At 43.8% G+C, this 215,919-nt stretch overlaps 59 non-coding genes and 5 pseudogenes across 59 annotated transcripts; all 64 read left to right on the top strand.

Annotated features, from left to right (window-relative positions):
* The first annotated feature begins 1,384 nt into the window (after nucleotides 1-1,384).
* LOC133139663 (5S ribosomal RNA) lies at nucleotides 1,385-1,503 on the top strand. The gene has a single exon (XR_009709837.1). It is a non-coding gene; the product is annotated as a 5S ribosomal RNA (ribosomal RNA).
* A 653-nt stretch (nucleotides 1,504-2,156) lies between these two features.
* LOC133139700 (U1 spliceosomal RNA) lies at nucleotides 2,157-2,318 on the top strand. The gene has a single exon (XR_009709871.1). It is a non-coding gene; the product is annotated as a U1 spliceosomal RNA (small nuclear RNA).
* A 1,991-nt stretch (nucleotides 2,319-4,309) lies between these two features.
* LOC133139667 (5S ribosomal RNA) lies at nucleotides 4,310-4,428 on the top strand. The gene has a single exon (XR_009709841.1). It is a non-coding gene; the product is annotated as a 5S ribosomal RNA (ribosomal RNA).
* A 654-nt stretch (nucleotides 4,429-5,082) lies between these two features.
* LOC133139699 (U1 spliceosomal RNA) lies at nucleotides 5,083-5,244 on the top strand. The gene has a single exon (XR_009709870.1). It is a non-coding gene; the product is annotated as a U1 spliceosomal RNA (small nuclear RNA).
* A 1,993-nt stretch (nucleotides 5,245-7,237) lies between these two features.
* LOC133139768 (5S ribosomal RNA) lies at nucleotides 7,238-7,356 on the top strand. The gene has a single exon (XR_009709930.1). It is a non-coding gene; the product is annotated as a 5S ribosomal RNA (ribosomal RNA).
* Nucleotides 7,357-8,010: 654 nt separating this feature from the next.
* On the top strand, nucleotides 8,011-8,172 carry LOC133139698 (U1 spliceosomal RNA). The gene has a single exon (XR_009709869.1). It is a non-coding gene; the product is annotated as a U1 spliceosomal RNA (small nuclear RNA).
* A 1,991-nt stretch (nucleotides 8,173-10,163) lies between these two features.
* Nucleotides 10,164-10,282, top strand: LOC133139666 (5S ribosomal RNA). Its single transcript, XR_009709840.1, has one exon. It is a non-coding gene; the product is annotated as a 5S ribosomal RNA (ribosomal RNA).
* Nucleotides 10,283-10,936: 654 nt separating this feature from the next.
* Nucleotides 10,937-11,098, top strand: LOC133139697 (U1 spliceosomal RNA). Its single transcript, XR_009709868.1, has one exon. It is a non-coding gene; the product is annotated as a U1 spliceosomal RNA (small nuclear RNA).
* A 1,993-nt stretch (nucleotides 11,099-13,091) lies between these two features.
* On the top strand, nucleotides 13,092-13,210 carry LOC133139767 (5S ribosomal RNA). The gene has a single exon (XR_009709929.1). It is a non-coding gene; the product is annotated as a 5S ribosomal RNA (ribosomal RNA).
* A 654-nt stretch (nucleotides 13,211-13,864) lies between these two features.
* On the top strand, nucleotides 13,865-14,026 carry LOC133139694 (U1 spliceosomal RNA). The gene has a single exon (XR_009709866.1). It is a non-coding gene; the product is annotated as a U1 spliceosomal RNA (small nuclear RNA).
* A 1,993-nt stretch (nucleotides 14,027-16,019) lies between these two features.
* On the top strand, nucleotides 16,020-16,138 carry LOC133139662 (5S ribosomal RNA). Its single transcript, XR_009709836.1, has one exon. It is a non-coding gene; the product is annotated as a 5S ribosomal RNA (ribosomal RNA).
* Nucleotides 16,139-16,792: 654 nt separating this feature from the next.
* On the top strand, nucleotides 16,793-16,954 carry LOC133139693 (U1 spliceosomal RNA). Its single transcript, XR_009709865.1, has one exon. It is a non-coding gene; the product is annotated as a U1 spliceosomal RNA (small nuclear RNA).
* Nucleotides 16,955-18,947: 1,993 nt separating this feature from the next.
* LOC133139766 (5S ribosomal RNA) lies at nucleotides 18,948-19,066 on the top strand. The gene has a single exon (XR_009709928.1). It is a non-coding gene; the product is annotated as a 5S ribosomal RNA (ribosomal RNA).
* Nucleotides 19,067-19,720: 654 nt separating this feature from the next.
* Nucleotides 19,721-19,882, top strand: LOC133139723 (U1 spliceosomal RNA). Its single transcript, XR_009709893.1, has one exon. It is a non-coding gene; the product is annotated as a U1 spliceosomal RNA (small nuclear RNA).
* A 9,724-nt stretch (nucleotides 19,883-29,606) lies between these two features.
* LOC133139745 (U1 spliceosomal RNA) lies at nucleotides 29,607-29,773 on the top strand. The gene has a single exon (XR_009709911.1). It is a non-coding gene; the product is annotated as a U1 spliceosomal RNA (small nuclear RNA).
* Nucleotides 29,774-31,764: 1,991 nt separating this feature from the next.
* Nucleotides 31,765-31,883, top strand: LOC133139661 (5S ribosomal RNA). Its single transcript, XR_009709835.1, has one exon. It is a non-coding gene; the product is annotated as a 5S ribosomal RNA (ribosomal RNA).
* A 653-nt stretch (nucleotides 31,884-32,536) lies between these two features.
* LOC133139728 (U1 spliceosomal RNA) lies at nucleotides 32,537-32,698 on the top strand. Its single transcript, XR_009709898.1, has one exon. It is a non-coding gene; the product is annotated as a U1 spliceosomal RNA (small nuclear RNA).
* A 1,991-nt stretch (nucleotides 32,699-34,689) lies between these two features.
* LOC133139665 (5S ribosomal RNA) lies at nucleotides 34,690-34,808 on the top strand. Its single transcript, XR_009709839.1, has one exon. It is a non-coding gene; the product is annotated as a 5S ribosomal RNA (ribosomal RNA).
* Nucleotides 34,809-35,462: 654 nt separating this feature from the next.
* On the top strand, nucleotides 35,463-35,624 carry LOC133139692 (U1 spliceosomal RNA). The gene has a single exon (XR_009709864.1). It is a non-coding gene; the product is annotated as a U1 spliceosomal RNA (small nuclear RNA).
* Nucleotides 35,625-37,615: 1,991 nt separating this feature from the next.
* On the top strand, nucleotides 37,616-37,734 carry LOC133139765 (5S ribosomal RNA). The gene has a single exon (XR_009709927.1). It is a non-coding gene; the product is annotated as a 5S ribosomal RNA (ribosomal RNA).
* Nucleotides 37,735-38,388: 654 nt separating this feature from the next.
* Nucleotides 38,389-38,550, top strand: LOC133139691 (U1 spliceosomal RNA). Its single transcript, XR_009709863.1, has one exon. It is a non-coding gene; the product is annotated as a U1 spliceosomal RNA (small nuclear RNA).
* Nucleotides 38,551-40,543: 1,993 nt separating this feature from the next.
* Nucleotides 40,544-40,662, top strand: LOC133139764 (5S ribosomal RNA). The gene has a single exon (XR_009709926.1). It is a non-coding gene; the product is annotated as a 5S ribosomal RNA (ribosomal RNA).
* Nucleotides 40,663-41,316: 654 nt separating this feature from the next.
* Nucleotides 41,317-41,478, top strand: LOC133139690 (U1 spliceosomal RNA). Its single transcript, XR_009709862.1, has one exon. It is a non-coding gene; the product is annotated as a U1 spliceosomal RNA (small nuclear RNA).
* Nucleotides 41,479-43,471: 1,993 nt separating this feature from the next.
* On the top strand, nucleotides 43,472-43,590 carry LOC133139763 (5S ribosomal RNA). Its single transcript, XR_009709925.1, has one exon. It is a non-coding gene; the product is annotated as a 5S ribosomal RNA (ribosomal RNA).
* A 654-nt stretch (nucleotides 43,591-44,244) lies between these two features.
* On the top strand, nucleotides 44,245-44,406 carry LOC133139689 (U1 spliceosomal RNA). The gene has a single exon (XR_009709861.1). It is a non-coding gene; the product is annotated as a U1 spliceosomal RNA (small nuclear RNA).
* Nucleotides 44,407-46,399: 1,993 nt separating this feature from the next.
* On the top strand, nucleotides 46,400-46,518 carry LOC133139755 (5S ribosomal RNA). Its single transcript, XR_009709917.1, has one exon. It is a non-coding gene; the product is annotated as a 5S ribosomal RNA (ribosomal RNA).
* A 654-nt stretch (nucleotides 46,519-47,172) lies between these two features.
* On the top strand, nucleotides 47,173-47,334 carry LOC133139688 (U1 spliceosomal RNA). Its single transcript, XR_009709860.1, has one exon. It is a non-coding gene; the product is annotated as a U1 spliceosomal RNA (small nuclear RNA).
* Nucleotides 47,335-49,327: 1,993 nt separating this feature from the next.
* Nucleotides 49,328-49,446, top strand: LOC133139743 (5S ribosomal RNA). Its single transcript, XR_009709909.1, has one exon. It is a non-coding gene; the product is annotated as a 5S ribosomal RNA (ribosomal RNA).
* A 654-nt stretch (nucleotides 49,447-50,100) lies between these two features.
* LOC133139687 (U1 spliceosomal RNA) lies at nucleotides 50,101-50,262 on the top strand. Its single transcript, XR_009709859.1, has one exon. It is a non-coding gene; the product is annotated as a U1 spliceosomal RNA (small nuclear RNA).
* Nucleotides 50,263-52,249: 1,987 nt separating this feature from the next.
* Nucleotides 52,250-52,368, top strand: LOC133139730 (5S ribosomal RNA). Its single transcript, XR_009709900.1, has one exon. It is a non-coding gene; the product is annotated as a 5S ribosomal RNA (ribosomal RNA).
* Nucleotides 52,369-53,022: 654 nt separating this feature from the next.
* Nucleotides 53,023-53,184, top strand: LOC133139686 (U1 spliceosomal RNA). Its single transcript, XR_009709858.1, has one exon. It is a non-coding gene; the product is annotated as a U1 spliceosomal RNA (small nuclear RNA).
* A 1,993-nt stretch (nucleotides 53,185-55,177) lies between these two features.
* Nucleotides 55,178-55,296, top strand: LOC133139718 (5S ribosomal RNA). The gene has a single exon (XR_009709889.1). It is a non-coding gene; the product is annotated as a 5S ribosomal RNA (ribosomal RNA).
* Nucleotides 55,297-55,950: 654 nt separating this feature from the next.
* On the top strand, nucleotides 55,951-56,112 carry LOC133139685 (U1 spliceosomal RNA). The gene has a single exon (XR_009709857.1). It is a non-coding gene; the product is annotated as a U1 spliceosomal RNA (small nuclear RNA).
* A 1,993-nt stretch (nucleotides 56,113-58,105) lies between these two features.
* On the top strand, nucleotides 58,106-58,224 carry LOC133139707 (5S ribosomal RNA). Its single transcript, XR_009709878.1, has one exon. It is a non-coding gene; the product is annotated as a 5S ribosomal RNA (ribosomal RNA).
* A 654-nt stretch (nucleotides 58,225-58,878) lies between these two features.
* LOC133139683 (U1 spliceosomal RNA) lies at nucleotides 58,879-59,040 on the top strand. Its single transcript, XR_009709855.1, has one exon. It is a non-coding gene; the product is annotated as a U1 spliceosomal RNA (small nuclear RNA).
* A 1,987-nt stretch (nucleotides 59,041-61,027) lies between these two features.
* On the top strand, nucleotides 61,028-61,146 carry LOC133139696 (5S ribosomal RNA). Its single transcript, XR_009709867.1, has one exon. It is a non-coding gene; the product is annotated as a 5S ribosomal RNA (ribosomal RNA).
* Nucleotides 61,147-61,800: 654 nt separating this feature from the next.
* Nucleotides 61,801-61,962, top strand: LOC133139682 (U1 spliceosomal RNA). Its single transcript, XR_009709854.1, has one exon. It is a non-coding gene; the product is annotated as a U1 spliceosomal RNA (small nuclear RNA).
* A 1,987-nt stretch (nucleotides 61,963-63,949) lies between these two features.
* On the top strand, nucleotides 63,950-64,068 carry LOC133139684 (5S ribosomal RNA). The gene has a single exon (XR_009709856.1). It is a non-coding gene; the product is annotated as a 5S ribosomal RNA (ribosomal RNA).
* Nucleotides 64,069-64,722: 654 nt separating this feature from the next.
* On the top strand, nucleotides 64,723-64,884 carry LOC133139681 (U1 spliceosomal RNA). The gene has a single exon (XR_009709853.1). It is a non-coding gene; the product is annotated as a U1 spliceosomal RNA (small nuclear RNA).
* A 1,993-nt stretch (nucleotides 64,885-66,877) lies between these two features.
* On the top strand, nucleotides 66,878-66,996 carry LOC133139673 (5S ribosomal RNA). Its single transcript, XR_009709845.1, has one exon. It is a non-coding gene; the product is annotated as a 5S ribosomal RNA (ribosomal RNA).
* Nucleotides 66,997-67,650: 654 nt separating this feature from the next.
* On the top strand, nucleotides 67,651-67,812 carry LOC133139680 (U1 spliceosomal RNA). The gene has a single exon (XR_009709852.1). It is a non-coding gene; the product is annotated as a U1 spliceosomal RNA (small nuclear RNA).
* A 1,987-nt stretch (nucleotides 67,813-69,799) lies between these two features.
* Nucleotides 69,800-69,918, top strand: LOC133139672 (5S ribosomal RNA). Its single transcript, XR_009709844.1, has one exon. It is a non-coding gene; the product is annotated as a 5S ribosomal RNA (ribosomal RNA).
* Nucleotides 69,919-70,574: 656 nt separating this feature from the next.
* Nucleotides 70,575-70,736, top strand: LOC133139679 (U1 spliceosomal RNA). The gene has a single exon (XR_009709851.1). It is a non-coding gene; the product is annotated as a U1 spliceosomal RNA (small nuclear RNA).
* Nucleotides 70,737-72,723: 1,987 nt separating this feature from the next.
* Nucleotides 72,724-72,842, top strand: LOC133139671 (5S ribosomal RNA). The gene has a single exon (XR_009709843.1). It is a non-coding gene; the product is annotated as a 5S ribosomal RNA (ribosomal RNA).
* A 26,263-nt stretch (nucleotides 72,843-99,105) lies between these two features.
* LOC133139747 (U1 spliceosomal RNA) lies at nucleotides 99,106-99,278 on the top strand (annotated as a pseudogene).
* An 8,896-nt stretch (nucleotides 99,279-108,174) lies between these two features.
* On the top strand, nucleotides 108,175-108,283 carry LOC133139670 (5S ribosomal RNA; annotated as a pseudogene).
* Nucleotides 108,284-114,518: 6,235 nt separating this feature from the next.
* On the top strand, nucleotides 114,519-114,657 carry LOC133139742 (U1 spliceosomal RNA; annotated as a pseudogene).
* A 1,952-nt stretch (nucleotides 114,658-116,609) lies between these two features.
* On the top strand, nucleotides 116,610-116,728 carry LOC133139660 (5S ribosomal RNA). Its single transcript, XR_009709834.1, has one exon. It is a non-coding gene; the product is annotated as a 5S ribosomal RNA (ribosomal RNA).
* A 654-nt stretch (nucleotides 116,729-117,382) lies between these two features.
* LOC133139727 (U1 spliceosomal RNA) lies at nucleotides 117,383-117,544 on the top strand. The gene has a single exon (XR_009709897.1). It is a non-coding gene; the product is annotated as a U1 spliceosomal RNA (small nuclear RNA).
* A 1,952-nt stretch (nucleotides 117,545-119,496) lies between these two features.
* On the top strand, nucleotides 119,497-119,615 carry LOC133139664 (5S ribosomal RNA). Its single transcript, XR_009709838.1, has one exon. It is a non-coding gene; the product is annotated as a 5S ribosomal RNA (ribosomal RNA).
* Nucleotides 119,616-120,269: 654 nt separating this feature from the next.
* LOC133139678 (U1 spliceosomal RNA) lies at nucleotides 120,270-120,431 on the top strand. The gene has a single exon (XR_009709850.1). It is a non-coding gene; the product is annotated as a U1 spliceosomal RNA (small nuclear RNA).
* A 1,991-nt stretch (nucleotides 120,432-122,422) lies between these two features.
* On the top strand, nucleotides 122,423-122,541 carry LOC133139795 (5S ribosomal RNA). Its single transcript, XR_009709956.1, has one exon. It is a non-coding gene; the product is annotated as a 5S ribosomal RNA (ribosomal RNA).
* A 654-nt stretch (nucleotides 122,542-123,195) lies between these two features.
* On the top strand, nucleotides 123,196-123,357 carry LOC133139726 (U1 spliceosomal RNA). The gene has a single exon (XR_009709896.1). It is a non-coding gene; the product is annotated as a U1 spliceosomal RNA (small nuclear RNA).
* Nucleotides 123,358-125,309: 1,952 nt separating this feature from the next.
* Nucleotides 125,310-125,428, top strand: LOC133139783 (5S ribosomal RNA). The gene has a single exon (XR_009709945.1). It is a non-coding gene; the product is annotated as a 5S ribosomal RNA (ribosomal RNA).
* Nucleotides 125,429-126,060: 632 nt separating this feature from the next.
* Nucleotides 126,061-126,222, top strand: LOC133139677 (U1 spliceosomal RNA). The gene has a single exon (XR_009709849.1). It is a non-coding gene; the product is annotated as a U1 spliceosomal RNA (small nuclear RNA).
* A 1,991-nt stretch (nucleotides 126,223-128,213) lies between these two features.
* LOC133139772 (5S ribosomal RNA) lies at nucleotides 128,214-128,332 on the top strand. Its single transcript, XR_009709934.1, has one exon. It is a non-coding gene; the product is annotated as a 5S ribosomal RNA (ribosomal RNA).
* A 7,352-nt stretch (nucleotides 128,333-135,684) lies between these two features.
* LOC133139739 (U1 spliceosomal RNA) lies at nucleotides 135,685-135,851 on the top strand. The gene has a single exon (XR_009709907.1). It is a non-coding gene; the product is annotated as a U1 spliceosomal RNA (small nuclear RNA).
* Nucleotides 135,852-137,842: 1,991 nt separating this feature from the next.
* Nucleotides 137,843-137,961, top strand: LOC133139749 (5S ribosomal RNA). The gene has a single exon (XR_009709913.1). It is a non-coding gene; the product is annotated as a 5S ribosomal RNA (ribosomal RNA).
* A 7,359-nt stretch (nucleotides 137,962-145,320) lies between these two features.
* On the top strand, nucleotides 145,321-145,485 carry LOC133139744 (U1 spliceosomal RNA). The gene has a single exon (XR_009709910.1). It is a non-coding gene; the product is annotated as a U1 spliceosomal RNA (small nuclear RNA).
* A 1,991-nt stretch (nucleotides 145,486-147,476) lies between these two features.
* On the top strand, nucleotides 147,477-147,595 carry LOC133139654 (5S ribosomal RNA). The gene has a single exon (XR_009709828.1). It is a non-coding gene; the product is annotated as a 5S ribosomal RNA (ribosomal RNA).
* A 654-nt stretch (nucleotides 147,596-148,249) lies between these two features.
* On the top strand, nucleotides 148,250-148,411 carry LOC133139676 (U1 spliceosomal RNA). Its single transcript, XR_009709848.1, has one exon. It is a non-coding gene; the product is annotated as a U1 spliceosomal RNA (small nuclear RNA).
* Nucleotides 148,412-150,403: 1,992 nt separating this feature from the next.
* LOC133139668 (5S ribosomal RNA) lies at nucleotides 150,404-150,522 on the top strand. Its single transcript, XR_009709842.1, has one exon. It is a non-coding gene; the product is annotated as a 5S ribosomal RNA (ribosomal RNA).
* Nucleotides 150,523-173,835: 23,313 nt separating this feature from the next.
* Nucleotides 173,836-197,603, top strand: LOC133138619 (ADP-ribosylation factor-like protein 13B; annotated as a pseudogene).
* Nucleotides 175,927-176,068, top strand: LOC133139751 (U1 spliceosomal RNA; annotated as a pseudogene).
* Nucleotides 197,604-215,919: the final 18,316 nt, after the last annotated feature.

Genomic DNA, 215,919 nt, shown 5'->3' with positions numbered 1-215,919 from the left:
CATGCCATGTGCTTATGGCCAAACCACTCTGAATATGCCCCCATCTCGTCCCATTGTGTTTGTCAGGGCATTTTAGTGCTGAATGTTGAGGTCTGTTAGCGAGATATTTCATTCCTTTTTATATCGTTTTTCAAATTCTTCTTATATTGGCCTTTCAATTTTGAACCTCAATATCTCGTCCATTTCAAAACCAATCTCAATGCCATTTGGGAGGTCTACTGCAATGGCGTCGGGCTCACCGACTTCTGATTTTTGTATAGCTACGTTGCACCATTTATGTTATGGATTACCCCTAAGAGATTAGTATAAAAAAATTAAGATACTTTTTTTTTTGCACAAACATAACTCAATTTAAATCCAAAGGTTCCTGACACAAGACCACTGATTTTGTCCATAATTGAGAATTATAAGTGCCTTTTCTAATGACTGTGCATTTTATTACATTTGAATTAGACCTCAAAATTCGACATTTTGATAAATTTGCAGAGTTGCAGATAAATTGTCAAACTCCAAACTCTGAGATTTTTTTGACTGTGTACACACTGCTGTCATTTCAACATGCTGAAACCAAAATGTATGAAACATGTCCTTTGTTAAAATCTGACAATGTGCACTTAAACCACATGTTATTTAAAGAGGCAAATAAATAAATGATTGGTCATTATGGAGGGCACTATATTACACGCAACATTATAACATTCATTCCCATAGTGAGAATCAAAGTGATTTGTGTGTGACACTATCATTGAGTGACTGTGAATGCACAGTTAGTTAGCCATGACTCTGTTTAGTGGTCAATTACTTTGAGAACTATGAATAATTATGTATATGTCCATTTACAGTTTAAAAAAGGTCTGCTATGTTAAGACACACTTTATGGACAAGCTATGTTGAAAGATTGATACGAGAAATGTGGTCCCAAACAGGACACATGTTGGAAAAGTGCAAAATGAGTACATTTTCCTCTAACTTTAATATGCAGAATTACTCTAAGATTATGAATCATTTGAGGGGTTTGAATCTTAAACAATCCGATCTGAATGTTGAACAATCCGATGTTGTTTGACACAGAGTAGATATTGTACATGGCTGCAGCATGTTGTCAGAGATCTGTGCTGATACACCTTGATGTTAGAGCGGGCTGATGTTCGTGTTTGGGCTGATGAATTTAATTTCCTGCCTTTTGAGGCTTTCAGCAAATGCAAACTTTTTTCTTAAAATACATTTGTTGGTATACATTTATCGTTTTTATGCCTTGGTTAGTATCTCTACATTTAAAGTACATTTTTTCATATCAAGAGCGCAGTTGCAAGTTTGAATGTGGTATGTTCTCAGCCATATCATTGCCACCAGTTTAAATATCGCATTTTGCACCGGGCCTGTTGCTTACGGCCATACCACTCTGAATACGCCCGATCTCGTCTGATCTCGGAAGCTAAGCAGGGTCAGGCCTGGTTAGTACTTGGATGGGAGACCGCCTGGGAATACCAGGTGCTGTAAGCTTTTTCCACGGTGTTTTGTATAGGGGGTGCTGTTTCACAATGTTGAACAATTCATGTACATTATATATTTTTTAAGCCCCCTGAGATTATGCATTCGAAAATGCCAACATTCGGGGAATTTGCAGGAGTCGGCACAGCCGGAGTGCAATGGCTGTGGTACAAAGCACGGCTGGGCTCGGGTAGAACTCCGAGGGACCACCAGGCAATACCAGGCTTTTCAGGATGTTGTTGTGGAGTGCATTTTCATAATAAATATAGACTAATTCAAATGCTGCCAACAAAAGATCAGATGACCCCTCAGTAATTCCATTTGGGGATGTCTGTTACATCAGTATCTTGAAGAATGGTAGTTTGTAACATTTAGTGCACAACTCCAAACGGGATCTGGATTCAGTGATGTATCCAGGGCACTCTTTCTGACTGGGGGAATTCATACCGGTGCATTGTGGGAAGATAGAAAAAAAGGCACATCAGGTGATTGTGGAAAAAATAGACAGTTGACCTATCTGAACTACTTACTGGGTTGAAAGTGGTAATCATCTGATTTGCTGAAGTTGCAAGAAATGGTCACTCGAGTGACTGGTAGAATGTGGTACCCGTCAGTGTAAAATGTATGCTAAAGAGTAGGACTCCCTTCCCTGATGTGTACAACTCATACTTACCTGGCAGGGGAGATACCATGATCAAGAAGGTGGTTCACCCAGGGCGAGGCTCAGCCATTGCACTCCGGCTGTGCTGACCCCTGCGAATTCCCCAAATGTGGGAATCTCGACTGCATAATTTCTGGTAGTGGGGACTGCGTTCGCGCTCTCCCCTGATTCATTGGTTTAAAGTCAGTTCTTTTTTGCTCTGCCTGTCAGAGCGTTTTTAATCCTGAAGGTCATCCGTTAGTAACATGTTTCAGATTGTAGTATTTGCTTTGGTTGTTAATTAATATAAGTTTTACTCCAGTGTCGGTCATAGTTACTGCACAATATTTTGTACAAACGCGTTTGTTTGTTTGATGACATTACTACGGAGCCTGGTCCCGTTAGCTTTTTTCCAAGATGTCTTTGCACAGGGGGCGCTGTTGCACTATGCCAAACGCAGTATTATCATTTTACTTTTTTACAGCTGGGTCAGGATTTCTAATTCAATTTTATATCAGGTGTTTTTCAAATTCCTGTCATATTGGCTTCTTTCTTAGGCCAATACTTTCTTACTATTTGTATGGAGCGAGCATCGTTGTGGGAATTCGATTTCGGCATTTGGTCGTAGTGACTTGAAGCCACTTGCGTTGTACGGGACTTGAAATATTCCTATGTAAAACAATTATGTAAAACAGCAGTGTCATTACATTTAAAGTAGTTTTTGAGTTGCAAGTTTGACTACGCTATGTTCTCAGCCCTATCATTGCTGCCAGTATAAATCTTCAGTTTAGCACGATGCCATGTGCTTATGGCCAAACCACTCTGAATATGCCCCCATCTCGTCCCATTGTGTTTGTCAGGGCATTTTAGTGCTGAATGTTGAGGTCTGTTAGCGAGATATTTCATTCCTTTTTATATCGTTTTTCAAATTCTTCTTATATTGGCCTTTCAATTTTGAACCTCAATATCTCGTCCATTTCAAAACCAATCTCAATGCCATTTGGGAGGTCTACTGCAATGGCGTCGGGCTCACCGACTTCTGATTTTTGTATAGCTACGTTGCACCATTTATTTTATGGATTACCCCTAAGAGATTAGTATAAAAAAATTAAGATACTTTTTTTTTTGCACAAACATAACTCAATTTAAATCCAAAGGTTCCTGACACAAGACCACTGATTTTGTCCATAATTGAGAATTATAAGTGCCTTTTCTAATGACTGTGCATTTTATTACATTTGAATTAGACCTCAAAATTCGACATTTTGATAAATTTGCAGAGTTGCAGATAAATTGTCAAACTCCAAACTCTGAGATTTTTTTGACTGTGTACACACTGCTGTCATTTCAACATGCTGAAACCAAAATGTATGAAACATGTCCTTTGTTAAAATCTGACAATGTGCACTTAAACCACATGTTATTTAAAGAGGCAAATAAATAAATGATTGGTCATTATGGAGGGCACTATATTACACGCAACATTATAACATTCATTCCCATAGTGAGAATCAAAGTGATTTGTGTGTGACACTATCATTGAGTGACTGTGAATGCACAGTTAGTTAGCCATGACTCTGTTTAGTGGTCAATTACTTTGAGAACTATGAATAATTATGTATATGTCCATTTACAGTTTAAAAAAGGTCTGCTATGTTAAGACACACTTTATGGACAAGCTATGTTGAAAGATTGATACGAGAAATGTGGTCCCAAAGAGGACACATGTTGGAAAAGTGCAAAATGAGTACATTTTCCTCTAACTTTAATATGCAGAATTACTCTAAGATTATGAATCATTTGAGGGGTTTGAATCTTAAACAATCCGATCTGAATGTTGAACAATCCGATGTTGTTTGACACAGAGTAGATATTGTACATGGCTGTAGCATGTTGTCAGAGATCTGTGCTGATACACCTTGATGTTAGAGCGGGCTGATGTTCGTGTTTGGGCTGATGAATTTAATTTCCTGCCTTTTGAGGCTTTCAGCAAATGCAAACTTTTTTCTTAAAATACATTTGTTGGTATACATTTATCGTTTTTATGCCTTGGTTAGTATCTCTACATTTAAAGTACATTTTTTCATATCAAGAGCGCAGTTGCAAATTTGAATGTGGTATGTTCTCAGCCATATCATTGCCACCAGTTTAAATATCGCATTTTGCACCGGGCCTGTTGCTTACGGCCATACCACTCTGAATACGCCCGATCTCGTCTGATCTCGGAAGCTAAGCAGGGTCAGGCTTGGTTAGTACTTGGATGGGAGACCGCCTGGGAATACCAGGTGCTGTAAGCTTTTTCCACGGTGTTTTGTATAGGGGGTGCTGTTTCACAATGTTGAACAATTCATGTACATTATATATTTTTTAAGCCCCTTGAGATTATGCATTCGAAAATGCCAACATTCGGGGAATTTGCAGGAGTCGGCACAGCCGGAGTGCAATGGCTGTGGTACAAAGCACGGCTGGGCTCGGGTAGAACTCCGAGGGACCACCAGGCAATACCAGGCTTTTCAGGATGTTGTTGTGGAGTGCATTTTCCTAATAAATATAGACTAATTCAAATGCTGCCAACAAAAGATCAGATGACCCCTCAGTAATTCCATTTGGGGATGTCTGTTACATCAGTATCTTGAAGAATGGTAGTTTGTAACATTTAGTGCACAACTCCAAACGGGATCTGGATTCAGTGATGTATCCAGGGCACTCTTTCTGACTGGGGGAATTCATACCGGTGCATTGTGGGAAGATAGAAAAAAAGGCACATCAGGTGATTGTGGAAAAAAATAGACAGTTGACCTATCTGAACTACTTACTGGGTTGAAAGTGGTAATCATCTGATTTGCTGAAGTTGCAAGAAATGGTCACTCGAGTGACTGGTAGAATGTGGTACCCGTCAGTGTAAAATGTATGCTAAAGAGTAGGACTCCCTTCCCTGATGTGTACAACTCATACTTACCTGGCAGGGGAGATACCATGATCAAGAAGGTGGTTCACCCAGGGCGAGGCTCAGCCATTGCACTCCGGCTGTGCTGACCCCTGCGAATTCCCCAAATGTGGGAATCTCGACTGCATAATTTCTGGTAGTGGGGACTGCGTTCGCGCTCTCCCCTGATTCATTGGTTTAAAGTCAGTTCTTTTTTACTCTGCCTGTCAGAGCGTTTTTAATCCTGAAGGTCATCCGTTAGTAACATGTTTCAGATTGTAGTATTTGCTTTGGTTGTTAATTAATATAAGTTTTACTCCAGTGTCGGTCATAGTTACTGCACAATATTTTGTACAAACGCGTTTGTTTGTTTGATGACATTACTACGGAGCCTGGTCCCGTTAGCTTTTTTCCAAGATGTCTTTGCACAGGGGGCGCTGTTGCACTATGCCAAACGCAGTATTATCATTTTACTTTTTTACAGCTGGGCCAGGATTTCTAATTCAATTTTATATCAGGTGTTTTTCAAATTCCTGTCATATTAGCTTCTTTCTTAGGCCAATACTTTCTTACTATTTGTATGGAGCGAGCATCGTTGTGGGAATTCGATTTCGGCATTTGGGCATAGTGACTTGAAGCCACTTGCGTTGTACGGGACTTGAAATATTCCTATGTAGAACAATTATGTAAAACAGCAGTGTCATTGCATTTAAAGTAGTTTTTGAGTTGCAAGTTTGACTACGCTATGTTCTCAGCCCTATCATTGCTGCCAGTATAAATCTTCAATTTAGCACCATGCCATGTGCTTATGGCCAAACCACTCTGAATATGCCCCCATCTCGTCCCATTGTGTTTGTCAGGGCATTTTAGTGCTGAATGTTGAGGTCTGTTAGCGAGATATTTCATTCCTTTTTATATCGTTTTTCAAATTCTTCTTATATTGGCCTTTCAATTTTGAACCTCAATATCTCGTCCATTTCAAAACCAATCTCAATGCCATTTGGGAGGTCTACTGCAATGGCGTCGGGCTCACCGACTTCTGATTTTTGTATAGCTACGTTGCACCATTTATTTTATGGATTACCCCTAAGAGATTAGTATAAAAAAATTAAGATACTTTTTTTTTTTTGCACAAACATAACTCAATTTAAATCCAAAGGTTCCTGACACAAGACCACTGATTTTGTCCATAATTGAGAATTATAAGTGCCTTTTCTAATGACTGTGCATTTTATTACATTTGAATTAGACCTCAAAATTCGACATTTTGATAAATTTGCAGAGTTGCAGATAAATTGTCAAACTCCAAACTCTGAGATTTTTTTGACTGTGTACACACTGCTGTCATTTCAACATGCCGAAACCAAAATGTTTGAAACATGTCCTTTGTTAAAATCTGACAATGTGCACTTAAACCACATGTTATTTAAAGAGGCAAATAAATAAATGATTGGTCATTATGGAGGGCACTATATTACACGCAACATTATAACATTCATTCCCATAGTGAGAATCAAAGTGATTTGTGTGTGACACTATCATTGAGTGACTGTGAATGCACAGTTAGTTAGCCATGACTCTGTTTAGTGGTCAATTACTTTGAGAACTATGAATAATTATGTATATGTCCATTTACAGTTTAAAAAAGGTCTGCTATGTTAAGACACACTTTATGGACAAGCTATGTTGAAAGATTGATACGAGAAATGTGGTCCCAAACAGGACACATGTTGGAAAAGTGCAAAATGAGTACATTTTCCTCTAACTTTAATATGCAGAATTACTCTAAGATTATGAATCATTTGAGGGGTTTGAATCTTAAACAATCCGATCTGAATGTTGAACAATCCGATGTTGTTTGACACAGAGTAGATATTGTACATGGCTGTAGCATGTTGTCAGAGGTCTGTGCTGATACACCTTGATGTTAGAGCGGGCTGATGTTCGTGTTTGGGCTGATGAATTTAATTTCCTGCCTTTTGAGGCTTTCAGCAAATGCAAACTTTTTTCTTAAAATACATTTGTTGGTATACATTTATCGTTTTTATGCCTTGGTTAGTATCTCTACATTTAAAGTACATTTTTTCATATCAAGAGCGCAGTTGCAAGTTTGAATGTGGTATGTTCTCAGCCATATCATTGCCACCAGTTTAAATATCGCATTTTGCACCGCGGCTGTTGCTTACGGCCATACCACTCTGAATACGCCCGATCTCGTCTGATCTCGGAAGCTAAGCAGGGTCGGGCCTGGTTAGTACTTGGATGGGAGACCGCCTGGGAATACCAGGTGCTGTAAGCTTTTTCCACGGTGTTTTGTATAGGGGGTGCTGTTTCACAATGTTGAACAATTCATGTACATTATATATTTTTTAAGCCCCCTGAGATTATGCATTCGAAAATGCCAACATTCGGGGAATTTGCAGGAGTCGGCACAGCCGGAGTGCAATGGCTGTGGTACAAAGCACGGCTGGGCTCGGGTAGAACTCCGAGGGACCACCAGGCAATACCAGGCTTTTCAGGATGTTGTTGTGGAGTGCATTTTCCTAATAAATATAGACTAATTCAAATGCTGCCAACAAAAGATCAGATGACCCCTCAGTAATTCCATTTGGGGATGTCTGTTACATCAGTATCTTGAAGAATGGTAGTTTGTAACATTTAGTGCACAACTCCAAACGGGATCTGGATTCAGTGATGTATCCAGGGCACTCTTTCTGACTGGGGGAGTTCATACCGGTGCATTGTGGGAAGATAGAAAAAAAGGCACATCAGGTGATTGTGGAAAAAAATAGACAGTTGACCTATCTGAACTACTTACTGGGTTGAAAGTGGTAATCATCTGATTTGCTGAAGTTGCAAGAAATGGTCACTCGAGTGACTGGTAGAATGTGGTACCCGTCAGTGTAAAATGTATGCTAAAGAGTAGGACTCCCTTCCCTGATGTGTACAACTCATACTTACCTGGCAGGGGAGATACCATGATCAAGAAGGTGGTTCACCCAGGGCGAGGCTCAGCCATTGCACTCCGGCTGTGCTGACCCCTGCGAATTCCCCAAATGTGGGAATCTCGACTGCATAATTTCTGGTAGTGGGGACTGCGTTCGCGCTCTCCCCTGATTCATTGGTTTAAAGTCAGTTCTTTTTTGCTCTGCCTGTCAGAGCGTTTTTAATCCTGAAGGTCATCCGTTAGTAACATGTTTCAGATTGTAGTATTTGCTTTGGTTGTTAATTAATATAAGTTTTACTCCAGTGTCGGTCATAGTTACTGCACAATATTTTGTACAAACGCGTTTGTTTGTTTGATGACATTACTACGGAGCCTGGTCCCGTTAGCTTTTTTCCAAGATGTCTTTGCACAGGGGGCGCTGTTGCACTATGCCAAACGCAGTATTATCATTTTACTTTTTTACAGCTGGGTCAGGATTTCTAATTCAATTTTATATCAGGTGTTTTTCAAATTCCTGTCATATTGGCTTCTTTCTTAGGCCAATACTTTCTTACTATTTGTATGGAGCGAGCATCGTTGTGGGAATTCGATTTCGGCATTTGGTCGTAGTGACTTGAAGCCACTTGCGTTGTACGGGACTTGAAATATTCCTATGTAAAACAATTATGTAAAACAGCAGTGTCATTACATTTAAAGTAGTTTTTGAGTTGCAAGTTTGACTACGCTATGTTCTCAGCCCTATCATTGCTGCCAGTATAAATCTTCAGTTTAGCACGATGCCATGTGCTTATGGCCAAACCACTCTGAATATGCCCCCATCTCGTCCCATTGTGTTTGTCAGGGCATTTTAGTGCTGAATGTTGAGGTCTGTTAGCGAGATATTTCATTCCTTTTTATATCGTTTTTCAAATTCTTCTTATATTGGCCTTTCAATTTTGAACCTCAATATCTCGTCCATTTCAAAACCAATCTCAATGCCATTTGGGAGGTCTACTGCAATGGCGTCGGGCTCACCGACTTCTGATTTTTGTATAGCTACGTTGCACCATTTATTTTATGGATTACCCCTAAGAGATTAGTATAAAAAAATTAAGATACTTTTTTTTTTGCACAAACATAACTCAATTTAAATCCAAAGGTTCCTGACACAAGACCACTGATTTTGTCCATAATTGAGAATTATAAGTGCCTTTTCTAATGACTGTGCATTTTATTACATTTGAATTAGACCTCAAAATTCGACATTTTGATAAATTTGCAGAGTTGCAGATAAATTGTCAAACTCCAAACTCTGAGATTTTTTTGACTGTGTACACACTGCTGTCATTTCAACATGCTGAAACCAAAATGTATGAAACATGTCCTTTGTTAAAATCTGACAATGTGCACTTAAACCACATGTTATTTAAAGAGGCAAATAAATAAATGATTGGTCATTATGGAGGGCACTATATTACACGCAACATTATAACATTCATTCCCATAGTGAGAATCAAAGTGATTTGTGTGTGACACTATCATTGAGTGACTGTGAATGCACAGTTAGTTAGCCATGACTCTGTTTAGTGGTCAATTACTTTGAGAACTATGAATAATTATGTATATGTCCATTTACAGTTTAAAAAAGGTCTGCTATGTTAAGACACACTTTATGGACAAGCTATGTTGAAAGATTGATACGAGAAATGTGGTCCCAAAGAGGACACATGTTGGAAAAGTGCAAAATGAGTACATTTTCCTCTAACTTTAATATGCAGAATTACTCTAAGATTATGAATCATTTGAGGGGTTTGAATCTTAAACAATCCGATCTGAATGTTGAACAATCCGATGTTGTTTGACACAGAGTAGATATTGTACATGGCTGTAGCATGTTGTCAGAGATCTGTGCTGATACACCTTGATGTTAGAGCGGGCTGATGTTCGTGTTTGGGCTGATGAATTTAATTTCCTGCCTTTTGAGGCTTTCAGCAAATGCAAACTTTTTTCTTAAAATACATTTGTTGGTATACATTTATCGTTTTTATGCCTTGGTTAGTATCTCTACATTTAAAGTACATTTTTTCATATCAAGAGCGCAGTTGCAAATTTGAATGTGGTATGTTCTCAGCCATATCATTGCCACCAGTTTAAATATCGCATTTTGCACCGGGCCTGTTGCTTACGGCCATACCACTCTGAATACGCCCGATCTCGTCTGATCTCGGAAGCTAAGCAGGGTCAGGCTTGGTTAGTACTTGGATGGGAGACCGCCTGGGAATACCAGGTGCTGTAAGCTTTTTCCACGGTGTTTTGTATAGGGGGTGCTGTTTCACAATGTTGAACAATTCATGTACATTATATATTTTTTAAGCCCCTTGAGATTATGCATTCGAAAATGCCAACATTCGGGGAATTTGCAGGAGTCGGCACAGCCGGAGTGCAATGGCTGTGGTACAAAGCACGGCTGGGCTCGGGTAGAACTCCGAGGGACCACCAGGCAATACCAGGCTTTTCAGGATGTTGTTGTGGAGTGCATTTTCCTAATAAATATAGACTAATTCAAATGCTGCCAACAAAAGATCAGATGACCCCTCAGTAATTCCATTTGGGGATGTCTGTTACATCAGTATCTTGAAGAATGGTAGTTTGTAACATTTAGTGCACAACTCCAAACGGGATCTGGATTCAGTGATGTATCCAGGGCACTCTTTCTGACTGGGGGAATTCATACCGGTGCATTGTGGGAAGATAGAAAAAAAGGCACATCAGGTGATTGTGGAAAAAAATAGACAGTTGACCTATCTGAACTACTTACTGGGTTGAAAGTGGTAATCATCTGATTTGCTGAAGTTGCAAGAAATGGTCACTCGAGTGACTGGTAGAATGTGGTACCCGTCAGTGTAAAATGTATGCTAAAGAGTAGGACTCCCTTCCCTGATGTGTACAACTCATACTTACCTGGCAGGGGAGATACCATGATCAAGAAGGTGGTTCACCCAGGGCGAGGCTCAGCCATTGCACTCCGGCTGTGCTGACCCCTGCGAATTCCCCAAATGTGGGAATCTCGACTGCATAATTTCTGGTAGTGGGGACTGCGTTCGCGCTCTCCCCTGATTCATTGGTTTAAAGTCAGTTCTTTTTTACTCTGCCTGTCAGAGCGTTTTTAATCCTGAAGGTCATCCGTTAGTAACATGTTTCAGATTGTAGTATTTGCTTTGGTTGTTAATTAATATAAGTTTTACTCCAGTGTCGGTCATAGTTACTGCACAATATTTTGTACAAACGCGTTTGTTTGTTTGATGACATTACTACGGAGCCTGGTCCCGTTAGCTTTTTTCCAAGATGTCTTTGCACAGGGGGCGCTGTTGCACTATGCCAAACGCAGTATTATCATTTTACTTTTTTACAGCTGGGCCAGGATTTCTAATTCAATTTTATATCAGGTGTTTTTCAAATTCCTGTCATATTAGCTTCTTTCTTAGGCCAATACTTTCTTACTATTTGTATGGAGCGAGCATCGTTGTGGGAATTCGATTTCGGCATTTGGGCATAGTGACTTGAAGCCACTTGCGTTGTACGGGACTTGAAATATTCCTATGTAGAACAATTATGTAAAACAGCAGTGTCATTGCATTTAAAGTAGTTTTTGAGTTGCAAGTTTGACTACGCTATGTTCTCAGCCCTATCATTGCTGCCAGTATAAATCTTCAATTTAGCACCATGCCATGTGCTTATGGCCAAACCACTCTGAATATGCCCCCATCTCGTCCCATTGTGTTTGTCAGGGCATTTTAGTGCTGAATGTTGAGGTCTGTTAGCGAGATATTTCATTCCTTTTTATATCGTTTTTCAAATTCTTCTTATATTGGCCTTTCAATTTTGAACCTCAATATCTCGTCCATTTCAAAACCAATCTCAATGCCATTTGGGAGGTCTACTGCAATGGCGTCGGGCTCACCGACTTCTGATTTTTGTATAGCTACGTTGCACCATTTATTTTATGGATTACCCCTAAGAGATTAGTATAAAAAAATTAAGATACTTTTTTTTTTTTGCACAAACATAACTCAATTTAAATCCAAAGGTTCCTGACACAAGACCACTGATTTTGTCCATAATTGAGAATTATAAGTGCCTTTTCTAATGACTGTGCATTTTATTACATTTGAATTAGACCTCAAAATTCGACATTTTGATAAATTTGCAGAGTTGCAGATAAATTGTCAAACTCCAAACTCTGAGATTTTTTTGACTGTGTACACACTGCTGTCATTTCAACATGCCGAAACCAAAATGTTTGAAACATGTCCTTTGTTAAAATCTGACAATGTGCACTTAAACCACATGTTATTTAAAGAGGCAAATAAATAAATGATTGGTCATTATGGAGGGCACTATATTACACGCAACATTATAACATTCATTCCCATAGTGAGAATCAAAGTGATTTGTGTGTGACACTATCATTGAGTGACTGTGAATGCACAGTTAGTTAGCCATGACTCTGTTTAGTGGTCAATTACTTTGAGAACTATGAATAATTATGTATATGTCCATTTACAGTTTAAAAAAGGTCTGCTATGTTAAGACACACTTTATGGACAAGCTATGTTGAAAGATTGATACGAGAAATGTGGTCCCAAACAGGACACATGTTGGAAAAGTGCAAAATGAGTACATTTTCCTCTAACTTTAATATGCAGAATTACTCTAAGATTATGAATCATTTGAGGGGTTTGAATCTTAAACAATCCGATCTGAATGTTGAACAATCCGATGTTGTTTGACACAGAGTAGATATTGTACATGGCTGTAGCATGTTGTCAGAGGTCTGTGCTGATACACCTTGATGTTAGAGCGGGCTGATGTTCGTGTTTGGGCTGATGAATTTAATTTCCTGCCTTTTGAGGCTTTCAGCAAATGCAAACTTTTTTCTTAAAATACATTTGTTGGTATACATTTATCGTTTTTATGCCTTGGTTAGTATCTCTACATTTAAAGTACATTTTTTCATATCAAGAGCGCAGTTGCAAGTTTGAATGTGGTATGTTCTCAGCCATATCATTGCCACCAGTTTAAATATCGCATTTTGCACCGCGGCTGTTGCTTACGGCCATACCACTCTGAATACGCCCGATCTCGTCTGATCTCGGAAGCTAAGCAGGGTCGGGCCTGGTTAGTACTTGGATGGGAGACCGCCTGGGAATACCAGGTGCTGTAAGCTTTTTCCACGGTGTTTTGTATAGGGGGTGCTGTTTCACAATGTTGAACAATTCATGTACATTATATATTTTTTAAGCCCCCTGAGATTATGCATTCGAAAATGCCAACATTCGGGGAATTTGCAGGAGTCGGCACAGCCGGAGTGCAATGGCTGTGGTACAAAGCACGGCTGGGCTCGGGTAGAACTCCGAGGGACCACCAGGCAATACCAGGCTTTTCAGGATGTTGTTGTGGAGTGCATTTTCCTAATAAATATAGACTAATTCAAATGCTGCCAACAAAAGATCAGATGACCCCTCAGTAATTCCATTTGGGGATGTCTGTTACATCAGTATCTTGAAGAATGGTAGTTTGTAACATTTAGTGCACAACTCCAAACGGGATCTGGATTCAGTGATGTATCCAGGGCACTCTTTCTGACTGGGGGAGTTCATACCGGTGCATTGTGGGAAGATAGAAAAAAAGGCACATCAGGTGATTGTGGAAAAAAATAGACAGTTGACCTATCTGAACTACTTACTGGGTTGAAAGTGGTAATCATCTGATTTGCTGAAGTTGCAAGAAATGGTCACTCGAGTGACTGGTAGAATGTGGTACCCGTCAGTGTAAAATGTATGCTAAAGAGTAGGACTCCCTTCCCTGATGTGTACAACTCATACTTACCTGGCAGGGGAGATACCATGATCAAGAAGGTGGTTCACCCAGGGCGAGGCTCAGCCATTGCACTCCGGCTGTGCTGACCCCTGCGAATTCCCCAAATGTGGGAATCTCGACTGCATAATTTCTGGTAGTGGGGACTGCGTTCGCGCTCTCCCCTGATTCATTGGTTTAAAGTCAGTTCTTTTTTGCTCTGCCTGTCAGAGCGTTTTTAATCCTGAAGGTCATCCGTTAGTAACATGTTTCAGATTGTAGTATTTGCTTTGGTTGTTAATTAATATAAGTTTTACTCCAGTGTCGGTCATAGTTACTGCACAATATTTTGTACAAACGCGTTTGTTTGTTTGATGACATTACTACGGAGCCTGGTCCCGTTAGCTTTTTTCCAAGATGTCTTTGCACAGGGGGCGCTGTTGCACTATGCCAAACGCAGTATTATCATTTTACTTTTTTACAGCTGGGCCAGGATTTCTAATTCAATTTTATATCAGGTGTTTTTCAAATTCCTGTCATATTAGCTTCTTTCTTAGGCCAATACTTTCTTACTATTTGTATGGAGCGAGCATCGTTGTGGGAATTCGATTTCGGCATTTGGGCGTAGTGACTTGAAGCCACTTGCGTTGTACGGGACTTGAAATATTCCTATGTAAAACAATTATGTAAAACAGCAGTGTCATTACATTTAAAGTAGTTTTTGAGTTGCAAGTTTGACTACGCTATGTTCTCAGCCCTATCATTGCTGCCAGTATAAATCTTCAATTTAGCACCATGCCATGTGCTTATGGCCAAACCACTCTGAATATGCCCCCATCTCGTCCCATTGTGTTTGTCAGGGCATTTTAGTGCTGAATGTTGAGGTCTGTTAGCGAGATATTTCATTCCTTTTTATATCGTTTTTCAAATTCTTCTTATATTGGCCTTTCAATTTTGAACCTCAATATCTCGTCCATTTCAAAACCAATCTCAATGCCATTTGGGAGGTCTACTGCAATGGCGTCGGGCTCACCGACTTCTGATTTTTGTATAGCTACGTTGCACCATTTATTTTATGGATTACCCCTAAGAGATTAGTATAAAAAAATTAAGATACTTTTTTTTTTTTGCACAAACATAACTCAATTTAAATCCAAAGGTTCCTGACACAAGACCACTGATTTTGTCCATAATTGAGAATTATAAGTGCCTTTTCTAATGACTGTGCATTTTATTACATTTGAATTAGACCTCAAAATTCGACATTTTGATAAATTTGCAGAGTTGCAGATAAATTGTCAAACTCCAAACTCTGAGATTTTTTTGACTGTGTACACACTGCTGTCATTTCAACATGCCGAAACCAAAATGTTTGAAACATGTCCTTTGTTAAAATCTGACAATGTGCACTTAAACCACATGTTATTTAAAGAGGCAAATAAATAAATGATTGGTCATTATGGAGGGCACTATATTACACGCAACATTATAACATTCATTCCCATAGTGAGAATCAAAGTGATTTGTGTGTGACACTATCATTGAGTGACTGTGAATGCACAGTTAGTTAGCCATGACTCTGTTTAGTGGTCAATTACTTTGAGAACTATGAATAATTATGTATATGTCCATTTACAGTTTAAAAAAGGTCTGCTATGTTAAGACACACTTTATGGACAAGCTATGTTGAAAGATTGATACGAGAAATGTGGTCCCAAACAGGACACATGTTGGAAAAGTGCAAAATGAGTACATTTTCCTCTAACTTTAATATGCAGAATTACTCTAAGATTATGAATCATTTGAGGGGTTTGAATCTTAAACAATCCGATCTGAATGTTGAACAATCCGATGTTGTTTGACACAGAGTAGATATTGTACATGGCTGTAGCATGTTGTCAGAGGTCTGTGCTGATACACCTTGATGTTAGAGCGGGCTGATGTTCGTGTTTGGGCTGATGAATTTAATTTCCTGCCTTTTGAGGCTTTCAGCAAATGCAAACTTTTTTCTTAAAATACATTTGTTGGTATACATTTATCGTTTTTATGCCTTGGTTAGTATCTCTACATTTAAAGTACATTTTTTCATATCAAGAGCGCAGTTGCAAGTTTGAATGTGGTATGTTCTCAGCCATATCATTGCCACCAGTTTAAATATCGCATTTTGCACCGCGGCTGTTGCTTACGGCCATACCACTCTGAATACGCCCGATCTCGTCTGATCTCGGAAGCTAAGCAGGGTCAGGCCTGGTTAGTACTTGGATGGGAGACCGCCTGGGAATACCAGGTGCTGTAAGCTTTTTCCACGGTGTTTTGTATAGGGGGTGCTGTTTCACAATGTTGAACAATTCATGTACATTATATATTTTTTAAGCCCCCTGAGATTATGCATTCGAAAATGCCAACATTCGGGGAATTTGCAGGAGTCGGCACAGCCGGAGTGCAATGGCTGTGGTACAAAGCACGGCTGGGCTCGGGTAGAACTCCGAGGGACCACCAGGCAATACCAGGCTTTTCAGGATGTTGTTGTGGAGTGCATTTTCCTAATAAATATAGACTAATTCAAATGCTGCCAACAAAAGATCAGATGACCCCTCAGTAATTCCATTTGGGGATGTCTGTTACATCAGTATCTTGAAGAATGGTAGTTTGTAACATTTAGTGCACAACTCCAAACGGGATCTGGATTCAGTGATGTATCCAGGGCACTCTTTCTGACTGGGGGAGTTCATACCGGTGCATTGTGGGAAGATAGAAAAAAAGGCACATCAGGTGATTGTGGAAAAAAATAGACAGTTGACCTATCTGAACTACTTACTGGGTTGAAAGTGGTAATCATCTGATTTGCTGAAGTTGCAAGAAATGGTCACTCGAGTGACTGGTAGAATGTGGTACCCGTCAGTGTAAAATGTATGCTAAAGAGTAGGACTCCCTTCCCTGATGTGTACAACTCATACTTACCTGGCAGGGGAGATACCATGATCAAGAAGGTGGTTCACCCAGGGCGAGGCTCAGCCATTGCACTCCGGCTGTGCTGACCCCTGCGAATTCCCCAAATGTGGGAATCTCGACTGCATAATTTCTGGTAGTGGGGACTGCGTTCGCGCTCTCCCCTGATTCATTGGTTTAAAGTCAGTTCTTTTTTACTCTGCCTGTCAGAGCGTTTTTAATCCTGAAGGTCATCCGTTAGTAACATGTTTCAGATTGTAGTATTTGCTTTGGTTGTTAATTAATATAAGTTTTACTCCAGTGTCGGTCATAGTTACTGCACAATATTTTGTACAAACGCGTTTGTTTGTTTGATGACATTACTACGGAGCCTGGTCCCGTTAGCTTTTTTCCAAGATGTCTTTGCACAGGGGGCGCTGTTGCACTATGCCAAACGCAGTATTATCATTTTACTTTTTTACAGCTGGGCCAGGATTTCGAATTCAATTTTATATCAGGTGTTTTTCAAATTCCTGTCATATTGGCTTCTTTCTTAGGCCAATACTTTCTTACTATTTGTATGGAGCGAGCATCGTTGTGGGAATTCGATTTCGGCATTTGGGCGTAGTGACTTGAAGCCACTTGCGTTGTACGGGACTTGAAATATTCCTATGTAAAACAATTATGTAAAACAGCAGTGTCATTACATTTAAAGTAGTTTTTGAGTTGCAAGTTTGACTACGCTATGTTCTCAGCCCTATCATTGCTGCCAGTATAAATCTTCAATTTAGCACCATGCCATGTGCTTATGGCCAAACCACTCTGAATATGCCCCCATCTCGTCCCATTGTGTTTGTCAGGGCATTTTAGTGCTGAATGTTGAGGTCTGTTAGCGAGATATTTCATTCCTTTTTATATCGTTTTTCAAATTCTTCTTATATTGGCCTTTCAATTTTGAACCTCAATATCTCGTCCATTTCAAAACCAATCTCAATGCCATTTGGGAGGTCTACTGCAATGGCGTCGGGCTCACCGACTTCTGATTTTTGTATAGCTACGTTGCACCATTTATTTTATGGATTACCCCTAAGAGATTAGTATAAAAAAATTAAGATACTTTTTTTTTTTTGCACAAACATAACTCAATTTAAATCCAAAGGTTCCTGACACAAGACCACTGATTTTGTCCATAATTGAGAATTATAAGTGCCTTTTCTAATGACTGTGCATTTTATTACATTTGAATTAGACCTCAAAATTCGACATTTTGATAAATTTGCAGAGTTGCAGATAAATTGTCAAACTCCAAACTCTGAGATTTTTTTGACTGTGTACACACTGCTGTCATTTCAACATGCCGAAACCAAAATGTTTGAAACATGTCCTTTGTTAAAATCTGACAATGTGCACTTAAACCACATGTTATTTAAAGAGGCAAATAAATAAATGATTGGTCATTATGGAGGGCACTATATTACACGCAACATTATAACATTCATTCCCATAGTGAGAATCAAAGTGATTTGTGTGTGACACTATCATTGAGTGACTGTGAATGCACAGTTAGTTAGCCATGACTCTGTTTAGTGGTCAATTACTTTGAGAACTATGAATAATTATGTATATGTCCATTTACAGTTTAAAAAAGGTCTGCTTTGTTAAGACACACTTTATGGACAAGCTATGTTGAAAGATTGATACGAGAAATGTGGTCCCAAACAGGACACATGTTGGAAAAGTGCAAAATGAGTACATTTTCCTCTAACTTTAATATGCAGAATTACTCTAAGATTATGAATCATTTGAGGGGTTTGAATCTTAAACAATCCGATCTGAATGTTGAACAATCCGATGTTGTTTGACACAGAGTAGATATTGTACATGGCTGTAGCATGTTGTCAGAGGTCTGTGCTGATACACCTTGATGTTAGAGCGGGCTGATGTTCGTGTTTGGGCTGATGAATTTAATTTCCTGCCTTTTGAGGCTTTCAGCAAATGCAAACTTTTTTCTTAAAATACATTTGTTGGTATACATTTATCGTTTTTATGCCTTGGTTAGTATCTCTACATTTAAAGTACATTTTTTCATATCAAGAGCGCAGTTGCAAGTTTGAATGTGGTATGTTCTCAGCCATATCATTGCCACCAGTTTAAATATCGCATTTTGCACTGCGGCTGTTGCTTACGGCCATACCACTCTGAATACGCCCGATCTCGTCTGATCTCGGAAGCTAAGCAGGGTCGGGCCTGGTTAGTACTTGGATGGGAGACCGCCTGGGAATACCAGGTGCTGTAAGCTTTTTCCACGGTGTTTTGTATAGGGGGTGCTGTTTCACAATGTTGAACAATTCATGTACATTATATATTTTTTAAGCCCCCTGAGATTATGCATTCGAAAATGCCAACATTCGGGGAATTTGCAGGAGTCGGCACAGCCGGAGTGCAATGGCTGTGGTACAAAGCACGGCTGGGCTCGGGTAGAACTCCGAGGGACCACCAGGCAATACCAGGCTTTTCAGGATGTTGTTGTGGAGTGCATTTTCCTAATAAATATAGACTAATTCAAATGCTGCCAACAAAAGATCAGATGACCCCTCAGTAATTCCATTTGGGGATGTCTGTTACATCAGTATCTTGAAGAATGGTAGTTTGTAACATTTAGTGCACAACTCCAAACGGGATCTGGATTCAGTGATGTATCCAGGGCACTCTTTCTGACTGGGGGAGTTCATACCGGTGCATTGTGGGAAGATAGAAAAAAAGGCACATCAGGTGATTGTGGAAAAAAATAGACAGTTGACCTATCTGAACTACTTACTGGGTTGAAAGTGGTAATCATCTGATTTGCTGAAGTTGCAAGAAATGGTCACTCGAGTGACTGGTAGAATGTGGTACCCGTCAGTGTAAAATGTATGCTAAAGAGTAGGACTCCCTTCCCTGATGTGTACAACTCATACTTACCTGGCAGGGGAGATACCATGATCAAGAAGGTGGTTCACCCAGGGCGAGGCTCAGCCATTGCACTCCGGCTGTGCTGACCCCTGCGAATTCCCCAAATGTGGGAATCTCGACTGCATAATTTCTGGTAGTGGGGACTGCGTTTGCGCTCTCCCCTGATTCATTGGTTTAAAGTCAGTTCTTTTTTACTCTGCCTGTCAGAGCGTTTTTAATCCTGAAGGTCATCCGTTAGTAACATGTTTCAGATTGTAGTATTTGCTTTGGTTGTTAATTAATATAAGTTTTACTCCAGTGTCGGTCATAGTTACTGCACAATATTTTGTACAAACGCGTTTGTTTGTTTGATGACATTACTACGGAGCCTGGTCCCGTTAGCTTTTTTCCAAGATGTCTTTGCACAGGGGGCGCTGTTGCACTATGCCAAACGCAGTATTATCATTTTACTTTTTTACAGCTGGGCCAGGATTTCGAATTCAATTTTATATCAGGTGTTTTTCAAATTCCTGTCATATTGGCTTCTTTCTTAGGCCAATACTTTCTTACTATTTGTATGGAGCGAGCATCGTTGTGGGAATTCGATTTCGGCATTTGGGCGTAGTGACTTGAAGCCACTTGCGTTGTACGGGACTTGAAATATTCCTATGTAAAACAATTATGTAAAACAGCAGTGTCATTACATTTAAAGTAGTTTTTGAGTTGCAAGTTTGACTACGCTATGTTCTCAGCCCTATCATTGCTGCCAGTATAAATCTTCAATTTAGCACGATGCCATGTGCTTATGGCCAAACCACTCTGAATATGCCCCCATCTCGTCCCATTGTGTTTGTCAGGGCATTTTAGTGCTGAATGTTGAGGTCTGTTAGCGAGATATTTCATTCCTTTTTATATCGTTTTTCAAATTCTTCTTATATTGGCCTTTCAATTTTGAACCTCAATATCTCGTCCATTTCAAAACCAATCTCAATGCCATTTGGGAGGTCTACTGCAATGGCGTCGGGCTCACCGACTTCTGATTTTTGTATAGCTACGTTGCACCATTTATTTTATGGATTACCCCTAAGAGATTAGTATAAAAAAATTAAGATACTTTTTTTTTTTTGCACAAACATAACTCAATTTAAATCCAAAGGTTCCTGACACAAGACCACTGATTTTGTCCATAATTGAGAATTATAAGTGCCTTTTCTAATGACTGTGCATTTTATTACATTTGAATTAGACCTCAAAATTCGACATTTTGATAAATTTGCAGAGTTGCAGATAAATTGTCAAACTCCAAACTCTGAGATTTTTTTGACTGTGTACACACTGCTGTCATTTCAACATGCCGAAACCAAAATGTTTGAAACATGTCCTTTGTTAAAATCTGACAATGTGCACTTAAACCACATGTTATTTAAAGAGGCAAATAAATAAATGATTGGTCATTATGGAGGGCACTATATTACACGCAACATTATAACATTCATTCCCATAGTGAGAATCAAAGTGATTTGTGTGTGACACTATCATTGAGTGACTGTGAATGCACAGTTAGTTAGCCATGACTCTGTTTAGTGGTCAATTACTCTGAGAACTATGAATAATTATGTATATGTCCATTTACAGTTTAAAAAAGGTCTGCTTTGTTAAGACACACTTTATGGACAAGCTATGTTGAAAGATTGATACGAGAAATGTGGTCCCAAACAGGACACATGTTGGAAAAGTGCAAAATGAGTACATTTTCCTCTAACTTTAATATGCAGAATTACTCTAAGATTATGAATCATTTGAGGGGTTTGAATCTTAAAGAAAGTGGAAAAAAAGGTCCAGTTCTGGCAGTTGAGGCAATTGACTACGGAGGGAAAAATTTTAATTATTAAGTCTGTGTTGTTGCCGTTGTTGTTGTTCGTGGGTGTTGTGTTTGTACCGTCACGTTCTGTTCTGTCTCGGCTGGACCGTGTTGTTTTTCGTCGTTTTTTATGGGGAGGGGGATGGGAACGGATCCGGAGGGAGTGGGTGAAAAGAGCTGGAGGGCAAGGGGGGAGGGGGGTTCCCGATTTGTATTGATTTTTAATGTGTAGGTTTGTCTCGTTACATGTGTCTTTATGTGTGTCTTTGTCTACTAAAGCAGGTTTCTTTGTTCGGTTTTTTATGGGGGGTTATTTTAGGCGACTGGAAATAGTGAAAGTGCCGCTGACAGTACCGGTCGCCTTTGTTACGCCCGGTTTTTATCAGCCAGTACCGGCATTTAAAAAAAAGATTTGGGTTGGAGAAGGAGGGAGAGGAGGTTTTAACTTCTCACCATCTTTTGTTCTCTTTTGTGCAGGCCAGGGATCCGATGTGTCCGGTGCGCGGGCTGGCACTAGGCCAAGCCGAGAGGATTTGGAGCGCGGTGACCCATCCGGACCTGTTTAACCGACACAAAGACATGGCCTGGCTAATCGCCCATGGCGTCCTGTCGGTCCGTGCTGTGATGCACGCACGCCGAATGGCGAGGACTGCGGTCTGCCCCCGAGAAGCTTGCTTGGAGCCGGAGACTGTCCGTCACGCCCTGTGGGACTGCGAGTATGCCCAGAGGTTCCGGAGGCTGGCTCTACCGCTGCTCCGGTTTTTCCTGACCGGAGGAATTTTAGACGGGCAGCTGGTGTTGTTTGGTGGGAGCAGGACAGTGCTGGGAGGCCCTAAAGGGAGGACAGCATGGCTGTCTTTAAACGCCTGCAGATGGGGCCTTTGGACGTGCAGGTCTTTCCTCGTGTTGGAGGACCGGGCCTTGTCACCAGAGGAGGCGTGGCTGATCGCGAAGGCCTCCGTAAAGGACTACATGAGGCGGGACTGGAGGAGGCATGGACGAGAGAAGGCACGGAGCATGTGGGGGGCAGACGCTTGGGACGCTGTGGGCCTGGACTGAGACAGATCACAGGAGCCAGGTACTTTGTGTTGGTGAATGGTCTGGGTGGTGTGATATTGTTAAAGACACATTCTGTTCCGTACAAAAGTGGTTGGTTTTAAAGGAAAAATTGTGTATCATTTTGGGTTGTGGTCTGGGGTTTTGTAAGACTTTGCCTTTAAAAAAATAATAATAACAATAATAATTTCTTACATTTTACTGTTTTAGTTTTGTATGTGCTTTATATGTTTTTTATGTATCCATGGATGTTAGTATGTGGTTTTTGTGTGTGTTTTATGTCGTAAATTATTTATGTGTGTATTTATGTATTAAACTGTTTGTATTTATATTTAAGAGGAAAACCTTGACCATGTAATATGTAAACGTGATTTAAACTGTATATCTGTGAAGATACAATAAAATCTTTTAAAAGGAAAAGGTTTGCACAGGTAGGGGAGATACCGTGATCACATGTTTCTTTCTTGCTGTGCCTTTTGTTCAGGTTTCTTTTCAGCTCAGTTAGGCATGTTGCCCACCACTGGGGTTCTAGTGGTGGACCGAGGGCCACTGGGCTGTTTCGTTGCTTTCTAAGAGCATTCTGTGCTCTTTTTCTTAGTTCAAGCTCCAGCATCAGTGGAGGATCATTAACATAGTAAAGCAGGTCCTGTGGGAGACAAGGAACATCAAGGTCTACCAAAAAACAACTGTAGACCTGATCACTCTCTGGAGGAGGATACAAAACCTCCTCCAAGACAGCGTGATCCTGGACTTTCATATCAACAAGACCCTGGCGAGAGAGAAATGGGGGGTGGACCACTGGAAAGAACTGGTTATATAGTCCACCCCCCCAAGAGGGGCAAGAGGTCCTCAACACCTGCTGAACCCGAGCAAGATGGACCCTTTTTTTTAAAATATCCTTGCCTGTCTTGGGTTTTTTTTTTTAACTCACTTTGTTGCTTTCCTTTTGTTTTGATATGATTTTTCGAAAGACTTAGTTTTCATTTGTTTAATCATCTGTTTGCACACCTTTGTTGAAAGTTATGTTTCATTTAATTTAGAATTCTTGTCTAGTTTTGAAAGTGGTGCTTGTTTTTGTTAAAATTATTATTTTGTATTATTGAGTGTGTTTTAAAAAAAGAAAAAAAGATTTTAAATTGAAAGAAATTATAAAAACCAATAAAACAACCTTTTTCTTAGTCCATTCTCCTCCCTTCCCCATTTTCCTCCTTTTTTCTCCCCAACCACAGAACCCGCACAGACCCCCCCTCAGCACCCCGCCACCACAGAACAACCCACCCCTACACCACAGACTGAGAGAGAACCCGACACAGACCAGCCCCCAAACCCCTCACAGATGGAGACAGTTGGACCAGACACACAGACAGACTCATTCCCGTGTGGAAATCCTGGACAGTGCACGACACAAGACAGTACTAGCACCAACTCCCCTTCCACCACTACAGACACTGAACAGATAGAAGTCAAGAGCGAGGACGAGGAGATCGAGATCACAGACAGCACACCCTCCACTCTGCCCACAGATACAGACAACACAACAGACACACTGTCACCAGACATCTTTGGAAAAAGAAAGAGACCCCCGACCACGGGAAAGGAAAATAACTACCACCACCTCCACCAATCAGAACACAGAACCAGAACCCACACAAGCAGAAAAACAACCCCCACCACCACCACTACCACCACCAGAAAAATAGCCACCACCGCCACCTCCACAGACAGTGGAACCGCCGACACAACCTGACAAACCAGCACAGCCAGTAAAACACGCACAGACGGACAGCCCGACCACTACCCAAATACCCCCCTAACCCGTAGTCACCCAAAGGACACACCGCTCCTCTGGGAAAACGATGACAGAACCAGCACAACCAGCACCAGCAAAACCCACCAGACCCAGAACTTCACACAGCACACCTGACAAAGACGACGCACCTGAACTGGACTACATATGGGGAGAAGTTATAGACAGGACGGTCAAATTACAACACCCACAGACACGACCACCCCCACAGACACGCGTATCTAGGGAAACACTCCTACTCACCAAACTTTACATTGACACCTGCCCGGACACAGCTGGACCAGTGCACGCTTCGCAGGCAGCCCTGGGTGCGTCGAGAGCCGGTAAGCCAGCCACACCCCTCACCACTCTACCCGCCAGGTCCTCCTCCAAACCACCCGGGGGGGGGTCCTCCAGAATCTAGAACAGGGAAAGGGCAGAAGTAAATATCACCTCCCGTGATCAGCTATGGACTGGACGCAGTACCATACATACACCACTGTCATTGCACTAGTTACCACTACAACAACAATCATGAGCACATTAAACATCCTCACATTAAACGTACGCAGTATTCACAACAATAAGAAAAGGGCAGACGTCATGGCATTCCTCACAACACAAAACACAGACATTTTATGTTTACAAGAGTGTAGAATCCCCTTTTTAACAGATTACATAGATTATCAGAATGAATGGGCCATAGGGGATTCGGTGTGGTCGGGTTCGAGTGTGGCACGTGCAGATGGGGTGGCAATATTAATCAAGAATAACTCAGTCAAGATAACCCGGAAAAAAGTGGTGGAGGCAGGAAGGATTTTAGCAGTTGAACTTGTTTATAACAATTTTCACTTCAAGGTTATTAATGTTTATGCACCCGCAAACCAAAATGAGCGCACAGCCTTTTTCACCAAGCTGCGTCCAATCCTTTTGGGAAACCTCCCCGTCGTGATGGCAGGGGACTTCAACTGTGCCCTGAGGGATGAGGATCGGAGCCGGCTGTTGAGGGACCGCTCGAGTCGGGAGCTGGCGTCAGTCATAGCGGACTACTCCCTCACTGACGCCGGTCGGGACCTGGTGCCACGCTACACGTGGGTGAGTTCCTGTGGCAAATCCTTTTCCCGGATAGACCTCCTCCTTCTGAGACATCAGATACAATCACAGAACATCACAGCACAAACAGTCTTCTTTTCAGATCACAAAGCACTCACCATCCAGATTACAATACCAGCACAAACACACAGGGGGAGAGGAATCTGGAAACTAAACACATCACTACTAGAGGACAAAGCAATAAAACAGGCATACATCAATAGACGACAAGAATGGGCATCACTCAAGGAACTCTTCACGTCACCCGTAGAATGGTGGGAAATGGTCAAGACACGCACTAAGGGTTACTTCATCACGGCAGGACGCAGGCAGGCACAGAAAAGGAGGGAAGAAACAAAAAAATTGCACAGCACACTCCAACGACTAGCAGCACTACAGGCACAGGGATTCCAGGTCGCACAAGAAATCACACAGGCCAAACACAACCTCTCAGCACTCTATAGACAGGAACAGGAAAAAATTAGACATCAAAGCAGAGTTCAACACCTAGAACAAAATGAAAAATGCACCCGTTACTTTTTTAGGAAGATCAAGAACAAAAAGAATCACATACAGACATTATTGGACAACACAGGACAAATCATCACCTTTGACAGTGCCTTTAAATTTGAGAAGCAAATTAGTGCTGTTGTCAAAGCTGCCTTTTTTCAGTTAAGACAAATAGCCAAGGTCAAGGCCTATCTTTCTCAAAAAGATTTGGAAAGAGTGGTCCATGCTTTTATAACATCTCGGCTGGACTACTGCAATTCTCTATATATAGGCTTAGACCAGTCCTCTCTCTGCCGTCTGCAGCTAGTGCAGAACGCTGCTGCCCGCCTTCTGACTGGCAAAAAAAAAACGGGAGCATATTACACCAGCACTGTCATCCCTACATTGGCTTCCTGTCCGTTACAGGATAAATTTTAAAATTTTATTATTTGTTTTTAAGGCAATGAATGGTCTAGCACCTACATACTTGTCTGAACTCCTCAATATGTATACCCCAGCTAGATCACTTAGATCATGCAATCAGCAACTTTTGGATGTCCCTATGTCGAGGAGAGCTAGGAGGGGTGACCGGGCCTTTGAGGTAGCTGGCCCCAAGTTGTGGAACAGCCTACCGCCACATATTAAATCTGCCCAAAACATAGATATTTTTAAATCCCTGTTAAAAACCCACCTTTTTAGTGAGGCCTTTATGTCAGACATAAATGGGGAATCCAGATGATGTACTTGTATTTCATTTTATTTCATTTCATTTAATTTTATTTCATTTAATTTTATTTCATTTAATTTTATTTAATTTTATTTCATTTTATTTCATTTTATCTTTAATTTTATAGCCTGGTTTTGTTTTGTACAGCACTTTGGTCAACCATGGTTGTTTTAAATGTGCTTTATAAATAAAGTTTATTATTATTATTATTATTATCACGGGTGAACAGAATATACACAACCACATCAGGGCATTCTACACTGATCTGTATAGCACAAAGCACATGGATGAGCACATGATGGACACATACCTACAGGACATCCCAGCCATAGCACCCCGGGCAGGAGAAGGAGAGGAGGAGGAGGAGGAGGAGGAGGAGGAGAGTCTGTCCGTGGAGGAGCTCACCCACGTGGTGAAAGGCCTGAACACCGGCAAAACTCCGGGTCCCGACGGGCTCCCGGCCGAGTACTGCCAAACCTTTTGGGAACACCTCAAGGTAGATTTAACATCGGTGCTCTCCGCGGTGTACAGTGAGGGCCGGTTGGCCCCCTCGATGACAGAGAGCGTCATCACCCTTATTTACAAGGGCAAGGGTGATGAGCGTAGCCTGACAAACTGGAGGCATATTGACCTCTTGGGGGCCGACTACAAGCTCTTGGCGAAGGCCCTCATGTACAGGCTCCAGGAGGCTACCCCTCAGGTCGTGGGTCCGGACCAGGCTTGCGGGGTCCCGGAGAGGTCGACCGCCGATAACCTGGTGCTCATTCGGGACATCATGGCCCACTCTGTCGAACGGTCGAAACCTTTTTGCATGTTTAATCTAGATCAGGAGAAGGCCTTCGACAGAGTGGGCCATAGCTACATGTTTAAGGTCCTGGAGGCAATGAACCTCCCTCTTGGTCTTAGAAAATGGATTCACATCATCTATCAAAACAACACAGCAAAAATATTGGTTAATGGACACACTACAGAACACTTTCCCATACACTCAGGGGTTAGACAGGGTTGCCCACTTTCTGCACTACTGTACATACACTGCCTGGAACCACTCTTACACAAAATCAGGACAAACACAGACATCACCGGCTACACACTCCCAGGGTGCACAGAACAACTCAAGGCACTTGCATACATGGACGACATCACACTTTTCTGCACTGAACAAACCTCTGTACAGCACATCATTAGGACTCTGGACCACTTCTGCACAGCCACCTCCGCAATAATTAACAAGACCAAGAGCGAGGTGTTTGTGTCCAGGGCCTGGGCGGTCGACCAGGTCCTGTCGGACACATTTCCCATTCGTACATCCGTGAACATCCTTGGCGTCACGTTCGACAGGACCAACTCCGGGGGCCGGAGCTGGGCCGGGGCCCTCGGCCGGGCTCGAGCTAAGACCTGCAGTTGGAGTTCCAGGGCACTGTCAATGACGGGGAGAATCCTCATAGTACAGACTATCCTTTACCCGATCCTCGCCTATGTCGGAAAGATCTTTCCCCCAGACAAGCATATTGAGAAACAAATTAACAAAATTGTCTTTGGTTTTGTCTGGGGGAGTAGGCAGGAGAGGGTAAAGAGGCTGATCATGTGGAAGGACCCTAGGAACGGGGGTAGAGGCATGCCAAACGTCGCAGAACTGATCAGGATGCAGAGCCTCGCCTACCACATCAACTCCATAAAAAACCGCAGTAACAAAACCGGATACATGACCCGTTTTTACTTCACCACCAGCTTAAGACCCCTGGGGCTCTGCATCCTGGATCACAGGCACCCCTACTCCTGGGACCCCCCCCAGCCCTACAGGTCACTCCGCCGGTACATCTACACAGCACGTCTGCACACTGCACAGCTCACTCACTGGACATTTCAGGAAATCAAAAACACCACAAATGCACAGGAACATTTACACAGACCCGACAACACGACCCACAGCACAGCCACTACAGTTTGGAAAAACATAAATCACCCATGCCTTCTGAACACACAGAAAGACCTGGCGTGGCTAGCTGTGCTGAAAGCTCTCCCCATGTTCAGGAGGAGCTTGGCCCTGGCGGAGACATGCCCGTACCCTCGCTGTAATGGAAAGGAAACCGGAGATCACCTCCTGTGGCACTGCAGAAAGGCCAAATCTATCTGGCAATCCATTTTCACTTTCCTGGACACATACACTGACACACAGTCACTGACCCTCCGGGATATCCTCCTCGGCCCCCGCAACGGGATCACATCTGCTGAGGAGGAGATTGCCTGGAGGGTGATCAACATCACCAAGCACACTTTATGGGACGCACGCAACATCATGTTTTTTCAAAAACAGGAACTTCACAACATCATCATCACCCGGCAGATCACCAACCACATCAAGGACTACTATCACCTGGACTGTCACAAAGCCGGAAAGAGCACCACAAACACAAAATGGAAAATTCACAACAGCACAGAATTACACATATGACACGGACACCCTGGACAATACACCTACAGCCGGACACCTACACTCCCGAAGCCTTCCCTTGGGTAATGTATGTAATGTTTACTGTGTACTGTCTACTGTCTTAATGTATTGTGGTATTGTCTGCGGTCATGTTTAAATGTAACTCTGTTTGTTACTGTCTGACGTTTGCAATGTAAATATGTGTTATGTAAGTAAATGTAAGTAAATGTAAGTAAATGTAAGAATGAATGTAAATGAAATGTAAAAGTGAAAGTAAGTGAAACTCAGTAATGTCTTAATGTATTTTGGTATTGTCTGCGGTCATGTTTAAATGTAACTCTGTTTGTTACTGTTTGACATCTGTAATGTAGATATGTGTTATGTAAGTAAATGTAAGTAAATGTCAGTAAATGTCAGTAAATGTAAGTAAATGTAAGTATGAATGTAAGTATGAATGTAAATGAAATGTAAAAGGGAAAGTAAGTGAAACTCAATAAAAGAAATAACGGTTCACCCAGGGCGAGGCTCAGCCATTGCACTCCGGCTGTGCTGACCCCTGCGAATTCCCCAAATGTGGGAATCTCGACTGCATAATTTCTGGTAGTGGGGACTGCGTTCGCGCTCTCCCCTGATTCATTGGTTTAAAGTCAGTTCTTTTTTACTCTGCCTGTCAGAGCGTTTTTAATCCTGAAGGTCATCCGTTAGTAACATGTTTCAGATTGTAGTATTTGCTTTGGTTGTTAATTAATATAAGTTTTACTCCAGTGTCGGTCATAGTTACTGCACAATATTTTGTACAAACGCGTTTGTTTGTTTGATGACATTACTACGGAGCCTGGTCCCGTTAGCTTTTTTCCAAGATGTCTTTGCACAGGGGGCGCTGTTGCACTATGCCAAACGCAGTATTATCATTTTACTTTTTTACAGCTGGGCCAGGATTTCTAATTCAATTTTATATCAGGTGTTTTTCAAATTCCTGTCATATTGGCTTCTTTCTTAGGCCAATACTTTCTTACTATTTGTATGGAGCGAGCATCGTTGTGGGAATTCGATTTCGGCATTTGGTCGTAGTGACTTGAAGCCACTTGCGTTGTACGGGACTTGAAATATTCCTATGTAAAACAATTATGTAAAACAGCAGTGTCATTACATTTAAAGTCGTTTTTGAGTTGCAAGTTTGACTACGCTATGTTCTCAGCCCTATCATTGCTGCCAGTATGAATCTTCAATTTAGCACCATGCCATGTGCTTATGGCCAAACCACTCTGAATATGCCCCCATCTCGTCCCATTGTGTTTGTCAGGGCATTTTAGTGCTGAATGTTGAGGTCTGTTAGCGAGATATTTCATTCCTTTTTATATCGTTTTTCAAATTCTTCTTATATTGGCCTTTCAATTTTGAACCTCAATATCTCGTCCATTTCAAAACCAATCTCAATGCCATTTGGGAGGTCTACTGCAATGGCGTCGGGCTCACCGACTTCTGATTTTTGTATAGCTACGTTGCACCATTTATGTTATGGATTACCCCTAAGAGATTAGTATAAAAAAATTAAGATACTTTTTTTTTTGCACAAACATAACTCAATTTAAATCCAAAGGTTCCTGACACAAGACCACTGATTTTGTCCATAATTGAGAATTATAAGTGCCTTTTCTAATGACTGTGCATTTTATTACATTTGAATTAGACCTCAAAATTCGACATTTTGATAAATTTGCAGAGTTGCAGATAAATTGTCAAACTCCAAACTCTGAGATTTTTTTGACTGTGTACACACTGCTGTCATTTCAACATGCTGAAACCAAAATGTATGAAACATGTCCTTTGTTAAAATCTGACAATGTGCACTTAAACCACATGTTATTTAAAGAGGCAAATAAATAAATGATTGGTCATTATGGAGGGCACTATATTACACGCAACATTATAACATTCATTCCCATAGTGAGAATCAAAGTGATTTGTGTGTGACACTATCATTGAGTGACTGTGAATGCACAGTTAGTTAGCCATGACTCTGTTTAGTGGTCAATTACTTTGAGAACTATGAATAATTATGTATATGTCCATTTACAGTTTAAAAAAGGTCTGCTATGTTAAGACACACTTTATGGACAAGCTATGTTGAAAGATTGATACGAGAAATGTGGTCCCAAACAGGACACATGTTGGAAAAGTGCAAAATGAGTACATTTTCCTCTAACTTTAATATGCAGAATTACTCTAAGATTATGAATCATTTGAGGGGTTTGAATCTTAAACAATCCGATCTGAATGTTGAACCATCCGATGTTGTTTGACACAGAGTAGATATTGTACATGGCTGCAGCATGTTGTCAGAGATCTGTGCTGATACACCTTGATGTTAGAGCGGGCTGATGTTCGTGTTTGGGCTGATGAATTTAATTTCCTGCCTTTTGAGGCTTTCAGCAAATGCAAACTTTTTTCTTAAAATACATTTGTTGGTATACATTTATCGTTTTTATGCCTTGGTTAGTATCTCTACATTTAAAGTACATTTTTTCATATCAAGAGCGCAGTTGCAAGTTTGAATGTGGTATGTTCTCAGCCATATCATTGCCACCAGTTTAAATATCGCATTTTGCACCGGGCCTGTTGCTTACGGCCATACCACTCTGAATACGCCCGATCTCGTCTGATCTCGGAAGCTAAGCAGGGTCAGGCCTGGTTAGTACTTGGATGGGAGACCGCCTGGGAATACCAGGTGCTGTAAGCTTTTTCCACGGTGTTTTGTATAGGGGGTGCTGTTTCACAATGTTGAACAATTCATATACATTATATATTTTTTAAGCCCCCTGAGATTATGCATTCGAAAATGCCAACATTCGGGGAATTTGCAGGAGTCGGCACAGCCGGAGTGCAATGGCTGTGGTACAAAGCACGGCTGGGCTCGGGTAGAACTCCGAGGGACCACCAGGCAATACCAGGCTTTTCAGGATGTTGTTGTGGAGTGCATTTTCCTAATAAATATAGACTAATTCAAATGCTGCCAACAAAAGATCAGATGACCCCTCAGTAATTCCATTTGGGGATGTCTGTTACATCAGTATCTTGAAGAATGGTAGTTTGTAACATTTAGTGCACAACTCCAAACGGGATCTGGATTCAGTGATGTATCCAGGGCACTCTTTCTGACTGGGGGAATTCATACCGGTGCATTGTGGGAAGATAGAAAAAAAGGCACATCAGGTGATTGTGGAAAAAATAGACAGTTGACCTATCTGAACTACTTACTGGGTTGAAAGTGGTAATCATCTGATTTGCTGAAGTTGCAAGAAATGGTCACTCGAGTGACTGGTAGAATGTGGTACCCGTCAGTGTAAAATGTATGCTAAAGAGTAGGACTCCCTTCCCTGATGTGTACAACTCATACTTACCTGGCAGGGGAGATACCATGATCAAGAAGGTGGTTCACCCAGGGCGAGGCTCAGCCATTGCACTCCGGCTGTACTGACCCCTGCGAATTCCCCAAATGTGGGAATCTCGACTGCATAATTTCTGGTAGTGGGGACTGCGTTCGCGCTCTCCCCTGATTCATTGGTTTAAAGTCAGTTCTTTTTTGCTCTGCCTGTCAGAGCGTTTTTAATCCTGAAGGTCATCCGTTAGTAACATGTTTCAGATTGTAGTATTTGCTTTGGTTGTTAATTAATATAAGTTTTGCTCCAGTGTCGGTCATAGTTACTGCACAATATTTTGTACAAACGCGTTTGTTTGTTTGATGACATTACTACGGAGCCTGGTCCCGTTAGCTTTTTTCCAAGATGTCTTTGCACAGGGGGCGCTGTTGCACTATGCCAAACGCAGTATTATCATTTTACTTTTTTACAGCTGGGTCAGGATTTCTAATTCAATTTTATATCAGGTGTTTTTCAAATTCCTGTCATATTGGCTTCTTTCTTAGGCCAATACTTTCTTACTATTTGTATGGAGCGAGCATCGTTGTGGGAATTCGATTTCGGCATTTGGTCGTAGTGACTTGAAGCCACTTGCGTTGTACGGGACTTGAAATATTCCTATGTAAAACAATTATGTAAAACAGCAGTGTCATTACATTTAAAGTAGTTTTTGAGTTGCAAGTTTGACTACGCTATGTTCTCAGCCCTATCATTGCTGCCAGTATAAATCTTCAATTTAGCACCATGCCATGTGCTTATGGCCAAACCACTCTGAATATGCCCCCATCTCGTCCCATTGTGTTTGTCAGGGCATTTTAGTGCTGAATGTTGAGGTCTGTTAGCGAGATATTTCATTCCTTTTTATATCGTTTTTCAAATTCTTCTTATATTGGCCTTTCAATTTTGAACCTCAATATCTCGTCCATTTCAAAACCAATCTCAATGCCATTTGGGAGGTCTACTGCAATGGCGTCGGGCTCACCGACTTCTGATTTTTGTATAGCTACGTTGCACCATTTATTTTATGGATTACCCCTAAGAGATTAGTATAAAAAAATTAAGATACTTTTTTTTTTGCACAAACATAACTCAATTTAAATCCAAAGGTTCCTGACACAAGACCACTGATTTTGTCCATAATTGAGAATTATAAGTGCCTTTTCTAATGACTGTGCATTTTATTACATTTGAATTAGACCTCAAAATTCGACATTTTGATAAATTTGCAGAGTTGCAGATAAATTGTCAAACTCCAAACTCTGAGATTTTTTTGACTGTGTACACACTGCTGTCATTTCAACATGCTGAAACCAAAATGTATGAAACATGTCCTTTGTTAAAATCTGACAATGTGCACTTAAACCACATGTTATTTAAAGAGGCAAATAAATAAATGATTGGTCATTATGGAGGGCACTATATTACACGCAACATTATAACATTCATTCCCATAGTGAGAATCAAAGTGATTTGTGTGTGACACTATCATTGAGTGACTGTGAATGCACAGTTAGTTAGCCATGACTCTGTTTAGTGGTCAATTACTTTGAGAACTATGAATAATTATGTATATGTCCATTTACAGTTTAAAAAAGGTCTGCTATGTTAAGACACACTTTATGGACAAGCTATGTTGAAAGATTGATACGAGAAATGTGGTCCCAAAGAGGACACATGTTGGAAAAGTGCAAAATGAGTACATTTTCCTCTAACTTTAATATGCAGAATTACTCTAAGATTATGAATCATTTGAGGGGTTTGAATCTTAAACAATCCGATCTGAATGTTGAACAATCCGATGTTGTTTGACACAGAGTAGATATTGTACATGGCTGTAGCATGTTGTCAGAGATCTGTGCTGATACACCTTGATGTTAGAGCGGGCTGATGTTCGTGTTTGGGCTGATGAATTTAATTTCCTGCCTTTTGAGGCTTTCAGCAAATGCAAACTTTTTTCTTAAAATACATTTGTTGGTATACATTTATCGTTTTTATGCCTTGGTTAGTATCTCTACATTTAAAGTACATTTTTTCATATCAAGAGCGCAGTTGCAAGTTTGAATGTGGTATGTTCTCAGCCATATCATTGCCACCAGTTTAAATATCGCATTTTGCACCAGGCCTGTTGCTTACGGCCATACCACTCTGAATACGCCCGATCTCGTCTGATCTCGGAAGCTAAGCAGGGTCAGGCTTGGTTAGTACTTGGATGGGAGACCGCCTGGGAATACCAGGTGCTGTAAGCTTTTTCCACGGTGTTTTGTATAGGGGGTGCTGTTTCACAATGTTGAACAATTCATGTACATTATATATTTTTTAAGCCCCTTGAGATTATGCATTCGAAAATGCCAACATTCGGGGAATTTGCAGGAGTCGGCACAGCCGGAGTGCAATGGCTGTGGTACAAAGCACGGCTGGGCTCGGGTAGAACTCCGAGGGACCACCAGGCAATACCAGGCTTTTCAGGATGTTGTTGTGGAGTGCATTTTCCTAATAAATATAGACTAATTCAAATGCTGCCAACAAAAGATCAGATGACCCCTCAGTAATTCCATTTGGGGATGTCTGTTACATCAGTATCTTGAAGAATGGTAGTTTGTAACATTTAGTGCACAACTCCAAACGGGATCTGGATTCAGTGATGTATCCAGGGCACTCTTTCTGACTGGGGGAATTCATACCGGTGCATTGTGGGAAGATAGAAAAAAAGGCACATCAGGTGATTGTGGAAAAAAATAGACAGTTGACCTATCTGAACTACTTACTGGGTTGAAAGTGGTAATCATCTGATTTGCTGAAGTTGCAAGAAATGGTCACTCGAGTGACTGGTAGAATGTGGTACCCGTCAGTGTAAAATGTATGCTAAAGAGTAGGACTCCCTTCCCTGATGTGTACAACTCATACTTACCTGGCAGGGGAGATACCATGATCAAGAAGGTGGTTCACCCAGGGCGAGGCTCAGCCATTGCACTCCGGCTGTGCTGACCCCTGCGAATTCCCCAAATGTGGGAATCTCGACTGCATAATTTCTGGTAGTGGGGACTGCGTTCGCGCTCTCCCCTGATTCATTGGTTTAAAGTCAGTTCTTTTTTACTCTGCCTGTCAGAGCGTTTTTAATCCTGAAGGTCATCCGTTAGTAACATGTTTCAGATTGTAGTATTTGCTTTGGTTGTTAATTAATATAAGTTTTACTCCAGTGTCGGTCATAGTTACTGCACAATATTTTGTACAAACGCGTTTGTTTGTTTGATGACATTACTACGGAGCCTGGTCCCGTTAGCTTTTTTCCAAGATGTCTTTGCACAGGGGGCGCTGTTGCACTATGCCAAACGCAGTATTATCATTTTACTTTTTTACAGCTGGGTCAGGATTTCTAATTCAATTTTATATCAGGTGTTTTTCAAATTCCTGTCATATTGGCTTCTTTCTTAGGCCAATACTTTCTTACTATTTGTATGGAGCGAGCATCGTTGTGGGAATTCGATTTCGGCATTTGGACGTAGTGACTTGAAGCCACTTGCGTTGTACGGGACTTGAAATATTCCTATGTAAAACAATTATGTAAAACAGCAGTGTCATTACATTTAAAGTAGTTTTTGAGTTGCAAGTTTGACTACGCTATGTTCTCAGCCCTATCATTGCTGCCAGTATAAATCTTCAATTTAGCACCATGCCATGTGCTTATGGCCAAACCACTCTGAATATGCCCCCATCTCGTCCCATTGTGTTTGTCAGGGCATTTTAGTGCTGAATGTTGAGGTCTGTTAGCGAGATATTTCATTCCTTTTTATATCGTTTTTCAAATTCTTCTTATATTGGCCTTTCAATTTTGAACCTCAATATCTCGTCCATTTCAAAACCAATCTCAATGCCATTTGGGAGGTCTACTGCAATGGCGTCGGGCTCACCGACTTCTGATTTTTGTATAGCTACGTTGCACCATTTATTTTATGGATTACCCCTAAGAGATTAGTATAAAAAAATTAAGATACTTTTTTTTTTGCACAAACATAACTCAATTTAAATCCAAAGGTTCCTGACACAAGACCACTGATTTTGTCCATAATTGAGAATTATAAGTGCCTTTTCTAATGACTGTGCATTTTATTACATTTGAATTAGACCTCAAAATTCGACATTTTGATAAATTTGCAGAGTTGCAGATAAATTGTCAAACTCCAAACTCTGAGATTTTTTTGACTGTGTACACACTGCTGTCATTTCAACATGCCGAAACCAAAATGTTTGAAACATGTCCTTTGTTAAAATCTGACAATGTGCACTTAAACCACATGTTATTTAAAGAGGCAAATAAATAAATGATTGGTCATTATGGAGGGCACTATATTACACGCAACATTATAACATTCATTCCCATAGTGAGAATCAAAGTGATTTGTGTGTGACACTATCATTGAGTGACTGTGAATGCACAGTTAGTTAGCCATGACTCTGTTTAGTGGTCAATTACTTTGAGAACTATGAATAATTATGTATATGTCCATTTACAGTTTAAAAAAGGTCTGCTATGTTAAGACACACTTTATGGACAAGCTATGTTGAAAGATTGATACGAGAAATGTGGTCCCAAACAGGACACATGTTGGAAAAGTGCAAAATGAGTACATTTTCCTCTAACTTTAATATGCAGAATTACTCTAAGATTATGAATCATTTGAGGGGTTTGAATCTTAAACAATCCGATCTGAATGTTGAACAATCCGATGTTGTTTGACACAGAGTAGATATTGTACATGGCTGTAGCATGTTGTCAGAGGTCTGTGCTGATACACCTTGATGTTAGAGCGGGCTGATGTTCGTGTTTGGGCTGATGAATTTAATTTCCTGCCTTTTGAGGCTTTCAGCAAATGCAAACTTTTTTCTTAAAATACATTTGTTGGTATACATTTATCGTTTTTATGCCTTGGTTAGTATCTCTACATTTAAAGTAAATTTTTTCATATCAAGAGCGCAGTTGCAAGTTTGAATGTGGTATGTTCTCAGCCATATCATTGCCACCAGTTTAAATATCGCATTTTGCACCGCGGCTGTTGCTTACGGCCATACCACTCTGAATACGCCCGATCTCGTCTGATCTCGGAAGCTAAGCAGGGTCGGGCCTGGTTAGTACTTGGATGGGAGACCGCCTGGGAATACCAGGTGCTGTAAGCTTTTTCCACGGTGTTTTGTATAGGGGGTGCTGTTTCACAATGTTGAACAATTCATGTACATTATATATTTTTTAAGCCCCCTGAGATTATGCATTCGAAAATGCCAACATTCGGGGAATTTGCAGGAGTCGGCACAGCCGGAGTGCAATGGCTGTGGTACAAAGCACGGCTGGGCTCGGGTAGAACTCCGAGGGACCACCAGGCAATACCAGGCTTTTCAGGATGTTGTTGTGGAGTGCATTTTCCTAATAAATATAGACTAATTCAAATGCTGCCAACAAAAGATCAGATGACCCCTCAGTAATTCCATTTGGGGATGTCTGTTACATCAGTATCTTGAAGAATGGTAGTTTGTAACATTTAGTGCACAACTCCAAACGGGATCTGGATTCAGTGATGTATCCAGGGCACTCTTTCTGACTGGGGGAGTTCATACCGGTGCATTGTGGGAAGATAGAAAAAAAGGCACATCAGGTGATTGTGGAAAAAAATAGACAGTTGACCTATCTGAACTACTTACTGGGTTGAAAGTGGTAATCATCTGATTTGCTGAAGTTGCAAGAAATGGTCACTCGAGTGACTGGTAGAATGTGGTACCCGTCAGTGTAAAATGTATGCTAAAGAGTAGGACTCCCTTCCCTGATGTGTACAACTCATACTTACCTGGCAGGGGAGATACCATGATCAAGAAGGTGGTTCACCCAGGGCGAGGCTCAGCCATTGCACTCCGGCTGTGCTGACCCCTGCGAATTCCCCAAATGTGGGAATCTCGACTGCATAATTTCTGGTAGTGGGGACTGCGTTCGCGCTCTCCCCTGATTCATTGGTTTAAAGTCAGTTCTTTTTTACTCTGCCTGTCAGAGCGTTTTTAATCCTGAAGGTCATCCGTTAGTAACATGTTTCAGATTGTAGTATTTGCTTTGGTTGTTAATTAATATAAGTTTTACTCCAGTGTCGGTCATAGTTACTGCACAATATTTTGTACAAACGCGTTTGTTTGTTTGATGACATTACTACGGAGCCTGGTCCTGTTAGCTTTTTTCCAAGATGTCTTTGCACAGGGGGCGCTGTTGCACTATGCCAAACGCAGTATTATCATTTTACTTTTTTACAGCTGGGCCAGGATTTCGAATTCAATTTTATATCAGGTGTTTTTCAAATTCCTGTCATATTGGCTTCTTTCTTAGGCCAATACTTTCTTACTATTTGTATGGAGCGAGCATCGTTGTGGGAATTCGATTTCGGCATTTGGGCGTAGTGACTTGAAGCCACTTGCGTTGTACGGGACTTGAAATATTCCTATGTAAAACAATTATGTAAAACAGCAGTGTCATTACATTTAAAGTAGTTTTTGAGTTGCAAGTTTGACTACGCTATGTTCTCAGCCCTATCATTGCTGCCAGTATAAATCTTCAATTTAGCACCATGCCATGTGCTTATGGCCAAACCACTCTGAATATGCCCCCATCTCGTCCCATTGTGTTTGTCAGGGCATTTTAGTGCTGAATGTTGAGGTCTGTTAGCGAGATATTTCATTCCTTTTTATATCGTTTTTCAAATTCTTCTTATATTGGCCTTTCAATTTTGAACCTCAATATCTCGTCCATTTCAAAACCAATCTCAATGCCATTTGGGAGGTCTACTGCAATGGCGTCGGGCTCACCGACTTCTGATTTTTGTATAGCTACGTTGCACCATTTATTTTATGGATTACCCCTAAGAGATTAGTATAAAAAAATTAAGATACTTTTTTTTTTTTGCACAAACATAACTCAATTTAAATCCAAAGGTTCCTGACACAAGACCACTGATTTTGTCCATAATTGAGAATTATAAGTGCCTTTTCTAATGACTGTGCATTTTATTACATTTGAATTAGACCTCAAAATTCGACATTTTGATAAATTTGCAGAGTTGCAGATAAATTGTCAAACTCCAAACTCTGAGATTTTTTTGACTGTGTACACACTGCTGTCATTTCAACATGCCGAAACCAAAATGTTTGAAACATGTCCTTTGTTAAAATCTGACAATGTGCACTTAAACCACATGTTATTTAAAGAGGCAAATAAATAAATGATTGGTCATTATGGAGGGCACTATATTACACGCAACATTATAACATTCATTCCCATAGTGAGAATCAAAGTGATTTGTGTGTGACACTATCATTGAGTGACTGTGAATGCACAGTTAGTTAGCCATGACTCTGTTTAGTGGTCAATTACTTTGAGAACTATGAATAATTATGTATATGTCCATTTACAGTTTAAAAAAGGTCTGCTTTGTTAAGACACACTTTATGGACAAGCTATGTTGAAAGATTGATACGAGAAATGTGGTCCCAAACAGGACACATGTTGGAAAAGTGCAAAATGAGTACATTTTCCTCTAACTTTAATATGCAGAATTACTCTAAGATTATGAATCATTTGAGGGGTTTGAATCTTAAACAATCCGATCTGAATGTTGAACAATCCGATGTTGTTTGACACAGAGTAGATATTGTACATGGCTGTAGCATGTTGTCAGAGGTCTGTGCTGATACACCTTGATGTTAGAGCGGGCTGATGTTCGTGTTTGGGCTGATGAATTTAATTTCCTGCCTTTTGAGGCTTTCAGCAAATGCAAACTTTTTTCTTAAAATACATTTGTTGGTATACATTTATCGTTTTTATGCCTTGGTTAGTATCTCTACATTTAAAGTACATTTTTTCATATCAAGAGCGCAGTTGCAAGTTTGAATGTGGTATGTTCTCAGCCATATCATTGCCACCAGTTTAAATATCGCATTTTGCACTGCGGCTGTTGCTTACGGCCATACCACTCTGAATACGCCCGATCTCGTCTGATCTCGGAAGCTAAGCAGGGTCGGGCCTGGTTAGTACTTGGATGGGAGACCGCCTGGGAATACCAGGTGCTGTAAGCTTTTTCCACGGTGTTTTGTATAGGGGGTGCTGTTTCACAATGTTGAACAATTCATGTACATTATATATTTTTTAAGCCCCCTGAGATTATGCATTCGAAAATGCCAACATTCGGGGAATTTGCAGGAGTCGGCACAGCCGGAGTGCAATGGCTGTGGTACAAAGCACGGCTGGGCTCGGGTAGAACTCCGAGGGACCACCAGGCAATACCAGGCTTTTCAGGATGTTGTTGTGGAGTGCATTTTCCTAATAAATATAGACTAATTCAAATGCTGCCAACAAAAGATCAGATGACCCCTCAGTAATTCCATTTGGGGATGTCTGTTACATCAGTATCTTGAAGAATGGTAGTTTGTAACATTTAGTGCACAACTCCAAACGGGATCTGGATTCAGTGATGTATCCAGGGCACTCTTTCTGACTGGGGGAGTTCATACCGGTGCATTGTGGGAAGATAGAAAAAAAGGCACATCAGGTGATTGTGGAAAAAAATAGACAGTTGACCTATCTGAACTACTTACTGGGTTGAAAGTGGTAATCATCTGATTTGCTGAAGTTGCAAGAAATGGTCACTCGAGTGACTGGTAGAATGTGGTACCCGTCAGTGTAAAATGTATGCTAAAGAGTAGGACTCCCTTCCCTGATGTGTACAACTCATACTTACCTGGCAGGGGAGATACCATGATCAAGAAGGTGGTTCACCCAGGGCGAGGCTCAGCCATTGCACTCCGGCTGTGCTGACCCCTGCGAATTCCCCAAATGTGGGAATCTCGACTGCATAATTTCTGGTAGTGGGGACTGCGTTCGCGCTCTCCCCTGATTCATTGGTTTAAAGTCAGTTCTTTTTTACTCTGCCTGTCAGAGCGTTTTTAATCCTGAAGGTCATCCGTTAGTAACATGTTTCAGATTGTAGTATTTGCTTTGGTTGTTAATTAATATAAGTTTTACTCCAGTGTCGGTCATAGTTACTGCACAATATTTTGTACAAACGCGTTTGTTTGTTTGATGACATTACTACGGAGCCTGGTCCCGTTAGCTTTTTTCCAAGATGTCTTTGCACAGGGGGCGCTGTTGCACTATGCCAAACGCAGTATTATCATTTTACTTTTTTACAGCTGGGCCAGGATTTCGAATTCAATTTTATATCAGGTGTTTTTCAAATTCCTGTCATATTGGCTTCTTTCTTAGGCCAATACTTTCTTACTATTTGTATGGAGCGAGCATCGTTGTGGGAATTCGATTTCGGCATTTGGGCGTAGTGACTTGAAGCCACTTGCGTTGTACGGGACTTGAAATATTCCTATGTAAAACAATTATGTAAAACAGCAGTGTCATTACATTTAAAGTAGTTTTTGAGTTGCAAGTTTGACTACGCTATGTTCTCAGCCCTATCATTGCTGCCAGTATAAATCTTCAATTTAGCACCATGCCATGTGCTTATGGCCAAACCACTCTGAATATGCCCCCATCTCGTCCCATTGTGTTTGTCAGGGCATTTTAGTGCTGAATGTTGAGGTCTGTTAGCGAGATATTTCATTCCTTTTTATATCGTTTTTCAAATTCTTCTTATATTGGCCTTTCAATTTTGAACCTCAATATCTCGTCCATTTCAAAACCAATCTCAATGCCATTTGGGAGGTCTACTGCAATGGCGTCGGGCTCACCGACTTCTGATTTTTGTATAGCTACGTTGCACCATTTATTTTATGGATTACCCCTAAGAGATTAGTATAAAAAAATTAAGATACTTTTTTTTTTTTGCACAAACATAACTCAATTTAAATCCAAAGGTTCCTGACACAAGACCACTGATTTTGTCCATAATTGAGAATTATAAGTGCCTTTTCTAATGACTGTGCATTTTATTACATTTGAATTAGACCTCAAAATTCGACATTTTGATAAATTTGCAGAGTTGCAGATAAATTGTCAAACTCCAAACTCTGAGATTTTTTTGACTGTGTACACACTGCTGTCATTTCAACATGCCGAAACCAAAATGTTTGAAACATGTCCTTTGTTAAAATCTGACAATGTGCACTTAAACCACATGTTATTTAAAGAGGCAAATAAATAAATGATTGGTCATTATGGAGGGCACTATATTACACGCAACATTATAACATTCATTCCCATAGTGAGAATCAAAGTGATTTGTGTGTGACACTATCATTGAGTGACTGTGAATGCACAGTTAGTTAGCCATGACTCTGTTTAGTGGTCAATTACTTTGAGAACTATGAATAATTATGTATATGTCCATTTACAGTTTAAAAAAGGTCTGCTTTGTTAAGACACACTTTATGGACAAGCTATGTTGAAAGATTGATACGAGAAATGTGGTCCCAAACAGGACACATGTTGGAAAAGTGCAAAATGAGTACATTTTCCTCTAACTTTAATATGCAGAATTACTCTAAGATTATGAATCATTTGAGGGGTTTGAATCTTAAACAATCCGATCTGAATGTTGAACAATCCGATGTTGTTTGACACAGAGTAGATATTGTACATGGCTGTAGCATGTTGTCAGAGGTCTGTGCTGATACACCTTGATGTTAGAGCGGGCTGATGTTCGTGTTTGGGCTGATGAATTTAATTTCCTGCCTTTTGAGGCTTTCAGCAAATGCAAACTTTTTTCTTAAAATACATTTGTTGGTATACATTTATCGTTTTTATGCCTTGGTTAGTATCTCTACATTTAAAGTACATTTTTTCATATCAAGAGCGCAGTTGCAAGTTTGAATGTGGTATGTTCTCAGCCATATCATTGCCACCAGTTTAAATATCGCATTTTGCACTGCGGCTGTTGCTTACGGCCATACCACTCTGAATACGCCCGATCTCGTCTGATCTCGGAAGCTAAGCAGGGTCGGGCCTGGTTAGTACTTGGATGGGAGACCGCCTGGGAATACCAGGTGCTGTAAGCTTTTTCCACGGTGTTTTGTATAGGGGGTGCTGTTTCACAATGTTGAACAATTCATGTACATTATATATTTTTTAAGCCCCCTGAGATTATGCATTCGAAAATGCCAACATTCGGGGAATTTGCAGGAGTCGGCACAGCCGGAGTGCAATGGCTGTGGTACAAAGCACGGCTGGGCTCGGGTAGAACTCCGAGGGACCACCAGGCAATACCAGGCTTTTCAGGATGTTGTTGTGGAGTGCATTTTCCTAATAAATATAGACTAATTCAAATGCTGCCAACAAAAGATCAGATGACCCCTCAGTAATTCCATTTGGGGATGTCTGTTACATCAGTATCTTGAAGAATGGTAGTTTGTAACATTTAGTGCACAACTCCAAACGGGATCTGGATTCAGTGATGTATCCAGGGCACTCTTTCTGACTGGGGGAGTTCATACCGGTGCATTGTGGGAAGATAGAAAAAAAGGCACATCAGGTGATTGTGGAAAAAAATAGACAGTTGACCTATCTGAACTACTTACTGGGTTGAAAGTGGTAATCATCTGATTTGCTGAAGTTGCAAGAAATGGTCACTCGAGTGACTGGTAGAATGTGGTACCCGTCAGTGTAAAATGTATGCTAAAGAGTAGGACTCCCTTCCCTGATGTGTACAACTCATACTTACCTGGCAGGGGAGATACCATGATCAAGAAGGTGGTTCACCCAGGGCGAGGCTCAGCCATTGCACTCCGGCTGTGCTGACCCCTGCGAATTCCCCAAATGTGGGAATCTCGACTGCATAATTTCTGGTAGTGGGGACTGCGTTCGCGCTCTCCCCTGATTCATTGGTTTAAAGTCAGTTCTTTTTTACTCTGCCTGTCAGAGCGTTTTTAATCCTGAAGGTCATCCGTTAGTAACATGTTTCAGATTGTAGTATTTGCTTTGGTTGTTAATTAATATAAGTTTTACTCCAGTGTCGGTCATAGTTACTGCACAATATTTTGTACAAACGCGTTTGTTTGTTTGATGACATTACTACGGAGCCTGGTCCCGTTAGCTTTTTTCCAAGATGTCTTTGCACAGGGGGCGCTGTTGCACTATGCCAAACGCAGTATTATCATTTTACTTTTTTACAGCTGGGCCAGGATTTCGAATTCAATTTTATATCAGGTGTTTTTCAAATTCCTGTCATATTGGCTTCTTTCTTAGGCCAATACTTTCTTACTATTTGTATGGAGCGAGCATCGTTGTGGGAATTCGATTTCGGCATTTGGGCGTAGTGACTTGAAGCCACTTGCGTTGTACGGGACTTGAAATATTCCTATGTAAAACAATTATGTAAAACAGCAGTGTCATTACATTTAAAGTAGTTTTTGAGTTGCAAGTTTGACTACGCTATGTTCTCAGCCCTATCATTGCTGCCAGTATAAATCTTCAATTTAGCACCATGCCATGTGCTTATGGCCAAACCACTCTGAATATGCCCCCATCTCGTCCCATTGTGTTTGTCAGGGCATTTTAGTGCTGAATGTTGAGGTCTGTTAGCGAGATATTTCATTCCTTTTTATATCGTTTTTCAAATTCTTCTTATATTGGCCTTTCAATTTTGAACCTCAATATCTCGTCCATTTCAAAACCAATCTCAATGCCATTTGGGAGGTCTACTGCAATGGCGTCGGGCTCACCGACTTCTGATTTTTGTATAGCTACGTTGCACCATTTATTTTATGGATTACCCCTAAGAGATTAGTATAAAAAAATTAAGATACTTTTTTTTTTTTGCACAAACATAACTCAATTTAAATCCAAAGGTTCCTGACACAAGACCACTGATTTTGTCCATAATTGAGAATTATAAGTGCCTTTTCTAATGACTGTGCATTTTATTACATTTGAATTAGACCTCAAAATTCGACATTTTGATAAATTTGCAGAGTTGCAGATAAATTGTCAAACTCCAAACTCTGAGATTTTTTTGACTGTGTACACACTGCTGTCATTTCAACATGCCGAAACCAAAATGTTTGAAACATGTCCTTTGTTAAAATCTGACAATGTGCACTTAAACCACATGTTATTTAAAGAGGCAAATAAATAAATGATTGGTCATTATGGAGGGCACTATATTACACGCAACATTATAACATTCATTCCCATAGTGAGAATCAAAGTGATTTGTGTGTGACACTATCATTGAGTGACTGTGAATGCACAGTTAGTTAGCCATGACTCTGTTTAGTGGTCAATTACTTTGAGAACTATGAATAATTATGTATATGTCCATTTACAGTTTAAAAAAGGTCTGCTTTGTTAAGACACACTTTATGGACAAGCTATGTTGAAAGATTGATACGAGAAATGTGGTCCCAAACAGGACACATGTTGGAAAAGTGCAAAATGAGTACATTTTCCTCTAACTTTAATATGCAGAATTACTCTAAGATTATGAATCATTTGAGGGGTTTGAATCTTAAACAATCCGATCTGAATGTTGAACAATCCGATGTTGTTTGACACAGAGTAGATATTGTACATGGCTGTAGCATGTTGTCAGAGGTCTGTGCTGATACACCTTGATGTTAGAGCGGGCTGATGTTCGTGTTTGGGCTGATGAATTTAATTTCCTGCCTTTTGAGGCTTTCAGCAAATGCAAACTTTTTTCTTAAAATACATTTGTTGGTATACATTTATCGTTTTTATGCCTTGGTTAGTATCTCTACATTTAAAGTACATTTTTTCATATCAAGAGCGCAGTTGCAAGTTTGAATGTGGTATGTTCTCAGCCATATCATTGCCACCAGTTTAAATATCGCATTTTGCACTGCGGCTGTTGCTTACGGCCATACCACTCTGAATACGCCCGATCTCGTCTGATCTCGGAAGCTAAGCAGGGTCGGGCCTGGTTAGTACTTGGATGGGAGACCGCCTGGGAATACCAGGTGCTGTAAGCTTTTTCCACGGTGTTTTGTATAGGGGGTGCTGTTTCACAATGTTGAACAATTCATGTACATTATATATTTTTTAAGCCCCCTGAGATTATGCATTCGAAAATGCCAACATTCGGGGAATTTGCAGGAGTCGGCACAGCCGGAGTGCAATGGCTGTGGTACAAAGCACGGCTGGGCTCGGGTAGAACTCCGAGGGACCACCAGGCAATACCAGGCTTTTCAGGATGTTGTTGTGGAGTGCATTTTCCTAATAAATATAGACTAATTCAAATGCTGCCAACAAAAGATCAGATGACCCCTCAGTAATTCCATTTGGGGATGTCTGTTACATCAGTATCTTGAAGAATGGTAGTTTGTAACATTTAGTGCACAACTCCAAACGGGATCTGGATTCAGTGATGTATCCAGGGCACTCTTTCTGACTGGGGGAGTTCATACCGGTGCATTGTGGGAAGATAGAAAAAAAGGCACATCAGGTGATTGTGGAAAAAAATAGACAGTTGACCTATCTGAACTACTTACTGGGTTGAAAGTGGTAATCATCTGATTTGCTGAAGTTGCAAGAAATGGTCACTCGAGTGACTGGTAGAATGTGGTACCCGTCAGTGTAAAATGTATGCTAAAGAGTAGGACTCCCTTCCCTGATGTGTACAACTCATACTTACCTGGCAGGGGAGATACCATGATCAAGAAGGTGGTTCACCCAGGGCGAGGCTCAGCCATTGCACTCCGGCTGTGCTGACCCCTGCGAATTCCCCAAATGTGGGAATCTCGACTGCATAATTTCTGGTAGTGGGGACTGCGTTCGCGCTCTCCCCTGATTCATTGGTTTAAAGTCAGTTCTTTTTTACTCTGCCTGTCAGAGCGTTTTTAATCCTGAAGGTCATCCGTTAGTAACATGTTTCAGATTGTAGTATTTGCTTTGGTTGTTAATTAATATAAGTTTTACTCCAGTGTCGGTCATAGTTACTGCACAATATTTTGTACAAACGCGTTTGTTTGTTTGATGACATTACTACGGAGCCTGGTCCCGTTAGCTTTTTTCCAAGATGTCTTTGCACAGGGGGCGCTGTTGCACTATGCCAAACGCAGTATTATCATTTTACTTTTTTACAGCTGGGCCAGGATTTCTAATTCAATTTTATATCAGGTGTTTTTCAAATTCCTGTCATATTGGCTTCTTTCTTAGGCCAATACTTTCTTACTATTTGTATGGAGCGAGCATCGTTGTGGGAATTCGATTTCGGCATTTGGGCGTAGTGACTTGAAGCCACTTGCGTTGTACGGGACTTGAAATATTCCTATGTAAAACAATTATGTAAAACAGCAGTGTCATTACATTTAAAGTAGTTTTTGAGTTGCAAGTTTGACTACGCTATGTTCTCAGCCCTATCATTGCTGCCAGTATAAATCTTCAATTTAGCACCATGCCATGTGCTTATGGCCAAACCACTCTGAATATGCCCCCATCTCGTCCCATTGTGTTTGTCAGGGCATTTTAGTGCTGAATGTTGAGGTCTGTTAGCGAGATATTTCATTCCTTTTTATATCGTTTTTCAAATTCTTCTTATATTGGCCTTTCAATTTTGAACCTCAATATCTCGTCCATTTCAAAACCAATCTCAATGCCATTTGGGAGGTCTACTGCAATGGCGTCGGGCTCACCGACTTCTGATTTTTGTATAGCTACGTTGCACCATTTATTTTATGGATTACCCCTAAGAGATTAGTATAAAAAAATTAAGATACTTTTTTTTTTTTGCACAAACATAACTCAATTTAAATCCAAAGGTTCCTGACACAAGACCACTGATTTTGTCCATAATTGAGAATTATAAGTGCCTTTTCTAATGACTGTGCATTTTATTACATTTGAATTAGACCTCAAAATTCGACATTTTGATAAATTTGCAGAGTTGCAGATAAATTGTCAAACTCCAAACTCTGAGATTTTTTTGACTGTGTACACACTGCTGTCATTTCAACATGCCGAAACCAAAATGTTTGAAACATGTCCTTTGTTAAAATCTGACAATGTGCACTTAAACCACATGTTATTTAAAGAGGCAAATAAATAAATGATTGGTCATTATGGAGGGCACTATATTACACGCAACATTATAACATTCATTCCCATAGTGAGAATCAAAGTGATTTGTGTGTGACACTATCATTGAGTGACTGTGAATGCACAGTTAGTTAGCCATGACTCTGTTTAGTGGTCAATTACTTTGAGAACTATGAATAATTATGTATATGTCCATTTACAGTTTAAAAAAGGTCTGCTTTGTTAAGACACACTTTATGGACAAGCTATGTTGAAAGATTGATACGAGAAATGTGGTCCCAAACAGGACACATGTTGGAAAAGTGCAAAATGAGTACATTTTCCTCTAACTTTAATATGCAGAATTACTCTAAGATTATGAATCATTTGAGGGGTTTGAATCTTAAACAATCCGATCTGAATGTTGAACAATCCGATGTTGTTTGACACAGAGTAGATATTGTACATGGCTGTAGCATGTTGTCAGAGGTCTGTGCTGATACACCTTGATGTTAGAGCGGGCTGATGTTCGTGTTTGGGCTGATGAATTTAATTTCCTGCCTTTTGAGGCTTTCAGCAAATGCAAACTTTTTTCTTAAAATACATTTGTTGGTATACATTTATCGTTTTTATGCCTTGGTTAGTATCTCTACATTTAAAGTACATTTTTTCATATCAAGAGCGCAGTTGCAAGTTTGAATGTGGTATGTTCTCAGCCATATCATTGCCACCAGTTTAAATATCGCATTTTGCACTGCGGCTGTTGCTTACGGCCATACCACTCTGAATACGCCCGATCTCGTCTGATCTCGGAAGCTAAGCAGGGTCGGGCCTGGTTAGTACTTGGATGGGAGACCGCCTGGGAATACCAGGTGCTGTAAGCTTTTTCCACGGTGTTTTGTATAGGGGGTGCTGTTTCACAATGTTGAACAATTCATGTACATTATATATTTTTTAAGCCCCCTGAGATTATGCATTCGAAAATGCCAACATTCGGGGAATTTGCAGGAGTCGGCACAGCCGGAGTGCAATGGCTGTGGTACAAAGCACGGCTGGGCTCGGGTAGAACTCCGAGGGACCACCAGGCAATACCAGGCTTTTCAGGATGTTGTTGTGGAGTGCATTTTCCTAATAAATATAGACTAATTCAAATGCTGCCAACAAAAGATCAGATGACCCCTCAGTAATTCCATTTGGGGATGTCTGTTACATCAGTATCTTGAAGAATGGTAGTTTGTAACATTTAGTGCACAACTCCAAACGGGATCTGGATTCAGTGATGTATCCAGGGCACTCTTTCTGACTGGGGGAGTTCATACCGGTGCATTGTGGGAAGATAGAAAAAAAGGCACATCAGGTGATTGTGGAAAAAAATAGACAGTTGACCTATCTGAACTACTTACTGGGTTGAAAGTGGTAATCATCTGATTTGCTGAAGTTGCAAGAAATGGTCACTCGAGTGACTGGTAGAATGTGGTACCCGTCAGTGTAAAATGTATGCTAAAGAGTAGGACTCCCTTCCCTGATGTGTACAACTCATACTTACCTGGCAGGGGAGATACCATGATCAAGAAGGTGGTTCACCCAGGGCGAGGCTCAGCCATTGCACTCCGGCTGTGCTGACCCCTGCGAATTCCCCAAATGTGGGAATCTCGACTGCATAATTTCTGGTAGTGGGGACTGCGTTCGCGCTCTCCCCTGATTCATTGGTTTAAAGTCAGTTCTTTTTTACTCTGCCTGTCAGAGCGTTTTTAATCCTGAAGGTCATCCGTTAGTAACATGTTTCAGATTGTAGTATTTGCTTTGGTTGTTAATTAATATAAGTTTTACTCCAGTGTCGGTCATAGTTACTGCACAATATTTTGTACAAACGTGTTTGTTTGATGACATTACTACGGAGCCTGGTCCCGTTAGCTTTTTTCCAAGATGTCTTTGCACAGGGGGCGCTGTTGCACTATGCCAAACGCAGTATTATCATTTTACTTTTTTACAGCTGGGCCAGGATTTCGAATTCAATTTTATATCAGGTGTTTTTCAAATTCCTGTCATATTGGCTTCTTTCTTAGGCCAATACTTTCTTACTATTTGTATGGAGCGAGCATCGTTGTGGGAATTCGATTTCGGCATTTGGGCGTAGTGACTTGAAGCCACTTGCGTTGTACGGGACTTGAAATATTCCTATGTAAAACAATTATGTAAAACAGCAGTGTCATTACATTTAAAGTAGTTTTTGAGTTGCAAGTTTGACTACGCTATGTTCTCAGCCCTATCATTGCTGCCAGTATAAATCTTCAATTTAGCACCATGCCATGTGCTTATGGCCAAACCACTCTGAATATGCCCCCATCTCGTCCCATTGTGTTTGTCAGGGCATTTTAGTGCTGAATGTTGAGGTCTGTTAGCGAGATATTTCATTCCTTTTTATATCGTTTTTCAAATTCTTCTTATATTGGCCTTTCAATTTTGAACCTCAATATCTCGTCCATTTCAAAACCAATCTCAATGCCATTTGGGAGGTCTACTGCAATGGCGTCGGGCTCACCGACTTCTGATTTTTGTATAGCTACGTTGCACCATTTATTTTATGGATTACCCCTAAGAGATTAGTATAAAAAAATTAAGATACTTTTTTTTTTGCACAAACATAACTCAATTTAAATCCAAAGGTTCCTGACACAAGACCACTGATTTTGTCCATAATTGAGAATTATAAGTGCCTTTTCTAATGACTGTGCATTTTATTACATTTGAATTAGACCTCAAAATTCGACATTTTGATAAATTTGCAGAGTTGCAGATAAATTGTCAAACTCCAAACTCTGAGATTTTTTTGACTGTGTACACACTGCTGTCATTTCAACATGCCGAAACCAAAATGTTTGAAACATGTCCTTTGTTAAAATCTGACAATGTGCACTTAAACCACATGTTATTTAAAGAGGCAAATAAATAAATGATTGGTCATTATGGAGGGCACTATATTACACGCAACATTATAACATTCATTCCCATAGTGAGAATCAAAGTGATTTGTGTGTGACACTATCATTGAGTGACTGTGAATGCACAGTTAGTTAGCCATGACTCTGTTTAGTGGTCAATTACTTTGAGAACTATGAATAATTATGTATATGTCCATTTACAGTTTAAAAAAGGTCTGCTATGTTAAGACACACTTTATGGACAAGCTATGTTGAAAGATTGATACGAGAAATGTGGTCCCAAACAGGACACATGTTGGAAAAGTGCAAAATGAGTACATTTTCCTCTAACTTTAATATGCAGAATTACTCTAAGATTATGAATCATTTGAGGGGTTTGAATCTTAAACAATCCGATCTGAATGTTGAACAATCCGATGTTGTTTGACACAGAGTAGATATTGTACATGGCTGTAGCATGTTGTCAGAGGTCTGTGCTGATACACCTTGATGTTAGAGCGGGCTGATGTTCGTGTTTGGGCTGATGAATTTAATTTCCTGCCTTTTGAGGCTTTCAGCAAATGCAAACTTTTTTCTTAAAATACATTTGTTGGTATACATTTATCGTTTTTATGCCTTGGTTAGTATCTCTACATTTAAAGTACATTTTTTCATATCAAGAGCGCAGTTGCAAGTTTGAATGTGGTATGTTCTCAGCCATATCATTGCCACCAGTTTAAATATCGCATTTTGCACCGCAGCTGTTGCTTACGGCCATACCACTCTGAATACGCCCGATCTCGTCTGATCTCGGAAGCTAAGCAGGGTCGGGCCTGGTTAGTACTTGGATGGGAGACCGCCTGGGAATACCAGGTGCTGTAAGCTTTTTCCACGGTGTTTTGTATAGGGGGTGCTGTTTCACAATGTTGAACAATTCATGTACATTATATATTTTTTAAGCCCCCTGAGATTATGCATTCGAAAATGCCAACATTCGGGGAATTTGCAGGAGTCGGCACAGCCGGAGTGCAATGGCTGTGGTACAAAGCACGGCTGGGCTCGGGTAGAACTCCGAGGGACCACCAGGCAATACCAGGCTTTTCAGGATGTTGTTGTGGAGTGCATTTTCCTAATAAATATAGACTAATTCAAATGCTGCCAACAAAAGATCAGATGACCCCTCAGTAATTCCATTTGGGGATGTCTGTTACATCAGTATCTTGAAGAATGGTAGTTTGTAACATTTAGTGCACAACTCCAAACGGGATCTGGATTCAGTGATGTATCCAGGGCACTCTTTCTGACTGGGGGAGTTCATACCGGTGCATTGTGGGAAGATAGAAAAAAAGGCACATCAGGTGATTGTGGAAAAAAATAGACAGTTGACCTATCTGAACTACTTACTGGGTTGAAAGTGGTAATCATCTGATTTGCTGAAGTTGCAAGAAATGGTCACTCGAGTGACTGGTAGAATGTGGTACCCGTCAGTGTAAAATGTATGCTAAAGAGTAGGACTCCCTTCCCTGATGTGTACAACTCATACTTACCTGGCAGGGGAGATACCATGATCAAGAAGGTGGTTCACCCAGGGCGAGGCTCAGCCATTGCACTCCGGCTGTGCTGACCCCTGCGAATTCCCCAAATGTGGGAATCTCGACTGCATAATTTCTGGTAGTGGGGACTGCGTTCGCGCTCTCCCCTGATTCATTGGTTTAAAGTCAGTTCTTTTTTACTCTGCCTGTCAGAGCGTTTTTAATCCTGAAGGTCATCCGTTAGTAACATGTTTCAGATTGTAGTATTTGCTTTGGTTGTTAATTAATATAAGTTTTACTCCAGTGTCGGTCATAGTTACTGCACAATATTTTGTACAAACGCGTTTGTTTGTTTGATGACATTACTACGGAGCCTGGTCCCGTTAGCTTTTTTCCAAGATGTCTTTGCACAGGGGGCGCTGTTGCACTATGCCAAACGCAGTATTATCATTTTACTTTTTTACAGCTGGGCCAGGATTTCTAATTCAATTTTATATCAGGTGTTTTTCAAATTCCTGTCATATTAGCTTCTTTCTTAGGCCAATACTTTCTTACTATTTGTATGGAGCGAGCATCGTTGTGGGAATTCGATTTCGGCATTTGGGCGTAGTGACTTGAAGCCACTTGCGTTGTACGGGACTTGAAATATTCCTATGTAAAACAATTATGTAAAACAGCAGTGTCATTACATTTAAAGTAGTTTTTGAGTTGCAAGTTTGACTACGCTATGTTCTCAGCCCTATCATTGCTGCCAGTATAAATCTTCAATTTAGCACGATGCCATGTGCTTATGGCCAAACCACTCTGAATATGCCCCCATCTCGTCCCATTGTGTTTGTCAGGGCATTTTAGTGCTGAATGTTGAGGTCTGTTAGCGAGATATTTCATTCCTTTTTATATCGTTTTTCAAATTCTTCTTATATTGGCCTTTCAATTTTGAACCTCAATATCTCGTCCATTTCAAAACCAATCTCAATGCCATTTGGGAGGTCTACTGCAATGGCGTCGGGCTCACCGACTTCTGATTTTTGTATAGCTACGTTGCACCATTTATTTTATGGATTACCCCTAAGAGATTAGTATAAAAAAATTAAGATACTTTTTTTTTTTTGCACAAACATAACTCAATTTAAATCCAAAGGTTCCTGACACAAGACCACTGATTTTGTCCATAATTGAGAATTATAAGTGCCTTTTCTAATGACTGTGCATTTTATTACATTTGAATTAGACCTCAAAATTCGACATTTTGATAAATTTGCAGAGTTGCAGATAAATTGTCAAACTCCAAACTCTGAGATTTTTTTGACTGTGTACACACTGCTGTCATTTCAACATGCCGAAACCAAAATGTTTGAAACATGTCCTTTGTTAAAATCTGACAATGTGCACTTAAACCACATGTTATTTAAAGAGGCAAATAAATAAATGATTGGTCATTATGGAGGGCACTATATTACACGCAACATTATAACATTCATTCCCATAGTGAGAATCAAAGTGATTTGTGTGTGACACTATCATTGAGTGACTGTGAATGCACAGTTAGTTAGCCATGACTCTGTTTAGTGGTCAATTACTTTGAGAACTATGAATAATTATGTATATGTCCATTTACAGTTTAAAAAAGGTCTGCTATGTTAAGACACACTTTATGGACAAGCTATGTTGAAAGATTGATACGAGAAATGTGGTCCCAAACAGGACACATGTTGGAAAAGTGCAAAATGAGTACATTTTCCTCTAACTTTAATATGCAGAATTACTCTAAGATTATGAATCATTTGAGGGGTTTGAATCTTAAACAATCCGATCTGAATGTTGAACAATCCGATGTTGTTTGACACAGAGTAGATATTGTACATGGCTGTAGCATGTTGTCAGAGGTCTGTGCTGATACACCTTGATGTTAGAGCGGGCTGATGTTCGTGTTTGGGCTGATGAATTTAATTTCCTGCCTTTTGAGGCTTTCAGCAAATGCAAACTTTTTTCTTAAAATACATTTGTTGGTATACATTTATCGTTTTTATGCCTTGGTTAGTATCTCTACATTTAAAGTACATTTTTTCATATCAAGAGCGCAGTTGCAAGTTTGAATGTGGTATGTTCTCAGCCATATCATTGCCACCAGTTTAAATATCGCATTTTGCACCGCGGCTGTTGCTTACGGCCATACCACTCTGAATACGCCCGATCTCGTCTGATCTCGGAAGCTAAGCAGGGTCGGGCCTGGTTAGTACTTGGATGGGAGACCGCCTGGGAATACCAGGTGCTGTAAGCTTTTTCCACGGTGTTTTGTATAGGGGGTGCTGTTTCACAATGTTGAACAATTCATGTACATTATATATTTTTTAAGCCCCCTGAGATTATGCATTCGAAAATGCCAACATTCGGGGAATTTGCAGGAGTCGGCACAGCCGGAGTGCAATGGCTGTGGTACAAAGCACGGCTGGGCTCGGGTAGAACTCCGAGGGACCACCAGGCAATACCAGGCTTTTCAGGATGTTGTTGTGGAGTGCATTTTCCTAATAAATATAGACTAATTCAAATGCTGCCAACAAAAGATCAGATGACCCCTCAGTAATTCCATTTGGGGATGTCTGTTACATCAGTATCTTGAAGAATGGTAGTTTGTAACATTTAGTGCACAACTCCAAACGGGATCTGGATTCAGTGATGTATCCAGGGCACTCTTTCTGACTGGGGGAGTTCATACCGGTGCATTGTGGGAAGATAGAAAAAAAGGCACATCAGGTGATTGTGGAAAAAAATAGACAGTTGACCTATCTGAACTACTTACTGGGTTGAAAGTGGTAATCATCTGATTTGCTGAAGTTGCAAGAAATGGTCACTCGAGTGACTGGTAGAATGTGGTACCCGTCAGTGTAAAATGTATGCTAAAGAGTAGGACTCCCTTCCCTGATGTGTACAACTCATACTTACCTGGCAGGGGAGATACCATGATCAAGAAGGTGGTTCACCCAGGGCGAGGCTCAGCCATTGCACTCCGGCTGTGCTGACCCCTGCGAATTCCCCAAATGTGGGAATCTCGACTGCATAATTTCTGGTAGTGGGGACTGCGTTCGCGCTCTCCCCTGATTCATTGGTTTAAAGTCAGTTCTTTTTTACTCTGCCTGTCAGAGCGTTTTTAATCCTGAAGGTCATCCGTTAGTAACATGTTTCAGATTGTAGTATTTGCTTTGGTTGTTAATTAATATAAGTTTTACTCCAGTGTCGGTCATAGTTACTGCACAATATTTTGTACAAACGCGTTTGTTTGTTTGATGACATTACTACGGAGCCTGGTCCCGTTAGCTTTTTTCCAAGATGTCTTTGCACAGGGGGCGCTGTTGCACTATGCCAAACGCAGTATTATCATTTTACTTTTTTACAGCTGGGCCAGGATTTCTAATTCAATTTTATATCAGGTGTTTTTCAAATTCCTGTCATATTAGCTTCTTTCTTAGGCCAATACTTTCTTACTATTTGTATGGAGCGAGCATCGTTGTGGGAATTCGATTTCGGCATTTGGGCGTAGTGACTTGAAGCCACTTGCGTTGTACGGGACTTGAAATATTCCTATGTAAAACAATTATGTAAAACAGCAGTGTCATTACATTTAAAGTAGTTTTTGAGTTGCAAGTTTGACTACGCTATGTTCTCAGCCCTATCATTGCTGCCAGTATAAATCTTCAATTTAGCACGATGCCATGTGCTTATGGCCAAACCACTCTGAATATGCCCCCATCTCGTCCCATTGTGTTTGTCAGGGCATTTTAGTGCTGAATGTTGAGGTCTGTTAGCGAGATATTTCATTCCTTTTTATATCGTTTTTCAAATTCTTCTTATATTGGCCTTTCAATTTTGAACCTCAATATCTCGTCCATTTCAAAACCAATCTCAATGCCATTTGGGAGGTCTACTGCAATGGCGTCGGGCTCACCGACTTCTGATTTTTGTATAGCTACGTTGCACCATTTATTTTATGGATTACCCCTAAGAGATTAGTATAAAAAAATTAAGATACTTTTTTTTTTTTGCACAAACATAACTCAATTTAAATCCAAAGGTTCCTGACACAAGACCACTGATTTTGTCCATAATTGAGAATTATAAGTGCCTTTTCTAATGACTGTGCATTTTATTACATTTGAATTAGACCTCAAAATTCGACATTTTGATAAATTTGCAGAGTTGCAGATAAATTGTCAAACTCCAAACTCTGAGATTTTTTTGACTGTGTACACACTGCTGTCATTTCAACATGCCGAAACCAAAATGTTTGAAACATGTCCTTTGTTAAAATCTGACAATGTGCACTTAAACCACATGTTATTTAAAGAGGCAAATAAATAAATGATTGGTCATTATGGAGGGCACTATATTACACGCAACATTATAACATTCATTCCCATAGTGAGAATCAAAGTGATTTGTGTGTGACACTATCATTGAGTGACTGTGAATGCACAGTTAGTTAGCCATGACTCTGTTTAGTGGTCAATTACTTTGAGAACTATGAATAATTATGTATATGTCCATTTACAGTTTAAAAAAGGTCTGCTATGTTAAGACACACTTTATGGACAAGCTATGTTGAAAGATTGATACGAGAAATGTGGTCCCAAACAGGACACATGTTGGAAAAGTGCAAAATGAGTACATTTTCCTCTAACTTTAATATGCAGAATTACTCTAAGATTATGAATCATTTGAGGGGTTTGAATCTTAAACAATCCGATCTGAATGTTGAACAATCCGATGTTGTTTGACACAGAGTAGATATTGTACATGGCTGTAGCATGTTGTCAGAGGTCTGTGCTGATACACCTTGATGTTAGAGCGGGCTGATGTTCGTGTTTGGGCTGATGAATTTAATTTCCTGCCTTTTGAGGCTTTCAGCAAATGCAAACTTTTTTCTTAAAATACATTTGTTGGTATACATTTATCGTTTTTATGCCTTGGTTAGTATCTCTACATTTAAAGTACATTTTTTCATATCAAGAGCGCAGTTGCAAGTTTGAATGTGGTATGTTCTCAGCCATATCATTGCCACCAGTTTAAATATCGCATTTTGCACCGCGGCTGTTGCTTACGGCCATACCACTCTGAATACGCCCGATCTCGTCTGATCTCGGAAGCTAAGCAGGGTCGGGCCTGGTTAGTACTTGGATGGGAGACCGCCTGGGAATACCAGGTGCTGTAAGCTTTTTCCACGGTGTTTTGTATAGGGGGTGCTGTTTCACAATGTTGAACAATTCATGTACATTATATATTTTTTAAGCCCCCTGAGATTATGCATTCGAAAATGCCAACATTCGGGGAATTTGCAGGAGTCGGCACAGCCGGAGTGCAATGGCTGTGGTACAAAGCACGGCTGGGCTCGGGTAGAACTCCGAGGGACCACCAGGCAATACCAGGCTTTTCAGGATGTTGTTGTGGAGTGCATTTTCCTAATAAATATAGACTAATTCAAATGCTGCCAACAAAAGATCAGATGACCCCTCAGTAATTCCATTTGGGGATGTCTGTTACATCAGTATCTTGAAGAATGGTAGTTTGTAACATTTAGTGCACAACTCCAAACGGGATCTGGATTCAGTGATGTATCCAGGGCACTCTTTCTGACTGGGGGAGTTCATACCGGTGCATTGTGGGAAGATAGAAAAAAAGGCACATCAGGTGATTGTGGAAAAAAATAGACAGTTGACCTATCTGAACTACTTACTGGGTTGAAAGTGGTAATCATCTGATTTGCTGAAGTTGCAAGAAATGGTCACTCGAGTGACTGGTAGAATGTGGTACCCGTCAGTGTAAAATGTATGCTAAAGAGTAGGACTCCCTTCCCTGATGTGTACAACTCATACTTACCTGGCAGGGGAGATACCATGATCAAGAAGGTGGTTCACCCAGGGCGAGGCTCAGCCATTGCACTCCGGCTGTGCTGACCCCTGCGAATTCCCCAAATGTGGGAATCTCGACTGCATAATTTCTGGTAGTGGGGACTGCGTTCGCGCTCTCCCCTGATTCATTGGTTTAAAGTCAGTTCTTTTTTACTCTGCCTGTCAGAGCGTTTTTAATCCTGAAGGTCATCCGTTAGTAACATGTTTCAGATTGTAGTATTTGCTTTGGTTGTTAATTAATATAAGTTTTACTCCAGTGTCGGTCATAGTTACTGCACAATATTTTGTACAAACGTGTTTGTTTGATGACATTACTACGGAGCCTGGTCCCGTTAGCTTTTTTCCAAGATGTCTTTGCACAGGGGGCGCTGTTGCACTATGCCAAACGCAGTATTATCATTTTACTTTTTTACAGCTGGGCCAGGATTTCGAATTCAATTTTATATCAGGTGTTTTTCAAATTCCTGTCATATTGGCTTCTTTCTTAGGCCAATACTTTCTTACTATTTGTATGGAGCGAGCATCGTTGTGGGAATTCGATTTCGGCATTTGGGCGTAGTGACTTGAAGCCACTTGCGTTGTACGGGACTTGAAATATTCCTATGTAAAACAATTATGTAAAACAGCAGTGTCATTACATTTAAAGTAGTTTTTGAGTTGCAAGTTTGACTACGCTATGTTCTCAGCCCTATCATTGCTGCCAGTATAAATCTTCAATTTAGCACCATGCCATGTGCTTATGGCCAAACCACTCTGAATATGCCCCCATCTCGTCCCATTGTGTTTGTCAGGGCATTTTAGTGCTGAATGTTGAGGTCTGTTAGCGAGATATTTCATTCCTTTTTATATCGTTTTTCAAATTCTTCTTATATTGGCCTTTCAATTTTGAACCTCAATATCTCGTCCATTTCAAAACCAATCTCAATGCCATTTGGGAGGTCTACTGCAATGGCGTCGGGCTCACCGACTTCTGATTTTTGTATAGCTACGTTGCACCATTTATTTTATGGATTACCCCTAAGAGATTAGTATAAAAAAATTAAGATACTTTTTTTTTTGCACAAACATAACTCAATTTAAATCCAAAGGTTCCTGACACAAGACCACTGATTTTGTCCATAATTGAGAATTATAAGTGCCTTTTCTAATGACTGTGCATTTTATTACATTTGAATTAGACCTCAAAATTCGACATTTTGATAAATTTGCAGAGTTGCAGATAAATTGTCAAACTCCAAACTCTGAGATTTTTTTGACTGTGTACACACTGCTGTCATTTCAACATGCCGAAACCAAAATGTTTGAAACATGTCCTTTGTTAAAATCTGACAATGTGCACTTAAACCACATGTTATTTAAAGAGGCAAATAAATAAATGATTGGTCATTATGGAGGGCACTATATTACACGCAACATTATAACATTCATTCCCATAGTGAGAATCAAAGTGATTTGTGTGTGACACTATCATTGAGTGACTGTGAATGCACAGTTAGTTAGCCATGACTCTGTTTAGTGGTCAATTACTTTGAGAACTATGAATAATTATGTATATGTCCATTTACAGTTTAAAAAAGGTCTGCTATGTTAAGACACACTTTATGGACAAGCTATGTTGAAAGATTGATACGAGAAATGTGGTCCCAAACAGGACACATGTTGGAAAAGTGCAAAATGAGTACATTTTCCTCTAACTTTAATATGCAGAATTACTCTAAGATTATGAATCATTTGAGGGGTTTGAATCTTAAACAATCCGATCTGAATGTTGAACAATCCGATGTTGTTTGACACAGAGTAGATATTGTACATGGCTGTAGCATGTTGTCAGAGGTCTGTGCTGATACACCTTGATGTTAGAGCGGGCTGATGTTCGTGTTTGGGCTGATGAATTTAATTTCCTGCCTTTTGAGGCTTTCAGCAAATGCAAACTTTTTTCTTAAAATACATTTGTTGGTATACATTTATCGTTTTTATGCCTTGGTTAGTATCTCTACATTTAAAGTACATTTTTTCATATCAAGAGCGCAGTTGCAAGTTTGAATGTGGTATGTTCTCAGCCATATCATTGCCACCAGTTTAAATATCGCATTTTGCACCGCGGCTGTTGCTTACGGCCATACCACTCTGAATACGCCCGATCTCGTCTGATCTCGGAAGCTAAGCAGGGTCGGGCCTGGTTAGTACTTGGATGGGAGACCGCCTGGGAATACCAGGTGCTGTAAGCTTTTTCCACGGTGTTTTGTATAGGGGGTGCTGTTTCACAATGTTGAACAATTCATGTACATTATATATTTTTTAAGCCCCCTGAGATTATGCATTCGAAAATGCCAACATTCGGGGAATTTGCAGGAGTCGGCACAGCCGGAGTGCAATGGCTGTGGTACAAAGCACGGCTGGGCTCGGGTAGAACTCCGAGGGACCACCAGGCAATACCAGGCTTTTCAGGATGTTGTTGTGGAGTGCATTTTCCTAATAAATATAGACTAATTCAAATGCTGCCAACAAAAGATCAGATGACCCCTCAGTAATTCCATTTGGGGATGTCTGTTACATCAGTATCTTGAAGAATGGTAGTTTGTAACATTTAGTGCACAACTCCAAACGGGATCTGGATTCAGTGATGTATCCAGGGCACTCTTTCTGACTGGGGGAGTTCATACCGGTGCATTGTGGGAAGATAGAAAAAAAGGCACATCAGGTGATTGTGGAAAAAAATAGACAGTTGACCTATCTGAACTACTTACTGGGTTGAAAGTGGTAATCATCTGATTTGCTGAAGTTGCAAGAAATGGTCACTCGAGTGACTGGTAGAATGTGGTACCCGTCAGTGTAAAATGTATGCTAAAGAGTAGGACTCCCTTCCCTGATGTGTACAACTCATACTTACCTGGCAGGGGAGATACCATGATCAAGAAGGTGGTTCACCCAGGGCGAGGCTCAGCCATTGCACTCCGGCTGTGCTGACCCCTGCGAATTCCCCAAATGTGGGAATCTCGACTGCATAATTTCTGGTAGTGGGGACTGCGTTCGCGCTCTCCCCTGATTCATTGGTTTAAAGTCAGTTCTTTTTTACTCTGCCTGTCAGAGCGTTTTTAATCCTGAAGGTCATCCGTTAGTAACATGTTTCAGATTGTAGTATTTGCTTTGGTTGTTAATTAATATAAGTTTTACTCCAGTGTCGGTCATAGTTACTGCACAATATTTTGTACAAACGTGTTTGTTTGATGACATTACTACGGAGCCTGGTCCCGTTAGCTTTTTTCCAAGATGTCTTTGCACAGGGGGCGCTGTTGCACTATGCCAAACGCAGTATTATCATTTTACTTTTTTACAGCTGGGCCAGGATTTCGAATTCAATTTTATATCAGGTGTTTTTCAAATTCCTGTCATATTGGCTTCTTTCTTAGGCCAATACTTTCTTACTATTTGTATGGAGCGAGCATCGTTGTGGGAATTCGATTTCGGCATTTGGGCGTAGTGACTTGAAGCCACTTGCGTTGTACGGGACTTGAAATATTCCTATGTAAAACAATTATGTAAAACAGCAGTGTCATTACATTTAAAGTAGTTTTTGAGTTGCAAGTTTGACTACGCTATGTTCTCAGCCCTATCATTGCTGCCAGTATAAATCTTCAATTTAGCACCATGCCATGTGCTTATGGCCAAACCACTCTGAATATGCCCCCATCTCGTCCCATTGTGTTTGTCAGGGCATTTTAGTGCTGAATGTTGAGGTCTGTTAGCGAGATATTTCATTCCTTTTTATATCGTTTTTCAAATTCTTCTTATATTGGCCTTTCAATTTTGAACCTCAATATCTCGTCCATTTCAAAACCAATCTCAATGCCATTTGGGAGGTCTACTGCAATGGCGTCGGGCTCACCGACTTCTGATTTTTGTATAGCTACGTTGCACCATTTATTTTATGGATTACCCCTAAGAGATTAGTATAAAAAAATTAAGATACTTTTTTTTTTGCACAAACATAACTCAATTTAAATCCAAAGGTTCCTGACACAAGACCACTGATTTTGTCCATAATTGAGAATTATAAGTGCCTTTTCTAATGACTGTGCATTTTATTACATTTGAATTAGACCTCAAAATTCGACATTTTGATAAATTTGCAGAGTTGCAGATAAATTGTCAAACTCCAAACTCTGAGATTTTTTTGACTGTGTACACACTGCTGTCATTTCAACATGCCGAAACCAAAATGTTTGAAACATGTCCTTTGTTAAAATCTGACAATGTGCACTTAAACCACATGTTATTTAAAGAGGCAAATAAATAAATGATTGGTCATTATGGAGGGCACTATATTACACGCAACATTATAACATTCATTCCCATAGTGAGAATCAAAGTGATTTGTGTGTGACACTATCATTGAGTGACTGTGAATGCACAGTTAGTTAGCCATGACTCTGTTTAGTGGTCAATTACTTTGAGAACTATGAATAATTATGTATATGTCCATTTACAGTTTAAAAAAGGTCTGCTATGTTAAGACACACTTTATGGACAAGCTATGTTGAAAGATTGATACGAGAAATGTGGTCCCAAACAGGACACATGTTGGAAAAGTGCAAAATGAGTACATTTTCCTCTAACTTTAATATGCAGAATTACTCTAAGATTATGAATCATTTGAGGGGTTTGAATCTTAAACAATCCGATCTGAATGTTGAACAATCCGATGTTGTTTGACACAGAGTAGATATTGTACATGGCTGTAGCATGTTGTCAGAGGTCTGTGCTGATACACCTTGATGTTAGAGCGGGCTGATGTTCGTGTTTGGGCTGATGAATTTAATTTCCTGCCTTTTGAGGCTTTCAGCAAATGCAAACTTTTTTCTTAAAATACATTTGTTGGTATACATTTATCGTTTTTATGCCTTGGTTAGTATCTCTACATTTAAAGTACATTTTTTCATATCAAGAGCGCAGTTGCAAGTTTGAATGTGGTATGTTCTCAGCCATATCATTGCCACCAGTTTAAATATCGCATTTTGCACCGCGGCTGTTGCTTACGGCCATACCACTCTGAATACGCCCGATCTCGTCTGATCTCGGAAGCTAAGCAGGGTCGGGCCTGGTTAGTACTTGGATGGGAGACCGCCTGGGAATACCAGGTGCTGTAAGCTTTTTCCACGGTGTTTTGTATAGGGGGTGCTGTTTCACAATGTTGAACAATTCATGTACATTATATATTTTTTAAGCCCCCTGAGATTATGCATTCGAAAATGCCAACATTCGGGGAATTTGCAGGAGTCGGCACAGCCGGAGTGCAATGGCTGTGGTACAAAGCACGGCTGGGCTCGGGTAGAACTCCGAGGGACCACCAGGCAATACCAGGCTTTTCAGGATGTTGTTGTGGAGTGCATTTTCCTAATAAATATAGACTAATTCAAATGCTGCCAACAAAAGATCAGATGACCCCTCAGTAATTCCATTTGGGGATGTCTGTTACATCAGTATCTTGAAGAATGGTAGTTTGTAACATTTAGTGCACAACTCCAAACGGGATCTGGATTCAGTGATGTATCCAGGGCACTCTTTCTGACTGGGGGAGTTCATACCGGTGCATTGTGGGAAGATAGAAAAAAAGGCACATCAGGTGATTGTGGAAAAAAATAGACAGTTGACCTATCTGAACTACTTACTGGGTTGAAAGTGGTAATCATCTGATTTGCTGAAGTTGCAAGAAATGGTCACTCGAGTGACTGGTAGAATGTGGTACCCGTCAGTGTAAAATGTATGCTAAAGAGTAGGACTCCCTTCCCTGATGTGTACAACTCATACTTACCTGGCAGGGGAGATACCATGATCAAGAAGGTGGTTCACCCAGGGCGAGGCTCAGCCATTGCACTCCGGCTGTGCTGACCCCTGCGAATTCCCCAAATGTGGGAATCTCGACTGCATAATTTCTGGTAGTGGGGACTGCGTTCGCGCTCTCCCCTGATTCATTGGTTTAAAGTAAGTTCTTTTTTACTCTGCCTGTCAGAGCGTTTTTAATCCTGAAGGTCATCCGTTAGTAACATGTTTCAGATTGTAGTATTTGCTTTGGTTGTTAATTAATATAAGTTTTACTCCAGTGTCGGTCATAGTTACTGCACAATATTTTGTACAAACGCGTTTGTTTGTTTGATGACATTACTACGGAGCCTGGTCCCGTTAGCTTTTTTCCAAGATGTCTTTGCACAGGGGGCGCTGTTGCACTATGCCAAACGCAGTATTATCATTTTACTTTTTTACAGCTGGGCCAGGATTTCTAATTCAATTTTATATCAGGTGTTTTTCAAATTCCTGTCATATTAGCTTCTTTCTTAGGCCAATACTTTCTTACTATTTGTATGGAGCGAGCATCGTTGTGGGAATTCGATTTCGGCATTTGGGCGTAGTGACTTGAAGCCACTTGCGTTGTACGGGACTTGAAATATTCCTATGTAAAACAATTATGTAAAACAGCAGTGTCATTACATTTAAAGTAGTTTTTGAGTTGCAAGTTTGACTACGCTATGTTCTCAGCCCTATCATTGCTGCCAGTATAAATCTTCAATTTAGCACGATGCCATGTGCTTATGGCCAAACCACTCTGAATATGCCCCCATCTCGTCCCATTGTGTTTGTCAGGGCATTTTAGTGCTGAATGTTGAGGTCTGTTAGCGAGATATTTCATTCCTTTTTATATCGTTTTTCAAATTCTTCTTATATTGGCCTTTCAATTTTGAACCTCAATATCTCGTCCATTTCAAAACCAATCTCAATGCCATTTGGGAGGTCTACTGCAATGGCGTCGGGCTCACCGACTTCTGATTTTTGTATAGCTACGTTGCACCATTTATTTTATGGATTACCCCTAAGAGATTAGTATAAAAAAATTAAGATACTTTTTTTTTTTTGCACAAACATAACTCAATTTAAATCCAAAGGTTCCTGACACAAGACCACTGATTTTGTCCATAATTGAGAATTATAAGTGCCTTTTCTAATGACTGTGCATTTTATTACATTTGAATTAGACCTCAAAATTCGACATTTTGATAAATTTGCAGAGTTGCAGATAAATTGTCAAACTCCAAACTCTGAGATTTTTTTGACTGTGTACACACTGCTGTCATTTCAACATGCCGAAACCAAAATGTTTGAAACATGTCCTTTGTTAAAATCTGACAATGTGCACTTAAACCACATGTTATTTAAAGAGGCAAATAAATAAATGATTGGTCATTATGGAGGGCACTATATTACACGCAACATTATAACATTCATTCCCATAGTGAGAATCAAAGTGATTTGTGTGTGACACTATCATTGAGTGACTGTGAATGCACAGTTAGTTAGCCATGACTCTGTTTAGTGGTCAATTACTTTGAGAACTATGAATAATTATGTATATGTCCATTTACAGTTTAAAAAAGGTCTGCTATGTTAAGACACACTTTATGGACAAGCTATGTTGAAAGATTGATACGAGAAATGTGGTCCCAAACAGGACACATGTTGGAAAAGTGCAAAATGAGTACATTTTCCTCTAACTTTAATATGCAGAATTACTCTAAGATTATGAATCATTTGAGGGGTTTGAATCTTAAACAATCCGATCTGAATGTTGAACAATCCGATGTTGTTTGACACAGAGTAGATATTGTACATGGCTGTAGCATGTTGTCAGAGGTCTGTGCTGATACACCTTGATGTTAGAGCGGGCTGATGTTCGTGTTTGGGCTGATGAATTTAATTTCCTGCCTTTTGAGGCTTTCAGCAAATGCAAACTTTTTTCTTAAAATACATTTGTTGGTATACATTTATCGTTTTTATGCCTTGGTTAGTATCTCTACATTTAAAGTACATTTTTTCATATCAAGAGCGCAGTTGCAAGTTTGAATGTGGTATGTTCTCAGCCATATCATTGCCACCAGTTTAAATATCGCATTTTGCACCGCGGCTGTTGCTTACGGCCATACCACTCTGAATACGCCCGATCTCGTCTGATCTCGGAAGCTAAGCAGGGTCGGGCCTGGTTAGTACTTGGATGGGAGACCGCCTGGGAATACCAGGTGCTGTAAGCTTTTTCCACGGTGTTTTGTATAGGGGGTGCTGTTTCACAATGTTGAACAATTCATGTACATTATATATTTTTTAAGCCCCCTGAGATTATGCATTCGAAAATGCCAACATTCGGGGAATTTGCAGGAGTCGGCACAGCCGGAGTGCAATGGCTGTGGTACAAAGCACGGCTGGGCTCGGGTAGAACTCCGAGGGACCACCAGGCAATACCAGGCTTTTCAGGATGTTGTTGTGGAGTGCATTTTCCTAATAAATATAGACTAATTCAAATGCTGCCAACAAAAGATCAGATGACCCCTCAGTAATTCCATTTGGGGATGTCTGTTACATCAGTATCTTGAAGAATGGTAGTTTGTAACATTTAGTGCACAACTCCAAACGGGATCTGGATTCAGTGATGTATCCAGGGCACTCTTTCTGACTGGGGGAGTTCATACCGGTGCATTGTGGGAAGATAGAAAAAAAGGCACATCAGGTGATTGTGGAAAAAAATAGACAGTTGACCTATCTGAACTACTTACTGGGTTGAAAGTGGTAATCATCTGATTTGCTGAAGTTGCAAGAAATGGTCACTCGAGTGACTGGTAGAATGTGGTACCCGTCAGTGTAAAATGTATGCTAAAGAGTAGGACTCCCTTCCCTGATGTGTACAACTCATACTTACCTGGCAGGGGAGATACCATGATCAAGAAGGTGGTTCACCCAGGGCGAGGCTCAGCCATTGCACTCCGGCTGTGCTGACCCCTGCGAATTCCCCAAATGTGGGAATCTCGACTGCATAATTTCTGGTAGTGGGGACTGCGTTCGCGCTCTCCCCTGATTCATTGGTTTAAAGTCAGTTCTTTTTTACTCTGCCTGTCAGAGCGTTTTTAATCCTGAAGGTCATCCGTTAGTAACATGTTTCAGATTGTAGTATTTGCTTTGGTTGTTAATTAATATAAGTTTTACTCCAGTGTCGGTCATAGTTACTGCACAATATTTTGTACAAACGTGTTTGTTTGATGACATTACTACGGAGCCTGGTCCCGTTAGCTTTTTTCCAAGATGTCTTTGCACAGGGGGCGCTGTTGCACTATGCCAAACGCAGTATTATCATTTTACTTTTTTACAGCTGGGCCAGGATTTCGAATTCAATTTTATATCAGGTGTTTTTCAAATTCCTGTCATATTGGCTTCTTTCTTAGGCCAATACTTTCTTACTATTTGTATGGAGCGAGCATCGTTGTGGGAATTCGATTTCGGCATTTGGGCGTAGTGACTTGAAGCCACTTGCGTTGTACGGGACTTGAAATATTCCTATGTAAAACAATTATGTAAAACAGCAGTGTCATTACATTTAAAGTAGTTTTTGAGTTGCAAGTTTGACTACGCTATGTTCTCAGCCCTATCATTGCTGCCAGTATAAATCTTCAATTTAGCACCATGCCATGTGCTTATGGCCAAACCACTCTGAATATGCCCCCATCTCGTCCCATTGTGTTTGTCAGGGCATTTTAGTGCTGAATGTTGAGGTCTGTTAGCGAGATATTTCATTCCTTTTTATATCGTTTTTCAAATTCTTCTTATATTGGCCTTTCAATTTTGAACCTCAATATCTCGTCCATTTCAAAACCAATCTCAATGCCATTTGGGAGGTCTACTGCAATGGCGTCGGGCTCACCGACTTCTGATTTTTGTATAGCTACGTTGCACCATTTATTTTATGGATTACCCCTAAGAGATTAGTATAAAAAAATTAAGATACTTTTTTTTTTGCACAAACATAACTCAATTTAAATCCAAAGGTTCCTGACACAAGACCACTGATTTTGTCCATAATTGAGAATTATAAGTGCCTTTTCTAATGACTGTGCATTTTATTACATTTGAATTAGACCTCAAAATTCGACATTTTGATAAATTTGCAGAGTTGCAGATAAATTGTCAAACTCCAAACTCTGAGATTTTTTTGACTGTGTACACACTGCTGTCATTTCAACATGCCGAAACCAAAATGTTTGAAACATGTCCTTTGTTAAAATCTGACAATGTGCACTTAAACCACATGTTATTTAAAGAGGCAAATAAATAAATGATTGGTCATTATGGAGGGCACTATATTACACGCAACATTATAACATTCATTCCCATAGTGAGAATCAAAGTGATTTGTGTGTGACACTATCATTGAGTGACTGTGAATGCACAGTTAGTTAGCCATGACTCTGTTTAGTGGTCAATTACTTTGAGAACTATGAATAATTATGTATATGTCCATTTACAGTTTAAAAAAGGTCTGCTATGTTAAGACACACTTTATGGACAAGCTATGTTGAAAGATTGATACGAGAAATGTGGTCCCAAACAGGACACATGTTGGAAAAGTGCAAAATGAGTACATTTTCCTCTAACTTTAATATGCAGAATTACTCTAAGATTATGAATCATTTGAGGGGTTTGAATCTTAAACAATCCGATCTGAATGTTGAACAATCCGATGTTGTTTGACACAGAGTAGATATTGTACATGGCTGTAGCATGTTGTCAGAGGTCTGTGCTGATACACCTTGATGTTAGAGCGGGCTGATGTTCGTGTTTGGGCTGATGAATTTAATTTCCTGCCTTTTGAGGCTTTCAGCAAATGCAAACTTTTTTCTTAAAATACATTTGTTGGTATACATTTATCGTTTTTATGCCTTGGTTAGTATCTCTACATTTAAAGTACATTTTTTCATATCAAGAGCGCAGTTGCAAGTTTGAATGTGGTATGTTCTCAGCCATATCATTGCCACCAGTTTAAATATCGCATTTTGCACCGCGGCTGTTGCTTACGGCCATACCACTCTGAATACGCCCGATCTCGTCTGATCTCGGAAGCTAAGCAGGGTCGGGCCTGGTTAGTACTTGGATGGGAGACCGCCTGGGAATACCAGGTGCTGTAAGCTTTTTCCACGGTGTTTTGTATAGGGGGTGCTGTTTCACAATGTTGAACAATTCATGTACATTATATATTTTTTAAGCCCCCTGAGATTATGCATTCGAAAATGCCAACATTCGGGGAATTTGCAGGAGTCGGCACAGCCGGAGTGCAATGGCTGTGGTACAAAGCACGGCTGGGCTCGGGTAGAACTCCGAGGGACCACCAGGCAATACACCAGGCTTTTCAGGATGTTGTTGTGGAGTGCATTTTCCTAATAAATATAGACTAATTCAAATGCTGCCAACAAAAGATCAGATGACCCCTCAGTAATTCCATTTGGGGATGTCTGTTACATCAGTATCTTGAAGAATGGTAGTTTGTAACATTTAGTGCACAACTCCAAACGGGATCTGGATTCAGTGATGTATCCAGGGCACTCTTTCTGACTGGGGGAGTTCATACCGGTGCATTGTGGGAAGATAGAAAAAAAGGCACATCAGGTGATTGTGGAAAAAAATAGACAGTTGACCTATCTGAACTACTTACTGGGTTGAAAGTGGTAATCATCTGATTTGCTGAAGTTGCAAGAAATGGTCACTCGAGTGACTGGTAGAATGTGGTACCCGTCAGTGTAAAATGTATGCTAAAGAGTAGGACTCCCTTCCCTGATGTGTACAACTCATACTTACCTGGCAGGGGAGATACCATGATCAAGAAGGTGGTTCACCCAGGGCGAGGCTCAGCCATTGCACTCCGGCTGTGCTGACCCCTGCGAATTCCCCAAATGTGGGAATCTCGACTGCATAATTTCTGGTAGTGGGGACTGCGTTCGCGCTCTCCCCTGATTCATTGGTTTAAAGTCAGTTCTTTTTTACTCTGCCTGTCAGAGCGTTTTTAATCCTGAAGGTCATCCGTTAGTAACATGTTTCAGATTGTAGTATTTGCTTTGGTTGTTAATTAATATAAGTTTTACTCCAGTGTCGGTCATAGTTACTGCACAATATTTTGTACAAACGTGTTTGTTTGATGACATTACTACGGAGCCTGGTCCCGTTAGCTTTTTTCCAAGATGTCTTTGCACAGGGGGCGCTGTTGCACTATGCCAAACGCAGTATTATCATTTTACTTTTTTACAGCTGGGCCAGGATTTCGAATTCAATTTTATATCAGGTGTTTTTCAAATTCCTGTCATATTGGCTTCTTTCTTAGGCCAATACTTTCTTACTATTTGTATGGAGCGAGCATCGTTGTGGGAATTCGATTTCGGCATTTGGGCGTAGTGACTTGAAGCCACTTGCGTTGTACGGGACTTGAAATATTCCTATGTAAAACAATTATGTAAAACAGCAGTGTCATTACATTTAAAGTAGTTTTTGAGTTGCAAGTTTGACTACGCTATGTTCTCAGCCCTATCATTGCTGCCAGTATAAATCTTCAATTTAGCACCATGCCATGTGCTTATGGCCAAACCACTCTGAATATGCCCCCATCTCGTCCCATTGTGTTTGTCAGGGCATTTTAGTGCTGAATGTTGAGGTCTGTTAGCGAGATATTTCATTCCTTTTTATATCGTTTTTCAAATTCTTCTTATATTGGCCTTTCAATTTTGAACCTCAATATCTCGTCCATTTCAAAACCAATCTCAATGCCATTTGGGAGGTCTACTGCAATGGCGTCGGGCTCACCGACTTCTGATTTTTGTATAGCTACGTTGCACCATTTATTTTATGGATTACCCCTAAGAGATTAGTATAAAAAAATTAAGATACTTTTTTTTTTGCACAAACATAACTCAATTTAAATCCAAAGGTTCCTGACACAAGACCACTGATTTTGTCCATAATTGAGAATTATAAGTGCCTTTTCTAATGACTGTGCATTTTATTACATTTGAATTAGACCTCAAAATTCGACATTTTGATAAATTTGCAGAGTTGCAGATAAATTGTCAAACTCCAAACTCTGAGATTTTTTTGACTGTGTACACACTGCTGTCATTTCAACATGCCGAAACCAAAATGTTTGAAACATGTCCTTTGTTAAAATCTGACAATGTGCACTTAAACCACATGTTATTTAAAGAGGCAAATAAATAAATGATTGGTCATTATGGAGGGCACTATATTACACGCAACATTATAACATTCATTCCCATAGTGAGAATCAAAGTGATTTGTGTGTGACACTATCATTGAGTGACTGTGAATGCACAGTTAGTTAGCCATGACTCTGTTTAGTGGTCAATTACTTTGAGAACTATGAATAATTATGTATATGTCCATTTACAGTTTAAAAAAGGTCTGCTATGTTAAGACACACTTTATGGACAAGCTATGTTGAAAGATTGATACGAGAAATGTGGTCCCAAACAGGACACATGTTGGAAAAGTGCAAAATGAGTACATTTTCCTCTAACTTTAATATGCAGAATTACTCTAAGATTATGAATCATTTGAGGGGTTTGAATCTTAAACAATCCGATCTGAATGTTGAACAATCCGATGTTGTTTGACACAGAGTAGATATTGTACATGGCTGTAGCATGTTGTCAGAGGTCTGTGCTGATACACCTTGATGTTAGAGCGGGCTGATGTTCGTGTTTGGGCTGATGAATTTAATTTCCTGCCTTTTGAGGCTTTCAGCAAATGCAAACTTTTTTCTTAAAATACATTTGTTGGTATACATTTATCGTTTTTATGCCTTGGTTAGTATCTCTACATTTAAAGTACATTTTTTCATATCAAGAGCGCAGTTGCAAGTTTGAATGTGGTATGTTCTCAGCCATATCATTGCCACCAGTTTAAATATCGCATTTTGCACCGCGGCTGTTGCTTACGGCCATACCACTCTGAATACGCCCGATCTCGTCTGATCTCGGAAGCTAAGCAGGGTCGGGCCTGGTTAGTACTTGGATGGGAGACCGCCTGGGAATACCAGGTGCTGTAAGCTTTTTCCACGGTGTTTTGTATAGGGGGTGCTGTTTCACAATGTTGAACAATTCATGTACATTATATATTTTTTAAGCCCCCTGAGATTATGCATTCGAAAATGCCAACATTCGGGGAATTTGCAGGAGTCGGCACAGCCGGAGTGCAATGGCTGTGGTACAAAGCACGGCTGGGCTCGGGTAGAACTCCGAGGGACCACCAGGCAATACCAGGCTTTTCAGGATGTTGTTGTGGAGTGCATTTTCCTAATAAATATAGACTAATTCAAATGCTGCCAACAAAAGATCAGATGACCCCTCAGTAATTCCATTTGGGGATGTCTGTTACATCAGTATCTTGAAGAATGGTAGTTTGTAACATTTAGTGCACAACTCCAAACGGGATCTGGATTCAGTGATGTATCCAGGGCACTCTTTCTGACTGGGGGAGTTCATACCGGTGCATTGTGGGAAGATAGAAAAAAAGGCACATCAGGTGATTGTGGAAAAAAATAGACAGTTGACCTATCTGAACTACTTACTGGGTTGAAAGTGGTAATCATCTGATTTGCTGAAGTTGCAAGAAATGGTCACTCGAGTGACTGGTAGAATGTATGCTAAAGAGTAGGACTCCCTTCCCTGATGTGTACAACTCATACTTACCTGGCAGGGGAGATACCATGATCAAGAAGGTGGTTCACCCGTTTAAATATTGCATTTTGTGCCATGATTGTTGTTGACGGCCATACCATTCTGCATGCACCTGGTCTTGGAAGCTAAGCTGGTTTGGGCCTGGTTAGTACTTGGATGGGAGACAGCCTGGGCATACCTGGTGCTGTAAGCATTTTCACAATATTTTGTATAGGGGATGCTGTTTCCCAATGTTGAGCAATTCTTGTACATTGTATGTTCTTTAAACCCATTGAGATTTTGCATTTGGGGAATTTGCAGGAGTCAGAGCATTTTGTTCTTTTGTTATTTTCTGCTCTTTTTCTCAGTCCATTCTCCTCTCCTCCCCATTTTCCTCCTTTTTTCTGGACGGGCTGCAAGGCTTGGGTTCAGTACGTGGCTTGACCGCGGCTGGCTCGACCTTGTTGCCCAGCGGAACACCCCGGAAACCCAGATCAGTGGCACATAGCTGCACTGATCAGGAGCCAGAGCCAGGGCCTGCTGCCTGGAGGAGCCTGCAACCGAGCCTGCTGCCTGGAGGAGCCCGGAGCCAGGGCCTGCTGCCTGGAGGAGCGCGGAGCCAGGGCTTGCTGCCTGGAGGAGCATGGAGCCAGAGCCTGGAGCCTGACCCCGCAGAGGGAGCCAGAGGAGACCTGCAATCAGCTGAGTTTCTATGCGCCAGACCCCAGATTCTCAGGGGAGTAATATTGGAGGAGGTTGCACTACAGCCTTCTCCCTTTCCAGTTTTAGTTTCTTGGAGTTTTTTTCTCAGTTAAACCCAACTAAATACCTGTTCCTTTTTTCCCCTTTTTCTTTCACCCTTATTTTGATTTTGAACCTCTATTTTATTTTTATTTCTATTGTGAGTGTTTCCCTACCCCCTTTCCTTTCTCCACCCTTCCCCCTTCTCCCCATTCCCCCTCCTCCCCCCACCTTCTCATTCCACCTACCTGCACACCCAAAACATCATGGAGAACCAGCGAGCACCCGGCACGAGAAGGCACAACGCAGTCAGATTTATCCACAACCTCACAGACCCGGAACCATCACTCACACGCCTGGAGTTCAGCAGAGCAGTGCTGCAGAGAGGTTTGGGCTTCGCTCCATCTGACTTGAACTGCCTGTTCAAGCTGCCTGGTCCTAGGGACATATTTGAAACCAGTTTTAAGAATGCACAGACACTAGAGATGTTTTGGAATCAGTACAGACAGAAAGCCACACAAACACCACTGAACAAATTCACAGTAGACGCACTCACTGACAGGGAGGTTAAGGTTATCACAGTTTTATTTTATCCTGAATCAGTTTCAGACTATGACATTTAATTTTGGTTAAGCAGACACGGCACACTGGTATCGGACGTGAGACGGGTATACGACGAGGACGGGGTGTGGACAGGCGCCAGAAAATGGTTAGTCCGTCTGCACCCAGACGACACATCCATCGGGGGGGTCAGGCATTTACCCAGCACCATCACTTTGGGACAGAACAGGGGACAATCTTTTAATAATGGGATGCCAAAACTTTGCTGCACCTGTGGGAACCTAGGGCACCTTGCAGCAGCATGCACGGTGATTAAATGTAAAAATTGTGGAGCGGAGCACCAGACAAACAAATGCACAGAGGCACGGAGGTGTAATCTATGTGGGAGCCAGGAGCATGTTCTCAGGGACTGTCCATCCTCATATGCCAACAAAACAAGAGCATGCACAGACAGCAACGCACAACAGGGCACAGACCACCCTCCACAGGACACAGCACCCCCTCCACAGAACACAGCACCACCCTCAGAGGACACAGCACCACCCCCACAGAACACAACCAACACAAACCCACAAATACACGATGCAACCACAGAACCTGCACAGACCCCCACCCCACTCAGCACCCCACCACCACAGAACAACTCACCCCTACACCACAGACCGAGACCGAACCCGACACAGCAGACCAGCTCCCAAACCCCTCACAGACGGAGACGGTAGGACTAGACACACAGACAGACTCACTCCCGTGTGGAAATCCTGGACAGTATACGACACAAGACTCCCCTTCCACCACCACAGACACAGAACATCTAGAAGTCAAGAGTGAGGACGAGGAGATCGAGATCACAGACAGCACACCCTCCACTCTGCCCACAGACACAGACAACACAACAGACACACTGTCACCAGACATCTTTGGAAAAAGAAAAAGAGACCCCCGACCACGGGAAAGGAAAAGAACTACCACCACCTCCACCAATCAGAACACAGAACCAGAACCCACACAAGCAGAAAAACAACCCCTACCACCACCACTACCACCACCACCAGAAAAACAGCCACCACCGCCACCCCCACAGACAGTGGAACCGCCGACACAACCTGACAAACCAGCACAGCCAGTAAAACACGCACAGACGGACCACTACCCAAATACCCCCCAAACCCGTAGTCACCCCAAGGACACACCGCTCCTCTGGGAAAACGATGACAGAACCAGCACAACCAGCACCAGCAAAACCCACCAGACCCAGAACTTCACACAGCACACCTGACAAAGACGACGCACCTGAACTGGACTACGTATGGGGAGAAGTTATAGACAGGACGGTCAAATTACAACACCCACAGTCACGACCACCCCCACAGACACGCGTATCTAGGGAAACACTCCGACTCACCTTTACAACTTTACATTGACACCCGCCCAGACACAGCTGGACCAGTGCACGCTTCGCAGGCAGCCCTGGGTGCGTCGAGAGCCGGTAAGCCAGCCACTCCCCTCACCACTTCTCCAAACCACCCGGGGGGGGTCCTCCAGAATCTAGAACAGGGAAAGGGCAGAAGTAAATATCACCTCCCGTGATCAGCTATGGATTGGATGCAGTACCATACATATACCACTGTACTAGTTACCACTACAACAACAATCATGAGTACATTAAACATCCTCACATTAAACGTACGCAGTATTCACAACAATAAGAAAAGGGCAGACGTCATGGCATTCCTCACAACACTAAACACAGACATTTTATGTTTACAAGAGTGTAGAATCCCCTTTTTAACAGATTACATAGATTATCAGAACGAATGGGCCATAGGGGATTCGGTGTGGTTGGGTTCGAGTGTGGCATGTGCAGATGGGGTAGCAATATTAATCAAGAATAACTCAGTCAAGATAACCCAGAAAAAAGTGGTGGAGGCAGGAAGGATTTTAGCAGTTGAACTTGTTTATAACAATTTTCACTTCAAGGTTATTAATGTTTATGCACCCGCAAACCAAAATGAGCGCACAGCCTTTTTCCCCAAGCTGCGTCCAATCCTTTTGGGAAACCTCCCCGTCGTGATGGCAGGGGACTTCAACTGTGCCCTGAGGGATGAGGATCGGAGCCGGCCGTGGAGGGGACCGCTCGAGTCGGGAGCTGGCGTCAGTCATAGCGGACTACTCCCTCACTGACGCCGGTCGGGACCTGGTGCCACGCTACACGTGGGTGAGTTCCTGTGGCAAATCCTTTTCCCGGATAGACCTCCTCCTTCTGAGCCATCAGATACAATCACAGAACATCACAGCACAAACAGTCTTCTTTTCAGATCACAAAGCACTCACCATCCAGATTACAATACCAGCACAAACACACAGGGGGAGAGGAATCTGGAAACTAAACACATCACTACTAGAGGACAAAGCAATAAAACAGGCATACATCAATAGACTACAAGAATGGGCATCACTCAAGGAACTCTTCACGTCACCCGTAGAATGGTGGGAAATGGTCAAGACACGCACTAAGGGTTACTTCATCACGGCAGGACGCAGGCAGGCACAGAAAAGGAGGGAACAAACAAAAAAATTGCACAGCACACTCCAACGATTAGCAGCACTACAGGCACATGGATTCCAGGTCGCACAAGAAATCACACAGGCCAAACACAACCTCTCAGCACTCTAAAGACAGGAGCAGGAAAAAATTAGACATCAAAGCAGAGTTCAACACCTAGAACAAAATGAAAAATGCACCCGTTACTTTTTTAGGAAGATAAAGAACAAAAAGTATCACATACAGACATTACTAGACAACACAGGACAAATCATCACGGGTGAACAGAATATACACAACTACATCAGGGCATTCTACACTGATCTGTATAGCACAAAGCACATGGATGAGCACATGGTGGACACATACCTACAAGACATCCCAGCCATAGCACCCCGGGCAGGAGAAAGAGAGGAGGAGGAGAGTCTGTCCGTGGAGGAGCTCACCCGACGGGCTCCCGGCCGAGTACTACCAAACCTTTTGGGAACACCTCAAGGTAGATTTAACATCGGTGCTCTCCGCGGTGTACAGTGAGGGCCGGTTGGCCCCCTCGATGACAGAGAGCGTCATCACCCTTATTTACAAGGGCAAGGGTGATGAGCGTAGCCTGAAAAACTGGAGGCCTATTAACCTCTTGGGGGCCGACTACAAGCTCTTGGCGAAGGCCCTCATGTACAGGCTCCAGGAGACTACCCCTCAGGTCGTGTGTCCGGACCAGGCTTGCGGGGTCCCGGAGAGGTCGACCGCCGATAACCTGGTACTCATTCGGAACATCATGGCCCACTCTGTCGAACGGTCGAAACCATTTTGCATGTTTAATCTAGATCAGGAGAAGGCCTTCGACAGAGTGGGCCATAGCTACATGTTTAAGGTCCTGGAGGCAATGAACCTCCCTCTTGGTCTTAGAAAATGGATTCACATCATCTATCAAAACAACACAGCAAAAATACTGGTTAATGGACACATTACAGAACACTTTCCCATACACTCAGGGGTTCGACAGGGTTGCCCACTTTCTGCACTACTGTACATACACTGCCTGGAACCACTCTTACACAAAATCAGGACAAACACAGACATCACCGGCTACACACTCCCACGGTGCACAGAAAAACTCATCACACTTTTCTGCACTGAACAAATCATTAGGACTCTGGACCACTTCTGCACAGCCACAGCCGCAATAATAAACAAGACCAAGAGCGAGGTGTTTGTGTCCAGGGCCTGGACGGTCGACCAGGTCCTGTCGGACACATTTCCCATCCGTACATCCGTGAACATCCTTGGCGTCACGTTCGACAGGACCAACTCCTGGGGTCGGAGCTGGGCCAGGACCCTCGGCCAGGCTCGAGCTAAGACCTGCAGTTGGAGTTCCAGGGCACTGTCAATGACGGGGAGAATCCTCATAGTACAGACTATCCTTTACCCGATCCTCGCCTATGTTGGAAAGAGCATATTGAGAAACAAATAAACAAAATTGTCTTTGGTTTTGTCTGGGAGAGTAGGCAGGAGAGGGTAAAGAGGCTGATCATGTGGAAGGACCCTAGGAACGGGGGTAGAGGCATGCAAAACGTCGCAGAACTGATCAGGATGCAGAGCCTCGCCTACCACATCAACTCCATAAAAAACCGCAGTCACAAAACTGGATACATGACCCGTTTTTACTTCACCACCAGCTTAAGACCCCTGGGGCTCTGCATCCTGGATCACAGGCACCCCTACTCCTGGGACCCCCCCCCAGCCCTACACGCCACTCCGCCGGTACATCTACACAGCACTTCTGCACACTGCACAGCTCACTCACTGGACATTTCAGGAAATCAAAAACACCACAAATGCACAGAAACATTTACACAGACCCGACAACACGACCCACAGCACAGCCACTACAGTTTGGAAAAACATCAATCACCCATGCCTTCTGAACACACAGAAAGACCTGGCGTGGCTGGCTGTGCTGAAAGCTCTCCCCACCAGGGCGTTCATGTTCAGGAGGAGCTTGGCCCTGGCGGAGACATGCCTGTACCCTCGCTGTAATGGAAAGGAAACCAGAGATCACCTCCTGTGGCACTGCAGAAAAGCCAAATCTATCTGGCAATCCATTTTCACTTTCCTGGACACATACACAGACACATTGACCCTCCGGGATATCCTCCTCGGCCCCCGCAACGGGATCACATCTGCTGAGGAGGAGATTGCCTGGAGGGTGATCAAGATCACCAAGCACACTTTATGGGACACACGCAACATCATGTTTTTCCAAAAACAGGAACTGCACAACATCATCTTCCCCCGTCAGATCACCAACCACATCAAGGACTACTATCACCTGGGGAGGTTCACAGGGATGACAACCTGCTCCTCGCGAGGGATTTAATCATCCACTCCGGGGAGTGGAGGTCCCCCTTGTGCCTTCTCAGTCTCGACCAAGAAAAGGCATTTGACTGGGTGAGTCATGTGTGCTTGGAGAGAGTGCTGGAGAAAATGAACATTCCTGGCCCCCTCCTGTGCTGGACAGAAATCTGTCTGACAGACATAATGGGCAGAGTGGTTATCAATCAGCAGCCCTCTGCCCTGTTTGATGTCAGGTCTGGCGTCAGGCAGGGGTGCCCTCTAGCATCTCTCCTGTACGTCATCTACCTTCCTCCAGGCCATCAGGGCCAATCCAGGGGTGGTGGGCTATCCACTCCCTGGAGCTGGGGGGGAACGGTTTAAGGTGATGGCGTACATGGATGACATTTCCATCGTCGCCACAGATAGTCGGTCGGTTGCTTGTGCCATCAAGGTGTTGGACGACTTCTGTGTGGCCACTGGCGCCCTGGTCAACAGGGACAAGAGTGAACTGTTTCTGTCTCCACATTGAAGTGAGGAGCTGACCGTTTCCTTCCCTGTGCGTAGGAATACCATCAAGCTCCTGGGGGTGACCTTCCAGGCTGACAGAGGAGGGAGAATCAGCTGGGAGGGAGCCCTCCGCCATGTCCAAAACAAAATCCGGAGCTGGAGTGCACGGCCCTTGACCATAGCAGGTAAGATCCTTGTCCTGAAGGCAATTGTCCTACCCATTCTGCTCTATGTGGGGAGGGTGTTTCCCCCAGACAAAGCCACCGGGAAGCTAATTACCCAGATGGCCTTCCGCTTTGTCTGGGGGAGCACCATGGAAAAGCTAAAACGCGTCACCCTCCTCAGACATATCTGAACTACTTACTGGGTTAAAAGCGGTAATCTGATTTGCCGAAGTTGCAAGAAATGGTCACTCGAGTGACTGGTAGAATGTGGTACCCGTCAGTGTAAAATGTATGCTAAAGAGTAGGACTCCCTTCCCTGATGCGTACAACTCATACTTACCTGGCAGGGGAGATGCCTCGTGTTTCTTTCTTGCTGGAGCACTGCGCCCTCCCCCATCCCATCCCATCCCATCCCATCCCATCCCATCCCATCCCATCCCATCCCATCCCATCCCATCCCATCCCATCCCATCCCATCCCATCTCCACACCACGCACTGGAGCATCCACTCCCCCTTTGTCCCAGCCTGACAGCTTACCCCCCACAACACAAACACTGCCAATCCTTCCCTGCAGCACAACACCGGTAACCCCCACCTCAACAGCACCCCCTGTCACCCAACCCATCGTCACCACAATTAAAGAGGAGCCTGACTCCGACACCCCCATCGTGGTGGAGGGGTCAGACTCCTCATCTGCAGACTCGGACACTAATTCCATCACTCCGTGGCAAAAACCAAAAAGAAAGGGAAAACGCATCAGATCACCCAGCCAGCCTCCAAACCCAGCAATAGCACGCCAACCAATCAATGCAAAAAGACAAACAGTACAATCAAACACAAAACCGGTTTACAATTCCAAATCTTTTGCCAGGCCCAATCCCCTTCCCAAACCTGCTACTCACCCACCAAAATCTGTACACCACTTGTGCACGCTTCATGCTTCACCCCCACTCCATCAGGGCCCAGCCAGCCCCCGGTCCGGACTCTCAAAACGAGGTGACAACATCCCCGGGAGGGCCTGGGAGGAGGCCTGGGGCAAGAACAACCACCCCCACCTCTCCAGGACGGAACCTCCCAGGCAGTCAGGAGGGGAGACCCATGGGATCAGGGGGTGAGTAGGCACCACAATAACCTGGACACAATTTTTAACACAATCAACCAAATCTGTCAGAACATGGCAAACAGCCATACCGGATCATCAGACACACACAAACAATAAACATTATGGTACACAACTTCACACTTACCACACACAACACTAGCAGTATCAGACACCCCGACAAACGCACCACTGTTTTCTCCATTCTATCACAGATCCCCTCAGATGTCGTCCTGCTCCAGGAATGTGGAATTCCGTTTCGGGAGTGGGATGGCGCTCTGGGGGAGGAATGGAGAATGGGAGACTCTCTCTGGTCTGGCTCTAACATCGCCAGAGCTGATGGGGTCAGCACGTTGATGAAAAATCCCTATGTTAAAATAACAGCGCATAGCATTGTGGAGAGTGGGCGAATCCTCATCACCGATCTCAAGGTCGGGGGTTCCCCACTCAGGGTCATCAACGTGTACGGCCCCACCAGCATGGCCGAGAGAGTCTCCCATTTCACTAAACTATCACCGCTGTTACACTGCACAATGCCCGTCGTCATAGGGGGAGATTTCAACTGTGCATTAAGAGATGAGGACCACAGCAAACCAAGACCGGATCGCTCCGGCACCCTGCTGCGGTCCCTCATCGAGGATTTCTCCCTCTGCGACGCCGGGGGCGCCTCTCCTCCCCAGCACACGTTTGTGAGTTCCTCTGGCTCCTCCTCTTCCAGAATTGGCATGTTTTTGCTCTCCTCAGGCCTGAGGGTGCACAGCTATTCCACCAAGGCGGACATGGTGACCGTGTCCCTGGTCTGGGAGAAACCTATAACCGTGGGTAAGGGACTCTGGCGGATGAACATCAGCCATCTCCAAGACCCCCAGGTGCGTCTCTCCTTCTCGAGAAGATACCTGGAGTGGGTGAGTCTGAAACATCACTTTGACTCCCCGGTGGAGTGGTGGGAGATGGTGAAGGAGCGAGTGCGGGGCTACTTCCGGGCAGTCGGGTGGAGGAAGGCAAAGGAAAGGAGGGCAGTTTTTGAACGCCACAATGCTGCCCTCCAAAGACTAAGCCTCCTCCAGTCCCAAGGCCTGGATGTTAGCAGCGAAATCGCACAAGCTCGGCAGAGCCTCACCACCCTCTACCGGGAAGAGCGGAAGAAACAGACCAAGACGAATAACATCCAAGGAGGAGCGGAATGGGGGCGGGGGGTCTTTTAAATTCACCTTTGTTTCGTTGGATTAGATTTTGATTTTGTCAAGTTTTGTAAAGTATTTCTTATTTTTGTTATCATTTTCTGATCACCTTTTCTAAAAGTTTGTTTTCATTCCTTTGATATCTTTGTCTCATTAGTTTAAGTCCCTGTTTAAATGATTATTTTGTGTTCATCAGTCTGTTTTAAGAAATGAAAAAGAATTTTAAAATGTAAAGAAATCATAAAATCCAATAAAACTATCTTTCTTGCTGTGCGGCAGTATCGTTATCTTTTGGGGCTTTGGCATCTTTAGATAAATTCTTTAATTGTTGAAAGTTGTTGTATGTGTTTTGTCTTTTCTTTGTTGTAGGTGTTGCTTTGGACGGAATTTTAATCAGCAGCAGCTGATTAAGGGGTAAGGCCCTTCGGGGCTCGTTTCTCTTTTCTTTGTTGAAATTCTGTCTTTTTAGTGTTAATCGTTATTTGTGTGTTTCGTGTACAGTGTTGCTTTGAGGATGTCAGCTGCTAGGGTTGGCACTCCGATGCACCACTGCATGCGGTTTAATTTCAAACCTAAAGACGGAGTTTTGTATGAGTTATCGAGACTAGATTTTTCTCGCAAATTCTTGAAGGGAGTTCTTCGTTTTTCGGCGGCGGATTTAAATTGCCTGCTTGTGCTTCCTCATGGCAAAGGATTCGATGTTAGTTTTAAGACCCCAGACGGGTTACGCGAGTTCTCCTTCACCAATAGGGCCAAGGGAGGGCGGCCTTCCTCCAGAGCACAACAGCAGGAGGAAGGGGGGGAGGCAAAGAAGGCTGGAGGGGAAACAGGTAAGGAGGGAGAGGCAGAGAAAATGCCTCAGGATGGAGTGAGTGAGGGAAGAGAGGAGGGTAAGGGGGAGGAAAAGGGGGAAACAGGGAAGGCAGGGGAAGGAGAGGTGCAGGGGGAAAAGGAGGATTTAGGTGCTGGGGGCCAGCAGCCTAGTGAGGAGCATGACGGTGGGGAGGGGGAGGGGAAGGGGAACTCGCAGATAGGTGTAAAACCGTGACAAGCCACCGAAAAGAGTCCTGTAGGGGTGGAGAATGTAAGGGAGGGGGTGGAGGCTGACTCATAGTGCATTTCCACCGGTGGAACTTTACCCTGGAACTAAGGTATTTCGCCGGAAGTCGACGCATTTTCATACCACGTGCCTGGCAAATCTCATCGTTCCGGGGCCGTTATTCAGCCCTAAAAAAGCCCCTGCTCAGGAGGTAGAGCTTTCTGATGGCCAGGAACTAGCGTGGGTGTGGCTGGCAGCGCCGGTCGTTTCTGATTGGGCGAGTACTTGTGTGGGTATGGCTAGCAGCGCAGGTCATTTCTGATTGGGCGAGTTTACGTGCATTTTATTCCAGGCGGCATTTTTAAATGCCTGCTACAGAGCTTGTTTTGTTTGTTGTATCACCATGGAGAACACCACCACCACCACCTCCTCCTCCTACTCTTCCACTTCCACAAAGGCGTACGACCGGTGGACTGACGATGAAGTCCAAGCCCTGTTGAGCATCTACGCCGAGGATGAAATCCAACGAGAGTTGGAAACGGCGACCCGCAACGAGAAGGTGTACGCCAAGATCTCCCGCCAGTTAGGCGACCTGAACATAGTTCACACAGCAAAACAATGCCAGGAGAAGCTCAAGAAATTGAAAAGGGAAGCTGAATATTTAGACGCGCTGAGGGAATTGGACGAGGCTAACCGAGCCGCCGTGCAGCGTGGTCAGGAGCAGCGGGACCAGTGTCTGCAGCTGCTTCTTCGCGACCAGGCCGAAGAAACAGAGGAACGCCGGGCGGAACGAGAGATGCGGATGGAGGAGTTGGCGGTCCGCCGGTCTGAGGCAGCAGCTTTTCTGGCTGTTCTCAGCCAGCTTGCCCAGTCGCTGAGCTGGAAAGACTGAACTGAACTAGCCCTAAGAGTGCTTTTTATTCACTTGTCACTTTTATTTATTATTACTTTTATACTTGGTTTTGGCACTATACTCTTGCACTATGTTTGCTGTGAAATAAAACATTGTTTTGCTTATAGTTGCTGTTGTTGTCTTTACTTCTAAGGTTGCACACATCTTGTAAAGCCTCAGTAAAATGTCCTTATTGAAAACGTGATCGATGTTGTCAGGCAAGTAAGGATAGTCATAAAGTGCTGGCCATGTTATAAAACATGTCACTATATATATATATAACACTGTATGAGCACGTAGATAGAAGCTATTTAACGGGAGCTTGAAGAAGCAGACCAGCGTTTTGCAACGCTTACGCCGGTCTGCTAGCGAGCTAAGCCATCAAAATTGTTGTTGGATAGTCTTCTGCTTTACCGCCATCTACTGGCCTGGAGTTTTCACTTTTTTTCTTCAGACTAATTTGCGTAAACTCCCCGGGTCTTTAGCCCCCGGTGGAAATGCAGGCCGAAGGAACCTTTTGTTCATTGCGTACTCCCGGTCGAAATGAAGCATCAGACTCTGAGGCAGAGTCCATGGTTACGGTGGGCTCAGATCTGGAAGAGGAGCAGGAGAACGACAGGGGAGAGGAAGGAGGAGCAGTTAAGCGGCCGGCTGAAGTGAATAAGGAGGTAGGAGGAGGGAAGAAGCAGAGGCCAGGAGTGAGGGAGAGGTGGAATCTGATGGGCCAACTCTCTGACAGTGAGGGGTCGGGGGAGTCTCCAGTATATGGGGACTCCTCTCCAAATCAACCCCCTATGTAAGAGAGTCACCCCTTTTGACTGAAGGGTCACTATTTGGTGACCCAGGGGGTGGGGAGAGGATGGAGATATGATGTGTTGTGGAATGGCAGTTGTGTGCATCTGTTTAATGTCTCTCCTGGTTAGCCTTCTCAGCAGGTGTCCCTCTCTGTTGCGACAGTAAATGTGCGCAGCATGAGAGCAATAAACAGGGCACAGTCTGTCCTGGCTTTTCTGGAAGGAGTGCAGGCAGACATTATCTGCCTACAAGAATGCTGTTTGCCTTTCAGAACCACATATGGGCCCTGGATGAAGAGATGGCCACATGGGCCATCTCTATGGAGCAGCTCAGAGGAAAATAAATGTGACGGTGTGGCGGTGCTAATAAAGAACCAAAAAATTGAGATTGTGGAAAACACAGTTGTGAGGAGCGGGAGAATTTTAATGGTGGTACTAAAAATGTGTGGAGTGTCTTTTAATTTAATTAATATTCATTGTTCGCCGCAAAAGCAGAGCAGGTGGGAGGAACTGCAGGACCTCCCTCAGTATTTAATGGGCCGAGCTCCAGTTTTAATGGCGGGAGATTTTAATTGTGTTTTAAACAGGAGTGGCCGGAGGGGGGCAGCAGAGAAATATGAGGTGGACAGAACCTCTTTTTATTTGCAGAATTTAATTAAAGATTTTAAACTTTTAGATATGTACCCTAGGTTGCACCCAGGCCCGGAGGGGTTTACATGGCACAGTGATGACGGGTCCTTCCTGGGTGTCAAGGATTGATTTCCTGTTCGCAAGGGGTTTTGTCGGTGAGACGGCAGATCTGAACCCGGTCTTTTTCTCAGACCATTCCCTGCTGCGCTGCTCCCTGACTGTGGAGTCAGGAGTAGCTTTCGGCAGCGGGGTTTGGAAGCTGAACTGCAGGTTGTTGGAGGACCCAGCAGTAGTGATGGCTTTTAAAAAGCAGTATCAGGACTGGCAGACACTCCAGGGTTTTTAAGATACACGGGCAGAGTGGTGGGAGGAGGTCAAAAAGAAATTTAAAGTGTTTTTTGTGCGGGCAGGTAAGGCGAGGAGGGAGAAGGACAGGAGGGTGTGGGCAGGGCTCCAAAGACGCCTGAACCGCTACTCCTCCCTACTGAGAGGGGGTTTTGATTTCCGGGAGGAGGTGGGGGAGGTGAAACGGGAGATGGCAGCGCTGTCAAAGAAAAGGGGCAGAGAAATCATGTTTAGGTGCAGGGAGAAGGAGATTGATGAGGGGGAGACTTGCTCTTGATATTTAAAAAAAAAAAAATTATGGCAAAAGGTGTAGCCATGAAAGGCCTGAGGAGGGAGGACGGGGTCATAGTATCTGACAGGAAGGGGATGATAGGAGTGGTGGAGGCCTTTTATCAGGAATTATTCGGGGAAAAAATGATTTTAGAGGAAGGGAAAAATGAATTTTTAAGTTTTCTGGAAAAAGTGGTGGGTGATGGAACAGATTTGGAGGCAGATTTTAAAATGGCTGATCTAAACAGCAGTTTGGGGTCTTTTAAAAGTGGGAGGGCTCCAGGGATGGACGGACTACCAGTGGAGTTTTATCGGGTTTTTTGGGAGGTAGTGGGCCCTGATTTGCTTTGTGTTTTTAAAGAATTTGATCAGTTGGATAGGTTACCACACAGTTTTAAAAATGGGTTGGTGACTCTCCTTTTTAAGAAAGGGGAAAGAACAGATTTAAAAAATTGGCGCCCGATTACTTTGTTGAATTTGGATTTTAAATTGTTTTCAAAAATTTTAACAATGAAAATGAGTGTTTTAGGGGGCCTGATACACCCAGATCAGGCCTGTGCAGTGCCGGGGAGGAGGATCACAGACGCCCTGGTATTGGTGAGAGACGCCATCTGTCTAGCGAGAGACAGACAGAGTAGACTAGCGGTGGTAAATTTAGATTTTGAAAAGGCTTATGATCGGGTCTCGCACCAGTACATGTTTGCTGTGCTGCAAAAAATGGGTTTTCCGGCCAGGTTCATAGCACGGGTGGGGCTGCTGTACGCTGGGGCGAAGAGCACTTTCCTGGTTAATGGGTTTCAGAGTAGTGCGGTGTCAGTAAACTGCGGTGTCCGCCAAGGGTGCCCGTTATCCCCTCTCCTGTTCGTCTGCTGTATGGAACCACTGGCACAGGTCCTGAGAAGGGACACCTGGATTTCGGGGCTGAAAATCCCAGGGGGTGGGGGGAGGGAGGCCAGGTGTATCCTGTACATGGATGATGTCACCATTTTAACAGTGGATGGGGTGTCGGTAACCAGAATTTTAAAGAAAACAGAACTATATGGGAAAGCATCGGGAGCAAAATTAAATACAGACAAGGCTGTGGTGAAACTGTATGGACAGTGGGGGGAGGCAGAGAGGCGGGAACTCCCCTTAAAAGAGAGTGGGGGGGTTCTAAAAGTTTTAGGGGTAGAGTTTGATTCAGAGGGACTGGGAGGGAGCAATTGGGAAAACATTTTAAAGAAAGTGGAAAAAAAGGTCCAGTTCTGGCAGTTGAGGCAATTGACTACGGAGGGAAAAATTTTAATTATTAAGTCTGTGTTGTTGCCGTTGTTGTTGTTCGTGGGTGTTGTGTTTGTACCGTCACGTTCTGTTCTGTCTCGGCTGGACCGTGTTGTTTTTCGTCGTTTTTTATGGGGAGGGGGATGGGAACGGATCCGGAGGGAGTGGGTGAAAAGAGCTGGAGGGCAAGGGGGGAGGGGGGTTCCCGATTTGTATTGATTTTTAATGTGTAGGTTTGTCTCGTTACATGTGTCTTTATGTGTGTCTTTGTCTACTAAAGCGGGTTTCTTTGTTCGGTTTTTTATGGGGGGTTATTTTAGGCGACTGGAAATAGTGAAAGTGCCGCTGACAGTACCGGTCGCCTTTGTTACGCCCGGTTTTTATCAGCCAGTACCGGCATTTTAAAAAAAGATTTGGGTTGGAGAAGGAGGGAGTGGAGGTTTTAACTTCTCACCATCTTTTGTTCTCTTTTGTGCAGGCCAGGGATCCGATGTGTCCGGTGCGCGGGCTGGCACTAGGCCAAGCCGAGAGGATTTGGAGCGCGGTGACCCATCCGGACCTGTTTAACCGACACAAAGACATGGCCTGGCTAATCGCCCATGGCGTCCTGTCGGTCCGTGCTGTGATGCACGCACGCCGAATGGCGAGGACTGCGGTCTGCCCCCGAGAAGCTTGCCTGGAGCCGGAGACTGTCCGTCACGCCCTGTGGGACTGCGAGTATGCCCAGAGGTTCCGGAGGCTGGCTCTACCGCTGCTCCGGTTTTTCCTGACCGGAGGAATTTTAGACGGGCAGCTGGTGTTGTTTGGTGGGAGCAGGACAGTGCTGGGAGGCCCTAAAGGGAGGACAGCATGGCTGTCTTTAAACGCCTGCAGATGGGGCCTTTGGACGTGCAGGTCTTTCCTCGTGTTGGAGGACCGGGCCTTGTCACCAGAGGAGGCGTGGCTGATCGCGAAGGCCTCCGTAAAGGACTACATGAGGCGGGACTGGAGGAGGCATGGACGAGAGAAGGCACGGAGCATGTGGGGGGCAGACGCTTGGGACGCTGTGGGCCTGGACTGAGACAGATCACAGGAGCCAGGTACTTTGTGTTGGTGAATGGTCTGGGTGGTGTGATATTGTTAAAGACACATTCTGTTCCGTACAAAAGTGGTTGGTTTTAAAGGAAAAATTGTGTATCATTTTGGGTTGTGGTCTGGGGTTTTGTAAGTCTTTGCCTTTTAAAAAATAATAATAATAATAACAATAATAATTTCTTACATTTTACTGTTTTAGTTTTGTATGTGCTTTATATGTTTTTTATGTATCCATGGATGTTAGTATGTGGTTTTTGTGTGTGTTTTATGTCGTAAATTATTTATGTGCGTATTTATGTATTAAACTGTTTGTATTTATATTTAAGAGGAAAACCTTGACCATGTAATATGTAAACGTGATTTAAACTGTATATCTGTGAAGATACAATCAAATCTTTTAAAAGGAAAAGGTTTGCACAGGTAGGGGAGATACCGTGATCACATGTTTCTTTCTTGCTGTGCCTTTTGTTCAGGTTTCTTTTCAGCTCAGTTAGGCATGTTGCCCACCACTGGGGTTCTAGTGGTGGACCGAGGGCCACTGGGCTGTTTCGTTGCTTTCTAAGAGCATTCTGTGCTCTTTTTCTTAGTTCAAGCTCCAGCATCAGTGGAGGATCATTAACATAGTAAAGCAGGTCCTGTGGGAGACAAGGAACATCAAGGTCTACCAAAAAACAACTGTAGACCTGATCACTCTCTGGAGGAGGATACAAAACCTCCTCCAAGACAGCGTGATCCTGGACTTTCATATCAACAAGACCCTGGCGAGAGAGAAATGGGGGGTGGACCACTGGAAAGAACTGGTTATATAGTCCACCCCCCCAAGAGGGGCAAGAGGTCCTCAACACCTGCTGAACCTGAGCAAGATGGACCCTTTTTTTTAAAATATCCTTGCCTGTCTTGGGTTTTTTTTTTAAACTCACTTTGTTGCTTTCCTTTTGTTTTGATATGATTTTTCTAAAGACTTAGTTTTCATTTGTTTAATCATCTGTTTGCACACCTTTGTTGAAAGTTATGTTTCATTTAATTTAGAATTCTTGTCTAGTTTTGAAAGTAGTGCTTGTTTTTGTTAAAATTATTATTTTGTATTATTGAGTGTGTTTTAAAAAAAGAAAAAAGATTTTAAATTGAAAGAAATTATAAAAACCAATAAAACAACCTTTTTCTTAGTCCATTCTCCTCCCTTCCCCATTTTCCTCCTTTTTTCTCCCCAACCACAGAACCCGCACAGACCCCCCCTCAGCACCCCGCCACCACAGAACAACCCACCCCTACACCACAGACTGAGAGAGAACCCGACACAGACCAGCCCCCAATCCCCTCACAGACGGAGACAGTTGGACCAGACACACAGACAGACTCACTCCCGTGTGGAAATCCTGGACAGTGCACGACACAAGACAGTACTAGCACCAACTCCCCTTCCACCACGACAGACACTGAACAGATAGAAGTCAAGAGCGAGGACGAGGAGATCGAGATCACAGACAGCACACCCTCCACTCTGCCCACAGATACAGACAACACAACAGACACACTGTCACCAGACATCTTTGGAAAAAGAAAGAGACCCCCGACCACGGGAAAGGAAAATAACTACCACCACCTCCACCAATCAGAACACAGAACCAGAACCCACACAAGCAGAAAAACAACCCCCACCACCACCACTACCACCACCAGAAAAACAGCCACCACCGCCACCTCCACAGACAGTGGAACCGCCGACACAACCTGACAAACCAGCACAGCCAGTAAAACACGCACAGACGGACAGCCCGACCACTACCCAAATACCCCCCTAACCCGTAGTCACCCCAAGGACACACCGCTCCTCTGGGAAAACGATGACAGAACCAGCACAACCAGCACCAGCAAAACCCACCAGACCCAGAACTTCACACAGCACACCTGACAAAGACGACGCACCTGAACTGGACTACATATGGGGAGAAGTTATAGACAGGACGGTCAAATGACCACCCCCACAGACACGCGTATCTAGGGAAACACTCCGACTCACCAAACTTTACATTGACACCTGCCCGGACACAGCTGGACCAGTGCACGCTTCGCAGGCAGCCCTGGGTGCGTCGAGAGCCGGTAAGCCAGCCACACCCCTCACCACTCTACCCGCCAGGTCCTCCTCCAAACCACCCGGGGGGGGTCCTCCAGAATCTAAAACAGGGAAAGGGCAGAAGTAAATATCACCTCCCGTGATCAGCTATGGACTGGACGCAGTACCATACATACACCACTGTCATTGCACTAGTTACCACTACAACAACAATCATGAGCACATTAAACATCCTCACATTAAACGTACGCAGTATTCACAACAATAAGAAAAGGGCAGACGTCATGGCATTCCTCACAACACAAAACACAGACATTTTATGTTTACAAGAGTGTAGAATCCCCTTTTTAACAGATTACATAGATTATCAGAATGAATGGGCCATAGGGGATTCGGTGTGGTCGGGTTCGAGTGTGGCACGTGCAGATGGGGTGGCAATATTAATCAAGAATAACTCAGTCAAGATAACCCGGAAAAAAGTGGTGGAGGCAGGAAGGATTTTAGCAGTTGAACTTGTTTATAACAATTTTCACTTCAAGGTTATTAATGTTTATGCACCCGCAAACCAAAATGAGCGCACAGCCTTTTTCACCAAGCTGCGTCCAATCCTTTTGGGAAACCTCCCCGTCGTGATGGCAGGGGACTTCAACTGTGCCCTGAGGGATGAGGATCGGAGCCGGCTGTTGAGGGACCGCTCGAGTCGGGAGCTGGCGTCAGTCATAGCGGACTACTCCCTCACTGACGCCGGTCGGGACCTGGTGCCACGCTACACGTGGGTGAGTTCCTGTGGCAAATCCTTTTCCCGGATAGACCTCCTCCTTCTGAGACATCAGATACAATCACAGAACATCACAGCACAAACAGTCTTCTTTTCAGATCACAAAGCACTCACCATCCAGATTACAACACCAGCACAAACACACAGGGGGAGAGGAATCTGGAAACTAAACACATCACTACTAGAGGACAAAGCAATAAAACAGGCATACATCAATAGACGACAAGAATGGGCATCACTCAAGGAACTCTTCACGTCACCCGTAGAATGGTGGGAAATGGTCAAGACACGCACTAAGGGTTACTTCATCACGGCAGGACGCAGGCAGGCACAGAAAAGGAGGGAACAAACAAAAAAATTGCACAGCACACTCCAACGACTAGCAGCACTACAGGCACAGGGATTCCAGGTCGCACAAGAAATCACACAGGCCAAACACAACCTCTCAGCACTCTATAGACAGGAACAGGAAAAAATTAGACATCAAAGCAGAGTTCAACACCTAGAACAAAATGAAAAATGCACCCGTTACTTTTTTAGGAAGATCAAGAACAAAAAGAATCACATACAGACATTATTGGACAACACAGGACAAATCATCACGGGTGAACAGAATATACACAACCACATCAGGGCATTCTACACTGATCTGTATAGCACAAAGCACATGGATGAGCACATGATGGACACATACCTACAGGACATCCCAGCCATAGCACCCCGGGCAGGAAAAGGAGAGGAGGAGGAGAGTCTGTCCGTGGAGGAGCTCACCCACGTGGTGAAAGGCCTGAACACCGGCAAAACTCCGGGTCCCGACGGGCTCCCGGCCGAGTACTGCCAAACCTTTTGGGAACACCTCAAGGTAGATTTAACATCGGTGCTCTCCGCGGTGTACAGTGAGGGCCGGTTGGCCCCCTCGATGACAGAGAGCGTCATCACCCTTATTTACAAGGGCAAGGGTGATGAGCGTAGCCTGACAAACTGGAGGCATATTGACCTCTTGGGGGCCGACTACAAGCTCTTGGCGAAGGCCCTCATGTACAGGCTCCAGGAGGCTACCCCTCAGGTCGTGGGTCCGGACCAGGCTTGCGGGGTCCCGGAGAGGTCGACCGCCGATAACCTGGTGCTCATTCGGGACATCATGGCCCACTCTGTCGAACGGTCGAAACCTTTTTGCATGTTTAATCTAGATCAGGAGAAGGCCTTCGACAGAGTGGGCCATAGCTACATGTTTAAGGTCCTGGAGGCAATGAACCTCCCTCTTGGTCTTAGAAAATGGATTCACATCATCTATCAAAACAACACAGCAAAAATACTGGTTAATGACACACTACAGAACACTTTCCCATACACTCAGGGGTTAGACAGGGTTGCCCACTTTCTGCACTACTGTACATACACTGCCTGGAACCACTCTTACACAAAATCAGGACAAACACAGACATCACCGGCTATACACTCCCAGGGTGCACAGAACAACTCAAGGCACTTGCTTACATGGACGACATCACACTTTTCTGCACTGAACAAACCTGGACCACTTCTGCACAGCCACTTCCGCAATAATAAACAAGACCAAGAGCGAGGTGTTTGTGTCCAGGGCCTGGGCGGTCGACCAGGTCCTGTCAGACACATTTCCCATCCGTACATCCGTGAACATCCTTGGCGTCACGTTCGACAGGACCAACTCCGGGGGCTGGAGCTGGGCCGGAGCCCTCGGCCGGGCTCGAGCTAAGACCTGCAGTTGGAGTTCCAGGACACTGTCAATGACGGGGAGAATCCTCATAGTACAGACTATCCTTTACCTGATCCTCGCCTATGTTGGAAAGATCTTTCCCCCAGACAAACATATTGAGAAACAAATTAACAAAATTGTCTTTGGTTTTGTCTGGGGGAGTAGGCAGGAGAGGGTAAAGAGGCTGATCATGTGGAAGGACCCTAGGAACGGGGGTAGAGGCGTGCCAAACGTCGCAGAACTGATCAGGATGCAGAGCCTCGCCTACCACATCAACTCCATAAAAAACCGCAGTAACAAAACCGGATACATGACCCGTTTTTACTTCACCACCAGCTTAAGACCCCTGGGGGGTAAACTGCGGTGTCCGCCAAGGGTGCCCGTTATCCCCTCCCCTGTTCGTCTGCTGTATGGAACCACTGGCACAGGTCCTGAGAAGGGACACCTGGATTTCGGGGCTGAAAATCCCAGGGGGTGGGGGGAGGGAGGCCAGGTGTATCCTGTACATGGATGATGTCACCATTTTAACAGTGGATGGGGTGTCGGTAACCAGAATTTTAAAGAAAACAGAACTATATGGGAAAGCATCGGGAGCAAAATTAAATACAGACAAGGCTGTGGTGAAACTGTATGGACAGTGGGGGGAGGCAGAGAGGCGGGAACTCCCCTTAAAAGAGAGTGGGGGGGTTATAAAAGTTTTAGGGGTAGAGTTTGATTCAGAGGGACTGGGAGGGAGCAATTGGGAAAACATTTTAAAGAAAGTGGAAAAAAGGTCCAGTTCTGGCAGTTGAGGCAATTGACTACGGAGGGAAAATTTTTAATTATTAAGTCTGTGTTGTTGCCGTTGTTGTTGTTCGTGGGTGTTGTGTTTGTACCGTCACGTTCTGTTCTGTCTCGGCTGGACCGTGTTGTTTTTCGTTTTTTATGGGGAGGGGGATGGGAACGGATCCGGAGGGAGTGGGTGAAAAGAGCTGGAGGGCAAGGGGGGAGGGGGGTTCCCGATTTTTATAGATTTTTAATGTGTAGGTTTGTCTCGTTACATGTGTCTTTATGTGTGTCTTTGTCTACTAAAGCGGGTTTCTTTGTTCGGTTTTTTATGGGGGGTTATTTTAGGCGACTGGAAATAGTGAAAGTGCCGCTGACAGTACCGGTCGCCTTTGTTACGCCCGGTTTTTATCAGCCAGTACCGGCATTTTTAAAAAGATTTGGGTTGGAGAAGGAGGGAGTGGAGGTTTTAACTTCTCACCATCTTTTGTTCTCTTTTGTGCAGGCCAGGGATCCGATGTGTCCGGTGCGCGGGCTGGCACTAGGCCAAGCCGAGAGGATTTGGAGCGCGGTGACCCATCCGGACCTGTTTAACCGACACAAAGACATGGCCTGGCTAATCGCCCATGGCGTCCTGTCGGTCCGTGCTGTGATGCACGCACGCCGAATGGCGAGGACTGCGGTCTGCCCCCGAGAAGCTTGCCTGGAGCCGGAGACTGTCCGTCACGCCCTGTGGGACTGCGAGTATGCCCAGAGGTTCCGGAGGCTGGCTCTACCGCTGCTCCGGTTTTTCCTGACCGGAGGAATTTTAGACGGGCAGCTGGTGTTGTTTGGTGGGAGCAGGACAGTGCTGGGAGGCCCTAAAGGGAGGACAGCATGGCTGTCTTTAAACGCCTGCAGATGGGGCCTTTGGACGTGCAGGTCTTTCCTCGTGTTGGAGGACCGGGCCTTGTCACCAGAGGAGGCGTGGCTGATCGCGAAGGCCTCCGTAAAGGACTACATGAGGCGGGACTGGAGGAGGCATGGACGAGAGAAGGCACGGAGCATGTGGGGGGCAGACGCTTGGGACGCTGTGGGCCTGGACTGAGACAGATCACAGGAGCCAGGTACTTTGTGTTGGTGAATGGTCTGGGTGGTGTGATATTGTTAAAGACACATTCTGTTCCGTACAAAAGTGGTTGGTTTTAAAGGAAAAATTGTGTATCATTTTGGGTTGTGGTCTGGGGTTTTGTAAGACTTTGCCTTTTAAAAAATAATAATAACAATAATAATTTCTTACATTTTACTGTTTTAGTTTTGTATGTGCTTTATATGTTTTTTATGTATCCATGGATGTTAGTATGTGGTTTTTGTGTGTGTTTTATGTCGTAAATTATTTATGTGTGTATTTATGTATTAAACTGTTTGTATTTATATTTAAGAGGAAAACCTTGACCATGTAATATGTAAACGTGATTTAAACTGTATATCTGTGAAGATACAATCAAATCTTTTAAAAGGAAAAGGTTTGCACAGGTAGGGGAGATACCGTGATCACATGTTTCTTTCTTGCTGTGCCTTTTGTTCAGGTTTCTTTTCAGCTCAGTTAGGCATGTTGCCCACCACTGGGGTTCTAGTGGTGGACCGAGGGCCACTGGGCTGTTTCGTTGCTTTCTAAGAGCATTCTGTGCTCTTTTTCTTAGTTCAAGCTCCAGCATCAGTGGAGGATCATTAACATAGTAAAGCAGGTCCTGTGGGAGACAAGGAACATCAAGGTCTACCAAAAAACAACTGTAGACCTGATCACTCTCTGGAGGAGGATACAAAACCTCCTCCAAGACAGCGTGATCCTGGACTTTCATATCAACAAGACCCTGGCGAGAGAGAAATGGGGGGTGGACCACTGGAAAGAACTGGTTATATAGTCCACCCCCCCAAGAGGGGCAAGAGGTCCTCAACACCTGCTGAACCCGAGCAAGATGGACCCTTTTTTTAAAAATATCCTTGCCTGTCTTGGGTTTTTTTTTTTAACTCACTTTGTTGCTTTCCTTTTGTTTTGATATGATTTTTCTAAAGACTTGGTTTTCATTTGTTTAATCATCTGTTTGCACACCTTTGTTGAAAGTTATGTTTCATTTAATTTAGAATTCTTGTCTAGTTTTGAAAGTAGTGCTTGTTTTTGTTAAAATTATTATTTTGTATTATTGAGTGTGTTTTAAAAAAAGAAAAAAGATTTTAAATTGAAAGAAATTTTAAAAACCAATAAAACAACCTTTTTCTTAGTCCATTCTCCTCCCTTCCCCATTTTCCTCCTTTTTTCTCCCCAACCACAGAACCCGCACAGACCCCCCCTCAGCACCCCGCCACCACAGAACAACCCACCCCTACACCACAGACTGAGAGAGAACCCGACACAGACCAGCCCCCAAACCCCTCACAGACGGAGACAGTCGGACCAGACACACAGACAGACTCACTCCCGTGTGGAAATCCTGGACAGTGCACGACACAAGACAGTACTAGCACCAACTCCCCTTCCACCACTACAGACACTGAACAGATAGAAGTCAAGAGCGAGGACGAGGAGATCGAGATCACAGACAGCACACCCTCCACTCTGCCCACAGACACAGACAACACAACAGACACACTGTCACCAGACATCTTTGGAAAAAGAAAGAGAGACCCCCGACCACGGGAAAGGAAAAGAACTATCACCACCTCCACCAATCAGGACACAGAACCAGAACCCACACAAGCAGAAAAACAACCCCCACCACCACCACTACCACCACCAGAAAAACAGCCACCACCGCCACCTCCACAGACAGTGGAACCGCCGACACAACCTGACAAACCAGCACAGCCAGTAAAACACGCACAGACGGACAGCCCGACCACTACCCAAATACCCCCCTAACCCGTAGTCACCCCAAGGACACACCGCTCCTCTGGGAAAACGATGACAGAACCAGCACAACCAGCACCAGCAAAACCCACCAGACCCAGAACTTCACACAGCACACCTGACAAAGACGACGCACCTGAACTGGACTACATCTGGATCACACCTGACAACACCGCCACTCCCGCTGCCCTCTCATCCTCCTTCTCCTTCTCGCACACTCCCCGGCCTTCCGGCCGTGGCGGTGGTACATCATCTATCAAAACAACACAGCAAAAATACTGGTTAATGACACACTACAGAACACTTTCCCATACACTCAGGGGTTAGACAGGGTTGCCCACTTTCTGCACTACTGTACATACACTGCCTGGAACCACTCTTACACAAAATCAGGACAAACACAGACATCACCGGCTATACACTCCCAGGGTGCACAGAACAACTCAAGGCACTTGCATACATGGACGACATCACACTTTTCTGCACTGAACAAACCTGGACCACTTCTGCACAGCCACTTCCGCAATAATAAACAAGACCAAGAGCGAGGTGTTTGTGTCCAGGGCCTGGGCGGTCGACCAGGTCCTGTCAGACACATTTCCCATCCATACATCCGTGAACATCCTTGGCGTCACGTTCGACAGGACCAACTCCGGGGGCTGGAGCTGGGCCGGAGCCCTCGGCCGGGCTCGAGCTAAGACCTGCAGTTGGAGTTCCAGGACACTGTCAATGACGGGGAGAATCCTCATAGTACAGACTATCCTTTACCCGATCCTCGCCTATGTTGGAAAGATCTTTCCCCCAGACAAACATATTGAGAAACAAATTAACAAAATTGTCTTTGGTTTTGTCTGGGGGAGTAGGCAGGAGAGGGTAAAGAGGCTGATCATGTGGAAGGACCCTAGGAACGGGGGTAGAGGCGTGCCAAACGGCGCAGAACTGATCAGGATGCAGAGCCTCGCCTACCACATCAACTCCATAAAAAACCGCAGTAACAAAACCGGATACATGACCCGTTTTTACTTCACCACCAGCTTAAGACCCCTGGGGCTCTGCATCCTGGATCACAGGCACCCCTACTCCCGGGACCCCCCCCAGCCCGACAGGTCACTCCGCCGGTACATCTACACAGCACATCTGCACACTGCACAGCTCACTCACTGGACATTTCAGGAAATCAAAAACACCACAAATGCACAGGAACATTTACACAGACCCGACAACACGACCCACAGCACAGCCACTACAGTTTGGAAAAACATCAATCACCCATGCCTTCTGAACACACAGAAAGACCTGGCGTGGCTAGCTGTGCTGAAAGCTCTCCCCACCAGGGTGTTCATGTTCAGGAGGAGCTTGGCCCTGGCGGAGACATGCCCGTACCCTCGCTGTAATGGAAAGGAAACCGGAGATCACCTCCTGTGGCACTGCAGAAAGGCCAAATCTATCTGGCAATCCATTTTCACTTTCCTGGACACATACACTGACACACAGTCACTGACCCTCCGGGATATCCTCCTCGGCCCCCGCAACGGGATCACATCTGCTGAGGAGGAGATTGCCTGGAGGGTGATCAACATCACCAAGCACACTTTATGGGACGCACGCAACATCATGTTTTTTCAGAAACAGGAACTTCACAACATCATCATCACCCGGCAGATCACCAACCACATCAAGGACTACTATCACCTGGACTGTCACAAAGCCGGAAAGAGCATCACAAACACAAAATGGAAAATTCACAACAGCACAGAAATATACATATGACACGGACACCCTGGACAATACACCTACAGCCGGACACCTACACTCCCGAAGCCTTCCCTTGGGTAATGTATGTAATGTTTACTGTGTACTGTCTACTGTCTTAATGTATTGTGGTATTGTCTGCGGTCATGTTTAAATGTAACTCTGTTTGTTACTGTCTGACGTCTGCAATGTAAATATGTGTGATGTAAGTACATGTCAATATGAATGTAAATGAAATGTAAAAGTGAAAGCAAGTGAAACTCAATAAAAGAAATAACGGTTCACCCAGGGCGAGGCTCAGCCATTGCACTCCGGCTGTGCTGACCCCTGCGAATTCCCCAAATGTGGGAATCTCGACTGCATAATTTCTGGTAGTGGGGACTGCGTTCGCGCTCTCCCCTGATTCATTGGTTTAAAGTCAGTTATTTTTTACTCTGCCTGTCAGGGCGTTTTTAATCCTAAAGGTCATCTGTTAGTAACATATTTCAGATTGTAGTATTTGCTTTGGTTGTTAATATAAGTTTTGCTCCAGTGTCGGTCATAGTTACTGCACAATATTTTGTACAAACGCGTTTGTTTGTTTGATGACATTACTACGGAGCCTGGTCCCGTTAGCTTTTTTCCAAGATGTCTTTGCACAGGGGGCGCTGTTGCACTATGCCAAACGCAGTATTATCATTTTACTTTTTTACAGCTGGGCCAGGATTTCTAATTCAATTTTATATCAGGTGTTTTTCAAATTCCTGTCGTATTGGCTTCTTTCTTAGGCCAATACTTTCTTACTATTTGTATGGAGCAAGCATCGTTGTGGGAATTCGTTTTCGGCATTTGGTCGTAGTGACTTGAAGCCACTTGCGTTGTACGGGACTTGAAATATTCCTATGTAAAACAATTATGTAAAACAGCAGTGTCATTACATTTAAAGTAGTTTTTGAGTTGCAAGTTTGACTACGCTATGTTCTCAGCCCTATCATTGCTGCCAGTATAAATCTTCAATTTAGCACCATGCCATGTGCTTATGGCCAAACCACTCTGAATATGCCCCCATCTCGTCCCATTGTGTTTGTCAGGGCATTTTAGTGCTGAATGTTGAGGTCTGTTAGCGAGATATTTCATTCCTTTTTATATCGTTTTTCAAATTCTTCTTATATTGGCCTTTTAATTTTGAACCTCAATATCTCGTCCATTTCAAAACCAATCTCAATGCCATTTGGGAGGTCTACTGCAATGGCATCGGGCTCACCGACTTCTTTCTCTCTCCCTTTTGCTCCTTGTCTCCCTCTCTCTTTGAAGGTCTGTTGTGAAACCGAAGTACCAGTGGCTTGACCGCGGCTTAGGTGGATCAGCAGGCCGGCGGACCAGGCCGGACTGACAGCGTTTTGGGGCTAGGCAGGTACCAGTGGCCTGACCGCGGCCTGCCGAAGCCGACGCAGCGCTTGGAGGATCCCCTGCCAGAAGTCTTCTACCATTCGGAGGAAGAGCCACGACTGCTGCGGAACGCCTTTTTGCCGAGGACCGGAGGGGAGTTCCAGAGCTGCCCGGAGAGATCTCCCGGATAGGGTTGCTCTCCGGGCCACCGCCAGCTTTTCTTCGCTGGTCCTACGCCATTCTTGCTGCGCTCTCCCTCTGGTCTTCCAGGCTCTGCAGCAGCTCCACCTGAGGCTCCCCGAAGACGAGGCTGAGGAGCAGGCAGACGGGGACCAAGGACCTCCCTCACCCAGACGACGCCGACCGGATCCAGCTTTGCCATCCCTGCTTGGATCCAACGCTTGGCGTCTTCTTCAAGAAGGGAGGTGCCACTGCACCAGGGGAGCTGATCTTTGATCAGCTCCTTCTGTGTTTGCCTTTTGGTCCCCTGGGGACAACATCTTTGAGCGCTGTGTCTGCTTTTCTTCCCAACGGCAAAGGTCCGGCCTGAGTGAGAGGGAGGATGGCGACAGGAGTCCAGCCAGGTGTCAGAAGACATCACGCCGTCCGCATGACTCTCCTGCCCAGTGGAGAAGGGGGCAGCAGCAGTAGTGTGGGTCCTCTGGTGGAGCAAGGGACAGGTGGTGCAGCCGCTGAGGGCGCCACTGGGCCAGCTGCCACCGATGGAGGAAATGGAGCTGCCCCAAAAGTGAGTGGACAGGACAGGAGAGTGACAGGTATGACCCGCCTGGAATTTAGTCGGGCAGTTCTTCAGCGAGCCATGGGCTTTGTGCCTGGTGACCTGAACTGCCTGGTGAAGGTTCCAGGAAATGCAGATATTTTTGAAATTAGCTTTAAAAACGCTAATGTCCTGGAGAGGTTCTGGAACCTCTTTAGAGAGGGGAAGGACAAGGCCCCCCTCAGCAACTTTGAGATAGAGCCCCTGTCCGACACGGAAAACAAAGTGGTCACTGTACAGTTTTATAATGAAGCTGTACAGGACCACGATGTGAGTACGTGGTTGGGCAGGTATGGCAGTGTAAAATCAGGATCTAGGAGGGTCCTGGATGAGGACGGAGTCTGGACCGGGGCCAGAAAATGGCTGGTCCAGCTAAAATCTGATCCCTCTGCAGTTGGGGGGGTATGTCATATCCCCAGCACCATCATGCTGGGGAGACACCGGGGCATGGTGTTTTATCACGGCATGCCCAAGCTGTGCAGGAACTGCGGCGAGTTAGGACACTCTTCCGTGATTGCCCCCTCTTGTACGCGAACAGGGCCCGGAGCACCGCGCCCCTACCATCGTCATTGACTGCCCCCCCGCTCCCTACCCCTCTTATACCTACAGTAATCGAAAATACATTCACGTCCCCCCCCATTCAGCCTGATAACATACCAACACAAGCACCGAGCACGGCACAAGACCTCCCCTGTAGCACTATTTCGGAAATCCCAAACAACACAGTCCCCCTGATTACCCTATCCCCAATCACCACAGTAAAGGAGGAGCCTGACTCCGACATCCTCATTACGGTGGAGGAGTCAGACTCCTCAACCACAGACACCGATGACACTATCACACCCTGGCAGAAGGCGAAATCCAAAAAGGGCAAAAGAATGAGATCACCCAAAACTACAGCTCGCAACAATTTTCCCACCCAGCCTGCAAATCCAGCAATAACGCCAAACCAAACTAGCCAAAAGAGCCGTCGTGACAAATTTAAAAGAAACCCCACAAACCTCCGCTAGGCCAAATCCCCTACCACGCCCAAACAAACCAACCCCACCACCATCAAAGCCGAGACAGACCGGTCACCACACCTTTAGCACCCTTCATCCCAGAACCACTAAGGACCAGCCAGCCCCTGGTCCAGACTCTGTAAACGGGACCCAAACATCATCCGCCTCTCAGGGCCCTCCAGGGGCTGGGGGGAAGCCTGGGGTAAGAACATCTGCCCCCACCTCTCCAGGACGGAACCTCCCAGGCAGTCGGGAGGGGAGACCCATGGGAGCACATGGTCAGGGGGTGAGTAGGCGCCAAAATAACCCAGACACAATTTTCTCTACAATAGATAAAATGTGCCAGAAAATTTCCAGCAATAACTCCGGTACACCAGACACACACCAAAAATAAACTTTCATGGAAAACACAATTACGCTAACAACACTCAATACCCGTAGCATTAAACACCCAGACAAACGCTCAACAGTTTTCTCCATTCTTGCACAAATCCCCTCGGACGTCGTCCTGCTCCAGGAATGTGGTATCCCGTTCCGGGCGTTGGATGGCGTTCTGGGGGGGGAATGGAGAATGGGAGACTCTCTCTGGTCTGGCTCTAACATCGCCAGAGCTGATGGGGTCGGCACGTTGACGAAGAATCCCTTTGTCAAAACAACAGCACACAATATTGTGGAGAGTGGGCGAATCCTCGTCACTGATCTCGATGTCGGGGGTTCCCCACTCAGGGTCGTCAACGTGTACGGCCCCACCAGTGTGGCCGAGAGAGTCTCCCTTTTCACAAAATTGCGACCCATATTACACACTACAATGCCCATCGTCGTAGGGGGAGACTTCAACTGTGCTTTAAGAGATGAGGACCGCAGCAAACCAAGGCCGGATCGCTCCGGCTCCCTGCTGCGGTCCCTCATCGAGGATTTCTCCCTCTGCGACGCCGGGGGCGCCTCTCCTCCCCAGCATACGTTTGTGAGTTCCTCTGGCTCCTCCTCATCCAGAATTGACATGTTTCTGCTCTCCCCAGGCCTGAGGGTGCACAGCTATTCCACCAAGGTGGTGCACTTCTCGGACCACCACATGGTAACCGTGTCCCTGGTCTGGGAGAAATCGATAACCGTGGATAAGGGGCTCTGGTGAATGAACATCAGCCATCTCCAAGACCCCCATGTGCGTCTCTCCTTCGCGAGAAGATACCAGGAGTGGGTGAGTCTGAAACATCTCTTTGACTCCCCGGTGGAGTGGTGGGAGATGGTGAAGGAGCGAGTGCGGGGCTACTTCCGGGCAGTCGGGCGGAGGAAGGCGAGGGAAAGGAGGGCAGTTTTTGAACGCCACAATGCTGCCCTCCAAAGACTAAGCCTCCTCCAGTCCCGAGGCCTGGATGTTAGCAGCGAAATCGCGCAAGCTCGGCAGAGCCTCACCACCCTCTACCGGGAAGAAACAGACCTTCCGCTCCAAACTCCAGGGCCTCCAGGAGGATGAGAAATGCACACGGTTCTTCTTCCGCAGGGCACGGACCAAGACGAATAACATCTTGTCTCTCTATAACAGCAGAGGTGTGGTGGTGTCTGAAGAGGCGGAGGTCCGGGAGGTGGCCAGGGAGTTCTACGAGGGCCTTTACAACGAGAGGCCCTCAGACAGGGCTCTCATGGACACCTTCCTGGGCTGCCTGGACAGACGCCTGGGAGATGAGCAGATGGAGGCGGAGTTGAGCACTGAGGAGCTCACCAGGGCGGTGCACTCCTTGAACACGCAAAAAGCTCCGGGCCCTGACGGAATCCCAGCAGAGTTTTACCAGGCTCACTGGGATCTCCTGAAGGGGGACGTGGCGGAAGTGTTCAGGGCTGCGTACAGGGAGGGGCGGTTAGGCGCCTCACTGAGACAGAGCTCAGTAGCTCTTGTCCCAAAGAAGGGGGACCTGAAGGACCTCCGCAACTGGCGGCCGATCAACCTCCTCTCAGTCGATTATAAGATCATGGCGAAGGCGCTGATGGGGAGGTTCCAAGGCCTGATAACATCGGTGATCGGACCGGACCAGACCTGCAGTGTGCAGGGGAGGTCCATAAATGACAACCTGCTCCTCGCGAGGGATCTAATCATCCACTCCGGGGAGCGGAGGTCCCCCTTGTGCCTTCTCAGCCTCGATCAAGAGAAGGCATTTGACCGGGTGAGTCATGTGTGCTTGGAGAGAGTGCTAGAGAAAATGAACATTCCTGGCCCCCTCCTGCGCTGGACAAAAATCTGTCTGACAGATATAACGGGCAGAGTGGTTGTCAATCGGCAGCCCTCTGCCCCGTTCGATGTCAGGTCTGGCGTCAGGCAGGGGTGCCCTCTAGCATCTCTCCTGTACGTCATCTACCTGGAACCGTTCCTCCAGGCCCTCAGGGCCAATCCAGGGGTGGTGGGCTACCCACTACCTGGAGCCGGGGGGGAAGGGCTAAAGGTGATGGCGTACATGGACGACATTGCCATCGTCGCCACAGACAGTCGTTCTATCGCTTGTGCCACCAAGGTGTTGGACGACTTCTGTGTGGCCACTGGCGCCCTGGTCAACAGGGACAAGAGTGAACTGTTTCTGTCTCCACATTGGAGTGAGGAGCTGACCGTTTCCTTCCCTGTGCGTAGGAATACCATCAAGCTCCTGGGGGTGACCTTCCAGGCTGATGGAGGAGGGAGAACCAGCTGGGAGGGAGCCCTCCGCCACGTCCAAAATAAAATCAGGAGCTGGAGTGCACGGCCCTTGACCATGGCGGGTAAGATCCTTGTCCTGAAGGCAATTGTCCTACCCATTCTGCTCTATTTGGGGAGGGTGTTTCCCCCAGACAAAGCCACCGGGAAGTTAATCACCCGCATGGCTTTCCGCTTTGTCTGGGGGAGCACGATGGAAAAACTGAAACGTGTCACCCTCCTCAAGGAGGAGCGGAATGGGGGGCGGGGGGTCCCAGATATCGTAACCATCATTATGGTGCAGGGTCTGGCCACCCTTGTCCAGAACGTAGGGAAGGTGGGTAAGGCCTCTGGTACCTTTGCCAGGTACTATGCCACCCCCTTCCTCAGAGCAATGGGCTTGGGTGTGCTGGACCTCACCATACCCTACAGCTGGGACCCCCCCTATGTCTATCGAGCCCTGAAGGACTTTGCCTACAGGACGGGTCTGCCCAGGGCTGGCCTAACCTCGTGGAGCTACAAAATGATCATGGCTCATTTACGATCTGGCCAAATTGTAACGCTCCCGAGGGGGGGGCCAGACCTGGACCCGCAAGTCATCTGGGCAAATGTGACACACAAGTGTCTTACCAACAAACAAAAAGACATTGCCTGGATGACAGCCCATAGGTGTCTCCCCACACAAACTTTTATGTATCGCCGGCACTTAGCCCTGACTGAACGCTGCCCCCACGGATGCACTGACTCTGAACACATCCACCACCTGTTCTGGGAGTGCTCCGTGGCCAGGCGGGTCTGGGGCCTTGTTTGTTCCTCTGTCTCCCTAAGCAGGTTCCTGCCGAGGTCCTCCCTGATGGCTGAGGGCGTCCTCTACGGTCCGCCGGGGGGATGCAAGACCACCGTGCTCCAGCGTCAGTGGAGGATCATCAACACCGTGAAGCAGGTCCTGTGGGAGACGAGGAACATCAAGGTCTACCAAAAAACAACTGTAGACCTGATCACTCTCCGGAGGAGGATTCAAAACCTCCTCCAAGACGGCGTGATGTTGGACATTCACACCAACAAGACCCTGGCGAGAGAGAAATGGGGGGTGGACCACTGGAAAGAACTGGTTATATAGTCCACCCCCCCAAGAGGGGCAAGAGATGCTCAACACCTGCCAAACCCGAGCAAGATGGACCCTTTTTAAGCATTTTTGCCCGCTTTGGGCTTTCTTAAAAAGACCCACTTTGTTGTTTTCCGATTGTTTTTGATATGATTTTCCAAAGACTTGTTTCTCATTTGTTTAGTCATCTGTTTGCACGTTTTTGTTTGGAATTATGTTTCATGTGATTTACAGTTGTTGTCTAGTTTTGTCGAGTGTTTGTTTTTGTTGAAATCATTATTTTGAGTTATTGAGTGTGTTTTAAAAAGGAAAAGAATTTTAAAATGTAAAAGAAATTTAAACCAATAAAACAACCATAATTTCTGGTAGTGGGGACTGCGTTTGCGCTCTCCCCTGATTCATTGGTTTAAAGTCAGTTCTTTTTTTCTCTGCCTGTCAGAGCGTTTTTAATCCTGAAGGTCATCCGTTAGTAACATGTTTCAGATTGTAGTATTTGCTTTGGTTGTTAATTAATATAAGTTTTACTCCAGTGTCGGTCATAGTTACTGCACAATATTTTGTACAAACGCGTTTGTTTGTTTGATGACATTACTACGGAGCCTGGTCCCGTTAGCTTTTTTCCAAGATGTCTTTGCACAGGGGGCGCTGTTGCACTATGCCAAACGCAGTATTATCATTTTACTTTTTTACAGCTGGGCCAGGATTTCTAATTCAATTTTATATCAGGTGTTTTTCAAATTCCTGTCATATTGGCTTCTTTCTTAGGCCAATACTTTCTTACTATTTGTATGGAGCGAGCATCGTTGTGGGAATTCGATTTCGGCATTTGGTCGTAGTGACTTGAAGCCACTTGCGTTGTACGGGACTTGAAATATTCCTATGTAAAACAATTATGTAAAACAGCAGTGTCATTACATTTAAAGTAGTTTTTGAGTTGCAAGTTTGACTACGCTATGTTCTCAGCCCTATCATTGCTGCCAGTATAAATCTTCAATTTAGCACCATGCCATGTGCTTATGGCCAAACCACTCTGAATATGCCCCCATCTCGTCCCATTGTGTTTGTCAGGGCATTTTAGTGCTGAATGTTGAGGTCTGTTAGCGAGATATTTCATTCCTTTTTATATCGTTTTTCAAATTCTTCTTATATTGGCCTTTCAATTTTGAACCTCAATATCTCGTCCATTTCAAAACCAATCTCAATGCCATTTGGGAGGTCTACTGCAATGGCGTCGGGCTCACCGACTTCTGATTTTTGTATAGCTACGTTGCACCATTTATTTTATGGATTACCCCTAAGAGATTAGTATAAAAAAATTAAGATACTTTTTTTTTTGCACAAACATAACTCAATTTAAATCCAAAGGTTCCTGACACAAGACCACTGATTTTGTCCATAATTGAGAATTATAAGTGCCTTTTCTAATGACTGTGCATTTTATTACATTTGAATTAGACCTCAAAATTCGACATTTTGATAAATTTGCAGAGTTGCAGATAAATTGTCAAACTCCAAACTCTGAGATTTTTTTGACTGTGTACACACTGCTGTCATTTCAACATGCCGAAACCAAAATGTTTGAAACATGTCCTTTGTTAAAATCTGACAATGTGCACTTAAACCACATGTTATTTAAAGAGGCAAATAAATAAATGATTGGTCATTATGGAGGGCACTATATTACACGCAACATTATAACATTCATTCCCATAGTGAGAATCAAAGTGATTTGTGTGTGACACTATCATTGAGTGACTGTGAATGCACAGTTAGTTAGCCATGACTCTGTTTAGTGGTCAATTACTTTGAGAACTATGAATAATTATGTATATGTCCATTTACAGTTTAAAAAAGGTCTGCTATGTTAAGACACACTTTATGGACAAGCTATGTTGAAAGATTGATACGAGAAATGTGGTCCCAAACAGGACACATGTTGGAAAAGTGCAAAATGAGTACATTTTCCTCTAACTTTAATATGCAGAATTACTCTAAGATTATGAATCATTTGAGGGGTTTGAATCTTAAACAATCCGATCTGAATGTTGAACAATCCGATGTTGTTTGACACAGAGTAGATATTGTACATGGCTGTAGCATGTTGTCAGAGGTCTGTGCTGATACACCTTGATGTTAGAGCGGGCTGATGTTCGTGTTTGGGCTGATGAATTTAATTTCCTGCCTTTTGAGGCTTTCAGCAAATGCAAACTTTTTTCTTAAAATACATTTGTTGGTATACATTTATCGTTTTTATGCCTTGGTTAGTATCTCTACATTTAAAGTACATTTTTTCATATCAAGAGCGCAGTTGCAAGTTTGAATGTGGTATGTTCTCAGCCATATCATTGCCACCAGTTTAAATATCGCATTTTGCACCGCGGCTGTTGCTTACGGCCATACCACTCTGAATACGCCCGATCTCGGAAGCTAAGCAGGGTCGGGCCTGGTTAGTACTTGGATGGGAGACCGCCTGGGAATACCAGGTGCTGTAAGCTTTTTCACGGTGTTTTGTATAGGGGGTGCTGTTTCACAATGTTGAACAATTCATGTACATTATATATTTTTTAAGCCCCCTGAGATTATGCATTCGAAAATGCCAACATTCGGGGAATTTGCAGGAGTCGGCACAGCCGGAGTGCAATGGCTGTGGTACAAAGCACGGCTGGGCTCGGGTAGAACTCCGAGGGACCACCAGGCAATACCAGGCTTTTCAGGATGTTGTTGTGGAGTGCATTTTCATAATAAATATAGACTAATTCAAATGCTGCCAACAAAAGATCAGATGACCCCTCAGTAATTCCATTTGGGGATGTCTGTTACATCAGTATCTTGAAGAATGGTAGTTTGTAACATTTAGTGCACAACTCCAAACGGGATCTGGATTCAGTGATGTATCCAGGGCACTCTTTCTGACTGGGGGAATTCATACCGGTGCATTGTGGGAAGATAGAAAAAAAGGCACATCAGGTGATTGTGGAAAAAATAGACAGTTGACCTATCTGAACTACTTACTGGGTTGAAAGTGGTAATCATCTGATTTGCTGAAGTTGCAAGAAATGGTCACTCGAGTGACTGGTAGAATGTGGTACCCGTCAGTGTAAAATGTATGCTAAAGAGTAGGACTCCCTTCCCTGATGTGTACAACTCATACTTACCTGGCAGGGGAGATACCGTGATCACGTGTTTCTTTCTTGCTGTGCGGCAGTATCAAAATCTTTTGGGGCTTCGGCGTCTTTAAGATAGCATTTAAATTGTTGAAAATTGTTGTATGTATTTTGTTTTTTCTTTGTTGTAGGTGTTGCTGTTGACGGACTTTTAATCAGCAGCAGCTGATTAAGGGGTAAGGCCCTTCGGGGCTCGTTTTTCTCTTTATTTTTTTGAAATTTCTGTCTCTTTTGTAATTCATTGTTTGTCTGTTTCGTGCACGGGGTTTGCTTTAAGGATGTCGGCTGCTCGAGTCGGCACTCCGAGGCACCACTGCGTGCGGTTTAACTTAAAACCGAAAGACGGGGTTCTGTACGAACTATCAAGGTTAGATTTTTCCCGTAAATTTTTGAAGGGAATTCTTCATTTTTCGGCGGCGGATATTAATTGCCTGCTAGTGCTTCCACATGGCAAAGGTTTCGATGTAAGTTTTAAGACCTCGGACGGGTTACGTGAATTCTGGAACCGGTTTGAAAATGTGAAGGAAAAGTTCGAAATTTTCACAATGGAACGGTTATCAGACGAATCCTTAAAAGTAATTATAGTCAGAATGTATAATGAAATGGTAAACTGTTCAGACATTGAGACCTGGTTGAGCAGGTATTGTTTGGTGAGGGATTCACCAATGAAAATTAAAGATGAGGATGGGATTTGGACAGGGAGCTGGCGAGTGCCGGTAAAATTTCAAATTGATGCGTCGGGATTTGGAGGGTGGAGGCACCCCCCGTCAATGATTGTACTTGGGGAGAATCGCGGCCTAATCCATTATATGGGCCAACCAAAGTTGTGTCGCAGATGTGGAGCTTTTGGGCACTTGGTGGAAGCCTGTGAAAAAATTGTTTGCCAAAAATGCAGGGAGGTGGGCCATGAGGCAACCCTGTGTCCAACAGGCCGCAAATGCAATTTGTGCGGGTTGGCTTCCCACATGTTCAGGGACTGCCCAGACTCCTTCGCCAATAGGGCCAAGAGAGGGCGGCCTTCCTCCAGAGCACAACAGCAGGAGGAAGGGGGGGAGGCAAAGAAGGCTGGAGGGGAAACAGGTAAGGAGGGAGAGGCAGAGAAAAAGCCTCAAGATGGAGAGAGTGAGGGAAGGGAGGAGGGTAAGGGGGAAACAGGGAAGGCGGGGGAAGGAGAGGTGCAGGGGGAAAAGGAGGGTTTAGGTGCTGGGGGCCAGCAGCCTAGTGAGGAGCCTGAAGGTGGGGAGGGAGACGGGAACTCGCAGGTAGGTGTAAAAGCGCGACAAGCCACCGAAAAAAGTCCTGTAGGGGTGGGGAAGAGAAGGGAGGTGGTGGAGGCTGACTCAGACTCTGAGGCAGAGTCCATGGTTACGGTGGGCTCAGATCTGGAAGAGGAGCAGGAGAAGGACAGGGGTGAGGAAGGAGGAGCAGTTAAACGGCCGGCTGAAGAAAATAAGGAGGTAGGAGGAGGGAAGAAGCAGAGGCCAGGAGTGAGGGAGAGGTGGAATTTAATGGCCCAACTCTCTGACAGTGAGGGGTCGGGGGAGTCTCCAGTATATGGGGACTCTTCCCCAAATCAGACCCCCTATGTATGTGAGTCACCCCTTTTGACTGAAGGGTCACTTTTTGGTGACCCAGGGGGTGGGGAGAAGATGGTGATATGATGTGTGGTGGAATGGAAGGTGTATGTATGTGGTTATTGTCTCTCCTGGTTAGCCTTAAAATGGCTTCTCAGCAGGTGTCCCTCTCTGTTGCGACAGTAAATGTGCGCAGCATGAGAGCAATAAACAGGGCACAGTCTGTCCTGGCTTTTCTGGAAGGAGTGCAGGCAGACATTATCTGCCTACAAGAATGCTGGTTGCCTTTCAGGACCACCTATGGGCCCTGGATGAAGAGGTGGCCGCATGGGCCATCTCTGTGGAGCGGCTCAGAGGAAAATAAATGTGACGGTGTGGCGGTGCTAATAAAGAACAAAAAAATTGAAATTGTAGAAAACACAGTTGTGAGGAGCGGGAGAATTTTAATGGTGGTACTAAAAATGTGTGGAGTGCCTTTTAATTTAATTAATATTTATTGTTCGCCGCAAAGGCAGAGCAGGTGGGAGGAACTGCAGGACCTCCCTCAGTATTTAATGGGCCGAGCTCCAGTTTTAATGGCGGGAGATTTTAATTGTGTTTTAAACAGGAGTGGCCGGAGGGGGGCAGCAGAGAAATATGAGGTGGACAGAACCTCCTTTTATTTGCAGAATTTAATTAAAGATTTTAAACTTTTAGATATGTATCCTAGGTTGCACCCAGGCCCAGAGGGGTTTACATGGCACAGTGATGACGGGTCCCGGGCGTCAAGGATTGATTTCCTGTTCGCAAGGGGTTTTGTCGGTGAGACGGCAGATCTGAACCCGGTCTTTTTCTCAGACCATTCCCTGCTGCGCTGCTCCCTGACTGTGGAGTCAGGAGTAGCTTTCGGCAGCGGGGTTTGGAAGCTGAACTGCAGGTTGTTGGAGGACCCAGCAGTAGTGATGGCTTTTAAAAAGCAGTATCAGGACTGGCAGACACTCCAGGGTTTTTATGATACACGGGCAGAGTGGTGGGAGGAGGCCAAAAAGAAATTTAAAGTGTTTTTTGTGCGGGCAGGTAAGGCGAGGAGGGAGAAGGACAGGAGGGTGTGGGCAGGGCTCCAAAGACGCCTGAACCGCTACTCCTCCCTACTGAGAGGGGGTTTTGATTTCCGGGAGGAGGTGGGGGAGGTGAAACGGGAGATGGCAGCGCTGTCAAAGAAAAGGGGCAGAGAAATCATGTTTAGGTGCAGGGAGAAGGAGATTGATGAGGGAGAGACTTGCTCTCGATATTTTTTTAAAAAGATTATGGCAAAAGGTGTAGCAATGAAAGGCCTGAGGAGGGAGGACGGGGTCATAGTATCTGACCAGAAGGGGATGATAGGAGTGGTGGAGGCCTTTTATCAGGAATTATTTGGGGAAAAAACGATTTTAGAGGAAGGGAAAAATGAATTTTTAAGTTTTCTGGAAAAAGTGGTGGGTGATGGAACAGATTTGGAGGCAGATTTTAAAATGGCTGATCTAAACAGCAGTTTGGGGTCTTTTAAAAGTGGGAGGGCTCCAGGGATGGATGGACTACCAGTGGAGTTTTATCGGGTTTTTTGGGAGGTAGTGGGCCCTGATTTGCTTTGTGTTTTTAAAGAATTTGATCAGTTGGATAGGTTACCACACAGTTTTAAAAATGGGTTGGTGACTCTCCTTTTTAAGAAAGGGGAAAGAACAGATTTAAAAAATTGGCGCCCGATTACTTTGTTAAATTTGGATTTTAAATTGTTTTCAAAAATTTTAACAATGAAAATGAGTTGTGTTTTAGGGGGCCTGATACACCCAGATCAGGCCTGTGCAGTGCCAGGGAGGAGGATCACAGACGCCCTGGTATTGGTGAGAGACGCCATCTGTCTAGCGAGAGACAGACAGAGTAGACTAGCGGTGGTAAATTTAGATTTTGAAAAGGCTTATGATCGGGTCTCGCACCAGTACATGTTCGCTGTGCTGCAAAAAATGGGTTTTCCGGCCAGGTTCATAGCACGGGTGGGGCTGCTGTACGCGGGGGCGAAGAGCACTTTCCTGGTTAATGGGTTTCAGAGTAGTGCAGTGTCAGTAAACTGCGGTGTCCGCCAAGGGTGCCCGTTATCCCCTCTCTTGTTCGTCTGCTGCATGGAACCACTGGCACAGGTCCTGAGAAGGGACACCTGGATTTCGGGGCTGAAAATCCCAGGGGGTGGGGGGAGGGAGGCCAGGTGTATCCTGTACATGGATGATGTCACCATTTTAACAGTGGATGGGGTGTCGGTAACCAGAATTTTAAAGAAAACAGAACTATACGGGAAAGCATCGGGAGCAAAATTAAATACAGACAAGACTGTGGTGAAACTGTATGGACAGTGGGGGGAGGCAGAGAGGCGGGAACTCCCCTTAAAAGAGAGCGGGGGGGTTATAAAAGTTTTAGGGGTAGAGTTTGATTCAGAGGGACTGGGAGGGAGCAATTGGGAAAACATTTTAAAGAAAGTGGAAAAAAAGGTCCAGTTCTGGCAGTTGAGGCAATTGACTATGGAGGGAAAAATTTTAATTATTAAGTCTGTGTTGTTGCCGTTGTTGTTGTTCGTGGGTGTTGTGTTTGTACCGTCACGTTCTGTTCTGTCTCGGCTGGACCGTATTGTTTTTCGTTTTTTATGGGGAGGGGGATGGGAACGGATCCGGAGGGAGTGGGTGAAAAGAGCTGGAGGGCAAGGGGGGAGGGGGGTCCCTGATTTTTATAGATTTTTAATGTGTAGGTTTGTCTCGTTACATGTGTCTTTATGTGTGTCTTTGTCTACTAAAGCGGGTTTCTTTGTTCGGTTTTTTATGGGGGGTTATTTTAGGCGACTGGAAATAGTGAAAGTGCCGCTGACAGTACCGGTCGCCTTTGTTACGCCCGGTTTTTATCAGCCAGTACCGGCTTTTTTAAAAAGATTTGGGTTGGAGAAGGAGGGAGTGGAGGTTTTAACTTCTCACCATCTTTTGTTCTCTTTTGTGCAGGCCAGGGATCCGATGTGTCCGGTGCGCGGGCTGGCACTAGGCCAAGCCGAGAGGATTTGGAGCGCGGTGACCCATCCGGACCTGTTTAACCGACACAAAGACATGGCCTGGCTAATCGCCCATGGCGTCCTGTCGGTCCGTGCAGTGATGCACGCACGCCGAATGGCGAGGACTGCGGTCTGCCCCCGAGAAGCTTGCCTGGAGCCGGAGACTGTCCGTCACGCCCTGTGGGACTGTGAGTACGCCCAGAGATTCTGGAGGCTGGCCCTACCGCTGCTCCGGTTTTTCCTGACCGGAGGAATTTTAGACGGGCAGCTGGTGTTGTTTGGTGGGGGCAGGACAGTGCTGGGAGGCCCTAAAGGGAGGACAGCATGGCTGTCTTTAAACGCCTGCAGATGGGGCCTTTGGACGTGCAGGTCTTTCCTCGTGTTGGAGGACCGGGCCTTGTCACCACAGGAGGCGTGGCTGATCGCGAAGGCCTCCGTAAAGGACTACATGAGGCGGGACTGGAGGAGGCATGGACGAGAGAAGGCGCGGAGCATGTGGGGGGCAGACGCTTGGGACGCTGTGGGCCTGGACTGAGACAGATCACAGGAGCCAGGTACTTTGTGTTGGTAAATGGTCTGGGTGGTGTGATATTGTTAAAGACACATTCTGTTCTGTACAAAAGTGGTTGGTTTTAAAGGAAAAATTGTGTACTTTTTTGGGTTGTGGTCTGGGGTTTTTGTAAGACTTTGCCTTTAAAAAAAAAAAAAGAATAATAATAAGAATAATAACAATAAAAATTTCTTACATTTTACTGTTTTAGATTTGTATGTGCTTTCTATGTTTTTTATGTATCCATGGATGTTAGTATGTGGTTTTTGTGTGTGTTTTATGTCGTGAATTATTTATGTGTGTATTTATGTATGTGACTATTTATATTTAAGAGGAAAACCTTGACCATGTAAAATGTAAACGTGATTTAAACTGTATATCTGTGAAGATACAATAAAATCTTTTAAAAGGAAAAGGTTCACCCAGGGCGAGGCTCAGCCATTGCACTCCGGCTGTGCTGACCCCTGCGAATTCCCCAAATGTGGGAATCTCGACTGCATAATTTCTGGTAGTGGGGACTGCGTTCGCGCTCTCCCCTGATTCATTGGTTTAAAGTCAGTTCTTTTTTACTCTGCCTGTCAGAGCGTTTTTAATCCTGAAGGTCATCCGTTAGTAACGTGTTTCAGATTGTAGTATTTGCTTTGGTTGTTAATTAATATAAGTTTTACTCCAGTGTCGGTCATAGTTACTGCACAATATTTTGTACAAACGCGTTTGTTTGTTTGATGACATTACTACGGAGCCTGGTCCCGTTAGCTTTTTTCCAAGATGTCTTTGCACAGGGGGCGCTGTTGCACTATGCCAAACGCAGTATTATCATTTTACTTTTTTACAGCTGGGCCAGGATTTCTAATTCAATTTTATATCAGGTGTTTTTCAAATTCCTGTCATATTGGCTTCTTTCTTAGGCCAATACTTTCTTACTATTTGTATGGAGCGAGCATCGTTGTGGGAATTCGATTTCGGCATTTGGGCGTAGTGACTTGAAGCCACTTGCGTTGTACGGGACTTGAAATATTCCTATGTAAAACAATTATGTAAAACAGCAGTGTCATTACATTTAAAGTAGTTTTTGAGTTGCAAGTTTGACTACGCTATGTTCTCAGCCCTATCATTGCTGCCAGTATAAATCTTCAATTTAGCACCATGCCATGTGCTTATGGCCAAACCACTCTGAATATGCCCCCATCTCGTCCCATTGTGTTTGTCAGGGCATTTTAGTGCTGAATGTTGAGGTCTGTTAGCGAGATATTTCATTCCTTTTTATATCGTTTTTCAAATTCTTCTTATATTGGCCTTTCAATTTTGAACCTCAATATCTCGTCCATTTCAAAACCAATCTCAATGCCATTTGGGAGGTCTACTGCAATGGCGTCGGGCTCACCGACTGGATTACCCCTAAGAGATTAGTATAAAAAAATTAAGATACTTTTTTTTTTGCACAAACATAACTCAATTTAAATCCAAAGGTTCCTGACACAAGACCACTGATTTTGTCCATAATTGAGAATTATAAGTGCCTTTTCTAATGACTGTGCATTTTATTACATTTGAATTAGACCTCAAAATTCGACATTTTGATAAATTTGCAGAGTTGCAGATAAATTGTCAAGCTCCAAACTCTGAGATTTTTTTGACTGTGTACACACTGCTGTCATTTCAACATGCTGAAACCAAAATGTATGAAACATGTCCTTTGTTAAAATCTGACAATGTGCACTTAAACCACATGTTATTTAAAGAGGCAAATAAATAAATGATTGGTCATTATGGAGGGCACTATATTACACGCAACATTATAACATTCATTCCCATAGTGAGAATCAAAGTGATTTGTGTGTGACACTATCATTGAGTGACTGTGAATGCACAGTTAGTTAGCCATGACTCTGTTTAGTGGTCAATTACTTTGAGAACTATGAATAATTATGTATATGTCCATTTACAGTTTAAAAAAGGTCTGCTATGTTAAGACACACTTTATGGACAAGCTATGTTGAAAGATTGATACGAGAAATGTGGTCCCAAACAGGACACATGTTGGAAAAGTGCAAAATGAGTACATTTTCCTCTAACTTTAATATGCAGAATTACTCTAAGATTATGAATCATTTGAGGGGTTTGAATCTTAAACAATCCGATCTGAATGTTGAACAATCCGATGTTGTTTGACACAGAGTAGATATTGTACATGGCTGTAGCATGTTGTCAGAGATCTGTGCTGATACACCTTGATGTTAGAGCGGGCTGATGTTCGTGTTTGGGCTGATGAATTTAATTTCCTGCCTTTTGAGGCTTTCAGCAAACGCAAACTTTTTTCTTAAAATACATTTGTTGGTATACATTTATCGTTTTTATGCCTTGGTTAGTATCTCTACATTTAAAGTACATTTTTTCATATCAAGAGCGCAGTTACAAGTTTGAATGTGGTATGTTCTCAGCCATATCATTGCCACCAGTTTAAATATCGCATTTTGCACTGTGGCTGTTGCTTACGGCCATACCACTCTGAATACGCCCGATCTCGTCTGATCTCGGAAGCTAAGCAGGGTCGGGCCTGGTTAGTACTTGGATGGGAGACCGCCTGGGAATACCAGGTGCTGTAAGCTTTTTCCACGGTGTTTTGTATAGGGGGTGCTGTTTCACAATGTTGAACAATTCATGTACATTATATATTTTTTAAGCCCCCTGAGATTATGCATTCGAAAATGCCAACATTCGGGGAATTTGCAGGAGTCGGCACAGCCGGAGTGCAATGGCTGTGGTACAAAGCACGGCTGGGCTCGGGTAGAACTCCGAGGGACCACCAGGCAATACCAGGCTTTTCAGGATGTTGTTGTGGAGTGCATTTTCCTAATAAATATAGACTAATTCAAATGCTGCCAACAAAAGATCAGATGACCCCTCAGTAATTCCATTTGGGGATGTCTGTTACATCAGTATCTTGAAGAATGGTAGTTTGTAACATTTAGTGCACAACTCCAAACGGGATCTGGATTCAGTGATGTATCCAGGGCACTCTTTCTGACTGGGGGAGTTCATACCGGTGCATTGTGGGAAGATAGAAAAAAAGGCACATCAGGTGATTGTGGAAAAAAATAGACAGTTGACCTATCTGAACTACTTACTGGGTTGAAAGTGGTAATCATCTGATTTGCTGAAGTTGCAAGAAATGGTCACTCGAGTGACTGGTAGAATGTGGTACCCGTCAGTGTAAAATGTATGCTAAAGAGTAGGACTCCCTTCCCTGATGTGTACAACTCATACTTACCTGGCAGAGGAGATACCATGATCAAGAAGGTGGTTCACCCAGGGCGAGGCTCAGCCATTGCACTCCGGCTGTGCTGACCCCTGCGAATTCCCCAAATGTGGGAATCTCGACTGCATAATTTCTGGTAGTGGGGACTGCGTTCGCGCTCTCCCCTGATTCATTGGTTTAAAGTCAGTTGTTTTTTACTCTGCCTGTCAGAGTGTTTTTAATCCTGAAGGTCATCCGTTAGTAACGTGTTTCAGATTGTAGTATTTGCTTTGGTTGTTAATTAATATAAGTTTTACTCCAGTGTCGGTCATAGTTACTGCACAATATTTTGTACAAACGCGTTTGTTTGTTTGATGACATTACTACGGAGCCTGGTCCCGTTAGCTTTTTTCCAAGATGTCTTTGCACAGGGGGCGCTGTTGCACTATGCCAAACGCAGTATTATCATTTTACTTTTTTACAGCTGGGCCAGGATTTCTAATTCAATTTTATATCAGGTGTTTTTCAAATTCCTGTCATATTGGCTTCTTTCTTAGGCCAATACTTTCTTACTATTTGTATGGAGCGAGCATCGTTGTGGGAATTCGATTTCGGCATTTGGTCGTAGTGACTTGAAGCCACTTGCGTTGTACGGGACTTGAAATATTCCTATGTAAAACAATTATGTAAAACAGCAGTGTCATTACATTTAAAGTAGTTTTTGAGTTGCAAGTTTGACTACGCTATGTTCTCAGCCCTATCATTGCTGCCAGTATAAATCTTCAATTTAGCACCATGCCATGTGCTTATGGCCAAACCACTCTGAATATGCCCCCATCTCGTCCCATTGTGTTTGTCAGGGCATTTTAGTGCTGAATGTTGAGGTCTGTTAGCGAGATATTTCATTCCTTTTTATATCGTTTTTCAAATTCTTCTTATATTGGCCTTTCAATTTTCAACCTCAATATCTCGTCCATTTCAAAACCAATCTCAATGCCATTTGGGAGGTCTACTGCAATGGCGTCGGGCTCACCGACTGGATTACCCCTAAGAGATTAGTATAAAAAAATTAAGATACTTTTTTTTTTGCACAAACATAACTCAATTTAAATCCAAAGGTTCCTGACACAAGACCACTGATTTTGTCCATAATTGAGAATTATAAGTGCCTTTTCTAATGACTGTGCATTTTATTACATTTGAATTAGACCTCAAAATTCGACATTTTGATAAATTTGCAGAGTTGCAGATAAATTGTCAAACTCCAAACTCTGAGATTTTTTTGACTGTGTACACACTGCTGTCATTTCAACATGCTGAAACCAAAATGTATGAAACATGTCCTTTGTTAAAATCTGACAATGTGCACTTAAACCACATGTTATTTAAAGAGGCAAATAAATAAATGATTGGTCATTATGGAGGGCACTATATTACACGCAACATTATAACATTCATTCCCATAGTGAGAATCAAAGTGATTTGTGTGTGACACTATCATTGAGTGACTGTGAATGCACAGTTAGTTAGCCATGACTCTGTTTAGTGGTCAATTACTTTGAGAACTATGAATAATTATGTATATGTCCATTTACAGTTTAAAAAAGGTCTGCTATGTTAAGACACACTTTATGGACAAGCTATGTTGAAAGATTGATACGAGAAATGTGGGCCCAAACAGGACACATGTTGGAAAAGTGCAAAATGAGTACATTTTCCTCTAACTTTAATATGCAGAATTACTCTAAGATTATGAATCATTTGAGGGGTTTGAATCTTAAACAATCCGATCTGAATGTTGAACAATCCGATGTTGTTTGACACAGAGTAGATATTGTACATGGCTGTAGCATGTTGTCAGAGATCTGTGCTGATACACCTTGATGTTAGAGCGGGCTGATGTTCGTGTTTGGGCTGATGAATTTAATTTCCTGCCTTTTGAGGCTTTCAGCAAATGCAAACTTTTTTCTTAAAATACATTTGTTGGTATACATTTATCGTTTTTATGCCTTGGTTAGTATCTCTACATTTAAAGTACATTTTTTCATATCAAGAGCGCAGTTGCAAGTTTGAATGTGGTATGTTCTCAGCCATATCATTGCCACCAGTTTAAATATCGCATTTTGCACCGTGGCTGTTGCTTACGGCCATACCACTCTGAATACGCCCAATCTCGTCTGATCTCGGAAGCTAAGCAGGGTCGGGCCTGGTTAGTACTTGGATGGGAGACCGCCTGGGAATACCAGGTGCTGTAAGCTTTTTCCACGGTGTTTTGTATAGGGGGTGCTGTTTCACAATGTTGAACAATTCATGTACATTATATATTTTTTAAGCCCCCTGAGATTATGCATTCGAAAATGCCAACATTCGGGGAATTTGCAGGAGTCGGCACAGCCGGAGTGCAATGGCTGTGGTACAAAGCACGGCTGGGCTCGGGTAGAACTCCGAGGGACCACCAGGCAATACCAGGCTTTTCAGGATGTTGTTGTGGAGTGCATTTTCCTAATAAATATAGACTAATTCAAATGCTGCCAACAAAAGATCAGATGACCCCTCAGTAATTCCATTTGGGGATGTCTGTTACATCAGTATCTTGAAGAATGGTAGTTTGTAACATTTAGTGCACAACTCCAAACGGGATCTGGATTCAGTGATGTATCCAGGGCACTCTTTCTGACTGGGGGAGTTCATACCGGTGCATTGTGGGAAGATAGAAAAAAAGGCACATCAGGTGATTGTGGAAAAAAATAGACAGTTGACCTATCTGAACTACTTACTGGGTTGAAAGTGGTAATCATCTGATTTGCTGAAGTTGCAAGAAATGGTCACTCGAGTGACTGGTAGAATGTGGTACCCGTCAGTGTAAAATGTATGCTAAAGAGTAGGACTCCCTTCCCTGATGTGTACAACTCATACTTACCTGGCAGGGGAGATACCATGATCAAGAAGGTGGTTCACCCAGGGCGAGGCTCAGCCATTGCACTCCGGCTGTGCTGACCCCTGCGAATTCCCCAAATGTGGGAATCTCGACTGCATAATTTCTGGTAGTGGGGACTGCGTTCGCGCTCTCCCCTGATTCATTGGTTTAAAGTCAGTTCTTTTTTACTCTGCCTGTCAGAGCGTTTTTAATCCTGAAGGTCATCCGTTAGTAACATGTTTCAGATTGTAGTATTTGCTTTGGTTGTTAATTAATATAAGTTTTACTCCAGTGTCGGTCATAGTTACTGCACAATATTTTGTACAAACGCGTTTGTTTGTTTGATGACATTACTACGGAGCCTGGTCCCGTTAGCTTTTTTCCAAGATGTCTTTGCACAGGGGGCGCTGTTGCACTATGCCAAACGCAGTATTATCATTTTACTTTTTTACAGCTGGGCCAGGATTTCTAATTCAATTTTATATCAGGTGTTTTTCAAATTCCTGTCATATTGGCTTCTTTCTTAGGCCAATACTTTCTTACTATTTGTATGGAGCGAGCATCGTTGTGGGAATTCGATTTCGGCATTTGGTCGTAGTGACTTGAAGCCACTTGCGTTGTACGGGACTTGAAATATTCCTATGTAAAACAATTATGTAAAACAGCAGTGTCATTACATTTAAAGTCGTTTTTGAGTTGCAAGTTTGACTACGCTATGTTCTCAGCCCTATCATTGCTGCCAGTATAAATCTTCAATTTAGCACCATGCCATGTGCTTATGGCCAAACCACTCTGAATATGCCCCCATCTCGTCCCATTGTGTTTGTCAGGGCATTTTAGTGCTGAATGTTGAGGTCTGTTAGCGAGATATTTCATTCCTTTTTATATCGTTTTTCAAATTCTTCTTATATTGGCCTTTCAATTTTGAACCTCAATATCTCGTCCATTTCAAAACCAATCTCAATGCCATTTGGGAGGTCTACTGCAATGGCGTCGGGCTCACCGACTTCTGATTTTTGTATAGCTACGTTGCACCATTTATTTTATGGATTACCCCTAAGAGATTAGTATAAAAAAATTAAGATACTTTTTTTTTTGCACAAACATAACTCAATTTAAATCCAAAGGTTCCTGACACAAGACCACTGATTTTGTCCATAATTGAGAATTATAAGTGCCTTTTCTAATGACTGTGCATTTTATTACATTTGAATTAGACCTCAAAATTCGACATTTTGATAAATTTGCAGAGTTGCAGATAAATTGTCAAACTCCAAACTCTGAGATTTTTTTGACTGTGTACACACTGCTGTCATTTCAACATGCTGAAACCAAAATGTATGAAACATGTCCTTTGTTAAAATCTGACAATGTGCACTTAAACCACATGTTATTTAAAGAGGCAAATAAATAAATGATTGGTCATTATGGAGGGCACTATATTACACGCAACATTATAACATTCATTCCCATAGTGAGAATCAAAGTGATTTGTGTGTGACACTATCATTGAGTGACTGTGAATGCACAGTTAGTTAGCCATGACTCTGTTTAGTGGTCAATTACTTTGAGAACTATGAATAATTATGTATATGTCCATTTACAGTTTAAAAAAGGTCTGCTATGTTAAGACACACTTTATGGACAAGCTATGTTGAAAGATTGATACGAGAAATGTGGTCCCAAACAGGACACATGTTGGAAAAGTGCAAAATGAGTACATTTTCCTCTAACTTTAATATGCAGAATTACTCTAAGATTATGAATCATTTGAGGGGTTTGAATCTTAAACAATCCGATCTGAATGTTGAACAATCCGATGTTGTTTGACACAGAGTAGATATTGTACATGGCTGTAGCATGTTGTCAGAGATCTGTGCTGATACACCTTGATGTTAGAGCGGGCTGATGTTCGTGTTTGGGCTGATGAATTTAATTTCCTGCCTTTTGAGGCTTTCAGCAAATGCAAACTTTTTTCTTAAAATACATTTGTTGGTATACATTTATCGTTTTTATGCCTTGGTTAGTATCTCTACATTTAAAGTACATTTTTTCATATCAAGAGCGCAGTTACAAGTTTGAATGTGGTATGTTCTCAGCCATATCATTGCCACCAGTTTAAATATCGCATTTTGCACCGCGGCCGTTGCTTACGGCCATACCACTCTGAATACGCCCGATCTCGTCTGATCTCGGAAGCTAAGCAGGGTCGGGCCTGGTTAGTACTTGGATGGGAGACCGCCTGGGAATACCAGGTGCTGTAAGCTTTTTCCACGGTGTTTTGTATAGGGGGTGCTGTTTCACAATGTTGAACAATTCATGTACATTATATATTTTTTAAGCCCCCTGAGATTATGCATTCGAAAATGCCAACATTCGGGGAATTTGCAGGAGTCGGCACAGCCGGAGTGCAATGGCTGTGGTACAAAGCACGGCTGGGCTCGGGTAGAACTCCGAGGGACCACCAGGCAATACCAGGCTTTTCAGGATGTTGTTGTGGAGTGCATTTTCCTAATAAATATAGACTAATTCAAATGCTGCCAACAAAAGATCAGATGACCCCTCAGTAATTCCATTTGGGGATGTCTGTTACATCAGTATCTTGAAGAATGGTAGTTTGTAACATTTAGTGCACAACTCCAAACGGGATCTGGATTCAGTGATGTATCCAGGGCACTCTTTCTGACTGGGGGAGTTCATACCGGTGCATTGTGGGACGATAGAAAAAAAGGCACATCAGGTGATTGTGGAAAAAAATAGACAGTTGACCTATCTGAACTACTTACTGGGTTGAAAGTGGTAATCATCTGATTTGCTGAAGTTGCAAGAAATGGTCACTCGAGTGACTGGTAGAATGTGGTACCCGTCAGTGTAAAATGTATGCTAAAGAGTAGGACTCCCTTCCCTGATGTGTACAACTCATACTTACCTGGCAGAGGAGATACCATGATCAAGAAGGTGGTTCACCCAGGGCGAGGCTCAGCCATTGCACTCCGGCTGTGCTGACCCCTGCGAATTCCCCAAATGTGGGAATCTCGACTGCATAATTTCTGGTAGTGGGGACTGCGTTCGCGCTCTCCCCTGATTCATTGGTTTAAAGTCAGTTCTTTTTTACTCTGCCTGTCAGAGCGTTTTTAATCCTGAAGGTCATCCGTTAGTAACGTGTTTCAGATTGTAGTATTTGCTTTGGTTGTTAATTAATATAAGTTTTACTCCAGTGTCGGTCATAGTTACTGCACAATATTTTGTACAAACGCGTTTGTTTGTTTGATGACATTACTACGGAGCCTGGTCCCGTTAGCTTTTTTCCAAGATGTCTTTGCACAGGGGGCGCTGTTGCACTATGCCAAACGCAGTATTATCGTTTTACTTTTTTACAGCTGGGCCAGGATTTCTAATTCAATTTTATATCAGGTGTTTTTCAAATTCCTGTCATATTGGCTTCTTTCTTAGGCCAATACTTTCTTACTATTTGTATGGAGCGAGCATCGTTGTGGGAATTCGATTTCGGCATTTGGTCGTAGTGACTTGAAGCCACTTGCGTTGTACGGGACTTGAAATATTCCTATGTAAAACAATTATGTAAAACAGCAGTGTCATTACATTTAAAGTCGTTTTTGAGTTGCAAGTTTGACTACGCTATGTTCTCAGCCCTATCATTGCTGCCAGTATAAATCTTCAATTTAGCACCATGCCATGTGCTTATGGCCAAACCACTCTGAATATGCCCCCATCTCGTCCCATTGTGTTTGTCAGGGCATTTTAGTGCTGAATGTTGAGGTCTGTTAGCGAGATATTTCATTCCTTTTTATATCGTTTTTCAAATTCTTCTTATATTGGCCTTTCAATTTTGAACCTCAATATCTCGTCCATTTCAAAACCAATCTCAATGCCATTTGGGAGGTCTACTGCAATGGCGTCGGGCTCACCGACTGGATTACCCCTAAGAGATTAGTATAAAAAAATTAAGATACTTTTTTTTTTGCACAAACATAACTCAATTTAAATCCAAAGGTTCCTGACACAAGACCACTGATTTTGTCCATAATTGAGAATTATAAGTGCCTTTTCTAATGACTGTGCATTTTATTACATTTGAATTAGACCTCAAAATTCGACATTTTGATAAATTTGCAGAGTTGCAGATAAATTGTCAAACTCCAAACTCTGAGATTTTTTTGACTGTGTACACACTGCTGTCATTTCAACATGCTGAAACCAAAATGTATGAAACATGTCCTTTGTTAAAATCTGACAATGTGCACTTAAACCACATGTTATTTAAAGAGGCAAATAAATAAATGATTGGTCATTATGGAGGGCACTATATTACACGCAACATTATAACATTCATTCCCATAGTGAGAATCAAAGTGATTTGTGTGTGACACTATCATTGAGTGACTGTGAATGCACAGTTAGTTAGCCATGACTCTGTTTAGTGGTCAATTACTTTGAGAACTATGAATAATTATGTATATGTCCATTTACAGTTTAAAAAAGGTCTGCTATGTTAAGACACACTTTATGGACAAGCTATGTTGAAAGATTGATACGAGAAATGTGGTCCCAAACAGGACACATGTTGGAAAAGTGCAAAATGAGTACATTTTCCTCTAACTTTAATATGCAGAATTACTCTAAGATTATGAATCATTTGAGGGGTTTGAATCTTAAACAATCCGATCTGAATGTTGAACAATCCGATGTTGTTTGACACAGAGTAGATATTGTACATGGCTGTAGCATGTTGTCAGAGATCTGTGCTGATACACCTTGATGTTAGAGCGGGCTGATGTTCGTGTTTGGGCTGATGAATTTAATTTCCTGCCTTTTGAGGCTTTCAGCAAATGCAAACTTTTTTCTTAAAATACATTTGTTGGTATACATTTATCGTTTTTATGCCTTGGTTAGTATCTCTACATTTAAAGTACATTTTTTCATATCAAGAGCGCAGTTGCAAGTTTGAATGTGGTATGTTCTCAGCCATATCATTGCCACCAGTTTAAATATCGCATTTTGCACCGCGGCTGTTGCTTACGGCCATACCACTCTGAATACGCCCGATCTCGTCTGATCTCGGAAGCTAAGCAGGGTCGGGCCTGGTTAGTACTTGGATGGGAGACCGCCTGGGAATACCAGGTGCTGTAAGCTTTTTCCACGGTGTTTTGTATAGGGGGTGCTGTTTCACAATGTTGAACAATTCATGTACATTATATATTTTTTAAGCCCCCTGAGATTATGCATTCGAAAATGCCAACATTCGGGGAATTTGCAGGAGTCGGCACAGCCGGAGTGCAATGGCTGTGGTACAAAGCACGGCTGGGCTCGGGTAGAACTCCGAGGGACCACCAGGCAATACCAGGCTTTTCAGGATGTTGTTGTGGAGTGCATTTTCCTAATAAATATAGACTAATTCAAATGCTGCCAACAAAAGATCAGATGACCCCTCAGTAATTCCATTTGGGGATGTCTGTTACATCAGTATCTTGAAGAATGGTAGTTTGTAACATTTAGTGCACAACTCCAAACGGGATCTGGATTCAGTGATGTATCCAGGGCACTCTTTCTGACTGGGGGAGTTCATACCGGTGCATTGTGGGAAGATAGAAAAAAAGGCACATCAGGTGATTGTGGAAAAAAATAGACAGTTGACCTATCTGAACTACTTACTGGGTTGAAAGTGGTAATCATCTGATTTGCTGAAGTTGCAAGAAATGGTCACTCGAGTGACTGGTAGAATGTATGCTAAAGAGTAGGACTCCCTTCCCTGATGTGTACAACTCATACTTACCTGGCAGGGGAGATACCATGATCAAGAAGGTGGTTCACCCAGGGCGAGGCTCAGCCATTGCACTCCGGCTGTGCTGACCCCTGCGAATTCCCCAAATGTGGGAATCTCGACTGCATAATTTCTGGTAGTGGGGACTGCGTTCGCGCTCTCCCCTGATTCATTGGTTTAAAGTCAGTTCTTTTTTACTCTGCCTGTCAGAGCGTTTTTAATCCTGAAGGTCATCCGTTAGTAACATGTTTCAGATTGTAGTATTTGCTTTGGTTGTTAATTAATATAAGTTTTACTCCAGTGTCGGTCATAGTTACTGCACAATATTTTGTACAAACGCGTTTGTTTGTTTGATGACATTACTACGGAGCCTGGTCCCGTTAGCTTTTTTCCAAGATGTCTTTGCACAGGGGGCGCTGTTGCACTATGCCAAACGCAGTATTATCATTTTACTTTTTTACAGCTGGGCCAGGATTTCTAATTCAATTTTATATCAGGTGTTTTTCAAATTCCTGTCATATTGGCTTCTTTCTTAGGCCAATACTTTCTTACTATTTGTATGGAGCGAGCATCGTTGTGGGAATTCGATTTCGGCATTTGGTCGTAGTGACTTGAAGCCACTTGCGTTGTACGGGACTTGAAATATTCCTATGTAAAACAATTATGTAAAACAGCAGTGTCATTACATTTAAAGTAGTTTTTGAGTTGCAAGTTTGACTACGCTATGTTCTCAGCCCTATCATTGCTGCCAGTATAAATCTTCAATTTAGCACCATGCCATGTGCTTATGGCCAAACCACTCTGAATATGCCCCCATCTCGTCCCATTGTGTTTGTCAGGGCATTTTAGTGCTGAATGTTGAGGTCTGTTAGCGAGATATTTCATTCCTTTTTATATCGTTTTTCAAATTCTTCTTATATTGGCCTTTCAATTTTCAACCTCAATATCTCGTCCATTTCAAAACCAATCTCAATGCCATTTGGGAGGTCTACTGCAATGGCGTCGGGCTCACCGACTTCTGATTTTTGTATAGCTACGTTGCACCATTTATTTTATGGATTACCCCTAAGAGATTAGTATAAAAAAATTAAGATACTTTTTTTTTTGCACAAACATAACTCAATTTAAATCCAAAGGTTCCTGACACAAGACCACTGATTTTGTCCATAATTGAGAATTATAAGTGCCTTTTCTAATGACTGTGCATTTTATTACATTTGAATTAGACCTCAAAATTCGACATTTTGATAAATTTGCAGAGTTGCAGATAAATTGTCAAACTCCAAACTCTGAGATTTTTTTGACTGTGTACACACTGCTGTCATTTCAACATGCTGAAACCAAAATGTATGAAACATGTCCTTTGTTAAAATCTGACAATGTGCACTTAAACCACATGTTATTTAAAGAGGCAAATAAATAAATGATTGGTCATTATGGAGGGCACTATATTACACGCAACATTATAACATTCATTCCCATAGTGAGAATCAAAGTGATTTGTGTGTGACACTATCATTGAGTGACTGTGAATGCACAGTTAGTTAGCCATGACTCTGTTTAGTGGTCAATTACTTTGAGAACTATGAATAATTATGTATATGTCCATTTACAGTTTAAAAAAGGTCTGCTATGTTAAGACACACTTTATGGACAAGCTATGTTGAAAGATTGATACGAGAAATGTGGTCCCAAACAGGACACATGTTGGAAAAGTGCAAAATGAGTACATTTTCCTCTAACTTTAATATGCAGAATTACTCTAAGATTATGAATCATTTGAGGGGTTTGAATCTTAAACAATCCGATCTGAATGTTGAACAATCCGATGTTGTTTGACACAGAGTAGATATTGTACATGGCTGTAGCATGTTGTCAGAGATCTGTGCTGATACACCTTGATGTTAGAGCGGGCTGATGTTCGTGTTTGGGCTGATGAATTTAATTTCCTGCCTTTTGAGGCTTTCAGCAAATGCAAACTTTTTTCTTAAAATACATTTGTTGGTATACATTTATCGTTTTTATGCCTTGGTTAGTATCTCTACATTTAAAGTACATTTTTTCATATCAAGAGCGCAGTTACAAGTTTGAATGTGGTATGTTCTCAGCCATATCATTGCCACCAGTTTAAATATCGCATTTTGCACCGCGGCTGTTGCTTACGGCCATACCACTCTGAATACGCCCGATCTCGTCTGATCTCGGAAGCTAAGCAGGGTCGGGCCTGGTTAGTACTTGGATGGGAGACCGCCTGGGAATACCAGGTGCTGTAAGCTTTTTCCACGGTGTTTTGTATAGGGGGTGCTGTTTCACAATGTTGAACAATTCATGTACATTATATATTTTTTAAGCCCCCTGAGATTATGCATTCGAAAATGCCAACATTCGGGGAATTTGCAGGAGTCGGCACAGCCGGAGTGCAATGGCTGTGGTACAAAGCACGGCTGGGCTCGGGTAGAACTCCGAGGGACCACCAGGCAATACCAGGCTTTTCAGGATGTTGTTGTGGAGTGCATTTTCCTAATAAATATAGACTAATTCAAATGCTGCCAACAAAAGATCAGATGACCCCTCAGTAATTCCATTTGGGGATGTCTGTTACATCAGTATCTTGAAGAATGGTAGTTTGTAACATTTAGTGCACAACTCCAAACGGGATCTGGATTCAGTGATGTATCCAGGGCACTCTTTCTGACTGGGGGAGTTCATACCGGTGCATTGTGGGACGATAGAAAAAAAGGCACATCAGGTGATTGTGGAAAAAAATAGACAGTTGACCTATCTGAACTACTTACTGGGTTGAAAGTGGTAATCATCTGATTTGCTGAAGTTGCAAGAAATGGTCACTCGAGTGACTGGTAGAATGTGGTACCCATCAGTGTAAAATGTATGCTAAAGAGTAGGACTCCCTTCCCTGATGTGTACAACTCATACTTACCTGGCAGGGGAGATACCGTGATCACGTGTTTCTTTCTTGCTGTGCATTTTGCTCTGGTTTCTTTTCAGTTCAGTTGGTCCTGTTGCCCACCACTGGGGTTCTAGTGGTGGACAGGGGGTCACTGGGCTGTTTAGTTGTTTTCTAAGAGCATTTTGTTCTTTTGTTATTTTCTTTTCCTTTTCTTAGTCCATTCTCCTTCCCTTCCCATTTTCCTCCTTTTTTCTGGACGGGCTGCAAGGCTTGGGTTCAGTACGTGGCTTGACCGCGGCTGGCTCGACCTTGTAGCCCAGCGGAACACCCCGGAAACCCAGATCAGTGGCACATAGCTGCACTGATCAGGAGCCAGAGCCAGGGCCTGCTGCCTGGAGGAGCCCGGAGCCGAGGTCCAGGGACTGCGGCCTGCTGCCTGGAGGAGCCCGGAGCCAGGGCCTGCTGCCTGCTGCCTGGAGGAGCCCGGAGCCAGGGACTGCGGCCTGCTGCCCGGAGGAGCCCGGAGCCAGGGACTGCGGCCTGCGGCCTGCTGCCTGGAGGAGCCCGGAGCCAGGGACTGCGGCCTGCTGCCTAAAAGAGCCTGGAGCCAGATCCTGGAGCCTGACCCCACAGAGGGAGCCAGAGGAGACCTGCAATCAGCTGAGTGTCTATGTGCCAGACCCCAGATTCTTAGGGGAGTAATATTGGAGGAGGTTGCACTGCAGCCTTCTCCCTTTCCAGTTTTAGTTTCTTTGAGTTGTTTTCTCAGTTAAACCCCACTAAATACCTGTTCCTTTTTTCCCCTTTTTCTTTCACCCTCATTTTGATTTTGAACCTCTATTTTACTTTTATTTCTTTTGTTTGTGAGTGTTTCCCTACCCCTTTTCCTTTCCCCACCCTTCTCCCTTCTCCCCATTCCCCCTCCCCCCCCACCTTCTCATTCCACCTACCTGCACACCCGAAACATCATGGAGAACCAGCGAGCACCCGGCACGAGAAGGCACAACGCAGTCAGATTCATCCACAACCGCACTGACCCGGAACCATCACTGACACGCCTGGAGTTCAGCAGAGCAGTGCTGCAGAGAGGTTTGGGCTTCGCTCCGTCTGACTTGAACTGCCTGTTCAAGCTGCCTGGTCCTAGGGACATATTTGAAACCAGTTTTAAGAATGCACAGACACTAGAGATGTTTTGGAATCAGTACAGACAGAAAGCCACACAAACACCACTGAACAAATTCACAGTAGAAGCACTCACTGACAGGGAGGTTAAGGTTATCACAGTTTTATTTTATAATGAATCAGTTTCAGATTATGACATTTCACTTTGGTTAAGCAGACACGGCACATTGGTATCGGACGTGAGACGGGTATACGACGAGGACGGGGTGTGGACAGGCGCCAGAAAATGGTTAGTCCGTCTGCACCCAGACGACACATCCATCGGGGGGGTCAGGCATTTACCCAGCACCATCACTTTGGGACAGAACAGGGGACAAATTTTTTATAATGGGATGCCAAAACTTTGCCGCACCTGTGGGAACCTGGGGCACCTTGCAGCAGCATGCACGGTGATTAAATGTAAAAATTGTGGAGGGGAGCACCAGACAAACAAATGCACAGAGGCACGGAGGTGTAATCTATGTGGGAGCCAGGAGCATGTTTTCAGGGACTGTCCATCCTCATATGCCAACAAAACACGAGCACGCACAGACAGCAACGCACAACAGGGCACAGACCACCCTCCACAGGACACAGCACCCCCTCCACAGAACACAGCACCACCCCCACAAAACACAACCAACACAAACCCACAAACACACGATGCAACCACAGAACCCGCACAGACCCCCCCTCAGCACCCCACCACCACAGAACAACCCACCCCTACACCACAGCCCGAGACAGAACCCGACACAGACCAGCCCCCAAACCCCTCACAGATGGAGACAGTTGGACCAGACACACAGACAGACTCACTCCTGTGTGGAAATCCTGGACAGTGCACGACACAAGACAGTACTAGCACCAACTCCCCTTCCACCACTACAGACACTGAGCAGATAGAAGTCAAGAGCGAGGACGAGGAGATTGAGATCACAGACAGCACACCCTCCACTCTGCCCACAGACACAGACAACACAACAGACACACTGTCACCAGACATCCTTGGAAAAAGAAAAAGAGACCCCCGACCACGGGAAAGGAAAAGAACTACCACCACCTCCACCAATCAGGACACAGAACCAGAACCCACACAAGCAGAAAAACAACCCCCAGCACCACCACCACCACCACCAGAAAAACAGCCACCACCGCCACCTCCACAGACAGTGGAACCGCCGACACAACCTGACAAACCAGCACAGCCAGTAAAACACGCACAGACGGACAGCCCGACCACTACCCAAATACCCCCCAAACCCGTAGTCACCCCAAGGACACACCGCTCCTCTGGGAAAACGATGACAGAACCAGCACAACCAGCACCAGCAAAACCCACCAGACCCAGAACTTCACACAGCACACCTGACAAAGACGACGCACCTGAACTGGACTACATATGGGGAGAAGTTATAGACAGGACGGTCAAATTACAACACCCACAGACACGACCACCCCCACAGACACGCGTATCTAGGGAAACACTCCGACTCACCAAACTTTACATTGACACCCGCCCGGACACAGCTGGACCAGTGCACGCTTCGCAGGCAGCCCTGGGTGCGTCGAGAGCCGGTAAGCCAGCCACACCCCTCACCACTCTGCCCGCCAGGTCCTCCTCCAATCCACCCGGGGGGGGTCCTCCAGAATCTAGAACAGGGAAAGGGCAGAAGTAAATATCACCTCCCGTGATCAGCTATGGATTGGACGCAGTACCATACATACACCACTGTCATTGCACTAGTTACCACTACAACAACAATCATGAGCACATTAAACATCCTCACATTAAACGTACGCAGTATTCAGAACAATAAGAAAAGGGCAGACGTCATGGCATTCCTCACAACACAAAACACAGACATTTTATGTTTACAAGAGTGTAGAATCCCCTTTTTAACAGATTACATAGATTATCAGAATGAATGGGCCATAGGGGATTCGGTGTGGTCGGGTTCGAGTGTGGCACGTGCAGATGGGGTGGCAATATTAATCAAGAATAACTCAGTCAAGATAACCCGGAAAAAAGTGGTGGAGGCAGGAAGGATTTTAGCAGTTGAACTTGTTTATAACAATTTTCACTTTAAGGTTATTAATGTTTATGCACCCGCAAACCAAAATGAGCGCACAGCCTTTTTCCCCAAGCTGCGTCCAATCCTTTTGGGAAACCTCCCCGTCGTGATGGCAGGGGACTTCAACTGTGCCCTGAGGGATGAGGATCGGAGCCGGCCGTGGAGGGACCGCTCGAGTCGGGAGCTGGCGTCAGTCATAGCGGACTACTCCCTCACTGACGCCGGTCGGGACCTGGTGCCACGCTACACGTGGGTGAGTTCCTGTGGCAAATCCTTTTCCCGGATAGACCTCCTCCTTCTGAGCCATCAGATACAATCACAGAACATCACAGCACAAACAGTCTTCTTTTCAGATCACAAAGCACTCACCATCCAGATTACAACACCAGCACAAACACACAGGGGGAGAGGAATCTGGAAACTAAACACATCATTACTAGAGGACAAAGCAATAAAACAGGCATACATCAATAGACTACAAGAATGGGCATCACTCAAGGAACTCTTCACGTCACCCGTAGAATGGTGGGAAATGGTCAAGACACGCACTAAGGGTTACTTCATCACGGCAGGACGCAGGCAGGCACAGAAAAGGAGGGAACAAACAAAAAAATTGCACAGCACACTCCAACGACTAGCAGCACTACAGGCACAGGGATTCCAGGTCGCACAAGAAATCACACAGGCCAAACACAACCTCTCAGCACTCTATAGACAGGAACAGGAAAAAATTAGACATCAAAGCAGAGTTCAACACCTAGAACAAAATGAAAAATGCACCCGTTACTTTTTTAGGAAGATCAAGAACAAAAAGAATCACATACAGACATTACTGGACAACACAGGACAAATCATCACGGGTGAACAGAATATACACAACCACATCAGGGCATTCTACACTGATCTGTATAGCACAAAGCACATGGATGAGCACATGGTGGACACATACCTACAGGACATCCCAGCCATAGCACCCCGGGCAGGAGAAGGAGAGGAGGAGGAGGAGGAGAGTCTGTCCGTGGAGGAGCTCACCCACGTGGTGAAAGGCCTGAACACCGGCAAAACTCCGGGTCCCGACGGGCTCCCGGCCGAGTACTACCAAACCTTTTGGGAACACCTCAAGGTAGATTTAACATCGGTGCTCTCCGCGGTGTACAGTGAGGGCCGGTTGGCCCCCTCGATGACAGAGAGCGTCATCACCCTTATTTACAAGGGCAAGGGTGATGAGCGTAGCCTGACAAACTGGAGGCCTATTAACCTCTTGGGGGCCGACTACAAGCTCTTGGCGAAGGCCCTCATGTACAGGCTCCAGGAGACTACCCCTCAGGTCGTGGGTCCGGACCAGGCTTGCGGGGTCCCGGAGAGGTCGACCGCCGATAACCTGGTGCTCATTCGGGACATCATGGCCCACTCTGTCGAACGGTCGAAACCTTTTTGCATGTTTAACCTAGATCAGGAGAAGGCCTTCGACAGAGTGGGCCATAGCTACATGTTTAAGGTCCTGGAGGCAATGAACCTCCCTCTTGGTCTTAGAAAATGGATTCACATCATCTATCAAAACAACACAGCAAAAATACTGGTTAATGGACACACTACAGAACACTTTCCCATACACTCAGGGGTTAGACAAGGTTGCCCACTTTCTGCACTACTGTACATACACTGCCTGGAACCACTCTTACACAAAATCAGGACAAACACAGACATCACCGGCTACACACTCCCAGGGTGCACAGAACAACTCAAGGCACTTGCATACATGGACGACATCACACTTTTCTGCACTGAACAAACCTCTGTACAGCACATCATTAGGACTCTGGACCACTTCTGCACAGCCACCTCCGCAATAATTAACAAGACCAAGAGCGAGGTGTTTGTGTCCAGGGCCTGGGCGGTCGACCAGGTCCTGTCGGACACATTTCCCATTCGTACATCCGTGAACATCCTTGGCGTCACGTTCGACAGGACCAACTCCGGGGGCCGGAGCTGGGCCGGGGCCCTCGGCCGGGCTCGAGCTAAGACCTGCAGTTGGAGTTCCAGGGCACTGTCAATGACGGGGAGAATCCTCATAGTACAGACGATCCTTTACCCGATCCTCGCCTATGTCGGAAAGATCTTTCCCCCAGACAAGCATATTGAGAAACAAATTAACAAAATTGTCTTTGGTTTTGTCTGGGGGAGTAGGCAGGAGAGGGTAAAGAGGCTGATCATGTGGAAGGACCCTAGGAACGGGGGTAGAGGCGTGCCAAACGTCGCAGAACTGATCAGGATGCAGAGCCTCGCCTACCACATCAACTCCATAAAAAACCGCAATAACAAAACCGGATACATGACCCGTTTTTACTTCACCACCAGCATAAGACCCCTGGGGCTCTGCATCCTGGATCACAGGCACCCCTACTCCTGGGACCCCCCCCAGCCCTACAGGTCACTCCGCCGGTACATCTACACAGCACGTCTGCACACTGCACAGCTCACTCACTGGACATTTCAGGAAATCAAAAACACCACAAATGCACAGGAACATTTACACAGACCCGACAACACGACCCACAGCACAGCCACTACAGTTTGGAAAAACATAAATCACCCATGCCTTCTGAACACACAGAAAGATCTGGCGTGGCTAGCTGTGCTGAAAGCTCTCCCCACCAGGGTGTTCATGTTCAGGAGGAGCTTGGCCCTGGCGGAGACATGCCTGTACCCACGCTGTAACGAAAAGGAAACCGGAGATCACCTCCTGTGGCACTGCAGAAAGGCCAAATCTATCTGGCAATCCATTTTCACTTTCCTGGACACATACACTGACACACAGTCACTGACCCTCCGGGATATCCTCCTCGGCCCCCGCAACGGGATCACATCTGCTGAGGAGGAGATTGCCTGGAGGGTGATCAACATCACCAAGCACACTTTATGGGACGCACGCAACATCATGTTTTTTCAAAAACAGGAACTTCACAACATCATCATCACCCGGCAGATCACCAACCACATCAAGGACTACTATCACCTGGACTGTCACAAAGCCGGAAAGAGCACCACAAACACAAAATGGAAAATTCACAACAGCACAGAATTATACATATGACACGGACACCCTGGACAATACACATACAGCCGGACACCTACTCCCCCGAAGCCTTCCCTTGGGTAATGTATGTAATGTTTACTGTGTACTGTCTACTGTCTTAATGTATTGTGGTATTGTCTGCGGTCATGTTTAAATGTAACTCTGTTTGTTACTGTCTGACGTTTGCAATGTAAATATGTGTTACGTAAGTAAATGTAAGTAAATGTAAGTATGAATGTAAATGAAATGTAAAAGTGAAAGTAAGTGAAACTCAGTAATGTCTTAATGTATTTTGGTATTGTCTGCGGCCATGTTTAAATGTAACTCTGTTTGTTTCTGTCTGACGTTTGCAATGTAAATATGTGTTATGTAAGTAAATGTAAGTAAATGTAAGTATGAATGTAAATGAAATGTAAAAGGGAGAGTAAGTGAAACTCAATAAAAGAAATAACGGTTCACCCAGGGCGAGGCTCAGCCATTGCACTCCGGCTGTGCTGACCCCTGCGAATTCCCCAAATGTGGGAATCTCGACTGCATAATTTCTGGTAGTGGGGACTGCGTTCGCGCTCTCCCCTGAGTCATTGGTTTAAAGTCAGTTCTTTTTTACTCTGCCTGTCAGAGCGTTTTTAATCCTGAAGGTCATCCGTTAGTAACGTGTTTCAGATTGTAGTATTTGCTTTGGTTGTTAATTAATATAAGTTTTACTCCAGTGTCGGTCATAGTTACTGCACAATATTTTGTACAAACGCGTTTGTTTGTTTGATGACATTACTACGGAGCCTGGTCCCGTTAGCTTTTTTCCAAGATGTCTTTGCACAGGGGGCGCTGTTGCACTATGCCAAACGCAGTATTATCATTTTACTTTTTTACAGCTGGGCCAGGATTTCTAATTCAATTTTATATCAGGTGTTTTTCAAATTCCTGTCATATTGGCTTCTTTCTTAGGCCAATACTTTCTTACTATTTGTATGGAGCGAGCATCGTTGTGGGAATTCGATTTCGGCATTTGGTCGTAGTGACTTGAAGCCACTTGCGTTGTACGGGACTTGAAATATTCCTATGTAAAACAATTATGTAAAACAGCAGTGTCATTACATTTAAAGTAGTTTTTGAGTTGCAAGTTTGACTACGCTATGTTCTCAGCCCTATCATTGCTGCCAGTATAAATCTTCAATTTAGCACCATGCCATGTGCTTATGGCCAAACCACTCTGAATATGCCCCCATCTCGTCCCATTGTGTTTGTCAGGGCATTTTAGTGCTGAATGTTGAGGTCTGTTAGCGAGATATTTCATTCCTTTTTATATCGTTTTTCAAATTCTTCTTATATTGGCCTTTCAATTTTCAACCTCAATATCTCGTCCATTTCAAAACCAATCTCAATGCCATTTGGGAGGTCTACTGCAATGGCGTTGGGCTCACCGACTTCTGATTTTTGTATAGCTACGTTGCACCATTTATTTTATGGATTACCCCTAAGAGATTAGTATAAAAAAATTAAGATACTTTTTTTTTTGCACAAACATAACTCAATTTAAATCCAAAGGTTCCTGACACAAGACCACTGATTTTGTCCATAATTGAGAATTATAAGTGCCTTTTCTAATGACTGTGCATTTTATTACATTTGAATTAGACCTCAAAATTCGACATTTTGATAAATTTGCAGAGTTGCAGATAAATTGTCAAACTCCAAACTCTGAGATTTTTTTGACTGTGTACACACTGCTGTCATTTCAACATGCTGAAACCAAAATGTATGAAACATGTCCTTTGTTAAAATCTGACAATGTGCACTTAAACCACATGTTATTTAAAGAGGCAAATAAATAAATGATTGGTCATTATGGAGGGCACTATATTACACGCAACATTATAACATTCATTCCCATAGTGAGAATCAAAGTGATTTGTGTGTGACACTATCATTGAGTGACTGTGAATGCACAGTTAGTTAGCCATGACTCTGTTTAGTGGTCAATTACTTTGAGAACTATGAATAATTATGTATATGTCCATTTACAGTTTAAAAAAGGTCTGCTATGTTAAGACACACTTTATGGACAAGCTATGTTGAAAGATTGATACGAGAAATGTGGTCCCAAACAGGACACATGTTGGAAAAGTGCAAAATGAGTACATTTTCCTCTAACTTTAATATGCAGAATTACTCTAAGATTATGAATCATTTGAGGGGTTTGAATCTTAAACAATCCGATCTGAATGTTGAACAATCCGATGTTGTTTGACACAGAGTAGATATTGTACATGGCTGTAGCATGTTGTCAGAGATCTGTGCTGATACACCTTGATGTTAGAGCGGGCTGATGTTCGTGTTTGGGCTGATGAATTAAATTTCCTGCCTTTTGAGGCTTTCAGCAAATGCAAACTTTTTTCTTAAAATACATTTGTTGGTATACATTTATCGTTTTTATGCCTTGGTTAGTATCTCTACATTTAAAGTACATTTTTTCATATCAAGAGCGCAGTTACAAGTTTGAATGTGGTATGTTCTCAGCCATATCATTGCCACCAGTTTAAATATCGCATTTTGCACCGCGGCTGTTGCTTACGGCCATACCACTCTGAATACGCCCGATCTCGTCTGATCTCGGAAGCTAAGCAGGGTCGGGCCTGGTTAGTACTTGGATGGGAGACCGCCTGGGAATACCAGGTGCTGTAAGCTTTTTCCACGGTGTTTTGTATAGGGGGTGCTGTTTCACAATGTTGAACAATTCATGTACATTATATATTTTTTAAGCCCCCTGAGATTATGCATTCGAAAATGCCAACATTCGGGGAATTTGCAGGAGTCGGCACAGCCGGAGTGCAATGGCTGTGGTACAAAGCACGGCTGGGCTCGGGTAGAACTCTGAGGGACCACCAGGCAATACCAGGCTTTTCAGGATGTTGTTGTGGAGTGCATTTTCCTAATAAATATAGACTAATTCAAATGCTGCCAACAAAAGATCAGATGACCCCTCAGTAATTCCATTTGGGGATGTCTGTTACATCAGTATCTTGAAGAATGGTAGTTTGTAACATTTAGTGCACAACTCCAAACGGGATCTGGATTCAGTGATGTATCCAGGGCACTCTTTCTGACTGGGGGAGTTCATACCGGTGCATTGTGGGACGATAGAAAAAAAGGCACATCAGGTGATTGTGGAAAAAAATAGACAGTTGACCTATCTGAACTACTTACTGGGTTGAAAGTGGTAATCATCTGATTTGCTGAAGTTGCAAGAAATGGTCACTCGAGTGACTGGTAGAATGTGGTACCCGTCAGTGTAAAATGTATGCTAAAGAGTAGGACTCCCTTCCCTGATGTGTACAACTCATACTTACCTGGCAGGGGAGATACCGTGATCACGTGTTTCTTTCTTGCTGTGCATTTTGCTCTGGCTTCTTTTCAGTTCAGTTGGTCCTGTTGCCCACCACTGGGGTTCTAGTGGTGGACAGGGGGTCACTGGGCTGTTTAGTTGTTTTCTAAGAGCATTTTGTTCTTTTGTTATTTTCTTTTCCTTTTCTTAGTCCATTCTCCTTCCCTTCCCATTTTCCTCCTTTTTTCTGGACGGGCTGCAAGGCTTGGGTTCAGTACGTGGCTTGACCGCGGCTGGCTCGACCTTGTAGCCCAGCGGAACACCCCGGAAACCCAGATCAGTGGCCTGCTGCCTGGAGGAGCCCGGAGCCGAGGTCTGCTGCTTGGAGGAGCCCAGAGCCAGGGACTGCGGCCTGCTGCCTGGAGGAGCCCGGAGCCAGGGCCTGCTGCCTGCTGCCTGGAGGAGCCCGGAGCCAGGGACTGCGGCCTGCTGCCCGGAGGAGCCCGGAGCCAGGGACTGCGGCCTGCGGCCTGCTGCCTGGAGGAGCCCGGAGCCAGGGACTGCGGCCTGCTGCCTGGAGGAGCCCGGAGCCAGGGCCTGCTGCCTAAAAGAGCCTGGAGCCAGATCCTGGAGCCTGACCCCACAGAGGGAGCCAGAGGAGACCTGCAATCAGCTGAGTGTCTATGTGCCAGACCCCAGATTCTTAGGGGAGTAATATTGGAGGAGGTTGCACTGCAGCCTTCTCCCTTTCCAGTTTTAGTTTCTTTGAGTTGTTTTCTCAGTTAAACCCCACTAAATACCTGTTCCTTTTTTCCCCTTTTTCTTTCACCCTCATTTTGATTTTGAACCTCTATTTTACTTTTATTTCTTTTGTTTGTGAGTGTTTCCCTACCCCTTTTCCTTTCCCCACCCTTCTCCCTTCTCCCCATTCCCCCTCCCCCCCCACCTTCTCATTCCACCTACCTGCACACCCGAAACATCATGGAGAACCAGCGAGCACCCGGCACGAGAAGGCACAACGCAGTCAGATTCATCCACAACCGCACTGACCCGGAACCATCACTGACACGCCTGGAGTTCAGCAGAGCAGTGCTGCAGAGAGGTTTGGGCTTCGCTCCGTCTGACTTGAACTGCCTGTTCAAGCTGCCTGGTCCTAGGGACATATTTGAAACCAGTTTTAAGAATGCACAGACACTAGAGATGTTTTGGAATCAGTACAGACAGAAAGCCACACAAACACCACTGAACAAATTCACAGTAGAAGCACTCACTGACAGGGAGGTTAAGGTTATCACAGTTTTATTTTATAATGAATCAGTTTCAGATTATGACATTTCACTTTGGTTAAGCAGACACGGCACATTGGTATCGGACGTGAGACGGGTATACGACGAGGACGGGGTGTGGACAGGCGCCAGAAAATGGTTAGTCCGTCTGCACCCAGACGACACATCCATCGGGGGGGTCAGGCATTTACCCAGCACCATCACTTTGGGACAGAACAGGGGACAAATTTTTTATAATGGGATGCCAAAACTTTGCCGCACCTGTGGGAACCTGGGGCACCTTGCAGCAGCATGCACGGTGATTAAATGTAAAAATTGTGGAGGGGAGCACCAGACAAACAAATGCACAGAGGCACGGAGGTGTAATCTATGTGGGAGCCAGGAGCATGTTTTCAGGGACTGTCCATCCTCATATGCCAACAAAACACGAGCACGCACAGACAGCAACGCACAACAGGGCACAGACCACCCTCCACAGGACACAGCACCCCCTCCACAGAACACAGCACCACCCCCACAAAACACAACCAACACAAACCCACAAACACACGATGCAACCACAGAACCCGCACAGACCCCCCCTCAGCACCCCACCACCACAGAACAACCCACCCCTACACCACAGCCCGAGACAGAACCCGACACAGACCAGCCCCCAAACCCCTCACAGATGGAGACAGTTGGACCAGACACACAGACAGACTCACTCCCGTGTGGAAATCCTGGACAGTGCACGACACAAGACAGTACTAGCACCAACTCCCCTTCCACCACTACAGACACTGAGCAGATAGAAGTCAAGAGCGAGGACGAGGAGATTGAGATCACAGACAGCACACCCTCCACTCTGCCCACAGACACAGACAACACAACAGACACACTGTCACCAGACATCCTTGGAAAAAGAAAAAGAGACCCCCGACCACGGGAAAGGAAAAGAACTACCACCACCTCCACCAATCAGGACACAGAACCAGAACCCACACAAGCAGAAAAACAACCCCCAGCACCACCACCACCACCACCAGAAAAACAGCCACCACCGCCACCTCCACAGACAGTGGAACCGCCGACACAACCTGACAAACCAGCACAGCCAGTAAAACACGCACAGACGGACAGCCCGACCACTACCCAAATACCCCCCAAACCCGTAGTCACCCCAAGGACACACCGCTCCTCTGGGAAAACGATGACAGAACCAGCACAACCAGCACCAGCAAAACCCACCAGACCCAGAACTTCACACAGCACACCTGACAAAGACGACGCACCTGAACTGGACTACATATGGGGAGAAGTTATAGACAGGACGGTCAAATTACAACACCCACAGACACGACCACCCCCACAGACACGCGTATCTAGGGAAACACTCCGACTCACCAAACTTTACATTGACACCCGCCCGGACACAGCTGGACCAGTGCACGCTTCGCAGGCAGCCCTGGGTGCGTCGAGAGCCGGTAAGCCAGCCACACCCCTCACCACTCTGCCCGCCAGGTCCTCCTCCAATCCACCCGGGGGGGGTCCTCCAGAATCTAGAACAGGGAAAGGGCAGAAGTAAATATCACCTCCCGTGATCAGCTATGGATTGGACGCAGTACCATACATACACCACTGTCATTGCACTAGTTACCACTACAACAACAATCATGAGCACATTAAACATCCTCACATTAAACGTACGCAGTATTCAGAACAATAAGAAAAGGGCAGACGTCATGGCATTCCTCACAACACAAAACACAGACATTTTATGTTTACAAGAGTGTAGAATCCCCTTTTTAACAGATTACATAGATTATCAGAATGAATGGGCCATAGGGGATTCGGTGTGGTCGGGTTCGAGTGTGGCACGTGCAGATGGGGTGGCAATATTAATCAAGAATAACTCAGTCAAGATAACCCGGAAAAAAGTGGTGGAGGCAGGAAGGATTTTAGCAGTTGAACTTGTTTATAACAATTTTCACTTTAAGGTTATTAATGTTTATGCACCCGCAAACCAAAATGAGCGCACAGCCTTTTTCCCCAAGCTGCGTCCAATCCTTTTGGGAAACCTCCCCGTCGTGATGGCAGGGGACTTCAACTGTGCCCTGAGGGATGAGGATCGGAGCCGGCCGTGGAGGGACCGCTCGAGTCGGGAGCTGGCGTCAGTCATAGCGGACTACTCCCTCACTGACGCCGGTCGGGACCTGGTGCCACGCTACACGTGGGTGAGTTCCTGTGGCAAATCCTTTTCCCGGATAGACCTCCTCCTTCTGAGCCATCAGATACAATCACAGAACATCACAGCACAAACAGTCTTCTTTTCAGATCACAAAGCACTCACCATCCAGATTACAACACCAGCACAAACACACAGGGGGAGAGGAATCTGGAAACTAAACACATCATTACTAGAGGACAAAGCAATAAAACAGGCATACATCAATAGACTACAAGAATGGGCATCACTCAAGGAACTCTTCACGTCACCCGTAGAATGGTGGGAAATGGTCAAGACACGCACTAAGGGTTACTTCATCACGGCAGGACGCAGGCAGGCACAGAAAAGGAGGGAACAAACAAAAAAATTGCACAGCACACTCCAACGACTAGCAGCACTACAGGCACAGGGATTCCAGGTCGCACAAGAAATCACACAGGCCAAACACAACCTCTCAGCACTCTATAGACAGGAACAGGAAAAAATTAGACATCAAAGCAGAGTTCAACACCTAGAACAAAATGAAAAATGCACCCGTTACTTTTTTAGGAAGATCAAGAACAAAAAGAATCACATACAGACATTACTGGACAACACAGGACAAATCATCACGGGTGAACAGAATATACACAACCACATCAGGGCATTCTACACTGATCTGTATAGCACAAAGCACATGGATGAGCACATGGTGGACACATACCTACAGGACATCCCAGCCATAGCACCCCGGGCAGGAGAAGGAGAGGAGGAGGAGGAGGAGAGTCTGTCCGTGGAGGAGCTCACCCACGTGGTGAAAGGCCTGAACACCGGCAAAACTCCGGGTCCCGACGGGCTCCCGGCCGAGTACTACCAAACCTTTTGGGAACACCTCAAGGTAGATTTAACATCGGTGCTCTCCGCGGTGTACAGTGAGGGCCGGTTGGCCCCCTCGATGACAGAGAGCGTCATCACCCTTATTTACAAGGGCAAGGGTGATGAGCGTAGCCTGACAAACTGGAGGCCTATTAACCTCTTGGGGGCCGACTACAAGCTCTTGGCGAAGGCCCTCATGTACAGGCTCCAGGAGACTACCCCTCAGGTCGTGGGTCCGGACCAGGCTTGCGGGGTCCCGGAGAGGTCGACCGCCGATAACCTGGTGCTCATTCGGGACATCATGGCCCACTCTGTCGAACGGTCGAAACCTTTTTGCATGTTTAATCTAGATCAGGAGAAGGCCTTCGACAGAGTGGGCCATAGCTACATGTTTAAGGTCCTGGAGGCAATGAACCTCCCTCTTGGTCTTAGAAAATGGATACACATCATCTATCAAAACAACACAGCAAAAATATTGGTTAATGGACACACTACAGAACACTTTCCCATACACTCAGGGGTTAGACAGGGTTGCCCACTTTCTGCACTACTGTACATACACTGCCTGGAACCACTCTTACACAAAATCAGGACAAACACAGACATCACCGGCTACACACTCCCAGGGTGCACAGAACAACTCAAGGCACTTGCATACATGGACGACATCACACTTTTCTGCACTGAACAAACGTCTGTACAGCACATTATTAGGACTCTGGACCACTTCTGCACAGCCACCTCCGCAATAATTAACAAGACCAAGAGCGAGGTGTTTGTGTCCAGGGCCTGGGCGGTCGACCAGGTCCTGTCGGACACATTTCCCATTCGTACATCCGTGAACATCCTTGGCGTCACGTTCGACAGGACCAACTCCGGGGGCCGGAGCTGGGCCGGGGCCCTCGGCCGGGCTCGAGCTAAGACCTGCAGTTGGAGTTCCAGGGCACTGTCAATGACGGGGAGAATCCTCATAGTACAGACGATCCTTTACCCGATCCTCGCCTATGTCGGAAAGATCTTTCCCCCAGACAAGCATATTGAGAAACAAATTAACAAAATTGTCTTTGGTTTTGTCTGGGGGAGTAGGCAGGAGAGGGTAAAGAGGCTGATCATGTGGAAGGACCCTAGGAACGGGGGTAGAGGCGTGCCAAACGTCGCAGAACTGATCAGGATGCAGAGCCTCGCCTACCACATCAACTCCATAAAAAACCGCAGTAACAAAACCGGATACATGACCCGTTTTTACTTCACCACCAGCTTAAGACCCCTGGGGCTCTGCATCCTGGATCACAGGCACCCCTACTCCTGGGACCCCCCCCAGCCCTACAGGTCACTCCGCCGGTACATCTACACAGCACGTCTGCACACTGCACAGCTCACTCACTGGACATTTCAGGAAATCAAAAACACCACAAATGCACAGGAACATTTACACAGACCCGACAACACGACCCACAGCACAGCCACTACAGTTTGGAAAAACATAAATCACCCATGCCTTCTGAACACACAGAAAGACCTGGCGTGGCTAGCTGTGCTGAAAGCTCTCCCCACCAGGGTGTTCATGTTCAGGAGGAGCTTGGCCCTGGCGGAGACATGCCCGTACCCACGCTGTAACGAAAAGGAAACCGGAGATCACCTCCTGTGGCACTGCAGAAAGGCCAAATCTATCTGGCAATCCATTTTCACTTTCCTGGACACATACACTGACACACAGTCACTGACCCTCCGGGATATCCTCCTCGGCCCCCGCAACGGGATCACATCTGCTGAGGAGGAGATTGCCTGGAGGGTGATCAACATCACCAAGCACACTTTATGGGACGCACGCAACATCATGTTTTTTCAAAAACAGGAACTTCACAACATCATCATCACCCGGCAGATCACCAACCACATCAAGGACTACTATCACCTGGACTGTCACAAAGCCGGAAAGAGCACCACAAACACAAAATGGAAAATTCACAACAGCACAGAATTATACATATGACACGGACACCCTGGACAATACACCTACAGCCGGACACCTACACTCCCGAAGCCTTCCCTTGGGTAATGTATGTAATGTTTACTGTGTACTGTCTACTGTCTTAATGTATTGTGGTATTGTCTGCGGTCATGTTTAAATGTAACTCTGTTTGTTACGGTCTGACGTTTGCAATGTAAATATGTGTTATGTAAGTAAATGTAAGTAAATGTAAGTATGAATGTAAATGAAATGTAAAAGTGAAAGTAAGTGAAACTCAGTAATGTCTTAATGTATTTTGGTATTGTCTGCGGTCATGTTTAAATGTAACTCTGTTTGTTACTGTCTGACGTTTGCAATGTAAATATGTGTTATGTAAGTAAATGTAAGTAAATGTAAGTATGAATGTAAATGAAAGTAAGTGAAACTCAATAAAAGAAATAACGGTTCACCCAGGGCGAGGCTCAGCCATTGCACTCCGGCTGTGCTGACCCCTGCGAATTCCCCAAATGTGGGAATCTCGACTGCATAATTTCTGGTAGTGGGGACTGCGTTCGCGCTCTCCCCTGATTCATTGGTTTAAAGTCAGTTCTTTTTTACTCTGCCTGTCAGAGCGTTTTTAATCCTGAAGGTCATCCGTTAGTAACATGTTTCAGATTGTAGTATTTGCTTTGGTTGTTAATTAATATAAGTTTTACTCCAGTGTCGGTCATAGTTACTGCACAATATTTTGTACAAACGCGTTTGTTTGTTTGATGACATTACTACGGAGCCTGGTCCCGTTAGCTTTTTTCCAAGATGTCTTTGCACAGGGGGCGCTGTTGCACTATGCCAAACGCAGTATTATCATTTTACTTTTTTACAGCTGGGCCAGGATTTCTAATTCAATTTTATATCAGGTGTTTTTCAAATTCCTGTCATATTGGCTTCTTTCTTAGGCCAATACTTTCTTACTATTTGTATGGAGCGAGCATCGTTGTGGGAATTCGATTTCGGCATTTGGTCGTAGTGACTTGAAGCCACTTGCGTTGTACGGGACTTGAAATATTCCTATGTAAAACAATTATGTAAAACAGCAGTGTCATTACATTTAAAGTAGTTTTTGAGTTGCAAGTTTGACTACGCTATGTTCTCAGCCCTATCATTGCTGCCAGTATAAATCTTCAATTTAGCACCATGCCATGTGCTTATGGCCAAACCACTCTGAATATGCCCCCATCTCGTCCCATTGTGTTTGTCAGGGCATTTTAGTGCTGAATGTTGAGGTCTGTTAGCGAGATATTTCATTCCTTTTTATATCGTTTTTCAAATTCTTCTTATATTGGCCTTTCAATTTTGAACCTCAATATCTCGTCCATTTCAAAACCAATCTCAATGCCATTTGGGAGGTCTACTGCAATGGCGTCGGGCTCACCGACTTCTGATTTTTGTATAGCTACGTTGCACCATTTATTTTATGGATTACCCCTAAGAGATTAGTATAAAAAAATTAAGATACTTTTTTTTTTGCACAAACATAACTCAATTTAAATCCAAAGGTTCCTGACACAAGACCACTGATTTTGTCCATAATTGAGAATTATAAGTGCCTTTTCTAATGACTGTGCATTTTATTACATTTGAATTAGACCTCAAAATTCGACATTTTGATAAATTTGCAGAGTTGCAGATAAATTGTCAAACTCCAAACTCTGAGATTTTTTTGACTGTGTACACACTGCTGTCATTTCAACATGCTGAAACCAAAATGTATGAAACATGTCCTTTGTTAAAATCTGACAATGTGCACTTAAACCACATGTTATTTAAAGAGGCAAATAAATAAATGATTGGTCATTATGGAGGGCACTATATTACACGCAACATTATAACATTCATTCCCATAGTGAGAATCAAAGTGATTTGTGTGTGACACTATCATTGAGTGACTGTGAATGCACAGTTAGTTAGCCATGACTCTGTTTAGTGGTCAATTACTTTGAGAACTATGAATAATTATGTATATGTCCATTTACAGTTTAAAAAAGGTCTGCTATGTTAAGACACACTTTATGGACAAGCTATGTTGAAAGATTGATACGAGAAATGTGGGCCCAAACAGGACACATGTTGGAAAAGTGCAAAATGAGTACATTTTCCTCTAACTTTAATATGCAGAATTACTCTAAGATTATGAATCATTTGAGGGGTTTGAATCTTAAACAATCCGATCTGAATGTTGAACAATCCGATGTTGTTTGACACAGAGTAGATATTGTACATGGCTGTAGCATGTTGTCAGAGATCTGTGCTGATACACCTTGATGTTAGAGCGGGCTGATGTTCGTGTTTGGGCTGATGAATTTAATTTCCTGCCTTTTGAGGCTTTCAGCAAATGCAAACTTTTTTCTTAAAATACATTTGTTGGTATACATTTATCGTTTTTATGCCTTGGTTAGTATCTCTACATTTAAAGTACATTTTTTCATATCAAGAGCGCAGTTGCAAGTTTGAATGTGGTATGTTCTCAGCCATATCATTGCCACCAGTTTAAATATCGCATTTTGCACCGCGGCTGTTGCTTACGGCCATACCACTCTGAATACGCCCGATCTCGTCTGATCTCGGAAGTTAAGCAGGGTCGGGCCTGGTTAGTACTTGGATGGGAGACCGCCTGGGAATACCAGGTGCTGTAAGCTTTTTCCACGGTGTTTTGTATAGGGGGTGCTGTTTCACAATGTTGAACAATTCATGTACATTATATATTTTTTAAGCCCCCTGAGATTATGCATTCGAAAATGCCAACATTCGGGGAATTTGCAGGAGTCGGCACAGCCGGAGTGCAATGGCTGTGGTACAAAGCACGGCTGGGCTCGGGTAGAACTCCGAGGGACCACCAGGCAATACCAGGCTTTTCAGGATGTTGTTGTGGAGTGCATTTTCCTAATAAATATAGACTAATTCAAATGCTGCCAACAAAAGATCAGATGACCCCTCAGTAATTCCATTTGGGGATGTCTGTTACATCAGTATCTTGAAGAATGGTAGTTTGTAACATTTAGTGCACAACTCCAAACGGGATCTGGATTCAGTGATGTATCCAGGGCACTCTTTCTGACTGGGGGAGTTCATACCGGTGCATTGTGGGAAGATAGAAAAAAAGGCACATCAGGTGATTGTGGAAAAAAATAGACAGTTGACCTATCTGAACTACTTACTGGGTTGAAAGTGGTAATCATCTGATTTGCTGAAGTTGCAAGAAATGGTCACTCGAGTGACTGGTAGAATGTGGTACCCGTCAGTGTAAAATGTATGCTAAAGAGTAGGACTCCCTTCCCTGATGTGTACAACTCATACTTACCTGGCAGGGGAGATACCATGATCAAGAAGGTGGTTCACCCAGGGCGAGGCTCAGCCATTGCACTCCGGCTGTGCTGACCCCTGCGAATTCCCCAAATGTGGGAATCTCGACTGCATAATTTCTGGTAGTGGGGACTGCGTTCGCGCTCTCCCCTGATTCATTGGTTTAAAGTCAGTTCTTTTTTACTCTGCCTGTCAGAGCGTTTTTAATCCTGAAGGTCATCCGTTAGTAACATGTTTCAGATTGTAGTATTTGCTTTGGTTGTTAATTAATATAAGTTTTACTCCAGTGTCGGTCATAGTTACTGCACAATATTTTGTACAAACGCGTTTGTTTGTTTGATGACATTACTACGGAGCCTGGTCCCGTTAGCTTTTTTCCAAGATGTCTTTGCACAGGGGGCGCTGTTGCACTATGCCAAACGCAGTATTATCATTTTACTTTTTTACAGCTGGGCCAGGATTTCTAATTCAATTTTATATCAGGTGTTTTTCAAATTCCTGTCATATTGGCTTCTTTCTTAGGCCAATACTTTCTTACTATTTGTATGGAGCGAGCATCGTTGTGGGAATTCGATTTCGGCATTTGGTCGTAGTGACTTGAAGCCACTTGCGTTGTACGGGACTTGAAATATTCCTATGTAAAACAATTATGTAAAACAGCAGTGTCATTACATTTAAAGTCGTTTTTGAGTTGCAAGTTTGACTACGCTATGTTCTCAGCCCTATCATTGCTGCCAGTATAAATCTTCAATTTAGCACCATGCCATGTGCTTATGGCCAAACCACTCTGAATATGCCCCCATCTCGTCCCATTGTGTTTGTCAGGGCATTTTAGTGCTGAATGTTGAGGTCTGTTAGCGAGATATTTCATTCCTTTTTATATCGTTTTTCAAATTCTTCTTATATTGGCCTTTCAATTTTGAACCTCAATATCTCGTCCATTTCAAAACCAATCTCAATGCCATTTGGGAGGTCTACTGCAATGGCGTCGGGCTCACCGACTTCTGATTTTTGTATAGCTACGTTGCACCATTTATTTTATGGATTACCCCTAAGAGATTAGTATAAAAAAATTAAGATACTTTTTTTTTTTGCACAAACATAACTCAATTTAAATCCAAAGGTTCCTGACACAAGACCACTGATTTTGTCCATAATTGAGAATTATAAGTGCCTTTTCTAATGACTGTGCATTTTATTACATTTGAATTAGACCTCAAAATTCGACATTTTGATAAATTTGCAGAGTTGCAGATAAATTGTCAAACTCCAAACTCTGAGATTTTTTTGACTGTGTACACACTGCTGTCATTTCAACATGCTGAAACCAAAATGTATGAAACATGTCCTTTGTTAAAATCTGACAATGTGCACTTAAACCACATGTTATTTAAAGAGGCAAATAAATAAATGATTGGTCATTATGGAGGGCACTATATTACACGCAACATTATAACATTCATTCCCATAGTGAGAATCAAAGTGATTTGTGTGTGACACTATCATTGAGTGACTGTGAATGCACAGTTAGTTAGCCATGACTCTGTTTAGTGGTCAATTACTTTGAGAACTATGAATAATTATGTATATGTCCATTTACAGTTTAAAAAAGGTCTGCTATGTTAAGACACGCTTTATGGACAAGCTATGTTGAAAGATTGATACGAGAAATGTGGTCCCAAACAGGACACATGTTGGAAAAGTGCAAAATGAGTACATTTTCCTCTAACTTTAATATGCAGAATTACTCTAAGATTATGAATCATTTGAGGGGTTTGAATCTTAAACAATCCGATCTGAATGTTGAACAATCCGATGTTGTTTGACACAGAGTAGATATTGTACATGGCTGTAGCATGTTGTCAGAGATCTGTGCTGATACACCTTGATGTTAGAGCGGGCTGATGTTCGTGTTTGGGCTGATGAATTTAATTTCCTGCCTTTTGAGGCTTTCAGCAAATGCAAACTTTTTTCTTAAAATACATTTGTTGGTATACATTTATCGTTTTTATGCCTTGGTTAGTATCTCTACATTTAAAGTACATTTTTTCATATCAAGAGCGCAGTTGCAAGTTTGAATGTGGTATGTTCTCAGCCATATCATTGCCACCAGTTTAAATATCGCATTTTGCACCGCGGCTGTTGCTTACGGCCATACCACTCTGAATACGCCCGATCTCGTCTGATCTCGGAAGCTAAGCAGGGTCAGGCCTGGTTAGTACTTGGATGGGAGTCTGCCTGGGAATACCAGGTGCTGTAAGCTTTTTCCACGGTGTTTTGTATAGGGGGTGCTGTTTCACAATGTTGAACAATTCATGTACATTATATATTTTTTAAGCCCCCTGAGATTATGCATTCGAAAATGCCAACATTCGGGGAATTTGCAGGAGTCGGCACAGCCGGAGTGCAATGGCTGTGGTACAAAGCACGGCTGGGCTCGGGTAGAACTCCGAGGGACCACCAGGCAATACCAGGCTTTTCAGGATGTTGTTGTGGAGTGCATTTTCCTAATAAATATAGACTAATTCAAATGCTGCCAACAAAAGATCAGATGACCCCTCAGTAATTCCATTTGGGGATGTCTGTTACATCAGTATCTTGAAGAATGGTAGTTTGTAACATTTAGTGCACAACTCCAAACGGGATCTGGATTCAGTGATGTATCCAGGGCACTCTTTCTGACTGGGGGAGTTCATACCGGTGCATTGTGGGAAGATAGAAAAAAAGGCACATCAGGTGATTGTGGAAAAAAATAGACAGTTGACCTATCTGAACTACTTACTGGGTTGAAAGTGGTAATCATCTGATTTGCTGAAGTTGCAAGAAATGGTCACTCGAGTGACTGGTAGAATGTGGTACCCGTCAGTGTAAAATGTATGCTAAAGAGTAGGACTCCCTTCCCTGATGTGTACAACTCATACTTACCTGGCAGGGGAGATACCATGATCAAGAAGGTGGTTCACCCAGGATGTTGTTGTGGAGTGCATTTTCATAATAAATATAGACTAATTCAAATGCTCGGGTTTCTCTTCAGCACGAATTAACCTGTTGCCTACCACTGGCTTGCTAGTGGTAGACAAGGGGCTTCTCAGAGCTTGTGTCCCTTCTCTCTCTCCCTTTTTCCTCCCTTTCTTGGCTCCTTCGCCCCCCTCTTTTTACCACCTGGTTTTTCCTCCTAACCTGACGGGCTGCGAGTTCCGTTCCCAGTACGTGGCTTGACCGCGGCTGGTGCGGACTCGCAGTTCACGGACCACCCCCGGAACAGCTGTACCTGGAGCGAGGAGAGAGTACCAGTGGCTTGACCGCGGCCCTCTCTGACCTCCAGGTACCCCAGGGCCTGTTGGGAGGAACCAACCAGGTGGCTGGAGAGGAGCGAGGGAGCTGTCGTTGCCAGAGCCTGCCACCAGAGGGAGCCGGACCCGGAGGAGCCTCGAGGATCCAGAGAGCCAGCCAGGAAGCCCGGGACTCCACCATCCTTTCCTGGACTGAGGCGGCGACGAGGATCCTCGAGAGCCAGCCAGCGGAGGCAGAGACTCGCCTGGAGGCCACCCTGCCAGAAGACTCCCGCCATCCGGAGGACGAGCTCCACTGCTGCAGAACGCTTTCCTGCCGGAAGCCAGAGGCGAGTACAAGAGAGAAATCAGAGAAATCATAAAAACCAATAAAACTACCTAATTCAAATGCTGCCAACAAAAGATCAGATGACCCCTCAGTAATTCCATTTGGGGATGTCTGTTACATCAGTATCTTGAAGAATGGTAGTTTGTAACATTTAGTGCACAACTCCAAACGGGATCTGGATTCAGTGATGTATCCAGGGCACTCTTTCTGACTGGGGGAATTCATACCGGTTTGTGGGAAGATAGAAAAAAAGGCACATCAGGTGATTGTGGAAAAAATAGACAGTTGACCTATCTGAACTACTTACTGGGTTGAAAGTGGTAATCATCTGATTTGCTGAAGTTGCAAGAAATGGTCACTCGAGTGACTGGTAGAATGTGGTACCCGTCAGTGTAAAATGTATGCTAAAGAGTAGGACTCCCTTCCCTGATGTGTACAACTCATACTTACCTGGCAGGGGAGATACCGTGATCACGTGTTTCTTTCTTGCTGTGCGGCAGTATCGAAATCTTTTGGGGCTTCGGCGTCTTTAGATAGCATTTAAATTGTTGAAATTTGTTTTATGTATTTTGTTTTTTCTTTGTTGTAGGTGTTGCTGTGGACGGACTTTTAATCAGCAGCAGTTGATTAAGGGGTAAGCCCTTCGGGGCTCGTTTTTTTCTCTTTACTTTTTTGAAATTTCTCTCCCTTTTGTAAATCATTGTTTGTCTGTTTCGTGCACGGGGTTTTGCTTTAAGGATGTCGGCTGCTCGAGTCGGCACTCCGAGGCACCACTGCGTGCGGTTTAACTTAAAACCGAAAGACGGGGTTTTGTACGAACTATCAAGGTTAGATTTTTCCCGTAAATTTTTGAATTCTTCATTTTTTGGCGGCGGATATTAATTGCCTGTTAGTGCTTCCACATGGCAAAGGTTTCGATGTAAGTTTTAAGACCTCGGACCGGTTACGTGAATTCTGGTACCGGTTTGAAAATGTGAAGGAAAAGTTCGAAATTCTCAATGGAACGGTTATCAGACGAATCCTTAAAAGTAATTATAGTCAGAATGTATAATGAAATGGTAAACTGTTCGGTGTTATGTTCCCTGATTACTAAATAAAGCAAGGGCAAGAAAACGGCAGACAACGGAGGATAACTTTAAAAAAATAATCAATTTATTATAATTACAAAAAAAACATAAGTATTCAAAACGAAAGATCAAAAGAAGCCAGAAGGCCGCAACGAAGCCACCCAATTTTCCAGGCCTGGCTCCGAGCCTCTCACTCTGAGAGAGGCAGGAGAACGTGGGCGTGGGCGAGCGCGAAGCGTGGCGTGTCGTGTCGTGTCGTGTCGTGTCGTGTCAGCAGCGACGAAGCCACGAACCAGAAACGAAGTTCCCCCCCCAAAGTGAGCCAAACACCTGGAGTGACGCAAGCCGGCACCTTTTATAGGGCCGGCCCCCCAATCAGGCTCAAACAGCAATTAAGCCTCCTGCTGGACTGTCTGAAAAACACAGAAAGACAAAATGACAGCACAGCAAGAATACATAAATGCTTAGGGATGTAACACCCCCATCACCAAAAATCAACATATAATGTTGATCACAAATCAACACTAAAATCCTCTTATTGATAAGAGCGAGATAATGTGTCCGCCAGAATGTTATTACACCCCTTCTTGTAACGGATCTCCAGGTTGAAGCCTTGCAGGTATAGTGACCAACGCATAATGCGCTGATTAGCATTCTTCATCCTGGAGAAAAACACAAGGGGGTTATGGTCGGTGTACACACATACAGGTGCTGCGGTGGAACCAATATACACTTCAAAATGTTGCAGAGCTAACAACAGGGCTAGTGCTTCCTTTTCGATGGTACTATAGTTCAACTGATGTTTTAAGAACTTTTTCGAAAAGTAACAGACGGGGTGATCAAGTCCATCTGGACCCTCCTGAAGAAGGACAGCACCAGCGCCAGTTGCGCTTGCATCAACCTCAAGCTTAAAAGGCAGGTCGAAGTTCGGCGCCGCAAGCACCGGAGAACTGCAGAGCAACGCCTTGGCGTTTTGAAACGCAGCCTCACAATCACCAGACCACACAAAATCACAAGAATTACGAAGTAAATTTGTAAGGGGCAACACAACATCAGAGAAGTTCCGGCAGAAACTACGATAGTAGCCAGCCATCCCCAAAACCCGGCGTAGCTCACGCTTGGTTTTTGGAGTCGGGAACTCAACGATGGCAAGAATCTTGGCCTCCACAGGCCGAACCTCACCTTGACCAACCTGTTTACCCAGGTAGGTAACAGTGGCTTTACCAAATTCACATTTGGCCAAGTTCAAGGTCAAGGAGGCATCACAGAGCCGATGGAACACGGTGTTGAGTAATTCAAGGTGATTAGACCAAGATGACGAGTGAAGAACGATGTCGTCTAAGTACACCTCACAATTCTGTATGCCAGCTAAAACTTTGCACATCAGACGTTGGAAGCTGGCCGGTGCATTGCGCAGCCCAAACGCCATGACTGAATACTGCATAAAGCAGTCGGGAGTAACAAATGCTGAGATTTCAGCTGCATGAGGTGTCAGCGGGACCTGCCAGTAGCCCTTCAACAAGTCAAGCTTACTGACAAACCGCGCTGAACCGACTCTGTCCACACAGTCTTCCATGCGTGGAAGTGGAAAAGAGTCTGGTTTAGTCACAGCATTCACCTTCCTGTAATCTGTGCAGAAACAAACTGTTCCATCAGGCTTCGGAACCAAAATACACGGGGAGCTCCAATCACTGGAACTCTGTTCAGCGAACCCGTGATCCACAAGATACTGCACTTCAGAACTCATAATTGCTCTCTTTGTGGGATTCAGACGATACGCATGTTGTTTAATGGGCGGATGGTCACCCACATTGATGTCGTGACTAAGGACATTAGTCCGCGAGGGAACATCTGAGAACAAACCAGGCCAGGATTCTATCAACCTCTGGACATCCTTAGCACAAGAATCTGACAAGTGAGAGAGAAAATGAGGCAATTCTTCCAAAATCCCTGAATTCGGAAGGCGGGGACACGAAACAGGCACATCACGGAAACTCAGGCCATCCTCCTCTGGGGAATAGGAGGAGACCACAGGAGCTGCAGAAGCAACAGGCACAGGACACACACTCTCAGTCTTAGGTTCAGGCTCCCTGGAAACATACGACTTTAACATGTTGATGTGACACACTCGGGTTTTACGCCGCCTGTCTGGCGTACGAAGGACATAGTCGGTGTCACTGATCTTAGACTCAATTTCATAAGGTCCCAAAAACTTTGCCTGTAGGGCAGACCCAAACACAGGCAACAGCACTAAAACTCTGTCACCGGCCTGGAAATGACGGTGAACAGACTTGTGGTCATATCGAGTCTTCATCTTCAACTGGGCTGAAGACAAAGCTTCCTGAGCGCAAGCACAGGCCTTGCGCAGGCGCTCACGGAATGCACAGACATAGTCTAACACATTGTGTTGCTGGTCAGTGGTCTCTGTGTCCCACCACTCACGCAACAACTTCAGCGGACCACGGACTGAATGGCCAAAGATCAGGTCAGCTGGACTGAACCCCAGTGACTCCTGAGTCGTCTCACGCACTGCAAACAAAAGCAGTGGGAGGCCCTCATCCCACTCTCGAACGGAATCAAAACAGTAAGTGCGGAACATGGACTTCAGAGTCTGATGGAATCTTTCCAGAGCCCCTTGAGACTCTGGATGATAAGCACTGGAGGTTTGGTGCTTGATGGACAGCTGCTGTAACACCTGTTTAAACAAGCGAGACAGGAAGTTGGATCCCTGATCAGTTTGTATGACCTTAGGCAGTCCGAAAGTCGAGAAGAAACAAACTAGCGCCTTTACTACTGGCTTTGCCTTTATTGAGCGCAGCGGAACAGCTTCTGGGTAGCGTGTAGCGGCACACATAATTGTCAACAGGAATCTATGCCCAGATTTTGTTTTTGGCAAAGGTCCTACACAATCCAAAATGATACGTTCAAATGGTTCTCCCATAACCGGAATTGGACAAAGTGGAGCAGGTGGAATAACTTGGTTAGGTTTCCCTGCCATTTGGCAGCGATGGCACGAACGGCAGTGTTTTGCCACATCAGATTTGAGGCCAGGCCAAAAGAAATAACGTAGGATACGATGGTAACTTTTCTTAACGCCTAGATGACCAGCAAAGTCATGATCATGCCCCAACATCAAAACATGTAGCCTAAATTTAGCAGGGACCACCAGTTGACAAGCTGTATTCCAACCCAAGTCTTGACTCTGAGATGGAGTCCACTTTCGCATCAACAAGCCATTCTCCCAGTAATATGCCACGGATTTATTCTCTACATCTCCCTTCCCAGCAGCAGAAGCACGGCACTTGGCTAAAGACGGATCTTTTTTCTGTTCACGAATTATCAAGTCTCTGTCAATAGGCAACGACAGGGCAGAGGTTGAAATTTCAGCACCACGGTGCGTGGACAGCGACTGGGCCGAATTCGGAACTTCAGCACCACCGGACGTAGACAGTGACCGATGTGCTGAAGATCTGGGACGAGAAGGCGTGAATGGATTCTCCAGTGACATAAACGTATTCGACAAGTCGGTGTTAGACTTGCGGGCTTGAGCTCTAGTTACTACACACACTGGAAAGGCTCCAGCCAAACTAGAGTCCACATCAGTGTGTGTCAAAGGCTTTGAGACAACTTCAGGAAGAGGAAGAACTTTTCCGCCAGCTATATCGTTCCCAATTAGAAGGCTGAACCCTTCCATGGGCAGCTGCGGACGAACAGCCACTTTAAAACACCCAGAAACGAAATCACTCTTAAGATACACCGAGTGCAAAGGAACTTTTAAATGTCCTAGTTCAATGCCTTGAACGAGTACATCCGAACCACAATATGTTTCCTCTGAAAATGGCAAAGCAGAAGAAAGAATAAAACTCTGAACCGAACCTGTGTCTCGTAACATTTTAACATGAATGTTGTCTTCCTCACGCCCTGTGAGTGAGACCATTCCTTCAAAACTGAACGGTTCATAACCTTGATCTATTTCACTATGTGAGTGAACGGAGTTGCTCACGCAACCAGAACCCTTTGCACCTTTTTGTTTCAAAGCCGCGTTCTTCTTTTTTAAAGCAGGACATACAGAAATGAGATGGCCAATTTCGTGGCAATAGTAGCATTCACGAGACTCACTATTAGATGACGGAGGCGGAGGCGGAGGCTTATCGGACTTTGCATTCCGGTAAGTCTGCCGCGAAGCAGAAGGATGAGTAGTCTCACGACGAGGAAAAGAGGACAAAGAAAAGGTGTTTTTGTGAGTAAGCACAAACTCATCAGCACATACAGCAGCGTGGGCCAGTGTTGTTACTTTTTTGTCGTTTAAATACATCGCTACTGTGTCTGGCACGCAATTTTTAAACTCCTCTAGCAAAATCATCTCTCGAAATTGCTCTCTGGTTTGCGCACGTTGTGAATTACACCACCTATCGAATGCATTTTCCTTTTCCCTCGCGAACTCTACAAACGTGAGTTTGTCAGTTTTTCTAAGACTTCTAAACTTTTGTCTGTAGGCTTCAGGCACCAACTCGTATGCATGCAATATCGCTGTTTTCACAGAATTATAATCTAAACTTTGCTGAAGACTAAGGGCCGAATAAACAGCTTGTGCTTTGCCACCCAGCACAGTCTGCAGAAGCAAAGTCCAGACCTCAACTGGCCATTGCAGCGTAACCGCAACCCTCTCGAAATGAGTGAAATATACTTCAATCTCACGTTCATTAAAAGGTGGAACCATACGAATGTTACGGCTAACATCAAAAGGCTGGCCTGGTTGCAGTGGCACAGGCAGAACAGGATCAAGCGAAACATCATTGTCACCCAACGGAGCATTTGTATTTAACGCTCCTGGTAGAACATTCAGCGGAGGCGCGGTGACAGAATCGCCACCCAAAGCAGATGAAACAAACGGACCCACAAAGGCACTCGAAGGAGCAGAAGAAGCACGCACAGGAGAGCGAACAAGAGAAACAGGAGGCCGCAAGTCTTGCGAAGGATGAGCTGAAGGAACTGGTGGAGTGATGGTGAGTCTCTTTTCAGCCAATTCGAATTCAAGCTTGCGTAATGCGAAATTACGCTCTTCACACTCACGAAGATGCTCTCTCTGCCTCTCTTTTTCCTGCGCATCGAGCTCGAGTTTTCTTAAGTCAAGCTGAACCTCTAATTTCTTGAGTTCAATTTCTTTATCGATTTCTTTTTCCTTGACCAGTCGATTTTCTCGCTCAGCACTTAGTTTAGCTGCCTCAAACTGTAATTTACGCTCCTCTAAAGTATATTCCCGAAGCTTTAGTTCCTGCTCAGAAATATTGCTGGCAGCTGACAAAGCTGAAACAGGTGGAGAACTTGGAACATCCTCTCTAACGGAGAAAATGTGTTTAGCTATCAGACCGTCAAATACTGCCTTCAACAGTGTTTCCTTAAGCTTTTTATCATCTGATGTAAGGTTAATTGAGTACTGTTCTGCAATTTGGACTAACTGGTCCTTAGTGCAACTTTGCAACAGAACGTCGGAAGGACTCTGAATAAACTGCTCTACCACTGACATTTTAACTAATAGGCTACTATAACGCAAGCTACATTAAGTCAAAGGGATACAAACGAAATGCAGAGGGAAATTTTCAGAAATAACCCACAAAAGTTGGGTTTTACACATTTACCGCCGACGCCACGAAAACAACGTCCTTCGTCTAGCCGACAAAAACCCCTACAAATAAATCCAAAGTCTGCCGATGCTCAGTCCAAAAAAAAAGACAAATAACTTGGCCAAACGAAAAAACAGTGCCATCGTTCAAAAACACAAAAACTGGAAAGAACAGCGCCGTAACCTTAACCCAGACTGGGTGAAACCCTGGACCCTACTTACCTACCCCAAAAATTAAACTAAGCCTCAAATATCTTCAAAGCGTACCAATTGAAGACTCACAAGGAATCTCCCCCCGGGTTTGCTTTCAAATAAACCCACTACCAAACCAAAGAAATAATCAAAAGGCTAACTTACCAGCGTTTCTCAGTTACAATGCGCTTCAATCCAGATTCAGAAAGGCGAAGAAAAAACGGACGGATGAGCACACTCAAATACGAAAATGGCCAAATTATTCAAAAAAGCGGATGAGCCAAAAGTTGGTAAAAAAAAACAATCGGGTTCAAAAAAAAAAAACGGACGAGCCCCCATTTTGTTATGTTCCCTGCTAGGGACAGGAAACTATAACAAATTACTAAATAAAGCAAGGGCAAGAAAACGGCAGACAACGGAGGATAACTTAAAAAAAATAATCAATTTATTATAATTACAAAAAAAACATAAGTATTCAAAACGAAAGATCAAAAGAAGCCAGAAGGCCGCAACGAAGCCACCCAATTTTCCAGGCCTGGCTCCGAGCCTCTCACTCTGAGAGAGGCAGGAGAACGTGGGCGAGCGCGAAGCGTGGCGTGTCAGCAGCGACGAAGCCACGAACCAGAAACGAAGTTCCCCCCCCCAAAATGAGCCAAACACCTGGAGTGACGCAAGCCGGCACCTTTTATAGGGCCGGCCCCCCAATCAGGCTCAAACAGCAATTAAGCCTCCTGCTGGACTGTCTGAAAAACACAGAAAGACAAAATGACAGCACAGCAAGAATACATAAATGCTTAGGGATGTAACATTCGGACATTGAGACCTGGTTGAGCAGGTATTGTTTGGTGAGGGATTCACCAATGAAAATTAAAGATGAGGATGGGATTTGGACAGGGAGCTGGCGAGTGCCGGTAAAATTTCAAATTGATGCGTCGGGATTTGGAGGGTGGAGGCACCCCCCGTCAATGATTGTACTTGGGGAGAATCGCGGCCTAATCCATTATATGGGCCAACCAAAGTTGTGTCGCAGATGTGGAGCTTTTGGGCACTTGGTGGAAGCCTGTGAAAAAATTGTTTGCCAAAAATGCAGGGAGGTGGGCCATGAGGCAACCCAGTGTCCAACAGGCCGGAAATGCAATTTGTGCGGGTTGGCTTCCCACATGTTCAGGGACTGCCCAGACTCCTTCGCCAATAGGGCCAAGAGAGGGCGGCCTTCCTCCAGAGCACAACAGCAGGAGGAAGGGGGGGAGGCAAAGAAGGCTGGAGGGGAAACAGGTGAGGGAGAGGCAGAGAAAAAGCCTCAAGATGGAGAGAGTGAGGGAAGGGAGGAGGGTAAGGGGGAAACAGGGAAGGCAGGGGAAGGAGAGGTGCAGGGGGAAAAGGAGGATTTAGGTGCTGGGGGCCAGCAGCCTAGTGAGGAGCATGAAGGTGGGGAGGGGGAGGGAGACGGGAACTTGCAGGTAGGTGTAAAACCGCGACAAGCCACCGAAAAAAGTCCTGTAGGGGTGGGGAAGAGAAGGGAGGTGGTGGAGGCTGACTCAGACTCTGAGGCAGAGTCCATGGTTACGATGGGCTCAGATCTGGAAGAGGAGCAGGAGAAGGACAGGGGAGAGGAAGGAGGAGCAGTTAAACGGCCGGCTGAAGAAAATAAGGAGGTAGGAGGAGGGAAGAAGCAGAGGCCAGGAGTGAGGGAGAGGTGGAATTTAATGGGCCAACTCTCTGACAGTGAGGGGTCGGGGGAGTCTCCAGTATATGGGGACTCTTCCCCAAATCAGACCCCCTATGTATGTGAGTCACCCCTTTTGACTGAAGGGTCACTTTTTGGTGACCCAGGGGGTGGGGAGAAGATGGAGATATGATGTGTGGTGGAATGGAAGGTGTATGTGTGTGGTTATTGTCTCTCCTGGTTAGCCTTAAAATGGCTTCTCAGCAGGTGTCCCTCTCTGTTGCGACAGTAAATGTGCGCAGCATGAGAGCAATAAACAGGGCACAGTCTGTCCTGGCTTTTCTGGAAGGAGTGCAGGCAGACATTATCTGCCTACAAGAATGCTGGTTGCCTTTCAGGACCACCTATGGGCCCTGGATGAAGAGGTGGCCACATGGGCCATCTCTGTGGAGCGGCTCAGAGGAAAATAAATGTGACGGTGTGGCGGTGCTAATAAAGAACAAAAAAATTGAAATTGTAGAAAACACAGTTGTAAGGAGCGGGAGAATTTTAATGGTGGTACTAAAAATGTGTGGAGTGCCGGAACAGCTGTACCTGGAGCGAGGAGAGAGTACCAGTGGCTTGACCGCGGCCCTCTCTGACCTCCAGGTACCCCAGGGCCTGTTGGGAGGAACCAACCAGGTGGCTGGAGAGAAGGAGCGAGGGAGCTGCCATTGCCAGAGCCTGCCACCAGAGGGAGCCGGACCCGGAGGAGCCTCGAGGATCCAGAGAGCCAGCCAGGAAGCCCGGGACTCCACCATCCTTTCCTGGACTGAGGCGGCGACGAGGATCCTCGAGAGCCAGCCAGCGGAGGCAGAGACTCGCCTGGAGGCCACCCTGCCAGAAGACTCCCGCCATCCGGAGGACGAGCTCCACTGCTGCAGAACGCTTTCCTGCCGGAAGCCAGAGGCGAGTACAAGAGAGAAATCAGAGAAATCATAAAAACCAATAAAACTACCTAATTCAAATGCTGCCAACAAAAGATCAGATGACCCCTCAGTAATTCCATTTGGGGATGTCTGTTACATCAGTATCTTGAAGAATGGTAGTTTGTAACATTTAGTGCACAACTCCAAACGGGATCTGGATTCAGTGATGTATCCAGGGCACTCTTTCTGACTGGGGGAATTCATACCGGTTTGTGGGAAGATAGAAAAAAAGGCACATCAGGTGATTGTGGAAAAAATAGACAGTTGACCTATCTGAACTACTTACTGGGTTGAAAGTGGTAATCATCTGATTTGCTGAAGTTGCAAGAAATGGTCACTCGAGTGACTGGTAGAATGTGGTACCCGTCAGTGTAAAATGTATGCTAAAGAGTAGGACTCCCTTCCCTGATGTGTACAACTCATACTTACCTGGCAGGGGAGATACCGTGATCACGTGTTTCTTTCTTGCTGTGCGGCAGTATCGAAATCTTTTGGGGCTTCGGCGTCTTTAGATAGCATTTAAATTGTTGAAATTTGTTTTATGTATTTTGTTTTTTCTTTGTTGTAGGTGTTGCTGTGGACGGACTTTTAATCAGCAGCAGTTGATTAAGGGGTAAGCCCTTCGGGGCTCGTTTTTTTCTCTTTACTTTTTTAAAATTTCTCTCCCTTTTGTAAATCATTGTTTGTCTGTTTCGTGCACGGGGTTTTGCTTTAAGGATGTCGGCTGCTCGAGTCGGCACTCCGAGGCACCACTGCGTGCGGTTTAACTTAAAACCGAAAGACGGGGTTTTGTACGAACTATCAAGGTTAGATTTTTCCCGTAAATTTTTGAAGGGAATTCTTCATTTTTTGGCGGCGGATATTAATTGCCTGTTAGTGCTTCCACATGGCAAAGGTTTCGATGTAAGTTTTAAGACCTCGGACGGGTTACGTGAATTCTGGTACCGGTTTGAAAATGTGAAGGAAAAGTTCGAAATTTTCTCAATGGAACGGTTATCAGACGAATCCTTAAAAGTAATTATAGTCAGAATGTATAATGAAATGGTAAACTGTTCGGACATTGAGACCTGGTTGAGCAGGTATTGTTTGGTGAGGGATTCACCAATGAAAAAATGATTTTAGAGGAAGGAAAAAATGAATTTTTAAGTTTTCTGGAAAAAGTGGTGGGTGATGGAACAGATTTGGAGGCAGATTTAAAAATGGCTGATCTAAACAGCAGTTTGGGGTCTTTTAAAAGTGGGAGGGCTCCAGGGATGGACGGACTACCAGTGGAGTTTTATCGGGTTTTTTGGGAGGTAGTGGGCCCTGATTTGCTTTGTGTTTTTAAAGAATTTGATCAGTTGGATAGGTTACCACACAGTTTTAAAAATGGGTTGGTGACTCTCCTTTTTAAGAAAGGGGAAAGAACAGATTTAAAAAATTGGCGCCCGATTACTTTGTTGAATTTGGATTTTAAATTGTTTTCAAAAATTTTAACAATGAAAATGAGTTGTGTTTTAGGGGGCCTGATACACCCAGATCAGGCCTGTGCAGTGCCGGGGAGGAGGATCACAGACGCCCTGGTATTGGTGAGAGACGCCATCTGTCTAGCGAGAGACAGACAGAGTAGACTAGCGGTGGTAAATTTAGATTTTGAAAAGGCTTATGATTGGGTCTCGCACCAGTACATGTTCGCTGTGCTGCAAAAAATGGGTTTTCCGGCCAGGTTCATAGCACGTGTGGGGCTGCTGTACGCTGGGGCGAAGAGCACTTTCCTGGTTAATGGGTTTCAGAGTAGTGCAGTGTCAGTAAACTGCGGTGTCCGCCAAGGGTGCCCGTTATCCCCTCTCCTGTTCGTCTGCTGTATGGAACCACTGGCACAGGTCCTGAGAAGGAACACCTGGATTTCGGGGCTGAAAATCCCAGGGGGTGGGGGGAGGGAGGCCAGGTGTATCCTGTACATGGATGATGTCACCATTTTAACAGTGGATGGGGTGTCGGTAACCAGAATTTTAAAGAAAACAGAACTATATGGGAAAGCATTGGGAGCAAAATTAAATACAGACAAGGCTGTGGTGAAACTGTATGGACAGTGGGGGGAGGCAGAGAGGCGGGAACTCCCCTTAAAAGAGAGTGGGGGGGTTATAAATGTTTTAGGGGTAGAGTTTGATTCAGAGGGACTGGGAGGGAGCAATTGGGAAAACATTTTAAAGAAAGTGGAAAAAAAGGTCCAGTTCTGGCAGTTGAGGCAATTGACTACGGAGGGAAAAATTTTAATTATTAAGTCTGTGTTGTTGCCGTTGTTGTTGTTCGTGGGTGTTGTGTTTGTACCGTCACGTTCTGTTCTGTCTCGGCTGGACCGTGTTGTTTTTCGTCGTTTTTTATGGGGAGGGGGATGGGAACGGATCCGGAGGGAGTGGGTGAAAAGAGCTGGAGGGCAAGGGGGGAGGGGGGTTCCCGATTTGTATTGATTTTTAATGTGTAGGTTTGTCTCGTTACATGTGTCTTTATGTGTGTCTTTGTCTACTAAAGCGGGTTTCTTTGTTCGGTTTTTTATGGGGGGTTATTTTAGGCGACTGGAAATAGTGAAAGTGCCGCTGACAGTACCGGTCACCTTTGTTACGCCCGGTTTTTATCAGCCAGTACCGGCTTTTTTAAAAAAAGATTTGGGTTGGAGAAGGAGGGAGTGGAGGTTTTAACTTCTCACCATCTTTTGTTCTCTTTTGTGCAGGCCAGGGATCCGATGTGTCCGGTGCGCGGGCTGGCACTAGGCCAAGCCGAGAGGATTTGGAGCGCGGTGACCCATCCGGACCTGTTTAACCGACACAAAGACATGGCCTGGCTAATCGCCCATGGCGTCCTGTCGGTCCGTGCTGTGATGCACGCACGCCGAATGGCGAGGACTGCGGTCTGCCCCCGAGAAGCTTGCCTGGAGCCGGAGACTGTCCGTCACGCCCTGTGGGACTGCGAGTATGCCCAGAGGTTCCGGAGGCTGGCTCTACCGCTGCTCCGGTTTTTCCTGACCGGAGGAATTTTAGACGGGCAGCTGGTGTTGTTTGGTGGGAGCAGGACAGTGCTGGGAGGCCCTAAAGGGAGGACAGCATGGCTGTCTTTAAACGCCTGCAGATGGGGCCTTTGGACGTGCAGGTCTTTCCTCGTGTTGGAGGACCGGGCCTTGTCACCAGAGGAGGCGTGGCTGATCGCGAAGGCCTCCGTAAAGGACTACATGAGGCGGGACTGGAGGAGGCATGGACGAGAGAAGGCACGGAGCATGTGGGGGGCAGACGCTTGGGACGCTGTGGGCCTGGACTGAGACAGATCACAGGAGCCAGGTACTTTGTGTTGGTGAATGGTCTGGGTGGTGTGATATTGTTAAAGACACATTCTGTTCCGTACAAAAGTGGTTGGTTTTAAAGGAAAAATTGTGTATCATTTTGGGTTGTGGTCTGGGGTTTTGTAAGACTTTGCCTTTTAAAAAATAATAATAACAATAATAATTTCTTACATTTTACTGTTTTAGTTTTGTATGTGCTTTATATGTTTTTTATGTATCCATGGATGTTAGTATGTGGTTTTTGTGTGTGTTTTATGTCGTAAATTATTTATGTGTGTATTTATGTATTAAACTGTTTGTTTTTATATTTAAGAGGAAAACCTTGACCATGTAATATGTAAACGTGATTTAAACTGTATATCTGTGAAGATACAATAAAATCTTTTAAAAGGAAAAGGTTTGCACAGGTAGGGGAGATACCGTGATCACATGTTTCTTTCTTGCTGTGCCTTTTGTTCAGGTTTCTTTTCAGCTCAGTTAGGCATGTTGCCCACCACTGGGGTTCTAGTGGTGGACCGAGGGCCACTGGGCTGTTTCGTTGCTTTCTAAGAGCATTCTGTGCTCTTTTTCTTAGTTCAAGCTCCAGCATCAGTGGAGGATCATTAACATAGTAAAGCAGGTCCTGTGGGAGACAAGGAACATCAAGGTCTAGCAAAAAACAACTGTAGACCTGATCACTCTCTGGAGGAGGATACAAAACCTCCTCCAAGACAGCGTGATCCTGGACTTTCATATCAACAAGACCCTGGCGAGAGAGAAATGGGGGGTGGACCACTGGAAAGAACTGGTTATATAGTCCACCCCCCCAAGAGGGGCAAGAGGTCCTCAACACCTGCTGAACCCGAGCAAGATGGACCCTTTTTTTTAAAATATCCTTGCCTGTCTTGGGTTTTTTTTTTTAACTCACTTTGTTGCTTTCCTTTTGTTTTGATATGATTTTTCTAAAGACTTGGTTTTCATTTGTTTAATCATCTGTTTGCACACCTTTGTTGAAAGTTATGTTTCATTTAATTTAGAATTCTTGTCTAGTTTTGAAAGTAGTGCTTGTTTTTGTTAAAATTATTATTTTGTATTATTGAGTGTGTTTTAAAAAAAGAAAAAAGATTTTAAATTGAAAGAAATTATAAAAACCAATAAAACAACCTTTTTCTTAGTCCATTCTCCTCCCTTCCCCATTTTCCTCCTTTTTTCTCCCCAACCACAGAACCCGCACAGACCCCCCCTCAGCACCCCGCCACCACAGAACAACCCACCCCTACACCACAGACTGAGAGAGAACCCGACACAGACCAGCCCCCAAACCCCTCACAGACGGAGACAGTCGGACCAGACACACAGACAGACTCACTCCCGTGTGGAAATCCTGGACAGTGCACGACACAAGACAGTACTAGCACCAACTCCCCTTCCACCACTACAGACACTGAACAGATAGAAGTCAAGAGCGAGGACGAGGAGATTGAGATCACAGACAGCACACCCTCCACTCTGCCCACAGACACAGACAACACAACAGACACACTGTCACCAGACATCTTTGGAAAAAGAAAGAGAGACCCCCGACCACGGGAAAGGAAAAGAACTATCACCACCTCCACCAATCAGGACACAGAACCAGAACCCACACAAGCAGAAAAACAACCCCCACCACCACCACTACCACCACCAGAAAAACAGCCACCACCGCCACCTCCACAGACAGTGGAACCGCCGACACAACCTGACAAACCAGCACAGCCAGTAAAACACGCACAGACGGACAGCCCGACCACTACCCAAATACCCCCCTAACCCGTAGTCACCCCAAGGACACACCGCTCCTCTGGGAAAACGATGACAGAACCAGCACAACCAGCACCAGCAAAACCCACCAGACCCAGAACTTCACACAGCACACCTGACAAAGACGACGCACCTGAACTGGACTACAGCTGGACCAGTGCACGCTTCGCAGGCAGCCCTGGGTGCGTCGAGAGCCGGTAAGCCAGCCACACCCCTCACCACTCTACCAGCTATGATCAGCTATGGACTGGACGCAGTACCATACATACACCACTGTCATTGCACTAGTTACCACTACAACAACAATCATGAGAACATTAAACATCCTCACATTAAACGTACGCAGTATTCACAACAATAAGAAAAGGGCAGACGTCATGGCATTCCTCACAACACAAAACACAGACATTTTATGTTTACAAGAGTGTAGAATCCCCTTTTTAACAGATTACATAGATTATCAGAATGAATGGGCCATAGGGGATTCGGTGTGGTCGGATTCGAGTGTGGCACGTGCAGATGGGGTGGCAATATTAATCAAGAATAACTCAGTCAAGATAACCCGGAAAAAAGTGGTGGAGGCAGGAAGGATTTTAGCAGTTGAACTTGTTTATAACAATTTTCACTTCAAGGTTATTAATGTTTATGCACCCGCAAACCAAAATGAGCGCACAGCCTTTTTCACCAAGCTGCGTCCAATCCTTTTGGGAAACCTCCCCGTCGTGATGGCAGGGGACTTCAACTGAGGGATGAGGATCGGAGCTGGCCGTGGAGGGACCGCTCGAGTCGGGAGCTGGCGTCAGTCATAGCGGACTACTCCCTCACTGACGCCGGTCGGGACCTGGTGCCACGCTACACGTGGGTGAGTTCCTGTGGCAAATCCTTTTCCCGGATAGACCTCCTCCTTCTGAGACATCAGATACAATCACAGAACATCACAGCACAAACAGTCTTCTTTTCAGATCACAAAGCACTCACCATCCAGATTACAACACCAGCACAAACACACAGGGGGAGAGGAATCTGGAAACTAAACACATCACTACTAGAGGACAAAGCAATAAAACAGGCATACATCAATAGACGACAAGAATGGGCATCACTCAAGGAACTCTTCACGTCACCCGTAGAATGGTGGGAAATGGTCAAGACACGCACTAAGGGTTACTTCATCACGGCAGGACGCAGGCAGGCACAGAAAAGGAGGGAACAAACAAAAAAATTGCACAGCACACTCCAACGACTAGCAGCACTACAGGCACAGGGATTCCAGGTCGCACAAGAAATCACACAGGCCAAACACAACCTCTCAGCACTCTATAGACAGGAACAGGAAAAAATTAGACATCAAAGCAGAGTTCAACACCTAGAACAAAATGAAAAATGCACCCGTTACTTTTTTAGGAAGATCAAGAACAAAAAGAATCACATACAGACATTACTGGACAACACAGGACAAATCATCACGGGTGAACAGAATATACACAACCACATCAGGGCATTCTACACTGATCTGTATAGCACAAAGCACATGGATGAGCACATGGTGGACACATACCTACAGGACATCCCAGCCATAGCACCCCGGGCAGGAGAAGGAGAGGAGGAGGAGAGTCTGTCCGTGGAGGAGCTCACCCACGTGGTGAAAGGCCTGAACACCGGCAAAACTCCGGGTCCCGACGGGCTCCCGGCCGAGTACTGCCAAACCTTTTGGGAACACCTCAAGGTAGATTTAACATCGGTGCTCTCCGCGGTGTACAGTGAGGGCCGGTTGGCCCCCTCGATGACAGAGAGCGTCATCACCCTTATTTACAAGGGCAAGGGTGATGAGCGTAGCCTGACAAACTGGAGGCATATTGACCTCTTGGGGGCCGACTACAAGCTCTTGGCGAAGGCCCTCATGTACAGGCTCCAGGAGGCTACCCCTCAGGTCGTGGGTCCGGACCAGGCTTGCGGGGTCCCGGAGAGGTCGACCGCCGATAACCTGGTGCTCATTCGGAACATCATGGCCCACTCTGTCGAACGGTCGAAACCATTTTGCATGTTTAATCTAGATCAGGAGAAGGCCTTCGACAGAGTGGGCCATAGCTACATGTTTAAGGTCCTGGAGGCAATGAACCTCCCTCTTGGTCTTAGAAAATGGATTCACATCATCTATCAAAACAACACAGCAAAAATACTGGTTAATGGACACATTACAGAACACTTTCCCATACACTCAGGGGTTCGACAGGGTTGCCCACTTTCTGCACTACTGTACATACACTGCCTGGAACCACTCTTACACAAAATCAGGACAAACACAGACATCACCGGCTACACACTCCCAGGGTGCACAGAAAAACTCATCACACTTTTCTGCACTGAACAAATCATTAGGACTCTGGACCACTTCTGCACAGCCACAGCCGCAATAATAAACAAGACCAAGAGTGAGGTGTTTGTGTCCAGGGCCTGGACGGTCGACCAGGTCCTGTCGGACACATTTCCCATCCGTACATCCGTGAACATCCTTGGCGTCACGTTCGACAGGACCAACTCCTGGGGTCGGAGCTGGGCCAGGACCCTCGGCCAGGCTCGAGCTAAGACCTGCAGTTGGAGTTCCAGGGCACTGTCAATGACGGGGAGAATCCTCATAGTACAGACTATCCTTTACCCGATCCTCGCCTATGTTGGAAAGAGCATATTGAGAAACAAATGAACAAAATTGTCTTTGGTTTTGTCTGGGAGAGTAGGCAGGAGAGGGTAAAGAGGCTGATCATGTGGAAGGACCCTAGGAACGGGGGTAGAGGCGTGCAAAACGTCGCAGAACTGATCAGGATGCAGAGCCTCGCCTACCACATCAACTCCATAAAAAACCGCAGTCACAAAACTGGATACATGACCCGTTTTTACTTCACCACCAGCTTAAGACCCCTGGGGCTCTGCATCCTGGATCACAGGCACCCCTACTCCTGGGACCCCCCCCCAGCCCTACACGCCACTCCGCCGGTACATCTACACAGCACTTCTGCACACTGCACAGCTCACTCACTGGACATTTCAGGAAATCAAAAACACCACAAATGCACAGAAACATTTACACAGACCCGACAACACGACCCACAGCACAGCCACTACAGTTTGGAAAAACATCAATCACCCATGCCTTCTGAACACACAGAAAGACCTGGCGTGGCTGGCTGTGCTGAAAGCTCTCCCCACCAGGGCGTTCATGTTCAGGAGGAGCTTGGCCCTGGCGGAGACATGCCTGTACCCTCGCTGTAATGGAAAGGAAACCAGAGATCACCTCCTGTGGCACTGCAGAAAAGCCAAATCTATCTGGCAATCCATTTTCACTTTCCTGGACACATACACAGACACATTGACCCTCCGGGATATCCTCCTCGGCCCCCGCAACGGGATCACATCTGCTGAGGAGGAGATTGCCTGGAGGGTGATCAAGATCACCAAGCACACTTTATGGGACACACGCAACATCATGTTTTTCCAAAAACAGGAACTGCACAACATCATCTTCCCCCGTCAGATCACCAACCACATCAAGGACTACTATCACCTGGGGAGGTTCACAGGGATGACAACCTGCTCCTCGCGAGGGATTTAATCATCCACTCCGGAGAGTGGAGGTCCCCCTTGTGCCTTCTCAGTCTCGACCAAGAAAAGGCATTTGACTGGGTGAGTCATGTGTGCTTGGAGAGAGTGCTGGAGAAAATGAACATTCCTGGCCCCCTCCTGCGCTGGACAGAAATCTGTCTGACAGACATAATGGGCAGAGTGGTTGTCAATCAGCAGCCCTCTGCCCTGTTTGATGTCAGGTCTGGCGTCAGGCAGGGGTGCCCTCTAGCATCTCTCCTGTACGTCATCTACCTTCCTCCAGGCCATCAGGGCCAATCCAGGGGTGGTGGGCTATCCACTCCCTGGAGCTGGGGGGGAACGGTTTAAGGTGATGGCGTACATGGATGACATTTCCATCGTCGCCACAGATAGTCGGTCGGTTGCTTGTGCCATCAAGGTGTTGGACGACTTCTGTGTGGCCACTGGCGCCCTGGTCAACAGGGACAAGAGTGAACTGTTTCTGTCTCCACATTGAAGTGAGGAGCTGACCGTTTCCTTCCCTGTGCGTAGGAATACCATCAAGCTCCTGGGGGTGACCTTCCAGGCTGACAGAGGAGGGAGAATCAGCTGGGAGGGAGCCCTCCGCCATGTCCAAAACAAAATCCGGAGCTGGAGTGCACGGCCCTTGACCATAGCAGGTAAGATCCTTGTCCTGAAGGCAATTGTCCTACCCATTCTGCTCTATGTGGGGAGGGTGTTTCCCCCAGACAAAGCCACCGGGAAGCTAATTACCCAGATGGCCTTCCGCTTTGTCTGGGGGAGCACCATGGAAAAGCTAAAACGCGTCACCCTCCTCAGACATATCTGAACTACTTACTGGGTTAAAAGCGGTAATCTGATTTGCCGAAGTTGCAAGAAATGGTCACTCGAGTGACTGGTAGAATGTGGTACCCGTCAGTGTAAAATGTATGCTAAAGAGTAGGACTCCCTTCCCTGATGTGTACAACTCATACTTACCTGGCAGGGGAGATACCTCGTGTTTCTTTCTTGCTGGAGCACTGCGCATTCTATCACAGATCCCCTCAGATGTCGTCCTGCTCCAGGAATGTGGAATTCCGTTTCGGGAGTGGGATGGCGCTCTGGGGGAGGAATGGAGAATGGGAGACTCTCTCTGGTCTGGCTCTAACATCGCCAGAGCTGATGGGGTCAGCACGTTGATGAAAAATCCCTATGTTAAAATAACAGCGCATAGCATTGTGGAGAGTGGGCGAATCCTCATCACCGATCTCGAGGTCGGGGGTTCCCCACTCAGGGTCATCAACGTGTACGGCCCCACCAGCATGGCCGAGAGAGTCTCCCATTTCACTAAACTATCACCGCTGTTACACTGCACAATGCCCGTCGTCATAGGGGGAGATTTCAACTGTGCATTAAGAGATGAGAACCACAGCAAACCAAGACCGGATCGCTCCGGCACCCTGCTGCGGTCCCTCATCGAGGATTTCTCCCTCTGCGACGCCGGGGGCGCCTCTCCTCCCCAGCACACGTTTGTGAGTTCCTCTGGCTCCTCCTCTTCCAGAATTGGCATGTTTTTGCTCTCCTCAGGCCTGAGGGTGCACAGCTATTCCACCAAGGCGGTGCACTTCTCGGACCACCACATGGTGACCGTGTCCCTGGTCTGGGAGAAACCTATAACCGTGGGTAAGGGACTCTGGCGGATGAACATCAGCCATCTCCAAGACCCCCAGGTGCGTCTCTCCTTCTCGAGAAGATACCTGGAGTGGGTGAGTCTGAAACATCACTTTGACTCCCCGGTGGAGTGGTGGGAGATGGTGAAGGAGCGAGTGCGGGGCTACTTCCGGGCAGTCGGGTGGAGGAAGGCAAAGGAAAGGAGGGCAGTTTTTGAACGCCACAATGCTGCCCTCCAAAGACTAAGCCTCCTCCAGTCCCAAGGCCTGGATGTTAGCAGCGAAATCGCACAAGCTCGGCAGAGCCTCACCACCCTCTACCGGGAAGAGCGGAAGAAACAGACCTTCCGCTCCAAACTCCAGGGCCTCCAGGAGGATGAGAAGTGCACGCGGTTCTTCTTCCGCAGGGCACGGACCAAGACGAATAACATCCAAGGAGGAGCGGAATGGGGGGCGGGGGGTCTTTTAAATTCACCTTTGTTTCGTTGGATTAGATTTTGATTTTGTCAAGTTTTGTAAAGTATTTCTGATTTTTGTTATCATTTTCTGATAACCTTTTCTAAAAGTTTGTTTTCATTCCTTTGATATCTTTGTCTCATTAGTTTAAGTCCCTGTTTAAATGATTATTTTGTGTTCATCAGTCTGTTTTAAGAAATGAAAAAGAATTTTAAAATGTAAAGAAATCATAAAATCCAATAAACCTATCTTTCTTGCTGTGCGGCAGTATCGTTATCTTTTGGGGCTTCTTTAGATAAATTCTTTAATTGTTGAAAGTTGTTGTATGTGTTTTGTCTTTTCTTTGTTGTAGGTGTTGCTTTGGACGGAATTTTAATCAGCAGCAGCTGATTAAGGGGTAAGGCCCTTCGGGGCTCGTTTCTCTTTTCTTTGTTGAAATTCTGTCTTTTTAGTGTTAATCGTTATTTGTGTGTTTCGTGCACAGTGTTGCTTTGAGGATGTCAGCTGCTAGGGTTGGCACTCCGATGCACCACTGCATGCGGTTTAATTTCAAACCTAAAGACGGAGTTTTGTATGAGTTATCGAGACTAGATTTTTCTCGCAAATTCTTGAAGGGAGTTCTTCGCTTTTAAATTGCCTGCTTGTGCTTCCTCATGGCAAAGGATTCGATGTTAGTTTTAAGACCCCAGACGGGTTACGCGAGTTCTCCTTCACCAATAGGGCCAAGGGAGGGCGGCCTTCCTCCAGAGCACAACAGCAGGAGGAAGGGGGGGAGGCAAAGAAGGCTGGAGGGGAAACAGGTAAGGAGGGAGAGGCAGAGAAAATGCCTCAGGATGGAGTGAGTGAGGGAAGAGAGGAGGGTAAGGGGGAGGAAAATGGGGAAACAGGGAAGGCAGGGGAAGGAGAGGTGCAGGGGGAAAAGGAGGATTTTGGTGCTGGGGGCCAGCAGCCTAGTGAGGAGCATGACGGTGGGGAGGGGGAGGGGAACTCGCAGATAGGTGTAAAACCGTGACAAGCCACCGAAAAGAGTCCTGTAGGGGTGGAGAATGTAAGGGAGGGGGTGGAGGCTGACTCATAGTGCATTTCCACCGGTGGAACTTTACCCTGGAACTAAGGTATTTCGCCGGAAGTCGACGCGTTTTCATACCACGTGCCTGGCAAATCTCATCGTTCCGGGGCCGTTATTCAGCCCTAAAAAAGCCCCTGCTCAGGAGGTAGAGCTTTCTGATGGCCAGGAACTAGCGTGGGTGTGGCTGGCAGCGCCGGTCGTTTCTGATTGGGCGAGTACTTGTGTGGGTATGGCTAGCAGCGCAGGTCATTTCTGATTGGGCGAGTTTACGTGCATTGTATTCCAGGCGGCATTTTTAAATGCCTGCTACAGAGCTTGTTTTGTTTGTTGTATCACCACGGAGAACACCACCACCACCACCTCCTCCTCCTCCTCTTCCACTTCCACAAAGGCGTACGACTGCTTTACCGCCATCTACTGGCCTGGAGTGGAACGTTTTCACTTTTTTTCTTCAGACTAATTTGCGTAAACTCCCCGGGTCTTTAGCCCCCGGTGGAAATGCAGGCCGAAGGAACCTTTTGTTCATTGCGTACTCCCGGTCGAAATGAAGCATCAGACTCTGAGGCAGAGTCCATGGTTACGGTGGGCTCAGATCTGGAAGAGGAGCAGGAGAACGACAGGGGAGAGGAAGGAGGAGCAGTTAAGCGGCCGGCTGAAGTGAATAAGGAGGTAGGAGGAGGGAAGAAGCAGAGGCCAGGAGTGAGGGAGAGGTGGAATCTGATGGGCCAACTCTCTGACAGTGAGGGGTCGGGGGAGTCTCCAGTATATGGGGACTCTTCCCCAAATCAGACCCCCTATGTATGTGAGTCACCCCTTTTGACTGAAGGGTCACTTTTTGGTGACCCAGGGGGTGGGGAGAATATGGAGATATGATGTGTGGTGGAATGGAAGGTGTATGTGTGTGGTTATTGTCTCTCCTGGTTAGCCTTAAAATGGCTTCTCAGCAGGTGTCCCTCTCTGTTGCGACAGTAAATGTGCGCAGCATGAGAGCAATAAACAGGGCACAGTCTGTCCTGGCTTTTCTGGAAGGAGTGCAGGCAGACATTATCTGCCTACAAGAATGCTGTTTGCCTTTCAGGACCACATATGGGCCCTGGATGAAGAGATGGCCACATGGGCCATCTCTATGGAGCAGCTCAGAGGAAAATAAATGTGACGGTGTGGCGGTGCTAATAAAGAACCAAAAAATTGAGATTGTGGAAAACACAGTTGTGAGGAGCGGGAGAATTTTAATGGTGGTACTAAAAATGTGTGGAGTGTCTTTTAATTTAATTAATATTCATTGTTCGCCGCAAAAGCAGAGCAGGTGGGAGGAACTGCAGGACCTCCCTCAGTATTTAATGGGCCGAGCTCCAGTTTTAATGGCGGGAGATTTTAATTGTGTTTTAAACAGGAGTGGCCGGAGGGGGGCAGCAGAGAAATATGAGGTGGACAGAACCTCTTTTTATTTGCAGAATTTAATTAAACTTTTAGATATGTATCCTAGGTTGCACCCAGGCCCGGAGGGGTTTACATGGCACAGTGATGACGGGTCCCGGGTGTCAAGGATTGATTTCCTGTTCGCAAGGGGTTTTGTCGGTGAGACGGCAGATCTGAACCCGGTCTTTTTCTCAGACCATTCCCTGCTGCGCTGCTCCCTGAGTGTGGAGTCAGGAGTAGCTTTCGGCTGCGGGGTTTGGAAGCTGAACTGCAGGTTGTTGGAGGACCCAGCAGTAGTGATGGCTTTTAAAAAGCAGTATCAGGACTGGCAGACTCTCCAGGCCTTTTATGATACATGGGCAGAGTGGTGGGAGGAGGCCAAAAATAAATTTAAAGGGTTTTTTTTGCGGGCAGGTAAGGCGAGGAGGGAGAAGGACAGGAGGGTGTGGGCAGGGCTCCAAAGACGCCTGAACCGCTACTCCTCCCTACTGAGAGGGGGTTTTGATTTCCGGGAGGAGGTGGGAGAGGTGAAACGGGAGATGGCAGCGCTGTTTTCTGGAAAAAGTGGTGGGTGATGGAACAGATTTGGAGGCAGATTTTAAAATGGCTGATCTAAACAGCAGTTTGGGGTCTTTTAAAAGCGGGAGGGCTCCAGGGATGGACGGACTACCAGTGGAGTTTTATCAGGTTTTTTTGGAGGTAGTGGGCCCTGATTTGCTTTGTGTGTTTTTTTTTAAAGATATTTTTTAGGCCCTTTTCAGCTTTATTGGACAGTGGCTGATTGCAAAGGCCTCCATAAAGGACTATATGAGGCGGGACTGGAGGAGGCACGGGCGAGAGAAGGCACGGAGCATGTGGGGGACGCCGTGGGCCTGGACTGAGACAGATCACAGGAGCCAGGTACTTTGTGTTGGTGAATGGTCTGGGTGGTGTGAGTTTGTGACACATTCTGTGGTTGGTTTTTAAGAAGAAAAATTGTGTATAATTGTTTTTTTTCTGTTGTGGTCCGGGTTTTTGTAAGGCTTTGTCTTTTAAAACTTTTACATTTTATTGTTTTAGTTCTGTATGTGCATTATTTGTTCTATGTATCCATGGATGTTGGTATGTTTCTGTGTGTTTTATGTCGTAAATTATTTATGTGTGTATTTATGTATTTAACTGCTTGTATTTATATTTTAGAGAAAAACCCTGACCATGAAGTATGAAAATGTGATTTGAACTGTATATCTGTGAAGATATAATAAAATATTTTAAAAGGAAAAGGTTCACCCAGGGCGAGACTCAGCCATTGCACTCCGGCTGTGCTGACCCCTGCAAATTCCCCAAATGTGGGAATCTCGACTGCATAATTTCTGGTAATGGGGGACTGCGTTCGCGCTCTCCCCTGATTCATTGGTTTAAAGACAGTTATTCTTTACTGTGCTTGTCAGGGCATTTTAGTCTTGCTGCGTCTGTTAGCAAGATATTTCAAATTGTAGTATTTCCTTTGAGTGTTAATCTAAGCTTTACTCCAGTATTGGTCTTAGTTACTGTGCGGTACTGATATTCCGTAAAATGTATGTGTTTGATCATATTTCGACGGAGCCTGGTCCCATTAGCTTTTTTCCAAGATGTCTTCGCACAGGGGGCGCTGTTGCACAATGCCAAACGCAGTATTATCATTTTACTTTTTTACAGCTGGGCCAGGATTTCTAATTCAATTTTATATCAGGTGTTTTTCAAATTCCTGTCATATTGGCTTCTTTCTTAGGCCAATACTTTTTTACTATTTGTATGGAGCAAGCATCATTGTGGGAATTCGATTTCGGCATTTGATCGTAGTGACTTGAAGCCACTTGCATTGTACGGGACTTGAAATATTCCTATGTAAAACTATTATGTAAAACGGCAGTGTCATTATTTGGGGAATTTGGGATTAAGTGGCCCCCCATTTAATTTTTTATTTTTTACAAATATAATGCATGTTTAGAATTGATTTAATACCTTCATTGTACAGCCAGCATAGCAGTAAAGGAGAACTGTTTTATAGCGATACTAGTTCTTATCACACGAGGGCGCTATAGGATTGCTCGGACATTCGGCTTGGCTTGACTCCACTGCGCTCGGTCGGAGTCGTCAGATGACAGTTGAGCAGAATGTGAACCACACTGATACAGCGTCTCTGTACCATCAACAGGTAGGCAGACTGTTTAGGCTTATAGAAAGGTATGAAAGTGAAATAGGATTTGTATGTGAGATAACGTGGCCTATTAGAAGTATCCACGAAGCGAATCGCCTATTTATTTTGATTCATAAAAATACGGTAACGTTATAACTAACGTTATAACTAACGTTAGCAAAGTGACGGTTGGTTAGCTAGTTGCTAACTGTTGCTAACTGAACTCCCGCGGAAGTAATTTCAGTCTGTAGCTAACGTTACTTGTCTATATGCGTAATACAGTCTGTTTAACCCCTTTTACTACCTATGTTTGTAGTGTGATAGCACTCTGTAAATGTGAGAGGTACGTATGTTTTATTTTTGATACATCCACCCCCGTTAATGGATTTCTATATGTAGCTATGTTAGCTGTGAGCTAGGCTACGCATGTTCTGAATGAATGGACTTATTGGCGCTCTTATTGGTGGTCAGATGACAGTTGAGCAGAATGTGAACCACACTGATACAGCGTCTCTGTACAATGATGTTATTTCTAACAGATGGAGAATAAAATAAACTACACAACACCCTTGTAAGCGTCGTCCTTGCAAGTGTGCAACAATTACATTTAAAGTAGTTTTTTTTTTTTAAGATTTTTTTTTTCGGGCTTTTTCAGCTTTATTGGACAGTAGAGTATAGACGAGTTTACGCGCCCAAACCTAGGGCGCTGCCATGTTTGTTTTTTGTGTGGGAGGTGGGTATTTAACTTCCGGTTCAACATCCATTTGTAGCCGGCGTCAGAGAGGTAAACAGCTGCTGAGATCGGTGATTTAATTAACGTTAAAAATGGACATTAGATCAAAAAAAGGTTCGGGGACACATTGTGCGGTGCGTGGATGTACAAATAGACGGGCAAGCCTGATTGAGTGGTTGGATAGAGAATGTGTTGTTCATACACCGGCCACAAACGGCAGTGTCCCTGTCCTCCATTGTTTTCCTTCCACAAAAAACCAACAGTAGACTTCGAATCACGGATGTGGTTGAAGGCTTTGGATTTGAAGAAACCACCAAAAAGCGTCTTTGTTTGTTCCCATCACTTTGTTGATAAAAACCCAACCAAAGAAAACCCATTCCCTGAACTGTGGTTGGGATACGACCGCCCTCCCCAGAGAAAGAGACACAAACTGGAGCGAACCACCGGCTGCCAGATTGAGCTTGAATCAGAGGGTAAATTAAATTGAGCTAGCTGGCTAGATTTGTGGTTAAGTCATGAGAGACAGGAAGAATGGGAGTGAGAGGGAAAGACATGCGACAAATGTCAGACGGTCGGATTCGAACCACTGACGTCACGGCTCACAATGAGCATGCTGTCAGAGCTGTACAGGCTGCGCCACCAAGACACCCCACATTTAAAGTAGTTTTGGAGTTGCAAGTTTGACTACGCTATGTTCTCAGCCCTATCATTGCTGCCAGTATAAATCTTCAATTTAGCACCATGCCATGTGCTTATGGCCAAACCACTCTGAATATGCCTCCATCTCGTCCCATTGTGTTTGTCAGGGCATTTTAGTGCTGAATGTTGAGGTCTGTTAGCGAGATATTTCATTCCTTTTTATATCGTTTTTCAAATTCTTCTTATATTGGCCTTTCAATTTTGAACCTCAATATCTCGTCCATTTCAAAACCAATCTCAATGCCATTTGGGAGGTCTACTGCAATGGCGTCGGGCTCACCGACTTCTGATTTTTGTATAGCTACGTTGCACCATTTATTTTATGGATTACCCCTAAGAGATTAGTATAAAAAAATTAAGATACTTTTTTTTGGCACAAACATAACTCAATTTAAATCCAGTGGTTCTTGACACAAGACCACAGATTTTGTCCATAATTGAGAATTATAAGTGCCTTTTCTAATGACTGTGCATTTTATTACATTGGAATTGAGTTGCAGATAAATTGTCAAACTCCAAACTCCACATTTAGAGATTTTTTTGACTGTATATACACTGCTGTAATTTCAACATGGTGAAACCAAAATGTATGAAAAATGTCCTTTGTTAAAATCTGACAATGTGCACTTAAACCACATGTTATTTAAAGAGGCAAATAAATAAATTATTGGTCATTATGGAGGGCACTATATTACACGCAACATTATAACATTCATTCCCATAGTGAGAATCAAAGTGATTTGTGTGTGACACTATCATTGAGTGACTGTGAATGCACAGTTAGTTAGCCATGACTCTGTTTAGTGGTCAATTACTTTGAGAACTATGAATAATTATGTATATGTCCATTTACAGTTTAAAAAAGGTCTGCTATGTTAAGACACACTTTATGGACAAGCTATGTTGAAAGATTGATACGAGAAATGTGGTCCCAAACAGGACACATGTTGGAAAAGTGCAAAATGAGTACATTTTCCTCTAACTTTAATATGCAGAATTACTCTAAGATTATGAATCATTTGAGGGGTTTGAATCTTAAACAATCTGATCTGAATGTTAAACAATCCGATGTTGTTTGACACAGAGTAGATATTGTACATGGCTGTAGCATGTTGTCAGAGATCTATGCTGATACACCTTGATGTAGAGCAGGCTGATGTTCGTGTTTGGGCTGATGAATTTAATTTCCTGTCTTGAGGCTTTCAGGAAATGCAAAGTTTTTTCTTAAAATACATTTGTTGGTGATTCATCCGTTTTTATGCCTTGGTAAGTATGTTTACATTTAAAGTACATTTTTTCATATCAAGAGCGCAGTTGCAAGTTTGAATGTGGTATGTTCTCAGCCATATCATTGCCACCAGTTAAAATATCGCATTTTGCACCGCGGCTGTTGCTTACGGCCATACCACTCTGAATACGCCCGATCTCGTCTGATCTCGGAAGCTAAGCAGGGTCGGGCCTGGTTGACACAGTGGCTGTGGGCTGATTTTTGGAGGCTGTACATGGTGCAGGAGAAGCTATTCAGGCAAAAAAATATATATGTTCGGACTAATTTCAGCATAAACTAGTAAAATTATGTAATGGTTATGAATATATTTACCACGCAAGAAGGAGGCATGCACATATACAGGACTGCCTCTGGACACTTGATGTGGGACCACTCAGCTCTGAAGGAAAAAGTCACATTGGAAAGAGTCAAGCTCACATTCTGATACCATTTACATCCCTTTTTATAAATGCTATATTTCAGAGATTAAAATTGTAAACTCGCCAATCCATTAAAAGATGTTTGACACTGCAAGTGCAAGAGAAAGTGAAGAACATCGTATCCGTAGTGGTTTAGGACTACCTTTGATGTTTAGGGAGTTTTAGCTAACCGCAATGAGAAGACGGGAAGTCCCTCCGAACCGCTGAGAGAGAGAGAGAGAGAATTTTAGTTATATAACAATATGACATTTTTATGACATCCGTCAGGACGAAAGAATCGTTACCTCCTCCGATAGCAACACAACGTTAATTTATTGTGAACGTAAAATTGTAAACTCACCAATCCATTAAAAGAACACAGCCAGAACACGGACAAAAAAACAAACCAAGGTAATAAAATATTTGTTATGAGAGGATAGCCTCTCCATACCTCTGCCTGTAGACTTAGTTGGTGCTCTGGTGACTGTAGCAGGTGCTGAAGCTGAAGAAATAGACAAGACTTTGCTCAGAGGACATGCAAATCATACTTGTTCATGCGAAATTACCATATTTGTCAGGTAAAAAAATATTTTGTACAAAAAGATTATTTAAATTTTAACAAAAGTCAGAGCAGCTTGAACTTGTAAATGTGTGATATTTGTATGTACTATTCGATCTGTAGGATGAAACAGGTGTACAAAAACTGCCAATAATAATAATAATAATAATAATAATCGCTACCCTGTCGTAGTAATCTAACTTCGTAGTAACGTTCGTTAACTTTACAAATGACTCCCACTACTAGCTACCCAGCTAGCTACCAAAAAACTTTTCCCATCCACATTATTCAAAAGTAGCTTTTCTTAAACGTTGTGACACTTTTTTTTGTGACGGATTTCATAAAAATGTCATATTGTTATATAACTAAAATTCTCTCTCTCTCTCTCTCTCTCTCTCTCTCTCTCTCTCTCTCTCTCTCTCTCTCTCTCTCTCTCTCTCTCTCTCTCTCTCTCTCTCTCTCTCTCTCTCTCTCTCTCTCTCTCTCTCTCTCTCTCTCTCTCTCTCTCTCAGCGGCTCAGAGGGACTGACACGGGGGACTGACTCATCACGGTTAGCTAAAACTCCCTAAACCTCAAACGTAGTCCTAAACCACTACGGATGCGATGTTCTTCACTTTCTCTTGCACTTTCAGTGTCAAACATCTTTTAATGGATTGGTGAGTTTACAATTTTAATCTCTGAAATATAGCATTTATAAAAAGGGATGTAAATGGTGTCAGAATGTGAGCTTGACTCTTTCCAATGTGACTTTTTCCTTCAGAGCTGAGTGGTCCCACATCAAGTGTCCAGAGGCAGTCCTGTATATGTGCATGCCTCCTCCTTACTAGTTTATGCTGAAATTAGATCCTAACATAGATTTTTTTTGCCTGTGAAGGCCCCCATTCCAGTCCCAGTGGAACTTCTGCGTGTATTTGTGGAGCTCACTGAAGCAGTAGCGCAAAGTATGGCATTGAATCTTACCCAATAGTAAATACTCTGTGAAGAACCATCATTCATTGTATTTACTTTTTATTTCTTACTTCCGTTGTGATAATATACTACAATTGTGGAAATTATACAATAGTTTGACTGATGTCTTTGTCTCAAAGTTCACAGTGGAGTTGCTACAACAGCGCCACATGTCTCTGTCTCTGACAATATGTCCTCTTTTACATCCTCCAGCCCCTGCCACACATGAGCCAGAGACACGACTGGATGAAGGTGAGCCTCGCTCCGTAAACACACACATGAGCCAGAGACACGCCTGGATGAAGGTGAGCCTCGCTCCGTAAACACACACATGAGCCAGAGACACGACTGGATGAAGGTGAGCCTCACTCCATAAACACACACATGAGCCAGAGACACGACTGGATGAAGGTGAGCCTCACTCCATAAACACACACATGAGCCAGAGACACGACTGGATGAAGGTGAGCCTCACTCCATAAACACACACATGAGCCAGAGACACGACTGGATGAAGGTGAGCCTCACTCCATAAACACACACATGAGCCAGAGACACGACTGGATGAAGGTGAGCCTCACTCCATAAACACACACATGAGCCAGAGACACGACTGGATGAAGGTGAGCCTCGCTCCGTAAACACACACATGAGCCAGAGACACGACTGGATGAAGGTGAGCCTCACTCCATAAACACACACATGAGCCAGAGACACGACTGGATGAAGGTGAGCCTCACTCCATAAACACACACATGAGCCAGAGACACGCCTGGATGAAGGTGAGCCTCACTCCGTAAACACAACTGAAGTGATTGTTGAGTGTTATTGTGTCAGCTCTTAGATACTTTGTTAATTTAGTGTTTTAAGTCAGTAACCCCATACTTTGTGTTTTGTGGCAGTAATACAGCCAGCAACAACTTCTCCCCCTCCACCTCCACTCCCTGGTGTACCTGGCAGGTATATATACTGCCCAGCTAAGGTATTTTCCCAATACCAAGCACAAGGCATGGCAAGGAAGATGACCTGGAGTGAGTTTCAGACCACTGCCTTTTATGAAAAGGAGAAACAAAGATGGTCAGCTGAGAGAGGAAAATGAAGCACACACGTATGCACACATAGACACGCACATGTACACACACACACGCACACACATACACACTACACACACACACACACACACACACACTCGCATGCACGCACACACACACACGCACGCACGCACGCACACACACACAGACACACGCATGCACGCACACACTCAGATACACACAGATCTTCCAAGCCCCCACCCCCAAACATTGAACATTGGAACATTGTAAAATGCCTTTTTTTGGTACAGGTTTATGTATTTGTTTTAGTTTAAATGTTTGTTTGTGTTGTTGCTGCACTTTTTTTTTTTTTTACATAGATGTTGCATACCTAGTAATTAAAGAGTTTGTATTGTATACGGGTGTCTTCATGTGTGTGTGTATTGGGTACTGTATCAGGATGTGTATGTGTGTCTGTTAATATCAGTGAAATTAATAAATTATGTCTGTATTAAAGCAATGACTCCAGTGTTGCTATGTGTAGGAATTTGGTCCTTTGTGAAGTAAAACTTCAGATCAATAACAATTTATTAATACAGCAAAAATAGTTTTAATTACAGTATGAAGCATAGGCAGTTCAGGCAGCTTTTATGCCCCAAACCTCCTGAAGTAAAATGCTGAAATAAAATGCAGGTACCTGTCCCTGATGAGGTGACAGGCAGAAGAATATGCATTATTTTGTACGCATGTGATGTGAGGAAGGAAACCAAATGGGCATTGTCACCAAAGCAAACAGTAATCTCCTGTTTCACACCCATCTACCACCCCAGGATCCCCCCTGGTGGTGCATTTTTCCTTTTTCTTTTTATTTCACTGAAATGTTGTCAAGAAACTAAACTTTTTATCTTGAACCACTTTGTGTAATATAACCAATATAACCATAATCAACTAAGAACATTTTGATTTATTATCAAAAGATCAAAATAAAATGACCTTTCAGAGAGTCATGCTCTTTGTGCAGTTGAAGGTGGTTTTATCAATGAAATAATTGTTAGGCCTAATTATCTCTTAGGCCTGTATAAAATCACTGAATCATAAATGATTATGCTCATGATTTATCGCAAAGCATTCCAATATCTCTCGAACCCTTATTTCAAGAGAGGGGTCACTTTAGGTCAAAAAATCTGTTACAGCAATTTGCGACTGGCCCCGAGAGGATAAGAGCGTCTGCCAAATTCCATTAATGTAATGTAATGTAATCTTTAGACTCTTGAGAGAGTTCTTCAGTTTGTGCCTTATTTTCTTGAACAAATCTATAAAAATACTGTATTACAGTTGAGTGTGTGTATCAACTCGCTGCCTTTATAAATGTATAAAAAACTGAGTTGTTGTTGTTTATACAACTGGACCAATAAATTATCTGGTACATTTCCCCAAAACAAAATGTAGATCATACATTTTTGTTGTGCGTATTAAGAAAAATAGAAATGGTCAAATTCAGTTCCTGTATCTGACGTTTCCTGCCGTACTGAGCAGATGTTTCCTCCTGTAATCTTTTAAGTAAAGCGGTTAAATATTGTTATTTGCCAATACAATTGCAGAAACAGTAATGTATGGGTTTGTAGATTAGATGTGGCAGGTGATCAGCCCATTAACCACAGTCTGTGTCTGTGGTTCCTGGACTAAAGAAACACACTCTGTAAATACAAACCCTCTAAGTCCTGCTGTCACCATTGCATTCATTTTATCTTCAGCTAATAGTGATTCTGACCAGTCTCAAACTTACGTTTTCCAGGAAGGTCACAGTGTTGGTTGTTGGTCTTGACAATGCAGGGAAAACATCCATGATCAGGGGACTCGTGAAAGGTACCGTGATATGGGGAGCGGCTAACTGTTACAAGAATGCAATGTGCATGAGTTGCCACGGCAACTGTAGGCTGCAGGTCGAATTCCCAGGTAGGACACCCTTCGGAAAGATACTTAAAGGTGCAATAGGTAAGACTTTTGTGTTACAACATTGTTACAAAATCATTGTAAATCCCTTCCTATCATTGAAAAAGATTTTCTGACATATTGAGTCACCCTCTGCCTGTGTTTATAGTCCTTAAATTCGGGTCTCAAAATATGCAGTTGACGGACACTCCAAAACATTGTATAACTAGTTGTACAATAATTCAAGCTCATTGATTGATTATATGCAAAGTTGTGTAAGGTATATATTTTTATTTTTATTGTGTGACTTTCTTATTGTTTATAACTTTCTAACTGTTGTTGAGTGTTGAGGCAACCTGTATTTACCCTTGTGGGATCCCTAAAGTGCTATCTAATCTCGTGATTAATGTCACCCCTCTCTGTAGTTTTCCCGGTGAAGTAAGCCCCACGCACGGATGAGAGTGGACCTCTTCCTGGTGACCCTGCTGGACATGGCTGGAGCTCCTGAATCCCACCAGGCCTGGAGGGACCACTACAGTGAAGCTCACGGGATCATATTTGTGGTGGACTCTGCGACTTTGACAGGTCAAGGTGGTCCTGTCAGACCTGCTGAAGCAGCCCAGGGTGGCAGGCAAGCCCCTCCTTGTGTAAGGATCTCGCTGTTTTCTCTCTCAGATTTCAAATGGCTAACGCACATTTAATCCTTTCAAACGGCTGCTGGATGGTTCACTGTTCCAGTGTATCGATAGACTCTGCCGTCTGGTATCAAACCCAGAGTGTGCAAGCAATCACAGGGCAACACAAAATAGGTGACAATGTTGCCCAGGAAGGGATTTAGTCAGCTGTGATGGTTGTCTCTCAGCAACCTCCCCCATTCAAGTGCCCAAATTTGACTGACTGGAGTTACATGTGTGAAATGTTCCCCTCTCTCAAACAGTAAATTTAACACTGCGGGTGTCAAAATCAACACATTTTGGGTGTGTTAACACTTTTGATAGTGTTGATGTTTGAACACCATGTTGAATATCAAAACTGAACACCTTCTGAGTGTTGACTTGACAACATTGAGTTTATTTTTCCAAACATTAAATTCTTACACTTATAAAATGTTCAGATATTTGACTATTCCAGGAGTTTTAAAAACAATATTGTAAATCTGTGTAAAGCAGATATATTGCATAAATGGCAAATAATGAGTGCTTACCTAATATAACCAGTGCGAAAGATAATGCCAGAAACACACAATTAAGCAATTATTATTTATATAATTATTATTTAACAGCAAAATTGCAAACTATTTTGCATTATGGGAAGTGTAACTACTGAAACTGCAGTGGTTAGCGATCCAAGAGCCATCACTGCAATAGAGGACTACCTATTGGTAAATGGTTGGCGTTTATATAGCGCCTTTATCCAAAGCTCTGTACAATTGATGCTTCTCCTTCACCCATTCATACACACACTCACACACCAACAGCGATTGGCTGCCATGCAAGGCGCTGACCAGTTCTTCAGGAGCATTTGGGGGTTAGGCGTCTTGCTCAGGGACACTTCGACACAGCCCAGGCGGGGGATCGAACCAGCAACCCTATGACTGCTCTTACTGCCTGAGCCATGTGGCCCCCCCCAATGCTTGGTGGTATTTTTTTTTTAAGTTTACCACTTCATTCATTTTTGCAGTTTAGGGTTTTTTTATATTCCATATTCTAGAGACTGGAAATATACACTCAGTGAGCAATTTATTAAACCTGTACACCAGTTTGTTAATGCAAATATTTAATCAGCCAAACATGTGGCAGCAACTAAATGCCTAAGAGCATGCAGACATAGTCAGGAGGTTAAGCTGTTGTTAGACCAAATGTTAGATTGGGGAAGAAATGTGATCTAAGTGACCATGGAATGATTGTTGGTGCCAGACAATCTCAGAAACTGCTTATCTCCTGGGATCCTCCTGGGATTCTCACGCACAACAATCTCTAGAGTTTGCAGAGACTGGTGTGAAAAACAAAAACATCCAGTGAGCAGCAGTTCTGTGGGCAACACCTTGTTAATTTGAAAGGCCAGACTGGTCACAGCTGACAGGAAGGTGACAGTAACGCATATAACCACACATTACAACAGCAGTACATTACATTACATGATTGGCATTTGGCAGACACTCTTATCCAGAGCGACGTACAACAAAGTGCATACCCCATAACCAGGGATAAGTGCGCTGAAATACCCTAGAGGGAAGTACAATTTCTTTTTTTTAAAGATATTTTTTAGGCCTTTTTCAGCTTTATTGGACAGTATATAGAGACAGGAAGAATGGGGGCGAGAGAGAAAGACATGCGACAAATTGTCAGACGGTCGGATTCGAACCGTTGACATCGCAGCTCACAATGAGCATGCGGTCAGTGCTCTGCAGGCTGCGCCACCGAGACACCCCAGGGAAATACAATTTCAACTGCTACCTGTACAACAAAGATAAGGACCAGGGCCTATTTGAATTTTTTTTTTTTTTTAAACAAACAAATAAACAAACAACAAAGCAAAAGTGACCAAACTTAACTATCCAAACACTGCTTACCTAGCCAACTAAAAATACCGATACACACAGTAAATCACAGAAAGACAACAATTAAGGTTCACAGGGAGGTAGGGAGGGACGGGGAGAGGTGCTGCTTGAAGAGGTGCGTCTTCAGTTTGCGCTTGAAGGTGGGGAGAGAATCTACAGTTCTGACCTCAACGGGGAGTTCGTTCCACCACCGTGGAGCCAGAACAGACAGTAGTCGTGAGCGTGAGGTGGAGGTTCGGAGCGGGGGAGGTGCCAAGCGGCGTTTGGAGGCTGAACGAAGAGGTCTGGCAGGGGAGTAGGGTCTGATGATTTCTTTGGAGGTAAGCTGGGGAAGACCCCTTAACTGCTTGGAAGGCTAGCACCAATGTTTTGAATTTGATGCGAGCCATGACAGGCAGCCAGTGGAGGGAAGTAAGCAGGGGGGTGACGTGTGAGTATTTGGGAAGGTTGAAGACCAGACAAGCTGCTGCATTCTGGATAAGTTGGAGGGGTCTGATGGCGGACGCTGGGACTCCAGCCAAGAGGGAATTGCAGTAGTCCAGGCGGGACAGAACCATCGCTTGGACCAAGAGCTGGGTCGAGTATGTTGTATAGGAAGAACCTGCATGACCGGGTCACCGCCGCAATGTTCTCGGAAAGGGACAGTCTGCTGTCCATCACCACACTGAGGTTCCTTGTACTGGGTGATGGGGTGAGTGTGGTATCCCTGAGGGAAATGGAGAGATCCAGATGGGGAGAGGTATTAGCAGGGATGAATATCATTTCAGTCTTACCTGGGTTGAGCTTTAGATGGTGGTTGGCCATCCAGCTCTGGATGTCACTCAGGCAAGCAGAGATACGGGCTGAAACCTGTGTATCAGATGGTGGGAATGAGATGAAGAGTTGGGTATCGTCCGCATAGTGGTAGGATAGCCCATGTGCAGTGATCACAGGGCCAAGGGAACGAGTGTAAAGAGAAAAAAGAAGTGGGCCTAGGACTGAGCCCTGGGGAACTCCTGTGGCAAGGGGCTGAGGTGACGATACCGTACCAGCCCAGGCAACCTGGAAGGAGCGACCAGAGAGGTAGGACTCAATCCAGTCCAGGGCTGTGCCACAGATGCCCGTTGCTGACAGGGCGGACAGGAGGATGGAGTGATCCACAGTGTCGAAGGCAGCAGAGAGATCTAGAAGAATGAGGACAGAGGAGAGGGAGGCTGCTTGTGCAGCATGGAGAGATTCACTGACAGAGAGGAGCGCGGTCTCTGTCGAGTGGCCCGATCTGAAGCCAGACTGATGGGGGTCTAGCAGGTTGTTAGAAAAGAAAGAAGAAAGTTGACTAGAAGCGGCTCGCTCTATGAAAGAAAGAAAAGAAAGAAGAGATACCGGGCGGTAGTTCTGGATGATGGAGGGATCCAGAGTAGGCTTTTTTAGCAGCGGAGTGATGTGGGCCCTCTTGGAGGATGCTGGAAAACAGCCAGAAGACAGGGAGGAGTTGACAAGGGAGGTGACAAATGGGAGAATGTCTGGTGTGATAGTCTGGAGAAGAGAAGAGGGGATAGGGTCAAGGGCACAGGTTGTAGGGCGGTGGCAGAGCAGGAGTTGAGAAACATCAGAGTCTGTAAGGGCGGAGAAGGTCTGTGACCTTTTCATCGAAGAAATCAGCAAAGTCATCAGCAGCGAAGGAGGGCTGAGGTGGAGGAGGCGGTGCGTTGAGGAGAGAGGAGAAAATAGAGAACAGTTTTTGGGGGTTAGAAGTGGAGTTCTGAATTTGTGTTTGATAGTATTTTGCTTTGGCGGCAGTGACAGCGGAAGAGTATGCCACCAGGAGAGACTGGTAAGTTGTGAGGTCTGAAAGGTCTCTGGATTTTCCCCACTTCCTCTCTGCTGCACGGAGGCTGGCCCTGGAGGTAAGGAGGGTGTCAGATATCCAAGGACTGGGGGGGATGTGCGAGGCGGCTTTGAGACAGGGGGACAGAGAGAGTCAAAGGCGGAGGAGAGAGATGAAAGGAGGGTGGCAGATGCAAGAGGGGGAAGTGAGGCGGTGACAGTGGTGGCAAAGGAAGAGGGTGAGAGGGAGTGGAGGTTATGGCGGAAAGAGGAAGTGTGGGTGGGAGGAGGGGGAGTATGCAGAAGACCATCTCTGAACACACAACATGTCAAACTTCTTAAGTGGATCGGCTACAGCAGCAGATGACCATTAAGTCTAAAAAATAAGTCTAATATATACCAAATAAAGTGTTCACTGAGTGTATAAACAATCTTTTGTGGTTTCTCCCTGACTTCAAATGCATGGAAATGTTTGTGTTCTTTCATCTTCTTCTCTTTTTACTAACTGCAACTAATGTTCCAGTGTTAGTTGTAACTCATGATGTATGAATTCTAGTACACAAAACATGATGTTTTCTACAAAGGCAAAAATACAATGAAATAGAAATAGGGAACAGGTGGCTGTTGCCAATTTGCCATATGCAGAACACAGCAGGGTGCACTTGGCACAAGATGTGGCATTTAACACCCAAAATTAAGTCTCAGCATTTAACACAAAAATGTAACTCTTTGTCTGGTTTGATTTTAACAAAGGTCATGTTTATATTTTCTGAAATGAACACCAAAAATGTAACACATACAGAATTGCTTCGTATGCAGCAGCTTGACATTGCGTGTTTTGGAGCAGAGCGTGTGAATTGCTTTTTTTTTTACCCACGTGTGGGAAGTGCGTAATGACGCTGTGAATGTGCTTTTTGTATGTGTGTGTTTTAGGCTGGCTAACAAGCAGGACAAGATGGGTGCTTTAATGGGAAGCGAGTTGATCAAGGCCCTGACCCTGACCAAGGCCCTGGTCAATCACAGCCGGTCTCTCTGCCACATTGTCAGTGCAATTACACGAGAGCATGCAGCCTGCTAATACAGTCAGTTAGATCTGGTATTTCCACTTTGGTGGGTATTACCTTTGGACTGGCTTTAGTCACACAACATACAGATGCAGATAACATATTTGAAGATTGGTGAAACATAGATGGACTTCTCCCAGTCATAACTGGCCCTGCAATAGTGGAACTTTTCCCTCTGTGGTTAGGACAGCATAATCATTGTTCATTTTCAGACTCAATCTGAAGACCCATCTCTTGAGATAGCACGGAGTATATATTTATTAAATATTGTTTTGGTGGTTTTATGGTTTTATAGTTCCTTCTTAGGGTATATCCCTCCCCCTTCCTTCTAGATATACAGTATTATTAGAGTGGTCTGGCACTCATTTAAATAAATAGATAGATCATTATATTTATATAGCGTTTTTCTAGACACTCAAAAACACTGACAGTGATGAGGGGGAAACTCACCTCAGCCACCACCAATGCGTAACACCCACCTGGGTGAGAACAAGGTTTTTGCCAGTTAAATCAGGGGATGATTAGGTGGCAGGTTGAGCCAGAACCAGGGTTTGGACACTGGGGAACCCCCTACTCTTTGCAGAGTGTCATGGCATTTTTAATGACAGTTAAAGTGAGTCAGGACCTCGGTTCAATGTCTCATCTGAAAGACGGGTGAATCAGGTGAATGCATTTACAGTATGTTCTATATTTAACTTAACACTGGCCATTTATTTGGATTTGGTTTGAATCAGATCATACGTAAAGTGACCCAGATGATAATGTCTGGGTTTGACACCACACAAAAAGAGCCTAGGGGCAGACGTCAGTGCTTAGCGGTGTGGTGCCTTGCCCCTTAGGAGCCATGCTCTGCCATGCTGGATGTCCGGAGGTGGTTGGACAGGAAGACGCTACCGGGCCTGCGTTGGTTACTGCGAGCTGTGAGTCTGGACTACCCCGAATTGTGTGCCCGTGTCATACGGGATAACAGGCAGCCCCGAGACTCCGAGGAAAAAGACAGGCATGGCAAAAATGAGAAAGGGCGCAAGTCCAAAGAGGACAGGTGAGTGGCCCAAGCTAATGCCTTATGACTACTCTGAGGTTATTGTCAGGCCTGGGCATAGGCTTTGCGAAATCTAGATAATTATTATTGTTCATAAAACAAGCCCAATCAGTCATTATTATGGGCAGCTTCACATAGAGCAGGTAGTCCCAGGACAATAAATTAATTCACTGTGTTGTGTGTGCTGGGCTTCAGTGTAGAATCCACATCAGCAAGCCTGAAACTGGTCACCTCCCCAGAAAGAAAAGTTACTTCAGCCAAGGAGCAAACTGGAGCCCATTCAAAATGTCCTGGAAAAGGTGAGTGCTTGCCTCCCTCTCACTATCTACTGCTATATCAGTCTTATTTATTGATTTGTTTCCTTATCGATTCCAATATTTCCCTGGTAATATAACCGAAAGTAAACATGCAGCAGCTCGTCTGGTCTTCAACCTTCCCAAATACTCACATGTCATCCCCCTGCTTACTTCCCTCCACTGGCTGCCTGTCATGGCTCGCATCAAATTCAAAACATTGGTGCTAGCCTTCCAAGCAGTTAAGGGGTCTTCCCCAGCTTATCTACAAAAAATCATCAGACCCTACACCCCTGCCAGACCTCTTTGTTCAGCCTCCACAGGCCGCTTGGCACCTCCCCCTCTCCAAACCTCCACCTCACGCTCACGACTACTGTCTGTTCTGGCTCCATGGTGGTGGAACGAACTCCCCGTTGAGGTCAGAACTGTAGAATCTTTCCCCACCTTCAAGCGCAAACTGAAGACGCACCTCTTCAAGCAGCACCTCTCCCCATCCCTCCCTATCTCCCTGTGAACCTTAATTGTTGTCTTTCTGTGATTTACTGTGTGTATCGGTATTTTTAGTTGGCTAGGTAAGCAGTGTTTGGATAGTTAAGTTTGGTCACTTTTGCTTTGTTGTTTGTTTATTTGTTTGTTTAAAAAAAAAAAAAATTAAAGTAGGCCCTGGTCCTTATCTTTGTTGTACAGGTAGCAGTTGAAATTGTACTTCCCTCTAGGGTCTTTCAGCGCACTTATCCCTGGTTATGGGTATGCAGTTTGTTGTACATCACTCTGGATAAGAGCGTCTGCCAAATGCCATTATTGTAATGTAATGGATTATAGTATTGCTCATGCTTCTGAACCCATCCCTCTGCTGCAACCAATTACAGGAAAACACTTTGAGAAAGAAGGTGAAGAGGAAGAAGCAGCAGGTGAAGACTAAGGATACCATGAAGAACAGCCCTGGCAAGAGGAAGGAAGAGGAGGAGCCGGGGGACGCTGAGGCAGAGCAAGAACACAGTGAGCAAAAGGAGAAAGCCAGCGCTGCCCTGGTACCGCGTAACCGCGCAAAGCCGGCCTGCATGACCCGAGTGAAAGAACAGACTCTGGAGCTCCCAGAGACACCGAGCAATCAAACACAAAGAAAGGTAGTCATCATTCACCTAATGTACATACATAAATCTTTTCGGTCATTATATGCATATTGATTTGATTTAGATTTTTGTTCTGTTCATTCACTTCTTCTGTTTATGCTTTTTTTCTTCATTGATAAAAATAAACAATTAACATTACTATTTTTGAGGTTTTGCTCTCAGAATTTTTTCGCTTGCTTTTCTGCAGTCTGAACTGAACAGAAAATACTGTTTTTCTCACACAGGAAAAGGAGAAAAGAAAAAAAAGAGAAAGATGGTAAAAGTGAAGGGGAAAAACAAAATTAACACTGAACAGATTCCAGCAGGATATTCACAACCAGTGGACCTTTCTGCTACTTTTGGTAAGAGCTCTGTTTCTCCCACATTTCTGTATTCTTGTGTAGGAAGAAATGTCGGACCAAAAATAAGCTACTTCCCTTTTTTTTTTTTTTTTTTTTTTTACAGGAAATGACTGTTTTCTTTCTCTGACAGACCTCTACAGAAAAGCCATCTTGGCTCTGACGGCTCGTCAGGACCTGGGACGATAAGGGCCTGACTTATTAAGACCTGCAGCACATGCAAATCCTTTTTATCACACGCAAAAACCAATAACCTGATAAATGATTGGTCGTGGTATGTTTTTTTTCCCATTGTTGCTTGTTATTCGTTTTGAATGCGTTTTGCTGGTGCAACAGGCCTTAGTAAAGCTTGGGGTGTGCGATGCTCCCACCAGCTGAGACCTTCAGACTTCAGCGTACTGAGCACACTCAAGGGAGTGAGTGGGTGTCTACACCTTATGTCTTGATTCTAGTTGATCAGGTAGTAAGAGAGAAAATCCTACCCAGTAAAAAAGCAGTGTGAATGAGCCAGGAAAGAGCAAGATCATCTACAAGTTCCTGGTTCCACTGTTCTGAACCAAACAGGATGTGATACAGTGACACAATATAATTCCTTTAGACTAAGATGAACAAAATTAAGTAAAATTGTACTGGCAGTTTCAATTTCAAACATTTGATTAGCAAAAAAAAACAAAAAAAACACTGAAACATGAGAGTAAATTAATTGAAATAAAAGAACATGTTTTTCCATATGTTGGAACATAAATTATAGATGATTATCCATGTTGTTTTTTTCTAAATCTTTATTCATAATAATTCCAATACTTCTGGAGCATACTGTATGCCCTGAAAATAGTAAGATTCACATCCTGCTCTGACACTGGGTACTTTTTTGACAGTTGTTTGCAGACTAAAACTATGAGATTGTGATCAAGAAGTACTGTACAAGACCAGAGTTCATACTTTTTAAATGAATGTACATCATTCCAGTAGATACCCAGATATGTGGTTTTGTGATACGTATACAGTACTTAGGCTTTCCAATCCTGATTTGCTTTGGTAGCACTGATTGTTAAAAAATTAGCACAATCATTTGAGAGGGAAAGCTTTACAATAAAGTATTCTCTGGAAGCATTTACAGTACTGTCTTAGGCACCTGTATAACATTCTGTACAGATAAAATATTATTTCAAAAATAATTCAATGAAAGGTCCTAAATAAACATACTATACATTTTACATTACATTTTAGTAATTTGGCAGAATGGTTAAACTGAATCAAATCAATATTTTTTGTGACCACCCTTCCGTGTTAAAACTGCATCACTTCTCTGTGATGGCCAATGCTGTCCTGCAGTTCTCTAAGACAATCAGCAGAGAGGTTGTTCCAAGCATGTTGGAGAACTTGCCAGAGTTGCAGACTTTGGTTGGCTCCTTGCTTCTGATCTCAGACAGCCTACACTTCTGCACGGTACTGTATGTAGAAATCACCTAAAATGTACATAATTTGTACAAGATTTCTCTGTATTCTGTTTATTGAGAAAAATGTACAGTTAGTTGATTCCTTGTTTTTGCTAGTTTTGTGGCCACCTCACACCCCTCTGCTCCTTTCACCAGTCCTGGACTCTTGAGCAGAATTTGGTGGGATGTCAACCAACACGGGATGACCTGAATCTGTGAAGGTCAGATTCCAGTTCTACAAAAAACAAAAAAAAAACACAAGATAATTATTCCTCAGTGTCCAGTCAGGCAATCCTTTATGCATACCATCTTGTTGCACATCTGTAGCAATGCCTGCTAAGTGACCACTAAATGGCACAAATACAAACGATTGTCTGAACAGTTGGTATTGTATTGTGAATATTGTAACGGTCCGGTTTAAACGGAGGCAGAGACGTGAGCTTGTGATTATCTTTAAGAACTTTATTGTCGAGAAGCCACACAAATATGCGCACTCTGAAGATCACCCAGAACAACAACAACTGGACGCCGACCCGGAAACACATTACCTCACCCACGCACGCGTTCTTTCCCCCCCCAGTCCACACGACCCACGTCACTCCCCTTGGCTGGCAGCGCTTATGCTGCAATAACCCAAACAGGGACGCTACAATATGGATGAAATAGACGTTTAAAACTGCTTAAAGTGTCAACGTTTCGCGCAGGAAATTCTGTGGGCGGCGGAGGCGGGGTTGGGGGGGGGGGGGGGGGGGTTGGAGGGGGACTTATTTCTTATTTTTATTTTGAATCGATTGTTATTTTTTAATCCATCGTTAGTTACGGCACTAACTACTGCGAGAAACACTGTATTTTGTCTGCTATATGATAGGTGTATTAATTTCCAGAAAACATCACTGAAATAATATTTCCACAAGCACAATAAAGCAAATTCCTTCAGCCAAGCTGGGAATTAATTTTATTGTGCCACAATTGCTCAAACTGAGCAATGTTATTTGAAAACCGGCAAATACCACTGTTCGACGTCACCTTGCGACGCAGTCGGATTTCTCATTTTTATTTTTAATCGATTGTTATTTTTTAATCCATCGTTAGTTACGGCACTAACTAACCACTGCGAGAAACACTGTATTTTGTCTGCTATATGATAGGTGTATTAATTTCCAGAAAACATCACTGAAATAATATTTCCACAAGCACAATAAAGCAAATTCATTCAGCCAAGCTGGGAATTAATTTTATTGTGCCACAATTACTCAAACTGAGCAATGTTATTTGAAAACCGGCAAATACCACTGTTCGACGTCACCTTGCGACGCAGTCGGATTTCTTATTTTTATTTTGAATCGATTGTTATTTTTTAATCCATCGTTAATTACGGCACTAACTAACCACTGCGAGAAACACTGTATTTTGTCTGCTATATGATAGGTGTATTAATTTCCAGAAAACATCACTGAAATAATATTTCCACAAGCACAATAAAGCAAATTCATTCAGCCAAGCTGGGAATTAATTTTATTGTGCCACAATTGCTCAAACTGAGCAATGTTATTTGAAAACCGGCAAATACCACTGTTCGACGTCACCTTGCGACGCAGTCGGATTTCTTATTTTTATTTTGAATCGATTGTTATTTTTTAATCCATCGTTAGTTACGGCACTAACTACTGCGAGAAACACTGTATTTTGTCTGCTATATGATAGGTGTATTAATTTCCAGAAAACATCACTGAAATAATATTTCCACAGGCACAATAAAGCAAATTCATTCAGCCAAGCTGGGAATTAATTTTATTGTGCCACAATTGCTCAAACTGAGCAATGTTATTTGAAAACCGGCAAATACCACTGTTCGACGTCACCTTGCGACGCAGTCGGATTTCTCATTTTTATTTTGAATCGATTGTTATTTTTTAATCCATCGTTAGTTACGGCACTAACTACCGTAAATCTTCAAATTGTGGCCGGGGTTTTTTATTTACTTAGGCTGCACAAAGCACAGGCCTTTATTTGGGGCATGCTTGTATTCGAGGCAGGCCTTTATTTCTTATTAGGCTTCTGTTGTAGAAATATTCTTCGAAATAAAGTAAAAGACTACACTTAAAGTGGGCCAACACTGTTCAACACTTCCTGTAACCGTTCAGAAATCAATTAGTGTAGGCTACTAAGGAACACCGTTTGTTAAGTCATAGTGTCAGTCTTAACAGACTTAGTTTATTGCAAATATTCTCAAACACAATAAATCACATGCAAGTCCAGAATCCATAAAATAACAACTTGCCAGACACGGCTTCATGAACAATAAACAGCGTACAAATTAGCGTAGATAACAGCAAGTTAAGGATCTTTTTTTTCCTAAAGTGCGTTTTATTGTGAGACATGCGTTTCGTTTGGAGCAGCATACCGGTAGGCTATCAAAATATTTTCGCTTTGGTTTGGGATTTAATTTACTTTTGGACTGTTTGATTCTATTGCTAAATGTTGGGACTGATGGGCACTGAAATCTGGGGGGTATTTGATGGTTCACTGTCAAGTTTTATGTAGTTGAAAGAGTGTCGGGATTTCCACCCGTCTGTTTATTGCGAGCCATGGCAGCCGCTTTCATTCATTCATTGAACATGCGCTGTGCTGTAAATACATGGAAACCTTATTGCGTAGCCAAGTAGCTAAATTGAGTTAATTTTTAAATTTTGCCTGATTTACTTTTTATTAAATTCGTAGGCTGGAATGCCTCGCGGCAACAATTGTGTTTAAATGTATACTGCTTCAACCTTTGGCAAGTTACTCAGAAGGGGGCGGCAAGCGACTGGTAGCTTGAGAGCAACATGTTGGAGACCCATGGTGTAGGACAACGACTTTTCATTGGCAACAGTATTAAACCAACCAACAATATAAAATATTACGAAGAGCTCTTTTATTTAATTTAGTTAAATCGAAACAATGTCTTCTAGTGCTCAGGGACTGATAGGCAATATTACCCCGGTTTGTATTTGGGGGTCGGCCTTTATTTGTTCGAATCGACCACGCCCCCGGCTATTATCCGACGCCCGGCTTCAAACAGAATCCCGGACACAATTTGAGGATTTACGGTAACCACTGCGAGAAACACTGTATTTTGAAATAATATCACTGAAATAATATTTCCACAGGCACAATAAAGCAAATTAATTCAGCTAATCTGGGAATTAATTTTATTGTGCCACAATGGGCTGAACTAATCTGTCCTTTTGCAGGTAGCCTCTATTAACGGAGGGGGGCTGGCGCCACTCGTACTGATGCTGATGTCAAGAAACCGAAAACGGCAGGTCGAGCAATAGAATGGAAAACTCAACTCAGAAATGTTATTTGAAAACCAGCAAATGCCACTGTTCGACGTCACCTTGCGACGCAGTCGGATTTCTTATTTTTATTTTTAGTCGATTGTTATTTTTTAATCCATCGTTAGTTACGGCACTAACTAACCACTGCGAGAAACACTGTATTTTGTCGGCCATATGATAGGTGTACTCATTTCCAGAAAATATCACTGAAATAATATTTCCACAGGCACAATAAAGCAAATTCATTCAGCCAATCTGGGAATTAATTTTATTGTGCCACAATGGGCTGAACTAATGTGTCCTTTTGCAGGTAGCCTCTATTAACACAGGTCAATGTGTTACTTTATTTATTTTAATAATGGAGAGTACAATCAAAACGGCGGAGACATGGGCTGATTTGAAGTATGAAACTTCAAATCAGGCAAGCAATCCGTTCACTGAAACAAGCATGATGTATCTCTATTAATGGGTGACACTAGACATAAAAGAAGCTGCAAAACTTCTATTCCACTAAGTATTAATTGTCAGTAGCTAAAACCACTCTTGTCTCTTGTTATTTCGATCACGACATCCAATTTGACATGCTGGGATATTGGTCCAGAAGCCATATACTGTAAAATGTCATACAAAAATCCTTCCCAAATTTCAGACAAATCAGTTGAACTGTCCTGGAGTAGATACAATGCTTTTCAATATGGGAGATATTATGGCTGTTTGGGAGGTCAAACAGAGCAGTTTGTTTAAAGCCATTTCAATCGACTAGTATAGTACCAGGCAACTTACCAACTAGTGTATTCACGAGAGTTGCAACCACTTCACTTTACCAAGTCCATTGTATACTGAAGACACCGGGTGGTGCTTCATGTTTCCCATAACAATTTCGGTGAACAAATGGACTTGCTGTCTATTTACTAAATACAGTGACAGTAATTATACTCATAAATCAGAATCAGATTTTTTGCACAATGTATTACACACTTTTACAATATGATTAATCCATACTCACGTGGGCATTTAACTGTCTGATGAAACCACAGGTTTTCTGAACAAGCTCGTGCCGCGGAGGTTCATCGCTTCTCCCGTAGCAGGCAACACGTAGGAATTCCGTGGTATATAGCAGGAGATCCCTGCAAAAGCACATGTTTAAGCTTACCCACCGGTTTTAGAGCACACTACAGATATTCTAATTGTCTCAAAATGTGTGTGGCTTTCCACTGCAGATATTAACTCCAAAGTCAAACGGCTAAACACGGTCTTGAGAAAGGGTTTACGCAACAACTTGTTTTCTATTTTCCTGGTAGTAATGCAAAAGTGTCACGCACGCATGCACGCAGACACACACCTGTAAAACAGAAAGCTAATAATATAAAGTTGAGCTACTTACTGCGAAGTTACTCCAAGTTCTCCCATTAAATGAGAAATAACAGTCATGGGCTGATTTTTCAACCAAAATCTTTCAACGTCAGAAACGCCCATTTCCTCCAGTTTATATTTCTGTATAAATGTACATTAAATATATAAAACAAACAGGCCATAACATACACAGCTTCCGCACTACAGTCTATGCTTTCGCATCGTTTGAAAGATAGATCAGTAAAACGATGGCTGCAGAAGGCAGCTGGCTGTTCTTAGTTAAGTGAGTGTCACTTTTCCGCTGACAAGCACGCGACCTCCTGTGACATACGGATGCAAACAGGTCGATCATATTCACTGGGATAATATCGTTTAATGTAGCAAACTACCTAGCTAGTAAACCAACGAACTATGTAGAAACTCTGAAAGGGAGCTTGTCAGCAATACTTCAGAAGTACCCTAATTTGTTTAAACGCGAGTTAGATAGCTAGCCGATGGTAAGGTTACCTACCAGCTGCCGAGTCGTTCCTTCCATCCTTGCTGAAAAAGAGAAAGAAATAAAGTTAAGGCTCGCTGTGGTGCCATCGGTCTTAACAACTAACAGCAACCAAGTTGTATTATTTCGGATTATCAAGCAACACGCTCGTCCAATGCAATTTGCCGAACTTCGCCATTTAGTTCAGAATCAACAGTGACTCCACGCTGCATAAAATAGCCAACTAGCGAACGACAAATGTTTCTCGCAATTGTCAACTAGCGAACATAGCCAGCATACGCAATTCCTTACAGTAAATCCCAGAAATTGAAGGGATATCAGTCATCACCCGGTACGAACTTTATCCCCGATTACTGACCTATTTATGTCCACTGATTCTCAAAATGTATTGCTCTTCAAATAGTTATTATCTTCAAAGTAATTAGGCAATATCGAGCTTTGCGATACGCGGACAGGACACCAACTGTATATCGCATAAGTGTCGCCAAATTATATAGCCCACGGATTGGTGCAAGTGAACATCATGATGGCATGCCAAATAAGGCGTATTACTAGGGGGCGGAGCAGTAGGTGTTAAACAATCTTTGACATAAGAGTGGCTAAGCACACATTTGGGTTGTCCTATGCAACTCAGTCTTAACTATTCACCAATCAGCTGGGACTGATTGCGCGCCATAACCACAAACCGGATACCAAATGTGTCCAGATTGCAGCGACTGCTTGACTCAGTTATGAGAGAAAGCAGTGTTCTTCATAAATAAAACACTGCAGGAATACTTTAAAATGTTGAATTTATCACGATTGGTGGGAATTATTGATAGAACTGAAAATGTACAAACTGAAATATCCAACTGTATATATATATTTTTTGCCAAATGGGTGCAAGAACCTGGAACCTCTGATGGTGGTATCATACCTGTGTCTGCCTGGCCCATGTCTGCCTGGTGGCCCCGTGTCCCTGTGTCTTCCTGGCCAATCGGGGGTTCCTGTATCTGCCTGGCCCATGTATGCCTAGCGGCCGCGGGGATGCCTGTGTCTACCTCTCCCCCCCTGTTTCACGGTTTTTTCTTTTTGCTCTTACAGTGCAAAGTGCTGTGTAAGGCCGTTGATTTTTTTTTTGTATCTTGTAAAATCTGTGTCTTTTGACACATGCTGATGGTTGACAAGGGGATTTTGCATGTGTGTTACACAATTTTTATACTCTAGTGAAACAGGAAGTGATGCAGTGACACAATATAGTTCCTTTAGACTAAAATGAAGATTATCCATGTTGTTTTTTTATATGCAGCCTTTTTTCTCACTGTATGCCCTGAAAATAGTAAGATTCACATCCTGCTCTGACACTGGGTACTTTTTTGACAGTTGTTTGCAGGCTAAAACTATGAGATTGTAATCAAGAAGTACTGTACAAGACCACACCCCAAACGGAGACTGGGGTTAATTAATATTTAATTAATAAATTATAGTGAACTATACATAATAAAAAAGGGTATGTGCAGTTTGGAATGTGCAGAGTGGAATTGAACCATTTTTTTATCATTTATTAATTGCATTTTACTCAGTTTTGTGTGAATAAAATGAGCTGTCAATCAATGAGTAGCATTTAATTGTATTTAATCGGGAAAGTCAAAGATACAGAAAGTTGGTCAATTTTACTCATTGGGAGATTGTTGTTTTTAATCACCTAGTTACACTTCCGCCCAAAGCATTTCGCGCCACATGGATGGACATCATCATACCGCACACATTTCATGGAGTGTTTTCCCGAAGCTAAGACCCGTTTCATTATTGTTGGTCAACGAACAAATTAAGTTAGGCTACAGTCACAGCATTTCGTTTTCTAAAAGTAAATTGCTCTCGGGTAACGTCTTTACTTAAGTAGCCTAACATGTTGTTGAAAGAAGGGTAGCCTCTTCGGGAGATCAGTTTTGCGTTGCGACAGTTTAAAACAATTAACATGCGCAGTTTCATTTTATCTTTGTAATTATTTTTTTTACATTAGCCTACTGTTTTTTTTTTTTTTTCATGGACAGTCTGTTATAGTCTTTTCTGCACACTCTGGCTGGTGTTGTTGTGCTAATCCCAACTTTATTAAGGCTCCGTCAGCCACGTAGGCTACAAGACGGTTTCATGTTGCTGTTCACAGTAGCCTACAATAGGCTACGGCCAGGAGATCTTTTCAGTTTTTCACTCTCGGGCATTGACTGCAGCTCATGAGCTGCCTGTGAAAGCTGGTTTGAGGTCAGTATGGCCAGACTGATAGTGAGAGGCGTTAGTTAGTCTGTCTGCTTGCGATTACACTGAAATACTGTAGCCTAAGCTACATCATTTTAGTATGTCATGCTCAGTGTCCAAATGCTACAACATATTGTTCTATGTCTAAATTAATGATTTGCCTCAATGTTTCAACCACTGGAAAAAAGGGAACGGACCAGAAGTCTGCAAAGAGTGTAAAAAAGCCGAGAAAGGCAGAGGTTAACTACCTCCCCCCTTACCCGGCAGGAGAGAATGAAGAAAGTGAAGAACAAGAGAGGATTCAGCTGCTTACTGAAGTGAGCAAAAGGGACAACAACAAAGTGATAAAAGAGAAAATGGGCAAAACATTTGCACACAGAAGAAATTAAATTGTCAACCAGTCACCCAGCATAGAGGACATCAAAGCCAGATGGCCCTGCTCTATTTGAGGCATCTCAAGTGAGTTACAAATGCATGCTAATTAGAAATATTCCTAATCCATTGTGAAGGACTGCACTGGTGGTTTTGCATATGTGAAACAAAATGTGTGTTATGTTACTATTTTCTAAATCATATTTGCAAGATCAAATTCCAGAACCAGTATAAGGTTATTTCCTGCTTTTGTAAGAACTATTATGTACACTAGTTTCATTTATTTTTCAGATCCAGGATGAGTTTTACAGAATCACAATGGTGCACCTTGAATCAAAGTTCATGTCCAAGCTAGATGAATACACTCCCAGGCTTCTGAATCTCTTCCACGCCAAGGGTGGAACCATGGGGTTGAGGTTGCAGGCCATCCTACTCAAGGTATCCTTCAATGAGTTACTGTATGTTAGCTAATATTTTAGGAAGGGTTAGGAATGGGTTGGAATATAATTCGCGTATTACTTACATTTACAAGAAGTAATGCTAGCCTGTAATTCAGGCTCATGTGCTATGCACTATTGCTTTGCTGGGAACAATGACTTCCTGGAGCCATAGTTGGTTACCTGAAAACCTGAAGGTATGAATATGAAGGTGATCACTCTATATACTGTATTTCTCCCAATGTTTGCAGTTTTGCACTACTATATTCATGTCTCTTTCTAATTTCGCTCTAAAAGTTTTTAATCCTTGCTAAGGATTTCTTTCTAAGAGCTATTCAAACAGCAGTCAGGAGCCACTTTTACAGAGACCTTATTCTAAAATAAGCAGAGGAGCAGAGTTGATCCAGTTGCTGTGGATGACTTCTGGCTCCAGGAATGAGTTTACAGTGCCATATAGAGATGGGCTGATAGGTGACCAGCCTGTCTTTGTGAATGTAGAATAAAATACTCATCAATACACAAGTGCCAGGGAGAAACAAATGTATATAGCAATGGATCGATTTAATTTCAAAGAAATAATTAACAAATATTTAAAACTGTCATTCATAGACTAATACGTCAGACTATTATATTAGCTGACGTTGAATTATTTTGATATGTTGGTGACCTGACTGTGTCCTATTTAAATAACCTGGCAAGAAAATGTTTTTATAAGTACATTATCACTTTCTGAAACACTGATGTAAATGGGTTATATTAGGTGCAGCAACTGTAACATTTCCAAGTTTTCTTTTCAAAAGAGTTAGAAGCAAATTGGGAGATGTTCAATTAGGACCTTATCCTTTGGTTTAACAGTCGTAAATACACAATGTTCTTGCTATTTCAGGATGCTGATGAAGACAGTGTGTCACAGGACCTTACTGTACAAAGGATGAAAATCTTCAGCATCAAGACTAATACATCAGATGGTCCAGACGACGTTGGTATCGTGGTAGAGGGCATGAAAGTTCTGACTGCTGTGGGTAACTTTCCAAGGGCTTGCTCCATGCTCCTTGGTTTGACGTATGCAGTAAATGTGGCCAATCCCAAGGAGCTCAGATATACGTTTGAAGTTTTCCAGAAACTCCTCCTCGAGCTTGACTGTTCAAAGCTGTCCCCAAAAGTGAACAGCCTCAAGAACAAGCTGCTAGCTTAAGAAAATGGACCCTTGCAAAATGAAAAGGAATTGTTAAGTCTGTCAACAGTTACATGGTTACCTTCAAATGCTTGAGTTGTTTGCAAGCGGTTGGTCAGAAATACCAATCAACCATACTCATTTTAAGGGAAGTGGCATCATCTTTTTTACTTGATATTGGCAGAGGCAACTATTCTACTACTATTCTTCTACTGTGTTCAACAGGGATGCAAATTGGACATGATTTATTCAAAGAATTTCAGTTTACACAAATGAATAATGTGATTGTTCAAGTAGTTAAAAAAGTTAATCCAATTCTATCTGCTCTGTCTCTTACAAGTCCAAATGCATTTTACATTTAAAAAAATTTGGGTAAACCTGTGCGACAAAGTTACACAAATAAATGTTTACCAGCTGTTATTTTCAAGGTGATCTGTTGACATGGCATTATAAGAAGGTATGATATTGAGTGGTTTAGAAGGCGTAAACAAGGCACTAAAATATGATTTAATATAATTCATTTTATTTAATGAATGCAAATAACCTTCATCCAGACATTTAGTAATCTTATACCAAATTCCAACAGATAATTAGTAAATATAAATCACTTTTGCTCAAATAATTAATAAATATAAATTAGGTTGGCCCAGATATGTAGTAAATCTAAATTAATTTTGCACAGATACTTAGTAAATGTAAGTCAGTTTTCCTTGGAGATTTATTTGGATTTACTAAATAATTTTTTTGTGTAAATTTAGTTGACTTATTCAATGAATTTTAATCAAAGTTGTAGTACTTAAAATCTATTCAATTATATCACGTGTCACTTTGTTGCCACAATTTTTTAAAGTAACCATTGGTCACATTTTTTACAGTGCAGAGTTCATACTTTTTAAATGAAATGTACATCATTCCAGTAGATACCCAGATATGTGGTTTTGTGATATAAAAGTACTTGCTTTTCTTTGGTAGCACTGAAATTTGTTTTTCTTTTTAATAACATGTCATATGACCTCACAATACTTTCACCTGTGAAAATCAATTAGCACAATAATTTGAGAGGGAAAGCTTTAGGCAGAGACAGCATCCAGGTGGCTGTGGATAAAGAGGAGCGAGCGGTGGCTAAACCAGGCTGGCAGAGGGGAAGGGGGCCAGAGCTGTGTGGTGAAGTCCTGAACGGCCGAGGGAGCAGTTCCAGGACGCTGGTTCTGCTGTCAAGCCCCACTGAGGTGTCGTGGGCTAGTTGACGAAACACCGGTGAAGTGGGGTGCCCACTTGAAAACCCAGTGAAGTCAGCAGTTTCTGAAACATGCAGCTCTGCCCTCAGCTGAAGACGTCTGAGGGGAGCGACTCCTATGCTAACCACCTCACATAAGAAGCAGGACGTAACTCCTGCCAAGTGGGGTGGTTGCGATATACCCTATCGTTTAAAGACTTACAATATGTATTCTCTGGAAGCATTTCAGTACTGTGCAAAAGTCTTAGGCACCTGTATAACATTCTGTACAGATAAGATTATTTCAAAAATAATTAAATGAAAGGTCCAAAATAAACATACTATACACTTTACATTACATTTTAGTAATTTGACAGAATGGTTAAAAACTGAATCAAATCAATATTTTTTGTGACCACCCTTCCGTGTTAAAACTGCATCACTTCTCTGTGATGGCCAACGCTGTCCTGCAATTCTATAAGACAACCAGCAGGGAGGTTGTTCCAAACAGTTAGGAGAACTTGCCACAGTTCTTCTGCAGACTTTGGCTGGCTCCTTGCTTCTAATCTCAGACAGCACTGACACACGAAAAAAGAAACATATATATAATAAAGTCTAGGGTGCCTAAGACTTCTGCACTGTCTGTTCATTCACTTATGCTTTTTTTCTTCATTGATAAAAATAAACAATTAACATTACTATTTTTGAAAGCATTCTTATTTTACAGCATTTTTTCACACCTGCCTAAATTTTTGCACAGTACTGTATATGAAATGAAACAGAATTTAATTACATTTCGTTTTATCCCTAAGGTTTTGCTCTCAGAATGTTTTTGCTTGCTTTTCTGCAGTCTGAACTGACAACAAGCAACAAAATACTGTTTTTCTCACACAGGAAAAGGAGAAAAGAAAAAAAGAGAAAGATGGTAAAAGTGAAGGGGAAAAACAAAATTAACACTGAACAGATTCCAGCAGGATATTCACAACCAGTGGACCTTTCTGCTACTTTTGGTAAGAGCTCTGTTTCTCCGACATTTCTGTACTCTTATGTAGGAAGAAATGTAGGACCACAAATACACTACTTTCCTTTTTTCTTGTTTTTTTTTTTACAGGAAATGACTGTTTTCTTTCTCTTCATCTTGGCTCTGAAGGCTCGTCAGGACCTTGGACGATAAGGGCCTGACTTATTAAGACCTGCAGCACATGCAAATCCTTTTTATCACACGCAAAAACCAATAACATGATCAATGACTGGTCGTGGTATTTGTTTTCCCCCCCCCCATTGTTGCTTGTGTTATTCGTTTTGAATGCGTTTTGCTGGTGCAACGGGCCTTAGTAAAGCTTGGGGTGTGCGATGCTACCGCCAGCTGAGACCTTCAGACTTCAGCGTACTGAGCACACTCAAGGGATTGAGTGGGTGTCTACACCTTATGTCTTGATTCTAGTTGATCAGGTAGTAAGAGAGAAAATCCTAACCTAGCAGTGTGAATGAGCCAGGAAAGAGCAAGATCATCTACAAGTTCCTGGTTCCACTGTTCTGAACCAAACTTTAAAATGAAAGTAATCAGAGAAGGCCATCAAATCAGGAGTCTTGGTAAATTAAGGGGGTCCTCAGCAAATATCTAAAAGGTAATTTCCTCTTTAATATATAGCTATTAACAGGCCATTATCATTAACCATTTAGCCACTTAGCTAATGATTTATTTTTTTGGTTGTTATGAGCCATATTTTTCATAACTAAATTGGAATTAACATCAAAACCTGCAATGATCGAGACCGCAAGCAACTCTGGGCCGGATCTGTACCAGAATTGGTGCAGATCCGGGCTGGAGCTGCTATCTATCATAATTGCTCAAACTGAGCAATGTTATTTGAAAACCGGCAAATGCCACTGTTCGAGGTCACCTTGCGACGCAGTCGGATTTCTTATTTTTATTTTGAATCGATTGTTATTTTTTAATCCATCGTTAGTTACGGCACTAATTAACCACTGCGAGAAACACTGTATTTTTGTCTGCTATATGATAAGTGTATTCATTTCCAGAAAATATCACTGAAATAATATTTCCACAGGCACAATAAAGCAAATTCATTCAGCCAAGCTGGGAATTAATTTTATTGTGCCACAATTGTTCAAACTCAGCAATGTTATTTGAAAACCGGCAAATACCACTGTTCGACGTCACCTTGCGACGCAGTCGGATTTCTTATTTTTATTTTTAATCGATTGTTATTTTTTAATCCATCGTTACTAACTACCGTAAATCTTCAAATTGTGGCCGGGGTCTTTTATTTACTTAGGCTGCACAAAGCACAGGCCTTTATTTGGGGCAGGCTTGTATTCGAAGCAGGCCTTTATTTCTTATTAGGCTTCTGTTGTAGAGATATTCTTAGAAATAAAGTAAAAGGCTGCACTTAAAGTGGGCCAACACTGTTCATCACTTCCTGTAACCGTTCAGAAATCAATTAGTGTAGGCTACTAAGGAACACCGTTTGTGTCATAGTGTCAGTCTTAACATACTTGGTTTATTGCAAATATTCTCAAACACAATAAATTACATGCAAGTCCAGAATCCATAAAATAACAACTTGCCAGTCACGCATTCATGAACAATAACAAATTAGCGTAGATAACAGCAAGTTAAGGATCTTTTTTTCCTAAAGTGCGTTTTATTGTGAGACATGCGTTTCGTTTGGAGCAGCATACCGGTAGGCTATCAAAAGATTTTCGCTTTTGTTTGGGATTTAATTTACTTTTGGACTGTTTGATTCTATTGCTAAATGTTGGGACTGATGGGCACTGAAATCTGGGGGATATTTGATGGTTCACGGTTAAGTTTTATGTAGTTGAAAGAGTGTCGGGATTTCCACCCGTCTGTTTATTGCTAACCAAGGCAGCCGCTTTCATTCATTCATTGAACGTGCGCTGTGCTGTAAATACAGGGAAACCTTATTGCGTAGCCAAGTAGCCTAAATTGAGTTAATTTTTAAAATGTTTTTATTAAATTCGTAGGCTGGAATGCCTCGCGGCAACAAATGGGCTGAACTAATGTGTCCTTTTGCAGGTAGCCTCTATTAACACAGGTCAATGTGTTACTTTATTTCTTTTAATAATGGGAGAGTACAATCAAAATGGCGGAGACATGGGTTGATTTGAAGTATGAACCTTACTAAGAGGCAAGCAATCCGTTCACTGAAACAAGCATGATGTCTCTTTATTAATAGGTGGCACTAGACATAAAAGAAGCTGCAAAACTGCCATTCCTCGCAGCATTTATTATCAGTACCTAAAACCACTCTTGTCTCTTGTTATTTCGATCACGACATCCAATTTGACATGCTGGGATATTGGTCCAGAAGCCATATACTGTAAAATGTCATACAAAAATCCTTCCCAAATTTCAGACAAATCAGTTGAACCGTCCTGGAGTAGATACAATGCTTTTCAATATGGGAGATATTATGGCTGTTTGGGTGGTCAAACAGAGCAGTTTGTTTAAAGCCATTTCAATCGACTAGTATAGTACCAGGCAACTAGCCAACTAGTGTATTTACGAGAGTTGCAACCACTTCACTTTACAAAGTCAGAATCAGAATCAGATTTTTTGCACAATGTATAACACACTTTTACAGTATGATTAATTCATACTATGGCGGCACGGATGGTGCAGTGGGTAGCACTGCCGCCTCACAGCAAGGAGGTCCTGGGTTTGAATCCCCGTCGGCCGGGGCCTCTCTGTGTGGAGTTTGCATGTTCTCCCCGTGTCTGCGTGGGTTTCCTCCGGGTACTCCGGTTTCCTCCCACAGTCCAAAGACATGCATGTTAGGCTGTTTGGAGAGTCTAAATTGCCCGTGGGTATGAGTGTGTGAGTGTGTGAGTGTATGAGTGTGTGAGTGTGTGAGTGTATGAGTGTGTGAGTGTATGAGTGTATGAGTGTGTGAGTGTGTGAGTGTGTGAGTGAATGGTGTGTGTGCCCTGAGATAGACTGGCGACCTGTCCACGGTGTATTCCTGCCTTTCGCCCAATGTATGCTGGAATAGGCTCCAGCCCCCCTGCGACCCTGATCAGGATAAGCGGGTTCAGATAATGGATGGATGGATGGATGGATGGATTAATTCATACTCACGTGGGCATTTAACTGTCTGATGAAACCACAGGTTTTCTGAACAAGCTTGTGCCGCGGAGGTTCATCGCTTCTCCCGTAGCAGGCAACACGTAGGAATTCCGTGGTATATAGCAGGAGATCCCTGCAAAAGCACACGTTTAACCTTACCCACCGGTTTTAGAGCACACTACAGATATTCTAATTGTCTCAAAATGTGTGTGGCTTTCCACTGCATTAACTCCAAAGTCAAACGGCTAAACACGGTTTTGGGAAAGGTTCACACGACAACTTGTTTTCTATTTTCCTGGTAGTAATGCAAGAGTGTCACGCACGCAGACACACACCTGTAAAACAGAAAGCTAATAATATACAGTTGAGCTACTTACTCGAAGTTCTCCCATTAAATGAGAAATAACAGTCATGGGCTGATTCTTCAACCAAAACCTTTCAACGTCAGAAACGCCCATTACCTCCAGTTTATGTTTCTGTATAAATGTATATTAAATATATAAAACAAACAGGCCATAACATACACAGCTTCAGCACTACAGTCTATGCTTTCGCATCGTTTTAAAGATACATCTAGAGCAGGGGTCGGCAACCCTGGTCCTGGAGAGCCGCAGGGTGTGCTGGCTTTCGTCTCCACCTTAAAATAAGCAACCAATTCAGACCCAAGAAACCAGGTGAGGTAGTTTTATTGGTTTTTAAATTTCTTTTAACAATTTTAAATATTTTTCCTTTTTTAAAACACACTCAATAACACAAACAAATCATTTAAACAAACACTTAAACCAAAGGGAACAAAGACATCAAAATGAATGGAAAACGTTCAAGAAAAAGTGATTCAAAAATGGTCACAAAAACCCAGAATCCGACAAAAATCAATATACAATTCAAAGAAACAAAGGTGGATTAAAAGACCAAGAAATAGGAAAAAAGAAAGTATTTCGCTCAGGTTTTGCTGTCCTGAGAGGCTTCTGTGTCCCTTGGGGGGGTGGACTATATGATGAATTCTTTCCAGTGGTCCACCCCCCACTCCTCTCTCGCCAGGTTCTTGTTGCCGTGCATGTCCACCAGAATGCCGTCCTGGAGGAGGTTTTGGATCCTCCTCCGGAGAGTGACCAGGTCTACAGCTGTTTTCTGGTAGACCTTGATGTTCCTCGTCTCCCACAGGACCTGCTTCACGGTGTTTATGATCCTCCACTGACGCTGGAGCACGGTGGTCTTGCATCCCCCCGGCAGACCATAGAGGATGCCCTCAGCCATCAGGGAGGACCTCGGCAGGAACCTGCTCAGGGAGACAAACAAGGCCCCAGACCCGCCTGACCACGGAGCACTCCCAGAACAGGTGGTGGATGTGTTCGGAGTCAGTGCATCCGTGGGGGCAGCGTTCAGTCAGGGCTAAGTGCCGGCGATAGATAAATGTTCTGGTGGGGAGACACCTATGGGCTGTCATCCAGGCAATGTCTTTTTTGTTTGTGAGACACTTATGTGTCACATTTGCCCAGATGACTTGCGGGTCCAGGTCTGGCCCCCCCCTCGGGAGCGTTACAATTTGGCCAGATCTTAAATGAGCCATCATTTTATAGCTCCACGAGGTTAGGCCAGCCCTGGGCAGTCCTTCAGGGCTCGGTAGACGTAGGGGGGGTCCCAGCTATAAGGTATGGTGAGGTCCAGCACACCCAAGCCCATTGCTCTTAAGAAGGGGGTGGCATAGTACCTGGCAAAGGTACCAGAGGCCTTACCCACCTTCCCTGCATTCTGGACAAGGGTGGCCAGACCCTGCACCATGATGATGTTAACAATGTCTGGGACCCCCCGCCCCCCATTCCGCTCCTCTTTGAGGAGGGTGACGCGTTTAAGCTTTTCCATAGTGCTCCCCCAGACAAAGCGGAAAGCCATCCGGGTAATTAGCTTCCCGGTGGCTTTGTCTGGGGGAAACACCCTCCCCACATAGAGCAGAATGGGTAGGACGATTGCCTTCAGGACGAGGATCTTACCCGCCATGGTCAAGGGCCGTGCACTCCAGCTCCTGATTTTATTTTGGCGGAGGGCTCCCTCCCAGCTGGTTCTCCCTCCTCCGTTAGCCTGGAAGGTCACCCCCAGGAGCTTGATGGTATTCCTACGCACAGGGAAGGAAACGGTCAGCTCCTCACTCCACTGTGGAGACAGAAACAGTTCACTCTTGTCCCTGTTGACCAGGGCGCCAGTGGCCACAAAGAAGTCGTCCAACACCTTGGTGGCACAAGCGATAGAACGACTATCTGTGGCGACGATGGCAATGTCGTCCATGTACGCCATCACCTTTAGCCGTTCCCCCCCAGCTCCAGGGAGTGGATAGCCCACCACCCCTGGAATGGCCCTGATGGCCTGGAGGAACGGTTCCAGGTAGATGACATACAGGAGAGATGCTAGAGGGCACCCCTGCCTGACGCCAGACCTGACATCGAAAGGGGCAGAGGGCTGTCGATTGACAACCACTCTGCCCGTTATGTCTGTCAGACAGATTTTTGTCCAGCGCAGGAGGGGGCCAGGAATGTTCATTTTCTCTAGCACTCTCTCCAAGCACACATGACTCACCCGGTCAAATGCCTTCTCTTGATCGAGACTGAGAAGGCACAAGGGGGACCTCCGCTCCCCGGAGTGGATGATTAGATCCCTCGCGAGGAGCAGGTTGTCATTTATGGACCTTCCCTGCACGCTGCAGGTCTGGTCCGGTCCGATCACCGATGTTATCAGGCCTTGGAACCTCCCCATCAGCGCCTTCGCCATGATCTTATAATCGACTGAGAGGAGGTTAATCAGCCGCCAGTTGCGGAGGTCCTTCAGGTCCCCCTTCTTTGGGACAAGAGCTACTGAGGCGCCTAACCGCCCCTCCCTGTACGCAGCCCTGAACACTTCCGCCACGTCCTCCTTCAGGAGATCCCAGTGAGCCTGGTAAAACTCAGCTGGGATTCCGTCAGGGACCGGAGCTTTGTGTGTATTCAGGGAGTGCACGGCCCTGGTGAGCTCCTCAGTGCTCAACTCCACCTCCATCTGCTCATCTCCCAGGCGTCTGTCCAGGCAGCCCAGGAAGGTGTCCATGAGAGCCCCGTCTGAGGGCCTCTCGCTGTAAAGGCCCTCGTAGAACTCCCTGGCCACCTCCCGGACCTCCGCCTCTTCAGACACCACCACACCTCTGCTGTTAAAGAGAGACAAGATGTTATTTGTCTTGGTTCGTGCCCTGCGGAAGAAGAACCGCGTGCACTTCTCATCCTCCTGGAGGCCCTGGAGTTTGGAGCGGAAGGTCTGCTCTTCCCGGTAGAGGGTGGTGAGGCTCTGCCGAGCTTGTGCGATTTCGCTGCTAACATCCAGGCCTTGGGACTGGAGGAGGCTTAGTCTTTGGAGGGCAGCATTGTGGCATTCAAAAACTGCCCTCCCTTCCTTCGCCTTCCTCCGCCCGACTGCCCGGAAGTAGCCCCGCACTCGCTCCTTCACCATCTCCCACCACTCCACCGGGGAGTCAAAGAGATGTTTCAGACTCACCCACTCCTGGTATCTTCTCGAGAAGGAGAGACGCACCTGGGGGTCTTGGAGATGGCTGATATTCATCCGCCAGAGCCCCTTACCCACGGTTATAGGTTTCTCCCAGACCAGGGACACGGTCACCATGTGGTGGAAGAAACCAGGTGAGGTGAGTTAACTGTGCAATCAACGGCTTTCATTGATCAATTAATGCCAAGTAACAACGAAAGCCGGCACACCCTGCGGCTCTCCAGGACCAGGGTTGCCGACCCCTGATCTAGAGCGTAAGGCTGAAGAAGGCGTGGAAATTCACATTAGTTCACATACGGATGCAAACAGAACTAACTTACCATTCCATCATATTCACATGGATAATGTCGTTTAATGTAGCAAACTACCTAGCTAGTGTAAACTAACGACCTATGTAGAAACACCGAAGGGGAGCTGCCAGCAAGATTACAGAAGTAGGCTACCCTCATCTGTTTAAACGGGAGCTAGATTGCAAGCCGATGTTACCTACCAGATGCTGAGTCGTTCTTTCCATCCTTGCTGAAAAAGAGAAATAATTAAAGTTAAGGCTCGCTGTCGTACGCTGCATAAAATAACCATCTAGCGAACGACAAATGTCAGGAGACAATCCTATCCACGCCGGATAGTTAAGCTCACACGGCCCATCCTCCGCGAGAGGGCGTGGATAGTTAAACTTATATGCCCCCTCAGCCTCGTGCGGCGGCGTCGCGGCCACGGCCACGGCCAGTTCTTAAAACTTCGGGTTTAATATATTCTTGGCCGCACGTTGATATCGCGGCGCTGTTCCGAGCTAAACGAAAGACGTCTTTTCAGTGCGGATTCCTTAACTATACGAAATCTCTTGGCGCGATTCATTTCCATGGGCGCCGACGCACATTTCGGTAAGTATATCTAAATAATTATTTTACTACTAACGGGTCCTTGAATGATATTTATGTTATTTTATTTTCAATAGAATTGCCTGGAGTTTAATCAGTTACTGCGATGTATTATTGTTATTTTGAATGTTCCAATTGTTCGTTTTTTTATGTGAGAAAATGACAGGTAAACGGGATAATGTCTCTGCGTGTCTGTTTCTCAACGTCGTAGCCAGCTACATTAACATGCCTTCACATTAGGATTTGAAATATAACCGTCATTAATAGTATTGCCAATTTGTATCTACGTTTGATTCACTGTGTCATGAAGGCTTAGACATAAAATGTATTATTGTTACTCTTATTTCACTGCTATTATAAAAGCAATAAATAGCACCAATGCCAATTTCTTTATTGTCACAGGCCTAACTTACTGTCATTCAAACATCTTATTTTGGTATATGTTCCTTTATTTACCATTCATATATTATTGTTGTTGTTGTTGTTGTTGTTGTTGTTAACTTGCCCATGTTATGTAGTTGCCCAGCTAAGTACTTAAATAATACAGCAGTTTCCACAATAATTATACAATATTTACACTCATGTTACCTTAAATTATATGAATGTACAGTAAATAGACTAATTGTTTTGTTTTTTCTTTGTTTAATACAATAATGACTGTAATGCCTGGCATTACAGTATAATTAGGCACACAGTATAATTAGTATGGGTCTCTTGGTTACTTTCATTCTAACTCATGTTACTTTGATATCTTCAGGTGATCAGCTTGTGGAGACATATATTTTCTCCCAGGTAGGCTACAGATGTGCTTCCGAAGAGGTCTGTGAAGTCAAAATCAGAACAATACCAGTACTTATCACCAATCCTGAGAAGCTTCAGGAGAGACCCAGCAGTTGTGGCAGCATCTGACTGTCGGGAGATGCACTGTAAATTGTAATTTGCTGACTTTACATTCAAAAACTTAGGAAACCGATTGCCTCACAATTTCCAAGTAAAGTAGATCATTAATTTTAAGTTATTAAAGGTGAAAAGAACAAGACAACTCATGTCATGGAAGTAACCTTGAGTGTAGATAACTCAAAATCATTAATTAAGTTGACTATAAAATTTCAGTACAGATAACTTACAGATCAGAGTTATGCTCAGTAAGCAGTACGCATTAAAAAAAGTTACACTGACAAGGCTAAGTGTTCACATTACTAGGAAAATCTTAGGAAACCGATTGTCTTAAAATATTCAAGTAAGCTTTACTAAAAGTGTTAAGTTGTTGAAACAAAGAGAGACAACAATTTGAAAGGAACACCAAAATGGTTTATTTGTTCTCTGAGACAAGTAAACATCAAACAATCAGTCAATTGAAGGACCCACTTGTCTTATCAATTAAGTTAACAGCAGATATGGGTCTGTTCAGGCCCAACTCCACCTGCATGACTTCAAAATAAAATCTTTAGGCTGAATATGAAACTCCTGACATTTGAGACAACAGCTAAAATCTGCTCAGACCCTTCTGAGGATGTGTTTAAAACCACACTAGTGATTGACTTTGAAAAGATATTAAATCAGAGATAACTGGCTACCTTGCAAAAACTCAAACACTTACCAAGAATATTTGTCTTATTTCTAGTCAATGTCTAATTTCTAGTCAAAACAAATCTGATTACACTTAAAATAAGACTCATCACCTAAAAAGTAACTAATCTTTAAACAATTTTCATTAGTTTCAAGCTCATTTTCACTTGAAATAAGTAGAAAAAATTGCCAATGTAATAAGAAAAAAAAAACTAGGTGTCGGGGCTGTACAGCGCAAGTACTTGCAATTGCAGTAAAAATAGATGCATGCAAACCAGAAAAATAATTTATGACCACAGTGTACGCATTAAGATAATGAACTTTATCTTGTAACTATAAGTTTTTTAAATTACTTTTTTCATGAAATATTCTTTTTTTTTCTTAAAATTTTACACTTTTAGAAACATTTACTTGACATTACTCCAAAAATCATCAAGAAATTCTTGAAATATTATTCTGTATAATACGTGTGCAAAGTTGCATTTATTTGTCATATTTGCGTTGACTTTTGTACTTAATGAAAAAAGTCATAAAAGGGCACATTGAGTAAATAGAGCCCTGCGTGTTCATGTGTTCATCTCCTTTTGAACATAACAATTACCAGTCTTTTTGAGAGCAAAGGGCAATGATGCTCCTTCCAAAATAAAAGCACCAAAGGGAACAAAAACAACAGTTTAAATGCATGACATGGTAAAGATTCCAGTGTGACCCAACATGTCACGTCTCAGTCGCATCATGAGGACATTCACTTACTGCAACAGAAGATTTTTGAGTGATTGTATTTTTGGTTTTCGGGATTTGTGTCCAAGTGAGAGAAGCACTCTTTGAATAAAGTCAAAGGTGTTCTTCAGTTGCCGAGGGTACTCCAAGTTCAGGGCGTATATAAGCCCAAAGAGAAGGCACATGGCATTTGGAAGATTTTCAAGGTCATCCAGCACCAGTGTTCCTTCCAAAATGATAGCAGTACCTGAAGCCTCTAGGTGCAGCGAGTCAGGAGAGGATGGGAGGATGGAGCGTCTTCAGGAATTACTGTCAAGATCCCAATGGAGGTGTCGGACAGGTCCGGCTCATCGCAATCCTAACAATAATATTAGCATTACAACCACAATTACAACAGTAAACGGAAT

This window comes from Conger conger, chromosome 10 (assembly GCF_963514075.1).
Source record: "Conger conger chromosome 10, fConCon1.1, whole genome shotgun sequence".
In the NCBI taxonomy this organism is placed as follows: domain Eukaryota; kingdom Metazoa; phylum Chordata; class Actinopteri; order Anguilliformes; family Congridae; genus Conger; species Conger conger.
This window is presented reverse-complemented; position numbering and strand designations above follow the sequence as displayed.